General features: G+C 46.0%; 2 protein-coding genes across 2 annotated transcripts; both read right to left on the bottom strand.

Moving 5' to 3' along the window:
- Window positions 1-23067: 23067 nt before the first annotated feature.
- LOC144791770 (intestinal-type alkaline phosphatase-like) lies at window positions 23068-124852 on the bottom strand. Its single transcript, XM_078666537.1, has 11 exons — window positions 124539-124852; window positions 108565-108681; window positions 88634-88749; window positions 85658-85832; window positions 76478-76650; window positions 68656-68790; window positions 41844-41913; window positions 39566-39700; window positions 32326-32517; window positions 26087-26203; window positions 23068-24361 (listed from the first exon to the last, which is right to left on the bottom strand). Exons 1-11 carry the CDS (start codon window positions 124612-124614, stop codon window positions 24102-24104), a joined length of 1566 nt encoding a protein of 521 aa, XP_078522663.1. The 5' UTR covers window positions 124615-124852; the 3' UTR covers window positions 23068-24101.
- Window positions 124853-163358: 38506 nt separating this feature from the next.
- On the bottom strand, window positions 163359-281055 carry LOC144792858 (alkaline phosphatase-like). Its single transcript, XM_078668053.1, has 11 exons — window positions 280959-281055; window positions 219649-219765; window positions 202611-202726; window positions 200880-201054; window positions 199272-199444; window positions 195791-195925; window positions 179360-179429; window positions 178521-178655; window positions 173148-173339; window positions 168308-168424; window positions 163359-163867 (listed from the first exon to the last, which is right to left on the bottom strand). Exons 1-11 carry the CDS (start codon window positions 281029-281031, stop codon window positions 163599-163601), a joined length of 1572 nt encoding a protein of 523 aa, XP_078524179.1. The 5' UTR covers window positions 281032-281055; the 3' UTR covers window positions 163359-163598.
- Window positions 281056-288358: the final 7303 nt, after the last annotated feature.

Raw genomic sequence — 288358 nt, 5'->3', positions numbered from 1 at the left:
CAAATAGGGCCTGTGTTCCTGTTCTATTGGTCCTGCCCCCCCACTACAACAGCTGTTGGATGTGCCAGTAAAAGAAGTAGACACAGCTTGCTATCCAGACCGATGACGGCTGATAACCAGAAACCGGTCCTTGGATGCTTGATTCCGGTCCAGGAAAGACATGGCTTGGCAGTTCGGGCTGGACTGTTCCCATGAGCCACAGGGTCAAGGCTGATTTGCATATGGCCATGTCTGACCTGGGGTGGTGTGGTGTGCAAAAAAACGATGGATTTAGGCCCAGATCTCTGTACTGGGGTGAATGTATGACATTGTTCTGCATTCTGTCCATCAATTGTTGTTTTTGCATACAACTATGTAGACATATAAAGATCTTGGGCCTGACATATCTTGGCGGTAAGGGCACTCGCTCCAACAGCGACTAAGTATCCTTTCCATAAGATAAGGGTTTGCCCGCCTGATGTAAAGCCAGGCAGACCATTGGTGTAAACAGGTGGAGGCTACAATGTCTCCACTGTGGTTACACCCCTCCAACAGCCCAACGGAGTAAGGACAGTCGGAGGTTGACATCTATGTTCGCCCATCTATTTTAGATGGGTGTACATACAGGTCAGTTTTCACTGCCCGTCTCGCCAGGAAATGCCTGGTGATAAGGGTCAGTGTAATTTTTTTTGTATGTCCTTCTTGCCTTGGGAGTGAACTCCCACGATGAGGGGGGGGGGGGGCATTTTTCTCCACAAAAGATAATCCCATTTCTCTGAAAATTAAAAAACACTATTTTGACTGGCAGCTCCAGGATCTTGATGGAGCCGTGCATCAAACTTAAAAAAGCACTGACAGAAACAGCGGTGACAGCGGTTCCGGACGATGCTTTAGGAATTACCTCCAACTTGACGGGCATTTCCAAATTAGGGTGGAAGGGACTTTGCTAGGGCAATGGAGTAATATACATTTCAAGCAAAGACAGACAGATAAATAAATAGATAGATAGATAGATAGATAGATAGATAGATAATCTCATTTCTAGGAGGTCCCAGCACTGTTATCTGTGGCCTAATGCCCCCCACCCCTTTAACATTTACTTTTAGAGATGCCATGGAAAATAGTCAACTGCAAATCTGGAAATGGAGCTGTTGGTTACAAATTTAACACTTTCACAGCTTATTCTCAGTGACTGGGTAGAACAACATTGGCTATGGTCTATTTAAAGTCTGAAACAAGTATATAACACAAAACAAGCAAACATAGCGCTATTGCAGCACAGAGAGACAGAGCTTCTCCTTCTCAAGCAATTAAGCATCTAAGGCTAGCTTCTTCCCAAATGTCCACATTTTATTCACATACGCAGTCAAAGGAGATCAACAAAACTTTAGATGGTGGTACTAGCAGGTGCATGGCTTTCTCATGAGAAGAGTACAAAAAACCCTGAGTAAAGATACAACAAACAATATCTGGGAGGCTGAGGATGCTTGTTTGAGAATTCCTACTTTGCCATGCAAGGCTTGAGCATGAGTCCTGTGCAAGTCAGACACTCTTGCTTCTGTGAAGTAAGTCATAAAAAATAATTAAGCCACAGCACTGCGATCAGTGCTTTATTTGAGCCAGTGGGTTTAGGTGCTCAGCACCAGCACTTAATTATCCACAACACACGTATGACAGTCTGCCACAAGGTGGCACTGCTCACCTACTTTAGAGAAGAGCAGAACAACGGTTGTTTATGAATACAATGCGCATTAAAAATTACTAAAACTGCCACCCCACCCATTCCTTTAGGTTTGTGGACCTGCAAAAATCTGAACTGTTGCACTTACAGGCGAAAGAGTTGTTTTGGAATTGTCAATGGCAGCGATGATGGGGCAATGGGTGGTGCAAGCTGCAGTGGCCTCCTGGCCAGGGCCCTGGGACTTATTACTTCACAAATTAAGCACTGAAGCATCTCTCAGAAAAATGTTGAGTCTCATTATACGCTGGAATGCAGTAGAATTCTTGGAAAAAATGAGCACCCCAATATTTCTGCTAATAGGTGAATATAATAAACAACTTGTTGATGAAGTACTGTTGCTTTAATTTGTATTGAAACAAAATGGTCAGTTTCAATAATGTGATTGTTTGCAATAGTTCTTGAAAGAACCCTGCAGGAAACAGAGTGGTGACATTGAGGTGGTCTTCCCTTTATAGGGAGTCAGCCACAAACCTTTCAGGATTCGAGGCTGAGTCACTTCAGAGTAGCAGACAAGACGAAACTGGTCAACGACATTTTCAGAAATTGACCGGGTTATCCAAACTAGCTCTTAAACAATCCAAGACTCATGATCTAGACTTTTTAAGGATTTTAAGTTGAAAATTATGTAATTGTAGCCTTACTTTTGCTTAAAACTCCCCCCACTTCAATGCACGTTAATGGGAAAATTAAATCCGGAGTGGTGACATTGAGGTGGTCTTCCCTTTTTAGGGAGTCAGTCACCAACCTTTCAGAAGTTGAGTCCGAATCACTTAAGAGTTACAGACAAGTCGAAACTGGTCAACGACATTTTCAGAAATTGACAGGTTATCCAAACTAGCTCTTAAAGAATCCAAGACTCTTGATCTAGTCTTTTTAAGGATTTTAAGCTGAAAATTATGTAATTGTAGCTTACTTTTGCTTAAAACTCCCCCCACTTCAATGCAAGTTAATGGGAAAATTAAATCCTCCCCCCCCCCCAATTTCTATATCCGTATCTCCCTATTACGTGTTCCCAAATGTTGGCATGTGTGAGCCCCCTCAGACCAGGAAGAATCATAAAGATCTTTTTTTGTTTTTGTTCCCTGGGACACCGAATGAGGTGGGATTTATTTCATGTGGTGCAAAAATTGTGAATATTCGTGATGCGGGCTTGCATGTCTACATTCAGAAAATATTGCCCAGCTGTTCTCGATCAATCCATGTAGTTGGATCTGGCTGTCAGCTTGTTTAAAGTGAATGACACACAGGCGTGTTCGTTCCTTTGTTTCGTTCTAAAAAGTAGTCCGCGTTAATAATGATAACAATGTTACTGAAAATTGTATTTTTTTTAAAGAATAAAATGCTTCCTCTATTCTAGCACATATCTCAACTTTACCCAGGCAATTTTCTAAAAGTCTTGGCAAATGAAGAGAAAAATGTGAAAAATAGTCTCTAGCCAAAAATATATGGAAAAATAAATCTTTTTTATTAAATGGTTTATGTTGATCGTTCCATTTGTGATTTAGCCGTGATTGCGAACCATTCACAGTGTAATATTGTGCGAGACAAAGGTATAGAGTCCAGTTTATTGCTAGACAACAGAAACTATGGAAGGGTATGGTATCTTTTTAACATATGTGAGGTGTGTCACAAACGTACTAATCTGCCTTGAGATGTCTTGGCTACATTGCACTATATATATATATATATAATTTTATTTTTAGCCGTACGCGGCCACGCGTTGCAGTGGCTCAGTCTGGTTAAATGGACGAGAAAGACAAGAGTAAGCACACGTTTCTAATATGTTTAATTTCACAATGCTTGTGGGTATACAGTAAGTTTTTGTGACTATTGACTGTATGCGTCCCTTGTAGTTGTTGCGCAGCAAGCAAATCGATAGGGTCTGTTCGGCCTTTCGATTAAAAACACGTGCGTATTGTACACACGCGTATTCGAATCCAACGTTGTGTATATATAAACATGCACTAATGTTGCAAAATGAACCAACTCCTCCCCCTCCCTCACCCATTTCCCGGTCTTCCATCCTGACACCAACTGTCCATCCTAATCTATGTAGACTATTGTCTTTATGCGTCCTTTCTTAATGTTGCAAAGTGAACCAACTCCTCCCCCCCTCCCTCCACCCACTTCCCGGTCTGCCATCCTGACACGAAACACGCGCTAATTTTGTTAAGTGAACCAACTCCTCCACCCCTCCCTCCACCCACTTCCCGGTCTGCCATCCTGACACCAACTGTCCATCCTAATATATGTAGACTATTGTCTCTATGCGTCCTTTCTTAATGTTGCAAAGTGAAAATAACTCCTCCCCCCTCCCTCCACCCACTTCCCGGTCTGCCATCCTAACACGAAACACGCGCTCATTTTGTTAAGTGACCCAACTCCTCCACCCTCCTTCCGCCCACTTTCCCGGTCTGCCATCCTGAAGCCAAACACGTGCTAATGTTGCTAAGTGAACCATCTCCTCCCCCCTCCCTCCACCCACTTCCAGGTCAGCCATCCTGACACCAACTGTCCATCCTAATATATGTAGACTGTTGTCTCTACGTGTCCATTGTAGTTGTTGCGCAGCAACCCAATCAATAGGGTCTGTTCGCCCTTTCGAATCCACCGTTGTGTATATATAAACACGCGCGTATTTGAATGCAACATTCTGTCAAAATTTCAAAGCAATCGGTGAAGACCTTTCGGAGATTTGAGATTTTGAACAAATGAACATTTACATTTTTATTCATATAGATATATATATTCACTGAAAAAAACAAAGTTTACAGGGACATTATAGTTAGGCTCAGATTTCACTCATGCAAAGCCAGTGAAATGCACCTGAGTTAACTACAATTTACGCCCCCGCAATGCACCCCTTATGACCCCTCATATTACATCATTCATTACGTGGTCAGTAACATCACTGATGACATCACCCACAGAACCACTCACACCCCCATAGAACCTCTCATACACCACCCGCCTGCCTCTCCCCTGCCTTCCGCGGGAGCTCAGATCACTGAAGCCTCATTTTTAAACTTTTATAGTTTTTTTCCCTGCTCATTATTTAAAACTTCAAACTTACTTTATTTTCCCTCAGGGACCTCTGCTTTGTCTTCTGGCCCCCCGCGCAGCCTAGGTCAGCGCTGCAGCGGGTCAGGCTTCTCTCGCTCGCCGCCACCAGCGAGCCGCCCCTTAGCCACGCCCACCTCCACCAGGCCACGCCCTGAACACCACTATAAATCATGTGTCTTCCTTGTATGCGCAGCGGACGGGCGCAGCGGGCGCGCCGAAGGCGCGCCTAAGGCAAGCCCGTCTGTGCCCGTCCGCGACCGGCCGAGACCAGGGGCCACAGACCCTGCCTGTCCCTTGATTTATACATCCGTCCAACTCTCTGCTCTTATGGTCTCCAGTCCGCTTTCCCCTTCGCTGGTGCGACGTCTCGACACCCTCGGCATTCTCGGGCCCTGCCTTTCCCGTTCATCCCCCTCCTCTCACAGCCTCACTCCCCCCCCCTATCCTTCCTGTAGTATCCCCACCCTTACCTTCCCCCCCTGCAGCCTCAGCCTGCCTGCTCAACACTCGTTCAGCAGTCAAGCATCAACTCGAGCTATTCAATCTTTTAAGCTCGGATTCCCCCGAATACCTATTCCTCACCGAAACTTGGTTCTCCACCGATTCGCTTCCCGATCTCTTGGCTATCCTTCCCCACACCTACTACGCTCTTCGAGCGGATCGCCCGGCCGGTAAGGCCGGAGGCGGTGTGGCATTGATTGTTCGTTCTACCCTCAAATTCCAGCTTCTCGATCACCCTCCCATACCCAACGTGGACTACCTTGTGGCTCGGTCCCTCAACCTTTCAGATCCTCTCACTTTCGTTCTTATGTACCGTCCCCCCCTACCCATGCCTCAATTTGTAGCCTCCTTGCAGGAGCTTCTGGCCACCCTGGTGGTCAATAATTCATCAGTCATCCTCCTTGGAGATTTTAACTTCTGGCCTGACGACCCCAGGGAAAACGCTACATCCAAAGATTTTTCTGCCACCCTTCTATCCTTAAATTTCACGTCTCACATCGCAGCCCCCACCCACGTGAAGGGCCACATTTTGGACCAAATATGGTCACTACGCCGCGAAATCTCCCCTCCATCTATTTCTCCGTGCATTTGGTCCGATCACTCTACTATTTCCTTCAGTATTTTATCTGCCTCCACCGCCAAACCCCCCCTACTCAAAAATGTGCTAGCCCGCAGCTGGAATCAGACCGATCTCACCCTTCTTTCGACCTCACTGATCTCCTCAGCACCTGACCTGGCGGATCTCTCCCTCGAATCTCAAACTGATGCCATCAACACTTGGCTTTCTTCCTCTTGTAATCAGGTTGCCCCACTTAAGAAAGTCAAATTCGTCCGTCCACATGACGCACATAGATGGTTTTCGAGTGAGCTTAAAGTTCTTAAACTTAATCTCAGGCGCTCGGAACGCCACTGGAGGCGTAATTACTGTCCTCTACTCCGCTCTAAATACAAGCTTCTGCTTAACAGTTACAAAAAGGCTATTTTGCTGGCCAAAACAAATTACTTCACGGAGAGAGTCGCTCTCTCGGAAAATAAACCTCGTGAAATTTTTTCTCTTGTCCAGCAACTCGCCACCTCCGATCGCACTAGCACCAGCCCTGCCCCCACTCAATCCCTCTGTTTGGCACTTAACGATTACTTTATCGACAAGATTGCCAATATCAAAGCCAACATTCCCCCAATTTCCCAACCTGGTGTCACCCCTCCCCCTCCTTTGCCCTCTTCTTCTCTGGATCACTTCCCTCCTATTTCCATTGACAGTTTCCTCCATCTGCTTTCCAAGGTTAAGTCGGGTTCTCCGGCTGACTGCGCTCCAGCCCGGATTCTTAAAGTCCTTTACACAAGTTGTCCTGCCCCCCTCTCACACTGCTTAACACATCATTGACTCTTGGTGCTGTTCCTGTTTCTTTTAAAACTGCCATCGTTCTTCCCATCATAAAAAAACCTGGCCTGGACCCTTCTCTCCTTATCAATTTCAGGCCTATCTCTCTCCTTCCCTACCTGGGGAAAATCTTGGAAAGCCACGTTACATCTTGCCTGTCCTCGTACATCGAGGAGAACTGCCTTCTGGCCCCCCATCAGGCTGGCTTCCGTCCGGGTCACTCTACGGAGTCTGTGATCATTGCTGTGCTGGACGAATTAAAGGAGAAAGTAGACGCCAACCTTCCCCAAGCCCTGGTGCTGCTCGACTTGTCGGCTGCGTTTGACACGGTCGACCATGCCATCCTTCTCGACCGTGTCAGCACAGCCGGCATTAGGGGAACAGCACTTTCCTGGCTGGCGTCCTTCCTTCAAGGCAGGTCACAATCCGTCCATCTTTCAGGATTCTCCTCCCCCTCCCGTCCTGTCGCGTGTGGGGTCCCCCAAGGCTCTTCCCTTTCCCCCCTTCTTTTTAACCTCTACATCTATCCCCTTATTCTTTCTCTTCGCGAGCAGGGGGTCTCCGTGTATAACTACGCGGATGACCTCCAGCTCGTCTTTGATCTTTCCACTTCTTCGGACTCTTCTCCTTTTCTCAGCTCCACTTTAGTATTTATCTCGGAATGGATGAGCTCTAACCATCTTAAGCTCAATCCGGATAAGACGGAGCTTGTCCTCACGGGTGGCCCTTCCAATCCTTGGTCCCCGACATCTTGGCCCCTTTCCTTTGGTTCACCCCCCACACCGGCTTCCTCCGTCCGCACCCTGGGCATCAAGGTCAGTAATGATCTCACTATGCATGCCCAAGTTAGTTCTGTTGTTTCTTCTTGTTTCTTATCCCTTCGTCTCATCCAAAAAGTATCCCGGTATTTCTCCACGAATCCCGCCTTGATTATGGGAATGGTCTTTATGTGGGCATACCAGCCGTCGAAAGGCGACGGCTACAGGCCATTCAAAATCAGGCAGCCCGTCTCATCTTTCACCTTCCAAAATCCTCCCACATCACGCCCGTACGCAAGTCCCTACACTGGCTCCCTGTGCACTTTAGATCTCTTTTCAAATTGGCCTGTTTAGCTTTTCGGGCTCACACCCATTCTGCTCCCCTCTTTATTGCCACCTTGATTGTTCCTTACACCCCGGTCCGCACTCTTCGTTCTTCATCTCTTTCCTTACTTCAAGTCCCCCGCTTCCGCAAATCCAGAACTGGGGGCACCCGATTTTCGGTCCTTGCCCCCCAGTTCTGGAATAGTCTCCCTCTTCCTATCCGCTCCATTCCTACTTACTCTTCTTTTCGTAAAGCCCTGAAAACCTTCCTTTTTGCTCAGGCCTTCCCTTGTTAGCCCCGTTGGATCCCCTGCAGAGATAGGCACTAGATTTCAGCGCCAGGAAGCCGCTTGGCCACAGTGCGCTTTAGCAAGTCCCTTTTACATTACATTACATTACATTACTCCCACTGCTACACAACCACTCACAGACCCATACCAGTACTCACACAACCAATCACCCATCCATAGAGCCACTCACACATCCACCTATATAAATAATGACACATTTTATCGCTTTTTTAAAGTCGCAGTACAGTGAAACAAGAAACAAGCATGTGGCAGCAGTCAGTAAATCTTTCCATCGAGCTCCCACAAATTCTTTCACAACCTAAATGTCAGAAGCGGTGCTATCCCAGCATGCAGTGCCGGGGCGCTAGTCGTGACAGACAAAAGTCCAACCTGTTCGACCTTGAGATTGGATTAAACTCAGAGCAGGAGGTACAGAGATTAGTCTGAAAAAGGTAGCCACTCGGAAAAATATATTGGATTTCCCACCCGATTTTCATGTACCAACGGAGAGACTCATTAAATCTGGTAGACCATCAAATGAGGTCGATATGGTATGATCTTGAAAATACAGTTACCAACTGGAGAAGGAACTAATGCCTAAAGATAATAATTTACAAATGATTGTATTCAAACTACTGTGTTGCACTGTGTAACATTTTCTAGAAGCAGTCGGCTTAAAGGCAGAAATGATCCTTTCTAACACCAGAGTGGTGCACTATTATACCCACTAGGGAACATAGGATATACAAGTACAAAATCATTGGAAATTATCACAGTTTTTTTTTTACTCAAATGCTTCAAGCACCATTCCTATCAGGAGGGTTGTGCCATATAATTGTGAGTAGGGTTCCACACACAGAGAAAAGGTTGAACTTGTTACAACTATGGGGCATATTTACAAGCCCCTAGCCCCACAGGTGTGTCACTTTTAATATGGCAAAAAGCGAGGTACTGGCGGTTTAAGTGGCTTGTAAATAAGACATTATATTTTTTCATTTTTTCTTGAGAAATACAGAGAAACACCATGGTGCTCATTACCAGTTACCTGGTAATGAGAAAGTTAAATCCGATCACCGTTAAATCTGATCACCGGGAAATCCGATACAGACCGTTATTTCCAGGTGTGACGGCAAGAATTATAAGCTTTTTCTGCGTATATCTGTAACGGAATTACTGGTCCATGAAGAGCACCTGTGAACCCCAGGGAGCATACCGCGTCCGCAAATAATGTATTGAGTGTTGGTAGGCCTGGAATAACTAGCCATGCGCATTACAGGCCATACTGGGTCGCCAAACAACAAATCGACTCAGGAACATCGACACAGTAGGCATTACTTGTGGTCAGAGTAGGAGAGGTTTCTCCATGGGGACCAACCAAGCTAGATGGACATAGGCATGAGGAAACATGTATGGCTTCTTACAATTAATTACTTATATCCTGAAAACTGATTTCTCCTAATTAATATCAAATGCAGATTTAAGTAACATTCTATACTAGATGAAGGCCGAAAAAGGGTGGGTGTTTTTGCTTATCTATCTCAAACCATTACCCAGAATGATCACAAAACATTGGCTGACATGGAAAAACCTAAGAATTGATAAGAAGCTTGAATCACCTGCTGTGGAGTGTGTGATTTCTTTTGGCCTCCAATGGATATCTTATTGCCAACAAGAACTCAACTTACTTATGGAGAATCTTACTACTACTCTAGGGTGGACTGTGGAGATCCTTGGGTAGCATGTTCTATATGCGGATTCCAGACAAGATGGACATGCACACTTCTGTGTCGAGGAGAAGGTAAGGAAACAAAACCAGTTGCTTCACAGGCAGAAGGCCGCCAGTTTCTTAAAGAAATTTGACGATCCATGAACCAAACAGTGCACAAAAACTAAGAATTAACTGATAATTCGGTGAAATGCTGGAATAGATATCGCCGGAGGGGCCTTATTACGGTCCCATATGCACCTGAGATCCCGCTCAAGCTGTGCGGGGCACTACCGCATGGGGGCTCGTGGCACGGTCTAGAGGGTTGGGAGCTGCAGGGGCTGAAGTCCATAGGGGACCTCTATGAGAACGGGGTACTGCTGCCTTTTGACCTTCTGAGAGACCGCTTTGAGCTGGCGGGGGGGGACTTCCTCCTTCATGCGGCACTAACGACGGCGATCCGCAAGCACTGGAAGACGGGCATGACGGAGCCGCCACTGTCTCTGGGCTGCCAGTACGTGGTGATGATGGCGGGGACGGTCAAGGCAGTCACGTGTCTATATAGACGCATGGTCTCGGAGACTGTTGCCCCGCTGCTGACCCTGAAGGCGAGATGGGAGGCGGACCTGGCAACGGAGATCCCTGAGGAGGCGTGGACTGGCATAGTGGCACCGGCCCGAAGCTGGTGCACTTTTATGTCCTGCACAGGGCCTACCTGACCCCTGACAAATTACATAAATATTTCCCAGCCCATCCGGCGGCCTGCCCGCGATGCCCGGCGGACTTGGCTGATTTCCAGCACATGTTCTGGTCCTGCCCAGAGTTGGGTTCCTTTTGGCGGGAGGTAGTGGACAGCCTGAGGGAGGTTACGGAGAGGGACTTGCAATTCACCATGGCACACTGCATCCTACACTGGTTCCCACACACATCGAAGAACAAGATTACTAGCAAGTTCCTGGACCTGGGTCTACTCCTAGCGAAGCGGGCCATAACATCCCAATGGAAGGCGAATAGGGGTCCCACGGTGGAGAGGTGGAAGGCTGAGCTTCTCAAATGGGCCCGGTGTGAGGGAGAGCTCCGTATGCAGTCTGCGCTTAGGGCAGACAATGACGCGGCTCTGGAGATGGCCAGGGCGTGGGAGGGGTTGGTCTTGGACCTCACACTTTTGGACCTGGATGAGGAGGTCACCCCGGCGCATAGCCCTGCTCCGACGGAACAACCGCCTGGAGAGATGGTGACCTAGGCTCCCTCCCTTGTTCCCCTACTTCCTATGTGATGACTGCAAGTTGTTTGTTGATTGCTCCTGATGGTCTACTTTGGGTCTGGATTGGTCGGGATGGATGTGGACTCGCACTGGTGGTACGCTGGCACGTCTGGGGGGTGGGGGGCAGGGTTGGGGGCGGGGGGGTAGATCTGGAGGAGGGGAGGGGGTTGGGCGGGGTTGGGAGGGATGAGCGGGAAGGGGGGTTGTTGATCAGAAATGGAGAAGAGGAACCACTGATCCTACTGGACATTGCGCATGGGGGGGGGAATGAGAGGACCGAAAAGCAGCACTGCCATTTCCCGAATGACTGGTTGTCGCTGAGCCATGCTGTACTTCCCAGCACAAGACTTTATCTGCTGTTGCGCCGCTCGACCTCCGGGGTGTGAGCTGAATGGCTGTGTGGCGCTTATAATGGGAATTCATAGATATAATGGTCAACAGAGGGAATGACACAAATGCTTTGATTGTACCACCTACATTGCTGCAATAAAAAGATACTTACAAAAAAAAATGGGGGCATATTATCAACAAAGTGGCAAAGAGAGTTGTTAGCCATCTTGGCTTAATGCCTCTCTTCGCCACTTTTCGGAAGCGCTAGGCTGCACCATATTACCAAGGATATGGTGCAGTCTAGCGTTTCCCCTCTGCGCTGGCAATAGGTTTTACAACTGATCGCCAGCATAGGCACCCTTGCACCAGAGTGCAAGGGTGTCTGCGAGCAGGGATGTTTATTTATATTCAGGAAGGAGTTCCTTCCTGCACATAAACAAAGCTTAAATGCCATTTTGTAACTTACATGTGTGCTGCTTCATGAAGCACACATGTTAGTTACAAATTGGCATTTTTAAAAAGAGGTTTGTTTATGTACAGGAAGGTCAGAAAAATGGTTAGGGGTTCTGCCCACTTAACCCTCCCGTACCTGAGCAGGAGACATCCAAAGATGTAACAAAAAAAGGTACTGAAGGGATCAATCCTTTTTTAATTTTCAAGCAAGAAACACCTAATTATCTTGCGATTCAAAAATAGAACATTGAAAACATATGTCGGTTAATTTATATACACAAATATGAGCGGACATCTAGGGAGGCACAACAAACAACAGTCTATATACAAATTATCACATATACATCATATACAAATATACAAAACATGTACAAAGCAATCATTTATCTGTACCCTAAATTCAACATATATATACACCAATTTACATAGATGCCTCCTCTTAACTTGCAATGGAGTGCACAAAAAATGGTAGTCCCAAAAGAGAAGCACCAAGGGGTTAGAACATCAACCCAATCTCTAATTATATATGTGCATAACAGACAGAAATCAAATCTTTTTATAAGTAATAACAGGGGACTCCATTCAAAAAAGGTGTCGACGCAGTCGCGGTCGCGTTTCAGCCAGATGATGTAGGCTTCATCAGGTCATGGGTACTCTAATTTCGGGGGCCCTGGCCGAGCCTAAAGCCGGTGGAACCGGCTAGTCCAAAGGACCACCCACAAGGGTGGTGTGGAGGCCACTTTCTTTTCCCAGGTACTGCAACTAATATCTTTATGTCTCAAGTGTGTCCGCTCAGATAAGGGTGGGCTCCAAAAAACACGTTGCTAGCAACACACGGTCTCACTAAATACAGCTGGTGACACGAACAAACAATGTTCACCACGGCGTCAGTCACTTCACCGGACACCTTCCTGTACATAAAGAAACCTTGGCGTTTTGCATTTTACATGTGTGCTGCACAAGGCAGCACACATGAAAAAAAGCAAAAACGAGGAGAAATGAAGCATTTCTCCTCGTTTCGTCACCTTAACACCAGGATTTTTCAGGTGTTAAATTCGGCGCTGCCACCTATTATCACCAAGCTTGATAATAGGTGGCAACGTCGAAGTGAATGGGTGTTGCGGTGGAACGCCCACCGCAACACCCACTGTACGCCCTCTTTTACGATGAGTTTATCGTGAAAGGGGCCCTATTACCAAGGCAGCGTTAAGTCAATTAACGTGGCTTTGAGCCACGTTAATTGCCTTAACGCTGCCTTGATAATAGGACGATGCGAATATCGCTGCGTTACCGGCAGAAAAGTGCAGATAACACGCCAATAAGGGGCTTGATAATATGCCCCATGGTTTGATGCCGTCTTTGTAAGACTCTAATGCAGCATCAACCTAACAAGGCGGCGCCGCGTCCAACAGAGTTCACCTATCCACATCCGACAAGAACTATAAAGGTAACAGGAGCAAATGCACAAAAACTGATCGAACATCTGAACATCCAGTAGCGATGGGGCTTCATTGAATGATCTCAATGGCCCCCAAGACGCCTGTTATAGCTCTGATCTCACAGCATACAATGTGATATAGTCTCACCCTGGAAGGGTTACAAGGATGTCAATTCTCACGGCAGAATATAGAAGGACCTCACCTCCAAAGTAAAATGCGGGATATTTACAAGAAAATGCCGGACCGCTGTGCTACGCCAAATTTGGCAACTCCACGCTCTGACATATCCAAAATGCAGGAAAACGCTGTATTTACTAAAATAAGGCACGGCCCTGCGTTTCCCCTAGGGCTAGCACCGAAACCCTTGTGCCATGTTGCAAGGGTCTCTGTGCTGCACGGCCGATTGCTTATGTGCAGGAAGGGACACCATCCCGCATATAAAAAAATCAATAATGTCGATTCTGCAGCACACATGGAAAGAACAAAAAACGAGGAGAAATAAATAACTTCTCCCCATATTACCATTCTAAGAGCAAGAAGTAGCTGGCCTTTGTTTATGGCACTGTCTCAGCCTTGTTAATCTGGGGCAGGGTCAAAAAACGGTGGGTGATGCGTTGAACGACCACAGCAACACCCATTGCCTGCCCCTTTGCCGCAGCGGACTGGGGCATATTTACAAGTGGGCGTTAAGCTAGGTTAAGTGGTTTAGCGCTACCTTGTTTATATGGGGAATGGTGCAGCGCCACCGGAGCGTCAAAAAAAGTGAGGCTCAGGTAACGTAAGGGGCTTGTAATTATGCCCCAATGTTCCTTAAATCTACGATGTCGCTTGATGGTAAGATGTGCTTTTTATGTAAGGTAGAAGTTCTGGTGTATAGAATGTTTATACATTCTTACCCATTTCTCAAATTTCAGATGCTTCTTACCTCTACAATATTTCTGGGCTGTAAAATGTTTCTTGATCCTATATTGTTTTCCACATGTTGATTTATATTTTTGAAGTGTTTCTCAAGTCTTACATGGTCTTAAAATGTTTCTCAAGCATAGGTTGATTCTCATTTCAAAGGTGTTTTTCAAGACTCCAATATTTCGTCAATCTGGCTTTTCTCTGCTGTAATCTGATTCTTATTTTTAGGATGTTTCTTAAACCTTTTGTATTTATTTTTTTATGCAATTTTCCTCCAATGGGTACATATTTCTCTACAGCCGTTTCCTGATTATAAGGTGCTTATGGATCTAATTAATTACAAACTAACATTAATTGTCTGGAAGTATTTATTCAAGGCTTAATTTATTACTTTTTTGCATTACAGTAAACAGGGGTAGGATCCTCCCTTATGATGCTGGCCTAAACCCCCAGAGACAGCTTTGCTAACATTTCCCGCAGCGCTGCAAAGCAACTTACTGTGCTGCGTTGCGTGAAAGGGAGACATCAGAAATCCACCATATTTACAAAGATATGATGCATTTCTGCTGTCTCTTTGTGCGCCAACGCAAGCACCCTTGCACCCTGCTGCAAGTGTGCCTCCGGTACGAGCAATAGTGTTTTTGCTCAGAAAGGAAGAACTTCCTGCACAAAAAAAATCCTTAAAGGCATTTAACGTTTTCTATGTGTGATGTGGTATGCTTCACACATATAAAAAAGGAAGTAACAAGGAGAAATAAAGATATCTCTCCTCGGTATGCCTGGGACCGGGAGGCGAAACATTTCGATGCATTCCCAGGTATACAACTCTCTGTAAATCTAGCAATGCACCAAAACCCTGGGTAGATGCATAGGAAGCCCCACACTCTAGCCATGGGACACATCTCTGCTGCAAGGTAACTCGAGGCAGAAAAATGATTTGCCAAACATTACCTTGGATTTATTAAACCACGCAGATCCATGCAAGGTAGCTTTGTGTGGTTTAGGAATCCCCAGTTAAGGGCATATGTCGCGTATTATGCGACACAAGGGCAACGCAATCCCTTTGTAAATCTGGCCCCAGTCTCCCTCTCACCTGTGCCTGCATGAGTTGCATTGACATCAAGGCCACATGTTGCTCTGAGATGTGGTAGGCAAAGTATGCCAACATACAGACTATCATAAACACTGGGTCATGCTATGTGCCTGCCTGTGCACCAGACATCCTCTCTCTAATTTCATACCAAAAATGTATATCAAATTTAAAGTGTAGGATAGCCACTTTGCTGGGACAGATGGTCTTCACATTGACAATGCCGGAGCAGCACTATTATGTACGAACATAAGCCCTGGGCATTGCCATATACGCCTGCGCAAAGAGGTGTTGAGGATGAATGGGGTTTCTTAGGGACTTAGTGTGATGCAACTGTTGTTGGAGGAGAGGGAGGCCAGAGTAGAAGTAACTCTGCTGTGATCCTCAAATGAGACATTTTCTATTTACTCAGAAAACTTAATTGCCATTTTGTTTGCTATATTTGCCTACCTTGTGAAGAGGTGGCAGCCAATCACTGCTGCATGCTGCACACCACTCCACTGCAAAATATAAAACTACCACAAACTCAAAATATTGCAGCTGATGGGATTAGTTGAGCACTATCCAAGTCAGCCTAGTTCCTCCCTCAGCAGATGTGTGTATGGACACTTTAAATGCTTGCCAGGTGGACAACCCCTTTTTATCTCCTTGATTCCACCTTTTGTATCCGGCTTGCCATTGCTGGTTTTTACACTTGCCGCCTCCTCCGTTCTTCCCTTGCTTCTGTCCTTTAGGGATCATTCAACCCACACCACCAGCAACCCTGACTGCATTGCTTCCCCCTCCTTATGCCTGCTTTCTGGCTTATGAGGGCCAGTCCATTTATCCATGATTTCTTTCCTATCTCTTCAGTCAATACCACATCACAGTCCTTGCAAATCAATTTAAATTAATATTTTGGGGTTACATTTCAAGGAAAATGTGAGCAAAAAGATAAGTATTAAATACACAATTGCTGCTACATGCTGTGCATGCATCTGGATGACCATTGGGTAGTATAGTGTTGATAGAAATCCTGTATTATATGTGGGATAAAGTAATCCCAGCCGTACATTATAAGGTCATTGTAAGTCACAAGGAGTTCCATGCCCATATAGAGAATCAAGGCCAAAGGCAGAGTTTCTTTATAATGTCATGGTACTCTGAGGTGACTTGTGATATCTTTTGAATATATAAAAGAAGGTATTTTATTCTTTCTAATGCATGGTCACAGCACTACCCTTTCTACAAACCACATTAATCATTGGTGTCTTGTCTTTTATGGTCATTGCAGACAAAGATTAAAAGCAGAATCTCTACTGCAAAAATTAGATACACCAAAAAGCAGTTAGTAATGTTTGCAAAAAAAGATATTACAATCAGTTTAATGTAAATCGGATTATAGAAAATTCTCTGGCTTTGCTTATGTAGAAACATGCAGAGAGTCTAGCTTTCCATTAATAACCTACAGCGCGTAACAAAACAACAGGTTGTCAAAAAGATCTCCTTTCTACTAATCACTTTCTTATTTTTCAAAAACAAGAAGAAGGAAAAGTGAGTTTCAATTTCCAGTGTTTAAACTGCAGCTGCAATGATGGTACATGACCTGCCTTTCATCCTGGCTGATGGCTCTTGCAGCAGACATTGTGAAGTCAGAACTGATCTGTATCAAGGTTTTACAGTAGAGCAGCTATGTAATTTGTTTATAAAAGTAGCTAGAAACATCACAGCTTACCTGAAAAATGGAAATTAGAGATGGGCTTTTATAAAGGTATTGCAGGCTCCCATGTATTATATCTTGTAGAGGATGCTAAAAATCTGCAGGCAGTTGTACCATGGGTGGGTTGATTAGGCATCGTAATGTCTACTGTGTGTATGATGCAGTAGAATGGGTCATTCATGGTCGTATTGGGAATTTCCATGTCTGAAAACATTGGGAGACGTCCTCAATAAATTCAACATCTGTTTGGTATAAGAACAATGCGCGGCGATCCTGAGGTCGGAAAGTAGGTAGTCAAATGGGCCATCATCCTTGACGACTGTGTGACTACAGGGCAGGGGTCGCCCCCTGAGAGCCTCCATGTGGTAAAGAATTACAGAGCAATAAAGACTCAATTGGAGTAAAACAGAGATAAAACTGTAAGTTACGAACTGTGATATTGTCTCATGCCTTCGTACACACCAGAATCTGGTCCTGAAGAAAGCCGTACTGACCCACCTGAGCTGCTTAGACATTATGGCTGAAACATGTCGACCTAATCTGAGGACGTGAGAGGTCATTGGTTTCTCACAACACATCCACCACTGCTTTTAATCCTTGTCCAAGATTACCCCTATTAAATATAATACTTTGTTGATAACCTGAAGACAATTTTCAAATCACCTATTTCCTCATTGAAAAAACTAAAGAAAACCTGCTCCGCTGTAATCAGGTGTTGAAGCACACCATTGATGTGCTAGGTGTCTTGGGTGGGACCCCAGTGATGAAGCATCTCACCAACTAGGTTAGTGGCTGAGGGGTCTTTTAGTAAAACATAAAGGCATTTTGTTGACACCGAGTGTGAGGGATATTTCAAGGAGACTATTAAAGGAGTATGGGAGTGTGCTTGTTTTTCTTTGTTGAATGTCTGCATCATGAGCGTTAGGCGCTTTGGTTTTTCTCTTCATGTTAAACATCTCTAAAGACTCACCTGTCTCCTTTTCCTCCACATCCTCGTTTTCTTGCTCACATTGTCATGTGTCCCGTTTAGGCCAGGAGGGTAATACTGCTATTTTTACATATACACGGGGTTCTTCCTAAAGTTGCATTCACTCTCACACAATGACTTTTGCCACACATTTGCAACTGTGAAAGTGCGGATTAGTTTCTAGGCAACTGTACTTGCTTACAAACAAACATCATAAGAACACTATCATGATACCTTTACACATGTACAATGTTAATACATACATTGTGCAACTGCGATTATTTGTTTCGTACATATGGCAACAGAGCTATCTAACACAAACAATGGCGGCATGACCATGATCTCAGGCCCATTGCAAGGATGCCTTTTGTTATAAATAAACATCAGTTTCCGGGTGTTGGCAGAGGAGCGCTTTGCTGTCATTGGCAAGGTCCCTACATGCTGATGCTTTGGCCCAGCAGCCTGCCGATAGCTCTACGAGGGGTGTCCAGCTCGTGACCACGATGGGGACCTACATTCTTTCCCTTCAAGTAACAGGGTTTGGATCATCCAGTACGAGGATTCTTGGTGAAACACATACATGTCTTTGACACTTAGGTAAAGGGACGGGGCAGTTTCTGCAGAGGTTTTTTTTTTTTGCTGTCTAAATGTATTTAGGTATTTATTTATTTTTCTAACGAGCCACATCACACACGTCACTCTCTCAAATGCCACATTATTTGAAGGTTTTTTTCTGGAGAGAAGCAGTGAAAGGGCTGGCCGTGTAGAGCATCCATGAAAAGCTTTTTTTTCTACAAAAAAATTCAGACCTTGAAGATGCGCTTCTTGGAAATTGTTTCTTTCATGGTAAGAAACATTCTCCTGGGTTCAAGCTACTGAAAAACAAAGGCAACACGTTTTACTGAAGCCACTAGGTCTGGCTTTAATGTGTGTAAGTATGCAAAAAGCATTGTGCAAGACTGCATCGGCACGTAAAAACCAGACCTATTGGTTTTGACAATACTTGCTTATCATGTGTATGAAGCACACTCCTGTAGGCAAAATATGACATTAAAAAGTGCAGCAGTGAGAAAACGAAAGGAAAATTAATTGGAAGAGCCGACATTGAAGGATCAAAAAGCGACGTCACTCTGAATGCTTGGCCGCCACAAGCCAGTTATCCCTGGGGTAACTTTTCTGACACCTCCTGCTTCAAACCCAACAAGTCAGAAGGATCGTGAGGCCCTGAATTGTTTCAGCTTGCGACAAAGAATTTAAGGGTCACGATTTAGTATATTTTGAGATATAAAATAGTCCCTCTGGCATGCTAAAGACAGCAGTCTGTAGCGGGCAGAATGATATGACATCCCCAAAACGAAAACCCGCAGAACTGTGACCAAAGCCCACTTTATGTATATTTGAAAGATTGCAACAATAAGTCAACTGGACAGCAGCGCAGCCAAGCCAGACCTAAAAAGGCTGTCTGCGCCTTCCCCTCTCTAAATACGACATCCGAGTCCAAGAACTCAGAATAATGCAAGCATGTGAATCTATGGAAATTCCAATGTTGGAGAAATTGTTGTCACCTCTAGTTTGAGCTTTCAGGGTTTACCTCGCCTTATGGAAGCGCCAGTCCTGAATCTTTAAAAGCAGAAGCTGGTAAAACTCTTGTTAGTTATCCGTGCATTGTCAGGTGCTAGAAATCCTCTTCGAAATCTTTTCAGGGTGCTTCCCTGCCAATCGCACGTGTCTTACACTAAACAACATTTGCTCAGCGGTCGAAGGGGCATATAATCAAGGGCCTTATCTCCGCTTTTTTGGCTTTAAAATCCAAAAAGAAGAGATAAAATATTCACCCTATTTGCAAGGCGGTGCTAACGTATTAGCGCATATTATCAGCCGTTTTCCCGACGCCTCGTGTCACATCTCTAATGAGATGCAAAGTAGGCGTTTCCTCCCAAAACACCACGGGAATCATCGCCAACTGCACTGCTCCCTATTATCAAGTTGGCCCAGGATATCAATACTGACATGAAAATCTGTGCTCACCGCGGATATCGCCGTAATCTAACGTCTGCAAAAATCCAGACTTAGCTATACATATAATGGGAGGTGGATTCTATGGCTGAATCCACATCTCGCTATCATCAAGGTTTTCCCCATCGCTGCAGGAATATCGCTGGATTTTCAGCGATATTCCTGCATTTCGCCGCTATTGCTGGAATATTTATCGCCTTGGAGAAACGCGTTGTTAATAACGCGCTATCCGGGCGATAAATTCCAGCGATAGGCGGCGATAAATGTAAAGCGCTAAGCGCGCTTCGCGATGTTTATTGTCGTTTATAGTTAATATGCCCCGAAGTGCATTAAAAAAAGCGAGGGAACTCTGATGCTGTGCACAATGGGGGTGGGCAAATAAGAGTGGCTGTGGGGGTCAAAAACCTGGTTAAAAAACAAATCAGCTATGTACATATAAAAAAACACACAGATTAAATGTAAAATAAATGCAAGTTAAGTTAATCAGTGGGAAATACACTATTGCGCTTTATGAAACCTCTATCGGCGAATGCACTGCAGAAGTCTGTGGGTGAGCCAATGAATTGAATCCTGGTTGGAGCAGTGGAGAATAGTTGGGGGCTTAACACAGGCCCCTGCGGTGCAAAGGCCTGTTTTATGCCCCTTTAACCCCTCTCAAGCTCGTGATGGAACCGTTCCGTCACGAGCCTCGGGTGGGCTGTGCTGGTGACGGAACGGTTCCGTCACGGCCCGCTCGCCGCGCCTGCGCAGCGTGAATTCCGCGCCTGCGCTGACGTTCTACAGAGCGGGCGGGACCGTGACGGAACCGTTCCGTCACAAGCACAGCTCACCCGAGGGCCGTGATGGAGCGGTTCCGTCACGAGCATGGGAGCGCCGCGCGAACCCCGCCTCCCCCTTAGCGCTGCGGCGGAATAGCCGCCGCAGCGAAGGGGTTAAAAAGCACACAAGCCACAGCTCTGCTGGTAACTCCTTTCCAACCCCACTCAAAAATATTAAATTTGTGTCATCAGGAAGTGTCAATAGATTCCATTAATTAAAGCAAATACCGTCTTAAGAGCTCCCTTTATATTTGCAGATTGTCCTTTGTCCACATTTACATCTTTTTCAGGCAGCAGGTACCCTGGCAGGAAGGCTTGTTTAGCTGTCTGCCCGCCTTTGGTTTCGCAGCACAGGAGACTCCCTGCCTTACACTGCAGCTGAAGCATTTCAGCTCTCGGAATCAACTGTCCCGGGACTGTTATCTTGTCACAGAAAGTAGTGTTTTCCTTAAATTAAAATAGTATGGGCACGTCATGCCCCTCCGATCCCGCCCAGTTCGACCACTTCGTTTGCTGATAACCTTTTCCTGAATTACTTTAGTGATTTGCTAACATGTTCCATTTAGGGGTTTTCAGTCTTCCCTGGAAATCGTCTAGAATGTAATCCTGCAGTGCCATCTACTGGACAAATTGAGGAGCGTCGCATAATAAGAGTACATTGTACAATATACATCATTACAAATGCTCCTGAGCGGTGTGGGATTAAAACAAATACACATTGCAAAGATAAAAAAACAACTGCTTCACATCTGCGCCTGCATCTGGATTAACGTAAAGATTCACTGTGCGAATTGTGAAAATCTGTGTGTCTTTCAGTTGACTGATGTCTTATGCCAATCAGAGGCGTCTCAAAAAAGGATTTTTACTGGTAAAGGTATCTTTATTGTTTAAGTTAATTAAAACCATAACAATTCCAATAAAAGTAATCAGTCTGCAGAGGAACATATACTGTACATGTTAAAACCATTAATTACCATTAATAAAATGTACAGCTTTTGATGATACCGTGTTAGCACTAGTATATATACCTATTACACTTACTGGTTGTCTGCTGCAGAAACCAGTTCCAATTGTATAAAACAATAATTGAGCCATATATCAAAAATGAAATCTCTTTAGTAAAGGACCATTTGAAAGGCTAGGTCAAATCAATTTTTCATATAAGAGAAAAAACTTTACCAATCTACAGTTAAGTTGCGGGTCATGTGGATCAAGACACTTTAATATAGCAGATCTGCAGGTGCGCATGCCCCTACCTTTAAAGGATTTTTTAACAATAAAAGACGATTTAGTTTTAAAACGGGACATATACAGATCAGGCGCACAAAGCCCTGCATCGGAGCACCACATAACGCACATGACGGCGGACCACTATATTTCCAGAGGGGTTGCTCAGCATTAGTTGGTAGCTGGTAAATTTTTACGGGGGTCACCAATAAAAATGAAGGGCCACTTATAACTGAGAAATGTGTCTTTTTATCTTCCACTTTTATTTTGATTTTCTATAATTCCTCCTTCAATTACTTTTTAATTGCGATTGCATCTCACTTTCTCCTGTGTCTTCCCCTACAGGCCTACCTCCACCTGCTGGCTTGGGTAAACAGCTTGAGACCTTCTGCTTGAGATCTGTGCTTTGCTAATAGACCTGGTACAGGGGCACCAGGGGGGCCAAGAGGAAAACAGCTGGGCACGAGCCCCAGGTGGTCCCACTGAGGATGCCACAGATGACCATAAATAGATGATAAATATTATTGTATCAAAGCATGTGATTTACATTTTCCAACATTTTAAGTGTTTGTTCAGAATAATACAATTTTGTAAAGATGCTAAAAGAAATATGGCATGAAGTACCCCCTTCCTCACATTTTAAAGGTATTCTAAGTCTCTGGGGGATTCCTTTATAAGGTTATGGAACTCCAAGGTGACGTTTAAGCTCCTTTTAACATAAGGTAGAGGGTATTTTATTCCTTATAATACATGGTCATACAATCATCCTTTCCACAAATGGCTTAAATCTTTAATGTCTTGCTCTTTCATATGAAAGAGATAGTATGGTTGCAGACATGAAGAATAATAGCTGAATTTGTAGTGTGAAATTAAAACAGCAAAAAGTATTCGGTAATTTGTTGCAAAAAAGATATTAGAATCGGTTTAATGTAACTCAGATTAAAAATGCTGTATTTCAGAACAAGTACAGACATGCAGAGAAAGTTTGTCATCCCTGTAATGTGCGCAAAAAGTAAACATGTTGCCATCAAACTCTCATTTCTGTTGATCACTGTTCATGTTAGAAACAAAAATGTAAAAAACAGTTCTAATTTTTATTTAAAGTGCAGCTGCATCATTGCTCTTTTATTTCTCATTGACTGCTGGTTCTTGCAACTTGTAGATAGAAATGATAGATAGGCTTTTAAGCAGGGAGTCCATGTTTCTATGTATTATATTCAAATATTTAAAATCTAATAGGTTATCTTTGCACATTAAATAGTGATACTGAGGTATATAAGGAAGAGCACCTTTAGTCTTTAGAAACCCTAAAATGGTAGTGAGGCAATATAAGTGTGTTGTGTGTAGCTAGATAGATAGCAAACAATGTTCAACTTTACAACCAACAGAAAACAAATCGACTTCATGGAACAAATCAAAGAACCAAGACATACAGCACATGGACTTAGGCACATAGCTCATCACCACTAAACTAACACATTAAATGTCCAAAACTTCTCAGTGGTAAATAGAATGACTCCAGACCACCATGACTCCAGTCAATGACAAATCCCAGAACTGGAAAGTGCACCTAGCTAGAGAAAGTGCCACAAAACCAAACAATTGGCAGAAACGTATCGTAAACTTGGATAAAATGACATTCAGCTCTCCAGTAATACCAAGACAAGCCCCTTGCACTGCAGCTTCGTCACTTTTTCCCATATTAAAAGTGATGCACCGGCGGCGCAAGAGGCTTGTAAATAAGCCCCAAAGTTTGCCTCAATTAGTCCGAAAAGCCAAATTGTCAACAGTGTTGTTCAGCCATGCGGAATAATTCACCATGCCTTCATCATGCAATTCAGTTGCAGCCCTTTCTTGAAAGATTCTGTCCCACAATCAAGTCCAAAGTCCTGGCTATGCACATTCTGATGGAGAAACAGATTTAAAAAATGAAGAATCAAATCATAGAATATGATATACATTTTACGGTTCCTGATCCTTGCTACCTTAAAGCCATTCGGGGAGGATGTTTCTTGAGGATGTCTATTGAACTTTAAGATGCATTATTGGTCTTCAGCTGGTTGGTCTTGTACCCTGTGAGGTCTCTCCTGGCACATTTTTGGTGACTGTCAGAGATGCTGGTGGCTTCCATCAGATGGCTCGTCAATATCTTACCATGAGGTCAGCGAGAGGATGGCCATCAGCAAGACGAGCAGAAGGCCCACCTTCGGCACCGCGCCACTATCATGGGGACAGTCTGTGTAGGGCTCGATGCAAGCCGCATACGCCATGGCATGCGCAACAAAAGTCTGTTCCTGGACACCATGAAAGAGATGCGCCATCGGGCCCTTGGCGAAGATCACGACATCTTCACCGCCGTGGGTTTCCGAGGACAGGGGGACCGCTGCCAGCTGCTCGTAATTGTTCAGTTCTGCAAAAGCAAAATAAAATATATGCAAGGAATAGCACAACAAAAATTCCCCCTCACCACTCCCTGTGGAATATCTTAATTGGAATTATTATGCTGCTGTGTATAGCTTACTTTATAAGTGGTTATCAAGTACACTGACTCATAAGCAGTGAAGAACAACTTTTTGTTTCATTTTTAACCCGTTCTGTGCTGCCGTCGGCCATTGGCCGACACGGCCCCGCCCGTTTTGCGGAAGTGCGGCACTTCCGCAAAATCGCGGCAGCCGTTATGGCGTTAAGAGCACTGAAAAAAACAGATTGTGAACCAGGGCTTTGGTAGGCACTGATTTTACACTTCTTCCTGGCCTCTGGGCACTAGAAGGAGGAGGCTGAATGGTGGATGCTTGGCCAGCACATCTTTGCATGCATCTGTTGGGTGTCTGCAGAACATGGGGATGCGGGCGTAGGCGAGTCGTGCATTTGGGCCGCCAATCTTATCTACCTCTGCAGACTCGTGCCCAACAGAGGATCTGAATCCTTGTTGGCAGTGGCTCTCATGAACGCAAAGCCCTGCAGTGAACCCCTGCTGCCACAGCCAAAGGCCATATCCACTGCAAATTAACTGCCCTCAAGAGTGGGATACAGGGCCTTGAATGGCTGTCCATGCAGGTTGAAAGCTGGGTGCAGTATATCTTAAAACAAAAAACCAAAATACACTGAAAAACACCATGGAGTTATAGTTAGGGGGGTTATAGGAACTTACCATGAATGTATTAAAAAACTCTGAAAATCACTTCACAACTACAGTTAAAATAAAGTTGTGTTTACAAAGTAAAATTAAAACCAAAGAAACACTAAAATTCACCAGCTATAATTAACTCTGCAAAGCATAACTGGCACAAAAGCCATGCAAACGAATTTTACGCAAAATGCAAAGCTATTGTTGGGGTAGTAAAATTCAGCATTTATCAGGGCTCAATGGGCCCCTCAGGGCTCTGGGTCCCGGTGCACTGCACCTTCAGCACCAATAGTAGCTATACCCCTGAATACTGACATGTCCTCTGATGGGAGATTACCATGTGTGCTCACTCACAGTGTGAATCCCTGTCCGACGCACACACCGAAGTGGACAGATCTACCAGGTTCTCATTAGGAAGCCTAAGGCCCATCAACCCTTCATTTAAAGGCTGTGTTCCAATCTGCCAATCACAGGAAGGATCAAGCATATCAGATCCCTTATTGGTAGGAGAAAGCCTCTCAACACACCTCATTGGCTGGGTGTGGCCTATCACATGTCAAAATTGAGGATTACTTTGATCACAGTCATTTCTTGAATTGTACAGCTCCTCGCTTTATGCTTCAATTATTGGACCCAACTACAAACTAATCTCATGATCCTACAAATCAACTAAAAATTATCTTTGTTGGAGCTGCAGTTGGGGATAATGCACCCTCCTAACTTGTTCTTCCATATAACTCTAATAATATTTCATCACCTCCATCAATACACAGAGGCAAATGTTGTGAAGCTAGGTCCTTACGCAACCTCGCTGCATGTATAGCACTGTTAAAGAGGTGCAACCTCACACTACCCAACCACTTGCCACCCGCGAGTGATGTGCTGCGTAGACAAGAAATGGGATGTACCAGTCTCTTTACATTTAACTCTTGGCCTCCTGGCCAAACAATATCAACCACAGTTTGGGGGCTGGAGGTGCAAGCCCTACAGCAAATGGAATTCTCTTACCGAGCTCTGTTTCATTAGGGGCGGGCCGGCCTGCTGAGGTATTCCGGTATCCTGGTCCGTTGCCATAGAGAATGGAGGTATACGGTTTTTTGTCAGATGCTAGCTTGGGGGCGAGACCTGTTGCAAAGGAAGCAGAAGAGGTGTAAGTAGAGCAGGAAATTGACAAGAAGCTCTTGATAAAATACTAGTGTACATTTTTATTATGTGTCCATAGTTTGCGTATTCCACCTAATTTATCCTTATTGGCACTCACAATTTTACACATACTTTTTTCTCCTATGGGAGACTGGTGAAAGTAGAAAATGTCTTGGGGGAAGTGTGAAACTGACATTTAATCAATCAACCAGGGGCTTGTAAAACGCGTCTACTCACCCGTGAGGGTCTCAAGGGGCATATTGACATGGCTGTGAGGCGTGTTCTGTACTAAAAAGTCTCCCATTGGTGTTCCACATGCCATTTGTGGTCAAGACATGCTTTTTGGGTCATTTTTCACATTAGACACCAACCAAGTGCATTTGACGTGAAATGCTTAATTTAATGTAATTTTCAGAAAATCACGAGAAGGATAAAAATTTCATGTCCCTGAAAACACTCATCAGCCGTCAGGCTTGCACTGTCAAAGATTTACGTCACCGAATAAAAGCAGGTATCACGCCGGATCCCACCCAGAAAAATTTGGTGGCTAATCTGAACTTTCCCTCAGAAGGAGACTTAGGCAAGTAGAGGGGTCTTGGATCAGAACTCCCACCAAAACTCACACCTTCATTCAGCAGGGGTCATGTCAAACATTAAATATTAGCATTATGCTTGTCCAGGGAGGTGGATTAAAAATAACAAAATTATTATTTTGGTGAAAGAATATAGCCTTATAGCCCGCTGTTGTGGGCTATACCGGCTATTATAGGCCCACTCTAGCATTAAAGGCCAGAGCCGGAGGCGAGGGACTATAACAAAGGAGCGGGACTTTAATAGCGGGTATAGCCCAGCTACGAAGGACTATAAGGCTATTAGAACATTCTGCAACTAGAGGGTAGAATGTCCTAACAAATAAAACAAAGGCCTCTCGGAGTTCGAGGGGTTTAAATTCCCTCGGGCTCTGAGAGACCTTTGTTTAAACAACATTGGAATGTTGCTCTGCGGGCCTTAACCGGCCCGGAGAAGCAGGGAGCACTCCATTGTCTTCAATGGAGCTCCCAACATTCCAATGTTCTAATAAAACTTAAACATGTCAGAACCAGGGTTTAAATTGAACGAATTATCTCAAAGTACAGAAATAGGATCAGATCATTTAAAAACGTGGACTGTGATGCAAGTCACATGGGAGAATAAGAAATTGTGGATGAGTAAGAGCAACCAAAGAGTAGCTGCTCCTCCCGTGTGCCGCCTTGAAACCCCTGACATCTTCTAGACAACCCCTGCCTTATTGCCACTTTGAAAAATAGTTTTCTCTGCTGCTCAGAACGCTTTTTATCTTCTAAAGATAACAGCAGGTGCATAAAACACTGGAGCAGAAGGTGTGATAGGAGAGATCACACAATTCACACATCAAACCTGAAACCCCCCTGTGAATGCAATCACCATGAAACCACTTGTTGAATCAATTCATTATTGGCCAGTGATGTCACTTCCTATGACGTCATTGTGGGAACAAAGAAGACCTGTTTTCATTTCTGCTGAGCTGGGTATGTTGGGAAAGTGGCATGACTGATAGGTGCTCCCTGAAATTGAAACTGTGCAGTGTGTTACCAACTAAATTACAGACACACATATATGTTTTGTCCCCAGCAAGTTAAACACAGGATGATTCAGAAGGCCCCTCAGCATGCCTACATTTCACACTGAGACTGGGAGCAGTGATCTTTTAATTGTGCAAGTGCTCTGACATTGTAATGTAGCACATAAGATGCTCCCCAAGTTCTGTTTTGTTCCATGCTGGTCCTGCACGTATAATTGACTCAGAATTTCCCATGTCTGTGGGTTAAGGTACCAGAATGCAGAGAACATTACCAACCACAAGGGCAGTCCAATACACCTGAACCAGGGACAGCCAGTATATACACCTAACAAATGGTTCAAGAAGAAAATTGCTTGAAACATACAGTTTAACATATCAATGTACAGACAATCATCAGTCAAAAAGATAAAAGAAGGAAAGGAGAAAGAAGAAGCCCCTAAGACAAAGAAATCATATTTCAAAAGTTATTATTTATTACATATAGTAAAAGCAACTAGAACAGTTATGCTCAAGACAAAGTGCTGGTATACAAACAAAACATATCACAAACCAGACAAGTCACAAACAAAAAAATACATATTACAATAAAGGAACAACATAAACAAAAATAATGTGTCCTTCTATATTTTTGGCCACATAAGCGTTGACGGCGTTTCGACCACTGTATAATTACACAGTCATCATCAGGACTCTCATATTGCTTGAGCGTTGCAAACAAATCTGTATAATAAAGATATATATATATATATATTTTTTTTTTTTTTTTGCCACTTGTCTGGTTTGTGATATGTTTTGTTTGTATACCAGCACTTTGTCTTGAGCATAACTTCTAGTTGCTTTTACTATATGTAATAAATAATAACTTTTGATATATGATTTCTTTGTCTTAGGGGCTTCTTCTTTCTCCTTTCCTTCTTTTTTCTTTTTGACTGATGATTGTCTGTACATTTATATGTTGAACTGTATGTTTTAAGCAGAATGCAGAGAACAGCACATGCCTGGCAAGGACTCCAGTTACACACAGTCCCAGTTACCTCCCTCCTGGGGCTGATTTACAGGAACCGAGTGCTGCCACCTGCAGATTCCCACAGACATCTCTGCAGCAGGTGCATTAACACACGGAGCTGCTATAGGGTAACGTTTATGGTGCATTGCTGCCTTATTTGACCTGGGAGTGTTTTTTTGCCCTTTCTTTAGCTAAATTCACTGGTGGTGCCCCTCCCCCACAAAGACACAAATTCTCTCCTTCCCTGCAGCCATACTTCTTTATGCACATTTATTTTTAAGTTCAGGGTGATCTGCAGGTCACTTGTGGGGTCTGACGAGCACTAACCAGTTTATTCTATGAGTTTCCAAGCCACACAAAATGTAAATCTTATTTTTTGGCATTTCATGGGCCACCATTATTGTTAGAACTGTAATTTTACAACTCACTTTTAGCATCTGAAAAGAGAGGTTGACTTATTTGTACTTTAGAAAAAATGAAACTCGATTATTGAATTATCAGACTACTAATGAACCTAGCTAACATATATTCCACCTGTCTATATGGCACGCCAGTTGCTTTAACTCTTTTTTTGGCCTCTACTGTGGTCTGAGACCCACTTTCTATGCATTGGCCACAGACCTTGTGTAAAATAATAGATTTATTGTTGACTTTCAGTCTAGCCCTTAGGTAACTGAGGCTCGTCTGACATTTGGAGAGGTTGCTAAACTCTCACTTTGCAGTATCAAATAGTAATAACTAGAAACATATAAAATAAAATAGATGCATGTGCACATGGCAATTCTGACCCAGCTCACTGAGTCAAATAATTTTCTTAAACCTCTAAATTACTAAAGTATACTGGGTGAGAAACACTGAAAGCTAACAGGCCATATCTCTTATAAACAACAAATATGTAATTTATCCATAAATGAATTACCTGTGGATGTTGGCAGCTAGAAGGTTGATATTTCTTGGGTTTATGTGATATTGTGAAAAAACTGCTATATAAAGAAAGCATTCTATTCCCTCACTGTTGCTGAGATCTTAGGCCAGTGATGTTTTCACTTTTTTGAGCATGAGTGAATTAATTCCAAGTTACTCATTCTTAAGTGAGGAACATATAATAAATGCTCAACATTGAATATTTGGGTTCTGATGAAGAAATCTTGTTTTCCTACTGGGATCAAACCTTGGGCCTGAGGTAGATCTTGGCGGACAGGTTACTCCAGTCACAATGGTGACGGATATCGCGTCCGCCGAAATATAAATCCCATAGGCTATAATGAGATTTATATTTTGCTGTTCTGCTGTGCAAGATAGTGACCTGCTGGACAGCTAGCCTCTTCGGCCTGGAAGCTGAGATATTACTGGACCAGACGCCGCAGCCAGATTCTGATACCTTCACAATTATTTGATAAGCCATGTCGATGAATTTGTGGACCCGGGGCAAACGGGTATTTTCTAATAGGACTGAGTTTTTGGGAGCCATTCCTGAAGAAACTCAACTAACTAAAGTGGCTGGAAAACTTCTGTACCTTAAAATGAAATTTTCTGGGTCAGAAAAGGACCAATTTGTGGGTTCTGGAATTGAAGCAGGTTAGGAAGGATATATTCAGACTCAAGTGCGGCCTTATGCAAACTTTTTCTTCCCCAGGAAAGCTGCTAACTAAGATGTCAAACCAAGGATAACCAACTTTAACCCCTTGGGTGCTCATGACGAGGTCAGCTCGTCATGAGCCACGGCGCTCCGGTACTCATGACGAGCTCGTCATGACCGTGCCCGTTCTGTGGAACGCTCGCACGCTGGGCTGATTCCCCTGCTGTGCTGAGCGTTCCATTGTAACGGGCGTGGTCATGACGAGCTCAGCTCGTCATGAGCACCGGAGCGCCGTGGCTCATGACGAGCTGACCTCGTGATGAGCACCGGGGTGCTGTACGCGCCCCCCCCACCCCCAGCACAGCGGGTGGAAACAGCCCCGCACGGAAGGGGTTAAGTTTGCTTTGAAAGATTCATCGCAACCTTTGGAATTGAAACAAACTTTACTAACCCCCTGGGAAGTAACATAGACAGGGATCCCCCAGAGGACACATCTTTACAGAGGAAAGTTATTTCATCCCACTCCGGATTTTCTATGCCAGCTTCCTGAACATCACCTGACATCCAAATCAGAACACCGAGTTGTCCTAACGGCTAGGGCGGTCGAAATCGAACCGGGTTCGAGTTTTGGCAATGACGCTGAACATCCTGTGATTCTGGGAAAATCACTTAATCACGCTGTGCCTAACAAAAATGTATGTGTCCTCATGTAACACAACTGGTGCTATGTAAAGCGCTCTGATACCTGATACCGGGTCAAGTTGGTGCTATATAAAACTCTGAAAAAAAAAAGAAAAGACTTGGAGTTTATATCAGATACAAGCTTTGGCGTCACCCCACTGGTCTCATATTTGGACAATAAATGATATTATGCTTGAAAGTAAAAACCTTGACCTAACCAAGCCACACCAACTAAACCTGTCCTCCACCCATTCATTGGTCAGCCTTGCTAAGTTCTTATAGCCCAGTAACCCTGCCATAAGTGGGATTTTCTTTTCTCATCAGACTAATGTTGAGCACCTTTTCCACACGAATCCAACTATTCATCTCTTTCATCAGTTTTTAAAAAATGTGCAACATTTTTCTATTACTTTATTCTTTATATCTAAACTTGGTCTAGACCAATATATTCATTATTTCATTAACTAGGCAAGATATTATATAAACTTGAATTGCTGGTCATGGCGTTCTACTAAAGGAGAAGTGTGGCTTAATGGTTAGAGCGGCAGACCCTGATGCAGAGGTCTAGCCCGGGACCAGGGTTCAATTCCCCGCCTCGGCGGGTCTTGGGCTCAAAAATTCCACAGACCTGATAATTCTCGCCTCGGTGCCTATTCCAATCATTGAGTCCCACTCTGCAACTCTGGGCAATAGCTTGCTTAATCTCCACAACGGCCCCCACAACGCTAAGGATGCCTGGCCTCCACCTTGGGGGTGCCCAGGAGTGGACACCTCACAGGGAAAGCCAGGAAGGGTTCCACAGCGGTATTCGTACAAGCGCCTTGAGACCCTTGCGGGTGAGTAGTGCGCTATACAAGTATCAATTTACATTTTTACATTTACATTCTGCTTAGGGGAGACTTGTTGACCTGTGTTGGTCTTTGAGTGTGGGCCAGGGTGAGAGCTCTGTTATAGCTCATATGAGGAGTGTTGCCTCTCTCCCTCCCAAGCCTGGAAGTAGCAGGCCCACTGAACCACTAAGTACCCAGCACTGTGATCTTGATGCAAGACCATATAAAATGGCTGCATTAGCCTTGGCTTGATGTTGTTGTGTTTACTACTAGGACAACAAGCCACGCTCCAGCCACCGCGATACAATAGAACATCGTTACGTTTGCAATGAAATTTCAAAGATATTTATTTTCCAAATAAATCCAGAAGCACACCTTTAACCTCTGATTCTTCTAAAGTGATCTTACCGAAGAGTGAAGTCCCACGGAGGGTGTATCCACCAAACGAGAAGACATGCGAGTGGTCTGCGGTCACCACCGTCAGCGTCTCCTTCTCCGTGGTCAGCTCACCGCCCCTCTTGATGGCCTTGTCGAACATGACCCCCTCTGTCAGCGCCTGCTTAGCTCGGGTGTCGTGGTGGCCGTGGTCAATTCGCCCTCGTATAGGAGGAGAAGAAAAAAACACACAAACACGGTAATCATCTCGGGGAAGTAAAGGGAACTTTAGAAGATGCCTGGCTGCATTGAAGGCGCTTATATTCACCATGTCAAAACGATCTCAAATATTTCAGGGTCTCTATTGCGCAAAAACCTATCCATATATGTACATTCATCGCATTAGTCTGATAAGAACAAGGGTCTAGTCGTCTCGAAGGTCAGAAGGAATGCAGGGGCATATTACCAACGATTAGCGATATTTATCACTAACTAGGCTTAGCAACGATTTTTTTATCGCTAAGCATCGCCGGAAATTATCGCTGAGATAACATGCTATTAGCTACGCTTATCTCCAAAGCGATCATTTTTCATATCGCTGAGAATACAGCGATATTCACGCATTAGCGACTAAATGCTCTTAGTCATGTTATCCACCTCCCATTGGATAACATGGCTAAGAACTGGTCTGGGCAGGTGCTAGTTTTGGGCGATATTCGCGCTTAGCGCGAATATTGCCATCGCTAAGCCTGCCTTGCTAATAGGCGTTAGCGACGTTAGCAACTGCTTTCAGTCGCTAACGGGTTGGGAACGCCCACTTTGCATGTCATTAGCGATAATTATCACTAACATGCAAAGCGGGCCCCAAACCGCTCGCTATCACGTCAAAGCTGTCGCTAACATCAGTTAGCGACAGCTTGCTAATTGGGCGATAGTATTATCGCTGCTTGGCGACCGAAAACGGCCGCTAAAGCGGCAAAAATAGCATATCGCCAGCATTGATAATATGCCCCGCAGTTATTTTGCTGCCATTGAAACATAGGGGCATACTTACAAAAAATGTCAGAGCACAGAGCTGCATCAAATTTGCCGGCACCACGCTCTGACATTTTTAAAACGCAGGGATGCACCATATTCCCCTAGAGGTGGTACGAATGGCGATTTGCTCTTTCTATGTGTGCTGCAGAATGCAGCACAATTCTAACACCTGTCGTTAGAACGGCGCTGTTTTGGGTGCTGCTTCAGCCTTGTCAATCTGGAGCAGCATCAAAAAGCAATGGGCGTTGTGGTGGAACGCGCACAAGAATACCCATTGCACGCCCTTTGAGGCAGAGGACTGCGGCTGAAAGGTGCATATTTACAAGGTGGCGTTAAGCCACGTTAAGTGGCTTAGCGCCACCTTGTAAATATTCAAAATGGTGCTACGCCACCAGAGCAAAACAAAAGTGATGCTCCAGTGGCAATGTGGGCTTATAAATATGCTGCATAGTTGTGCATTCTTACCTGATAACCAACTCTTTCAAGATGGTCTCCCAAGGAAATTGACTCTGCAGGTGGATAATAACCTGATGTGAGACCATCTTAACTCATGAAGCCTCAATTCAAGTCAACAAATTATTATTGTTATGTTTTAAGATTAGGAGCTTTTTTTTGAACATTAAAAAGAAAAGCACAGTTTTCCCAGGATGCCGTAGGACAGAGAGGACATAAGCATCCCTTCGTGGCTAAACGTTTATTAGGATAAATGCTTTCTATTCTCATGTGGGCAGGATAGGAATGGACCAGAAGCTATTCACCCAGTTGCTTTCCCATCCCTTCACCTTGCCCTAATTGAGAGAAGGGGTGCCATGTAATTAATTGGCAACAATTATCTTAGATTGACCACCAACTTCATGGAACTCTATAACCTATATGTTTCATTGAATCTCTGAGGACCCCCTGGCCCACATCTTCTTTGCTCTCCAATTATCCATGTCCTGATGAAGAGCTTTTAATTTAAGACAAGGCCAAAACTCTGCAGACTTCAACACAGCTGGATTCTGGGACCCTACAAATGGCCGTTAGTGGGAATGTCTCATCCCTGATCAGCCCCCCCCCTCTGATTCACAGAGTCCTGAATTTGAAGTTTCCTTCTGTATATACACATTTCTCACATGGTCACTTGAGCACTGTGTGATCAACATCGGAACGCCATTATAAATGGCTTTGCATCTAATTTGGCTGTGTGTTCTGATTTATTATAAAAATCAAAAGAGGGAAGGAAGAGGGAAATGAAGGTCATGACTGACCCCTCCTCGTATACAGTGTTACAATCAACAGAGAGTCATCTAGGGTGGGCCCACTGGATATAGGGGAAATACCTTTTTCTTAACCCCTTCCGTGCGGGGCTGTTTCCCCCGCTGTGCTGGGGGCGGGGGGCACGTACAGCGCCCCGGTGCTCATGACGAGGTCAGCTCGTCATGAGCTTCGGCGCTCCGGTGCTCATGACGAGCTGAGCTCGTCATGGTCACACCCGTTCCCATGGAACGCTCAGCACAGCAGGGGAATCAGCCCAGCATGCGAGCATTCCACGGAACGGGCGAGGTCATGACGAGCTCAGCTCGTCATGAGCACCGGAGCGCCATAGCTCATGACGAGCTGACCTCGTCATGAGCACCCAAGGGGTTAGAAGAGCTCTCACTCACTGAATGTTATCGAGTGGCATGATTCATCATCGAGTTCTTCTAGACTCTCTGAGGGTGAACTGAAGTAGATACTGATATAGCGCGAAAACTGCCACCCTACGGGTATCCTGGCACTTAGAGTGAAGAAAGCCGGTATAACAATGGAGAAAGCTGTCCGAGAGAGGAACAAATTTTTGTTCCTAGGGAATAGCCAGGTTTCCAGGCTCTTCCTGAAGCACGTCAGCGTGCTAATCTGGCTGAGATTCTGGGGCAGCTCGTTCCAGAGGTGGGCCACCGCCACACCAATGGCTCTGCCTCCCAGCCGTGATCTCTTGAACCTGGTGGCCGTGATCAGATTACTACTGGAGGAACGAAGCCGTCTCCCAGGGTTGTACCAGGTAAATCTCCACTGCAGAGGAACAGGTCCCAAACCGTGGACCGCTTTATATACAATGCAGAGAGATTTAAATCATATTCTCTCCTAAAGAGGCAGCCAGTGAAGATCACTCAAGGCCAGGGCTGTAGAAGACCGACGCTGTCTCTTAAGCACCAGCTTTGCGGCCATAGACTGGACTCTCTGCAACCCCTGCAGAATATATTGCTGTGCTCCTAAAAATAAGGAATTGCAATAATCCAGTCTAAACTGTTATTGAGCTGAACTGTTATTGAGTTTGTGCAGGTAAGATCACAGGGTCTCATGAGAAGATACCAAACAGAGCTCTACAAGGGCCTTGTTTTGAGGGATTGGATTGTGCGGCAACATCAAATATGTGGTGGATGGGTTTCACAGTTATCCTGGGGATCTAGAATCCCACTTAAGTGGAGCATCCTGCTAGATCCCATGTTGGACAGTACAGCAGATTGTCCAAAAGTGTAAACTCGGTATAGGCAGTTCACACATCTGATAGAGAACATTGTGAAGTTAAAGCTTGGGTCCCCAGAAATTTTCAGAGATGACGCAACGGTTTAACCCAGAGATTTATGTCGGATGAAAACGTTAGGAGGGTGTAAACAGGGTGAGACATAAGAAGTGTATCTAAGAAACTTCTATGGCAACATAGGCATTAATCAAAAGGACATGACCCATGTAACCAAGGTTGAGCCTAATGCACATGAATTACAATCCTGTGCTCGGAAAATGTATAAATAGGGTCTTTTTGGTCAAGAATGACAAAAATCAGCAACCAACCAGATATTTATTAAAGTTTATGTAGCAAAGCCTGACCTACAAGCAACAGAACACTTGAGAAAGTAAATTTAAAAGTAAGCAGTGCCATGACTACTTGCTATCTCCTAAGGCAAGCCGATGGTACAAAAGTCTTAACTTGGTTATTCAGGTGGAAGGAGATAGTAGTATCTGAGATCCTAGGACACCAATGGTAAACAACAGGGTCCGCCATGACAGCTCCAGCATGTAACAGTGAAGGGCAACAATAAAGGACTCTATAGCTGCATTATCCAATGTCTGTTTCTTTGAGTGACTTTGGTTCAGCACTGTCAAGCCCTGTCCCAATTAGAGAACCGAGGAAAAGGCTTTTCCAGAGATGCTTTGAGTGAACTGAATTTGGGCTGTGGGTTTTAAAATGTTGGACTTTTCGTTAAAGATTGGCGCTTCACTAGGAGAAGGAGAGGTGTGGGTTACCGAGCAGCCATTTCATACCCTATGCCAAAATGCCCCATCTGGATAAACTAATGTCTCTTCTCCTACCTGAGCAGCAATTTAACTCATTAAGTCCCCAAAAAAATTGGAGCTGAGGTTTGCTGGAAGGAGGATCATGGTGAGCACAAAGAGACATTGGCTTGTGCATCACAAAATGTAGGGATAAGAGGTAGCTGGCAAGATAGCTCAGTCAGTTACGGAATTGCTCTTGTTATCTGTGTGTTATACGTAGGTCATGACTTGAAAAACATTTTTAGGGCCACCTCCTATGTTATTCCCTCTTCTGTCTGTATAGTATAGTTTCATCTGCCATTTATACTTCTAAGATATGACACAAATAGGGGCATTGACCTGTTTTTCTAAAAATAATCTGTTTATTTATTTATATATTTCTTTATTTGTAGTGTATATATCACGTGGAGATAGTCCAAGGGCATTGGAGAGCTTTAAATACAGCTAGAAAATGGTAGAGATCCCATACATTGATAATAGTGATGGAAGAGAGGCTCTAGGGAAACTATTGGTTGGGCAGATACATTTTGAAGAGATGGGCTTTTCGGTCCTTACAGAAGAGTAAGATATTTCGATTCACTCTAAGATGATCATGGATAGAGTTCTCACAGTTGGGGAGGGAGGTAGGAGTGAACCTGCTTGGAAGCTTTTGCTCCTTCAAATGCTGGGTTTACCTGGATTATTTGGCCTCTGTTCCTGGTGTTTCTGCAGCCTTCTGTGATTGAAGTTTGTCCTTCAGGTAGGGTGGTTGACGAGTAATGCTTTATGAGCTACATAAGCAATCTTGAGTCAATTCTTGCTTCCAGGGGGAGTCGGTGAAGGTCTTTTACAAAGGGAGTGATGTGGTCAGATGCTCTGGCTCCAGTGACTAGATGAGTAACTGCATGTGTTATGTGGTTATATAAACCTTGGACGGGGAACACCACCATTTTATATTTTCATGTTTAAGTTGACATCTTAAATGTCAACTCTTGGCACACTTCTACTTGCGCCCTCACATGGGATAATATTCTCTAAAATGGATTTGCTTACATGTACACTTCTTGGCGGGCATATCATCAGTGCCTTGAACATTCTGTACCAGGCTTAAGTTCACTGCTCAAAATGTTGATGTTTGTTTTTGTCCACTTGACGACAGCCCCACTAGAGCAGAATCAATATTGACAGTATGACTAGAACTCTTGCATGGTAACATGGGTGAAGTTTATTATATAAATGACACCACTGCTTTATTTATGGCGAGGAGCACTTCACAGTCACCGACAAGGTTGGCCCATGTCGGAATCCAGGCCCAGCTGAATCCTGTTTACCTTCCTGAGAAGGACGATGTCCTGCTCTGCACAAGAACGGGTTCCCAGATGAAACACACCCACAAGTAACTGGGGAGTTAGTAACTGGGGAGTTAGATCACCCTAGAGTATTGTGTCAGATTCATACCCCCCTAAAACCACTGGGTTAGGAATCATGAGGTAGCAGTATAGATATTGTTATATATGTATGCACATAATCGATGCAACAGCACCATGTTTGCATTGTTTATCTTCTTTACCATTCTAGTAATGCTGATTACTCTGTTCTGTTTCCTTCTATTAATCATTGTAGCACACGCATTTTTACAAAGAATCTTATTGCGTCAATAAATGTTTGAAATGCCAATTTGAGTATTTCTTGTGTTTTCCTTTGGGCATGCATGAGTTATTAACGAAAGGCTGAGTCCTGATTTCACGGTTTCCTTGGGGAGTCGGAGTTGTCATGTTGTGAGGTTGCACATGCCCCCGGTACCCTGTAAGATTAGAGGTCCCGATGGTATATTGTGAGCTAGCCAGAACTAAGGCCACATATGCCGACGGTGTGCGTGGACTCAGTCTTGCACAGTTTTGATGTTTATGTTGTCCAATCGCACAGTCTTACTGATATAGTATGAATCATACACATTGCATGAGATGAGCATGTGCATGTGAAACAGACTTTAGAAGCATCAATGCCCAAGAGTGTTATTGTTATTATTGTTGTTATTATTATTGTTATATTACTAATGTTATTATTGTTGTTATTATTATCATCGTTATTATAAGTTTTGTTAAGATCATCATTATTATTATGGTGATCTGAAGGTGGTTTTGCCCAGTGTGTTTTGAGTTGCATTTTCACCCTGTGGGAAGGGTATGCCCAGACGTGGTTCCTGTTCTCACTGTTAACCCTGGGCGTAGTTCGTGTAGTACCGCTACGCGTAGCTACGCAAAGTGCACTTCGCACTACGTGAGCTATGCGTAGCTACGCGAACTGCGTAGTGCACTGTGCAAAATGTTGTACGCACTGATTGCACAGTGCAGACAAGCATCCAGCACTGTGCAATCAGTGCAATCCGCATCTTGCACAGTGCAAACAGTCGTTTTCTGCCGCTTGAGTAGATTTCTACTCGAGCGGCAGCTTTCCCAATGTGGACGAGTAGTGCCTCATCGTGAGTGGTCGCGAGCATACGCAACCACTCGCAATGATAAACCTGACCTCCCCACGTTGAGAATCTCGCCGGGAGGTTTATTTTCTACGCTCGCGATTGGTAACTTGATGTTGCTGATCGCGAGCGGAGAAAAGTCTCGCCGGGATGTCATTTTGCTCGCTCGTGGTCGCCAACTTGAGGTTGAGGACCGCGAGCAAGCAAAAAATTACTGCTACGCCTGTTTGCACTGCAAGAAAAATAACAATGGACTCAACCCAGATCTGTGACTGGGGGTGAATATTTGACAGTGTTCACCATTCCGTCCATCATCCTTTTGTGTTAATTGTATGAGCTTCCAGAGGGCAAATATATGTTTTGTTGCTTGGGTTAAAAATCCTCTTTTTTGTAGCATGAAGACGAAAAGAGAGAAGAATTTGGAAACTGAAATTGCTGATTTCATATAGCAGGTAAAAGACACATGTAAAAGAATCAACTTATCTTCAACAAAGAGATAAAAGCCTTTCTTGTTCTTGCTGAGGATCTTAATGGCTTTTTCTGTCAACTCAACAATGGAGGGGTCGGAGGTGGTGTTCCGGTTCAGCTCATACTTCATATCTCCAGGTTCAAACAAGCCTGCAAGAAATAAAACACCTTTACAAAGAGAGCAGCTGAGCTATTTGTCACTCTGATACACACATGGAACCAGCCAACAGGCCAGGCTACAAGTGACTCAGACCTACAGTTATGACTTAAAGTCAATTTGCCAAAATGCTGAGGGCAATGTAAGTCACATCAGGCAACCTATGACCTCCGATGACATCTCAGTATCAAATTGTTGTCCAATCTCAAATCCCTGAACATGCACTTTTTCACTTATTTACCCCACACTCCATTGCTTCTCCCTCAATATCCATTTTAACTCAGTTTTTATGTTGATTCCTGCCCTTGCATTAGCTGCTACATAATCAACGTCAGACCTTTGCGTCACTGGTTTTTGCTCTTGTTCTTCTAAATCTGATGGGCCAATCTATCGTCCTTTGCTGACTGTACCACTGGATACAAGCTAGCCTGGCTGATGAAGGGTAATACCCAGAAACCAGTCCCAGGATGCTTGTTTCCGGTCCAGGGAAGACCTGGTTTGGAGGTTCGGTCTGGACTGTACCCATGAGGCACAGGGTCAAGGCTGATTTGCAAATGGCTGGGTCTAAACTGGGGTGGCATGGTGAGCAAAAGAACAATGGATTTAACCCAGATCTCTTGACTGGGGGAGAATGTATGATTTATTCAGCATTCTGTCCATCATTCGTTTGCGTAGCACTTACTCTCCAAGCAGGAACTGATAGTGCAAATCTGAATCCTCTGTGCATCCCCTTCTTTCTCTTAATCTGGAGACCATGCATACCTAACTCCTGGCTCAGTATAGTCTCAGCAGTAGACCATCTCTGGCAAGACAATGACACTCTGGAGGAACACTGAAAGATCCCTTTTCATCTCCGGCTCAGCTTCCCATGTCCTCATCAGGCACTAAAACACACCTGAGACAGCACTGCCATCAGCCATGCCTAAGATGACTGGGAAATCTTGGTGTTTTTGCTCTGATGGTCATGGGTTCAGGCCCAAACTCAGGAATTCGGTGACAGGAGTACCATTCTCAGGGTACATAAGAAAATATTTTAATGTATCCCTTCCATTCCTCTTTGCTACTTGGTTAATCGGCTACAGAGTGTTTCATGAGCACTACGTATCCAAATATGTCAGGCTGAGGCCTAGAATATTGATTAGGGAGCATTGGTATTCCTTAATATCGTAGCCAAAATATTGAAGACAATAATATTGAAAGGTAAAAGTGCCTATAGAGAAGTATACATTTACTATTCTAAACCCCACATCTATGTACCTTGAAGATATGTATATCAGCAAGGTAAGTTTGGTATAGAAAATCTTTACATGTTTACCTATTGATATTTGTTTCCTCTATATATTGAGTTAGGTATTAAAGTATAATGGCAGGTTCTACTCAATATTCACAATAAACACCAATATATCACCTAAAAACCTCTACACCAAACAAATAGGGCTTCTGACAGTACACAGGAACACAAAACCTACTCAAACAAAAATTGTGCACACAAAGCATCCACCACTACGGCCAAGAAAGCAAAATACAGTCATTCTACACAAATTTTCAAAATGTCAGACCCTGGTCTGCCTGACTTCCTGACCGGTGTCATTTCGCACATTCCAGTTAGGCCAAAGTTTCATGTGGTCACATTCGGATCGTGAGATCATACCACCATTTTGCAAGTTCACGTTAAATTAACATCTTTTCCTGAACACTATAGATTAACATTTGACACACATTTAATTGTGCGCCTGTGCAGGATAAAATTCTCTGAAATGGCTTTGTTTACATTTCCACTTCGTAGGCATATTATCAACTACCTTGAACATTCTGTACAAGGGCTAAGTTCACTACGCACAAAGTTGTCACTTATTTTTGTCTGCTTGGTGACAGAGCTATCACAACAGAATTATCAATAGCGGCCTGACAAGGGCCTCGGCATGGCAGCATGGGTGACATTTATTATATAAACAGCATTACTTCCTTGTTTAGTTAGAGGAGCGTTTCGCTGCCCCACAATGCAAAATCCAGGCAAATAGAAATCCCAGGAAAAAGAAGCATAAAGTCCTACATAGACCAGAAGAACATTCAAAAGGACACAATATGTAAGACAAATTTAAAGCAATAACACAGAGAAGGAAGGATGTTTCTTACCCATGACATACGTTGCCGTTCTATCATCTATTTTGTCCAACTGCTCCTTATTCCACACATACTGAGCACCCTGGAAGAAGAGTAAACACAACAATTAGATGCTCCATTTCTTGCTTTGACCTGGGATAAAAAAAAGCATCCCCTGAACACCTTTCTCACAGCCAGAAAAAGCCATGTCTACCTAGATCCAGTGTCCCCTCTTACTATGGTAAACCTAAGCAGGTAGCAACAGAACATCTGTAGGTCCAACATCTGCAAGGTCCATGGTGAGAGTTCTGTGATGTTCTAATGAGGCTTTAATAGAAGGGAGGAGGTGGAAGCCTGAAAAATGAATAGGGGAAAAAGCAGCCACTGTTGAAAGGGACTGCCCTAAGCCGTGGCTGTAAATATGGAAGCTCTAGTGTCGTATAGTTTCCACTTTCCAGTAGGAACTGGGCGACAGTAGCGCCTCGGTGGAAGAAACATGGGCTGCGGCTAAACTAAACTCTCGAAAGCTTACAGCAAAATACCAAAGAGGGACCAGCTAGGGGGGCTTTCGACTGGCATGGAGCTTGCCTTTTGCCTACCACTGGAAAGGAAAGATTTGTGTGTGAGTCTAGCAAAATGAGTAATTCATATATGGATTAGAGAAATTCACAAGACCTTCCCATACTGGTCAACCCAACTGAATTTAGAGGTAGCCTACTTCTTTTTCAACAAAACCTCACCCTCCAGGTTCATCCTACTTTTTTGGGAGATGCTGGTGATGCTGTTGTGGATGCTGTGAATTGCCTTGTCATAGTCTTTCCTCATGGGCTGCAATCTCTTTGTCAATAATTTACTCATTCACATTTCATCGTGGACAAGCATTTAATATATACTAAGGTGCTATAAAGCACAGAAGTTACAGAGGCTTCAGTTTCACACGGCTGTTTTCCTACAGTACACCTCGTCCTGTAGACTTTGGGAGAAGGTCTGCACCAGGGGACCATTCACAATGGTGTTCAGTGAATCCCACAGTGAATGAGTGGTGTTGTGTATGGCCTGGTACTGCAGTCCCCCACATCATGCTGCACCATCAGGAGAAGCAGAGAGAGGAGAGGAAAAGTGCTACCCTGATGCCCAGTTTACAATATACAACAGCAACACTGGCTTCCATTCAGCCTGCGATTGCCCAAGACCTCTCAGGAGCCTGAGTAAGGACTGGGAAATGGAGTGTGGTGCTGAAACTATCTTAGGAAGAACAATATGAAAAGAGCAGATCATCTTGGGGGCAGAATTCTGTCTTGGGGAGGCTGAGCACGGGTGTGAGGACAGGGGTAGGTCCCTGTAGGGCGGAGTTCTTCAAACTTTTTGATGCCGAGACCCCCCTGTCAAAACATTTTAGGCTTAAGGACCCCCTCCTGACCAAAATGTCTAGAACTTGGTACTCACCATCATCGACAACCAAAAGCACCCACCAATTCCCACAGCAAATCATTTTACGGTGGGGAAATAGAATTAAAAAGTGTTTAGCAAAACCAAAGGTTTGTGGTCTTTTGGGTTTTGTTATTTGTTTTGGTTTTTGGTAACCATCTTGGTCAAGTGAACAATAAATTCTGAAGGCCACGAGAAAATGCTAAGAGGCTGGCTGCCTGGGTGTCCAGTCACCTAGGCTATAATTATGTTCACGTGGTATAAGTACGGCCATGGGGTATGCCCTTGTGATTTGTGTGCTTGGGCTATACTCAAAGGTCATCTTGAAGCAGACTACCTATGCTCACGGTGCATCTCATGTCCCTAGTAGGTGACCTATGACCTCTTTCACGTCAGTTCCCCTAGAAGTGCCCTTCTTTGCAGGCCATACGTTCAGTACAGTGGGAGGCTTAGTGTCTGGAAGGAGAATGACATCCATTGTGAACACATGTGCCTATGCACTTGGTGCAGGTGCAGGACAACATGTTGCACGGTCAGACTGGCTCAACTGAGCCTCCGTCTTGGGAAGGCCTTCGCAGGGGGTGGGTCAGAAGAGAGTCTGTGAAAGGTAGCAAAATACAGTTGTCTAGAGATGGAAGTCAAAAGACACCTGTTTCATATTTGTGGGTGACGTTCATTGTACCCAGAGGCAGGTACCAACCACAGGTAATCTAACAGAGAGGTAAACTAGATTATTCAAGATCACACAGGCAGTCGGCGAGGAGCTGGGTAGCTTCCAAATCAGCACACACGGTGATTGTGTGAGAGCCTGGCCTTGACATGAGACAGACAGCTGTTTAGCGCACACCATTGTCTCCTCATTCTTCCCTCCCGGGTACATGGTTGATTAATGGTAGCATGTGTTCTATATGAGCTGAAGACTCACAAACCATTCACTGCTGCAGTGTGTCAACGATATCTTGTTGAAAACTGTCTTGCAGCTAAACAGAATGGAAGGTGTACACAGTCTTCACCCTTTATTCTTTCCAGCACGACTGCTCATCCCTGTCTGGTAAAGCTGATATGAACTGGTTCACAATTCCATGCATTAATTCACCATGTTAAAAATAAATGCTAACAATGTTAAAATAGCTCAATTTGAAATACCATGCCCAAGCCTTTGCAGAGTTCTACACACGAACAAATGGCCAGCACTTTTCTTTGAAAATGGTGGCAACCGTAGTTGAACAAAGGCATCATATTAAACTGATGTTACAAGAATGAAAACGGAAAGAACACTGAAAATAAACATTTGAAAGGTATAACAATGAACTGGAGCCTTTGCCTCAACCCTGGAGTTTATATTGAAGTACATTTCAGCTTCCAGGCCACATGTGAGACCTAGATGTTTGATCTGCACAAATCAATTTTAAAAAAGTTATAAATTTGAGTGCTTGTATAACATTTGCTGTGAGGAGGCCAGTAGGGAGATTCAGTAAGTAAATGTGGTTTATCCTAATCTGCTCCAAATTAAGACAATTTACTGGGCAACATAATAGTACCATCATAACCCTCACTGCTCCATTGTGGTGCTGCTTATTTGAGCAAAGACTGTACAACCAAATGTGTTTAATAATATTGGAATTGTGTAGGCTTACCATGAAATATTTTGATGCTGTAAAAATAATTGGCTTTGTCAATTAATGAAAAAATCTATTCTCCGTTCAGACAAATAGCATGAGCATTGACACTTTCATCTAACCATGAATATTTCCCTGCAGTGATATCTAAACAAACATAAAAGCAATGATGTTTCAGACATCAACTTTGTCATCTTCAGTAGTCCATTCACTGCACTTATCTTACAAACAAGTTAGTCTCTAAAAGCTTAGTTGAAAAGTTAAAAAATATATATGTAGATCTTCATTTTACTTAGTTAACATCTTTCCGAACATTTCACTGGGAATGTCCATTGTCAGCAGCATCAAGCCCCACACGGACGCGCTGTGTTTAACCCCTCCCATGCTCATGATGAGCTCAACTCGTCATGAGCCACGGTTCTCGTGTGCTCATGACGAGCTAAGCTCGTCATGACCTTTAGAACTCTCGCACGCTGGGCAAATTCTCCTGCTGTGCGAACGTTCTACAGAAACGGGTGTGCTCATGACGAGCTCAGCTGCGCTGTGCTGCATGGCGAGCTGAGCTCGTCATGAGCACCAGGGCGCTGTGCGCGCCCCCCCCCCCCCAGCACAGCGGGGGAATGTGCCCATCAGGGAAGGGGTTAAGGACAAATATTCTCTCTTCCATTGTGTTTCTTGGGAGCAATAAATGAAATCGAGCGCGGAGTTCAGGCAGCAGAAATAAATAGTCACACACGCAGGAAAGAATAAAAATGGACAGAACACAGAAAATAAAAATTAACCGGAGCCTTTGCCCAAATCCCCTCATGGCTCAATCACGGAAACAAATAAGGATCTGTGTGTGTGTGTGTGTGTGTGTGTGTGTGTGTCTGCAGCGGGGAAGAGGCTCGACACCTAATTTAACCAGGAAGCTTTGGGTTGCCTTGGAAATCAGCCGGAAGTAACAAGGAGATCCTAATCAAGTGGGTACCAGTCTTAAGATAAGGCTCTGAGCTGGGGACCTGTCTTTTGAGGGGATATCTTTTGGTAAGTGGGGAAGAAATGGTAAAGAGTAGGTGGGATTGAGTGAGCCAGGTGACCTGTCATGGGAGAGAATCAGTCAGGTCTTTGCCAAGACTGGAGACAAGAGAAAAAGTCTTGTAGAGGAGGAGCTGTAATGTTGGTTACAGGAAGGAAGGTGTAAGGAAAATTGGATTTCGCGGAACTAGTGATGGAGCAAGGATTCAAGAAAACGGAACTTGCTCAGGGAAATCCTTCATTAACACCTTAAGAGCGTTGTAAATCCCTCCCCAGTGCTGCGCTGTCCATTGGAACTAGTGCTGAATGGACGTCCAACGGTCGCACGCAGCACTGGGGAGGTAGTGGCCGTGACGACCGTTGGCCGACGGCAGCAATTAAGGGGTTAACTTTTATTAACCGTTAAGACTGTAGACGAGATGAAACAAAACTAATACACATCGGACACCGACACATGGGGAGAAAGCTTTACGCATGCTTAACTAATAAAGAGTAAAATGCACCGCGACTAAAATCCGCTTTAATTTGGTAAAACTCTCTGAGCATGTTTAAACCAGGATTACATAGAGATAACGTGACTAACTGGCTTTGAGAGGGAAAAACTTCATGCATGCGCAAGAAGGACTAACATGTGGGCTCGAGGAACCGCATGCCAGGCATATACTTGCATGGACTTAAAAGAAAGCTGCAGTTGTTAATGCTTCTGCCCAGAGAGATAATAATAACATGGGATAGAGTAGAAGTGGGTGGTGAACAGTGAGGATTATATGTTTAAAAAAATAACATCCGTTTATGATTCATTTAATAATAGTGTACATTTGGGCCTGTTACGGCTATGACAAAAGAAGAAAATGCGCTGGATGACAATAAGTTGCGCATGCTCAGTGAATTTGTGATATGACCCGCTGCCAGACACCAAGGACAGAAGACGTGGGAAAGAGAAGACGTGTATCGTTCGTCTATGTAGCCTGTATTGAATGAATTATTAAAAATGGCAACAATATATGTATGGGAAGAGGAAATCATGAACGAGCTAAAGGGGAAGGATATGCGAGACAACAGTACCTTAATAAAAATGAATATGTCAGCATAGTGTGATGAACACTCCCCTAGCCCTGTCCAATCACATTTCGTATTTTACTAATTTTTGAAACTTTTGAGGGTGGGGCATGTAGAAATGAAGACTATAACTAGAGTAACTTAGGAGCAGCTTCGAAAGAACATCAAAATCATCATCAAGAGAGAGAGAGGCAAGAGCTGCTGCTGGGTCGAGAGAGAAGAGAGAGCAGTCTGAGGAGATTCAGATCCATATGACAGCCTGATTAGATTTGAAGATTGCGGAAGAACTTTGAGGAGGGAGAGAGTGTAAGAGAGGGATGCGCCCTGGTGCGTCGGGTTTTGTAAAGAAGTCTAGTAAGTATCTGCCCTGTCCTGATTCTGTCCTATAGCCTTTGTCTTCTGATTCTAACTCAGGGGACCCCTACCAGTCCTTTGGCCAGAGGGGTGTTTTTCAGTATTTCTATTAGGTAAATATTATTCTAAAGATTTGCATATTTTTTTGCAAACGTATTTTGATTTGTGTCTTTTGTCTCTTCATCTATCCACTCTTATGCATTGATTTGTTGAATGAGTATTGTGTCAATGGATGTATTTGCTAAATGAATTTTTCTCCCCCATATGAAGAATGATGGAGTTTGCACTATGAATCTGTATTAATGAGCGTTCAGTTTATGACTGAAATTTTACATAAAGCTTATCAATCCCACCCAGAGTCTGTGGTTATTTCACGGAGATCTACAAATTAATTAGATAACATGTTAAATTCACCATCAACTTACTCAACTAAGCGGAAAGAATGTTGGTTTGTGAAAGATTAGCTAGGCATTGAATATTATTCCAAATTGTTTGTGGTTACAGGGAATTAACTAATCAGAACTAAGGAAAATTATTAAGTATGGGCGGAAAATCCATTCCGCTCGCAGAATTTGCGGATTTTCGGCTATTTCCCGATCTGCGAATCTCGCGAACTTGCCGAAAAATCAATAATGTATTCAGCCCAAAAAATTAGTGGGCATGGTCGAGGCTGGGCAAGTGTGCTCTATACGCATATCTGCCTTTGGAAATTAGCTCTAATACTTGAGGGAGGTCTTTGCATCCATGAGTATCTCGAGCGCAATCCCCGTGTAGTTGCTGTGACCAGGAGGCTGCTTTCTCCTCATCTGCTGGTCTGCTCGGTCACTGACCCTTTATAAACAATAGTCATGTGAACCCGCCCGTTTGGCCCTGCCCCCACACACTAGCGGTATGAAACGTCTTCCCACCCTTTCCCCACTATGATGGACAGCTCACTCAGGGGACCTCAGCGCCTTTTGGTGCAGTGGAAAAGTTACAGGCACACATGGTCACTGGAGACAAATCTTCTGGCCCTTTACTCAGCTGCAGTGTAGGAAAAGCACTATACATTTACCCAACTAGGTAGCACTTACTGATTAGCCAGTAGAAAGTACTCCAGTTGAGTAGAGGTATTGCACAAAACGGTGGTATTTTCGTGGATAAATATGCAGGGCAGGATTCATTCTGGCACTATGCTCCTGTCACAAAAATTAAATCTCAACAGGAAGCACTTACAGATATAAATAATGCAGGTGCCCGAGTTGAAGCTCAAATTCAGTAACGTATTCAGCCCAAAAAATTAGTGAGCACGGTCGAGGCTGGGCAGGTGTGCTCTATCCGCATATCTGCCTTAAACATTAGCTGTAATAGTTGAGGGCGGTCTTTGCATCCAAGTTTCTCGAGCGCAATCCCCGTGTAGTTCCTGTGACCAGGAGGCTGCTTTCTCCTCATCTGCTAGTCTGCTCGGTCACTGACCCGTTATAAGCAATAGGCATGTGAACTCGCATAGAAGTCCTGCCCATTTGGCCCTGCCCCCACAAACTAGCGGTATAAAACGTCTTCCCGCCCTTTCCCCATTATGATGGACAGCTCACTCAGGGGACCTCAGCGCCTTTTGGCGCGGTGGAAAAGTTACAGGCGCACATGGTCACTGGAGACAAATCTTCTGGCCCTTTACGCAGCTGCAGTGTAGGAAAAGCACTGTACATTTACCCAACGAGCTAGCATTTACTGATTAGCTAGTATAAAGTAGTACTGTAGTTATTTGTGCAAATTCGAGAGTTCGCAAATTTTTCCACAAACTCGCGGATTTTTTGCAATTTTGCGAGATTTCGCGGACCGCAGATCCGCAAATTTCGCCCATGCTTAAAAATGATAAAACCTGACCCCCAGTGGATTTACCAGTGAGTGTGGATGAGCATTTGGGTAAATGTTTATAGCCCTATTGAGATATTTGGTTTGTGAATTGTTCATCCCTGGCCTTCCGCTGGATCACTAGGAGGCCTTCTACTATAGGTCACAGTCCTGGGTAATGGTGTTCTGAGAGGCGAAAGTCCTGAGAAAGAGGGGGAAAGGCAAAAAAGGTGAATTGTCCCCAGGGCGGCTTTACTAGACTGGGGATTCATTCTTGGAAGCGGGAACGAAGAGTGAAGGATGGAGGAAGTGAACCAGCAGCTGTTCTGATGACATTGTTGAAAATGGGTAAATATGCTTTACTGGTACTCGGTCGAAATTGAGCAAATGTACACTACTGCATATTGTTGAAATTGGCAAAATCTGTGGTACAACAGCACTGGCAACTGCTGCCCTCTTTTTGTGCCTCCTATGCTTGTTTAGTTTCTTGCTCTGTTTTGCCATTTCTGCTTATTTTTCTGCCCTCTGTTTTGCTTTTTCCTGCCCGTTTTTCTGCCATCGGTTTTGCCCTTTCTGCATGTTTCTGTGCCCTTTTTGTCTTTTCTGCTCATTTTTTAGCCCTCTGTTTTGCCCTCTTTTGCTCTGTTTTGCCTTTTCTGCCCTCTGCTAGTTTTTCTGCCCTCTGTTTCGCCCTTTCTGCCCGTTTTTTTGCCATTTGTTTTGTCTTTTATGCAAATTTTTCTGCTGTCTGTTTTGCCCTCTTCTACTCTGTTTTACCTTTCTGCTCGTTTATCTACCCTCTGTTTTGCCCTTTTGGCTCGTTTTTCTGCCCTTTTGTCTTTACTGCTCATTTTTCTGCCCTCTGTTTTGCCCTCTTTTGCTTGTTTTTCTGCCCTTTGTTTTGCCTTTTCTGCTAATTTTTCTGCCCTCTGTTTTGCCTTTTCCTGCTCACTTTCGGCCCTCTGTTTTGCCTTTTTCTGCTGATTTCTCCCTTCTTTCCGCTGTTTCCTCAAGACCTTGCTTTTCGACGGAGACCTCGCAAACCAGCGCCCAGATTCCCCTAGTGGGAAAGTGCCACACTCTCCAAATGCTAATTGATTGACTGATTGATTGTGGAATAATGGAAAAATATGCCTTACTGTGGCATTGTAGAAGCTTGGGAATGAGTATTTCATTGTGAAACTATGCAAATCACTGTGGCAGCAGCAAGGGTTTGAGCATTTCTAAAACACAGCAACTGCCAGAAATGTGCCCTACTGCGGCTTTGTGTAAACCCCTTCGGCTACATTCCGGTAATCTTCATTACTCTGAGTTCTCGTCTTCCTTGTCACAATCCTTACAATGTGTGGGGGCTCTCATGCTGATGACAGAGTAAGGCACGCCAAGTCCTCAGAAGCTAACAACTAAATGGTACTTTGCTGGCATCAGCTAGAGGCGCCCTGCCGAGACTAGGAGTCAGATATTATGATCTTATCAGTTTTACAAATGGTTCTAAAGGTTGTGTCCACATTGGCAAGAATGTACTGTTTTGCTAATGTTATCCGTTATCTTTTGGACCATGAACAGGGAATCTCCCTTAAGGGCTCCAGGGCTACGCACTCCTTGTTTCCAGGCCAAGTTTTTATTGTAGCAAGAGTAAACAATAATGTATTATCCACTCTTGCTAAAAAACAAAACAAATGACACTGCCTGATGGCTGGCACAGCCATCTGAGAGCAGGGCCGGACTGGCCATAGCGGGCACTGGGCGTTTCCCCGGTAGGCCGCTAGGTTGGGGGTCAGTTTTAGGTCCCCGAGTGGCCGCTTTTGTTACCGGGTCGGCAATATTTGCTCCCGGTAACAAAATCGACTGAAAACAGCCGTCGCAAAGGGCTCAGCTATACTCCCCTTCACCCCAGGGGGGGGTGCCTGAGCAGTTTGCCAGGGCCGGTTTCTGTTCCCAGTCTGGCCCTGTCTGAGATATTGTCCAGGGTTGGTGAAACCCCAATTCCCGGCTTCGGGACCCTCGCACGCCACACTGCCGCCCCATCTGCGACGTGCTAAAGGGTCACAGCTAAAGGTAGTTACAGGTGCTGTAGGAGTAAGCCCTACAGTACTCATGGCTATGCACTAATCAGGCTGTCGCCATCCCTTTCCCAACTCCTCATCACAGAGTTGAGAAACGGTGTGAGGAACGAGCAGAGATCAGGGACATCTGAATGATTTTGGGGGCCCAATGCCAAACGTATTTTTGGGGCCCCTGTGGTGAACACCTTTGGATTTATGATCCAATTGAAGCTTTTTCATTTTATCTTTGACTAGGTCACTGACAGCGCGCATGCACACTGGTCCAAATTCTAAGCGTGTTTCTATCTAATATTCAGAGATAGTGATGTGTGTTTTTAATATTGTAACACAACAGCAGCAGCTCGCTAATATTACTGCAAATAATCTCTGTGAGGCATTGCCTTTTCTCAAATGTAAGGTCCTGTTTCGATCTAAAATGATTTTTTTAATGGATGTTGCATGGTGTTGAAAAACATAAACACAGCATTTCTCTGGACAATGTCTGTACAAGACTCCCACACCTCAGCCATATTAAAAATAAACTTTAAAAAGCTGGTATTTAAAACAACCTATCTTTAAAAATCATTCAAGGTCATCTGGACTGTGTGGAGTACAGAGCCGGATATAGCAGGGGCCCCCCTCTAAAAGGCCACTTTGCCCATGCCTTAAAACGTCCCTGGCAGAGACTGAAACATGGTAACTGCAACTGCACAAATTGTAGGATTCAGTTTCCTGCTAGAAGCAGAAAGGAGCAAATGCCCAAACTGGACCTGAGCAAGCAACAAGGGAAGTAAAAAAGGATTTAAATATGTGTGGGTGAAAGTGTGTGTATGTGAAAGAGAGAGAGAGTGTGTATGTCTGAGCAGGTGTGTGTGCCTATGTGTGACTGAAAGTGAGAGAGAGTCAGTGAAAGAATGAATGAGAGAGAGTGAGAGGGAATGACAGAGGAGCTGTGTGTTTCTGTGTGTGAGACTGAGAGAGTCAGAGAAGGAGTGAGCCAGAGAGAGTCAGAATGAAAATCAGTGAGAATGATTGAGTCAGATTAAGTGGGACAGTGTAAGTCAGTGGGACTGAGTGGAAATGAGTGGGAATGAGTGAGAATATGTGAGTCAGGGAGACTGAGTGGGTCAAGTGGGACTGTGTGGGTCAGAGTCAGATTGCGTGGAGCTGCGTAAGTTAGTAGGACTAAGAGGCCACAGTAGGAATGAGTGAAACTGAGCGAGTTACAGTGGGACTGAAGGGGTCAGAGTAGGAATGAGTGAAACTACTTAAGTCAGTGAGTCTGAGTGGGTTGAAGTGGGTCAGAGTTGAGACGGGTGAGACTGTGAAAGTGAGTGAGACTGGGTCAGTTAGTGGGGGACTCAATGGGTCACAGTGGGACTGAGTGGGTCATAGTGGGAATGAGTGAGACTGTGTAAGTATGCGAGACTGAGTGCGTTGCAGTGGGACTTCGTTGGAAAGAGTGAGACTGTGCGATACCAAAGGGGGTGATGGGGAGCATTTGAGCAAATCAAACACTCACCCCAGTCAACTGATCTGGGTTTAATCCATCATCATTCTTTAGCTCACTCCGCCACCCCAGTTCAGACATCGCAATATGCAAATCAGTCTGACCCTGTGCCTTATGGGAACAGTCCAGCCCGAACTGCCAAGCCATGTCTTCCCTGGACCGGAATCAAGCATCCCAGGACCGGTTTCTGGCATTACAGCCGTCTTCAGCCGGGCTTGCATGACTCCAGTGGCAAACTGAGCAAGGGACTCACGTCTGAGCATACCCTGCCAACTTAGGTCGAACAAAGGAAAACCAAAGGGGATGATGGACGGAGTGTTGAACATTGCAAGCATTCACCCCAGTCAACTGATCTGGGTTTAATCCATCATCATTCTTTAGCTCACTCTGCCACCCCAGTTCAGACATGGCCATATACAAATCAGTCTGACCCTGTGCCTCATGGGAACAGTCCAGTCTGACCTGCCAAGCCATGTCTTCCCTGGACCGGAAACAAGCATCCTGGGACCGGTTGTTTCTGGCTCACCAGCCATCATCAGCCAGGCTAGCTTGAATCCAGTGGCAAAGTGAGCAAGGGACACATGTCTGGGCATACCCTGCCAACTAGGGCAAACAAAGAAATACCAAAGGGGATGATGGACGGAGCGTGAGACTGTGTAAATCCATGAGACTGAGTGGGTTAAAGTGAGAATGGGTGAGGCTGCGTTAGTCAATGACACTCAGTGGTTCCTGGAGCCTGAGCGAATCAGAGTGAGAATGAGTGAGGCTGTGCAAGTCAGTGAGATAAAGTGAGACTGAGGGAGTCAGAGTAAATAAAAGTGAGTGCAAGTGTAAACGAGAGTAAAAGAATGAGACTGGGAGGGAATGAGTGAGAGAGTAAGACGGAGTGCAAGCAAACCCTTCTCCAAATCCTCTGAGAAGAAGGCTGTCTCGTTCACTGGAATTTGCACCAAGGATTACGCCTCGCTACTTTCACAGGTCACCAGCCGCCACTGACCATGAAGGAGTTGTTACACATTTAATGAATGTGCAATTGTTTTTCTTATCTGGGAAACAAAGTTTTGGGTAAATTTCCATTGTTGACATTGCTGAGGGAGGGAATATCTATCTGGGTTTACAGTTTTTGTGATAGACATTACTGGAGCTGCTGAGCTTGAGATGTTGTTCAGCTGAATAGAACTGCTCTCACAAAATGATGCCACTGCTGGGATTTATTTCTGAATTGTGCTTTGACAATAGCACTCAATACAAGAGAACCAAACTCCAGAGATCCAGAGGTACTTGTTTCCTTACTACGGGTACCGGCTCGATTCCTCCAGGTTTACTGCATTGGCTGACTCGATTTGATTATTAGTGGCTCACCATAGCCCTCTCAATTTTCCCGCTCCCCACTGGTTGGAAGATGGGTTACTTATACGAACAACCAATACCTCTGGACCCTCTTATTGGACATATACGGATATCTACAAATACATTGAATTTTTTGGATACACACCCATGTTTTTGTTCTAATCTTTGGACGGACGTGGTTTGGACTATTGATTTGACTTGCTCTGTATACAACCGAAGTGGTCCATCGCTGTTATTGAAATTTGCTTCTCAATTGGTTTCATTAAATGGACGTTTTTGAACTGGTTTGAATTTTTTGATGTGGGTGAAATCTTGCCCATATCCATATATTAATTTTGAGTCGATCAACCTGGAGTAACTCACTTGCAGCATATTAAATAGATTCTCTGCAACTTCGCTAAGACGCTGTTTTGAAATTGGACTTTACTTGTCTTCATCTGGTTTGACTGATTATCATCTGGAATCACCAAATATTATGTGGTCCAATCATTATGCTATTCGCCCTGATGAAGTTCCTATAACAGGAACGAAACGCGTTGGCTGTTATCCTATTTCCAAATACGAAGAAGAATAAAGAATTTTGATAAAGGTTACACTTGGCTGCTTTGTGACTTCATCCCTGGTGCTACCTTCACGCTTTTTGAAACTCCAGAGATCAGCCTTCCCCAACCTGCAACTGATAAAGTGTTCCAAAGGTGCCCAGAGAGGACCACGTGGCTGCACTGCAGATATTCTCAACAGAAGCCCTCTCAAACGCTGCCTACAATGTGGACACTGTTCTTGTTGAATTAATCTGGACTGCTGTTATCAAGGAGATATTATTTAGCTCATAATCAATAGTCATTAGCTAATAGACGATAAGGTTGGGTGTTTCCCTTGACCTGTAAGGAAAAAAGTAATAAACAGCAAGTTAACCTTATTTAAACTAGGCAGCCCTAGCAAACTAGTTAAAGAGGGCTCTGTGGGCATTAAATGCATGAAATTTCCCCTCTGCTACAAACAAGAGTGGGGGAAAGAATACTGGAAAAGCTGGCTCCTTGACCCATGATAAACTGAAGGGACTTTTGGAAGAAAGTATGGGATAGGCAAATAACCACTTTGTCAGGGAGAAATGGTTCATTTCACAACAAAGCAGTAGTTTCATAAACTTGACATCCTGAACATATACCCATTAGAAATATAACGTTGGCAGTAAGAAACTGTAACTCTGCCAAGAGCAGAGGTTCGAAAAAGTGTTCTTGTAACCCCTGCAACATCAAACGGGGGTCTCATGCTGAAACGGGAGCACAAATACCTTAGCGTATCAACGAGAATCTTGTCAAAAGATGGGAAGCTAAGTTTTTGATGGGGTCAACCTTTGTCCCGCAAGAGGCTCTAATAGCAACCCACTGATTTCTTAAAGTCGAGATAGCTGGACCAAGCACACACCCATCTTTCAGAAAATACAGATCTTCATGCGATCACAAAGAGCAACATGCAAACCCCTAGAAATACACCTAGCTAGAAAATTCTTCCAATATCTGGAGTGCCCCTCTATGTCTCAGGACACCAAGACTGCTGTATAAGTAAAAATACTTCTGTAGAACAGTCCTATGTTTCTAGAGCTCCCCTCTCAAATTCCAGACTCCAAACCGTAGTCACCTGATGGTCAATTTTGGAAGCATTAGTACCCTCAAAGGAGATGGAGACACTGGAATTATCCACCTTGGCTTGATTAGGAATTGGAACAGAAGAGGGAACCAGGGGAGCCTGGGCTAAAGCGGAACTACCAGAATAACATGGACTAAATCCTCTTAGATTATCCTTAAATCGTGTGATCAGAGAGAAGATGTACAGAAGACCCTCCAACCATAGAATGGATAGTGCTCCCAAAGACCAAACTTAAGGAGATGGAACTAGAGAACAGATGTTCAGGAGAGCATGTTCATCTTATGCAAAAAAGTCAAGGCAATGTCGACCAATATTCCTGAAAAAGAACTGGGCAAAGACAGATGTAGACGGTGGGAAAATGGAGACAAGAACTAGACAGATGTATGGGACAGTTTTCCAGGCACGAGATTGCCCCCGGAAGCATAGGAAAATATGGTCCCGATGGGCAACATATCGGGGTATCGACCTTCCTCCCCTTCCTCCACAGACACCCTGATTGACATATTTATTAACATTCGCATGATCACCCTAGACTGCACACAGCATACTTATATTGCATGTTTGAGTACACATTTACACCTTCCTTATTGCATGGGTTTGGGAACTGCCTTCGTAAAGTTTGCGTTGTATTACAAGTTTATTGTAGTCTATAATGTATACCCCCGGTGTATATCCGGATTCTCCTGGTGTGAATGTTTTCATGTAGGGAATCTGCCCAGTTGGTATCATCGAAAATTCATAAAATGTGTTATTAAAAAAAAGACTGAGATGTACATGAACATGGAAATATCCAGTTCCGGCAGTATGCGGGCCCATTCTCCTTCTGTGGCGGATACACTGCCCTCAACGAGAGAATGTTTTACTCTACCTCAGACAGATCTTCGGAGTGAGAGTCGATAGATCCTCCACCCGAAAACTCTGTGCCGGATCACATAAGCTCTAGTTACTTAGTGGTCCATTCTTATTTGGACTGCTGGATTTCTGATTAAGTGAGCAAAATGCATTAGGTCTTGATAACTGGTAAAATAGACCATTGGCCCTGTACCAAATCCCCTTCCAGAGGAGCAGTTGTGCTCTATAATAATGGGGCGACCCGGTGTCCCTCAGAACCTGAGTATTGATATCAGAAAAAACAATTGGTTCTGTCGGGGTGTATACAATTACTTAGAGTATTGTGTAAATACTGAGGTAAATTACTTTTTATAAAACATAAATAAATGATTCCCAAAAGAAGTTAATTCACATACCCAGAAAACACACACACACAACAGGATATAATAATCAATATTGTATTCTGAATGAGTATTAAATACTAGAGGCTGTCACAGTTACACATTCAATTGTGCCATAAAACAACAAGTGTCTGTGGTGAAGAAAGTGACATGTAGTGATTAAGTGACATAGACAGTACACTATATACAAAACAAATACATGTGAAATAAATGAGGGGGTAGGGGGAGGGAGAAGTTTGGCGAGAGTTTTGTCCTGTCTCTTTTTGCACGTGGGCCACTAGATCCAAAAATAAATTAAATTGTGATCATGAGGGCTGTGCGTACATATATGGCATGTCGTATATGTGTAACTGTGACAGCCTCTAGTATTTAATACTCATTCAGAATACAATATTAATTATTATATCCTGTTGTGTGTGTGTGTTTTCTCGGTCTGTGAATTAACTTCTTTTGGGAATCATTTATTTATGTCTTATAAAAAGTAATTTAACTTAGTATTTACAGAATACTCTAAGTAATTGTTAACACCCCGACAGAACCAATCGTTTTTTCTGACTTCTGGGAGAAGAGGCAAGGCCAAACAGCAAAGCCTAAAACAGGAAATAACTGCCCAGAGCAAAGGAAACTGAGGTACTTTCTGGAATCCGCACAGACTACAATATTAAGGTAAGTATTTCTGAGATCTACTGAAGCCCAAAGGACTTTGGATGTCATCAGAGGAAGAATATAAAATGGAGGCGCCATTTTGAAATGAATGTGAGGGATGCAGAGATTAACCCTCATTAACCGCTATATGTATCAAGCTATTTAGCATTCGCAAAGGCCGAAATTCTGCGAATTTCGGCCTTTGCGAATGCTAAATAGACAAATGGAATGTATCAAACAAGTTTGATGCAAAATAAGGATTAGCAAAATTTGCTAATCCTTATTTTGCGATTGCACTTAAGGAATTGCAAATTTTGCGATTCCTTAAATGCAATGTATCAAACAAATATTATGGAAAAAATGCCATTAAGGATTAGCAAATTACCACCAACTTCTAGTTGGTGGTAATTTGCGAATTCTTATCAAAAAGCTTTTTTGAAAAAACCAAAGGTGCCATATGACGCCCATACATGCCCTTAGGGCATGTATGTGCGCCATATGCCCCCAAATGTCTTTTTCAGGGGTGCAGCAGGGTGTTCTTGAGACACCCCTGCACCCTTGGAAAAATCCCTAATTTGCGATCAGCAAATTGCTAATTGCAAATTGCACTTTCATTCCTATGGGCCTCCTGGCCCATGGAAATGAAGGGGTAATTTGCGAATGACAATTTGCTAATCTCAAATTAGGAATGCTAAGGAATCGCTATTGGAAAGCGATTTTGTACATACATACCGTTTTGCATTTCCTAAATAGCGATTCCTTAAAATTCGCTATTTAGGAAATGCAAAATGGTTTGTTGATACATATAGCGGTAAGTCCAGACAGGATGGAAGACTCCCAACTGCTTCTGCGCCTGAGCCAGAAGGGAGTAACACCCTTACTCTCCTTTCTCTGAAGCCTCTAGTTTTATTGTAGTCTATAACAAGAGATCCTGTATTGATTTCCTGAGAGCTTGAAGTTTGACAGGGCATTCAAGAATAGAAGTTGAATTAAAAAAATATTGAGGAGATTCCAGTAATTGAATTCTATAACCTTCCAAATTCGTTTGAAGCCCCCAACAGTGCATCATTGAACCTTGCCAGACATGAAGGAAACTGTAACCATTCTCCCAATAGTCTCTGCTATTGTGGCACTCCAAGCAGAAGTCGTTCTTTTGATGCTGAAGGATCAGAGAAGGTTGAAGAGCTGGACATTTTAGCGAGAGGGACCCCCAAGGACTGCCATTTCCTTTAAAGGGCGGGACAACACCTTTGGATGGAAATTGAGGACCAAAAGCTCTCTTGAAACCACAAAGGCCTCTGACAGATGATCTCACTAGGACCATTAATGTCTTCTGCCAATCTCTTGACCAACATTGCTAGCTGCGAACCAAGACATTTGGAACCACTAAAGGCAATTGCATTAACAGAGCTTTTTAAGAAGTGTCTGATTTCTACATCCTCGTCCACGTGTGACATGGGGCGGCCTCTGACCCTCTAGATGCTTTTGCACATAAAGAATAAAATGAATGGTTAACAAAACCCTTACTCACTGTGCTATCATTGTGGACAAAATGCTTGTATAGTCATTGCCCTACTGCATCTCTTCTGCTAATGATTGAAAATCCCTTAGAAGGGGCTCACTACATGTGTTGAATTCTCATTTCCTCTGATTGAATAGTTAGTTGGGTACACACAAATAGGGACTACAGGTCCTAGGATTCTCTCTATGCTCCCAGGCGGGGGCTGCCAGCCAGGAGGGAGGAGGTCTTTGGCCATCTGGCTATCACGAGACGCTTAAAAGGTGTCCCACCACCACTGCGTGGGACGCTGTAATAGGGGCTACCAGACCCAGGATTCTCTTTTTGCTCGCAGGAGGGAGCTGCCAGTTAGGAAGGAGGAGGTCCTGGCCATCACAAGAAGCCTAAAGGGCCCCCTCACCACCACATGTGTGGGATGCCCATAAAATGTGCCTGGGCCAAAGGCAGGCCTGTCATTGACCGGAGGAGGCTGGGCTGACCATCCCACTGGCAACGCTGAAGTCCAGTTCCAACACACAAAGGTATTCAATTCTCTTGTGGCTTCTAGGTAAGGTAAAATTAACTGGCTGGGCTATCTATTTATTAAAGGAACACCTCTTACAGACTACGGACCTACTGTTGCACCATTCAAAAGGGTATGCTGAACTTATTGCTATCTTAGTATCTCAGTAGTCAAACTGGCGCTCAGGAAGTCTGCTTCACCGTAGTCGTCTTGAACTTGTGCTTTCTGTATCGTTTTCAGTTTAACATGTCTAAATCCCTCACCTATCATATTAACTCTTGCCTTCCTCATCTTCTATTACAGGGGAAGGTAAGCCACGGATGTGCCACACGCTTAAAGAATATATTTTTTAAACCCCCTGTGTCCTACAGCCAACAATTGCACTTTAAAGGAGATCGATACCTTAATAGAGGAGATCGTCATCCGTCATCGTAGAGTGGACTCACAGGGGTAAAGTTCCTGTCCCTAAGATAACCAAGGTATTTAGCTCTGCCGATATACTGACATCAAGAACTGGCATACACCTATCCAATGTCCTAATAAATAATTCTGCAGTCATAGTAGCAGAAACTATCTCAACAGATTTGCAAGAAGGAGAATCCCCTCTAATGATCAACAACAGATTTCAACCCGCATCTGCACTTGATTCTCTGGACGGCAACAAGGCCCCTTCTTTCCAACTGACAGGGCCCACTACTTGCAAACAAGGCTTCTGTTCTGCTAGTAACCTCCCCCCATTCTTGACCAGATAAAATAGGAGGTGGGGCATTTAAATACCAAAGCCTCAAGACAAACGGAATTATTTGAGGTCCTGTTATCGCAGAGATTGACCCCCCCCCCAGTGCCCTTAATCCTGCTGGTTTAAAAACAAGTCTGATCAACCAAGGAATCTACTCTGCCAATTTTAAACTCCAAAGTTTCAAATAAGTTAAACATCAGGCAGGGATCTTGAGCCCCATTATAATTCTGTTACAGACCCTCTTTCCACCTCATATGGGTATAAGGAGTCATAATCTCCTTTGAGCACCCATCAGAAAGGAGACCATTGGCATTTACGGCCTCCTCATAATTACCAACCTACACATTTAGGCAGAAATACTCTTGAGGTGGGCTCGGACCTAGAAAATAAGGTTTCTAGACGTGCCTCCTTCCCCATTTGAATACACCACAAACCTCTACTTCCACATAACAAAGCAGGTAAAGTTTATAGGATAAATGTCCCCAAGTATGATAGAAGGTGAAGAGAGGATGATTAATCTTTAAAAATATATTGCATCCCTAATCTAACTACTTCACAATCTCCTGAGAGCAATCTTGAGAAGATTATCTGGCCTCTAAAAGGCTCTATTCTTAGCAAAGTTGACTGCCCATCGACTAAGAGTCTTTCCCCTGACAACCAATGCACTGCTGAGAGTGTCTCTGTAAATAATCATAAGCAAAACATTCAATTTCAAGTCGCTTCGCCTGCTGGTTCAGTTATCTTTAACAAAAAAATCCATTCGTACCAGCAGATCTTCCATAAAAGACTGATGATCAAGTAACTAAACTCCATCTCTTATCTCGGAACGTTGCTGGCCTACGTTCAAGAATAATCGATCCTGGGTGGAATGTGTTCAAGGATTCATATCACCTTTGCCTATTACAAGAAACATGGGCAACGACTCAAAAACACAGATTAGCGCTATGTAACGATCGATATAGGAGCAATACCCTTAATTGCTGGTAGACACGCTGGAGGCCTAGCTATATGGCTCAGTATTTTACCCGAAGGCTTAATCACAAGACTGAATATTTCTTAACGTGATATTTTAAGCCGTAGTCTTAAGACTCCGAAGTTGTCCATGCTTTACATTCTTAATGTTTATATCCATTCGCTTCCCCCAAAACACTACTTTTGAACCCCTGTCCTGCATGACCAACCTAATACAGCGGGAGGATGAGAGCCTAGGATCTTAAGCTTGAAGGGTAAGCCAATTAGTGTAGCCCCTTCAGTCACGGTCACCCTCCGGCTGACTTCTTTAGCCTTGTCCCACTCTTTAAGCCCCCCCCAGCACCTTTTTTTTTTGTTTTTTTTTTTTAAAGCGCACAATCACCCGTAAGAGTCTCTAGGCGCTGGGGGCCGTCGGGAAGATTAAGCAAGCTATTGCCCAGAGTCACATGGTGCTGGGCTATTCTGCCGCCGGTGCCGGGGATCGAACTGTGATCCCCAGATTCCGGAGTCAGTCGCCCTAGCCGCGTCGCCACACCTCTTCCGCCTTGAGACCCTCGGGGGTATGTAGTGCGCTTTACAAATGATTGATTGATTGAAGGGCATGCAATTGTAGAACACCCTCTGATCTGGCTAGAAGCCATACTTTCAGAAGAGGGTCTTTCAAACCAGAATTGACATTATGGAGAGCAGTCTTTGGGGGAACCTGGTAGATTTTAAGGTAATTTCTTGGCAGAATAGCAATTATAAGGCATTAGACCTAATACTGACTGATGATTTTTTTTTTATCTGGTGGATCCCACATACAGAGCTCCCCAGAGCCCCATATTTCAAACAACAAGAGACGAGTCGAATGGCAGTCCGTACAGAGCAATCCTACCACCTTGGCTAATTTATGATTCTTTTTCCCACTATTTTAGCCCCCTATGACACATATGCCCAGATTGCAAATACCAATTATAGAACTGCATATTAGAATGATTTCCTCCCTTAAAGGTCTTTAATACAAAAACCCCAACCTCTAAAAGTGAAGTCAAATCAACCCCGTGGTATTGTGGTGAGTGTCGTAGGGCCAAGAATTTATTTTTCATTTAAGGAATGTGCATTAAATGTTATGCATTCACCTGTAGGTGAAGGTGAATATGATAGCTGCAGAATATTTTGTTCTTTTCAGATTCAGACCTATCAGTCACCGACCCCACCCCATTCTTCAAAGGACCACAGTTCCCATACTTTCACTTATGCACTTCACCTGCTATTGCCAAGTGAGTAAACTTCTTGCGCATGAAGGGTAGCGGGGCACTGAGATATGCTGCACAGATAAATCGAGACAAGCCCGAGCCCCCCATGATCTCCTGGCTGGAAAGTTAGCATGAAGTTGTGGACTCTGGTAAATGACACCAATCCAAGCTTATAACCCGCTGTGGCAGCACAGACCCAAAGGCGGTGCAGTGCTCAATGTCCCTCGAAATGTGTCTTAAAACCAAATCTAGCCAATTTTACTACTACAGTGTGTCTTAAAATTAATTAGGATTTTTTATCAAAGTCCTAGCCTCCACTTTAAATATAGAGGAATTATATTAAGTGTAAGAAAACCTTAACCAAAGTGAAAGTCTGGGTTTTATTTTTGATGCAATTGTTAGGCCGGAATATCTGAAATTTGGCAGGCTTAATTTCAATATCACAGAAAGTAATTTAATTATCCATCTAAAATCATCTAACAAAGACCCTTCTTTGTGTGGATTGGGTTCCATTGCTAGCCATGTTTAATTATGTAAAATTGATCGATTAGGCTATTACGTCTCAGAAGCCCTGCTCAACTAGGCCAGATTGGCGATCTAATGACGATACCTTGAGGTATCCGAAGAAGTAGCTGTCTTCTTTTGTGAATAAATTGCAATATGCATTGTTCCGGTATGAGACGTAAATTTGCTGCATAATAAGTATGAAAAGAGTCACGGTGCGTAATGATTACAATATGCTACTCAAAATACTTTCAGTTGCAATGCCAGGATATCACAAATGCACAATACAGGGGTACTTGTCGCTCTGCCTGAAGAACCATGTCTAGTATGGCAGTAACTCTCCACTGTTCATTTTCAGTCTCCATTGCCCTGGGCAATGTGGCACATTAGGAATTAGGGATAAAAAATGCATCATTGTCAATGTGAATTATACCAAGGTTAACCGGCAACAGGGATTAAGCCTACGGCACAAACAATCCGTAGACAATTTTCAGCAGGTTATATATTTGAAAGCTCACATTATCATCATTAGTAATAAAACATGTTTTAACAACTGAGGGTGGCACTTGGGTATACAAAACTTGCCTCAGTCAAAGAAGATCTGTTTCTAACAAACTAACAAGGAGACTATAAAGAAGCTGCAAAAAGTATCTGCTATCATAATGAATGTGTCGGAGAAGTTGAACAGATCATAAGCAGTTTTCTCAATTGTAACCCTTAAATAGACCTGTCATACCTTTCGACGAGGCACTACAAGTTTCTGGTTTTGGCACTTGCTATCCTGGTACTAAGTATGAACTACATCTTATTGAAGCTTTATTAGAGAGACACATTTTAGGTCTGAGATAAAAGAAGGATTACATTTGAGATAAGTAGGTTGGAACTTGCTTTAAAATCCTGAGGACTGGTTGTGAGTATTTCCATTTTTTTTTTCCACAAGTTTTTTTTTGTCAACAGCCACAACAGGCCTGGCAATGCCAGGTTCCCAAACGATACAATATATATATTTGCAAGTAAGATGTTGACCTCTAGGTGTCGATTAACTCGTTCCTTGCTCCCGTCGGGCGTTGGCCAATGGAAGCACTACCTGCCAGGTGCTCGGAACGACCGCTGGCCGTCGCAGCCCCGCCCACCCATTAGAACGCCCGCACCACGGCGGAATTGCCGCAGTGGTTAAGGCGTTAAACAATTGAGAAGCAACAACAATATAACATAATGCTCCAACATAGCCACTTTGATCGAATATCCATACATTTATAACCATGTTCCCCACACATCACTTCCATCATATCAAGTGCTAATCTACTGAGACTGCTGAAATAGGTTCCCGGCACAGCCCGCGATATTCTGCCCACCTCTTCCAAATCTTATGGTGCTTCTGGAGGCATCCTCTTCCTTTAAATATTGGCAATTCTAACCCCATAGAGTATTTCTATTTTTGTTGCCAATTTAATGCAATACATGCAGCCCGTTGCTTTTCTACAGAACTTCTTAGAAGTATCACTATCTAATTTTAAACTGGTATTAGTTAATATGCATGAGTAGATTGAGGCATGGTTCTCTGAGCTATTACCCAATAAGGTTTTGATGAGCCCTGAATAAATAAATATAATTGAAGATGATTTTTAATAGGGTTGAGCATATTCTCAAGCTATGTTTAGGAAGTTTTGAAGAGAAAAACAATGTTTGTATGCTTAATTCTTTATCAGCAAAGATGTACAATATTATTAAATTCCTCCTGAACAGGCAGATGCAAGAAGAAAATACATGCACTTCCTCTTCAGAGAGGAAACCATACTTGGCATTGCTGGTTCCCTTACCAAGAATGCCAGAATCTGGCACTTCTGCCAGATAGAGATGCCAAACCAATCTGAATTAACTATGTGCCATCGTTACAATAAATGTATTAATATTGCTATTGAATGTTAGGGTGTGTAAAACTAAAATTATTATATGTCAGTGTTTTATTACATACTAGCAGCCCGTCCCGACGTTGTCCGGGTAGGCTTTGCGAGGTGAAAGGTACTCACCAGCATTGCGCACCCCGGACACGGGCAGCTCCTTTCTCTGTCTTACCAATCACCCCTTTTTGCCCACTTCCCCTGAAACTACCTGGCCCTCTGTTCTGAGAGCCTCAGCTTCACCTGTCCCGGCCATCCAATTTGCCGTCAATCTGTTTGTTTACCTGACGGCTCTCACCAGAGAGGCAGTGTCCCCCCTCTCTCCCCCCATCACACTCCCCTCCCCCATCATCTGTAGCGGGAGGCGCCCCAGGCCCATACATACCTGCCATTCCTCCTACGGGGAAGTCAGGGTGGAGGAAGAGTCCTGAAAACAAATGTGGCTGGCTGCAGCTTGTTTTCATTTGAGGAAGCAGTTTACCCCGCCCCAACTCGCGTCCGATCACGGCTCCGTCCCTGCTCGACTGTCGAGCAGGGACGGAGCCGTGATCGGACGCGAAGCCTCCATCAAGGACTCGTGGTCACGCGCCTGATTTATGGTGTTTTTTTGCATTATCCCCATTGCGGGCATGCGTTGGATCCAAACTTCATAAGTGAACCTCCATTAGGTTCGGGAAATTATTGAACAAATTAGCGAATTGCCATCAGCTCCTTAATTGACCTGCTACGCATCCGTCTTGACTTGTATTCCCCCTGTTATCGACCCGAGGGACACGAAATACTTGCGTCCTGTAAAAGCCCTGAATTCCGAATGACGCTTAGAGCCACAGAAAACAGGCCAATTAATTCTTAGGCATTAACTTTTTGTCCTGAAGATGATCCTACATATTGTGTTTAAGGGATCGAAACGCCGTCGACTTGATGTAACATCATATATGTGAAATATACTGAATGTGATATGCATATAATGATGTAATTGAATTTCTGTAATTTATCATTTTTTCAGAAATCATTCACCTTTTGCCTAAACATTTTTTTCCTCCTCTTTTCTATCTGTTCTATCTTGCCAATTCGTTAGCGTGAGGGCACAGGCTTGTGTCTCACTCTCTGTGAATGTGAGAATCTTTTGGTATATTCTCTTTATAGTAAACATTGTGATCTCTGTCCGGCTGGACATATCACGTCACTCAATATAGCTCTATTGTGTCTATATTTATTAAGTTTGTTTGTATTTTATTATGCATAGGACCACTGTTGCTTGTAAAAATACGTTTCCCAAGGTCCTGTGCTGACTTTTTGGGCGCCCTTGTTGTTTTTGATATATAGTTAATTAGCCTACAGCACAGTGTGTGTGAAAGTGTAAATAGAGTGAATGAATGCGTCAAGTGTTTTGTTGTGTGAGCCCCGTGTGAATGTTTTATGGAGTCCAAAGGCTGTAAGTCCGTTTTGTATTGCGCAGCAATAGTATAGAGTGGCACTTTGAGCAAGCCTTTGTTTGTACTGTTGAAGGAACTTAATGTTTTAAAGTCCATTTTGCATTGCGATGCAATTTTCGATAGTGGCACTGCGAGAAAGGCTTTGCTTGTAGTAGTGATTGAAAGTCGGCACTCAGTGATTGTGGTGTTGTTCTTGAAGTGTTGTCAATGCAAATGCGAGTAGAGAGTGGCAGTTCGATAAAGCCTTTCTTTGTAATTGTGAAGTAAAGTCCGTCGTCTTTCTATTCTTTTTTTTTCGTGAAGTGGTGTGAATGATAATGCGAGAAGATAGTGGCCCGGCGAGCAAGCCTTTCTTTGTAATTCCTAAGTAATGGGCCGCACTCAGTAAGTAAGTGTTGTGACTGAGAATGCAGGTAGAGATTGGCACTGCTTGAAATAATGGCAATGCGACTGTTAGTCAATGCGAGTTTTTTCGTAGCGTTCGAAGCTTGTGTGTGTCGTTTCCCTCGGCTACCCCCTATTACGAAGGTGCTTGTTAGAGAAATCCGTGAAGGGTTTGCATAGTTATTTTTGGAAGTACTGTGTGAAAAGTGTTAAATGTAGCGCGATTGGTTTTTTTGAAAGCCGCGCCCCTTTTTTAACATTGAGCACAGTGAGAAGGAACGCGTAGTGAAGAGGTCTTGCCCGCCCCTTATGACAGCGTGCGTGTGTGACAAATGTTTCCGCGCCTCTTTTACTTGTTGCCGCGCCCCTTTGATGATGGCATTCAGGGACGCTGTGATAATGCGGCATTAATGTATCGGCGATTGAAATCCCTGAGCATGTAAGTCCAATGGCATTATTTGTATATTCGGCGCTCTGCAACCGGCGAGTGCTTTTGCAAATGTTTGTGTGCGTGAAGGCGGAGTGGCTTAAACTTGCAGCCCTCTTTCAGTTGTAGCCGCCTCTTATGACAGCGTGCGTGTGCCGCTCCTCTTGTACTTCTTGCCGCGCCCCTTTGTTTATGGCATTCACAGGCCCTCTGATAACGCGCCATGAATGTATCGGCGAGTTAAGTCACTGCCCATGTAAGTCGCATGTCATTTGTTGTGTTATTGATAAACGGCCGAGTGCTTTTGCAATCTTTGTGCCTGAATTCGGAGTGATTTGTGCCTCAATTCGGAGTGCTTTTGTGTGTGCTTCCATCTTCAGTCCATGAGTTTGTGCCGCCCACAAGTTTACTTTGACACGCCCATGCTACTCCCTAACATCATTACAACGCCCACAGGGAACTACTTTACCCCTAATGTTGTTTGCACTTTGTAATGTATATGGTGTCCATATGTATAGCCTACGACCATCTCCTGGAACTCCCCTTTCCAACACTGTATTGGGTGTCGTGATTGGTGGTGTACTTCTGGAGTTTACCTGCCTCAAAGGTTCACAGTTCTCTCTTTATAATAGTAGTATAGATGTCAGTAATATAGAATGCATTTGAGTTTATGAGGTATTAATTGTTTGAAACAGAAGTGCAGTAACTTGCATTTATTTAATGTTTACAATAAATCAAATAAACATTAAAAATGTTAGGTGCCTTTATAGGTCTCCTAATTTGATCCAAAGGAATTGTTTATCAATTGTGCATTATGAGACAATTTGTTGGAAAGAGAATGGAGGCGATTAATGCAGTTTATATATGTGAATCATCCACATTCAAGGACATTGTGCAAATCAATGAGACGAAAATGCTTCCGAAGCTGATGGTAAATGCCACAAGAAAGAGAAATTTACATTCACCTCTCTGTAGACACGAGTGCTGAAAAGGATGCCTATTTAGTCCTACCACATGGGTCCTAAAGACTGCATAATTGCTTTTACATATTGTAAAGAATAGGTCGTAAACATACATTGTCCACAAATTCCTACTCCAAATTCTTGTAAAGTTTTATATGTGCACTGGCAACTACTATAAACAAACTGATCAGCAATTGTGTGTTCTGTACTACAGCTGTAGATCTATCACTCCAGAGGGAAATGCATGATTGACAGTTTCTTACAACATTTTTGCACTTTTTTTTATTGCGCATCTATAAGAAAGATGTTGCATGGAGGTGACACCAAGCACTACATTCAGAATTAACAGCTGAGGTTCCCGTAACCTATAGAGGTAAAACAGTTGGCAAGGGATTCATTACAGAACTACAATACGCAATACTTCAAATATTATATAGTGTAGTCAAACAAATGTCTAGCGTACTTCCTGACATCGGATGCATGTGTTGCAACAATCACTTAAAATTCTCCCACACTTACCGGTCGGTTCCTGGCCCACTCATCGATGAGATTTCTCCCATCTAAACGAAGCCCATTCTGTTTTGCGTCAAGGGGGTATTCCGGGTCCGCGGTGCCATTGGGAGTCATGTACTTCCTACCTCCTCCCAGGATGACCTAACAAAAATAGACAAAGTTTGTCATCCAGAACACGCTTGCACGAGGATTCATTGCGACTGATCAACAGTGCAGGCAGTGGGTTTTGTAGTTGCAGGCAACAAATATGACTCAATGTAGATTGCCTGCTGTCCTTGTAGAAGGACTCACAACAAGTGATAGCTCTCATGAGGGTCATGAATGGTTTCTTCTCACCAGTCTCTACTAATTGAATGATTGGTCTGAATTTGAAATGTTGTGTGTCATTTGGGGGTGCTTGTGGACATGCTGGTGCAGGAGTGGGCATGGAGTGGAAGTGTCGGCAGGCTGAAGATGGTTTTTAGCGGCTCGGTGAGCTTTTGGAGTAACGGGCAGGAAGAAAAAAGTGTGAACCCTTCGCTCACCACGTAGGGCCCAATTCACAGAACTAACTTAAGAAAAAATCCAAAACTCACTACTTTTGGTATTCACAGAAGTTAGGATTTTGTCTTAAGTTTGTCTTAAGACAGACTTAAGACAGACTTAAGACAAAATCCTAACTTAAGTCTGTCTTAAGTCTGTCTTAAGACAAACTTAAGACAAAATCCTAACTTCTGTGAATACCAAAAGTAGTAAGTTTAGGATTTTGTCTTAAGTTAGTTCTGTGAATCGGCCCCTAATATTCTTAATCTTGGTAATGGTCTTGTATGGGGGAGTGTTCATGAGCGGGACATGGGAACTGCCGGGGTCTATCTACAACTTACCATTTCTTGAAAGAGAAAGTAACCACTTTTCATGTACAAAACAAAAAACTCTAGGATCTTAAACTTGTCCACATGAAATGACTTCTCAATGGGCATTTTAAAACAACTAGGTTGCGGTATTTCTTAGTTAGAAACTAACGATCATTTTAATATCGATTTATTGTACAAGTCTTTTCAGAAATGAAGGTGTAACTACTGGATGATCGCATGGACATGTGACATGTGCTAGACATGGCTCTAGCCTGAGGATGATCCACCATCCCTAAAACTAATTCGGTGGAGGTGAGATGAAACTGGAGAGTCACTCAGGGATGTGATCCTCCTGTATTTCCGTACAAAGCCTCAACATAGCACAATAGCCATTGGCTCTATCATCTTGTTTACAACGGAGGGCACCCTGGGCTAGTTGCGTGCTTTTATCTCAAAGAGCAAAACAGCTGGCAATCAATGACTTATGTAATAGTTTAATATTTTTTCTGAATTGTGGGGTAAACCACCTCTGCTCCAACATCTCATTGAGGCCCAATCTAAACAATCAAGTGCCTTTTCCACCTCAAGGGAGTTGAACGATGCCAGTTTCCAGGTGTAGGTGCTGGGATGGACATGTCTGACAAGACACAGGCCTGCCTCACTGCCTAATGCCCATCAGCAACAGCAGTGTTCTATTTCTCAGTGCTTTGACATCTGCTTCCGTACCACTGGCATTATGCTCGCTGCACATGAGCACTATGTGGGGTCCTGAGAGTGTCGCAAACCTACAGCAGGCCTATGTCCAGTCCTTTATCAAGCTCTTTATTAGTCCTGGGACATTGTGATTGACGGGCAGACCCGCAGCCGAAGCTACATTCCAGATAGATCACTTTTGCTCCATTTATACAAGTGCATTGGAATATGTAGGAATAACGCAGGCTTCGTGGTTTGGAGTGACTGTATATACTCTGTGTAATGACAACGTCTATCCAAAGGCCTGTGTGGGACTTATTCCAGGGCAGCTCCCAAGCTCTATAAATTGATGCACAACATAACTTGATGCTGCTAATAGATACCTGGTGCTAGGCTTGGGGAGAATTACTGCACTGTTCAAATCCAAGGGAAGGAGAAAAAACTGCAAAAGAAAAACACAGCTCTTGCATGCATGTTTTATTTATGTTTCCATGCAGCCTACAGGACCCCTGAAACCAAGGGTAGCAACAGCAGTGCCAAGTGTAGCAAGGGGTAACTGGGTGTAGAAGCTGATGCCTCAGGCTACCACTAATGGATGCCCAAGCGGTCATCTAGACTCCAGTTGATTGATGAGGGCATTCTGTGAGGCAGTGAGTTTTACAAGCCAAGAAAGGTACGCTGAAGCAGCTGCCGTCACTCATTGTCACTAAGGGGATCTCGCTGAGAAGGTCTTTCTCAAAACACCTCTAGCGGGCTTCGTCACATTCCACTCAACTTGCAAGGGGCACTAAACTATATTTAAAGGAACATTTTCTGGTCAAGTTACATGGCTTATCTATATGGAGTGGCGAGGTAAAGACATGCAGTTGTACAGAAATGTAGTACAAAACACTTGTTTTAGGCACTACTAGGGAACAAGTAATGTGTAATGCAATGGCCAGCATGGTGGAAGGACAGCCCTCTTCTCACCAATCATGAATTTCTTAGAACTGCCTCCCACAGCTGTGGCAGTAACAGTGCGTGGGTAGAAACCGAAAAGCCCAAACATTGCTTTCTTGTCAAATGGTTAGTCCATAGTACAGGAACAGAAGAAACACCCGACCAAATATCCACATATCTTGTGGTTGCTGTGGGCTCTGATCAGGTGTCTGGAATTGTTAACAATGTCATTGCACGAACTGTGCAAAGCTGCAAAATCCTATCTTCTGTTAATGAACTTAACCTGGAACTAAGCTCTAATAAATCCAACCTACACCTGGCTCGGAGTACTTTTTCAATTTCCACAGTGTTGTTCAGGTACTTTGTGTTATTGTAAGATGGATGTTTTCAGAAAGCAGTCGCTTGACACAGATGTCACCTTGACCGTGTGACCACAAGAACATTGAAGTTTTGGGTTCCCGTACCACATAACTTGGCACAAAAATCCCTTATGTATTGTGTTGTATGTTGTTGTATTGCAGCATTTATATACCACCTACGACCTGTTTGAGGGGCACCGAAGCGCTTTGCTGAAACGGGCAGCAAGCTACGGCGTGTAGGGTGTGCAATTGAAGGATGTTGTCTTTGAGTTTTGTGATCTTATGTGTGAAGTGCTTCCATGTTCTGTGTGCTGAACACCAAAGTTCAATTATCATGTTATTGGACACAGCACCCAGGTGGATAAAGAGGTGTGTGAGAGAGAAAGAGACAGGTGCAGTATGTTGTTTTCAGTAGGCGGGCAGCTTTGAGTTGCTCTGCAGGTCTCTTTTTCTCATGATCATAGTCTACTTAGCTGGTTACTGCACTGGGTTCTCCAACCTGATATTTTGTGTAGAGTGGTTGGTCCTGAGAAGACCTGATTGGAGAGAGAATAGTCTATGAGAACTGATGCTTTTTAGGTTCACACTTGTCCTTGCTTTCTATAGGGAGTGGAAGGTCAGTGCTAAGGTAGTGACAAGAAGAACATTGGGGGCTTTGGATGCAAAGATTAGTGAATCGAAGATCCCGAAGTCAAATCCAGGCTAGAGAGGCAGGAGTAAGTGTGTTGTGCAACAGGCTAACGCTGCTAGTCTAACTTGACTAGCGTGGGTCAGGAAAGAGTCTGTGCTTATGAGAAGGAACAAGAGAGCAGGTCTGCACATTTACAAGGGTAAGCGCACCATGGCCATTCTCAGGTTTAGAAGTGACATGAAGTCTGGGCTTGTCTAAAGTAGGCTGGGGCATAAGCAATGATGCACCTAGAAGTATCAGCTTCTAGAAGAAAGATCCTTCTGAACTCTGAACAATATTCTCTTCACATCACACCACTTCCAGCCACCACAAGACAATGTCACCACCAGAGAATGTCCCCAGATGTAGCATCCACCATGAGGTCTTTCCTGATAATGTAGGAGACTGATAATAGTAATAATTGATTTAACACAACAAGAAAGGTATAAAATGCAGAGAGATAGGACATTAGATGAGAAACAAAGATTCTGAACATGGTGTGTGATTCTCCGAGAGAAGAGAATAACTGCACAGTTGATTGGAACTCATAATTCAAGATCCAAACACACAACGTATCGTTAAATCTTTTAGAAGGGTGGCACAAATTTCTATTGTGTCTTTTTCAGTGCTCGCCACCACGTACTTTCTGAGCATACCAGCTATTGCGACGTCCAGTCTCAACCAGTTTCATTACCAGCTCTTCCTTACATGTCCTCGCCTTCCTGTCTTCCCTCTCGCACCTTCACATCTGGGTTTGGCTTCAAAGAATGAAACCAACGACTTTCACTCTTTTTTCTCCCTTCATTTGTAAATTCTCCATGTTGGCAGAGCACCCCGTCTGTCAACCTCCCAGTTTGCTCAATGTTTTTTAGAGTTGGGTGAACCATCATGTTTCCACTGGTGGAGCTAGCTTCCCTGGTGGAGACCTTTGACCAAAGGCTCACCTGGCATTGGAACCTCAGTCAAAGTACCTTAGACTCTTCGCCCTACTTAGGGCAGATGTTCCAATGCCCTTTTATTTACTTCTTTGGGACAACCAGGGGAAGCTTGGCAGTCCCGAACAGGATAACAAATAAGTGACCCGCACAAGCTGAAAGAAACCTCCCAGGATGTCAGGAACATTTACTTTGTTGTTTTTCAAAAACAAACTCCCATTTTGGCAGTTAATTTTAGAAGAATAAAAAACGTTGCATTACGGGTGCACTGAGCATGGGATCACACAGCAAAGCGTCAGTGTAACTTTGCCGTACGGGTGCACTGGGCATGGGATCACACAGCAAAACGTCAGCGTAACTTTGCTGTATGGGTGCATTGACCATGGGTTCACACAGCAAAGCTTCAGCGTAACTTTGACGTACGGGTGCACTGAGCATTTGCCGTACGGGTGCACTGAGCATGGGATCACACAGCAAAGCTGCAGTGTAACTTTGCCGTACGGGTGCACTGAGCACGGGATCACACAGCAAAGCTGCAGTGTAACTTTGCCGTATTGGTGCGCTGAGCAAGGGATCACACAGCAAAGCTGCAGTGTAACTTTGCCATATGGGTGCGCTGAGCATGGAATCACACAGCAAAGCGTCAGTGTAACTTTGCCATATGGGTGCGCTGAGCAAGGGATCACACAGCAAAGCTGCAGTGTAACTTTGCCGTACGGCTGCACTGAGCACAGGATCACACAGCAAAGCTGCAGTGTAACTTTGCCATATGGGTGCGCTGAGCAAGGGATCACATAGCAAAGCTGCAGTGCAACTTTGCCGTATGGGTGCGCTGAGCATGGAATCACACAGCAAAGCGTCAGTGTAACTTTGCCGTACGGGTGCACTGAGCATGGAATCACACAGCAAAGCTGCAGAGTAACTTTGCCGTACGGGTGCACTGAGCATGGGATCACACAGCAAAGCTGCAGCGTAACTTTCCTGTACGGGTGCACTGAGCATGGGATCATACAGCAAAGCTTCAGTGTAACTTTGCCGTACAGGTGCACTGAGCATGGGATCCCGAACAGGATAACAAATAAGTGACCCGCACAAGCTGGAAGAAACCTCACAGGATGTCAGGAACATTTACTTTGTTGTTTTTCAAAAACAAACTCCCATTTTGGCAGTTAATTTTAGAAGAATAAAAAACGTTGCATTACGGGTGCACTGAGCATGGGATCACATAGCAAAGCTTCAGTGTAACTTTGCCGTATGGGTGCACTGAGCATGGGATCACACAGCAAAGCGTCAGTGTAACTTTGCCGTACGGGTGCACTGGGCATGGGATCACACAGCAAAACGTCAGCGTAACTTTGCTGTATGGGTGCATTGACCATGGGATCACACAGCAAAGCTTCAGCGTAACTTTGACGTACGGGTGCACTGAGCATTTGCCATACGGGTGCACTGAGCATGGGATCACACAGCAAAGCTGCAGTGTAACTTTGCCGTACGGGTGCACTGAGCACGGGATCACACAGCAAAGCTGCAGTGTAACTTTGCCGTATTGGTGCGCTGAGCAAGGGATCACACAGCAAAGCTGCAGTGTAACTTTGCCATATGGGTGCGCTGAGCATGGAATCACACAGCAAAGCGTCAGTGTAACTTTGCCATATGGGTGCGCTGAGCAAGGGATCACACAGCAAAGCTGCAGTGTAACTTTGCCGTACGGCTGCACTGAGCACAGGATCACACAGCAAAGCTGCAGTGTAACTTTGCCATATGGGTGCGCTGAGCAAGGGATCACATAGCAAAGCTGCAGTGCAACTTTGCCGTATGGGTACGCTGAGCATGAAATCACACAGCAAAGCGTCAGTGTAACTTTGCCGTATGGCTGCACTGAGCATGGAATCACACAGCAAAGCTGCAGAGTAACTTTGCCGTACGGGTGCACTGAGCATGGGATCACACAGCAAAGCTGCAGCGTAACTTTCCTGTACGGGTGCACTGAGCATGGGATCATACAGCAAAGCTTCAGTGTAACTTTGCCGTACAGGTGCACTGAGCATGGGATCCCACAGCAAAGCTTCAGTGTAACTTTGCCGTACGGGTGCACTGAGCATGGGATCACACAGCAAAGCTTCAGTGTAACTTTGCCGTACGGGTGCACTGAGCATGGGATCACACAGCAAAGCTTCAGTGTAACTTTGTCGTACGGGTGCGCTGAGCATGGGATCACACAGCAAAGCTTCAGTGTAACTTAGCCGTACGGGTGCACTGAGCATGGGATCACACAGCAAAGCTGCAGCGTAACTTTGCCGTACGGGTGCACTGAGCATGGGATCACACAGCAAAGCTGCAGCGTAACTTTGCCGTACGGGTGCACTGAGCATGGGATCACACAGCAAAGCTGCAGGGTAACTTTGCCGTACGGGTGCACTGAGCATGGAATCACACAGCAAAGCGTCAGTGTAACTTTGCCGTACGGGTGCACTGAGCATGGGATCACACAGCAAAGCTTCAGTGTAACTTTGCCGTACGGGTGCACTGAGCACGGGATCACACAGCAAAGCTGCAGCGTAACTTTGCCGTACGGGTGCACTGAGCAAGGGGATCTCACAGCAAAGCTTCAGTGTTACTTTGCCGTACGGGTGCACTGAGCATGGGATCACACAGCAAAGCTTCAGTGTCTTCAGACAAGCCTCTGTAGAGGCAGCTGCTCTGAGGGCAGAGAGCTCTCTGTCAGGCAGGAGGATATCTCAAAATATGGTGGGATGTAGTCAGGACAGTGGAGTACATCCGGTTGTGGACAGAGGATGTGACATAAGAACAGACATGATCACAGGCAAAGCATACCCACACACACCTATAAATTGGTAGATACAGATATTACAAAAAGAGGGAGCGTTTTAGACAACTAAGAAGAGAGGACATGAAGAGAGGACAGACATGTAGAGGGCAAAAATGTACACCTGGGCAGTGAGGAATAGAGATACAGAGGGAAAGTGAAACAAAAGCCAGTGCACACAACAAGAACCAGAGAGGGACAGTAGGGAAGAGACCGAAAGAAAAAAGAAAAGGCTTTATGAGAGGAAAGAGAAAATGGAGGAAATGAAGACAGAGAGGAAGTATTTGATGAGGGAGCAAGTAAAATCTGAAGAGATTTTATAAGTGGTGCATGGGTTAGTGCATTTTAGTGAGTGAATAGCCAAGTGAGAACGTAAATTAGTAATTGATTAAGTGAGTGTATACCTTGTACAGCAATTGAGTCACAGACTGATTTAGAGTCTGGGTGAACATGCAAGTGCATGGGTGAATGAGTAGAAGAAAGTGGATGGATACATAAGTTGATACGTGTGTACATAAATGAGCGAATGAGTTAGTCACACCTCTTGTTTCTTTGTGCTCTACACTTACATCGATGTCCACGTTGGTCACGAGCTGGTGAGCGATATCAGTGCACCCTTCGTTTCGCACCGCTGACGGCATCTCAGAATCTGCGTACCAATCCCTCTCCGCGATATGGGCGTAGCAACCCGCAGGAGAAGCGTGTTGCACACGGGTAGTGGTCACGATTCCAACAGATTTACCTGCACAAGGAGATCACAAAGAGGAAACTCAACACAATGTAAACATAATGGAGTGTTCTGAACAGGGACAATCACCCTCTCTGGCACAGGTGTTACAGATGTGGCCTTTGTGGATAGCTGTACCATCATATCACATTCATATTTTGTATTTCTTAATTTACATGGTTCTCTATAGCAGACAAGATCTCATTGGCATCAAAGCAATGTACAGAGATGGTCATACCTTACTGTTGTTGCATACATACCAAGATGACTGCTGCACAGAGCAAGAATGCAAGAGATAAGTGTTCCACAATATCTACATGCATGTTCATCAATAGAGTGTGCCCTACAATCAGGTGTTTACCATACACTGGTCCCATCAGTAGCAATCCATTACAACGCATGAGGTAGGTAGACACATTAAAATAACAGGTGCCAACATATCGGTAGGAGAGCAGTAGAAAAGGGAGGACATCTAAAAGCGTGTCTATCCTAGGTGGTCATGTATGACCACCTGGGGTAGACACGCATGTAGAGTGTGCCTGAATCCAAGTGCCCCCGTGGATCTGAAGGCGTTAGCCTAGATTTGAGTATGCGCATTAGCAGCAAGTTTCGCTTTTCACAGTATTAGCTCTCCTTGTTTGCAGGTTCTCGGGTTTAGCATTGAGGATGCGGAGGGTATGTGTCTTCCTAAGAGAGAGGGGTAAAGAGTTCCAGAGTTTAGGTGCTGCTTCAGAGACAGTCTGATCACACCCCCTTTTTATTCTGAAAGGGCAACACCATTGGGTAGCCTAGGTTTCTGCTCTAAGAGCTTTGGAGAGGTTACTTGAATTGCAGAGTATGAACATGCAAGCTTAAAGGACCCTCTGGCTCTAAAGGGGGCTTCCGGTGAATGGTGTCACAATAGGTTTCAAAACCCAAGCAAGCATCATCAAACAAAGGAACATTCTTGAATGCCTATTGTGGTGATTGCCAGAGGCTCAGGACTGGGTGAAGAGAACTTTGTTTTCTCTACCCTTTATGTTGGAGCCGTCATTTGATTAAAAGTAAAGTAAAGTCCACATTTGTAAAGCGCACAATCACCCGTAAGGGTCTCTAGGCGCTGGGGGCCGTCGGGAAGATTAAGCGAGCTATTGCCCAGAGTCACATGGTGCTGGGCTAACCTGCCGCCGGAGCCGGGTATCGAACCGTGGTCCCCAGATTCCAGCGTCAGTCGCCCTGGCCGCGGCGCCACACCTCATGGGATCCATTTGCAACTTACGGGGTATTTGGAGTCTGGCTGATGCAGGACATCAGTCAAAAAAGGACCGATGTCCCATCTGCAGGTTTCGAGTGTATAGACATGTATACGAGTCTGGCGGTCAATGGACTGCCAGATTTGTGGGGTCTCCCAACCCCCCTATTACGATTAGGGTGGTTAGACCACCAGTGCCGCGCTGCAGCTGCGAGAGAACCTCGGTTCTCCGACAGTGTTGCGGTGGTCAGGAAGCTATGCTTTGCAGGATCGCTGCGGTCCCGCCAAGCATATTAAAAGTTTCCTCTCCGCCATGGTTTTCATGGTGGTTCCTCCTCCATGAAAACCCTGGTGGAGAGGAAACAAAGGGGATCCGTCAGCGCCTCCTTGTGCCTCTGCGCCCTGGGGTCCATGCAAGGGGGCATAACATGTGCCCCCTCTATGCATGCAGCCCAGTTCCTGCACAGCATGCAATTTACATTCCATGCCGTGCAGGAACTGTGTTTGGCGTTCCCATTATGGTGCCCATTTTCAGGGCACCGCCATGAGAACGTCAAAAACAAAGCCCGCCAGACAGGAGGAAACTCCTAATCTGGCGGTTAGACTGACCACAGCTTTGGCTGTGCGGCAGACCCAGTGGTGCACCACCAAAGTTGTAATCAGGCTTTAAGTAGTTTGGAGAGGACATCCACCACTTTTTGGAGGAAGTTGAACATTGGCCAAACTCTAAATAACCTCCAAAGTAAATTTCAGCCATCCAGATTTTACAGTATATAGGGCTAGATGTAGGTAAATAGGTTTTACCGATTCTAAAATACCGGTGTTTTAGAATCGGTAAATCCTATGTAGGTAATTAATCAGAAAAAAATACCAAATCGTTAAGATTCGGTATTTACTGAATCGGTAATTACCGATTCGGTATTTGCCATTCATTCCTGAAGGCCCATAGGAATGAATGTCAATTACCGAATCAGTAATTACCAATTCGGTAAAATTGGGAAAAAGTCACGGGTGGCACTTTGACACCCTGTTGCACCCCTGATTTGTCCTGGTGGGCACATGTGGCATACATACATGCCCTAACGGCATGTATGTCTGTCATATGGCACAGGTGTAAATGCACATTTATGCATTTACATAGGAATTCCTTATTTACCACCAACTAATAGTTGGTGGTAAATAACGAATTCTTCCTATATCTCATTTACCGATTCGGTAAATACCGAATCGGTAAATACCGATTCGTTATTTACTAAATCGGTAAAATAGCCTCCTACATAGGAAAAGGCGTTTACCGGTTGGTAACGGACGATTTCGGCCGTTACCGACCGGTAAAAGCCTACCTACATCTGGCCCATAATCTTGTTATTAGTTCTCCGAAACGCGGTAACCCACATGGTTGCAGCCAAACACGATGTTCAAATGAAACCAGTTTTCCGATTTTTTTTTTACAACCTTTACAATGAAAGGAGCATATTTTTCTAGATCACAATCTGAATTTGTCTTTCTTCCATTTCAAATGGAATAATTGCCACAATCTCTGTCTTTTCATTTTATGCTTGTAATTCTCTCTTCGTCCACTAAACTTAGCACTGCATGTTGCAATAAGTGTTCTTTTTTTTAAAAAAAATCTTACATCACATAGATGTCTAGTCTTTTTTTTCTGAGGTTTGCATGAAGGAATTTAGAGCTTTATTTCCTTTCTTCAACTCCATCACTCCAAGCTCAATGACACATTCTGAAATAAATATTAAAAAACTGGGGCCACAGGCACCTTCTTTGATTGTATTTTCCCCCTCTTAGATACACAGAGGTTCCAAAATGTCACTGCTAAAATAGAGCTTTGGATTTGAAAGGCCATATTACTTTAATTACTTTATGTGGCAAGAAAAGGCAAGTTATGCAGCATAATGCCACACATTCCGTGACCATAATAATATGCTATTTTGTGGTTTTAACACACATCAATACTGTCTGGGCAAAATGTACATTTTATCTACCAGTTTAACACCTCAATACATCAAGGAGCAAATAAAAATTAAACATTTAAGATTTATACAAGTCTATCAATACATGCACCCCTACAAGACATGTCAAGTATATGCAGCTTATTCTGCATATAAGCTCTATAACAAAATAACGCCTTTTATCAAATTATTACTATTATTTTTTATCTGGTGGGTGCTCCTGGATCCTTTTGTTCCTTTTATAAATCCAACACGACGAGGAGTCACTAAGTTCTGAATTACCTTTTTCAAAAAAAACATCATAATTCCTACAAAAATGACAAAATAACACCTAGGAAGAAAATAGGACTACAATGTGGGTACTCTTCCTCCTTGTTTCCAGCTTTAAGAAGAATATATATCATATCCAGCACCTTGCTGCTGAAATTCTGTAAAAATAATATTTTCAATCTGTCCATCACAGGTTCTGCGCCGAGAATTTGGAACTCCCTGCCCCCTGACATCAGACTGAACCCCTCAAACACCAAATTTAAAAAGTGCTACAAATTAACATTTTTTTACTTTAGAGCTCTACTAGCCGAAACCATTTTGACACATTTCTTATACACTTGTAGAGTTTTGGCCTGCTATATTCTTGTATATTGAGTGGGTGGCATGGATGCTGTGGTGGTCTCCTGCCTCAATAGCAGACACTCCACATCCCGTTTCGCTCTTTTTTTATGTTTTTTGTTTTACTGTTTCCTCCCTCTTGACCACTTGTGAAGCGCTCTGATATCCTCTTGGGTCATGTTTGCGCTATATAAAACTTTATAAATAACTACAAAATAAATAGAAATGCTTGATACCATATCATAGGTTTAGTGTGGAAATTCATTACATCATTAAAAACATGATTGAGCAAGAAATCAACACCTTTTCATAATAATAGCAAAATTCAACTGGTATCCCACAGAATCAGGGACTTCACTCCAGTCATTCTAGCAATAAAGTTCCATGTTTTCTAAATGGATATATCACATTTCTTCTCTGGACTCGTTATCTCTTTAACGCTAGGTATATCCGATTCACTCAAAAGTACGCCACTGTCCTCATTTCCAGCTTTAAAATCATCTGAATATAACCCATATACTACATTGTTGTTTTTCTTCAATAACTCATCAAATGACCCTTGATTTATCTCTTTTTCTTAATCTATACAACAACAGTTTTCAACTTTTCTCACCACTCTCACAATATTACTGTTTAATTTATAATATTACAGATTTCGTTTTTCATCTGAATAATAGATAAAAATCTGATTTGATTTAATGTCAGTCATTGGCAGGCATTCTGAGTAAAACCGGACCTTCATTGTCCATTTTTGGATGTCCTCTCAATTCCCCAATGCACCTCCAGTTATGCCTTACAAACAATTGCAATTCAAACCAGAGCTTTGGATGCATCCAGAGGGATATCATTGGTAGAAATCTTATTCAAATCCAAAAGCTCATAAAACTTTAACTAATGGGTTTATCTTATAACAGAAGCAGTCATAAGGCATGGAATATGATGGTCCTAAATACGCTTAAACAAAGTGAAGTGAAAAGAAAATTAAAGTATTAACTGAATTCACTAAAGTCCCAATCCCAGTCTCTGATGCTTTATAACCCCTTGCATGCTGGGCCGATTCCGCTCCCGTGCTGAAGATTTCAGCGCGGGTGCGATCATGACGGCCCCCAGCCGTCATCAGCACACGAGCACTGTAGTGCATGACGGCTGGGGGCCGTCATCAGCATGGAAGGGGATAAACCATCAAACCAAAATGTATCTTTCATCACTCTGCATCATGCGCATAAGGGAGTAAACTATACTCTGTTATCATAAGATGTAACCCTAACCACACCTATTCAAGGCTTAGATTTCACAGAATTCCCAATAATATTTGGTATCATTTCTATTGACTAGTCGACAATTTATTTATTTATTTTATTTTATTTTTTTATTTATTTAAATTTATATAACAGCGCACAGCTACCCCAAGGGGTTTCCCGGCGCTCACAGAGGAAGCAGGGAGAAAAGGAAAAAGACTATTGGCTGAAAAGCCAAGTTTTTATGCATCTACGGAAGGATAGAAGATCAGATTGTAACCGAAGGGGCAATGGAAGCGAATTCCAGAGAGTGGGGCCGAGATAAGAAAAAGAACGTCCTCCCATACGAGATAATTTAATTCTCGGGACTTGGAATTTCGCTTGAGTAGAGGATCTGAGTGTGCGGGGAGGGACATAAGGGGTGGCAAGCTGTTGTACAATTAGCCAATCTTTCTAGCGGAGGTTCTCTTGTCAAATAAAAACCCAATTAATGGCTCATCACACTGCTGTTGGAAATCCATAGTAAATGGATGGTGGCTTTGATGTAATTTTACCAACTACAGTAGCATGTCTACCTGTACCAGAAGAACAAAAAAGTGAATAATGAATGTGACGCCTGACCTCAACCTCAACTGCAGTCAATCAATCCAAGCATCATTCATGTCAATTGTCATTTTGTTCACTGTCCTATGGTGCACACCCACCAGACATGAGCAGATCAATACGGGATTATAGTACAAATCGCAATCCTAACAACGGACATAAAAATGTTTGTGCCCGTTTTTAGCACTGCGTCAACCTCGAAAGTATGTTTTTAGACAAAGGCCTGCAAGGGGTTTCCGAGAGGTTGAAGACTATTTAGGGAAGCACTTTGGTGGGGTGTCAGACATGAATGTCAATCTTGACAAAATACAAGAATTTAGAAGAATTGCAGTTTATGCAAAATGCCTCTGGGGGTAGGAGATTTGAGAATGATAAACAGAAAGAGACTAGTGAACAACCAGGACAGTACAGAGGGAAAAGTAGCAGGACAGATGAAAGCGAGGGACTGTGGAAATACTCAGAAGAACAACCAAAGCAACAATGCCCGTATCCTATTCTCGGCTCAATTTTCTACTCAAATTGATTTTGCTGCCACTCAAGAAGATTTTCTACTCGAGCGGCGGCCTTCTGACCTTAAATGGTCACGACCTCCAGTGACCGCCCGCGTTAGATAATCTCACCGGATGTCCTCCTAGCAACCAGAAGTCACGCTAGGGGATGCCAAATCTCACTCGAGCTCGCCAACTTACTGCTCGGGAGCCGGTCGCTATAAAAAAATCCGCTCCCCGGTGATTAGTAGAATTTAGATGAAGGAAAGGTAATGTTAGAGAAAGGGAGATAGAACTAAACAAAGACAGCTAGGAGGGAAAGGAGTAAGATAGTGAGAGAGGTGAGGGAGAGGCAACAGAGGTAGAAAGAGAGAGAGGAAGGGTGGTTAGGTGAGGTATTAAGCAAATGCTGACATAAAATGTCAGGTTAGGTAGACAGTCAGAGAGAGAGAGAGAGAGAGAGAGAGAGAGAGAGAGAGAAGAGCTGCTCTGGAGAAAGATGAGGTAGTGAGAGATATGTGAGGTAGAGTTTGATGTGGGGGAGAGATAGATGTATTATAAAGAATTCTGGGGCAGTGAGAGGGCCGAGAGAGATAAAGAGAGGTGCGTTATACAGAGATGGAGAGAGGTAGACATATGAGGTAAAGAGAGAGCAGAGACCTTGAGAGAAGGAAAGTGACTGAAGGAAAGATACAGCAAGCTGTGATGGAAAGAGAGCAGTGAGAGACAGGGAGAATCCTGAGAAGAAGAGAGAGCTAAAGCAGAGAGACAGGAGAGAGGTTGAGATAATGAGGGAGAAAGGCACATAGAGGTAGAGAGGGTAGAAAGGTGCTGTTAGAGAGAGGTGAGGTAGACATGGATGAGGTAGGAAGAGTGAAGAGAGAATTAGAGAGAGGTGCCACAAACCTAGAGATGTAGAGACAAGTTGATAAAAAGAGACAGAGAGGTAGACAGAGAGGTAAACAAAGAGGTCAGGTAGAAGCAGTGAGAATGTAATTGCAACAAACTGACAGAATATGAGGTTCAGGGCTGGCCAGAGAGGGCATGTCCAGCTGTCAAATTAAAAAAAACAATCTGTTTTTAATTCACTCAATCATCACTTTATCAAGGGCGTCATGAAAGGTGGGAGACCTGGGCGGGTGCCCACTTTACCCATATCTAAAAACAGCTCAGCCCAATGCTGGCTTAGATCCTACAGTATTTGTGATTCTTTATTCCTCTTCCCTTTGTCACTTCTATCTGAGGTCTACTGTTCACAGTTGGGTGAGTTGTGAATGAGAGGTCTTGAGAGGCTGTGTCTAATGTGGGGAGCACAGCAGCTGTCGACTCTAACCCCCTCAGCAGCTACAACCCTCACAAGTTATCAGGACACAGGGATCCCTGTTAGTAGGGAACCCCGTTTTGTTGCTTTCATCCCCCAGACAAGCAGAGGCATGATCAGGGCAGCAGACATGCCTGAAGGCCCCACAGCTGATGGAAAATGCATGGTGCAAACTCTCATCCCCAAGCCAATGGAGTCAGGAACATTGAAACAGCACTTTGGACTGCAATATGGGTCTCCTGAGCAGGAACACACACAGAATTTGCTAAAGATTGTAAAATCAAGAGAAGGAATCACATGGGTACTCGGACAGGAACTAGTGTTGAACCACTCATGGGGTTAGGGAGATTAGAGTAGGAAAAGTATTAGGACACTCTGTGCCCATCTGTTTCAGTACGAAAATGAAAGTGGTCCTGACATTTGTTATTTTTATCATGGGCTAGGTAGAGTCTTGGAGTGTGGGTCTCTGTGCACTGACCTGCAAAGGAGCTGGTTGGCATACAGAAAAGAGCCCAGACGTGAAGAAAGTGAGTTGCTCTTTTGAGTAGGTTGAAACAATGCCCCAGGAGAGGTGGGAGGGGTCTGATGAAACCTGCTATTGATGCATCTTGGGGATGATGACCTGCTAACTGGGATCAAATGCTTCACGAAGATTGGGAAGTGTCTGATACAACTATGGCAAGGAAGAGAAGTTTAGAAAATGAGGAGGGTCAAGAGGCTGAAGGAGACGTTATAGGCGGCGGTTGGTTGTTTTTTTTGAGGGGGATGAAATACACAGATGTATTTATTTAACACTAGCTTACCCGTCGCGTGTTGCTGCGATCTCCGAAGAAAGGAAATTCAAGGAAACTCGTCATGATATCATTCAATTTACATTGTATCATTTTTATTGAAACTTGTTCATTTTAATATGGAAAACATTTCAAAGTGTCGTTTTAATTCTATTTATTTATTCGAGTGCTTGTGGATACATGATTTTTTGTTTTTTCCATCTGGTGCATACATCAGTATTCGAAAGATTATGAGGGCCCTGGGGGGCCGATATTTAAAAAAAATTTATGGCAGAAACCTTCGCGGGAGTGTACTCAACAACTTCCCAAAGTTTCATGGTGATCGGATGAGTGGTGTTTTAATTTTATTTATTTATTCAAGTGCTTGTGGATATACGATTTGTTGTTTTTCCATCTGGTGCGTACATCAGTATTCGGAAGCTTAGGAGGGACCCGGGGGGCCGATATTTAAAAAATGTTTATGCCAGAAACCTTCGCGGGAGTGTACTCAACAACTTCCCAAAGTTTCATGGCGATCGGATGAACGGTGTAGTAATGCATAAAGGACAAACATACAGACATACAGACATACTTTCATTTTTATATATATATAGATTTGGCGTCTAGGGTTAGATACGTTTGTATGGTGAATGGGTCAAGAACAGGGTTTTTTTCTCTTACTTTTTCTTTTTTTTTTTTTTACTTTTTCTCAAATTTAAAGATGCATTTATAGGTCCCTCACCACATTTCCCAAAGTGAAAACTCATGAAAGAATTAATTTGCAGACAAACATACCTGCTTTCTTCGCCCTCTGGAGCACGGATATGACTTCATTGCCGTTGGTGGTGTTGCAAATGTCCCGCTTGGCCACAGCAGTCAACCCAATGGTTCCATAGTTACCTTTCACTCCAGTATGGTAGGCCGTGGATGTGCCAGCACTGTCGGGGACGCGACGATCTACATTATAGGTCTGTGAGTAGAGAAAGAGCTTTATTAAAATGGAGGTTTCGCATATCACCTAAAACTAGTTGTATCCACAGTCTCAGAAGGCCATGGCTGATCTCTAACCTCATCGCTGCGGCGTGAATTCCGCCGCAGTGCTGAGATTCCAATCGCGGGCGTGGTCATGACTGCTCCTGGCCGTCATCAGCACACGCCCACCGTGACCCATGACGGCCGGGAGCCGTCATGAGCATGGAAGAGGTTATCCACCTGCATTGCTACATCAGGGTCTTTTGGTTCTTACCGGGAAGATAAACAATATGGTTTCTGGACTCAACATCCTGATGGAGACACTAATATAGTCTATATCAGAAGTGTTGTGTCCCCATAGTACAACTTACATGCAAATGAGAAGAAGTCCTTGGTCTTCTGCCGGATAGCGCCAAGAGGACGAGGCATCTCAGAGGGAGGTGTACAGTGCAGTAGTGTGGAAACAGGGCTACATATCCATTTACTAAAACCTTCGAGTCCTTTTACTACACAAAAAGAGTTCTGCTGTTCCAACTTTGTGCCAATCATGTTGTCTATATTCTATAGTATTCTGAAGTTGAAATGCTGTTACGGTAGCGGGCATATTTCGAAGCCACGTGTTAAAAGGGGTCTCTTTGTTTATGTCCTCACTGGCCCAGTGCTGAAGTTCTTTTTGTGATCTTATGGAGTTGTGTCGGCTAACGCTATTCATTGTGTATGATCTGGTTGTACCACGAGTCTAATACCCCAGCCTTTGACTCCCATCGCAGTGGACTTTCCAACGTCTGGCCATTGTTCGGCTGAGATCACGAGGCGCATGTCTGGCTCCCAAGCTCTCTCCATACCACTGAATTGGGGTTCTGCTTGCTTCAGAGACCAGGAATCTAGCTGTTGCTCTTCTCCAAAGGGGGTTATATATATTTATTTATTTATTTATTCATTCAACTTATTAAGCACACTGTCACCTTGCAGGTATCCTGGCGCTGAGCAGCTAGAGAATAGGGGTGAGTCGGGCCGGAACTGCCGTCTGGATCTTAGGGAAATAGCCAGGTTTTAACACGTCTCCTGGACGGGAGAAGTTCACTAATTTGTCTAATTTCCCAAGGAAGTTTGTTCCACAATCTGGCTGCTGCCACTCCAAAGGATCTACCTCCTGACCTGACTTTCTTAAAGCTTGGCACCTTCACCAGTCTGGCCGAGGACGAGCGAAGCAGTCTCGATGGAGTGTACCAAAACCTATGTGAGCTCCAAGGGGTTTAAGAGTTGGTTCCAAACAGCGAATTAGTTGATGGTATTCACAGAAAACCCCATTTTAAAATCTGAGGTTTCCTTTATAAGTCAGAAAGAGCCTGAATTTCATTTTTAGGTATCAATCGAGTGGCCCTTAGTATCAAAGGGAGGCCAAAAACGAAATGGCAATGAAGGTGGAAATGCTTGTTTATCTGTTCTTGACTTTAGCTGGGTGGAGAAATGCTTTGGAAAGGTTGCATCCAGTCACTGGCGTGGAAATCACTCTACTAACTTGTAAAAGGTAAGCATTGGGTTTAGAGCTTCATGAAAATGGGTTGAAGGAGGTGTCCAGAAATCTCGTACTAAGTACCTGGAGATGGAGAACCGGTCTGTATTTTGAAGAATAGATTTTGAAAATACCTACTTTAGGCGCATTGAAAAAAGTTACATTAATGCCAGTGACGTATAGGATTAATTCAAATAGATCTGGTATTCTTTTTTGAGACATACCACATATCTTAAATTGGTTAAGTGAGCATAAGGTTTAGTGGTGGAGAGATATTACTCTTGCATTATTCATCCCCCTGTCCATTACGGTATGATCCATCTGCGTTATTCCGATTCGGGGTACTGGAAGTTGGGGTGCAGGAGGTGCTGCAGCACCCCCAAATGAACCGTGCATGAAGAAATTTGTAATGTGAACCAAGTGACAAGAAGCATAGAAGAAAGGGCTGTAGGAGGTCAAATGTTTCCTGATAAACCAGAAAGAAAGTGTGTGCGTGGATAAGAGCACGCGAGAGAGTGATTGAGCGTGGAGAGTGAGGGCATGTCTATCTCTCTGTGAGTATCTATACTCTGTAAGCAGTGGCGGTCTGAGCAATCCCTCCAATACTCTCCCATAGTTACAGCTGAATCCCCGGATGTCACTGTGTGTTGTGTTGCATTGGTAGTTGCTCCAGCACAGACGGTGCATCGTATATACAGACCTCTGCAGCCTCGCGTCTTTTACTTACTGAGAACCAGGACCAGGACGAATACACAGAAGTCCTTAGCTGCTGCTCGAAACGGAACAGTTGCCACTTAAATACTTGAATGACCCTGGATCCTGGAGGACTCAGTTGTTTTCCAGTACATATACAGCATATTACTTTTCCTCTACATTTGTATAACAACCTACTACCCCTAAGATCTTCATATTTGCCTGAAGCCCTGATGAAGTCCACACCAGTGGACGAAACGTGTGGGCTGTTTGCCGTTGTTTTTAATGAACAAGATGAATAAAGATCAATTTTTGTAATCTCCACAGTGGATGGACTGAATAATTTTCTGAGTTGTTGGTGCACTCCACAGTTGTGTTTAAATTTGTCATGGGTCTTGGAGACTGCTCCTTGGAAACGGCAGGAGCAGTGGAGATGCACACCATTTGAGCTGCAAGGCTCAAAAGTTTTGGCCTCTGGTGGGGGATCTTTAAGGAGGAACGTGCGTCGCAAACAAACTTTGTGTGCTTGTTTGGCTTGCTGTTTCTATTTTGTGAATCTAGACCCAAACATTGCAGGGAGTGGGACTCACCTTGGAGAGGGCCACGAATGGAAAGGTGTCCATTGCAAGAGTATTCTCCTCGCCCACTTTCCCTTCGAGTTGTCCACTAAGGATCCGAGTGGCAGTGACAGTGGGGACCCCCATCCCTGGAAGAAGAAAGAGCATCAGTACCACAAACTTATAAAACACAATGTTCACCAATAACAGTACAGCTCTGTCCTTCACCGGCGCTGATAGGCTCATATTAATATCACGCTTTTGTGGGTGTGAATATTATAAAATAGACAAAGAAAACTAGAATTACAGGCTCATGCCGCAATAAATGAAAATGTTATCAACAACTTTACACAGTGTGCACTTTTCAGATCTGTACCATTCACAATCCGGAAGAGTGCACAAGCGTGTAAAACAGGTCTGCAGAAGAAACTGAACAGAAACAACATATCTTTAGGAGACGTCAAGATGATCGTTAGCGGCTACCATGCCTTTGCCTTGGTGTCTATACAGAAATGTTACCCTTTGTCACAAGAACTAATTGGTGGTACATAAACTTTGAATGTGAATATACACCCTGAACTCATTTTAGAGCCTTGAAGAAGTCCCTTTTGGGTCGAAACGCGTCGACTAATGGATTGTGAATATTGGATTTTATCTGCTTGATTTATTAATCTTTGTCAAATAAATAACTATTTTCAAAAGAAAATAAGATTACATGGGCTTGAAAAATGTCTTCAGATTATCAATAACGACTCCTGCTTAACTGCTTTTGAATATATTAATAATTCTTGTGTGTGGAATCCCTACCTTCCATGTTACTGTAATTTTTGGGTTTCCCAAATAGGGAGTGGAGAGGTGTGCACTCCCAGGTCTTCCTGCACCAACACTACTTTCCTAGATATTTATTGACAGGTGTGGTTCTTGTGTTTTTCCTCAGCCCTCAGTTTGTCCTTTCTTCATAGAAATTAAAACCACACATGTCGATATGCCATTTTCAGGATGCTCAACCATTTTGGCGAGCAGAAACCAAGCCTCGGAAGGAGTGTGTGAAATGAAAGAAAATGGATTGAAAATGTAGAATGTGGGGTGGGAGACATTTTAGGCAGGGGCATGGATTCTGTGTTTTCTTTGGTGTGTCTTGTAAGTCTGTATATGTCAGTTTCTTCTATAGGCGCTTTTGCTTCCTCGAGGAAAGAGTTGAGATCTGAAATTTGAGGGGTATTTTGGTTCTGTGGTGGAAATGGGGAAAAATTCAGTCTCCAGGCTTGAGTAAGTGGGTGTGAAATTGTCTTGCACTCTGAGAGTTTTCCCTATGGTGGGGGTCTGCATGGGAGTTCATCTTTCATTCTTCACCTCACTGTGTAAGCCTGAATTATGCTGTGCTTTTCTGTGCAGTATGTTATTTGGGGGGGGGGGGGGGGGTCTCCCATGTGTCTGTCACGAGCGTTCCTATGAGACTCATCTTACACCCTTGGGTGATGGCTCTTGCGCCCTTTCACTCCCCTACAGGGCTGCTTCTCAGAGTGGTTATGTTCAGTTGGTGACTCTTTGTTGCCTATACAAAAGGGGATGATGGACGGAGCGTTTGAGCAAATCAAACACTCACCCCCAGTCAACTGATCTGGGTTTAATCCATCACCATTCTTTAGTTCACTCAGCCACCCCAGTTCAGACATGGCCATATGCAAATCAGTCTGACCCTGTGCCTCATGGGAACAGTCCAGCCCGAACTGCCAAGCCATGTCTTCCCTGGACCGGAAACAAGGATCCTGGGACCGGTTTTGGATTCATAATCCTCATCAGCCAGGCTATCTTGAATCCAGTGGCCAAGTGAGCAAGGGACTCACGTCTGAGCATACCCTGCCACACTTAGGGCGAACAAAGCGAAACAAAAGGGGATGATGGACGGAGCGTTTGAGCAAATCAAACACTCACCCCCAGTCAACTGATCTGGGTTTAATCCATCACCATTCTTTAGCTCACTCGGCCACCCCAGTTCAGACATGGCTATATGCAAATCAGTCTGACCCTGTGCCTCATGGGAACAGTCCAGCCCGAACTGCCAAGCCATGTCTTCCCTTGACCGGAAACAAGCATCCTGGGACCGGTTTCGGATTCATAATCCTCATCAGTCAGGCTATCTTGAATCCAGTGGCCAAGTGAGCAAGGGACTCACGTCTGAGCATACCCTTTTGTATGACTCTTTGTTGCCTGTCTGGGGATGTCTTTCCTTTCTAGTCTAGATTCTGTTCACACCAGGCCAGTTTTACCTTCATGCTTTTGTGTCTGTTTGTCCTTAAAGCCTTTTGTCCCTATGTCTAAAGGAACATTAAAATAATGTTTGCATTTCTTCCTAGGGGGGCCCCCTACCGAACCGCGGGACCGGCGGGGTTCTCCATTACTCCCCTAGGAAGCTTACTGGTAAGTAATCCTGGCATAAGTTAAAGGAAATTTGTTTTAAACAAATGAAAACAGAGGTATGTTTACTTCCTGTAAAGCATGTGAGCTGTTGGCGTGTCACGTCAGCATCACGTCACCCAGTCAAACCAAACTCTGAGCAGGACAATAAAACAATTTACTACTATCAGCTGATTGTGCCAAGTAATTACAAAGCAGATTTTAAACCAGCAATAAAAATATTTCGGAAAAAAACATGAATTGCAAAAGGAATGAACTATGGACCAACAGTGTGTCACCACAGGCAAAAGTGAACACCTTTTCCCACAGCCTTCCTCCTCCCCCTCCTCATCCTCCTCCTCTTTTCTACCTCCTGCCTCCCTCACTATTTTGCGTTAATAAAAGCTGTGGATCTTGCCAGGTACCATGCAGTGAGAGCCATATTTCATCCCAGCTGCTCCACCAAACATTGGTAGAGATGGTAAGGAATGCATCATCGTGAGATGGGCGGGGCCAATAGGCTATCGTGACTAGCATGTATCAATTGAAGTGCATAATTTAAATGCTGCATCGCCAGCTCTTGATACCAGGACTGTTACAGACCCTCTCAGAAGAGTTTTAATCAGACAGTACCAAAATCTTTCTTCAGGGGCGCGCTCCCAGTAACGGGAAGTACTGTCATTAGGTCGAACATTCGAGACCTCTTGTATATACTTTAGTATATACTTATATACTTTAGTATATACTTATATGTGTATGTAATTTGTGGGCTCTGGAGAGCAGCCCTAGGACTTGTCTGCTTCCGCTTAGTGACTTTATTTCGGTTCAACTGCCTCTGTTTAACTGTCTTGATAGAAAACGACCAGTAGAGGTCAGTAAATTACCAGAATTGCTTTCTTGAGGGACTTTCTAAAAAAAAATTCTGGCAAGTGCCTCTATTTAACTTTCTTGATAGAAAACGACCAGCCGAAATCAGTACAATAGCAGAATCAATTTAGCATTCTCTAGATTCCAGTCCATGGACACTGTCCTCTGCGAGCACCTGTTGACAATAATATTTGTTATCAAATCTTGTATTTTCAGTGATATGACCACCGAAGGCCCTGATTTTATATGAAAAACAGAGCTTTGGACTATACCATTTCCCGCTGAAAGGCAATATTTCTCTCCATGTGTTCCCATACTTGGCGTATCATGCAGTTTGGTACTTACTTTCCCTCCATGTTAAAGAACAGTAGATGTTTCAGCACCCACGCTAATGTGCTGCATAGCTAAATACATATAAGGTCCCAAAGGCGAAACCGATTGCATTGTAAATGCTTGTTTTTACTTTGTCATTGTCCCTGGCCGGCAATCCCCATGCGGAGCACGACCTACCATGTCTAGAGGCCATCCCTCCACCAGGGGTGTGGGACCTGTGTACCTTGATAACATCCACCGTGTGGAGGAATGCACTGAAATAGGGTGACCACCCATTCCTAATTTGGACAGACTGTCCGGAATTTAGCCCTAATGTCCATTGTCCGTGATGGATGTTTTAAGGGAGGGTGTTTATCCATAATTTGAGCCTTTCACCTAAACCACAAAGGTTAAGACCATTAAACTGAGATTATCCAGTGGAAGTGAGGGGTCTCCTCCATCCAGAGAGAGAGGTGGACAGCTAAATAGAAACCAGCCTTCCTGCCAGGGTGCCTGCTGCCAGAAAGAAATGCAAATGTGTGCAACTGCTTAATTTGCTTATGTAAAGGCTGCATTAAAGCCTATATAGGCGTCAATTGATGGAGTCACTTGAATGCTACTGACTGCAAAGATATTTTCTTTTTGAGAGTTGTTGTAAGGGTGTTCCAAGCTGAGCTGGGGACTCTGTGCTTTTAATGGACAGTTATAAAAAAATGTTTGCACTAGGTATAATCTACATACTTCTAAAATCTATGCTTTGAAAACCCTTTTTTTTATCTTCAACTTAAATGTATTTGCACATTTTTTGGTACACTATAATCTACTGTGTGTAAAGAACTTTTAAAATAATGACTTACACGTTCACAATGCTTTCTTGAAATGTAGAGACCTCCTAGCCCTGAAAATATACAAGCCACTCTTCTCTGCTCCATCAAACAGGATTCCATCCTATGGGTCCCTGGTTGCATGCACAGACATCAGCAGTGATCACATTAACTAATAGAGGTTTCGTAACATAAAATAGTGCCTTTTCCACCGATTAGTTTAACTTTCATTTATTTTTGCATTTAAGGTTTGTGTTATTTTATAAGCAGTAACCTGATGGTGAAAGATCAACAAAATAGTTACAAGAATATCTTGTTCTTTTTTTAGCCAAACCTCTGACTCTGCCCTCCACCCCACTGCACTAGCAGCACAATATTATTGTCCTTTTTTAGTGCACTTCGACCTCTAGATTAAATAGCCATGTAAAGTTTGAATATTATCATTGGCATAAGGTTTCCAGCCTTCTCTTACCTTCACTATGTATAACTATTTTTTGATATTGTTGCATTTTATCTGTATTTATTTGACAAGACAAGACAAGACAGACAAAATTACTTCATTCGGTATCCATGAATGCCATAAAAGTACAAACAAATATTAAAAAACGCAGCTGATAAGACATTCTACTTGTTACTTCAATAAATAGAGATAAAATACAAGACTTCATGCAGCTACTTTTAGAATGGACTGACAATTGTAATTAATAAAATGCCGAGGGGCATTAAAGAACAATAAAAAACAAAATATGTCTGAAGCGGGGGGCTATAATGCCAACATGGCAAGACAGGGAATTGCTCCCGGACAAGACACATTAATGTCATCAAAGGGGTCACATGATCAGAGTCAGCATCCGGAGTCTATGGTTTTTCTTAATCTTGCTGCCATCCTTAAGAAATTTACTGTACAAAAAAGTGTAAGGGACTCTTCGGATAATTTCAAGAATATCAGTGCCACCCTTGCATGTTTTAACCTAGCATTCTTTAAAATTCTTTTTAAAAACAACATCATGGGGTGGGCATAAAAAGGGCATAATAAAACAAAATGGAGCGTATCCTGCGGATTCTCTGGTGGTTTGGCTGGAGAGGCGTTGTAGCGAGCACTGAGGTTACGTGCCGCCGACCTTGTTTGGATGTTGAAGGAAGACTGCGAGACTTGAGCCACTTCAGATATTTTTCTCTATCTGGGAGGACACTGTGAAGATATAAAGAGTCTACGGGAAGAGACCCGAGACGGTGGTTCCTACCCCACCCATTTGGGTGGTTGTGGGGGAGCCGGCGATACCAGCCCGAGGTTTAGCCAGTGCCGTGAAGAATAGTACCCATGTCCTGATGAAGCCTATATCATCTGGCTGAAACGCGACCGGAGTCCCCTGTAACAATTTAAGGAAGATTAGATTTTTTCCTAGGTGCACCTACACAAATGTAGGCCTGGTTGATAAGTCAACCCCCTGGTGCTTTGTTTTTGGGACTACCATTTTGTTGTGTACTCCACCCTAAATTAAGAGGAGGTACATCTGTAAATTGGTGTATATATATATTTTTTTGTCTCAAGGGTACAGATAAGTGTTTTTGGTATTGTAAGTGTTTTGTGTATTTGTATATAATGTACATGTGATGTGTTGTATATAGACTGTGTTATTTGTTTACATTGTGCCTCTCTGGCTTTTCGCTCATATATGTGTATATGAATTAATATATATATTTACGCTGCGTATAATTCGCAAATCACAAGACAATTAATTGTATCTTGTTTGATAATTAAAAGTGGATTGATCCCTTCAGTACCATCTGTTTCTACTTTTTCATCTTTGGATGTCTCCTGCTCAGGTACGGGAGGGTGAGGTGGGCAGAACCCCTAACCATTTTTTCTAGTCTGCGGAGACTTATAGTCGCAGCCGCAGGGGCCCCTTGACTCAATCAATGATAAAAACCCCGCTGAACACCCCAGTATGTGATGAAGTAGGTTCATCCTAAATCTCGTCATCAGGAATCTGTCCTGGGCGTTGTAAAAGTAGGCCAAATATGGTTTCATTCCAGGACTAGATTTAGCCAATAGGTGGGCTCTTCCAGTTGGTTTGATCATCTCAGTGTCTTCCCTGGCGGAGGCCTTCTGCCTTAAGAATGCCGACTTAACAATCTCCTTAGCCTGTACTACCAATGACTTCGGGTTGCTATAGTAGTTGGCAAGGCCCGGACCAACCAGAGTTTCCTTAACATATTTCAGCCAGGGAATATTATGTCCATGCTCCCTTTTAATACAATTAGATATGATCTGCCTTTCTAAGGTCGCTTCGGGATTAGTCCATATTTTTAGCCAACAAGAGAGGGGTATTAATTGGATCTCATCTCTGATGTAAGAAAGACCTAGCTTTTCGTGGGTAGAGTAAGATGGGGTGTTCTGTGGGACTCTAAGAAACCTTCAAAGGAATTTATTTTCTTCAACCTGTATCCTTGAAGGATCAGCGAAACCCCATACCTCACTGTCATATAACATTTTTGCCTTACAGATGGCCCTGTACAAATTCATAATTTGTTCTGGGGCCCAGCGTCCCAACCCGTGTGCAAATTTCATAATAGCCACCGAAGAGCTAGAGAGAGATCTACGTTTCCCATCTAACAATTTGTTAAACCTAGTCCGGGTGTCAAACACAATTCCTAGATAAGAGAATGCCTGCACTTTTTCTAGAGAATGGGAGCCAATCCTAAAAGTAAATTTCCTGCCTGGTCTTTTTCCCATCTCCATGATGTAAGATTTGGAGAGATTAGCGAGCAACTCCAGGTTCTCCATGAAGCGGACAAAACCATCTATCAGGTGGTGAAGGCCCCGTGCGGTGCGCGACAGCAGCACCGAGTCATCCACATACAGCAGGACCGGTATTTCTCTATTACCTATCCTCGGGCTATCCGCCCCTAGTACCCCCAAGGCCTTGTCTAAACCATTAATATATAATGTGAATAAAAAAGGGGCTAGAATACAGCCCTGTCTGATGCCTCTGGAACAGGGGAAGGAGTCCGAAGTGTCACCCTCGTCATTATATCGGACCCGGGCTGAGGTGTACTGGTGTAAGGTGCATAGAATATTAACCAGCCCTGGGTCAATGCCCATGGCCCCCAATAACTCCCACAGTTTCGTGCGATTAACCCAATCAAAGGCCGCTGTCAAGTCCATGAATGCTAGGTACACCGTCTCATTGCTGGCGACAGTGTACTTGGCAACAAGGAGGTAAAGATTAAGACATTGGTCAGTTGTCGAACGACCCGGCCTGAAACATACTGGATGTCCAAAATGATGTCATTCTCTTCCACCCATTCCATGAGGCGGTTGAGGATTGCTCTCCCCATGACTTTCACTGAGACATCAATAAGGGAGATAGGCCTATAGCATTGTGGGTTATCTGTATCGCCCTTTTTTTAAATTGGAACGATTGTCGCAGTAGACCATGAAGGAGGCATACCTGTTTCCACTGCTGTGTTAATCACTCTTACTAAGATAGGAGCCCACAAATCTACCTGGGACAGCAGGAGATCCGGGGGTATCCCGTCCCGGGGCCTTATTGCGGGTTAGTCCCTCAATTCCCGCTTTTATCTCGCCTAAGGCAAAGGGGATTTCCAAGGCTGTTCGATTTCCTACCCCTTCAGGTGGGAGTACAGTAATAGGCAGTCATAATTATAAAGGCCTTAAAATGCTCCACCCAGGCCTCTGGTAAGACGTGGCAGGCAAGTTTAGGTTTGTTGTTATCTTGAAAGAGTGGTTCGTTCATGATTTTCCAAAAAGCAGTCATGTCCCTGGCTTCGGCTGCTTCCCTCAGATTTTCCCAAGCCTCATTTTGCAGAGAGGATTTACATTGTTTCAAGGCCTGTTTATACCGCCCCCTGCACATGGACACACTGAGGTTGTCCTTGGAAACAGTCTTTAATGCTGTTTTCAAGGCTCTAAGGGCACTGGAGCATTGCTGGTTAAACCATCTGGGGGTATCTTCTACTTTTTTCCTGCTTCTGAGAAGCCCATCTATACGACGGGCGACCCCCTCGAATGCAGCGATTAAGCCGGACCCCACAATAGCAGGGTCCAGACACTATTTATTTAAAACAGTGTACTATTCCTCTGTCTGAATTGTACAAGAACAATGTCCTCTGGTATTAAAGGGGATTAAGAAAAACAAACTAATCTAGTCAGTGGCTGCATTGCAATACGTGTGACCGGGAACCTAGGTTCAAATCCCAGGTGCCCTCACTGATGAAATTCTGTGATACAAGTCAAATCAATTTACTTCATGTGTCTACTTACTTAATATTAATATATCAGAGCACTTTCGAGTAATTCAGTTCAAGATGGATTCTGTGTAAAAAACTCACTTGCATAGGTTTTAATAGTCTGTAATATTCCAACATCCATAACAAAATTGTTGGCTATGATCAAAGGGTCAGAAGAGAATTGGTTCACTTTGTTCACTCACGGTGTTGTCAAGCGGAAGGATTCATAAATGATTTAAAGTTTATGATTAGAAACGTTCCCTTCAAATAAATGTTAATGCAATGTTCTGTTCTAAATAACTATATTGAAATACTACCATATGTTAATGAAACACTTCTTACATGTTTTGAATCTTTAACATGGTCTTACATTTTGTTTGTTGTGTAATTTACACCCCAAATATTTGGAAGATTCTGCATGTTCTGCATATTCTTTGGCAATTGGGGATGAGCCAGATCACTGGTTTGGCCTTGGCACAAGTACAGAGCCATTTTAAAGACATGCTACTCAAAAGGAGAAATTCTCTACCTGTATTAAATATTAATGTGCATTGCGTCACGATACTGCAACATTCTGAATTTCTGGCCAGGTGACAAGGGACACACCAAGATAGAAAGATCAGATCATATAAAAAAACATTTTTTTTTGTAAATTCCTAAATGAATGAAAACTTTAAATATGTAAAAACATCATATAGTTGAGGCACATCCCACACTACACTCACGTAATCATTCAGACATTCAGTTGCATACCAACACATACTCACAGGTCCTGGAGCTCGAGGTTCCAATAATGAAAAGTTAACAGTTGAAAACAGCAGGTGGACCAATACCTTCTTAAGCATGAATGGCATCATAAATGTTGCATATAAAGATACAGAATATTTTCTGTGAAAAACAAGTACATGTGAAAGGTAAGACATGTACTGAGATGTGTGACATGCCCTGAGAGTGAAATACAGTGTATTTCGTTTTCCACTATTGAATATACTATATAGAATGGGAGAGTTTATTTATAACATCTTATAAATATAACTTCCCATTCGGACAAGGTAGAAAGATGGAATTTAGTATGCCTGAACTCAGGATATAAAGATGCATCTTTTAGTAAGGATGATTTTACTTTTCTGGGTTTGAAAATGCCACTTTTAGAAAGTGGGTATTGACTTGCTTAGCCATCCAGTATGCCTCAGCTAGGTTTTTGGATTGACTGTCTGGCCTTGGAGTGACAGGGGCTGTGGATGTGCATTCTCTCAGACAGCCAATGGGGGGGTTAATGTGTGTCCTGCCTTTCCTGAATGCGTCTGGGCTGGGCTGAATATACCTGGGCTGCATTCAGAGTAGGGGGAGGAGATTTCTTTCACACCTGAATGGGCCAGGTCTGCCTTGGACAATGCTGTCTCCATCTCCTGCCAGGACACTGCATCAGAGAGGACAGAACTGGTTTTGACTGGGCAAAGAGCTTCTCTACCACCAGAGAACAAACAACTGTGTGCTATAAAAAGTGGAGACTAAACTCCAGACTTTTAGATTACTTCTGTAATTCAAGAGGAACTTTTGCCAAGGAGAAAAGCTGGAGAAACTGAAGGAGAAGTACTGCCCCTTTGCTGTGTGCTGTCTGGGATTGGCCTGCAGTGGCTATTTCTGCTACGAAAAGGACACGGACGTTGCTGTGTGCTGTGTCCCCTGCTTGAGGAAGATCTCCAAGGGCTTGAAGTAGAGCGTGCCTCCTGTTCTGAAGTCTCAGGGACACAAAGACTTCATCCACTCTGTCATCCTGCAACTGGAACTGCTGTTCCAGTTACCACAGAGGGAAATTGCAACACCGATGCTGTTGAGTGATGCTGTAAGCTGCACCGAAGTCATAGGCACCGTTCGTGAAGAGCACCATGTACCGCCCGACTTGCAGCATAGGCCCAACACCTGCCGACTCTGCGCAGTATCGACTACGAAGCGTCTGTGAGGCCGCTGCCTGCACCGGAGCCAAGGACACCAATTTGGACAAAGGTGCAAACAAATGTCAACTAAAGACCCCCATTTCTTACAGAGCTATATAAAAAGTTGTAAATAAATGCACTGATAAAGTGGGGTATGGCCTCTCCTCCGATGTGTGTGTAAAACTGATATTTTGTCCTCAACTTTGACCCTCCGTCTTAAATGTTTACAGTCCTGTCCAGAATTTGCCTCCATGCCAGGTGGTCACCCTACACTGAAAGCACAGATGAAGGCTGAGGTTTTGCCCTTTTATGCACTCATCTGCATTAATTTATAGTTTCACCACACACAAAAAACAGTGGTCCTGGCACTCAGGGACTTTTCTTCCTGTGTTTTATAGCCATTATGTTTCTTTACTGCTACAGTTTGCCAACAGAGGCCCCATTCATATCACAAAGCCAAGCAGGGAAAATTAGTGGTGGTTGCCCTATCCTACATAGAGCGAGCCTCCGCCGCACCGCTGTGACCCAATAGCCCAGTGGTGGACAAGCTGGCAGGCCATTGGTCGTCCAGTTGCACTTCCAAGCGAGGTCCCGCCCTCGGAAGCCTGGCGGTTCCCTCAACTCTAACTGCAAGTTTGGCAGAGAGGGAGCACTGTCAGTTTGTGGGATGAACCGCCAAACTCTGAGTTACAGCCACACCCCCATTCAAGAACATTGAAACATACGCAAGTAGGGCTAATCTTCCAGTATTACTCAAACTATCTGATTGTGTTACTGGAGCGATTTCCAGATAATTATGGATTTAGCACACTTGCCACATAATAAACCATCTACATAATTTGCACAGTTCAACACAAAATAGTTTCTAGCTCATATGGATCAAGAGTTACTAATAAAGCAATATACTAGGTGCTGCTCAGTGACACACTCAAAGTAAAGTTTAACTGGTCATCATTCTGTTGCTGACTGCTGTAATAGGTGTTAAAATGGTTCTGATGAAGATAAACTTTTGCCGAGCGGCGAGGGGTAGGTTTTCTAGCCCACTGCGGCGACCAAAATCGACACCAGACTATAGGTGTCCCGGTACCGTATCGGACAGGGATTGGAGTGTGTTATAGTACTATATTAGGTCACCCAACATTCGTGGAGAGACTGTTTTCCATAGTACTAGACGTGGTAGGTAGCACCTGCACCCAACACATTGTGTAGATAGTTTCTTTGCACTAGGTCCTGAAGAATTGCCGAGGATCACTAGGACCACGAGGCATGAAACATGTTGACCGTCAGAGTTGAGCATAACTGAACTGAACCCTTACATCAGCAAGCTGCCACTCATATTTTGGTTTTAATCAGGTGGATAGCCAGCCTGAATAAAAGTAATATTTTGGACTATCCAACCTGTTTTAAACCACCTTCATTTACCTACATCTACAGAACTGGGCCCCTCACACGCACTGCACCATACGTCCAGGAACAAAAGATCCCTGCTAAAGAGCCACTTTATGGGTGCCCATCAGGTATTGCAGCGGCGACCCGAAGAGGAGCAGGTCCATATGATGAAGCATGACACCTAGCTTGCTGGGTGTGTGAGGACCCTAGCTCCGACAAGAGGAATGCCCTTCTTCTTTTGCGAGTCTGACTAATCTTAAGAGAAGCCAGCTCTGTTTTATTTCCTCTTTTCTCTCTCTACCCTACCCCAGGAACTGCATACCCTCTTCTCACACAGCAAAGGCTGAGGGGCAGGTAGAGGGCACATGTTGAGCATGGGTGGTGTTGAGGGCAATGTCTGAATCCTCACCCACGTGCACAAGCACTGGTCACACAAAACGACGAGGACTTCTGGTACCCACCTTAAAGTTAAACTTTGTAGATTTATATAGGGCAGCTTATCACCCATGAGGGTATCCAGGCGCTGTCCATGGGCACTGGAGAGTTGGCCAGAATCAAAGGATGTTGCGCCGATGCCAAGACTCAAACCCGGATCCCCAGCTCCGTAGAGGGCAGCTCTGTCCGCTGCACCACATTCTCCCCCCAGTGATAGAAAAGCATGCTTGAATTGCTGGAGTGCAGAAACTATGACGTTAACCCCTTGAATGCGGGTGACGGAACCACTCCATCACCAGCCACGGACGCGATGTGCTGGTGACGGAGTGGTTCCGTCACGGCCCGGCCGCCGCACCTGCGGGGCATTAATTCCGCGCCTGCGCTGAGCGTTCCACTCCGTCACAAGCACAGCGCGCCCGTGGCTGGTGACGGAGTGGTTCCGTCACCAGCATGGCGCCGCCGTGCGGCCCCCTCTCCCCCCAGTGCCGCGGTGGAATTACCGCCGTGCCCAAGGGGTTAATCACAATCCCAGCACCACACCCCAGTCTGAGATTTGCAGCCAAACGTCCCACTCGTACAACCAATGATTTAGCTCCCTTGCAAGTGGTGCCCCGCCCCCTACTCATACCAAAAGTTACCTTTACTCTGCTTCATCTTCAAGACCTATCAGAAAACCACCCCAGGCCCTGAGAGGGGATGCCAGCCTTATATGACTGTCCATGCAGCTATTTCTAAAATGCAGACAACCACCCAGGATTCACACAAGGAGGGGGGCGGGCCTGGGTGAGAGAGGGCATTATGCCCCAGGCCTGTGCTTTCCAGTCCCCTTGCTGATTCTGCAAAATGTATTTATTTATTTTTAATTGAAAGCAAACCTGACATTTTACTAACAAGAAGGCAGGTGAGGAGGGGCAAATGAGGACAAAAAAAAAGAAGGCAGCTTATGAGGTTAAACCACTTAGGGCCCGATGTAGGTAAATTCAATTCTGCGAGTCCTTAATAGCGATTTTTACCGTATCACTATTAAGGACTCGCAAAATTGAATATAGGTAGGAATCGCAAAAATATTGGCGATTCCTTAATATTCCTTGATTGCGAATCGCAAATTGAGTCTTGCAATCAAGGAATACCGTCCCATTCATTCCTATGGGCCAATAGGCCCATAGGAATGAACTGGATTTGCTCCCCCAATTTGCGAGTAACCAAGAGGCACTCACAAATTGCGGGGGCAATTACAAGGGTGCAAGGGTTCCAAAAGGACACCCTGTTGCACCCCTGAAATGTGCATGTGTGCACATGTGGCACACATACATACCCTAAGGGCATGAATGTGTGCCATATGGCACTTAAAAAAAAGCAAAAAAGTGTTTTTTTAAGGAAATCGCTAATTACCACCAACTTGAAGTCGGTGGTAATTCGCGAGTCCTTAAGGCTAAAGTGCACTTTCTTTTGTGCTACTTACATTGCATTTAAGGAATCGCAAATTGCGATTCCTTAAATGCAATCGCAAAATAAAGAATCATAATTTTTGCGATTCCTTATTTTGCATGAAGGTTTAATCTTACCTACATTGCTCAAAGCCAAATTTCGATCGCAAAGGCTGAACTTCTGTGAATTTCGGCGTTTGCAGGCGCTATTTGGCTTCCTACCTCTGTCCCTCAATGACTGCGAAATCCATGCTATTCTTTCCCTGGAGTACATCTTTTATAATACTTTGAATCAGGCTGCCCAGCCTCCCAGGGCGAGATCGAGCTGGCAATGGGCATGCAATGATTAATATTTTAAGGTTGCACAGAATCTGATTGGATGGGACCAGTGTCAGTCATAAACCGGTGGTTCGCATCCAGGGTACCCGAATGACAAATAACCTCGGTGACCTGATCGCTCATTGGTTGATGTCTAGACAAAGTTCAAAGGGCACCTGTTACTTTATGACAAGATATAAGGCAGGATATCACTAGTTGGCATCGCACAGAGTGATTCATTTACAGTTATTGTATAGATTTTTCCATACGTAACTCCCTTATCTGTGACTTGTTCGGGTTTACAGTGTGTTAATAATTTCCAATATATGCTCACTTCACACGCTCTCAGAGAATATTGTACCTTTTGCAATGCATTTCTAGGAATGCGAAGTGTTTTGAAGTAAATTACAAAAATCAATAAGGTTTTTCTAATGTTCAATAATTGAGCCTATGACTTAGGAACACGGCCCCCTGTCAACAGTTCAGAGTGCCTCTTTTTAGGATCTAAGTTGACGTGCTATATAAATCTCAAACATAACACAACATATCTAAACAAGCACTGGCAAAGCTAGTAGTTCTCGCCTAGGCAAGAGCTATTGGTTTTGCCAATGTTTTTTTGTTATGTTGTACATCAGCGTGGCTGCTGTTCAGCATGGCTGAAAGTTAATGGCGTGGACTGCCATCGAGTGGAATGGCGAAGAGTAGAGTGTTGTAGAGTGTAGTGTCATAGAGTGTCATTTATTGGAGTGGCATAAAGCAGAGTCGTGTGGAGTGACGTAACGTGGACTGGTGTCGAGTGCATTGGCTTAGAGTGTCGCAGAGTATAGTGGCTTAGAGTACAGTGGGGCAGAGTGCAATTTCATAGATTATAGTGTTGCAGAGTAGAGTGCACTAGAGTGGAGTAGAGTGATAGTCAAGAACAGTAGGCAGGGTAGAGTGGTGCAGAATATTGTGGTTTAGAGAGGTGCAGAGTACAATATAGTGCAGTGGCATAGAGTGGAGTGCTGCAGATTGCAGTGGCGAAGAGATTAGGGATGCAGAGTAGAGTGGCGTAGAGTGCATTGGCATAGAAGGGCAAAGAGTACAGTGCTGCAGAGTAGAGAGCAGTGGTGTTGAGTGCAGTTGTGTAGAGTGAAATGGAGTAGAGTGCATTGGCATAAGTATAGTGGCGTAGAGTTCAGTGGCATAGGGTGGAGTGGGGTACAGCAGATTGTTTCATAGTAGAGTGATTTTGCGTAGAGTGGAGTGGTGCAGGGTGGAGTGCAGTTCCGTTGAGTGTAATGGCATGGTGAAAAGTGATGTTGCTTGCTGTGGCATGGAGTGCAGTGGTGCAGAATAGATTAGAGTGGCATACAGTGGATTGGCATAGAGTACAGAGGAGTAGAATGTTACAGAGTAGTTTGCCTTGGTGTAGAGTGTATTGGCATAGACCGCAATGGCGTAGACTGCAGTGTTGAATAGTGGTATGGAGTGGCGTAAAGTATGAGTTGGTAGAACCCGTGAATTTTCACTCTGCAAAATTGTGTGGAGTTACAAAAAAACTCTGCCGCAAGCGGGCGGAAATCGTTATATTGCGCTGCTCGTGCTGATTTTTAGCACCGGCAGCTTGTTCCGCGCTGCTAAATCAGCACAAGCGCCACTATGTGGCGAGCCAGAGGACACTGGCTCATTGGTGCCATTCGAGTGGATTTTCTACTTGAGTGGCAGCATTCTCACTGCAAACTATCGCTACCGCCTAAGTTGAGGAAATCTCACCGGGTGCCGTTCTAAGCCCAAAAATCATGCTTGAGGGTGGAAAAAATCCCCACCGCACGGCGGTTGGCAGAGATTGCCAGAACTCCACATTACAATCGTAATCCGGAGTGGGCAAAACTCTACAAACTCCACTGGTGGAGCTAAATTTATTGCCCACCCGTAGAGTAGAATGGAATTGTGCAGAGTAAATTGGAGTGCCTAGACTGGAGTGGGGTGGAGTGGCATAGAGTGCAGTGGTGAAGAGTACAATGGTGTAGATTAGAGTGGCGTAGAGTACCTTGGAATAGAGTAGCGTGACGTAGAGCGAAGTGGCTTAGAGTAGAGTGGCATAAAGTGGAGTGGTGCAGAGTGGAGTAAAATGCAGTGAGGCAGAGTGCGGTGGCTTGGAGCGGTGTAGAGTAGAGTACAGTGGCTGGAGTGGAGTGCTCATGGGTAAGGTAGAGTGGTGTAGAGCGGATTTGAGCAGAGTAGACTGAAATGGCCAAGTCTGGAGTGGTGTAGATTCCAGTGGTGGTGAGTGCAGTGGTGTAGAGTAGAGCGGTGCAGAATAGAGTGGATCGGTGTGGCGTAAAGCGGAGTATGCATTGTGTGGTAGCGTACTGTCATTACAGGCAACACATTTTCAATTGAAATGACCATTAAATTTACACAAACATACGGTTTTACTAAAAAAAAAGCAGTACAGCGGACAAATGATAAAGTGTGGAAATGGTGTCACCTAGTGAATCGAATTGTTATGATCATATTAAAATATTTGTTTCCATCACACTTCAAAATTAATACAAAATGTGCTTCATTTGTGCGTTCTTAATTCTGATATATTCTGAAATAATTGCACAGTTCATTTAAATGTTGTGTGCTAGAAAAAAAAACTTTCCTATTCCCAGTATCCATCAAGATTATCATATAAATCCTCTCTCTCTTCGAAGTCCGAGAAAGAAAGGTAAACACCAAGCTCCCTGGAAGACGGAGCCTGAAATTTGACTTCTGTCTTAGATGCACAGCAAGCATGACAAGATAAAAATATGATTTATAAGTTGGTTTACAGAAAGTAGCACTCGCGGAAGAATACAAGGGGAGATGGTGTGAAGAGGCTTTGCTCCTTGGGAAGGACGTACTCACCCTGGACAGCCTAAAACAAATAAAGCCAGCAAATAGAAATCCAGAAAATGTGAGTTACAAAACTACAAAGCCAATGGTAAGCAACGGGCGGAATGCATTCCTAGGTCAGCTTTCTGATTGTCAGGTAGGCTTCGACCTAAAAAAAAAAAAAGTGAATCATCATTTCTTAAATGTCTCCACTGGATTGTTTTAGTTTTTATCGAATTTATGCACCTGTAGTATTGGCACTAATTCTGAGAACTTTTAAATGTGTATGGTGTATCATAGCTCTATCCAAATACGACATTGTGTGGTGTTGGAAATCCAAAGGAAGCTGCTGAGACAGGCAGAGCCTACAAGCTGTACAGATGTGCCCTGTGAGGGCTCCAAGGGAAGTGAGATGTGCAGATGTACCCAGGGTGGCTCTAGGTGAAGGGAGATGTTGAGCTGAATCCAGAGACTGCCCACCAGAAGTGAGATTTAAAGATGTGCATGTGATGGCTCAGGGTGAAGTGAGATGTACAGCTGCACCGGGGGATTGCCCATTGGAAGTGAGATGGGCAAATTTGCTAACTGATGGGCACTAATATCTAGGGCTGGGCGGTAAACTCCGCTCCTCCTGCGGAATTCATGAAGATTTGCTAAATCCGTGCTCGAGTTCCGGAAAAAAAAAGTTTTTTCTCACAGGCAGTGTGACACTGTTTTTGCCCAGGAGGAAATCGAGTGCTAGACCACCTAATGGTGAGATTTTACGAGGACGGTTGTGGCAGGTCACTACCACTCGCTTCAAAAACCTGCCATTTGCGTTGCGAAAGCTGCCACTTGAGTAGAAAATCTTCTCTTGCTGCAGAAAAGAAGCGTACTCTGACACGCTGATCGCCGATTGTACACTTTGGGGACAATCTTCTGGCGCTAAAAATGAGCACATGTAGTGCAATCATACAAAATTCTGCTGCTCACAGAACTCAGCAGAATCTTGTGGAGTTTTTAGATAACTCCATGGAATTCCGCGAAGTGAAACTCCGCGAGTTCCACTCACCCCTACTAATATCGTCGGCAAAATATTCAAAGGTTTGTATGTATAGATTTTCTGTACCTAACTCCACATCTATGTACCTTGATGATATAGATCTTCAGCGTACATAGATGTTGAGTTAAGAATAGTAAATCCATAATTCCCCGTAGCACTTACCTTTCGAAATTCTGTCGCTCATTCTGTGCCGCGATATTCTTGTACTCAACATTCAAGAGTACAGTCGGCCTCTTGGCATTGCTCTGGTGGGTGATCAGCATAGATCACAGCATGAAACTGATAAACCTACCTTCTATTTCCACCTTCACAACCACTTCCATAAACTTTATGTTCTGCAGCATTGGTTTTTCTGTATTAACACCTTGGCTGCTGATGACGAGCTCAGCTCGTCATGCAACACGGTGGTCGTGTGCTGGTGACGAGCTGAGCTCGTCATGGCCTGCGCGGAACGCCCACGTGGGGATAATTTCCCCGCTGTGCTGGGCGTTCTATTGAGCGGGCGTGGCCATGATGAGTTCAGCTCGTCATCAGCACACGGCCACCGTGCTGCATGACGAGCTGAGCTCATCATCAGCACTGCGGCGCCGCGCATGGCCACCCTCCCCCCCCCGCGCCGCGGGGGAATTAGGAGGAGTCATAAAAGTTTACTGTCTATCCAATATATGTCCAAAGTCTGCCTCAGCAGAAATGATGCTTGTGGAAGGCATGCAAGTGATGAGTGGAAAGCTTGCAGAGGTGACAGTCACTTACTCATGGTTAGAGGAAGTGTGCCTGCAGGGAGCTCATTCACATGATATTCATTCTAGGTTTCAACACATCAATGCTTGCTTTCCACTTTTTATCAATGAGGCTGCAGTCTTTTCCCATCAGTGTGTCTGTTTGTCTCCTATTCTATGCTGATCTTAGGAGACATTTTGTGAGAGAAATTAAGTTTCTTGTAGCCCTTTAACTATCAACTAAATTTCCAGGCGAGTGGATCAAGAGAAACAAGTGATGTGTCTAATGACAGTAGCAACCACTGCAAGCATTGTATTTCAATATATAAATAATATTTCTCTAAAATAAATTCCCATAAATCTATCATTAACCTATGGAGTTTTTTCTTTTGGAGCAGGATTCTACCTTAAATCAATAGTTTGTGATCAGATTTCATTTGCATGGTAGGCTGATTGTCTCAGCTAGAGTGGAGGACACCCCACCTCCCCAGTCCTCCAATCACTACTCACGGCTGATTGTCTCAGCTAGAGTGGAGGACACCCCACCTCCCCAGTCCTCCAATCACTACTCACAGCTGATTGTCTCAGCCAGTGTGGGGGACACCCCACCTCCTCAGTCCACCAATCACTACTCGCGGCTGATCGTCTCAGCCAATGTGGAGGTCACTTCACCTCCCCAGCCTCCAATCACTACTCACATCTGATTGTCTCAGCCAGTGTGGAGGACACCCCACCTCCTCAGTCCACCAATCACTACTCACGGCTGATTTTCTGAGCCAGTGTGAAGGACACCCCACCTCCCCAGCCCTCCAAACACTTCTCAGGGCTGATTGTCTCAGCCAGGGTGGAGGACGTCCACCTCCCCAGTCCTCCAATCACTACTCACGGCTGATTGTCTCAGCCAGTGTGGAGGACACCCCACCACCTCAGTCCTCCAATCACTACTCACAGCTGATCGTCTCAGCCAATGTGGAGGTCACCTCACCTCCCCAGCCATCCAATCACTACTCACGGCTGTTTGTCCCAGCCAGTGTGGAGGACAACCACCATCCCAGCCCTCCGATCACTACTCACGGCTGATTATCTCAGCCAATGTGGAGGTCACCTCACCTCCCCAGTCCTCCAATCACTACTCACAGCTGATCGTCTCAGCCAGTGTGGAGGACACCCGCCTCCCCAGCCCACCAATCACTACTCACCATCTCCAAGGAAAAGGATGAGGTTCTTCGCCCGGTGTATGATTGGCTGCAACTTTAGTGCTGCCTGGATGGCATGGTCTGCTTTCTTGTTCCAGTAGGCTGCTGTGGCTTCCTCGGCTAATGGACACCACAAAAAGAAAGAGGGCGATGGTTACAAAAGTGAGGAATAGAGAATAACATTTCAATTGTACGCTAATCCTGTGTTCAGAAATGTGACTTGATCGACTTCTCGCGTCCCTCCTCGAAACCAACTACATGGAGTTGTCTATGTGTCTTAGGTCTGAGGAGACTGTGGTTAAGTGATGCGGAGTCCAGAATTAATATAAAGTAAACATAATATTAAAACATGTGCACAAGACTACCTGGCCACACATCCTAAGGGTTTTCAGGGCTCTGGTGGTGATGTGTCTTACAGTGAACATGGGTTTTTCTTCTGAGAAGTTATTGCAAGTGTCCAGGGATGAAGCTCTTCCTTACTCTAAGATGGAGGTGTTCAGAAAGATGGCAACACAATCAAATTCAAGTATGGCCCTCCTTTTCGCAAGGTCTCTGATGTTTGCGCTCCTAGGTTCTCAAATGTCCACTTCAGCAACATTACAATACTCATGACATCAATGCGACAGATAAAATACCAGATGTTGTAAATAACCTCACAGATGAGGTTGCATCCCTCATTACACTTGTTATGAATAAAATATTTATCACTGTAGTATTATTAATTTGCTTGAGTGTGGGTTAATTAATTACATTTTGCTTTTATTTGTTGTTATTTATTGGTATGGATATTGTGAAGTCAAAAACATTGCATTTGATGTGTGAGTAATGTTTTGTTGCCCTTACCATGACTTGCCAATGTGAGTGGTTTTTTTTTGGTTTTAATTCATAAACATAACTGTACTTTAATGGTCGCGTTTTAAGTGATTTTCTGACTTTTTAAAAAAATGCTTGTAGGTTTTTATAAACAAAGCTAACACAAAGTTTACTTTAACCATTGGGTTTTTCAGCATTTAAAAAAAATAATATACCACCCCCAACAGTTCCATGCGCCCAACCTCATGTGGGCGGCCACCTCTCACTGTGGGTGGTCTTCGGCTGTGCACAAAAGGCCATGCGTGGGGGAGCTGGACAAGTGCAGCTGTAGTGCACCAAATTCTTGTTGTAAATATTTTTTTTACAAGATTCATAAATCCTGAGACCTTGAGAAGGGCCTGCAAGCATGAATCTTGCACAGGATTTGAGAATCCTATGATTAAAAAAAACATTTTTTATTATAATTTTAATGCAGAGGGTCCTTTTGGGGGGGCGGGGCACGACTGGTGTTCAAATTGCAGTTCAATTCGTGAATGCACAATGGACAATGGGAGAAAAGCTCCCTAGTCCAATTGTATGCCATAAAGTTTTGTAATTGGAATTGGATCCATGAATACTTGGGGACTGGTGAATTTGCAGAAGATCAGCAAATCAGAAGTCCAGATATCTCTTATAATTTAACCCTTTCATGCCTGCCCTGAAATGCTTTTTTAATACTAATTTCCCAAGTGTCCAAATTCACAACAATCCAAGCAAAGACACTTTCTTGAGTAAAGTTCTACTTACATGCCATGGCCCAGATTGAGTATGATTTTGTGTTGGATTTTGTCACATTTGTGGCACAGCACCGACGCAAAACCATTTTTGGCATTTACTAAACCAGACAAAGCACTTTGCTCGGCTTTTGGTGGTTTAGTAAATGCAAATGAACGCAAGGCATTGCATAGTGCTGTCCGCATTAATTTACGTCTTGTTGGTATTACATGGGTGGGGAATAGGAGTTCCCAAGCACCCACTCGTGCACTTTAGAGAAGACTCAAATTTGCAATGACTGTCAAACCTCTGTTTGTTCCAAAATGAACCACCTATCCGACAGAGACATGAGGATGATAAATAGGTTTATTTCTCCTTGTTACTTCCTCTTTCCATGTGTGCTGCATTCTCCAGAACATTTGGAAGCGGAGTATGCTTCTAAGAATTGTTTTTGTGCAGGAAGGTGGCCCTTCCTGCACAAAACAATCCTGTCCTAATAAAGCAGGTGCCCTCCTTTGCACATAGTGCAACGGCAGAAGGAAAGGGAAAATGCTTCATATCTTTGCAAATTTAGAACATTTCAGCTTTATCCTTTTCACTCAACGTAGCACAGCAAGTTCCCGTACTGCGACGCGTGAATTAATAGTAAATGTTGCCCCAAGGTGAGTGCAATTCCATTCAGCTATTTTTTGTTGCAGAGGACAGCAAAGACGCCTTCTGGAGTTCACTTTCATAACACCACCCCAGCTCTTTCCAATTCCTATGACAGATCTGCACAAAACTTCTCAACTCATGTCAAACTCAAATCAGACACTTTTTTTTGTAAAGTTTTGTGCAGATTCACCAAAAAACCTCAAAGTTAAAGTAATGTCATGGTTTAAAATTCTGGAATTTGTCAGTTATGGTTATAGTGCAAAACATTACACAAGCCATCTCCTTGCACTGTGTATATCACATCACACATGATAGCGCCAAGAAACTGCACAGTGAACGTGCGCTTTATAAATATTTTAAAATTCAAATTCAAATACAAAGTAACATTGATCATATAACTTATTACGCGTCTATTAACACCACTGACGACATCACTGCTTTTTTTTAAGAACTGTAATAATTTTTTCTAATTTGAGTAAGATGAGACTTTTGCTTAAACACATTATCTTTTAAAAGGTATTTGTTTGAGCTTAATTGCCTTCTGCCCTGGGCTATGTCAGTTGTCAATGGATCTGAACTTGAGTTATTTGATCAATATATTATACTTTGGCTGTCACCACTGTGTAGTTCTGGTTCAGCCGAACTTTCCATTGAAAAGGCAGTTTTGACCGCATCGAGAGATTTTCACCAAATTTGGCGATTACGTGGCGTAGTGAGCGAAGGTCCATCATGCAAATTTTTTCATGCAGATCCGTGAAGAGGAAAATAAGCTAAGGGGGTCTTAAATAAATATGTTCTCCAACATTAGATCCTGAAGGAACATTTTCTCACACCTACAACCCAAACTGAATGAACGGATTTACACCAAATTTGGCATAAAATCAGAACTATACTCAATTCAGATTTCAGAATTTTGCATTGTGGAAAAAAATTCCATGTTCATGGGATCTACACTCAGAGTTTTTGGCCACCATGGATGTGAAGAGGGGGTTCCAAGAGGAATGGAAAACCAGAGTCAGGCACCAGGGAAAAAAATCCTCAGGCAAGGGGAGACACGGTAACAAGTGTATTGTCGGGGCACAGATGATAGGAACATAGTTGTGTGGAGACAAAAGACTGCCGGCAAAGTGTCTCTGCACTAGGGGTGGGCGGAATTTGCGTAATTGCATTGAGCATATCTCCGTGAAATGGTAAAAATTCTCCGCGAACACGCAGAAATTCCGCGAACACGCGGAATTGCTTGTTCGCGATGCTTTTTTCCTATTTGCAATTGCTGTTTGTGTTTTCAGGGGCAAATACCTCACCACGCATTTTGAGAACGCGAACAAGCAAAAAAATTCGCGAAGTCGCGGAACGCAGAATTTTGGGCAATTTTGCGTTCTACGCGGAGCGCGAAATTACCCAAATTCCACGAGCGGAACGGAATTTTTCGCCCAGGCCTACTCTGCACACGGTCGAAGACCTTGTGTAGTGGATGTCGGCTGCCAGCATGCAATTGGGGTCCTTGCTCAAAACACCAACTTAATAAGGTAAAAAACAAGGCAAGAGCATTGAAGAGAACAACATGGGGCAGTGCGAGTTTTGGCAGTTGTTGACTACATTGTGAACAACTGCGTGAATTTAACTGTGTTTTTGAGCCGGAACCGTAACTCAGATTTTAACTGTGATTTGAATCAGTAGTCATTTTACAGCTCAGCATAGATAGCTCTGTGCTAATCCGATGCTTAAAGACTTTGATGTAGAAATGGAAAAAGACTTTGTAACTTTCTATCTCAATGTGGGTGCCACTGTGCTAATCCTATGTTTAAAAATGTGATAGAAAAGCAGGCAATTTAGAGTCTCGCTGGTGTTGCAGTGTGCTCCATAGAGGAGTTTCTCTCCACCTAAACTTGGACCTAACTGGGAAGTACCCAGAGTTCTCTACTTTTTTGCATAATTTATGCAGCACTCTACACTGGAAAAGACATTGTTTTGAGATACATTTTTATATATATATAATCTAAAAGAATTGTAGGCCAAAACACAAAGAAGCACATCTGTGGGAAACAAGTGAAAAGTTTATTAGAAGCAGGGACATGGTGCACCCTACGTGTTTCGGCAGGACGCCTTGGTCCGTGAGCATCATGGTATAAAGATTCAAAGATAGAGGCTATCCCACGTGGGTCCTTAAATAGGCAATAGAGAGAGTCTGTGTGAAGAGAAGAGAAGAGTGCTATTCTGTTTGAACATCCCACTGTGAGAGAGGAGATTGGCAACTTTCAATGGGGAGTCCAAGAAGGTATGTAGGGCCATACAGAAACATTGGAATATCCTAAAGAGTGACAAAGTGCTGACAGGGAGCATGGGTGGTAAATTCTGAATTTCTTGCAAGAGAGCTTATTCTCTCAGAGACAGATTAATGTGCAGTGATACTGCAGCTAAAAGGGATATCAGGTTGGGAAATAGCAAAGGCTTCAACCCTTGTGACGGGTGCAAAGCTTGTAAAAACAGTCAGAATATAAAACAATATACAGTATCTCTTGATTCTAGAAGCATTAATCAATTTCTCACGAGCAATACTGAATTTGTACCATATGTTCTTGAATGCCCTTGTAAAAAACTATATGTGGGAGGCATGATCCACAAAGCCAAGAAGGGAATCGTGAAACATAAGAGAGCCATTGATAATAACGATGTACATTATCCAATGGCCAGGGATTTTCAGGTGAAGCGCTTTGGCAACAGAGATCTCTCTTTTTTACTAGAAAATGAATTCAAATAACAGATGGGAGGAAATAGGACCTTGAAATTGAACTGAGAAAGTTAGCATCTAAATATATCATCAACTTTGAGACCAAGTGTCCTTAAGGTTGGAACATGGATGAGGAACTGAAAGAGCACCTAAAAAGAGATTGATTCTCGATATATGGGATAGACTGCTCTACCAGCTTAAGTTTTCTCTCTCTCTTTTCTGACTTGCCCAGTGTTGATACTAACCTGTTTTTATCCAATTATTTGACTTTGCAATACATGAACTCTTGCTCTATCGTTTTCCGTTCTAGTAGCCAATGGATTTTTTTGTTTTTATTGCAAGAAGAAAGGACGGGGTTCTACGTTTGAGATGGCTGCTGCGGAACCCACCCTTTCTTCAATTCTCTCAATCGGGTTTAGGAACATCAGCAGAGCTAAGAGCACATTGATCTATTCTCTATATTCTGTTTGATTGTGGCTTGACGGACTTTGGCATTTTGTATCTATATTTTGAAATCTGTAGGATCTCTTTGTGCGAATAATTTTAGGTAGGTAGTCCATCATTGGGGTAGCACAGGTTTTTTTGATTAGGTTAAAACACAACAGCTCCAGAGCAGAACTGTCACTATATTCTGCTATGCTATTGCTAAGTGTCTTAGGGCGCATCAGATCACAGTTTGCGCATTTTAGGTTCTTAGGCCTTGTGATTGATCACCGCAAAGACCCTTTTGTTGTCCACTGTGGATTGATATCCTATACAGAGACATACACCATTCTGATTAAGTACAGAACATGGCAAAATATTAGGCTGCGCTAGTGCAATGTCTCTTAGGGCGCAAATGACTAGGCCTTCTGATTGATCACCTTTAGGACCCTTTTTGTTGAACACTGAGGCTTGATTTCCTATACAGAGGCATACATAATCCTGTTTGTGTCATGATCCTATCGGCAACATGGGCATTACACAATGTCTTCATGTATATTATTGTTTTTTTATTATTTTTTACCGTAGTTGTCAGGAATTCCCACTCCCTTGAGCGCACCGCCGTATTCAGCGCGCCACAGGCAGCGTGGACTACAGTTCCCATAAGGCGTAGCGGGGCACAGGTTGTGTAACGAGATCGGCAAGCTTACACAATGCTGTAGAGCCGCCTACTTAAGGAGGAGACGGATAGGACGCTGCGTCGGATATTCAGATTCGGCATTGGTGTATCGAGTAACGAGTCCATTCGTTACCAGGAACCTTGCTGCTGTGAGGTATCAACAGAGAACGGAGGTAAGATTTGAGCTCTTGCTCTCTGCCCCGTGTCTTTGATCTAATCCTACAGCTGGACTCACAGGTGTGCTGCGTTTCTGACTCGGACGAGTCAGCGCAGCGTTAAGCTGGGATCAGCCCGAGACTGGTGGGAGCAGACGCTCTCAGTCTCGTCGGCGTGTTTGTTACTTCGTATTTGGCCACACGGAGGTTGGTGTGAGCGGACGCTCCCAACCCCCGTCCTTGCTGACGCTTGCCACACGCTGAGACGCTCACCGGGAGGTGTTTGCCGCATCTCAGCGAAATACACAGTAGAGACAGGAGGCGCGATAGAGCGGCTGCTCTCGGCCCTGCTCCGCTGTAGTTCTTGGTTAACATCCAGATTAGGGCACAGAAGACGCACACCAAGGAGGTGCTTTCCAGGTCTCTGTGCATTGGGGCTGTTCCAGAAAGACCAGCTTGGAGTAGAACAAGTGGAGCGGCCGCTCCCTGTCCTCCAGGCAAACCAGTGGTTGAGAACCCGGCTGGGTCTTCCACATTCCCCAATGACCCCTAACCTTTACCAGAACCAGAATACCCCTCACAGCTGTCGAGCGGCATTGTCGGCCACTGTTTAGCACAGTGCCCTCCGTTGGCGTACATCAGGACCGGTGTACATGCGGAGGACGGTGAGAGAACCTTGCTGTGATTGGGTATCGTATGTTGACTGGAGGTTCCAGCTACTTTCTTTTGAGTTCTTGCCTTGTTTGTTTGCTCACCATTAAATACCCTCCATTTAACTAGTTGTGGTGTGTTCTGTGGGTGTCATTCCCCGATCCAGGGAACGCCAGGTCGTTACAGAATATTCGACCTTCAAACCCTAACTATCCCCTGTTTGGGTGACAGACATAGCTGCAATGGAGGAGGTGATGGCCGCTTTGGCGGCGCTACAAATCGAGCTAACGGCGTCCAGGCAGGAAACCGCTGACGTGAGGGCAAGACTGGACGCTATGCTGTTGGACCCTCTGAGACCTGCTCCTACCTCCACGTCCCCCACCCCTGCGGTGACGGTGGAGATGCCTATCTCCATTCCGTTGGCAACGCCTGAGAGGTACAGCGGAGACCCCAACACGGTGCAGGTGTTCCTTACACAAGTAGCACTGCATCTATTGTGTAAACCAAAGGCATTCCCTACCAGCCAAGCTAGGGTGGCCTTTCTTCTTTCGTATTTAGCAGGTGATGCGGCGCAATGGGCAGTCCCTCTGGTGAGCAGGGATGACCCCCTTTTGTGTGACTGGGGGGCGTTCCGGGAGGAATTTCTCCGGGTGTTTGATCGTAGAGCAGACTCATATACCGCCGACCGAGAAATGCTCGAGCTGAAACAGGGTAACAACGACCTGTTACAATACCTCAATGCGTTCCGGAGGTTGGTGGCTGAGACCAAGTGGCCTATCGCCAAACAAACCGCTCTCTTTCACCAGGGGCTGTGTGATGATCTCAAGGACGTAGTGGCTCAAATAGACCGTCAACCCAAGACCTGTGAAGGCCTCATCAGTCTGGTGTTGTGTTTGGACCACAGGCTGAGCGAAAGAAAAGGAGACCATAAGAAGAAAGGGAAGGCTCTGCCATCGTATGTCTCGATGGGAAGCCCAGAAACCAGCTCAAACGCCATGACAGAGCCCATGGACATCGGAGCCATAAGGGCTAGCCTGACTTCCTCAGAAAAGGAATCACGTCGCAAACAGGGTCTTTGCCTCTATTGCGGCAAGAAAGGACATTACGTCCGCGAGTGTCCTGCCAAGCCAAAGACCAGTCGGTACCGAAATAATAGGTCTGTAACGTCCTGGCGTTCCCGGGATCGGGGACTGACACCCACAGAACACACCACAACTAGTTAAATGGAGGGTATTTAATGGTGAGCAAACAAACAAGGCAAGAACTCAAAAGAAAGTAGCTGGAACCTCCAGTCAACATACGATACCCAATCACAGCAAGGTTCTCTCACCGCCCTCCGCATGTACACCGGTCCTGATGTACGCCAACGGGGGGCACTGTGCTAAACAGCGGCCGACAATGCCGCTCGACAGCTGTGAGGGGTATTCTGGTTCTGGTAAAGGTTAGGGGTCATTGGGGAATGTGGGAGACCCAGCCGGGTTCTCAACCACTGGTTTGCCTGGAGGACAGGGAGCGGCCGCTCCACCTGTTCTACTCCAAGCTGGTCTTTCTGGAACAGCCCCAATGCACAGAGACGCGGAAAGCACCTCCTTGGTGTGCGTCTTCTGTGCCCTAATCCGGATGTTAACCAAGAACTACAGCGGAGCGGGGCCGAGAGCAGCCGCCTTATCGCGCCTCCTGTCTCTACTGTGTATTTCGCTGAGATGCGGCAAACACCTCCCGGTGAGTGTCTCAGCGTGTGGCAAGCGTCAGCAAGGACGGGGGTTGGGAGCGTCCGCTCACACCAACCCCCGTGTGGCCAAATACGAAGTAACAAACACGCCGACGAGACTGAGAGCGTCTGCTCCCACCAGTCTCGGGCTGATCCCAGCTTAACGCTGCGCTGACTCGTCCGAGTCGGAAACACAGCACACCTGTGAGTCCGGCTGTAGGATTAGATCAAAGACACGGGGCAGAGAGCAAGAGCTCCAATCTTACCTCCGTTCTCTGTTGATACCTCACAGCAGCAAGGTTCCTGGTAACGAATGGACTCCGTTACTCGATACACCAATGCCGAATCTGAATATCCGACGCAGCGTCCTATCCGTCTCCTCCTTAAGTAGGTGGCTCTACAGCGTTGTGTAAGCTTGCCGATCCTCGTTACACAACCTGTGCCCCGCTACGCCTTATGGGAACTGTAGTCCGCGCCGCCTGTGGCGCGCTGAATACGGCGGTGCGCTCAAGGGAGTGGGAATTCCTGACAGAAGTATAGACTCACAGTACCTTTCGAGACGTGATTTTGACTTGTCATTCCTATGTGAATTTCCAAGAACCCTGTGTGTGAATGATATTTGAGATTGACGTCATTCTTGTCAGAGAACATGTTGCTGATATGATCTACACATTTGTTTTTACCACCATGTAAGTTATTTCCATTATAGATTTTTCAAAATGTGTCCTGATATCATGCCATGGTATAAACACACAGTGCCTTTTGAGAATTGATTTATAATTATGGCATTTTCATAGTATACCACCATGAACAAACTCTAGTGAACATGGTATATTTATTCTTACAAACTTAGGGTGACTCCTCCAAAATGGCCTCCCACAAGTGAGATGTTTGTCCATCTGATATATTTGTAACTATAAGAAGGGAGTGAGAAAAATGAATGTCATGTGATCCAGGCCGTCATGGCCAAACCTTGTCATCTGTCTGTTACTCTGAATTAAACAACATTGATGGTGAACTGCTTCCTTCCGGAGCGAACACCTTGAATTTGTTGGAGGTGATTGCATTTGTAAAGCTATATATATTTTAGACAAACAAGGGAACACAATAATTGGTCAGGGACCTTGGGTATGAACTGTTTTAAGGAACACTGGTCCGGAACAAGAAAGTTTATACCTCGCAGCATATAAAAATGGAAAAGCAATGATGTCTACTTGTTATGTCCTATTGGACATGATCATTTAATGTAGAACTTAACAGAAATATATACAAGTGGGAGCATAATTATAACAGGGAATTCAGGCAACCCCGCAGTCGTGGCCGAACAAATTTAACATTCACGCCACCAATGAATACATTTTCGTATCCTAGCACATATTGGTGAAGGTATACGGTTAGGTCAAGGTGAGAGAAGTCGACGACGTTTTGATCCCTCTACAAGAATGCAGGGATCATCTTCAGGACAAAGGAATAGGTGCCTGAGGCAATTGCCTTGGAGCTGTTGGGTTCGGTCAAAGGTTATGATGCAGACATCTAAGCCCATTGAGGATGGCCAATGGGATGCATTGCATCAGGTTATAATGAGGCATAGAATCATGTCGGGTGCTGAGCGGGGGGTGCGTTTGTTGAACCCCCGGTAGGTGATTTGGGAAGTCCACAAGGGGAGAGCGTTGGTGCATGGTGCGGCCAGTCTGAAGGATGCCGCTGATGGGAAAGTGTGCCAAGCATTTTTTTTATTTATAGGTTTTATATAGCACGCTTGAATCACCCCCGAAGGGGTATCTCAGCGCTTTGGACTCTACTGCTAGACAGGCTGACAGCAAATGTTAAAATAGAGCGGTCTTGAGGAGTTTCCTGAAGCGCACATAGTCTGAGCATTGTCTAAGGTGAATGGGAGCTGGTTCCAGTGGAGGGGAGCGAGGTAGGAAAAGGATTTCTCACCTAGCCTAGTTTTCCTGATCCGGGGTACAAAGAGGAACGCCTTGTTTCCTGACCTGAGGGTCCTGGAAGGAGCGTAAGTTTTGAGTTTCAAAGAGATGTAGAGAGGACCTTTGTTATGCAAAGCCTTGTGTACTATATAGCAATCTTTGAAATGAACATATTTGCGGACAGGAAGCCAGTCGAGACGTCGAAGGAGGAGGAGGGAGGCCGTTCTCGGTGGAGCATTCGTGGCGAGGCGTGCTGCCGTGTTCTGGACCACCTGCATTCTGCTGAATGATTGGCTGAGACTAGAAGAGTGTTGCAATAGTCCAGCCGACTCATAACCAAAAAAATACAAAGGTTCAAGTAACATTTGAAACTTTAAAAAAATCACTGAAATTCACCAGTTATAGTTATCCCTTGTAACTAACTATAACTCGTGCCCCAGCCATCCGCAGTCTTGTAATCAACTATGTCAAGTTGGGACATGAGTACCATAGGGCATGAGTTATAGTTACTGGAGATAACTATAACTGGTGAATTTCAGTGGTTTATTTTTTGTTTAAAACGTTACATTGTCACTTAAATTTTCACCCAGCTATCGCATTACTTTAACCTTTGTTTTTTCAGTGTATTTCTAGTTTTTTATGTGAAGAAATATTGTATTACTGTACGTGAAGCCAAACCCCCACCACATACGGCCCTTGGCCGTGTGCAGAGACGGGTTGGTAGCAGGGGCTGGCCTACAGACATCAACTGCGTCCAACCCCCAAAGGCAGCCAACCCCACGCCCCGGATGAGGCTCCGGGGATTGGGGTTCCTGGGCCTCTTAAGACTCAGGGAGGGAGGCCACCTGGCTGCCCCTCCCCTTTTTTGAGGATTTTGGTCCAGGCGATAGGGTCTGGGGATTTTTAAGGCTCAGGGAGGGGGGCCGCACACTTCAACTCCCCTTCTTTGAGGAGTTCTGGCCCCTGCGGATGGGGTCCCCAGGACCTATAAGGCTCAGGAAGCGGGAGGGCCCCACCCCCTCCCCACCCACTCATTACTACAATTTGGCCCAATGGGATGGGGTCCCTGGGACTCCCAGAGGCTCGGGGAGGAGGGGCAAGCATCCCCCTCCCAAAACCAATATTTTGCCCCACCCCTTTGACGGGGCCCACTGCAGTGGTTTTTTTTGTTTTGTTTTTTCATAGAGCAGGTCTGCTTGGTTTTTTTTTTTCCTTGCAAATTTGGGATTGCATTTTTTAATAATATCGTTTTTAGCCCCAGGCAGGGTCTCCTCTGGAAACCCACCACCAGGCTTAGAGGGTGGGTGTTTCCCTACCCTGCCTTTTTTTTTAGGACTCAGGGGCTGAGGTCCAAGTCCTCAGATGGCTGCCACCACACGCTTATTGATATGGTGGAAGCAAATCTGATCTCGGCATGAGATCTGTTGGCCCCATTCATCCTCTATGGCATAAAATATACAATTTGTTTTAGCATTAATTGCTCAAAATCTACTGAACAGATTTACGCCGCATAAAAAGCACTCTTTCTGGATAAGAAAAAAAAGCACTCTTTCTGGACCAAGTTCCAGCTTTCTGCCAAATTAGGTTTAACCCCTTGGCCGCTGCGGTAATTCCGCCGTGGCGCTAGAGGGGGGGGCGCGCAGCGCCGCCATGCTCATGACGGAACCACTCCGTTACGAGCCACTGGCGCGCTGTGCTTGTGACGGAGTGGTTCCGTCACGGCCCCGCCCGCTCAATAGAACAGTCACGCAGGCGCGGAATTCCTGCAGCGTGGGCGGGGCGGGGCGGCCGCGCCGTGAGGGAACCACTCCGTCAGCAGCACAGCGCGTCCTTGGCTCGTGACGGAGTGGTTCCGTCACGATCACGGAAAGGGTTAAATCTGTTTAGGGTTTTGGGCCGTAGCGGTCTCTAAATTTCCTATGGAAAAATGAATAGGAAAAACATGTTTTGGGACCCTACTTTTTCGGAGCAACGTTAAGTTGTTGATTATAAGTAAAAACATAATGAGTGGTAAAACCGAACTGTGCACATTTTTCTGACCGCAGCCCTTAATCAGTGATTTCCACAATTCACAAACTCCCTTGCATTAACATCACTGTTGTAGCGTATGTGCATACAATACTAAATCAATATTCACACATATACACAATATATACATTCTGAGAATATATCGTAAAGCTAGCAGTGGTGATTGTATGTTGGCTCGGGAACTGGCTGTGCTGAAAAGAATCCAGGTGCCATGTTACAGAAACTTTGCAATCATGCAAAAAAATAAAATAAACGGAAGATGTCTATTGGTACCACTTTTGCTACTCGCATAATACAGAATGGATCAAAAGAATTTTACTCCAGCGCACACTACAGGAAATATTTTATGCCAAGGCAAAATGGGGGTAATGGATCCTGGAAAGTGGAAACATCTGCAACGCATGTTGTTTTTCAATTAACTTAATTAGTAATAGAATAATTAAGGAAACTATTTCGAAGGGTATGAAAAATCCTTAAAAAATAAAGAAAAAGCAGCAAACGGATTTTTTAGTACATTTACAAATAATTTAATTAAAATGGAACTCGCTGATTTGCCACATTATTTGCATTTTTAAAGTAAAGAAATGATACTTTATCCACTTTTTTAAAGTAACCTCTGCAAAAAAGGTGAAATTATTTTGCAACATGGTTGCATTGAGAGCAGACCCAAAATATGCATATAAGCAATTCTGTTTAAAAAAACTGGAAAAATATGGATATTGGACTTAATAGGGATCTGAGAATTTGGGAGAATGCACAGGGAATCCTTCAAAAGTGTGAAAAAAATAGCAGAAGGAACAGAAACAAAGCCAAGTGGGAGCACTCTACGGACAAGATGGATGTTTCCCTGGAGCGCGTGCCTTGTTCCGATAATATAGACTGGGAACTTAGGCGAGCGTCGAAAATAGGTCTGGGCTCACCCCGGCTGACAATGTCGTGCCATTGGTCGAGGGTGTCCCCTGCATGTAGCTGTCAAGTCAAGTCAAGTTTATTTGCATAGTTAATTAAAACCGTTGCAATACAAAAAATATAATCAATTAAAACTGTCATATGTGTAGTGACCTGACGAATAGGGACGAGGACACTAGGACCCTGTGGGTCATGAGGGAGGTGACCAGGTCACCGGACACCACATGCGGTCAGGGGACAGGAAGAGGACAGTTGGGACGAGGACGAGAACAGGAATGGACGTGTGTAACGAGCTGTAAGGAGAATATGAATAAAGGAACGTGATTCCACTCACCTGTTTCCTGCGTGTGATTTGGGGGCTGCTGAGTATATGCGGAGCAGACACGACAACTGGCGACGAAGGACGGATCCGGTCCCTGCGTGCAGAAATCGCGATTTGAAAGCAGGAGCCCACCCTGGATTGCGTCGTGGCCAAAAGAAAGAGGGAAGAGTGAAGCGCCATCCAGAAATTAGCAGCGATGTGGGAGCCCACCCCGACCGCCGCAAAAGAAAAAGCAACAAAGCCGGTAAGCCCCAGCAACAGGAGCGCGAAAATTCGAAGAGCTGAAAGCCAGCGCGAGCTCTCGCGACAGTCTCGGCGGCCATTTTGAGGCCAGGCGGGAGAGCCAATAGAAAGGAAGAAGAAGCGCGGCGGCCATCTTAAAGTCAGGCGGCACTGCAATTGGTCGCGAAGTCCCGCAAGAAGACGGCGGCCATCTTAGGGTCAGGTGTCTAAGCCAATAGGAACAAAGAACGAGCGCGGCGGCCATTTTGAGGCCAGGCACAGCGCGAAAGAGAAGAGAAACTGCAGAACACCACAAGTAAAGAGAAAGACAGCAAGAAAAAGATGGATAAAAGGAAAAAGTAGAAAAGAAAAAAGAAGACAGAGATAAGAAGAAAATAAAGAGGAAAGAAAAGATAAAGGGAAAGGAAGAAAGAAAAGAGGAAAACAAAGAGAAAAGACAAAAGAGAGATAAGAGAAATAAGAGAAAAGGACAAGGAAAGCCTAGAAAAGGCTAAAAGAAAAGGAGAATAACAGAAGGAGAAAAGGCAAGAATGGCAGATCCAAAGCCCAGCGCACAATACAGGAGCCCACTACCGTTCAACTTATCGGAGCCACAGGCAGGAATAAGGTGGGAGAAGTGGATAAGACGGTTTGAAAGATACGTAGAAGACTCAGATGTAGCAGACGGAAAGAAACGAGGGCTACTGCTGAACTTAGCAGGGGATGACGTTGAAGAACTTCTAGTGACACTGCCTACCGAAGAAACAAAAACGTATGAAGACCTAAAGAAATGCCTCACAGCTAAATTCGACCCACAACGAAACATTGACTTCGAACGATATACATTTACCGTTGCGTGTCAACGAGCTGGCGAAATAGTAGATGACTTCGCGACAAGGTTGAGAAAATTGGTGACACATTGTGAGTTCGACAAATTCGATAACGAACAAGCAATAAGGCTGAGGCTCATAGAAGGCTGTCGCGACACAGGATTCAGGGCAAGAATACTCAAGGAACCGACGTCATTGGAGAACATCCTGTCACTAGCAAGAGCAGAGGCGAGAGCAACGGAACATGCCAAGGAAATGGAAAGAGGGAAGAGTGTTGAAATAGAAAACGCACACTTCACGACAAAGAGAGATAGCCCAGGCCGAGGGAAGAATGACTGGAGGGAACAAAAGGAAAGGAGACCACGCGAAGGAACTTGTTTTCAGTGCGGAATGGGATTTCCTCACAGAAGCGCATGCCCAGCGTTTGGCCAGACGTGCAGGAGATGTGGTGGAAGAAAACTCTTCTATCTAAAACCGTGCTAAAAAGCTTGCTAGCTTTGTGCAAATATAATAACATAAATAACTTGTCAGATTTATCAACCTAAAATTATATGTTCGAAGTGTCCTTAGTCGCTTTACACATTTTGCATATAATTTCTAACTAGGTTCCTATTGTCTGCATGTAGCTGTCAACTAGCAGTACTGGCTGACCTTAGGCAAGTTTGGGTTTAGCACTTAATCCAGAAGGCGTTAAACTAGGACCGGCTTTACCGCTGGTGGCGCCCGGTCCAACAGTTTTTATTGGTGGCCCCCCAATACCCTCCTTCTTCATAGAATCCTTCACTACCTCCCCCATCAGTGCCCCTCATCTCTCCATAGCCCCTAACATACATTTCATTTTTTAAGCGCTACTCATAGGTTCATCTTCTTTGTAGCAGGCACATCAACCCTCCGCTCTAACTTAGGATGAGTCTAACCTGCCACTAGACAAAACTCAGATCTCTCACAAGTAGGAACATTTATCACCAGAGTTATCTTGATATTTTTATTGTTGCCTGAAAACTTCTGGATGCACAAGGAAGGCCTTGTGCTTCAAAAGCAAAGTTATTGTTAAACACAGCGCCCCCCACCAAAGTCAGCGCCAGGTGTGGCTGCACCGGTCGCACCGCCCTGCAGCCAGCCCTGCGTAAAACAGGAGCTGGAAAGTAAAGAGAAACACAACTTTTACCTGGGACTTGAGCTAGGGCGCGGGAGCCCGGCGCGCGCGCCCAGAGGAGCAGCCCGGCTAGCACCAGCAGCTTCATGGCGCTTCACAAGAGGCAGAGGCGGAGGGAGGCGTGAGACTAGAGAGCTCTCGGGAACTTCACGCTGATAAATAGTTCCCGTGGGATCCCTTCCTGCATCACCTTTGGACCGTCATAAAGCCATGACCCAGAGGCCAGCTGCACGCGCAGGAGGCTGGCCTCTTCGCCACTACTGTCCCCGCACACACACAAGCGCCTTATCACCTGGCGCCCAGGACTTTGCCAAGGTAGCTGTGACGCAGCTCTCTCACCACCGAGGTCTTCCTTTTTCTTTTCTGCAGAATTATAATATTATATTATAGCGCGAACTCGACCTGAAGTTATCAGAGTACTTTACATGAGCGCCAGTTGCGTTACACAAAGACACATTCATTTTTTGTAGCATGGGGAGATTTGGGGCCATATGTAATGGTATGTATTAAGGAAAATCTGGTGCAAAACAAGGAATCGCATACTTTGCGATTCCTCATTTTGCAATTGCATTTAAGGAATCGCACATTTAGCGATTCCTTAAATGCAATGTATGAAGCAAAAAGAAAAGCAAGTTGTCCTTAAGGAATCGCAAAGTACCACCAACTTCAAGTTGGTGGTAATTTGCGAATTCTTTGAAAAATGCAAATTTTTGCATTTTTCAAAGTGCCATGTGAGGCACATACATGCCCTTAGGGCATGCATGTGCGCCACATGTGCACCCATGCTTATTTCAGGGGTGCAACAGGGTGTCCTTTCGACACCCCTGCACCCTTGAAATTATTCTCAATTTGCAATTCTCAAATTGCGAATCGCAAATTGAGAATAACTTCCCATTCATTCCTATGGGCCTCCTGGCCCATAGAAATGAATGGGAAAGTATTCCTTAATTGCGATTCGCAATTTGCTAATCGCAATTAAGGAATACTAAGAATTCGCAAAAAAAATTGCGATTTGTACATACATCCTCTATTTGCGATTCTGAAATAGCGATTTCTAAAAATCATCGCAAATCAGGTTGATGATACATATGGCCCTAAGTGATTTGCCCAGGATCACAGGATGCTGAGCGGACGCCGAGACTCCAACCTAAGTCCCCAGCTCTAAAGTCGGCAGCTCTGGCCGCGATGCCACATCCTGTCCCCTCATCCCTGCACCAGGAACCTTCGGTGGGCGCACCATGAAATAATTCACAGTCTGGTGCTGTGATGCTGAGCTCACAGCCAGCGCCCTGACATGAAGATCCAGCTGTGTGTGTGTGGGGTGGGGGTGTATTTTAGGGAACATTTCGGTCTCTGTCTGTTGCTGGATAAGGAGAAGAAATTCAGCATCTGTTCTGAAAGGAGCCGGCGGTGAGGCAGACCTCTGCATGTCTGTCCAGTGGGACAGTTTGAAGCTCGGATGTTGGCAAATGGAAGGGGACAGTTGATGGCATTTCTGTGGAGTCTGTGATTTACAGAAGCCAGGCCTGCCCCACTCAAGAATACTTACTTAAAAAGCACAAAATATACTCTGTAGTGCATGTGAAATGGGTTGCACCATCATGTGGCAAGAAAGAGGCAAACAAGTGTCCATCAGCTGATGGTTCAGAAGGAACCCATCATCCGAGGTGTAAGTGAAGTAGAGGATAGCGCATTTAACAACCGGTATGGTCAGAGGCAGAAGCGCTATAAACGTAATAGAACATGGCACTCACTCAAGGATAGAATATTGTAAAGTACACAGGGGCACACAGAAAGGCAAACGCAGAAGGCATGCACCCGCCTTTATTGGCCCTCTGCTACCCCAACATATTCAAAGTAGCTCCCAACATTCAGATGTTGCAATATAGAGTTGTTTAATCGATGTAGGCGTGGCAACAAGCAGTGCAAAGCAGATTGTGACTAAAGCAATGGTTGCGATCGACTTAGGGCCTTATTTATGAAAAGTGACACATCCCTGGGCAAAAACAGCAAAGCGCCATCCTTGCGACACCATGGATGCGCCATATTTACAATTCGGCGCTCCATGGCGCAAGGATTTACAGATATGTCCGGAATTCTGACGTATCTGGTGGTGCAAAAATGATGCATTGCTGGAGTGTGTCGGAAAAGAGACGCAACACCAGCAATGTGTCATATCCCATGGGCAAGTCCCATTTGTAAAGATCTGCGTCAATCCTTACGCCTGTTTGAAGCAGGCGTTAGGGTTTTGACACAGTCAAGTTGTAGAAGTGGCAGAGTGAAATCTCAAATTTCACTGCACCACTGCTACAAGGCTTTTTTACGGAGGAACACCCACCCCGCAGACATTATGCCTGACACAGTTATAATGTAGCGCTATAATGTAGCGCAGGCCTTTATAAAGTGACTTATCTGCCTAGATGCGACACTTTTTAAACTGGGTGCAGTGTGGTGCATTGATCATGCCATCGTGTCATCACAAAAAAGTGATGCAACAGCGACGCATCCCCTTCACAAATAAGGGCCTTAGTGTCAACATCTAGCATGGTAAGGAACTGACGCATCAGCATCGCTGGGTCAGATTTCTTGCGCCTGCCGCAAATGCCCTAACAATGCCATGAATGCACTGTAGTTTCAATACAGTGCTCCATGGCACAAGGATTCATAAATGCGTCAGAAATTCAGATGCATCTTTTGTCGCTAAAGTGACGCATTGCTGGAGTTGAGCGTTAGACTGACAACTCCAGCAATGCGCCAGAACACAGCGGCAAGTCCCATGTTAAAAGCCCTGGGTCAATCCTTATGCCTGGTTTGAGAACGCATAGGGATTTTGATGCAGTCAAGTTGTAGAGGGACGCTGTGAAAGTTATAAATGTCACTGCGTCAGTTGTACGTGGCTTTTAACGTGTGAACGCCTACCCTGCTTATATTATACCTGATGCGGGTATAACGTGACGCAGGACTCATTGGGCCCAATGCGTCAGTTTGTAAATATGGAGCAGTAAGGAGCACTGATTGCGCAGCTGAATCGTAAAATACATGTCACTAGCTCCTTGTAAATATGCCCTTAAAATTCCTTCTATTTGCAGAAGAGGGCCAAACTACCTCCAAAACACTAACTCTATACAGAAGAAAATTCAACTGTTGGATTCTCCACTCTACTTAGCATTTCATGAAGAAACTGAAGGATCATAGACCCCCCTCAGACTGACTTGACCACCATATGATGCTGGAATGTCAGTATTAAATAGTTTGGGTCAGAAGGGAACAATAGAATATGGAGAAGTCCCTTATCATGGTGTTTCAAGTGTTTCCGTCTGAAATAAGCTATTTCATCTTCAATTACTAGTTTGAGCACTTAGCACAATTCTTTGCACCTATTTTTATCAGAGCAAGTAGCCAATCATACAGTCAAAAGTGGTGATTGCCCCCCATTTCATAATAAAACAAAGGTATTAACTTACATTGTGGGTGGTAAATTCTCATAGACGATTGTGACAATGACAACTACGATGAATCGTTGAATCGATGGTGGTAAAACTCCATTAGGATACCTTTGTGCCTACGGCCCTGGCGTTTTGGGTGCATATTGCCACCACCCCAGACTCTTCATCATCAAAACTGTGGACTTGTCTGAAAACTCCTGTGGGATTGGTGGGGGTTCCAATGAGTCCTAGAAAGAAGATAGTGCTTCATTTGGGATTTAAGGGAGTCTTATCTTGATCCTATATATAACCTCACACAGAGCTGATCATTGCCTGCTTTGGCAGAAACAACAATATATTCGCTCTTGGAGATGGAGCCAATTTCTTTTTAGCTTTCTGTTTATATTTTAGGTAATACAATAAGAAAGAATTTAGCTAGGCATTGATTCAACAGTAGATCAATAACATATTTCGCTGAAGTGAAAGTGACTTGGAACAGACAAACCACCATATTATAACGCTATGGCTCTGCACTCATATATATATCAAAACATATCTAATTTTACTGTTTTGTATATAACTCATATTTTAACTATTATAATTTTATATTTCATTTAAAGCAATATAGTTGTACATCCATAATATACGATAGATGTAAAGATGATGGAGGCAGTGCGGCAGGTGTCAACTACGCGCGTTTCGGCTTACATGCCTTCATCAGGTCTATTGCATATTTAGTTATTCAGCTGAATGGGAGGTTTCAGTTAGCGGATTCGATACTCGGTAACTTGTTAACGACGATAATGATTTCTCTTCAAGGTGAATCTAATCTTTTTCGTTGTGTATTATCCCGCGCTGCATAGCGCTGACGATAATGCAACAAAACAACTGATTCCGGCTTTTTAAAACGGAGAGAGAGTGTGACCCTGTTCAAGAGGCGAATATTTATTCATCTCTCTTCCCGTCACGCCGAGTGTACAATCGTAGGTAATGGCAAAGGTCCTTTTCAGTGATCACTGACCAGTATCCATGGTTTCCTAGAGCCTTGGGTCTCAACATTGGACAACCAAGGCCTTCTTATATACTCCCAACTCTCTATTGGTAGCTTGGGTGACTAGTCAACATCTTAGCCTAGACTTAGTCTAAGTGCTCATAGTAGACCGCGGGCAGTTCTGAAGGGCAGTGAGGTGTCAAGGGCAGACACAAGCTCTTTGGCATTTCTTACGTGACTTTGGCCCTCACATGACGCGTATGTGATGAATCTGTATTTCTCATTTGTCAACTAATGTCTTTTTTTACAGAATTAGAAAAAATGGGCTGGCATTTGGCTGATTTTGAAGTGTGAGAAAGCAAAATGCTTGGTTTGTAATCTGCAGATAAAACCTGCTGGACGCTGCTTTTATCTTGATAATACGACAGATAAAGAGCCAGGCAATGGGTTTTCCATCTCAGCTTTAAGGTGGACACTTTCCTGAGTCCAAGGGTAGAAGTGGTCAATGGAAATGAAGCAATTGTTGGATGAATAGGGTATGCACACTGGCCTTCAAAGTTGAAATAATGTTCTGTTTGCCTACTTCATTTGCCCAAGAAGAGGTAGCGGCTGCTACCAACCGTGGGTGGTGGGTGGGGGGGAACAAAGGTGGGGGGGAGACACAAGGGCGGGAAATAATATTAATAAAGCACTTACCTGAATACCATCGGCCGCCGCCTCTCCGCCGTCCTCTCTGCAGCAGGAAGCACACAGCCTGCCAGAATCCCCTGGCCAATCACAACTCTGCCTTACAGCGGTGTTGTGATTGGTCTGAGCGCTGTGGTTCAGTGCTCAGAGATGGACCAGGAGTCTGGGCATGTTTTCCACCCAGGCTGTGCAATACAGCCACTGGAGAACATGCAAAGTGCGCATGATGGTTTGGCCAGGCTGAGACGGCCGGCCAAACCATCATGCGTACTTAAGGTGTAGCCACCACTCTTCCTCCCTGTGAGGTGGGAAGCCCAGCTCCGCCCACCAAGCTAAATACAAAAAATTAAATGATAATAAAGGAACATTACTATCATTTTAATTTTTGTATTGAGTTTGCAGTTGAAGCATAGGGGTGACGCTCCTCCACCTTAGTGGAGGAGTCGCAGCTGTCAGTGGCGGCTGCCAGTCATGGGAACTGGGGGGCAGGAGGGATAGAAAAAAAGGGAAGGAGGAAAAGAAAAAAAATCACTTACCTTGCTGCACTCCTCGATCCGGTCCTGATCATCTTCTTTCCTGCAGCATGGGTCCAATCAACTCCCTTAACCAATCCTGGCGCTGCTCTCATGCTGTGAGATCAGCACCAGGATTGGATGGAGCGGGGTGGCTGGACGTTCCTTCAGGCCTTGTAGGCATGTGCTTGGTCTCCACCCAGCTCTCTAAGACAGCTAGGTGGAGAGCTTCAAAGTGCGCATGTCACTTTTTCTGGCACAAGACCGCCAGCCAAAGTGACATGCGCACTTTGGAGCATCCAACCAGTCACTGCTCCTTTCCTCAGCTGCCCATTGGCAGCTGAGGATACTATCCGCATGTCTTTGGGCTAGGGGAAGGCTGGATGCTGCAGTGCAGTGAGCGCGCACGTCGGGAACAAAAAAAGGCCATGAAATCTTTTCACTGCCATTTTATTTTTCCTGTGGGGCTTGCAGCGTGCGGGGTGGTGACGCTCCCTTGCCCAAGTGAAGAAACCCCTGCTGGTTAATATATCAATTTGTGAACACCCTCCTGCAAAAACATTGACACCAGGATATGGACCACCAATATAGCATCAAGGTATGATAAAATATTAAATATACATTTTTAAAATGTTATATGGTGCAGCCATGGTGGAGGCATCAGAGCATTTTGCAAAGAGTACAGTGGGCAAACAATCACAGCAGACGTGCATTAGAGATGTAACGTAGCAAGAAAGAACCCGTTAAGTGCGCCCGTTGGCCAACGGCTGTCGTGAGCACCACCTCGGTAGTGGTGCGCACGTCCGTTAGCTGACGCAGCCCCGCCCACTCAATGGAACACCCGCACCACAGCGGAATTGCCGCTACGGTAAACGGGTTCAGAGCAGATAGTTGAGAGTAAGTGGGAGGTAAGCTTTACAGGAGAAAAGTTCCCAAGCAATCAACACAGGAGTATATTTAAGACACAACAAAGGAAATAATTAACAGCAGACATTTGAGAGTGAGAGGGGGAAAAAGGATCCAGCCCAAGTGTCTTTCATAGAGAAGAGCCCTGGGACCTGTTTTGAAGGTGGCCTGGCATGTGGGTAGATGGAGGAAGTCCCAAAGTCGGGTGGCACTTCCAGAGAAGGGGTCATGAATCGCTCTGGTTTGAAGGTGGGAGCTCCAGGAGAAGGAATTGACTGTTTCTTGATCCCCGTTTTCCACCCAAAATGTTAAATTTTTCAGGTAAAGTACACAGGCGAAGAGGAGTGCAGTGTTTTTGGTGTGGTGCGGTCAGTTTTATATATAGCCAATGCCTCAACAGGCAGCCATTGAATTTACTTTTCAGACCTTCACATCTAAATAACTTGGTGATGTATGCTGTCAAGTGGAGTACTTGTTGACTTGCAATTAATAAGTCTATCTGACCTATATTCATGTCATGATTATACAGTGGTAGCTGACATTCAACATAGATAGATATTGCCATGATATGTACATATGGAGGTAAGAATGGTAAATGTATACTTACCTGTATATGCTTCCCTTGGCAACTTACTGGTGGTTGATATTATGCAGTCAATATTTTTGTAGGTCAGTAGTTCAGACCGCGAAATTCTGCCTAAGGGTGGGTGATAAATTCCGCTCTGCTGGCGGAGTTTTGCCTACTCCACGCTAACAGAGTCCCAGCCAAATTCAGCCAGTCGCTGCATGGCGGAGTTTTTGGGCCCTCCACCGCTTTGGCACTTTGACTTTTATTGTTGAACTGTCTTGCCTTACTGTACTTTGTGCTGCTATCTTTTCCTCTGTTATGTAACCGATGTGAAGCGCTCCAATACCCTCCGGTCAGGCTAGCACTATATAAAACTTCTTAAATAAAATAAAAAAATAAATAAAATAGAATTTGGCATTCCCTAGCGCGATTTTCAGTCTCTACAAGAACACCCGGTGAGATTTCTCTAACGCGGGTGGTTGCGAACGTACGCAGTGAGAAAACCGCTGCTCGAGTAGAAAATCTATTCAAGTGGCAGCAAAATCTACTCAAGAAGCAGCGCTCTGTGGCCCGCCATATGGTGCCATTAGGAAACATTCAAAGATAAACAGAAACTGTTCTTTAAAGGACGCACTTTACACATGCCCCGAAGGTGCACTTTTGTTGAAACATGTATACACTACAATTTACATCATAACTTTGACTGTTTGAGTTTCACAATCTGTGCTCCGTAACTAAACTCGATAAACAAAAATGTGATTGCTCTTTATCAAATTATTTAAAACACGTCATAAATCTTCTTTGATCTTATTTTTATTTCTTCATAAAAATTGCTCTTGTTATCTTCATATCGTTGAAATCATGCCAAACATATAGTTCATAACATCCTCATACTTCCCAATGCATTTCGGTTATTAACCTTCATCAGGGGAATACTACAAATAAAAACATGTATATCATAAATGAATCCTTATTACAATTTTGGGAACAGGATTAGACCACACCTCACCACACTTAGTATACATAATGGTATTCATTGTTAACATGCTCTGTTTATCTTTGAATATTTCAGTAGCCGATAGGAGCTAGTCGGTAATTAGGACTGCACCGGGATTATTTGACTATATGATTATTGTTTTGAAAATTTTGTATAAAATAGGAGTGCAGGCTATCACTTTTTCTTGTTCTAGATGCCATTAGGAAATAACCATTACAACGCAGTCATTACAATGCGCTACCTTTACATCTCAGCTGTTGCAACACAACTGCCTTTACATCGAATGCCATTACAACACGTCACTACAATGCATGCTATTACAACGCATGCCATTACAACACATACCATTGCAACGCATACCATTGCAACGCATACCATTGCAACGCATACCATTGCAACGCATACTATTACAACACATTATAAGGTAAGTAATGGAGACTTTTCAGTTTTAGGGTAGGTATGGGTTTTGGGAACATGGGGATACTATTTTTACCCCTACACTATCCAACACTTACCCTACTGTTGCACTCACTGGAGTGGGAATAATGTTTACCCCTACACTATCCAACACTTACCCTACTGTTGCACTCACTGGAGTGGGAATAATTTTTACCCCTATACTATCCAACACTTACCCTACTGTTGCACTCACTGAAGTGGGAATAGTAATTTTTACCCCTACACTATCCAACACTTACCCCTTGTTGCCCCAAAAGTATTATGCGTTGTAATGGTAGTTTCTAAAAATGCTTTGTAATGGCATGAGTTGTAAAGTCATGTGTTGTAATGGTAGTTGCGATGTAAAACACGCATTGTAAAGGCATGCGTTGTAATTGTTTGCGTTGTAACGTCATATATTCAGTGCCATTCCCGGAACGAGCTCCCGGTGCTTAAAATCAGCACGATGTGCCTAATTTCGCCCAATCGTGGAACTCCGCAGAATCTTTCAGAGTTTTTATGTAACTCCGCGAGTTCCGCTCACCCCCAATTCTGACATTCAACTGCTGGGTCGCATCATGTCATTTTCCTGCTCCCAGTACTCCATTATCCTATAGATCTCACACAGAGTTCCTTTGTGTGTGCAAACCCCTGGCTTGGGACACTCACTCTTACCTGTACCTGTAGTAATGTGTCCATGACAATCATGCTTTAAAAGGAGCAGGTTTCAGACGTTGCATACACACCTTTAGGAGAGATGTAGCTGTTCTGAAGCCTACTGAAACCATTAAATGGCAAAAAGTGTGAACTTAATCTGAAATATTTCAGATTTTATTGCTGGAAAATACATTTTATGTGGCCCATCAAAAAGAGGCTTTGATGTTGTGTCAGGAACGCTCAGTAAAGAAAAATTATTACTTTGCATGAAACTACCACACTAGAAATCTTTTTATCGGTCTGCACAGTGAAGAAAAAACAAAATGTGGTTTTACTTAACTAAATCCAGAAAGCTTCTGGGGGACATTGTTTATGCATGCAGAATCTAAGACAGCACATTTTAAAGGTAAATGCAGGATGGAATGTTTTGCTAGTGTTGTTTATTACCTAAATAAAAAAGCTATCTAGGTCTATGTTTATATTTAACTCAAGTTAGATTACCATCAAACAGTTTACAGCTTCAATGTATAATCCAGTTAACACCATCAGGCCTGACAGACACTGCACCAAGAAAATGTACTTTTATCTACATTAAAGGACTTTATAGTATTCATTGGAATGTGAATTGATAATGTCTTTATACTTGTTAAACACTTTAGAGCTGTAGGTTTGTGTACACAGTGACAATTCTTTTTTCAGAGGATGTTGATGTTACTTTAGTAAGATTAGACAGAGGCCCCAATTTACAGTGTGACAGAGAGGGTACTCAGTCACAAATTCGATGTAGTACCCTGTCCACCAAACCCTCCGTCCGCCTGCCTCATTTAGAAATGGGTGGACCCAAAGTAGTCCGTCGACAGAGCCCCTGATGACTCCATTAGCGGAATATTTCCTCTTATGGCCCAATGGAGTATGGGTCGAAGGGGGGGGGATGACACCGCACTGTCCACCCTAGCGGATCAGTTCAATGTACAGAGATGACCGCAGGGCCAGTGGTAATCACTAAATTTGGTGGATGGACCATCCCCAGGATGGTGGAAGTAATGTCATTCACCATCCAAACAGTAAATGCTCTACCTGATAAACTCTAGATTAGGCTCAGAGTGTTTATATGATTTTTATTTAAAAAAAATATATATTATCAAAGCTTGCTTGAACCTTCATAATTTGTGTTACTTTTATTGTATTCACAATTTACAACTTTATAGAGGTTTGCTGAGTAATTCATATACAACTATTTTTTCACTTCTTACAGTTGTGTCTGCATATGTTTATATAATATTATTTCATTGTTTTACACTTATTTATATATATTTGTAGAAACCTACAGTGAGATTTGGTCTTCCATTGTTGAAAGAGCAGCGGTCGATTTACCTTGGGAAATCTGAGCATGCGAGACCTCTTATCCAGTTTTTACGTAGACAGTGCCAAGTGGAAAGCCATAGGTGGAGTTATGATATGGACTGCTGTGTTATATATTGGGACCCACAGCAGTCTTACTGACCACAAAACCATACTATGGTGAAAATAGGTGGTAATAAATATTAATAATAGGTTTGATATATTTTAAAAATAATAGAGATATTTTGCATATTCTTGTTCTTGGAGACCTATCCGCAAATAGTAAATACGTACTTGAATCTCAGGTTTCGCCAATTATTCTTTGCCTGCTTTACTTTGGATAACGTCTTGTGTATCCCTTGGCTAGCATATATAAAATCCTCCTTCAGTAATTTATTTAACTTTTCATTATGGCTAGATCCACATCTGGTGCAATCCCTCACCTAAAAACATACTAAAGATATTTTCTTTCAATATAGATCTAAACGCAGAACGAGCACCGAGATGAAGAAGCCAACAGTTGCTTTTTATATGTCCCTGTCTTTTAAGGAGGGTTGTCAAAACTATCTATTGTGTGTTAATAATATCCAACATCGATAAGTTCTGACCAGATTTAGATTTGGCGCCATATGTATGAACACATTTTCCCATAGACACAGAATGGGTAAAACCCTTTGATACATCTGGCCCATGGTTCTGTGCACCACCTGGGCTCTTTCCCCAACATGAAGTCCTGCCCCGCACATATGACCCCCTGCCTATGTGATGATTTCAGTAAACGAAGCACAATACACTCTATGGCCATCTGACATCACGGTGGGCGTGTGCGTTGGACGGCCGGGGGCCTTACGATCTGTGCATGCGTCAAATTCGCCCGCACCGCAGTGTAATTTGCGCTGCAGCAAAATGGTTAAAAGAGTTTTCGGTGCTATTATCTTAAACCTATTTTTGTTGCACAGAACATTAGAACCAGTCAGGACGCCTTGAAACATTTGCTTGCATTGAATGCTTACCATGTGTGTTTTAATGTTGCCCTTTTTATTATGAAGGCTATATACCTAAGGAAAAGCATTGTGTATTAGATATTATTACAGTGTGAAATGTTTTAATTGACTGGGTGGTAACAATGATTTGTGTACCGTGTGTATTAACTGGATGTGTTTTTATGCTATATAAACTATTCCATTCTATGTATTTTTATTGCTGTTTTTAACTTGCCAAATAAAGTTTTTGAACTGAACTGATTCAAATCTCAGGTTTCGTCCATGTCAGTGAATCCACAGAGCCTTGTTGCTCCTTGGCAGAGTCTCAATTCGAATTGTCCCACAGGTAGGTCTTGAATGAGCTATATCACGCATATTTTTTTTCTTTGCAGATTTATATAGCGTAAACTCGACCCGAAGGTATTGGAGCGCTTTACGTGAGCACCGGTGACGTTACACAAGGACACATTCAGGCACAGGGCTGATTTGCTCAGAATCCCAGGATGTGGAGTTGACCCCGAGGCTCGAACCTTGGTTTCCAGCACCAAAGTCAGCAATCTAGCCGTCAGACCACATCCTCTCCCCACACACCTTCGACCAGACGACAACTCGACACTCCAGACAATTCAGCTACACATCATTCGCAGGGAATCACAGCAGGAAACATCCTTGGTTTCTAGACTTCCTCCTACCTGATAAAAATGAAACACAACATGTCTGGAAGCCTAAAGTCCAAACCAGCGTTTAATGCAAAACAGGCAGACGCACAGTAAAAGATCAAAGACAATTGTCATTTCAACTGATCAGGGTTCTCCCTAGTAAACACCAGTTGAAGTCAAAAAGCTAAAAACATAAAAGATACAACAGTGTTTATAGGTTTTCTTCTAATACATGTTAATGAAGAATACGTGACGTAAACGTGTCCCTCTTAGCGATAACTTATCTAATGTGTGGGTGGCAGGATCTGGTCCCTGGGAAAACACAGATCGGCCATGAGGAGAAGATATCATTCATATACGCGACACCAGCCTTAGTGCCAATATCAGCAACACTCCCCATCCCACATACAGCAAAAGTATTTGGAAATAAACCACACAACACCTTGTTTGTGGAGAAAATTGCTGCAGGTTTATTTGCATAACAAATGTGCCAACATGGTGGGTTAACTTACGGGCGATCCAAGAGCAGCGGCAAAGAGGCCGCCAGGTGGGTGGAGATAGGCCCTTATACCTCATCCCGGCCCACACCCTACCGGAAGTGGCGCTGCACGCGGACCCCTCAGGAGGGGTCCCACACACTAGACTGTCGCGTTTGCCCTCATGTGGCACTAAGGCGGCCGCCCTCCTATGAGGGTTCCCTTCGTAGACCACGGGCAGCTAACACATTATTCTGCCACTTCCATGTGGCAGATTTGAAAACATGTTTACGCTGCTAGAAAATGTGCATGGTTCAGCCCTGAGCCCATTGTCTTCAGGCCTGCTAGAGTCATGGAAATTTTTGCAAACAATCTGTGTAACAGGAGGGTTCAAGCTAATATAAAACGGAATCCACATTTGATTAACTGATCGAAACCTATCCACTTATTAACACTGCATTACATCGAAATATATAAACATGATGCACGCAGATTCCACAATTGTTTTCACAAGCCTCAGTATGAACAACATGCCAATCTCTGTACTGGGCTGAATGTATGACATTTTTCAGGATTCTGTCCATCAATTGTTCTTTTTGCATTTGTCACCCCGAGTGGGACGGGTATGTCCAGACGTAGGTCCCGTGCTCCCCATGCCACTGGAGTCGAGCTATCCTGGCTGATGAGGGCTGAAAGCCCAAAACCGGTCCTAGGATTCTTGTTTCCAGTCCAGGGAGGACCTGGCCTGACAGTTCAAGCTGGACTGTTCCCATTAGGAGCAGGGTCAAGACGGATTTGCATATGGCTGGGTCCAAACTTGAATGGCATGGTGAGCAGAAAAACGATGGCTTTAGGCCCAGATCTCTGTACTGTGGTGAATGTATGACATTTTTCTGCATTCTGCCCATCAATTGTTCTTTTTGCATATGTCACCCTTATTTCTAGTGCATTGTCCACCTCTTACATTGTCCTCCTCTTCTTACTTTCTACAGAAATTAGGACTGGATAAAAGGTGGACACAGGCACTGGCCAGCACATAAACAAAACAACCGACACAGGCGGGGAGCCAGGCAAAGCCATGAAGTTTGTTACTTTCAAGGTCCTCAGAGTACCAGGGAGCATCTTCCTGACCACCTACCTGAGAAACCTGCATTAAAGTGATGAAAGGTCAAGCAGATGCTGATGGGAAAGGTACAGACCTAATATTCCAGGGGAGAGCGGCTGCTATTGGTCACATAAGTAGACTAAGGGGTCATTTAAGATGAGGCGAATGGCATGCCAGCTAGCCAGGTCAGCAGAGGCCATGACTTCCACTTGCCTGGATGAACACCGCTTGCCCTATTTAGAGAAATGTTCTTAGCTGGCATGGATTTCAAAAGCCTTCATTGCAGACACTGGCGCCACAGGTTCAATGATGCCAGAAACCTTAGCCTTGTGGGTACCATGTTTGTTTTGTGTGCTGGGACATTATTTGATTTCTTTGCCCTGGATGGACATACATAAACATGGCGCCACGCGCAGGGAAATCTAGTGATTGTCCCCTCATTCTGAGTAAGATGAGGTGACAGCCGCTGTGACATGAAGGGCCTCTGGCAGAAGGACCCTCAGGTCAGAGCTTTCCAAAGGTGATGCCAGCTGCATCTCCATCCTCTGGAGCCCTATGGTTCCTCCACCCCTAAATTTAGGAGACAGCAATTCTGCTATTTCTTTGCAGACGTTTTGCATCAGCCAACTTTAAAAGACCATCTAGTCTGCCCAGAACATTAAACCAATTTCTAGCAAGAGTCTAAGCAGGCAGTGCTTAGATTGTGAAAAAAGAAATGCCAGGGCTCTCGTCAGGAGTCCACTCCAGTTTGCACCACACCTTGCCCCTCCCATGCTGCCAATGATAGTAATAATACAACTCCTAACCATCACACTCTTACAAGTGTGACAATTCAGACACTTTCAGGCCCCTAAAGCTATAAAAATGGCTTGGGCGGCAGATGATAGTAATTTTTAATGTATATTGAAATAATAATTGATAGTTGTTGTTGTCATTCTAAATCAGCTAGACAGCGCCACCTTGTGGTAGACTATCACAAGCGCCCGTGTTGACAATTAAGTGACGGTGCCGAGCACCGGAAACCACCGGCTCAAATTAAGCACTAGAAGCAGGGAAGATCTCTTGTTTGTGTGAAAATGGCAGCCCAGTCATAAGAACCTGCCAAAAAAAACCTTGGGGTCTCCAAATTCCAGCTACTCTATCAATGGGGACTGCCCTATGGACAAAGAAGCGGGGATGACATTAACCCCTTCACTCTCCATAGATATCACATGCACAGCACACACACTGGTGAAGTGAAGGTGGCAGGCGTGCAAGCACCATGGCCTGTGCCCCTTTATTAGAGGTAGGATGCCACCAACCGAACACATCATACAGCCTGATGAGATGCCCACAGCCCAATGCATTATGGGTATGATACACTTTGGTCCAGACTTGTGCTCGCCTGGGAAGTTTCCTACCAATGGTTTCGCCATCTCAAGAACTTTGGAACTAACTTACAAATCATCATGTTGATGACAAAGCAAACATGATTGTGCTGCCACAGGCTTTTAAATTCCCTGTTTGAATGTAAAGATTACCTAAGGCACATACTTAACTTATCTAAAATATTTCATAATCCATAAGGTGTGGTCCGATAAGGTCCTACTGCGCACCGCAGAAACGCGACATATGGTCTCCGGCTCAACCGACCAGAACTGTGCCAGCTTTTGATTCTCAGAAGCCCACAAGAAAGTTCTCAAACCAGGGAAGAAGATGATTCACTCTCTTGACTTGTGTGATTCTGCAATAAGTGCTATTGCACTTTTGTGTAGCAAATACTACACTAGTGCACAATGTCAACAAAAACAAAAAAGGACGTGCATCTGCACAGTCATCTCAATGCACTTGTCTGCAGCACTTTAGACTCATCTTCCAGGGTTTTCCACTTCTGGAAACTGACGTCAGGCAACATTTGCATTGTGAACATAAACCATGTGTTTGCGGATGCGCACCCCCAAATTGGGTACGTATCATGTAGACGTGAATAGTGCACCTGTTGAAAACAAAAAACACAGTCTTCAATACTCGTGACTTTAAAGTTAATGTGTGCACAGATCAGAGTCAGACTGGGACAGAAGAATAAAAGTGACCCCCATTACTGATTTAGATAGCTAAATAAGCGGCCATGTTTGCAAATTGGGGCCGTTTTGAACTTGTAAAGAGACGCTGTAAAAGTGTTTTGCAAGGTATGGAAGACTGCATGCATGTGAGCTTGCTGCCGGCAATGTTAGTTTTATTATCAGGATACCAAGAGTAAGAATTCCCCACCAGACAATAAAACAGGCCCACAAACAGCCAAAAAACTGCCTGGTCGACCTACAGACCAGTCTGACCCTGGCGCAGTTCACCCTTGTCCAGCTGAAAGGCACATTGCGGTCATGCAGCCAACTGCTCTCTTCTTCATGGCCCTCCTAAGAGCAGGATGTGTCCTACCATTAGCGTATGTGCAAATGCAGCCTCGCCCTACATTTTGAAGGGGCGAGGGACGCCCTAGTAGAAGTGTGATCGGATTCTACCCCAGGAGACCCCACAAGGTCCTTAGGAACCTTCTGCTAAAGGGCTTGTAGACAGTGGTGTAGCAAGGATGCAAGGGATCCCCCCATCCCTGCTGTCGGCTGCACTATCCTAAAAGCCCACAATGCTGCCTCCCCTCCCCTTTCCCCCCCCCCGCCAGCAGACAGCAGTAAATCAGGGGGTGATGTGAGTGGCTGTAAGAGCAGGAGGCTGCCCTGTACCTTAGCAGATGCCGCTTGTCGCCCGGTGCCGAGTCTGTCGCTCACTGCTACTGCGGACACCAGTTTGGGAGCTTTGCTGGCCAGCTGGGGGACAGCGTGCCATGTACCTGGGAGAGGTGCGGGCCCCCAAGGGGATCGCTGGGAGTCCAGCTCAAGGGCGCCGGATGGCGGCTCTCCCCATCCGACCGCCATCCTACTCAAGGATTTCGCCCCTTTATCCACGCATTGCGGACCCCAGGAACGATAAGGATGCCCTGCTTGCACCCTCCGAGTTTCTGGAGGGAGCGCCCACGGAGCCTTTACCAACATGGCTGCTGGCTTGGCAGAGATGTCTCGCTGCTGTGGAGTCTGAGCTGGCGGCTCTCCCCCCTCCGACCGGGAGGAGTGGTGATTGCGGCAAATAGCCTGCGAGGAACCGCTCCAGTGTAATCCATGGCTGGAAACCGGAGCCTGCAGTGAGTGACGGCGGTCCTGCCATTCAACCCTGGACATGTCTACTGTCCAGTTCCGACCTATATTGCTTAACACACCCTAGCCCCTTCTGGAACATACCCACCCCAGGTCCCCACAGAACACTCTTCATCAGAGCGGCCTGTCCAACCACAGACTCTCATGGACCTCTTTACTTTTTATTTTGTCCTGGCCGCCATTTTGCTGCTGTTCTCGGCCGCTTTTCTCTGGAATGGACCCGCCATCTTGTCCATTCCCTCGTCCTTTACCCTTTTCACTTGTTTCCCCCCTGACGATCCTCAAATATTTCTTCCCTTTTCTGTTTTGCCTTTTCTCCATACCCTGGTATCCCTTCCATCCTCTCCTGGTGCTGTGACTGCGTCCCCCCTTCGACCCCACTTAATGGAACTCTGCTGTCCTGGGGTTTTTTGTTTTTTTTGGCTCTTGACCTGAGAAAATCTACTATGTGTGTATATATATGTATATAGTGATAACTCTAATCACTAGTATATGCTGTAAGCCTTTGTATCCTTTTGTATCTCTTTCCTGAGTGACTTTACTACTTGTACATTTGCAAATTTTTTTCTGTTTGTATCTCTTCCTTGTGTGACTTTACATCTTGTACATTTGCAATTTTTTCTGTTTGTATCTTTTAAGTAATGCATGTAATCCTAAGTCCTTATGTTTTGCAACTGGTTCCTATGTAAAGCGCTCCGACACCTTCGGGTAAAGTTCGCGCTATATAAAATCGCATTAAATAAAATAAAATATGGGCCCTTATGCAAGCTAGGACCCCCTGGTTTGGCATTGGCCTGCTCACACCCCTGGGATCCGGTGCCACTGCACCTGCTGTACTCTTGATAGCTACACCGCTGCTTGTGGTGAAGACGCAAAATGTAAGACCACATCTTGGGTGGTGCACATGGGGTACCTCTCCCGAAGCCTCTTTGTACAAATGTTCTGATAATAGGGTGTGTGCAAGGAACAGTGAAATCATTATTTGCTCGGAGGGCACCTGAAACCCGGATTTGCTCGAAGGGGCGGGGGTGTGCCCACCCTTTTCAATGGGAGCCCACTACATGTTATGTGTTGCCTGAGGGGCCTTCTATGTTCCCGCATGAGTGCGTTTGATACCTCAGGAATAGTGCCTTGAGGTAAGCCTTAACCCCTTCGCTGCGGGGTGTTCCCCCCCCGCTGTGCGGGGAGGGGGGCCGCGTGCGGCGCCGCCGTGCTTGTGACGAGCTCAGCTCGTCATGAGGCACAGTGCAGCTGCACTCATGACGAGTGGAGCTCGTCACAACCACACCCGTTTTTCGAACGTTCAGCACAGCGGGGTAATTATCCCTGCGTGCAACGTTCCAACGGCCGTGACGAGCTCAGCTCGTCATGAGTGCAGCTCAACCGTGCCTCATGACGAGCTGAGCTTGTCATGAGCATGGAAGAGGTTAACTCCCTGTGGGAGCAGTGCTCCTGCACCCTTGTGAACTGCACTCCTAAGGAGGTCAGCCCCCCCCTCCTCCACCTAATGCAACTTGTGCACTGCAACCTCTGAGGGATCAGTGCCCCCTGCACCAGACGAGGTGTACTCCTTGATGGGTTTTCATGATCAGGGCCCACAAACCAGTGAACTGCATCCTCATGTAAAGCACTCCGATACCCCCGGGTCTAGCCAGTGCTATATAAAACGTTGCAAATAAAATAAAAAATAAATAAATGAATAACTGCAGGAAGCAAACCCACTGGGCTCCAGACACCCCACGGCTTCCAGAAACGTCACCAGCCAGAGTCCACTTGCCTCCACCAGCCAACAAACTAACCTCAAGTTCAAGTTTTGTTGAAACTTTAGATCTTACAAGGAGATCTACAGTGTACAAAATTACATTCATTAACACAAGTTTAAAAAGTCGCAAAAAAAAAAAATATATAGCACATTAATCATTAACTGGGCAATTTATCACATCCATTGGAGCACTTGCCGTTCCAGTACTACTTTTTTTTAAAGTGTTTTTAAAAATCTCTGTTGATGAACTTTCAAAGCAGGACAGGCAAATATGACAAGCTAGCCTAACAATGTTGAAAGCACACACATTAGGCACACTTTCTACCCTAAAAATGTGTCCTATTCATCTGCCTTGGCCATCCCAGGGTTACTGTGGCCTCTTGTGATTTCCAGCACCCCATCTCACTACCCCCCCTTCCTCCCCCCTCATGGTCTTATTGGCTACAGCACATAAGCCCACCACCTCCCCTCCTCACAGTCCTCTTTAGACATTGCTGTGAGGTTCCCAGGTCTTATCTAAAATTGTGAAATGTTTAGGTATTGCCATAAGAAAGTGACTCACTCAATTGCTCTTTGGACTTCCTTATATTTAATTTTAATATGTTATTTGCACACACAAATCAAGGACGTTTTGTAATGCTGTTTGCATGGTGCAATATGTTTCGAATTTGTAACTTTAATTAAACTTGTAGAATTATCTACTGTTGGGTTTTTCATGCAAATAGTATATTTCATGAAGTGCTCACTAATCTCATATAGACCTGTGAAAGGGAATTTAACATTAATACAGTTTGTATATAACTAATTAACATGAATGAGCCTCTGATAAAGTTAATGTAGTGTATTTGACATAACAAAGCTTCTAAAGTTAATATAACAACATCCATTTGCATGTGTTGTACTAGGAGCAATTAAAACCATGTCTCTTCTTTTCCTGTCTGTGCAGCTCCTGTTAAATGTGTACTTCAATCTTTATATATAAAATCGAAAATATGTCCGTTTGTCCTTTATGCATTACTACACCATTCATCCGATCGCCATGAAACTTTGGGAAGTTATTGAGTATACTCCCGCGAAGGTTTCTGGCAAAAAAAAATAAAGAAAAATGTGTTAAATATCGGCCCCCCGCCCCCCCCCCCAGGGCCCTCATAATCTTTCCAATACTAAATGTTTACACTTTCCGGTGCAACTCGCTTGTACAATGACCATCAACAAAGCACAAGGACAATCGCTGAAAGTGTGTGGACTAGATTTGGAGAATCCGTGCTTCACACATGGGCAACTGTATGTGGCCAGCTCACGCGTCGGAAAACCTTCTGATTTATTCGTGTACGCACCAGACGGAAAAACAAAAAAAACGTGTATCCACAAGCACTCGAATGAATAAACAGAATTAAAACAACACTTTAAAATGTTTTCCATATTCAAATCAATAGGTTTCAATAAAAATGACACAATGTAAATTGAATGTTATCATAACAAGTTTCCGAACATTTCCTTTCTTCAGAGATCGCAGCAACGCGCGACGGGTAAGCTAGTATTTTATAAAATGCCTTTAATTGGACGAGTTGTACTCCTGTTCATTTAAATGTCTTTCTTTTTTGTGTTTGTTTGTTCCTGAAGGAAGGAGCAGAGCTCTATTGTGTCTTTACAAGGCCACTTTCTCAAGCTAAGGGTGGTTGCATATGTAATTTCAAATTGCGACATTGTTTGTTATTTACTCATTTTTAGGGTAAAAGTCACTGCTTATTATTCATGCAGAGTGGTGATCTTATTGCCCATGTATGTGTTTTCTCTTTTACCATTCTTAATTTCCATGTGATGTGTTTTCTGGTTTACCATTGTATGTTTTGATGTATCTTTTTTCACACCACAGTGACAGTATATTTTCGCTGTTTGAAAAGCTATATAACATGCTGTTTGTGGGAAGTGAGGCAACCTTTTCTGGGACTCCATTCAAGCATGTCTTTAAGACGGATTGCACTTCAACCTTGCACATTGAATATTTCAAGGTCTTTCTTGGCTTTCACTAGAGTTATCATTATCTATTGCCTTTAAAACTAAGTAGTCCCTATGACCCAATTATTGCCTTGTGCACAACTGTATTTAGTTCTGGTTATTAACTACAATCAGGCTCAGTTTCTATTGCCTGTGCTAATTCACATTCCTTTGTATTTGAGCATTTTGAATTGAATTGACTAACCATTTGCCTTTTTGCCTTCAGTAAAGATTTCTAAATCTCAAATAAACCTCCATGGTTTGTACTTGAGCCTTGTCCCGTGTGGATTTTACAGTGTGGATGTTCCTATGAGAGTTCTCTCTGTTTACTTGTAATGTTATGACAAGGACCTTCAACCTTTCGGACTCACACATGGTTAGATCCATCGAAATCGCCCCTTTAATTGTAAATAGCGCTGCCAGACTTGTGACTAACAATTTTCATAGCTTCTGTTGGTATGGCCAAGTCCATGAATACATTTTATATTGCAATGGTTTTAATTAACTGAACAATAAACTATTAAACTGGACTTCAAATTGCACAAAAAACCCAACCTGCCAAAGAACCTCTCTCCCACTCCAGGTGGGATGCCAGCTTCATCGCATATTACAGATTACTGACGGTACCCCTCCATTTTACCATCTTCTCCAAGACTGGCATAAAACCCTATGCTACAGCCATCCAAGTTGACTTTGCTACCGTCAAAAACTCACCCATTGTGGTGTGCCAACTAGCCACTTTTGATTCTTTCTGATATTAATACTTCCCGTTGACCCCTGCCCATCACCCGTCAACACCTGACCATCAATGTACTCTTTCGCTTCCAACTGCTATCAAGGCCTGCTTCCAGATTTTGGCTCACATTCTCATGCTCTTTGGTCTCTCTGGAACACTGGACACAGTCCATTTCCAAAGTATAGTCACAAGTCCGCCTCTGTAGGTGTTGGTACCTCTGAATAGACGTGACTCCAGCCTGCCCATCTAAATTTTACCTCTCCGAGTCTGCCATGGTAGGATTGTCAGACACAAGCCGGGAAGAGTGTAATCTGACTGCCCTTGTAAACTTGTCACTTCTCATGCATCTAAACAACCAAACTTTGAAGAAGGCCCTCAATCTTTGGCACATTTCTGGTTCCTTTCACAGTAGCTCACTCTATAACATCATCTCTTCCTTTCATCTTGTCCTTCAAACACTCCGGTGATTCACAAATTTCCAACTGCATCCCCACCAGATTAAGAATCCTCCATCACAGCTTTCCTAGATGGTTTGATGCTGAAGGCTAACATGACCAATACTCGGGCCATGATTTTTTTAGACCTATCAGCAGCTTTCGATATAGTCGCCCATGGCACCTTGCTTGGATTACAGAGGGAGGAGTAGAAGGTGGAGTCTTGAAATGGATGAGTTCTCTGCTAATTGTGTCATTGCGTTCCTTTCAATGCTCTCCACAGGTGAGGTACGGTGGACTTCTCCTGGGATCGGTTTTGTCACCCCACCTCATTACCTTCTATAAGAGCCGTCTTTTGGAACTCTTTAGTAAACAGGAGACTAGAGCACTCGCAGTCTTCTTATTTTGTAGATTGATTGGGTTGAGGGAATTATGCTTTAAAATCGAATGTTCTAAGCTGAAGCCTGAGCAAACCTATAAGTCGGTGGAAGGTACTCCAAAATAGACTCTTCCCCTCCCCCCAGGAGACCTGGCCTCATAAACCTGGCCCTCTTCCTTTACTCACTTCTAAGGTAATAACTATGAACAAAGAGTCGTCAATGAGTCACTAAATCTCGAATGAAGTAAAAGTTCAGTTTTCAGCAGTCCTTAATTTCAGCCAGAGTTTGGAAGTGCTCAGCTCCAGCACTTCATTTTTAACACTGGCATTTTTTACAATCCACCACCTGGTGGCACTGTTTGTTTTTTCTATTTTGAGGTGAGCACAACAACTGAGTGTTAATAATTTCATATACATTACAATTGATGAATGCCTCCCGTCCAGATCATTCTTATAGCTTTGCTTAAATAGTCATACTTGTTACGCTTGTAGGAATGTGGGGGTTAATAGTTGTGTTGGTACTGTCATTGGCAGTGCGCATAGGGGCAACAGGTGGTGAAAGATACAGTGGTCTCCTGAGAATGGCCCAGGCACTTACAAATTGACCACTGATGTGAATAGTCAAAAAATAACAATTGTAATGTGGGCAAACTGACGCCCCACAAATCTTTTGCCAATCTTCCACAGATGCGGAGTTATAAGGGTAATGGCACTGCATTTTAAATGGTCAGTTGACGGCACTGACGTGAAGGCTGCACCCAAAAGCTGTCACTCACAACAAAAGTGCAAATCAATGCAAAAAGAAAGCAGGTGTGAACAGTTGTGGCCGGTGCAGGTAAGAGGGCTGGTTTGGGGTGGGGACGGGGAAGTCGACAGAGGACGGAATAGGGAAAATAAAATAAATAAAAGCACTTACCTAGTAACGCGAGCGCAAGGTAAGTGGTTTTATTTATTTATTTGTTTTATTTTCCCTATTCCTTCGTCTGTCGACTTCCCCTCCACCCCATCCGGCCGCACCGCTCTTACCTGCACCAGCCGCCACTGGTTATGAAAAAGAAACTGCTAGATGAGATAAAGAGGCAGGCAGTGCCTGGTGGTGGATGAAAGAGGCATGAGATGGAATCAAGACCCTACACAGCCTTGATGCTCGGCGCCCTGCTTGGATCGCACCGGCTGATAAAGGTGAGAAGAACTCTGGGACCTGATACTTATTCTTTTTACAAATTAAGCACTGGTTTCAGTGTCTGATTACTGAAAGAAAACTGTTCATCTCACTGGAGTCTAGACAAAGAATTTGTGTTGTCTTAACCAGAACCAATAATGCAAACAGGATGTATGAACAGAGGGTCCTAAATTTCATATTTCTCATCTACACCAGTTTCAGAATGGGCCCACACAATCATCACCAGATATGAGCTGGAGGGACCACAAAAAAACAGTAAATCAATCAATATAACTTTATTCGGTTGCAGAGTAACCATAAAAGAGTGCATACAATAAATATAATACAATATTTGCAAAAACTAATTTATCATGCTGAAGTTCAGGACACGCCAAGAAACATAGAATATATTAAAATCAGAAAAGGGGATAAAGACACAAAATAAATCACAAGCCAATTACAGAATCTAAAAAGTCCACAGGCTATACAGCACAGATAAAATAGTAATAAAATCACTATAGTAAAAAAAGCTATTGTACCCCGTGAGCGAACCGCTGCACGGAGAAATAAACTTACACCAGTTCGCGTCTTTTCATCGGGCAGACGTTGAAGAAAATGTTAGACTGGGGTACAGAGCCTAAAGTTTCTTGACTTCATAAAATGGGCTAAAAAAATGTGTACAATTTATAAAAATTACAAAAAACAAAAAGTGCAACATAGATTGATTGGAAGTCCAATTACAAGGGCATACTCTATCTTCAAGATTTTGTTGGTACCCAATGGGAAAACACAGTATGAATGCTATTGTGTCTGTTCTGAAGGGGAATAACAGAGAGCACTTCCAGTTCCCTCTAAACTGCCACAGATAACTGGTGGAGGCGGCCCCAATGCTAAGACTCAAATAGGTTACTACTGTGGCTTCAAGGATTCAACTTTAACCGGTCTTCTTGTGACAGGGCTAATAATCGTGCAAGCATGTGCTTTTTATCTAGTGCAGCACATGAGGTAGTATCAGAAAAGACTTGGCCAATACCGATCCCTTCCAGTGATTTTTTAAATATGCGCTAGCCACGGAATTGATAAAATCTTGTCGCAGGCTAAGCCGTCAGTAATAATGTCTATCGTTAATGATGCTTCCTCGCCCACCAAATAGAAAACGACAACAGGGAGGTCTAGAACAAATATCATCGCTTAGATAAGTGAGGCCCAGCTCATTATGGCAAATATAGTGTGAAGTCGCTATAGGGGCGGACAAAATTTTCCTTCAAAATCGGTTCTCTTCCCTTTGCAAAACCAGACAGTCGAATATGCCCCAGATACCTCCCCATAAGAATAATTCCGATAACAAACGAGACTCCTCCATGCTAAGTAGTTACGCGACCCCCAACCGAATAAATGCTCAACATCTTATTGTTATGAAGAATAAAAATATAAAATTGGCCAAAATGAACAGACTTTTCACTATTGGAATATGATGTGAATAAACTCTAGTGAAACACAACTAATGAAGTGTTAACTTTCTAAAGCGATTCTCTTAGCTCAGGAGTGCTTACATGAGTTTGCCCTTCCAGTGGTGAAGGATTCTTTTTTTCATCTAATCATCACACCTCATGATCAGGAGGTGATACTCTATAGCACCCATGCACTGTGAAACTAGAACTATCGTTTAAGGATGTATGACGTTACTACGCATACATTTACATCGCAGTACATTACATCGCGGTTTTTACAACGAAAGTCGTTACAACGACTTGCGTTGGAGGGCGCTGGACTTAGGAGTAGTATAATTTACTATTCCAACTCCAGTCTACGTACAGTAGGGAAGGTGTTGGATAGTAAATTATACTATTCCTTGTCCTAGAGCGGCATCCAGCGCATGTCATTGTAACGACTTGCGCTGCAAAAAGCCCAGTTGTAGACCCTGTCTTGTTAACAATGTTTCCCATCATTTAACACTGTTAAGAAAGGAGTGCGACCGTCATCCTATTTCTTTTGTAGTATATCATTTGTAGCATAGGAGATAATGCCCTTCCCGAGGGACATGGAACACTTAAAAAGGAACCAGTTGCTCTACCTAGTTTTGTCCTACTTTGGGAAATGTGGGGGGCCCAGGAGCCGGCTGAGCTAAAGATAACGCCCAGATAGGAAAAAGTATTTGTAGTTAATAAAAAGTTTGAACCGACTAATGCTTCAAATTTGAGAGTGCTTGGGGCCACAGGTCATAATAAAAGGTCTGGAAAAATTGGTCTTCAAATCTAAGTTGGCCATGAAGTACAAAAGAGTGAACTTACTGGCGTAGGGCGTTCGGCATGGAAGCTACTAACATGTCATCATCCGCATAAAGTAGTGCGGGAAGAGGGCCATTCTTGATCTTAGGGGTGTCGGACAAGCTCATAAATAGGTGTGAGCTGAGGTTGTTAATATATAGAATAAAAAGCAATGGGGCGAGTACGCAACCTTGGTGAACTCTGTCCAAACCAGCCCCTCGTATTTTTGTGTGCAATGACACCAATACGTTTACAAGGGCTGTGTCTAATCCCAATCCTATTAGGAGTTACCACAACTTTGACCTGTTAACACAGTAAAACAAAACATGGACAAATCCATGAACGCTAAATAGAATGGTGTGCGCTTTGCCACATCCAATTATTAGATTTAAATTCAGGCATTGTCCTTCCGTTTCTTCTGGTTTCATAATTGCATTAACATCTCACTGCTCATGTGCTTCATCCTGCTCCTCAGGAAAGGCTTTCAATTCAAAAGCTCCAATTGCAACAAAATGGCGTCAGGAGTGCTTCACTGTTTTCTTGAATATAAAACGTTAGCGCTCTAGTTGTTCTTCCGAACTCTGTGGTGAAGCTGCAGTTCATCCCTAGGGAGTTAACTGACAGTCTGCTACTGGGTTATAAGTACAAGTTTCTCTATGCATGTTAGAATATTTTATTGACATGGATGAGGAATATATTTGAATTTGTAGAAAATGTATCGTCATTTTAGCATTCTAGAGCACCAACCATAATTTCTATGACAAAACAAACTTCCCCATTTTGTTTGTTTCTAAAGGAAATGTTTTACATTTTACAGCTTTGATTCAATGAACATGGCTTCCGTTCTGCTACACTACTGTCATAAATATGAATGTTAGCGCTCTAGTTTTTCATTAGAACACTGCGGGAGGCAGCAGTAGAACACTGGAAAACTAACCTAGAGGCTGCTGCTTTTGGAAGTGCATGTTTTACTGAGAATTTCAGACTTTATTCTCACATTGTTGAGTAAGATAGTGTAAATTTACAGAAAATATGCTCTCATTTTAGCTTCCGGAGCACCTTCTATAACCTCTATGAAAGAATCTTGAGAGTAACCAGTATTCTCTCAAACATGGTTCACTAAATCCCAGGAGAGGATCAGCATTTTACTCAGGGTAAAATCACCTTAGAAAGCACCACAATTCAGGAGATTAGTAGGTTTTTGGTTAGCTCCTGAGACTGTGCAAGAATTGTACCAAAAAGGATGGATGTTTCTTAGAAGCTGGATTCCTTATGAAAAAAACAGAATGGTCATGGCTATCCTTTCTGCCTGAGCATGGCTCTATGACAGGACTAGCTTACTAGAAGTAACATCTAAGAATAATGATTCTGCAATGGTGTGTATTACAACTTTTTGAATGTATTGAATACTGAGAATGATGTGATCTGCAACTTCTACAGAAAATAAGATCTTGATTCTTCATTCTCAAATCACTGAAGGCATAGCACAATTAACCTGCTGCGTGCTACCGTCGGCTGTCACGAGCACTACCTTCGTAGTGCTGCGCACGTCCAACGGCCGATACGGCCCCACCCGCGCACGGAAACGCCCGCAACACGGCGGAATTACCGCTGCGGTTAACAGGTTAATTCACAGCAAGTTCCTCCTCTTCTGGTTTGAAGACCTTATGGCATGTATAATACATGTCACTCTTTTGACTGTCTAATTGTTTTCCTCCAGCAACCCCAAGTTGTGAACTTTTGGCCAATCTATGCCTTTCGTTCTTTGAATCACTGAAATTTATTCAGAGTCAGCATAAGCATCAGGAAATTGTTTTGTCTTTATCTGCTAACAGTTTTCAGTCGCTCTGTACTTTAGAAATTTGGGTAATTGTAATTTTTATGTTTTTTAGATATTTGGAGGCCACATTGGCTCAATCAGATTTGATCTTGTTTAGACATTGACATGCAAATCAGATCATCACACTTTCAGTTTTAGGTTCTGAGGGCCAGATGTAGGTAAAGTTAGTTTTGAGAGTCCTTAATAACGATTTTTACCGAATCGCTATTAAGGGCTCGCAAAATGGAATGTATGTAGGAATAGCAATAATAATTGTGATTCATTAATATTCCTTAATTGCGAATCGCAAATCGAGATTCGCAATCAAGGAATACCTACCCACTCATTCCTATGGGCCAAGTAGCCCATAGGATTGAATGGGATTTGCGCACGCAATTTGCGAATAACCGTGAGGTACTTGCAAATTGCATGCACAATTTCAAGGGTGCAAGGGTTCCAAAAGGACACCCTGTTGCACCCCTGAAATGTGCATATGTGTACATGTGGCACACATACATGCCCTAAGGGCATGTATGTGTGCCACTTGGCACTTTGAAAAAAGCAAAAAAGTGTTTTTTTTAAAGGAAATCGCAAATTACGACCAACTTTAAGTTGGTGGTAATTTGTGATTCCTTAAGGCAATATCGCAATTTGCGATGCCTACTAGCATAGCATTTAGGGAATCACAAATTGCGATTCTCTAAATACTTGGCAAAATAAGGAATCACAATTTTTTGCGATTCCTTATTTTGCGAGAGTGTATTTGCCTACCTACATTGCGCACAGCCAAATTGCGATCACAACCGCTGTAATTCTACGAATTTCAGCATTTGCAATCGCAATTTGCCTTCCTACATCTGGTCCTAAGGCTCCTAAATCGTTATCTGGCAATCCACCGGGTTGTTCTATCCTTTAAAGGAAAACAGTGTGACTTTGGCCATGTGTAAGGTTTCTTCTAAAGTGTTTCTTTCATACACAGAGATATTTTTTTAATTATGTACACTGACATGGTGGGTGCCTACTCACCTGGACTAGCCTTGCTCAACTCAGTAGTTAGGACCAAAAGACAACTTTATCTGTCTTGACCGCTTCATGATTTCCAAAACATCATAATAGAAGCGTATACATATAGAGACGCAGTTGAAAGGACACTCAAGGAATGCCTCCACCCACCACAGTCCGCTTTCGCCATTGACTGTTGAACTTTCAGAGACTGCATTTTGCTTTTACACATATATACATCCTCCTAATAAAAATAAATAACCCTCCAACTTTAGAAATTTGAAGGCACTTGTACTTACCCGCGACTTTTAGTACCTACATATATTAGGGTATAATCACCTACAGAACAATCAAGATATTTATTGAAAACTGCATTATTTGTGCATCGTCATAAACCAGCTTTGACATAATAATTTATCTAATAAAATGATAAAACAAGAAAACACTTTGTGAAGGATACGTCAAGAAATTGCATCTGACTTAAGAGGGACATCTAGTAACAACGTCAGGAACTGCATTTTTGTGAAAGAATTTCCAGGCTGTTGCATCTGACTCGAGAGACATCTAAAAATGACTTGAGGAACTGCAGTATGTGAAAGTATTCTCAAGCTGTTGCACCTGACATATAGTAACAACTTTAGGTTCTGCAGGTTTGTGATTTTCTTACCAGTCTCTAGTGTTCTAGAAATAGTTCATGGTAAGTATAGATATATATATAAAAGGTCTTTTAGCCCAATTTTTTTTATCCATCGATTTGCTCAACTGACATTGGCCTTTTTGCTTCTCCCTACCACAACACATGTCATAGGAAACCAGAACAGCACAATTTAGCTATAGTCTTTCCTCAATATAAGAAACTTCAATTTACTGGTACACAAGTAGAAGCAATTAAAACACCTTCAATGCTAAGGCAATTCCCGCTGGGTGCTGGACTTATGGTTTTCCCATTGTTCATGACAAGGTCAGCTCGTCATTAGCACACGTCCAGTGTACTGCATGACGAGCTGACCTGGTCATGAGCATCCAGGGGGTTAAAAGCGTCTGCTACGGTTAGGGTACTTCACAGTTTACAATGACTGCCAGCACTAGACTCCGGTAGAGCAAGCACGAGAGTTTTGCCATGCCTACTCTATGCGGACGATGCGGTGCTCATGGCCCGTACGGGCCGGGGCCTGCAGGTCCTAAAAGACGGTTTTGTGGCATTCATGGAAGGGCTGGATCTGTCAGTGAACTTTACCAAGTCGTATGTAATGGTGGTGGCCCCACAGGCGGGATCCGGCCAAAAAGCTTTCAAGCCGGGAACCATACTCTTGGTAGGGTACCGTCCTTCCCCTATCTGGGAGTGTTATTCGATGATAAGCTTAAGTGGGAAGCCCTCCTAGAAGGGAAGCTGAATGAGCTGAATAAATCTTTAAGAGCTATTACTAGTTTTGCGAATAGATTAGGATCGGGGGCCCCGGAGGTGATCCTTAAACTTTATAAATCCAACGGCATCTCAAGAGTAATATATGGAAGTGAAATTTGGGGGTACATGCCTACACATAGGCTACAGGTTGCAAAAAAAAAACAACGACGGATTTTACAAGTCCCCCCGGGTGCACCAGTTTGGACTGTACATGAAGAGCTAGGGTGAGTTTTCCGGCAGACTAAGTGTCAACCAAACCCTAGTGTGCTGGTTAAAGATTTGGACCTCCGAGCACAAGCTTTTAAATCGTATGATTAAATCGGATTGCTTTATATTGGAGCATAGTAATAAAATACCTTGGATACATCATATAAGGGAGTCCTTTCAGACAATAGGTAGGCCAGATATTTTCTTTGCACATGACACTTTAAATAAGGGGGACGTTAACATTATAAACGAGTTACATCACAAATTATTAAGCTCGAACCATGAAAATCTGGAGCTCAGCAAACCTTCAGTCAGGGCATACGTAATGTTAAAATCAGTATCAGGTATGGAACTGTACCTCCGGGCCTTAACTAGTGCTCACGACAGAATTTTGATCACACGTTTTAGATTTAATCAGCTCCACCATATTTTAGCATCCCCAGTGGGTTTTCCCCTCACCAGATCACCGAGGCCCCGGGGCTGTGATCTTTGATCTCCTAAGGACACGTTACATTTTATCCAATTGTGTAAATATTTTTCACTCCCCGGAAAACGTTTTCTCTGCCCCATCATGCTCAAATGTTTGAAGTTCAGGCATGCTAAAGTGGTCTTTTTAGGTTTCGCTGGAGGGCGGAGCTCTTAGCTCCGCCTCCAGAGAAATCTCTTGATTTCAGTAAGGACTCTGGAATACGCCCCCCTGTCCCATTGGCTAGCTCCATAAATGGAGGCTAGCCATTGGAACAGAGATCTGTCCGTCAAGGCCGGACCAGATTCGGGGGCGTTCCCGAGATTTTTTCCCTGGGCGTTCCCAGGTGAGTGCTCTGCCTTTTGATTACCCTTTCCTGCCCCCTCCCGTTGTCTGTGCGCCGTTCCCGCCCCTGTAAACACGCCCCCAACCTGAAAAATTCAGGAGTTGCTGGCCGCCATTTTTTTTGGGTCCCACGACGGAAGATTAGTCACCCGGCTCACGGCAGACAATGGAGTTGCTCGGCCTGCCCTGCTCCCTCCACCCCGCCTCCCTCTCCTCACACTGGCTCTCCTAACCCGGGCTGCTGCAGGCACCCCCATGAGTCCCGCAGCGTGTGAGCACAGCCGCGGTGCGAGCCGTGTTTCCAGCGAGGCTCGCACCGCTCTTTGTCCCCTGGGCGCCCCTGGTACTCTCCGTAGCCTGCGCTCCCTCCTGACGTCCACACCGGACCCAGAGACCAGACCGCTGTCCGTTCCCGCCCCCCCCCCCGTGCTTCATGTTTTTCGAGCGCACATGGCCGTGGGCGGGGTTGCCGAAATGCCCGCTCCGTGCTGGGCCTCCGTTGTTCCTCAGGTGAGTGCTTGTTACTTTTTGCTTTTATTCTGTTATTCTTTACTCCTTCTTCTTCCTTTTTTTTCCTACTCCGCTCTGTGCAGTGGTTCCAATTCGGCTAGTCCCACCAATTGCGAGTCCACTTGGTAGGTAGTATAGGCGGTGACGATGATAAAATGAGGCGAGGAGAGGAAAGGGAATATGGGTTACCGAGGATGCTAAGAGTGGAGCGAGAAGATCAGCGAGAGATAGGGAGATAATGAGAGAGGACCAGAGCAGGGCTCGCTGGAAGCACCACGAGCCTCACGCGACCTATCGGGCCCCCTATGTGAGCATGCCTGGGCTCTTCACTCTGTGACCTCCACTAGAGGTAGTCACGCTCTCCTCCTCACTCTCTCATGGCCCTCTGTGAGCTCTACACCCTGTTCGCTGCTGCCAGCTCCTCACCGGTGCCCCGCTGCGCTGTACCGTACCTCTCAGAGCCTCTCAGCTCTCAGATCCGCTCAGTGCACAATGCTGGCCGTGGCAGGCTGTGGTAGTCTGCGGTTATTGCTGTGGTTTCAAGGAAAGCTGTGGTAGTATGTGGTTATTGCTGTGGTTTCAAGGCATGGAGGGCACGGCGCAGACTCACGCTGGTGCAACACCAACACCAACTCGGCCCCACCATGCACCCCACAGCACGCTCCGCCTCTGCTTCGCTCGGCTCAGCCTGCCCAGCGCCTCAGCAGGGTTGTGTAACTGGGAGCTGGAAATCACAGAAGCGTGAGGCAACAATTTCGGGGTCTCAGCCTCTCAGCGTCCTTCCTTGCGTCTCCTCGAAGCCTGAAGCACACCCCAATTGGCGGTCAGCGCAAAAACCCGGTACGGACTCTCTCTGTTGCTGCTGTAGGAATGTTTGTCTGTTTTCATCAGAGTAAAAAAAAGAAAAAAACAGCTGTCAACAGAATAAATCACCTAAAGCATGTGCATCCCCACCGCAGCCACTCACCGTGCACAACAACACGATGCCCGGATCAATAGTAGCAGTCAGTGGAACGTGGCATTCCCTGGTGGTGCATTTGTATAATACTTGCCTAGCCTAATTGTACCACAAAGTGCTTTATGGAGTAATAAACTACTGTTGTGCATAACTGATAGGGTATATATGCTGGATTCATGTCTACATAGACGGTTCCCGATACACAAGCTCAATCCATTATTAAAGTCAATGTGTACATTGGGCATCGCTTCTGCTTGGTGTTACCTAGTCAAGTACAAGCTGCCGACCATGGATACGTATTAACTAACTGCTTCCCTGGTACAGAGTAGGCTCACAGGAGCAGCCTTATGGCTACAGTGGGAAGGTTTATGCAGGCTGGGTTTCAAGACTATTTCAATCCAAGAAGTTAACTCAGACATTTGTTTCACAAATCCATTGAATGTTATTGAACCTAATAGCCATGAATCTTATCGAAAAATTAGCTTTGCACATCACCCTGTGGTTGCTACTTCCTACTGGAATTGAAGCACATCTACCATCCCAAGGGTCTCCATCAGCAAATAGTGGGCATAGCAGATGGTGAGGCAAGTGACATGAGCCTTTGGGTTTGTCTGATGGACTGACACTCGTCTGCACCGAACAACCAGTACATGTAAATCCCCTGGATGAAATACTGCAACACAGACACATAGACACAGCTTGGTGCCTCAGGATAGTGCACACACCCTGGACATGGAATCGGATCTCATATTTTCCATGCACTAGGTTGACAATCTTCATGTGTCACCCAGTTAATGCCTCCGGTTGCTAGTTGGTCCAGCTTCCAAGAGGCTCCTCCTCTCCAGCGTTGGACACTGCAGAGACAGCCAGAGAACAGTATGGTTCTATGTAACCTGCCTGCTACTGACTCAGGATAATTTTATTGCTGAGCACTTCAGTCATAGAGACCCCAAAGGATCTGCCCCTTCCACCTGACACACAGCACAAGAAAGGCTCTGCAGGACTGTCACTTTACTATCAACATCGGGGCTGTGTACGTGTGCATGGCCAAAGCGCTAGCCTTGGGTCTACCATATATGACAGTGCTTTCTCTTCACTTATGGGCTCTTTTGGAACATTTGCGCCTAAGTCACACACAGGCACACTTATGCAGGTGCTAACCAAATAGAACTATTACAAGTGCTATAACTTACACTGCACCTAGCCACAGACACTCTTTGCCAGGTAGAGAAAGAAATGCATAACTCAAACAAGATGTACTATGGACAGGCTATTCTGTATTGGGTTTAAGCCTATAATTACTGATAAGATCCCACCAAAATTATAAAAACACTGATAATAACTTGCACAAGCACATATTAAAATGCCATTCAAAGAAAGGAAAGTTAGAGAGAATGATTCATCTTCATTTCTTTCTGAAGGGGCCATCAAAATGCAATTCTGTTATAAAAGGTAGCAGCAGGAAAGACTGGTCTTAGATAATTCTGCCTGGGTTTTGTTGTTTAGGGAGGTCACTAAACTATTGTTTCTTTTACTGTAACGCCCATCTCGAGCTCTATGCAAACCTACTCCTGCCCTCGTCCAGGCTGAAAAAGATATGGTCTTCACTGCAATCATACCTACTAAATATAATATTTTAAGTTGTTGTAGGTGTGCTGAATGGCAGCCGCTCGTTATATGAACGATCATACATATCTGTTTGTTACTAATTTACTTTACGCTAGAATGTATACATTATATATATTACATTACTTCATTACTTAGCAGTAGGTACAGGAAGTTCCCATCCCCATCACATTGGAAGAAAGATCTTTGGTTAGTAATTAACTTCACACTTACCTATTACAGCAAGGTGAATTTCATAATGTCTTATTTTACATTTATATTGTAATACTGCTTCTCTTTTTTTCCTTTCTCCCTTTACCCTCTCTACCCTTTCAGCGTTTATATGTTTTTGTTGAATATTTTCAATAAAAATTATACAATAAATATATTGTTTCAATTCAATTCAATAAGCTTTATTCGGTCATCAGGCCACTAAAGCACAATGTAAATACACACCATCCAAAAATGTTTTAAAATTAAAAAGAAATAAAAAATAGCCCATCAGAATTTCTTAAATACACAGTAATTAATCATGTTGAAGTCGGTTTAATAAGGCTGTGCAATAATCACTAAAAAACAAGTGGCAAAAGGCCAGTTCAGAATACTTAATACATGGATAAAACAGACTGGGGGTGTGTGTGTGTGTGTGTGTGTGGCTCTGGGTGTGTGTGTGTGTGGCTCTGGGGGTGTGTGTGTGTGTGTGTGGCTCTGGGTGTGTGTGTGTGTGTGTGTGTGTGTGTGTGTGTGTGGCTCTGGGTGTGTGTGTGTGTGTGTGGCTCTGGGTGTGTGTGTGTGTGGCTCTGGGTGTGTGTGTGTGTGGCTCTGGGTGTGTGTGTGTGTGTGGCTGGCTCTGGGTGTGTGTGTGTGGTAGTAATTGCTGTCTGCTGAGCTCGTCCAGTAGGGTACAATAGGTCTTACATTTGCGAGAGATTAAGCTGTTGGCAATGTAAATTACAATGCCATTTATTTATCTGTTTTCAAAACCAACACATAAATAAAAAAAAAATCATTTACAATGCCAATAGCTCTAACTTTTGCAAAAGCGAAACCGTTGCATTGTAAATGCTTGTTTGCATTTACAGCTGCTACCTAACCCTTTGACTTTATGTGCAGAGGTAAGTTTCTTGCAGGCCGCTAATAAATCTAGATTATCTAGAATAAATTGATTATGTGAGGTGGGTTTTACCGAACGACACTGTTTTTAATATTTTACGGTTTTCTTTTTGAGACGAATTGTGCGCTTATTTATTACATGGTGTATTGTATCTTATATGGTTGCTTTGCATCCGAATAAAGAAATTTATATATAGTACTGCAGCTGTTTAAAAGAATTCTCAGGATGTTGCAGCTGACTCAAGTGAGACATCTAATAACTACTTCAGGTACCATAACTTTGTAAAGACTTCAAGTAATTGGAGCTGACTCAAGAGAGACATCTAGCAATCTCTTGAAGTACTGCAACTTTGTGAAGGATTTTTCAGGCTTTTGTATCTGACTCGAGAAGGACATCTAGTAACTGCCTGAGGTACTGCAGGTTTAGGAATGCCTTGCTAACCTCAATTTTTAGGAACAATTCAGTATTAAAATGCAGTTGTTACCATTCTGCTTTCTCCTACCACAGCGCAGGGCATTGGATCAGTACAGTTCAGTCATCTGTCATTATGTGCTATAATTTACTGACATCTGTAGCAACTGTTAAAAAGTAGTCTGCAAAGAGTAAACTTGAAGGCACTCTAATTTACTAGTTAATGCTACTATGCATGTATATTAGGGTGTCATCACAGTGTTCCTTAGTAATCAATGTATTTATTCAAAGTTACAATATTAACTCAACTGTATGCACCAGCTTTGGTATATTTATTTAACCTATAGAAACAAACATAAATCAATAAATTGATAAATGGTATATGTGTATATGCACATTTTAATTTTGAAGCGACACCCCTCAGCTTTGTGAAGGACATTTGAAGCTGTTGCGGCTGACTCTAAAAGGACAACTCGTAACCACTTCAAGCACAGCAACTTTGTGTAAGACTCAAGGCTGTTGCAGCTAAATTGAGGGGACATCTAGTGGGGGCTTCAGGTACTGCGGCTTTGTAAAGGCTTCATGCAGTTGGCTCTGCCTCAAGAGGAACATGTAGTAACTACTTGAAGTACTAAAGTTTTGTTAAGAACTTTTCAAGTAGTTGCATCTGACATGAGAGGAATGTCTTGAGGTACAGCATCTGTGTGGAGACTTCAAGGAGTTGGAACTGCCTCAAGACGAACGGATGTCTAGTAACATCTTGCGGTACTGCATCCTTGTTAAAGTCTTTTCAAGCAGTTGCTTTTTACTGAGAGACAGAACTAGTAACAACTTGTAGCTCTGCAACTTTGTGACACACTTTTCAAGAAGTTTCTTCTGAGGAACATCTACCAATGAACTGAGATACTGCAGCTCTACAAAAGGGCTGGCAGATTAGCCAATGCTTGTTTTAACTACTGGATGCTGGGGATAAACATTAGCACATCCTTAAGCACATAATAGAATGTATGACCATGATTGTCTTTTTTTCCCTTGTCAACTAATGGAGTTTTTTTAACGTTCAATAATAGAATGCATTAATTGTAAAGAGTTAATTTATGTCACTTTGATAAGTTTGTTGCATTCAGTCACTGGAATATGTGATTAATGATTGATGTGCCTTGTAAGAGATAAACTTGATCAGTTTGGACTGTACTTGATTGTATACAAGCTCTTATGCTGATTATTTTTGCACTATAGTGTGTGTTACATTGACATTCGAGAGCACATAACCCAATAAAGTTGATATAAATAGTATCTTTTGAGCCACTGTGTATTGATTACTTTCTAACCCATTATCTATTGAATTAACTGCAGCTTATAAAACATTTGGATCAATGTAGGTATATTGTTCGGTTCCTTGACTCTTTTCAATCAAAGGTCGATTTGCGGGCGCATTCACAGTTGATATCCGAAATTAAAGATATGAACTTGATATAGTCTCTTGTCGCGGTCTTTCCTTCTGCATTATTCTATCCATACCATAAGAAAGCATTGTCATACTATTGGAGTACATTGCTGAAAAATTGTCTATCTTTTTATTGGTAGCTCCGCTTTTTGCATCTTCTTGGGATTACAAGTCTGTCAGTAGTAAATGTGCACTCCTTCTTGTAGGAGCGGATCACTTACGGGTTTTGTCCTGATGAAGGCTCTCCAAATTAGTTGCAATCTGAACCCTAAATATAGACGTTTTTAAGGATTCTCTTGATTAGGGTACCATTCTGATGACCAACTACACTTAAAGCGCTGGCTGAGGAATAGGATGCTTGGAAAAGGTTTTTGATACTTTGAATGTTTTGTAATAATTATTTATGCACACTTTTATGCTGGTCTCTTATCAAAAGACCGTTAAACCAAAGGAATGAAAGAAAACTAGGAGGAGGGCAGGAAAGTGAAGTGGAAATGAAGATAAACACCGTAAGGCAGGAAAATGTAAGAAAATCAGGCAGGTCCACAGGAGGACAAAAAAACCAAGGGGACGACTGACCAACCAGAGGCTGGCAAACCATCCTAAAGGAAAGTGGATCAACCAGAGAAGGCAGAAAAACACAGGTGAAGGCAGAAGAAATTCTGGGAGGGCAGAAACATTAACAAGAAGGTCTGTCAACCAGAGGAAGATAGTAAAAGCTAGGAAAAAGCAGACCAGCCATTATCGAGGAAGGTTCATTGGGCAGGGCGGGTGGTGAGCCAAGGGCATGACAACTGGTCAAGGAAAGGCAGGTTAACTAAAGGAAGGGTGGGCCACCAAGCAGAGACAGGTACACTGTAGAGTAGGAAAGTAGGTCAAAGGAAGGCAAGCCAACCATGAGAAGACAGACCAGCGTGTCGAAGATTGAATGGGGAATAGGGCTATCCGCTGCTAGGCAACCGGTACTAATCCGCGTGCTGACTGGAGTGTCACAGCGATTTATTGTGCAATATCAAGCGTTGCAAACACACTAAGATGGATGGAAAGTGTAGGATCTCTATGGCTCCAATTGATGAAGGAAAAGGGGGTGGCAGAGACCTTCTCTCAAAAGGTCCAACCGAGAAGAAGAGGCTGGGGATGAACAAGGCTCATCACAACATGTCCAGGAGGAAGCCAGAGTAATTCCCTACATTGCTGTCTGGGTTGAGAAGGGCTTTAGACTTACAAAGAGAGAGAGGACAATGCAACACAAGAGAAGGCAGACCCTGCAGCCAAGAGCCAGTTATATTGGCTAGCTGCAGATCAGCAACATGCAGCTTACTTTCTACTGTAGACTTGCGCTCAAGTGCAGGTGGGTGGTAGTGTGCAACAGTGTGCCTTCACGGCTTCTGTTAAAATCCTGAGCAGTACTTGGCAATGTACAGGAATTTATATAGCGCAAATCACCGAGCGGTTTCTAAGCGCTTGCTTAGGGAACCCATCCTGGTATTCCCCTGTGAGATAACCCCGGCAGGGTATCCGCAAGGTGAAAGCCAGGCATCCCGCCGCGAGGGGCCGTTGTGGAGATTAAGCAAGCTATTGCCCAGAGTCGCAGAGTGTGAACCCATGAATCGAGTAGGCACCGGAGCGAGAATTGTCGAGTCCATGAACATTTTAGGACTCAAGACCCCGCCGAGCCGGGAATTGAACCCTGGTCCCGGGCTGACCTCTGCTTCCAGGTCTGCCTCCTCTAACCAGTGAGCCACACTTCTCCACACAATACATTGCACAAAATAAATGTGTTAGCAAGGACAACAGTGGACCCCTCCAGTGCCTGGATACCCTCACGGGTGATAATTGGTGCTCTAGAAATTGACTGATTCATTGATTTATCAGGCAAATTTTACATTTTTATTTTACAAAAGTGATCAAAATGAGGTTCCCACCTATAACCGTGGGTCCATTGCTATAAAAAGTATAAAAGTTCAACCAGCACATGGAAATGTTCACGAACGCCTCAGTTGGGGTAGCTGGGTTTGGATTTAATTTCAGAAGGAAAGGGAAGAGAAGAGGTAAAGAATGAAGATGAGGTAGAAGGTAGGGTGGGGGAGTTCACCGACAAAACATCCATAAGTGTCACCGGATCAGCAACAGCAGAAGTGTTCCGAGGAAGTAGGGCTGGGTACACGGAGGATGAAACGACGCTGCCATGTTCGACTCATGCGGACAGTCTGTGTATGGCTCAATGCACATGGCGTACGCAATGACATGGGCAACGTAATTCTGTTCGCGGACGCCGTGGAAGAGCTGCGCCATCGGACCCTTGGCCATGATCGCCACATCCTCCCCACCGTGGGTCTCGGTGCTCAGGCTCACTGCCGACTGCTGCATGTAGTCGTTGCTCTCTGGTTATAAAAAGAATACAAAAGGTAAGACCACGCACCTACAATATCCCCCCCATCAAAAAAGTATGAACGGTAAATGTCAAACTGAAGGCCTGATTTCAATATCAATATAGCTTTATTCGATTTTGGATCAAAAAATCATAAAAGCATACAGTTTAAAACAGTTGTAAATAAAACATACATACAATAATACATAATATCTACATGTTAAAAAGCTTTTGCCCAACCCGTGGGAGTAAGAGTCTTGGTTAAATCGTACCATACACAGGTCAGAATTTGAACAAACTGCAATTTAATAGGGGTTCCAGTACTTGGAACTATAGAGCAGTGATTCTTGACGGGTATGAATAGGAGAACTTCTGCCCATTAACATGTTACACCCTACCTTTAGACTGATTGTGGGGGACCACGACATTCTGGGGTAAAAATCGTGCAAATCCCAGAGGGAGATTGGACTATTTCCCACTTGGGGTGCCCAGGTACGCAAGTACGAGACAATCTGTCTCTGCCTAAATCTTACAAGCACTAAGTCGCCAATGATATCTTTTTGGAGGGAACCCAACCAACCCACCCTTCTAACACTCGTTATTGTACCCACAAGGTTGGGTGGCAAGGGTCTATTGATGGTCAGCCAAAATTTGACCTTGTTCAGCAAGTCGTGTTGTCTCTCGGTTTTCCCTGGAGGAAGTACTGGTACTCCTGCGAGGACACACACAAAAGGAGCTGCCTCCGGGGGTAGTTGGATGGAAGTAGCTTTATTATAGTGTGCTCTAGGGGCAGCCAGTTGCGGGAGGGTAGGTGTAGGGGGGGGTTCTGCAAAGTATTGGGACAGGTACGTTGGGGGCTATTGGTTGGGTTAAGACCCTTTTGCCTAGCGTGGTTGGCTTTGGGTCTTTCGAAGTAGGAGATGGTTTGGGTGCTACAATACTTTTGTTAGCTGGCAAGGTGGACTTGGTGGACTTAATGGTTTCTTCCAATCCCGTCAGCCTGTCCCCTAGTGTGTTTATTTTATCTAACAGTGGTGTTATGATAGAGCTGACCAGTTGTTCGATAAGGGATAATAACTCGACCTGTGTAGAAGATGGTAGGACAACTAGTTTCTCAACAGACTCAGATATCTTTGAGGGGTTGCTTGCAGGAAGTGAAGGGCTTAAGCACAATTTTTGGGGTTTAGGTTGGTTCCCCATGTTATTGACCCCATTACATTTCCTTATAACGGGTGAGGAATCGGGAATGGTGAGCCTTTGGGTGTTTTGAATGTTGTCTTGATTGGATGATGGGAAGGGTTGCAAAAAGCTGACAGTGGCGGGTGATGCACAGAAACTTTCAACAGGAGGCGGTGAATCCACTAAAACGTGAGTGGTTTTGCATAGGAAGTTTAACTCATCTAACCACGAGGACGCTTGGTCTGCGACTACTGTTTGTAAGGTCTCAGTGGGCATTGTTGTTTTATCCCCCTTGTAAGTCATATTGTGGTTTAAGACCTAGGTCAGAGTCAAAGTCAGTTGATAATACTCCACGGAGAAGCAAGTGTTCTTTACCTCATTTTAGTATGTAATCACGAAATCAGGGGGGATGGCCCCGTCCCGGCCTCCTCGGGTCTCAGAGGGCCTCAGAGGGCCCGCCCTTTGCCCGGGCTTCGCCCCGGGCAATGTCCCGCACGCGTCCCGCGTCGCGGGAATAGGAGCGAGATTAAAGCACTGTAGGCGTGGGGGCGGGAACGCCGAGGGAAGAGGCAGCAGCTGTGCAGCAGAGAGCCTGCTGGACCTCGCAGTCCCTCGGCGTCTGTAGCTGTCAAAGGTCTTTCCCCTTTCCCCGCACAAGGTAACAAGCGCTAGCAAATGCGCTGGAGTCCCACGATGTCCTTCCCTCACAACCACGGGGACCAAAGTCACGAACAGCAGCCCACAGTGAGCGGCACCCCTGATTTTGAGTGTGGAGAACAGGCTTTACTCCATCAGGGCAATGAGGTTTACCCCATCAGAAGTCCATCACCCTGATGGAATACCCATCCCCCGCATTTAGAGATGTTCGCCCGCCCTTCAGACATCTTTCAACCAAAGTCGGAACCACTTCCATGGCGGTTCCTGTCAATGAGTTAAAAGTGTGACCGACTGTACCCTCAGAATGTCAGCATTTAGAGCTTCTCACAGCTGGGCATTATTCCAACCATCAGCCCCTTCCAGGGAAAAACTAGAGCAGCAGATCCCCCAGGCAATGCCACCATGGTGGACCTGTAGACATTCATTTTTTTATCTAAAGACACCAACTGCACCCCCAAATCAGGGGTCTGTCTTTCAAAAAAAACATTACTAATACGCTCTATACGCTGGACTCTTTTTTATGTCAGTCGACCAATCCTGTCTGGAATGTCATGTTTTATGTGGTAAGATGGGACAAGATAAAAACCAGGGGCATGCATGGGATGAACACCAATATATAGAATGTATTTCCAACTGCATTCTCACCAGCCTTGGGACGGCTGAATGGATTTCCTGATGACTCCACCATTGGGACAACGGTGATAAGCCAACTTAACCGAGAAATGGGCAGCCGGGAAAGCTGTCAATTCATAGCAGTTATCTTATCACCATCTCAATGTCAATATATCAATCTCCATATCACTATATTAGTCCCTTAGTCTTCCATCAATATCATTTTTTATATATTTAGAGCATTTATTTTGGTCATGCTGTCCTCCATTCTAAATCTGTGTTCAACCTTGAAAACAGGAAGTGACAGGGGAAGAGTCTGCAGGTACATCCCAGTGGAAAAGAGAATAATGAGACAAACCAAAATGTTGCATGTTCTTTAACCCCTCCCACCCACGGTTCTCGTGTGCTCATGACGAGCTAAGCTCGTCATGACGTTAGAATGCTCGCACGCTGGGGAAATTCCCCTGCTGTGCGAACGTTCTACACATATGGGTGTGGTCATGACGAGCTCAGCTCGTCATGAGTACACAAGAACCGTGGCTCATGACGAGCTGAGCTCGTCATGAGAACCGGGGAGCTGTGCGCACCCCCCTCCCCCCAGCATGGCAGGGGAATGACCCCAGCAGCCAAGGGGTTAAATTTCCAAGAAGAAAATGCATCATTTTACTTTGAAACATATGTGAAGCTGTGTTTTGGTTGGACCAGCACACAAGATGTTGCTTGCACCATGAAATGCAAGAGGCACAAACATCTGTGTAAGATCTTGGAAAGATGAGACAGTGCTGCTGTTGTCAATGTCAAGAATGACCTGAAGAAAGAAGCTCAAGAAAGAGGAGGGAAATGATTGGTGATGTATGTCAACTATATACAGAAAGAATTAGGTATCAGCACCATTTAGAAATGTGCTTGGGACCAAGGACAATAGAGAGCTTTACTTAAGCACCAGATTACACTTTTTTTTTAGCCTCAGGGAAAGTAAGTGACTTACCAAAATTTCCCAATATTGAGCTGAGCAGATGCTCACACCTGACTCTCCAGTGCAAAGGTCAACAGCTCTTGCCATGTCAATTTCACAACACATATAATGGCACCTAACCTCCTTGCCTAGTCTGCTCTTAAATGCCATGTTGGCTGGCATTCTCATGCGGTAGCCCTTTTGATAGAAGCTCTTTGGAAACAGAACCAACTCACACCTATGCTCTGAGAAGGGCGACAACTGTCCGTGCCTACGTGCATTGCAATCCACACCTGCTGCACTATCTGAGGGCCTGATTTAGATTTTAGCGGACGGATTACTCAAGTTACGAAGTGACGGATATCCCATCCACCGAAATATAAATTCCATACTATCCTATAGGATTTAAATTTCAGCGGACGAGATCTAAATCTTGTCCGAAGCATTGGTCAACTTAAAGAACATACTAGGCATCTAATTTAAAGACCTTGATTCTCTTAACCCCTTCCATGCTGATGACGGCCCCCATCCGTCATGCATTACGGTGGGCGTGTGCTGATGACGGCTGGGGGCCGTCATGAACCCGCCCACTCATTAAAACGGCCGCACAGGCGCAGAATCGGGGCCGCGCCCAAGGGGTTAAAGCACTAGCATTGCAAAGCTCAGCGGTAAACTCAAACAGGGAAAAAGAGATAAAAGACCTCTTCTGCTACTTTTGTTGGGTTAGGGAATCTATCCCTGTCGGGATCTGGCCCATCCCTTCTCTACTTCCTGAAGGAGCTGAAAGCCAGTCTCAACAGTTACCGCTTCTTGAAGAGACGCCCCACGTTTGGCTAGTGCATCGCCCCTTGTCAAACCTCACCCCTTCGTTCCCAATGCATAGTGAAAATCTCACCAAGGCAGGTTTCCCCAAATCCTCCTCTTTTCAGGATTGTGTGTCAATTCGCGATTGTCAACCAGTCCAATATTTGCAGCCAGGTTCACGCTACATAAGTTCGAATGCACATGCTTGCACACAAATAGAAACACAACAGAGAGAAGCCCTCGTACCCGTGTCCGTGGTGGTAATGTTCGCGCGGGTCCCGTTGCGCACAGCAAAGCCTGGCCCATTGCCATACAGTATGCTGGTATAGGGCATCTTGTCTTTTGCTTTTCCCGAGGCCAATCCTACAGAGGAGACAAAGACAACAGAGAATATGGAGTTAAATCACAGTGGGGTGATCTCAGGTACTAAGGCCTGAAGCTTAGATTTCTTTGAAACTCTGCCTTCATAAAGTCAGCTGCCAGGGGCAGTCTACAGGTGCATATGAAGGTAATGGATTTAGAGCTCATATGGAAAAATTTACTAAACCAAAGAAGTCCAGTGGTCTTTCCTAATTTCCTGTAATTTTGTTGATGGCTGGACATTCTTTTTATGGCAATGGACATCTCCTCTCACTGACCGACTGCTTTACTAGGGAATGGTGCTGGCAGTAGCGGCTGGCATCTACAGAGACTGGTGAGGTGGGCAAATGTGTGCTGGATAATTGCATGCACTATTGTGCCGCAAGTAAAATAGTAAAAATCCACTTACCTTACACACACGACAACCCCCTCCTCCTTACTACAAGTCCTCCTCACTGCAGTCAGTGTTCAAGCTCGTGCCCCACCCAACTTCCTTATCCAATGCTGGCGCAGCTCTCATGCTGTTAACCAGCATGAGAGGAGTGCCAGGATTGGAGGGAGTGGCCTCTCTCAGAACTCTTGAGTTCACTGGAGGCCTGTGATTGGTCTAACCCAGTGTTTTCGCAGAGGGTTCAAAGTGTGCATGTCTGGCTGGCCGTTGCAAGACGGCCGAACAAAGGAACATGCGCACTTTAAACTGAAGTGCAGAGGCAGCCCACCCTCCTCAGGGTCGGATTGGTCAGGCGGCATCGAAGTTCCAGCTGTGGGCTGCTTTTTTGGCAGTGTCAGATGTTGCCCTTTCTGAAGGCAGATGGGCGTCCATTACCTCCCTATTATCAACGGGCAGAGGTGTCACTCCCTTTCTCTCCCTGGGCCGGCCCATTAATGTGTGCATACTGAGCGAGGGCAGGGGGCCTGAGCAGAAGTGGCATCACTTGTTTTCAGGTGTTTATAAAACTTCACTGAAGCAGTCTTTTGAGGAAAGGCAATATGCAAATGTGGGCTACTTTTATGCAGCGTTCCCGGGCCAATTTCTAATCCCAATCCAACGCTGACTCTCCGCTCTGCTGCTGCCACTCAGCAGGCCTCGCCTCATCCCGACACTCTGTTCGGGACGGAAGGATAAAAAATCAAATGGTGATAAACAAACTTTATTATTATTTTAATTTTCATCTCTGGGGCTTTTGGGGGCATTTTATTTGGCAGGACGATGCTCCTCGCTCTATCGGAGGAGACGCCCCTGGGTGCTGGACAATTCTGGGTAAGCCTTGTACCTACCCGAACAAGAAGCTAGCTTTTCCACCTCCTGGTGAGAGGCAAGCGGGTTTTCTTTCCGTGGAAGTGACCACTGCCAGTTTGTTAGAGGATGAACCCAAGTGAAGAAAAAAAAGTTGTATGTGGTCTTTGCGGTGAATTCCTCAAGCTTGTCATCAATGCCAATCCTAGTGAACATTAAGACTAAAGTATATTTGACTTGAAAAACAACTACATTAATTCTCAATACCATACACGACTCAAACCAAATTTGAACAAGTATCTACAAGTTGGGGAAACTTTTTGCCGCTCTTGTCGAATAGTGTGTGAAAGACCCATGCACCCACACCACGCGGTGCCCATACTCTGCGTCCACCACTGATCTCTTAAACTTTGAAAGACCCATGCACCCACACAAAGCCCCCCGGTACACTGTGCCCATACTCTGCATCTACCATTAACCACTTCTACTTTGAAAGACCCAGGAAGTTCAGATGAGAGCATCTTATCACTTGTCCAACGTATACAAGTGGGTGAGGTCCATAGATCATGCCAGCATTGTATTGAGTGGTACAAAAGGGGGTGGTGATGAGGGTTGTTTGATTGGTTCAGATGCTCCGTCCATCACCACCCCCTTTTGTACCGCTTTGTCGCCATAAGTTGGCAGGGTATGCTCAGACGTGAGTCCCTTGCTCACTTTGCCACTGGATTCAAGCAAGCCAGGCTGAAGACGGCTGAAATGCCAGAAACCGGTCCTCGGAAGCTTGTTTCCGGTCCTGGGAAGACATGGCTTGGCAGTTCGGGCTGGACTGTTCCCATGAGGCACAGGGTCAGACTGATTTGCATATAGCCATGTCTGAACTGGGGTGGCAGAGTGGGCTAAAGAACGGTGATGGATCAAACCCAGATCAGTTGACTGGGTGTGAGTGTTTGATTGGTTCAGATGCCTCGTCCATCACCACCCCCTTTTGTACAGCATTGTATTGAGGCATTTTGGAATGGCTTTCCCATCATTTTTCAATTCTAAATCAGCAAAAGGAATAGATCAATATGATCTATATTTTGTAGCATCTTTGAAAGATAGCTATTGTGGTACTTCTGCAAACATGAAGGTTTGAACTTACCTGGCGTGCATATTTAAACAGTTATTGCTAGAACTGGAACAACCGCTACTATTTCACCACCCTGGGATTATCATTACTGAATGTTCCAGGTAACTCTGGGCGGTATTGGGAAACTATCGGGGATTACACATTTTTGGGGAATAATATGGCAGAATCAGTGCTTCCAAACTCTGAAGATCTTACTGAGGCATAGACCAACATATAATGTTTGGAATCCCACTTTTTACCAATTCAGCATAACTTTCCTTTCAGCACCTGCAAGTGTCCTTTTTAAAGCTGTATTAGTCAATATGACAAAAAGACCTAACACAAGTGTCACATACTTCACCAACCCTTGCCTTCATTGCCGCCACTTTGTTGTGTAACCATCATGATCGGAGAACAGGAGGCAGGCAGTCTACGCTGTCAGGCGCACCGCTCATAGGTGTCTACCTAGTTCTCTTCGGCCGAAGTGAACTACATTTCCCATGATGCCCGGCTGGGCGCATGGGTATTTTTTACAGGAAGCGCACGCAATCGGCGTGCATAATTCTTCCAGGTTGGATTCCGGCACCAGACTCAGCTGCGTCCGCAGTGGGAGTCGTTTTCGTGGGAGAGAGAGAGAGAGCGAGCTTCTTTGCTATTCGTGGTCCCTCTTTGGTATTCTGCGGCCACGCCAGCGGGTGTGTAGGGCTCTACACACACGCGATATTCGGAAGACAGGAGTCTTCAAATCTGTAGCGTTTGCACGGATTACCCTTTGGATGACATCAAGGTAATCGCGGACCTGTCCCTAATTTGCTGTGAGCTATTTTGCCTTTTCGATTAGTATTTTCCGGGTAGCGAGAGGGACGCTAATTTCCGTTATTGAAGACAAGTCTTTGTAAGGTGACGTAACCTTACCTAGAGACTGTCTATTTTGTTGGGAAAGACTTGGGGGTAGATGTATCAAGCCGTTTGCGATTCGCAAAGGCCGGAATTCGCAGAATTCCGGCGTTTGCGAATCGCAAACAGTCTTTTTGCATGTTTTGACATGTAACAAAAAAATCGCAAAATAAGGAATCTCAAAAATTTGCGATTCCTTATTTTGCTCATGCATTTAAGGAATCGCAATTTTGTGATTCCTTAAATGCTATGTATGTAGCATTTTGGAATTGCGAATTTAGGTTAAGAAATCGCAAATTACCACCAAATTAATTTGCAAATTCTTTTAAAAATGCACAATTTGGCATTTGTGAAGGTGGCATGTGACGCACATACATGCCCATAGGGCATGTATGTGCGCCATATGCACACACATGTACATTTCAGGGGTGCAGCAGGGTGTTCTTGAGACACCCCTGCACCCTTGAAATTATTCTCAATTTGCGATTAGCAAATTGCGAATCGCAAATTGAGAATTATTTCACAATCATTCCTATGGGCCTCCTGGCCCATAGGAATGAATGGGAAATTATTCCTTAATTGCGAATTCGCAAATTGCGAATTCGCAAATAAGGAAGAATAAGAAATCGCTAAAAAATAGCGAATTTCTACATACATCCCATTTTGCGATTTCTAAATAGCGATTCCTTAAAAATCGCTAATTAGAAATCGCAAAAGGGTATGTTGATACATCTACCCCTTGGTTTATTTCTTGGTTTTATACACTCTTATCCTTGTAATTGGATTAGCGTTCGGAGGAACGTGAAGACACTGACTTTCTCGTTTGGTTTATTTTTGCGGGCTCAAGGCCTCGAGACTTGTTTATTCTCCCTAAACTTACCCAAGAATCCTGCACTTTCAAACTGGCCCTTAGATGTGTGTGGTATGTACTGAATGTTTGGGAGACATGAGGTGTACATATGGGGGCACGCATGCTTGAACTTGAATACTGTAGTAACCTGTTTCTGATTTATTGTAGAGTTAACAACACTAAGGATACATTTGATGGTGTCTATCAGCAGGAAGCGGGTCATTGTTGAAGGTGCTCGTAGGATACAAAGGTATATGCTTTTCTGGATATTTAGCGAGATATAACGAGAGTAGAAGGTTTGATTTAGAATTATTTATTCATGTGTTGTTTCTTTCTTCACAGCTTCCTATTCCCTGCTGTTCCCTTCCCTATTCCCTATCCCTCGCCTAACCACTTCACTACTCTATGTATATATATAGTGATAGAGTTGGAGGTGTTGGGAGGTGGACCATATTGAGCTACATTCCGGTCGTGAGGTGTTCACATCGCTGGAAGCGGACATACGCGGACATACCACCCTGAATGCGTCTTGTCTCGTCTGGTCTCAGAAGTTAAGCTGAGTCGGGCCTGGTTAGCACTTGGATGGGGGTAAAGTAGGCAGGCTCATCTCCAACACGGGAACCGCTTCACTTACCCAAGATACTGTTGCCACGCCGGGGGTTCCCGCCAAAGCTGAAGACATGCGAGTGGTCGGCGGTCACCACGGTCAGCGTCTCAGACTCACTGGTCAACTCGTTGGCTCTCTGGATGGCTCTGTCCAACATGACGGTCTCCATCAGCGCCATTTTGGCTCTACTGCCATGGTGTCCATGATCAATTCTGCCTCGTGATTAAAAAAAGATGGCCGCTCATTAAACAAAAGAACTTGTCTTTGTTTCTAGAAACGCTGTGCATTAAAGGAGCATTGGACTGTCTTCAACATATTTCATTGACTCTAAAGGTCAAGATGAGCTCAAACTAATTCAAAATCACTCACATTCCCAAAAATACTCAAGGATTACAAATTAATACATTATTAGGATTGAATCAATGGTATGTTGTACCTTAAACAAAAAAAAATAAGATTTGTTTCTTTACTATCAAAAGTGACCTTTCAAACTGGTTCTTTTTTTTGTTTTAATTTCATCCAGTTGATGTTGTTCTCTTATAGACTTTTTTTTGCATTATATTTGTATTTGCAAATAAAAAGCTGCCCAGTCTCCTCCTGGACAGTTTCACACCCAGTTAGGAGTGGCCTGGGAACCCCATTTTGGTCGCAAACTGCCCAAATGGGTTTACAGGAGCTGCAGTGTGTTAATTATACATTTTATACTGGGGACAAGTCCTCCAGGCCATGTCTGGAAGACTTTCCTCTCTGAAAAATGCTAAATGCTAGAGTTCCAGTTTCACAGAAGTGAATCTGTGCTGAAACTTTGATTTCCTCCCGAAACACCTCAGAACCTCCCCTTCCCTCATGGACTTCCAAAGGAGCCTCAAAACATGGCTCTTCCAGATGAAACAGGTATGACCTCCTCTTCACACCTCAGGCCTGCCCTACTCGGTACCTGGATACCCTCATGGGTGATTAGCCGCTCTCTACAAATTCACATAACCTAACATAAAACATAGCATAACAGCAGGAGATTCTCTATTTCACAAGGGTCTTTAATGGGTGATCTTGGGGTCTCCCCTTAATAATAACATTGGCAGGAGTGTTAGAAGGAGGAAAGGAGTGTCGATGGTGGCAGAGTCCGAGCCCTCGCAGAGAGCACGCACTCATGCCTGGCCCAACCCCATATCGGATCGCCCACTTGGCACTGGCGGGGAGTTAATGACCTTGTAAAAAGGGCAGTTAATACGCTATTGGCACGTCAGTTAATATTACTAATTACCTCATATAACTTTAACTGGTGATACGCAGTTTCTGAGATTGCAGTGACTGAAATAAACCTTAGAAAGGCGCCATTAGTTATCTGTGTAATAGGGCAATTAATATCCAAGAGATATGCAGTGGTCGAAGTGGGCGGGATCGGAGGGGTACGACGTGCCCATATTTTTTTTGTTTAAGGAAAAAGTTTCCCCTACTTTTTGAGAAAAGATAACCTTCCCAGGGCGGTTAATTACGACAGCTGGTGGGGAGTCTCCTGTGTTGTAAAACCGAGGGTGGGGCAGACAGCTAAACAAGCCTTCTTGCCAGGGTGCCTGCTGCCTGAAAGACAAATGTGCACAACGGGTCACTCTGCAAATGTATTGGGTGGTTGGAAGCCCATATTGGCTTTAATTGATGGAATCACTTGACACTTCCTGATGACACAGATTTATTCTTTTTTAGTGGGATTGGGAAGGAGTTACTAGCTGAGCTGTGAAGTGTGTGCTTCTTAAAGCGGCGTAACACAGGGCTCTGCGCCGCAGGGGCCTGTCTTACGCCCCTAACTATTCTCCACTGTTCCAACAAGGTTTCAGTTCCCTGGCTCTCTGGTTACAGACACAGACATCTGCAGCGCATTAACTAATAAAGGTTTCATAAATTATGATAATGCATTTCCCACTGATTCACTTAACTTGCATTTATTTTACATTTAAGCTGTGTGTTATTTTATATGCACATATCTGAAGGTGAAAGACCAAAAAAAGTTACAGAATATTTTGGAGTTTTTTTGCCACGCCTTTGACCCAGCCACCATTGCGCACAGCATCACAGTTATCTTACTTTTTTAACCCGCGGTGTGACGCCACAGTGGGCGTGTGCGTCGGACAGCCGGGAGCCGTCCGTTCTGCGCACGCGTCAAATTCCGTCACAGCCACGGCGAAGCGGTTAATCCGTTGGCTGCTGCCGTTGGCCATTGGCCGACGGCAGCACTACCTCGCTGGTGCTGCCCTCGGCCAATGGCCGACGCGACGGCGACCGTTTTTTAAAACGGCCGCACTGCCGCAGAAAAGCGGAAGCAGCCAACGGGTTAGTGCGCTTCGGCTGCTGAAGCTATGGAATGTAAACACAGATGACTGTCCAGGCAGACATCATAACAGAGGGAAGCATGCATAAAGGAAAGGGAGGGGCAGACATCATAGTCCTATGCACTGTGCAGGCATCCGAGGTACAAGCTACACCAGGCTTCAGACTGCATAGACACTTGTACCCAATGTAGCGCTGTGAGGCCACGCCAAGTGCTATTAACAAAGCGTGACACTAGTTACTCGCCTGATGATTCAACTAAATTAATGACATAATGATGGGGTGGTTTATGAGATTCCACACGGCAATCAGTGGCCTGGATTAGCACAATTAATTAGCTGATGAAGGGATTAATGAACAGGTGATAGGTTTATGAATGAGGTCAAAGTGAGACATTGGATACAGAGGTAAGGCAATGAGTGGCATATATAGGGGATATTTTCATGTTTATGATTACACAATGAATGGGCTGATGCTAGAAAATGTATTTTTCTTTTTTTAATAGTTTTATCTAGTGCGACCTAGCCCCGAAGATATCAGGTATCAGAGCGCTTTACATGAGCACCAGTTTCATTACAGACGGACACATTCATTTTTGTTAGGCACATAGGAGATTAAGTGATTTGCCCAAAATCACAGGATGTTGCGCGTCGTTACTGAGACTCGAACCCGGTTCCCCTGCTTCAAGGTTGACCACTGTAGCCACGAGGCCACAACCTCTCCCCCTAATCAGTCAATGGTATTGACTCCCAAAGAGATGCTAATTAGCGACCATGGCAGAGTGAAGGATTGTGGGGCATCAGACGAGCAGACATTAATGAGATGCTAACTTGGCAATTCATGATGCTAATGGTGACACAACCAAAGCGAGGAGTGAAAGGAAGAGAGGTGGGGTGGGATGGGGAAGAAAAAGTAAAAAGAGGTGGAGGGAGAAAAGAAGAAAGCGGTGATGGAGGGAGAAAGTGAGGGAAGAAGGAGGTAGCAGAGGAAAGAAGAAAGGAAGGCTGAAAGGATGGGTTGAAGGGGGGTGAGGTGTTTTATATGGGGGGAAAACCTCGGGATAAAAAAGCCAGATTAAAATAATCTGGTTATATGGTAAATTTAGGAGTTAGGATTATTATACTGGAAAGGGTTAGTAACAGAAACAGGGAAGGGTAACATATACGGTTTAGGAAGGGTGGGCAGCATAACTAAGGGGTTATACATATAGACAGAATAAGGATGGGGTTAAAGGTCAGTTTACGAGGGAGTCTCCCCTGTAGGCTGTGAGAAAGGGAACCTTCATATTAATGCTAGATGTTTATTATGAAAATGCAAATTCCCACTTGGGCCTTAACGTGCACTGCTATATTTGATTAATCAACTGAGATTTTGTATATTTTTTAGGGTGACCTGGCGTCCCCGTTTTGCCAGGACGGTCCCAGTTTTTAACCAGCTGTCCCAGCAAATTTCACAAAATGTAGCTCATGTCCCGGATTTTAAAGAGGGTCGACTGAAAACGGTGGGAGATGTTTTTTATGTTTTCAAAGCAAGGATAGTTAGCAGTTGTTTCAAGAAAGCAATTTACCCCCTCCCATGCCCATGACGAGCGCCACGGTGCTCCGGTGCTCGTCATGGCCCGTGGAACGCTCGCACGCTGGGCTAATTCCCCTGCTGTGCTGAGCATTCCATTAAACGGGCGTGGTCGTGACGAGCTCAGCTCGTCATGAGCACCGGAGCACCATGGCTCATGATGAGCTGAGCTCGTCATGAGCATGGGGGCGCTGTGCGCGCCCCCCTGTCCCCCCCAGCACAGCAGGGGAATAGCCCTAGCAGCCAAGGGGTTAATTAATAGGCAAGCTACTGGGTTTAAAAATTGCATTTTATGTATGTTTTACTGCCTGTTCTGTAATTCTCTGCTGAGGAGCGCTCTCATCGCTTGAAGTGGAATTGTAGTCCTTCTTCTATTTTTGTGAAATGTCCAGGTTTTTGGCTTTAAAATTCTGGTCACCCTAGACTTGTTTGAAGACCACTAAAGCCCTAGGGGCCGATTCACAAATGAGAATTCTCATTGCAGAGATTCTGATACGAGTGTGGAAACTCCCCCACGACTGCGGGCCTCCACCATGAGTGGGAATGCCCTTTGTGAATAAGGCCCACTGTGTCATTGCGCACCGACATGCATTTAAAATTCATTCTCGTTTAGCTAGTCCATGTTGTACACGGGAAATTTCTGCTAAATCATCCTGGCAAAGTGTAGCCTCGTTCTGAAGTTGGCACAGTGAAGCGAGGATTTTTTGAAAATAGAGTCGGCTTGTGCGAGGTGTACGCGTTCCCCAACGTATTCTCACATTCTTCCCTCGAGAAGATCCTGGCACCTGCTAGTTAGTGCCTAGCTACAAGCAGTGGCGTAGCCAGACCTTTTGCAGCCTGTGGCGGTCCTTGCATTTGACGCCCCGCGACAGCCACAGAAAAGAAGAGTGGGGGTGGTGGCGGGGAGATAGACAACCACGAAGGTGAAAGTGTTGCTGCCCCCAAAACTCGGACTGCCCCCCCTTACTACACCACTGGCTACAAGTTTAATTTCTACCAGTGTTCTTGCTTCCATGTACTTGCATTGAAAACGTATTTAAATTAATCTCCAAAATATATGCATTTTAGAACCAAATCTTCCAACTTATCGGGGGTGAAACTCTGGTCTGCTGAAATAGCAATAAATGCATGTTAAAAGTTGATGCACTCCCCCGAGTGTTGTGTTTTTCTTGTATGCTTAAAAGAAGAAAAGAATGGGTGGGCATGAAGCTCCATATGTAAAAAAAAAAGGAAGTCCTAGACACATTATGTATATCTGAAATTAATGCTAAAGCAATTAAAAATAACACCTCAAAAATGTATCACCTGAGATTGATCACTCATGATCAACCTCAAGGTGATCAATATTCCTAAAGAGACCCATGTACAATGGAAGGATGGGAGTATGGTGGATGTGCAGAGTAACAAAGTCCTGGTGCTGTTGTAATTTATAGACAAAGACTACGCAAACCCTAAGAGACGGGTCCGGTATGGGTGTAGCGCGGTCACTGGGTCAATACTTATCTTCAACAAAGAGGAAAAATCCTTTGGGATTCTTGCTGAGTATCCGAATAGCCTTCTCCGTCATATCAACAATGGAAGGATCCATCGATGCGTTTCGATTTAATTCATACGGCATGTCCTTGGGCTCAAAAAGACCTAGGGGATTAGAGAAGACGACGAAGGAACAGTAAGACCATAGTTTCCAGCTGAGGGACAAGGTGGTACTTTCATTGACAGCTTGCTCTGGTCTGTGTCACAGCCTCACCACCAGCCTCCAATCCTCCTCTCCTAATTAGAAAGAGCAAACTCATCATTTAGTACCAATTCATAAAGCTATTTGTGCACCTGAATGTAACATAAGTGATCATGTTGCACCATCTACAAGAGTGGATCTCAATTTTATGGTGGAATTTTTCCCTCTTAAGTAGATTTATTTAAATTTACACCACTGTGGCAGAATGTTACATGTAAGTAAAACTAGTCAGTAAAGCAGATTCACAAAACATTTGCAGGTAGTTTCTCACCATGAAACCAGTTGGAAATGTACTACAGTCATGGGCAAGAGTAAATCAGTGTGAAAGGTGTGGTAACAGCCCCACAATTAGAATGGGGGTTGTCTATGGGGTAAATCATTTCCGTCTATAGAAACAAGAAAAAGTTAAACGGTGTGAGTGCAAGCATGAGTTACATTTACGCATGGGACATTACCCTATAAGTAAATACTGATGTACATGGTTACTCATGGGAAGTGGAAACTGACAAATTTTGCTCCAAAAGCCACTGGACCAAACTTCCGACTCCATGTGAATTTGTTCCAAGTTGCATGGTTCTGGAAGGAAATTTCAAAATAAATATTTTACCCATAAGGTAGTTAATGGTGTCTGCATCCACGGCGTCAAAGTCTGCTTTGTTCCACACATATTGAGCATCCTAGGATTAAACAAGGAGGGTTAGCAACTAGTGTACACTTACATCACACCACATTTTATCTGAGAACATATCTACAAATAACTAGAGGGGAGGTACTATGGAGTTTTAACCCCTCCCATGCTCATGACGAGCTAAGCTCGTCATGAGCCACGGTGGCTGTGTGCTCAGCTCGTCATAACGGCCGCAATGCTGTGCTAAGCGTTCCACAGAAACGGGTGTGGCCGTGACGAGCTCAGCTTGTCATGAGCACGCGGCCACTGTGGCTCGGCATTGTGCGCGCCCCCCTCCCCCCAGCACAGCAGGGGAATTACCCCCGCGGCCAAGGGGTTAAGAGGCCAGATCATTTGGAGTCAGTCATTGTGGCATCAAAGTGGTGTAGCCAGTGCTTGCTAAACACGGATGTGCATGAAAAGTATTTAGTTTAAAATTCCGAAATGTATACATTGAAATACAATTTTTACTTTATGATAATTTGTGTTTCTGTCTTTCAAGCTTTAATTAAACAGAGTGAGCTGAAAAAATGAGAAAAACAAAACAAACATGGTAACACATATAGCGCGACCCACGGTATATAAAATACTATTCACAAACCTACATGTGCTGCCCCCCGCCTGTTTCTATCTTTTATTTGTGGCGGTCTCTGCCTTGCTTGTTGAGGTTTCCGCACCCGTACATATATGTTTTAGTAGTAAATGTAGGAGGGACCAAGAGAAATGGCTGGAAAATGGGGACTACTTAGTACTAGTAGTAGGGAGATGGAGGGAGTAAATACAAAGTCTCACCCATAAAAATGTATGAAGTAACCACAGCCAAAAAAAGACCCAAAATGGTTGTACTCCGCAACAGCCTTGGTGTAAGTCCAACACTACACAGCAACTCACAGGTACTGCAATATATTCTCCCATGAAAATAATAGAGACAGGGAGTTAACACCCACTCGGAAATAATGTTAAATAAAACTAATTAATGGTAATCTAATATATATATGTATATATATATATATATATATATATATATATTCGCGCTCTAACTCCTGCAGATGTTGCAAATATAATAAAAACATCTGAGAATTATCCCCGGAGTGCGTGGTTTCTAGTGCGAGCAAGGTGGAAACCATGAGCGGAATATATATATATATATATACACACAACTGTACACTAACATCACACATGATAAGGGTATCTCAGGTTTGGAATACTTTTTATTCAAGAGGCCAGTAGAATTACTAGATCACACAAATATGCTTTTGGCCATGTCTAAAATGATTCTGGAGAATAATGTCTTCCTTTTTAATGACAGATGGTACCGCCAGAAATGCGGGGTGGCCATGGGTTCCAGATTTGCGCCGTCATTTGCCTGCCTTTATATGGGGTGGATGGAGACGACGCATATCTGGGGCCCTGGTGGTGCAGAATGGCACGACTGTATCAACTATTATGGAAGATATATCGACGACCTTTTATTTATCTGGACAGGTGGTGAGGCTCAACTTTTAAAAAATTTTGAGCATATGAATAACAATCAGTTTAACATGACTTTTACCATGAATTACAGCGGGTCAGAAATAACCTTTCTGGATCTCAAGTTTTACGTACATAATGGCAAACTATGCAGTAAACTATTTAGAAAAGAAACCGCGTGTAATGCTGTATTACACGGCAGCAGTGCACACCCCAAGTCACAAATCAATTCAATACCTTTTGGTGAATTCTACAGAGCTCGCCGGAATTGTAGTGAGGACACTGATTTTACACTATGTGCTGATGACATAGAGAATAGATTCCTGTCTAGGGGTTACAGTAAAGCTGTTATCAGTAGAGCTAAAAACAGGGCGACCAAACTCAAAAGAAGTGTAACCCTTCAAACCAAATCTAAGGACATTGGAACTAAGAACCCGGTTAGATTTGTGACCAATTATAATTTATGGTCTACTCACATCTATGGAATTCTGAAGAAATATTGGTTTATGTTAACCTCAGACCCTGCACTTAAAGAACACATAATGACCCACCCATCTATTACCTTTCGGAGAGGTACTACACTTGGTAATATGATCAGCCCAAGCTACCCCAAAAACACCCATAAAATATCTTGGTTACACTCCCACAATAAGGGCTCTTATAGATGTGGGAACTGTAGCATGTGTAGGATGTCACTGCATGGTACAAAATATTTCAACTACAATGACTCAGGTACTTACCATATAAAAACACACATTGACTGCACAACGACCTATGTTATATATGCCATTTTATGCAAATGTGGGAAAGTTTATATTGGTAGCACCATTAGGAGACTGAGAGACCGAGTGAGTGAGCATTTTAGGGGTCTTAAAAATAGGGATAGCAGGGTCCCGATAGCTGCTCATGCCATGGACTGCCCAGCACAAACAGAACACCTTACTATGTCTTTCCATGGCATAGAGACTATGCCCATAGATATAAGGGGTGGCAACCGGGAACTCAGATTAAGACAACAAGAAGCACGTGGGATAATGCGGGTTCATGCGGTGGAACGGGGTTTGAATTTTGAGGATGAAATGCAATTCTTTCTGGTATAGTCCTCATTTCAATTCAAAAAATGTTCACCCTTTGTAAGATGATAGACTTTCTCATTTATACTTAACAAAGTACCATTGAATGAACTAACAACTAAATGGTGTATGTACTTTGTGGGTTTAGTATTGTCAAATTTTGGATACTATATGTCTTAGGGTTTCTTTTCTTTTACCATATGAAACATCGATAATTGTAAATAGTACTCATGTATATATAATGTTTTGCTTAAATGGACTTTGAAATGTAAGTATTGTTTCAAATTGAAAATTACTATTCTCATTTACCTTCCGGCATTTCTATTGGGTGACCCCTATTTATTCATATTCTATTCTATTTTTTTTTTTTTGGTTTACTTATAATTTTGGATGACTGGTTTTTCTTTCCTCTAACATCACGTGGCTGTTTCTGTCCTTTATTTTTGTTTTTTTCTAAGGGCTCTAATACTCGTGTGCACATATTTGTATGAGACGGATCTAGCACATTGTTGGACCTAGCTTTTCCAAGTCTACATAAGGTAGCTTGGCACAGTAGTGGCTACAGCTAACTCAAGGCGTTGGTTAAGTGCTTACAAGTCTCACTCACAGTAACTCAGTGATGAACCACTAAAATAAAAGACACAACACCAATGTTTGGAAAAATACCGTTACCTTTTATAAAAATAATATGCTTTTCTCGTTATACTTTTTAGTCAGGGATAAAAGACAATCAAGTTACACCTTGTACATGAAATTCAGATCACACTTCAATATTTTTCCTGGTCAGAATTTGAGAATCAAGGGTACATTTAAGGTCTGTAGTTATTCAGGTCACAATACACTTCACTAATAAATTTACAGAAAGGAAAATGCAGCCTGACAGTACATTACGTTTTTAAAGACTCATTAGCAGGTACATTACGTTTTTAAAGACTCATTAGCAGGTACATTACGTTTTTAAAGACTCATTAGCAGGTACATTACCCCACACTTTCTTGAGTGACTGCTCAACTCCACAGACCTCTACTGGATGCAGATCTTCGCAGCATAGCCCTCCCGGTATGTGACTAAAAGGAGGACACAGTAGTATTAACACGGCTCCCCTCTAGTTAAGTTACAGACTACACCTCTCTAGTGGAGGATCCACTCCCTCAGTTACCAATAGACTATTAGGGTCTTGTCGCAGGAACCCTGCTGTCCCCTTCACACCTTCCTCCTCTCTCCTCTGAGGTAAATATTAATGGTTTTGCTGTGGTTGTTTGAGTCACTAACCCACTTTCCCAATTCAGTTTTCCAGGTATCAAACAGTTAAACTCCTGGGGCTTAGCCCCGATGTCCTGGTTCTCAGGCAATTGACGCTGCCGCCTCCCGCTCCCTCTCTACCCGGCTTACTTGTGGGTTTGAAAGTGTCCCAGCGGTTGTGTTCTCCACGCTCGATGGAGCTTGGCAGCAGTCGGGCTGAAGGGGGAAGGCAGGGAAGGCTTTCCCGGCCCAGGGCTCCCTACCGCGACGTCCGCTGTGGCGCTTCTGCCTCTTCTGAGGGAATCGACGACTGGCTCTCCAACGCGGCGCTCCTCGGCTGACGCGATGACTTTCCCTCGGATGGCACTTCTCCGCCGGGCATGCGCGGAAGCGCTCGCTCTTCTCCCGCCTCTGCACTCGCTCACAGGAAGGACGCTACTTTTTGCGGCGACGCTGCTCTCCTGGGCCTGCCCGACCCTAGGCCCCTCCTGCTTTCAATAGCGGACGCACAGAGGACATGCGCGGAAGCGCTTCCTGCTCCGAGTGACGCGGCTGGTGCCTCCGGGGTCCCGCAATCAGCTAACACAGCGCCGCTGCTTCTCCTCAGACACTTCCCACTCCGGCCTCTCAGGAAGGATGAGCACACACGGTGCCCTCGCGCTTCAGGTCGCTATGGTGCCACAGACACCCGCCTTCACCACAGCTGCTCCACAACACCGGTAAGCGCAGCGCTGAGTATGGGAAGTCAGGGATACCCTCAGTTAAGGGTGTCCTGAGAGGATTCACTGGGGCTTCAATATAGAAGGGTCTTCTTCCTCAAGTAGCTTAATGTTCTTATCAGCAATTGTTGGATTGAGAGGGATCGGTCAAAGGTTGAAGGGGGAACAACCCTCTGAAGAAACTGTCAGCCTCAGAGACAAACTAGCTGCTCTCAGTGTGTCCACCTCCTCTCACCACTGCCTCACTCCTCTACTCTGGGGTCAGCACAAAATGGCTGCTGGTCACTGGCCTTATATAGGGTGGCCTGAGACCTGCAGAAGTCTCTGGTTGATTCTAGAAAGTTCCCTATTTTAGCCTATGGGCCTGTCCTCCAGTAGTGTCCGTTATGGCAGTTGGTGGACACCATTTTAGGTTTCTGGAGGTCCCTAGATTTTCAAGGGGCCTGACTAGGCCTCACAGGTTATGAGGGAAAAATGGCGTCATAGCCAAGGAACACCTAGCCCCCTGACAGCATTGAAAAATCCTGATGGACGTATGTGTAAAAAATAAAAATAGAAACTCTGGGAGGCTAAGGGGGACAAAAATAAATAATAATGGTTAGAGTATCCCCAGAAGCAGACAGGTCTAACACACATAAATTAAAAACTAATAATGTTACTGACAATGGCATCTTTAGATGGTTTTTCGTCCATCATATCGAGTAATCTATAATTCGGCTTGCTATTTGGACATTACAAGATGTCGGGCACTTTTAGTGAGAGACAGTGTGGTTCTACCTTTAGTTTGATTTTTGACATCACGTGTTAGACGCTGAAAAGGAACTTCAAAACATGGCGCGGCTGCAGAACGCCACCTAACACTGGGGAATACTTTTCCTGTTCCAGTCTCTGTACTCGGAGGTACGTGGTGGTCTCTCTCTCCCCCCCTATATATATATAGTTTTTGTCGTTATGGTTTATGTTCGGACAGCATTGGCGCAGGTTGAAATACGAGGTTACGGTGAAATATATTTTCCGGTCATGGGTAAATCACTATTAGCTAGTCCGTCTCTAGCGTGTTTTACTGTTTGAACGTATCTGTTCTTTCGTTTTTGTAAATAAATATGCAATGGGTCTAAAATAACCATCCTGGGACGTTTCACCCTCCGTAATCTTGTGGTGGACGTTTGATTGGTTTTAACTATGGTTACGATATATTTGGTTTCTAGATCTATTACCCTATCGTTAACTTCAAATCGACTCAGTCCCTGGACACTCGATACACGAATCTATCCTTGGAAGGACAGGACGCCCTTGGGATTTTTGGAACACGCCCTGTGTGGCTTACTTTAGTGAGTAGTGAATTCTTAATACCATTATGCACGATGTTTTTATTTAGATGACCCTGACTATAACCGAGTTTTGGGATCGGATTAGTTAGTTGATATGATTTTTGTTTTCAGCACAGTTGCAGGCTTTGGATTTGGAATTATCCTTCCATATACCTACACGATAATTTCGAGATAACTCAATGGTGAGCCCAATCCCTTCTTTCTTCTGGCTCCACTACTAATACCTCATACTGGGGCTCTGATTTTGGTGGACTAACGTCTTGCAATTAGTTGTAGGTTAACACTTGTTGTTACTCACTATTCATTTCTGATTTTTGCACTTTTTGCACTTGTGGGTCACTTAATTACGGTGTCACTCCTTTCTTACCTTTTGGGCTTTAAGCCTTTCTGATTGACTTTTGGCGACCGGTTTTTCCTTTCTCTCTGGTTTCCTCGGGAATGTTTTGTTTGGTTTCACTTGAACCTTGCTTTGCACTGGCAGACCAATCATTGTTTTGCGGGTCTGTTGGTTAATGGGATGTTACAAGTCAATCTTGGGATGTTCCGTTTGATATCCATTTAATGCTTGGTGCAACCCTTACCCCTGAATAATCGTATTTTATGGTTTGAACGAAAGCCACTTTGTTTATTTAATTGTTAACAGAAAGCGATTTGATTATGAAATCTCTTTCCTTATTAGATTATAATTATGTTTATATATATTGTAATACTTTCAGCCCTGACGAAGTCGTTTGGTCTTGATGACCGTGACGAAACACGTGTTGGCAGCGGTTGTTTGTGTACGTGAGAACTGGATTCTACAAAAGATTGAAAAACTAAAGAAGAATAAAGTGGAAAAATTTACAAATCTTGGACTTGATATTTCGAACTGATATACTCCTTTAAAGCTCAGGATCAAATGTTCATGACTTAATTGTACAAACGTGGCCCCTTCGGAGTCGCATTTGTTTGATCCTGGTTGGGTGACCGGTATCTGATCCTTTGAGCTTACCAAATATTTTCTTGTCAATAACTTTTTTTCTTTTCAGCGCAAACTTTCCCCATTCACCCGTTCTTCTTTGTATTGTACACACACACACACACTCCTTTTCTCCAATGATCCCTTGCCCCAGAAAGGGAATGGACACCTCTTATTTTGTGCAGGTAATTTCTTTGCCGCCTTGACACGTTTCGGCCCCTAGAGGCCTTCATTACATGTCGTGCTACCGATTCCTCCCTCAAATTTAAAGTGCCAAGTGCTATTAGGTATGGAGAACAGACTACCCCGGTCTGTTTGACCCTGCCCTTATACAAACTTTCAGCATATTGCTACATTTGATTATGGTAACCATATGTAATTTGTGTTTAAAGTTATGCTTACATTATAATTATTTTTGCTAAATAAATGAAAATTCTTAAAAAATATATCATAATTATTAAATCTTTTTTCCCTCTAACCCAGGGAGATCTCAAATTGGTGGCGGATACCTTCGCCTACGTGATGTAACACTTCTAAATCATCTTCCACCATGGTCCATCCAATGTTTTCAGGGGTGGAGCCATGTAACTGCGCATCTAGTAATTTCTCTGCACTCTTAAATTGGGAATAGCTAAAAAGTGTAAAGTTATTGCTAGGTGGAGAAGTAAGTTTATAAGTGAGTACATAAACAAGTGCAATTTACTTTAAGAATAAGACTATTTAAAGTGTGTCTCAGTTATTGTTGAGCATAATATATATTTTTGACTCCATCTCCAGCCTTGACCAAAATATTATCAGCTAATAAGGCATCAACCTGCAAGTTAAACTTGGCTGTTCGGTGCTAGACATTGTCTCAGATGCAGGGCGTGGCCAGTCTTCGATAATCCACAGGAGCAATTATACTGTGAATCTTTTACAATTTCCTCTTGTAGAGTTTCTTCACTTGTACTCTGCTTATTCAGATACACCTGTAGATATATTTGGAGCCTGTGACTGAGTGGATAAGCAACACAGCGAGTAAGTGTATTAGCAGAAGCAGGTGAATGCACTAGTTAAAGATGGCTGCCCCGTTTACAATGCAAGTCAGCAGTACTCCTATAAACACACTAGGGAGAGAGGTAAGCAAAAAGGACAAGTGTAGTAGCAAAAAGGACAAGTGTAGTAGCCAATAGGAGGAGGCCTTTATCAATTAACATATCTGCTGTTGATCCTTTACTTTACTTTACTTTGTGGATTTATTGAGCACATACGAATCATCCCCGAAGGGATCTCTCGGCGCTGTACAAAGAGGGAGATGGTGAGGATGTATATTTAAAAGAGCCATGTCTTTAACAGTCTCTTAAAGTTGGTTAGTTCACCGCAGGACCTGAGATTTTGTGGGAGCATATTCCAATGGCTAGCTACCAAATAGGAAAAGGCTCTACCGCCATTACGTGTATTTTCTGGGTGTACAGAAAGGTGGAATTGCTGGATCTCAATTGTCGGGCCGGTTGATACCACCTGAATTTATTCCTAAGGCAGGCCGGGCCTTTTCACTGTAGTGATCTAAAAACTACACAGAGCATCTTAAAGATAGCTCTTTTCCTCACCGGGAGCCAGTGTAATTGGTGCAGCAGCGGGGCTGATGGTGTCCTTGTCGGTTTGTTGAGGGCAAGGCGGGCCACCGTATTCTGCACTACCTGGAGTCGAGATAAGAGATCTTCCCTTGCTCCCGCCAGTAGCGAGTTTCCATAGTCCAGCCGACTCACCAAGAGTGACTGGATGAGAGTCTTCCTCGCTGACAAAGGGATCCAGGGAAATACCTTATTAAGCATCCTCATGGTGCCAAAACAAGAGCCTGAGACTGTCTTGACCTGTTCCTCCATGGATAATTTGTTATCTATCTTGATTCCCAGGTTCTTCGCACAGCTCCTAGGTGCAGGGGCATCACCCAACTCAGTGGGCCACCACTCCGGGGACCAAATGGCTTCCGCCTTCCCAAACAGCAAGTTTTCAGTTTTTGAGGAGTTAAGCTGTAAGAAGTTCCTCCTCATCCAAGTAGCAATGCTAGACATGCAGCTTCTAAACCTCAATTGGGTGGATATGATGTCCTCCCCAATGGGGACGATTAGCTGCGTGTCATCCGCATATGAGATGGTCTGAAAGTCATGGCCCCTGAAGATGTCGGCCAATGCGGTTATGTACACATTGAACATGGTCAGACTGAGCACAGATCCCTGCGGTACGCCCTTGTCTACCCTGACGGTTTGTGATACGAACGTATCTAGCTGGATACTCTGGGTGTGACCGGAAAGAAAACTTTGAATCCACTTGAGGGCCCTACCCTTCACCCCAATCCCCCTCAGTCTGCCTAACAGCGTCTTATGTGAGATAGTATCAAACGCTGCTGACAAGTCGAGGAGGACTAGGATTACTGGGGTCCCGCTATCCAAAGTCATCCTAATGGTATCCGTCACCTCTAACAGTTCAGTCTCCGTGCTATGTGAGGCACGAAATCCAGACTGTGAGGGGTCCAAAAGGCTATGTTGTTCCATGTAGAAAGATAGCTGTCGGTTCACCAGAGTTTCCAAAACCTTCGAGTAGCAGGAGAGAAGAGAAATTGGCCTATAGTTCTGTAAGGCGTTAGGGTCTGCTGCCACCTTCTTTAGGAGTGGCTTTACCCGCGCACTCTTCCAGTCATTTGGGAAAATAGCCTTCTCCAGTGAGATGTTCTATATCTTGACAAGATATGAGAAAAACAAGGGCCCCCTGAGCAAAGATTAATTCAAATCCAAGGGCAAGGAATTCAATTATGTGCGTAACATCCTAGGCATTTTGAAAATATAGAACACAGTTACAAGGAACTCCGGGAAAACACTCAGGAATCAAAAAGGTAATAAAGACACAAGCTTTTTAATATATCCTTCATACACAATAAATTCTTTCATTAAAAAAGACACATTATAGACATCAATTCAAATAAAAATTAAAACCGTTGTTTTAAGAAAACAACCACAATACACAATTAATATAATAAAAATTAGTCAATTGGTGGCATTAATGTACTCGACGCGCGTTTCGGCGTACACAGGACGCCTTCTTCAGGAGCCACAAATTTTATTTGTTTCTGAAACATATGAGAAAACCCAAGTAAATCAACAATTCACTGTATTAAATTCATTAAAACAAAATTCATTATCAAACAATATATTTAATCATAAACATTTTATTACATATCATCCATTCGTATTTCCCTATGAAATTCCAAAATTCCTATCTGGTATATTACTCAGAGTACAGACTAAACAATTATCTGAGTATTCATGTGCATCACAGGCATAGTAATGGCAAGTATCTAATTGATGAATAAAAAATTCTAAATATTATGGAGATGTTATCAGCATGAGGGTCACTTCCCCAATAATAATAGAAGGTCCCCTATGGTGTGATACAGCTAATAATACCTCTTTTTAGATACTGTTTAAGATATGAGGTATGTATAAAGAGTAACGAATAGAAGCTTCAAATAGGCAAGCATTGTCAACATATTTAAAGAGGCAATAACTTACTTGGAACAGGCAATATAAGCAGTGTTGTACAAACGATTTTTGTAATGTAGAGTCCTATTTCCCAACAGAACTAACAATGGACAATCACCTGTTAGGGTTGATATTAAAAATAGCCATTATAAAACGCTCATTTTCAATGTATTTGTATAATATATAAACATGTCCTATGCATAAGATGCTTTGGGTATATTTAGTCGTCATCTAAAATATAATAGAACATGGACTTGACCTCACAATTCTATATCAAAGGGTTTGACTAAAATAAAACCTGCATGTGTTCAGTCATAGCCATTTATTGATGTTGTATATATGGGGTCAATGTATAGACCAAATACACTATTCATATTCCGATGTCATTGCGATCCTTTAAAATACTTTGCTAGATTTCTCTTATAAAGAGGGTCATAACTAGCTAAAAGGACAAGAATATAATGACCTAGATCGATGTTAAGGCATCTTCCACCTATAAGTGAATCCCCAATGGGTCCCACAGAAGAACTCACCGTATGTCGGGCAGATAAGCTGATAAACACTTAAAGTGTATTTCATATATAGTATCTTTGGTATGGACGACGATCGTATAATTTGGAACCTTTTTTGCAGTTAGATGTCAAACTTCCAGATAAGAAATTCTGAGTTCCTGCATTATAAAGATAGAGCACGATGTAAAAAGCCATGCATTCACTCGCCATGTTGATCCTAATTACCAACTATTTTGTGATAGCACCCACTCACCAAGTTTAAATATTTTGTAACAAATAGTACAGAGATGCGTACGGTCGAATTATTAGTACTTCTTATCCGGGATACTAAATAGTCACAGCGGTACAGGGTACAGCAATAAGCGAATCTAAATATCGTACGAAAGAGAAAGACAGGAAAGTAGTATTAAAATAACACCCCGTTTAGAGGACTGCAAATTAGCTAGCTACGTCTGTCCCATAAGCCAAATTAATATATAATAGCGCCCGCTCACCTTGTTAAATTATAGTCAGACGAGTCATACGGAGATGTGTATGTTTGAATTACTACGTCTTCTATCCAAACTGATAAACAATAATATCAATACAGGATACGGCGAATGACAGATCTAAATAAAATAAAGAGAAACAACGAAAAAACGGGAAGGCAGTATTAAAATGAATCCCGTTTAGATAATTAGAGAAACTTTAATCTCTAAATAACACGACGATCGCGAATATAGGTCAGCTTATCGATGGCGCATACCAAATCCAAGCGCAGTTTATAATAGAATATCACATTCCGCGTTGAGCTCAACGGTGAAATTCCTTGGGAGAACGCAATATTCTGAATGTTCATTAGTTGGCTCTATTTACCACTTCTTCTTGTTAATTGAACTCTTTTCTTAATAGATCCATTTTTGATGTGTATATATACCATCTTTTATGCTGATTGATATATTCTATTTTGAATTGCTCTTGGATCAGTTATGCACTAACTATTTTTATATATACCATGTTCCACGCGGAATGTGATATTCTATTATGAACTGCGCTTGGATTAGGTATGCGCCATCGATAAGCTTGTATATCTATATATGCTAGTTAGCTGTCCTCTCTCTATGTTTATACATAAGCTCTCTATCCTTGTTAGTAACGAGAAGAAAATAGTTAGTCCTATTTTTATTTTTTATTTTTATTTTTATTCGGGTTACAGATAATCTCCTTTTGTTGTCATCTACACCAGAACAATCCGTTACCTTGAACTCTATAAATGACCATTTAGATCAGTTCGCAATTAATTTTAATTGTGTCTCGAATAATTCACTACGATTATAATCTCGGAGCCGAGTCACATGATCATTGTCACATGACCAGCCTCATTTTTATTTAAACCTTCATCCAGGGTCAACAAGTTGATACCTTGTATAACGGACAAGGGACGCTGATATCTCGATTCGCTGCGTCCCTTCTATCTGGCATATTCAGCCGTCTAATAATCGGTAAGTGACCTATATTCGCGATCGTTGTGTTATTTAGAGATTAACGTTTCTCTAATTATCTAAACGGGATTCATTTTAATACTGCCTTCCAGTTTTTTCGTTGTTTCTCTATATTTTATTTAGATCCTGTCATTCGCCGTATCCTGTATTGATATTATTGTTTATCAGTTTGGATAGAAGACGTTGTAATTCAAACATACACATCTCCGTAAGACTCGTCTGACTATAATTTAACAAGGCGAGCGGGCGCTATTATATATTAATTTGGCTTATGGGACAGACTTAGCTAGCTAATTTGCAGTCCTCTAAACGGGGTGTTATTTTAATACTACTTTACTGTCTTTCTCTTTCGTACGATATTTAGATTTGCTTATTGCTGTACCCTGTACCGCTGTGACTATTTAGTATCCCGGATAAGAAGTACTCATAATTCGACCGTACGCATCTCCGTACTATTCGTTCCAAAATATTTAAACTTGGTGAGTGGGTGCTATCACAAAATAGTTGGTAATTAGGATCAACATGGCGAGTGAATGTATGGCTTTTACATCGTGCTCTATCTTTATCATGCAGGAACTCAGAATTTCTTATCTGGAAGTTTGACATCTAACTGCAAAAAAGGTTCCAAATTATACAATCGTCTTCCATACCAAATATACTATATATGAAATACACTTTAAGTGTTTATCAGCTTATCTGCCCAACATACGGTGAGTTCTTCTGTGTGACCCATTGGGGATTCACTTATAGGTGGAAGATGCCTTAACATCGATCTAGGTCATTATATTCTAGTCCTTTTAGCCAGTTATGACCCTCTTTATAAGAGAAATCTAGCAAAGTAACTTAAAGGATCGCTATGACATCGGAATATGAATAGTGTATTTGGTGTATACATTGACCCCATATATACAACATCAATAATTGGCTATGACTGAACACATGCAGGTTTTATTTTAGTCAAACCCTTTGATATAGAATTGTGAGGTCAAGTCCATGTTCTATTATATTTTAGATGACGACTAAATATACCCAAAGCATCTTATGCATAGGACATGTTTATATATTATACAAATACATTGAAAATGAGCGTTTTATAATGGCTATTTTTAATATCAACCCTAACAGGTGATTGTCCATTGTTAGTTCTATTGGGAAATAGGACTCTACATTACAAAAATCGTTTGTACAACACTGCTTATATTGCCCGTTCCAAGTAAGTTATTGCCTCTTTAAATATGTTGACAATGCTTGCCTATTTGAAGCTTCTATTCGTTACTCTTTATACATACCTCATATCTTAAACAGTATCTAAAAAGAGGTATTATTAGCTGTATCACACCATAGGGGACCTTCTGTTATTATTGGGGAAGTGACCCTCATGCTGATAACATCTCCATAATATTTAGAATTTTGTATTCATCAATTAGATACTTGCCATTACTATGTCCTTGAATGCAGATGAATACTCAGATAATTGTTTAGTCTGTACTCTGACTAATATACCAGATAGGAACTTGGGAATTTCATAGGGAAATACGAATGGATGATATGTAATAAAATGTTTATGATTAAATATATTGTTTGATAATGAATTTTGTTTTAATGAATTTAATACAGTGAATTGTTGATTTACTTGGGTTTTCTCATATATTTCAGAAACGAATAACATTTGTGGGTCCTGAAGAAGGCGTCATGTGTACGCCGAAACGCGCGTCGAGTACATTAATGCCACCAATTGACTAATTTTTATTATATTAATTGTGTATTGTGGTTGTTTTCTTAAAACAACGGTTTTAATTTTTATTTGAATTGATGTCTATAATGTGTCTTTTTTAATGAAAGAATTTATTGTATATGAAGGATATATTAAAAAGCTTGTTTCTTTATTACCTTTTTGATTCCTGAGTGTTTTACCGGAGTTCCTTGTAACTGTGTTCTATATTTTCAAAATGCCTAGGATGTTACGCATATATATCTTGACAAGAGCATCTGCCAGGACTGTACTAAGAGTTGCCATAACAGCTGGGGGCGCCGGGTCTAGTGGCGAGCCTGATTTTACGCGGCTTAGTAGGGACTCAACTTGCTCTCTCATTACATTGGTAAAGGAGTCCAACCCACAGGACAAAACCACTTCATGAGGTCGGTCTCCAGGTAGATGTTCCTCCCCCTGATCCTGCGAGGTCACCTCAAGGACTGGTAGATCAGATCGATTTTGCTGGTAAAATACCTGGCTAGATCTTCACATAGATCCTGAGTGGGGGGGGGGGGGGGGGGATTGGGGAGCTTCCTTGCCGGCCTTAGGATTTGTGAATTCCTTCTGGATCCTATAAAATTCCCTAGAGGAATTTTTTGACTCCACTATGCGTGCACCCAGATATGTCCTAATTGCTGTATTGCAGCTGTTTAGGTAGGCTCTATGTGATTTCCGGTATGCTGATTTATCTGATTCCTCCTTAGATTTCCTCCATCTCCTCTCTAGGACCCTACACAGGGACTTTTCCTTTCTGAGGGTATCAGAGTACCAGGGGGCAGGAGCTGCCCTCTCCTTCATAGTGGCCCTTTTCAGAGGGGCTATGATGTCTAAGGCTCCCTGAATCGCTCCCACCAATCCCTCCCATGCAGAATTTGGATCTACGTCCAATTTGAGCGGGGGGGGGGGGGCAATAAAGGCCTGATTGAAGGCTAAGGGGGTTACTCTTGCCCATGGTCTTCGCAAGTTCTTCTGAACGTGTGTCCGCACCACTGGATGAGAGGACGGTAGCGAAAAACTTAAGGCCATGTGATCAGTCCAGTCCAAAGATTGGGGAGGCTCAACAGCCAGATCGCCCACATTGGAAAAGATGGCGTCTAGCATGTGACCAGCACTGTGAGTGGGGCTGGTGACTCTTAGTGATAGCTCGAAGGATTCCATTGATGTAATAAGATTGACCGCGTCCGAGTTGGAAGACAGCTCTAAATGGTGATTCAGGTCCCCTGTCAATAGAAATTTAGTAGCCTTCAGAGCATGCGGCGCCAATCTATCCAATAGTACAGTAAGGAATTCCTTATTGCTACCCCCCGGAGGATGATATACCAATGCCCCTGTCCATTCTATGACCTGAGACTGCTCTACTCTAAATATTAGGAGCTCCTTGTTGGGAGAGGACACCCTGTCTAACGTCCTGATGTAATAAGGACACCGTGTGGCGATGGCCAGTCCCCCACCCCGTTTGCAGGGCATATCCAGCCTAGTGACTACATATTCATCAGGAAAGGCCACTACTAATGTTGGTGTGGCCTCATGATTGAGCCACGTTTCCGTGAAGAGGCATATGTCAGGCTTCCAGTCCTCAAGTAGGTCCCATGTCTCTGTTGCATGCTTAGGGATGGATCTGGTGTTCAGATACAATCCTTGCATGTCAGGTATGTGTCTGTCCTGTCCCCCTAATCTCCCCCGACTATCATTGTGCACCCCCTGTCGTGGTTGTTTTGACTGTATACAGGGGTGAAAATCGGGAGAAGAGGGGAGTTGTTTAATCCTAGCCCACCCACAGTTGATACACCTGTTATTCCTTTTGGCCCTCTTACTGTCGTTTGTACCTGGCTCTATCTCTCCTATACAAGATGGTGTATGCCTATATGCCAGGAGTACCTCTCAAGTGTAGTGGATTCGGCTACCTGGGGGTCATTGCAGTGAAATTGGCGGCATTTCCTGGTGGCTGGCTGTGTACTGGCGCGGACAGGCGCAGAAGGGCTCGCCTTCGGCACGCCAGCGGCACGCCTGCTCAGGAGTTTGAATTTATGGCGGCAGTGAGTAGGAGAGTAGACCGCCAACCGACTGTCTAATGCCCAGTGAAAAAAGACTTGCTGAGCTCTCTCCACTCAATCAATCGCCTAATGCGATTGCGGTGGACCGGAGAGTGTAATAAATGTCCCCGGACAGTTTAAGCCCCAACAGTCTGATGGTAAATGCCCCCTTTGCAGCGTAATTCCCAAACAATAAAAATGAAAGTTTAAAAACACAGTCAGCCTTTCAAAGTGCCCCCAGTACCTCGCTCCTCATCATCCTGATGTAATGGCTACTCTACCTGCCTGCCCTTCAACCACATGTCTATCAGGTTGCTCTCATCCTTTCGAGTTCCATTCTGCTTCGGCTCAGTTGGATATTCAGGATCGGGGGTGCCTTTTGGGGTCATGTATTTCCGTCCTCCACCTAGGACAACCTGGAAGAAATAAAAAGGGTCTTTTATTTAATATAGTTACATTTTTACAAGGATATTCAAAACATTACAAATCTGATTCAATATTATAATACAGAGAAAGCCAGGATGTGTATAGTAAAAGGGCGTATTTATTGAACACGCACTATTTACATTATCAAGATGTCTTAAAACATCCTTAAATATGTGTGTTTATCTTAATATAATCTTTCCTATAAGCAGCTATTCCTGTTAATTCAAACATAAATTGCATTGGTATCCAGTATTAAATGTCAGGAATTTGTATGTCAGAAAACAGGTCACGAGGAAGCTTAGATAAAATAAAATGCAGTTGCATAGGAAAATGCTTACCAACTTGAAGGTTTACACGTTGTAAGAGTAAGAAAAAAGAAAAGATTGGGGCTCAGGATTTGGAACCAGCCACTGGTACTTGAGGTATTGTCTTCCGGTTAGCAGTCCATGTAGTAAACATAGATGAAACAGTAGTTCCAGGTCCCGTTGGGCAGTGGTAACATAAAGATGCTGCGAGCCTTTTCCTCAGCGCCTGGGAACATTGTGTTTGGGTTGATGTGTCTTCCACCACCTGCTTTAGTTTGCTTACCTGCCTTCTCACATTTATCGTTTTCTCCCTTTCGGTTCCCCCTGCGTATTCCTGCACTTGGCTCTTTTAGTTCCCTCCATTCTCCAGAAGTTTGTTGGTTGTGTTTGTCACCTGTCTCCCAGAGGTTCCACAGATGCACTCTGATTCCTAGGGGTGTCTTCCCTCTGCTCCTTGGGGTTCTTCATAGCTCCATCCGGAGGAGGTGTGGCGCAGCGGCCAGGGTGCCTGATTCCGGACTACGGGGTTCACAGTTCAATCCCCGGTGCCGGCGGCAGGTTAGCCCAGCACCATGTGACTCTGGGCAATAGCTTGCTTAATCTTCCCGACGGCCCACAGCGCCGGGACACCACTTCGGAGGTAGCTGTGCACTTTACAAATACTGGTATTTCATTTAATTTTCATTTTATCTACGCGTATGCTGGTAAGCGAACGCTGACTGAATGATATACTGGTATCGCATTGTGTTAGCCTATAATACTGAATCTGTCCTATCTTTCCCAGAGTTCACTGATCAGCAGAAGAAATAGTGACACGGTCCAATGAGAATCAAAAGTTGGTATCACATGGTAACGGCAGCTGAAGCCAGGCATCTTCCCTACCTACCCTTGTTTACTTCACTCAACCCCTGAGGGTCTGCATTTGTGAGCCTGCACTTCCGGGGTCAGATTCTGTCAGAAGGGCGGGGTTTATGTTGAATTTTTCTGCTACCCCATTAAACACTGGTGCCAGCCTTGACATTAAAATGCTGCATTTCCTGGCACACTTTAGTGTATTCTGACTGTTAGGTCCTGCTGGGTGATGTGTAGGTGTTCATAGTATATGATAGCTTTAATCCTAAATTTGAAAATAAAAAAGACGATGCTCCCTTCACCATGTGAGTCCTCTCCCGTGGCAAGGCTGCATTTTGTTGTTTTAATTGCCCCATACTTCCAGAGTTTTCCTGGCAGTGATGAGCAGTGACAACTGACCTCTAATTCCACCCATCTATATCAGGTGTGCGGAACTATAGGGGATCTCCTACGCCCTTTACTCCGCAGGCCATCGGAGGGGTTTAATCATGGCAGAGATGAAGTAGTCTCCGCCATGATCCGCATTTAAATAAGGTGGTTGGACCACAGTCTTAGTGGCCAATTTTGATCCCTCTGGACTCCTCGGTTCTGGAAGGCTTTCCATATGAATCACGCTCCAGGAAACCGACCTAACGAGTACGATGCATCCGTATACTGACAGACTCTGTTCGCTCGGACTCCTATTGAATTCACTGGGAGCCTGTGTACCGCACATGAAAACAAGCTTGCATTGCAAAATGGGGTGGGTGGGGAAAAGCATGCACCCTGTGGCTGGCATCCCTTTGTGACCTCAACACTGTGCATGGAAAGGGAGGACCCATGGGTACCCCACAGGACTGATTCTGTGGGCCCTGGGTGAAGGCGGGCCTGCCACCACCCCCCAAAGTCCGAATACCACAGCCGTTTCATCTCATCAAAACCATGTCGGTACGGCTGTCAGACTCGTGCATCGTCCTTGCTCGTTCGGTTTACAGCCCCCTTGAGCTGCACGATCCATCTCCGAACGACTCGGACTGACTATCTCAGGTTCGGAACCAATTTGGTTGACGCGGACTGCTTATTCGCATCGTACTTGGTTGTTCGGATAGAGGGACGATTCAGTCAGAAACAGAGGCTCCAAACTGGATTTGCTTTTAGCGAATCTGGTTCGGAGCCCTTCCAAACAAGGACGTAATTGGCCCCTTAGTTTTATGGATACTCTGTCACCATTGCGGAGGAGTATCCATCCTGTTAAGGTATAAATCAGACTCTACGTCCCTTGCTTCCATCTGCATAGCAAACCATAAAAATGTGTCCCAACTGCTGGTATTTCTGATCAGAAGAGCACAGAAAACAAATCTGATTTTCCCCATATTGCTCAAGGCGGGCCGAGGATCCCTCCCCAGGATTGCCCACGCAGAGCCAATGGACCCATCCCCCACCACATGAGCAACTCCAGCCGACTCCCGCCTTAGGCACTCTGCTTGAAGCCTTCCCACGTCTATCAATGAGTATAATCTTGGTGCACCCCACCACCAGGTCAAGGCCTCACATATGTCAAGGGGCAAGCCTAGGTCTTTGAAAATAGGCTAGGTTAGCATGATGCCAGGAATAAAAATCAAAAACCAGAAGCCAAGATTTATGCAGTTGGGCATTGAGGATGGGAAACCCAAATCTACACAATATAGAAGACATTTCCACCTCTTCCATGCCTCAGTAATGACTGGCAGGCCAGGAGCTGTGCATAGTAACAGTATAGGAAGTTGAAAAGGGTGCAATAAATGTAAACAGCTACAGATCTGCCTATGTACATGTTTTCAGGTGAATGCATTTTTTATTGTATATAACTATTTAGAGCTCTAACATTTATAACTTCAAATAGCCGGTGTATGTTTACCAATTAAATAAAGGTTTAAGTATACTAGTTGCAACTTCATTTTTTTCACAGAGGAAAAATATGGATAAATACAGTAAAATTAAAATTAAATGTATATTAATGGTCTGAAATTTAAAACAATAAATGCATCAAATACCATCATAAGAGGAGCCATAATTGTGATGTAACATTAAAGAACCCTTCATCCAAATTACAAATGATGAAAAGAAAATAATTATAATGGGAGTTGGTTTTTCCAATTAAATCCCAGTTATTTTTGTATCTTTCCCCCCCCTTAACAGAATATGAATCGCCTTTACGTACATCAAGGTCTATATTGTGGACAAGCTGGTAGGCGATATCGGTGCAGCTCTGGTTGATGGCATCTTTCGGCATGTATGCATCCGAGTACCAGTCTCGGCTGACCACGTGGGAGTAGGCTGCGGCTGGAGAAGCATGCTGGACTCTGGTGGTGGTCACGATGCCGACAGACTTTCCTGGAAGACAAATATTGGCAGCATACAGGTGGATCTTCAAGCCATGCATTGATCACCTTCTGGCGGTGAAAGGCAAGATCATCATGTCTTGATAATGTGTTAATGACTTTATAAAGTCGTGTTTGCTGATCAGAGTTTTCCATAAAATGATCTCTTGAGAAGTGATGCAATGAATTATTAATATTGCAAGATATCCCTATGATTATAAGTGAAGGGCTATATTGATGAACTTATATGATCATATTTGGTCAATTTGCAGTCACCAGATAATCAAATGGGGCTGTTGATGAACCAGAGACCCAGTCACACGTGGACATCTGTCAGCAATCACACAATTGAGGATTGAATTCAAATGCAAGATCCAATATCCTGTGGTTGTGAAGATTCACTGCCCAGTGGTTGTGATGTGGCAATGGCTTGCTCTTTCACAAATGAGAAGAGCGGTCATCGCAATAGATATACACAATTAAATTCTACATGGTTTGTGCCCCATGAAGGACGTTACGTAATGCCGGCTGCTATCAGGTTGTGTTTGAGTCGTGCTGTGTACCTACAGAGTTTGCCAGTTGACACAACTGCAGGCATTATACATTTCAGATCATTTCAGTGCAAATCACCCATAGTGTCCGGCTGAGCAAAACGCGACTGTGAATATTAAAGGTACCAAAATTATCTTACAATGGGCTGATTAGTGTTTCCTGTGCCTGGTGTAAATGCAGGTCAACAAAGGTCAGCTGGGGCCCAATCAGAATATTTTTTATACAGTTCCTGAATTTTGTTTATGGGGGACCCACTGATGCCGATATGATGCTGTGATAACAATATGGGAGGCAGTGATGGACAGGATGGTAGACAAGTAAAAAGAAAAAACAGAAGAGATCAGTCCACGCAGGTGGAAGGAGTCTGACCAAGACTATGTGCCATGGGTGTGGAGCAGGAAAAGTTAAAAGGATAGACAACAAAGAAGTAGGAACTTGGGTCGGGATTTGGGTCCAGCGGGAGGGAAAATACAAATGTTGCTGCTTCCATGGTCTGGAGGCTCTGTTCAACCGTGGAATCTCTGCACGCGCTATATAACATGCTGCAGTAAGTAAAGGTGGCTCACACGCTCAGCGAAGGGTTCATAGTGCTACAAGAGTCAATAAAAATGCCATTGATAATCGATATAAAACAGGAGAACTAAATGGAAAATGGGATCTTGCCTAGCTACCTTGAAAACCCGCCCTCTCTGGCGCTTCTGAATCGTTGGTTGGAGGAGCCACGCCCTTGTAAAGGAGTCATGTGATTGGTTGTGATATACAGGAGTACGGTGTAATTCCATGGCAAGCTAATCTGAGCTATTTTAGTACCTAAATGCGGGGTGGCTACTTTCAAATCTACTTGAAAGTTTAAAGCCACGCCCTTTTTGAGGCCGAGGACACCACGCCTTCCATACCTGCTTTCTTCGCCCGACGAAGGATTGATTCCACCTCATTGCCGTAGGTGGTATTACACTGATTGTAGACAGCTGCTCCGCTCAATCCCAGGGTACCAGCATTGGCCTTTACTCCACACAAGTAGGCAGTCGCGGTGCCAGCACTGTCCGGAACCTGCCGGTCTATGTTGTACGTCTGAAAGAGAAGGAGGGTTTGCATTTAAAGGTAACACAATAGAATGACACATATTAGGGCTGAATGTACCATAGCAATTTCCATTCCTCTTCTGCTCACCATTGACCATCGGGTTGCCCCAGGTCAGGGTTCGGCCACCACAACATGCGCATGAATCATGATCTCAGGGTGATTAGCTCTTGGAATTAACAAGGGGGTCTACAGGAATGAGCAGGGTCCTGGAGCCATGAACACAACTGGATGCACTTGGGTGAACTTCCCTCACTAACTTGCTGAATATTTTTTCAAAGCTGGACAATTTTCACCAAATTTACTTCTGTCTTGGGATTTCTCTTTCTTAGCTCCAGAATCCAAATTTACAAATGTCTATTGCATTACACCTTCACTGATAAACGCAGAATTAAAAAGTGGTCCTGTGGCATGACGAAAATCAACAAAAGTAGGAAGCTAAATACTTTTGGAATCTATATGGAGAAAATTAAGTAGACTAAGCCAATTGGTGTTCAGTCAACAGTGACCAAGCAGTTCCCCAACAGTGGGCCTGATTCACAGAACTAACTTAAGACAAAATCCTAAACTTACTACCATTTTGGTATTCAAAGAAGGCACTTACTCAATTTGGTATTCACAGAAGGCGCTTACTTACTCATTTTGTGTAACTTACTCATTTTGTGTAACTTACACATTTTGTTATACACAGAGGGCACTTACTTATTTTGTGTAACTTACACATTTTGTGTAACTGACATGTTGTGTAACTGACACATGTTGTGTAACTGACACATGTTGTGTAACTGACACATGTTGTTTAACTGACACATGTTGTGTAACTTACACATTTTATTATTCACAGAAGGCACTTACTCATTGATGAGTAAGTGCCTTCGGTGAATACCAAAATGAGTAAGTTACACAAAATGTGTAAGTTACACAAAATGAATAAGTTACATAAAATGTGTAAGTTACACAAAATGAGTATATTACACAAAATGAGTAAGTAAGTGCCTTCTGTGAATACCAAAATGACCAAGTGCCATCTGTGAATCCCAAAATGGTAGTAAGTTTAGGATTGTGTCTTAAGTTAGTTCTGTGAATCGGGCCCAGTATACAAAGCAGGCAAACCATGTGTTTGGCAGGCAGGAGAACTGCTGGTTCTTGATGTTCCATCTGCTCCTCAAATCCTAAATAAGGCTCCTAATATTCTGTCTGTGGAGACATCTATACATTTGCATGTGGGACCATGCAGAAGAAAGGTAATGCAATTGTATACATCTTAAGTAACGTAAACAATCTGGTACTATCTTCTAACGTCTCCCATTCGTGTACAGTGCACCGCTGCTACTCACCTTAGTCTACACTATATTTATAACAATCCATACATGCATACAAAGGATCATCATAAGCAGCCTCTAGGGTTCACTTCCATCGCCTCCGATAACATTCACTGTCCACTTATCCATCAATGAAGATCAGTAATGGTCATGTTGGCTACAGAGGCTCCTCCATTGGTTGCCATGTGACCTCCAACCTTCTAAGAGGTATCTTGCACTACTCACCTTGGAGAGAGCCACATAAGGGAATTTGTCCATGGTCATCTGGCTGTCTTCCCCAGGGCCGCCCTCGAGCTGTCCCTTATAAATGCGAGCTGCGGAGATGGTGGAGATGCCCATACCTGAAAAGAGAGTAGATAGATCAGCATCACCATCACCGAGGGACATATTGAGGCCTTTTTGGAGGTAAAAAAGTGAGAATGTGTAAAGAGACATCACCAAGACAAAGTCAATGTGATCCGTAAGACGAAGGCGATCCCGCTCAGAATCAGCCCACTGAGGGTCTTGCACTCTGTATTCTGAAATGATGGTAGGTGTAGAAAGTCTTTTTCCAAGGTTCTCAGCACTATGGGACTCCCAACGCAAGCCCGCAGCTCAAGGAGAGAGTAGGTACTCACTGCTATGATAACCAAAAATCTCCGAAAGACTGGAGTAGTTTGGGAGGTATAAAATTCCACTACAGACTGCATGTTTAATTAGAGTGCCAGGCCATGTCATTAATTCATGCAATTTATATATAAAATATAAATTCCTTTAATATTCCTTTGGGGTGAAACCCTACAATTAACCCTTTTTAAATATATATGCTTATTGCCGGACACATCTGTGGAGCCGGGCAAAGCCACACTGGCTTACAATTCTATCACCATCAGGTAAAACATGACACAGGTAACCCCATATTCCTTGTACTAAACCCACACCTATCCAGATAGGTCACTGGAATGTGTGGGTGATTAGTGGTCACACCCACAGGTGTGGGAACACACTCTCAAAGTGTGTGTGCTTGGTGGGTCACAATGGTGCCTGTAAGCCCACAAAAGTGTGAATCATTTTCAGGTCCATGCGTCAGCTGTTTTGTCCGTCATCCATCCACCCAGCTATTATAAATCTAAAGAACTAAGAAATAAAGAGATCAAAACTCCCGGGGGGCTATGTTTGGGACTATGTTTCTGAAACCGGTGGACCACAAGTCTCCTCCACTGGTTGTTTTTGGAGGCTGGTGAGCATTTCCATTCCAAGTTGAGGTCAGCAATGCATCAACATTGTGGCAGGTTGAATGCGAGTTAGCGTGTGGCTTACCCAATGTGCTTACCCAGTATGAGAAGGTCAAGTAAAGGGATAAGCCTTGGGTCCATGGCTGGTCACCAGGCAAAGGAGTAAGTAATTTCACATTTCAATAGAGTCACTTTCCATTCATGTCAAGTGCAATAATAAGTTTCTTTGATGTTGTACAGCCAACACTTGTGTCACGGCAGAAGGTGGACTGCCGCTTCTGTAGGGTTTAATTAAATCTCCTCGCAAGCTAATAAATTAGGAATATCTTTTCAAAAACTGCAAATATTCTCTTTAAGTTCCACAACTGCATTAATAATTGCAAAACAAGATGATTATAAAAACACTCAAATTACCACTTTTAAGAGAATCCGTTGCTTTTACAAAGGTATTATGATTATTTACCAATTACCTTAAAGATCCAAAATTCACCACTTGATGAACCTCAATTTCAGTATCTGGCTAAACACTCGCGTCTCATCATTAGCTAACAAATAACGCTATTGAATCAGGAGCAGCTGCCCGGCAATGAACATATGTTGCAGAGCACCACATGTTATGTTATGTTAACTGAGCTTGTATAGCGCTCGGCTACCCCAGCAAAGGGGCGTCCCGGCGCTTTCACTCACAAAGACCAATCCCGAAAACCACCACAAAGGACTCCAATAAAAACCGACGGCCTAAACTATTATGATGGAAAAGATACATTTTAATCGCTCTCCTAAAATCCAGCAGGCCCTCCAGGCCACTGATCTGGAGAGGCAGAGAGTTCCATAGTTTGGTCGCCAGATAACAGAAAGAGCGTCCTCCTGCTCGACAGCGCTTCACACGGGGAACCATAACCAGGTGCTGCCCAAAGGAATGCCACGCTCAAGATGGAACATAAGAAGTCAGCAAGTTGCAAAGCAGGCTGGGCGAAGCAAATTTCAGTATCTTAAATGAAAGGCATAAAGTTTTAAACTTAATACGCTCCGCCATAGGAAGCCAATAGAGTTTCCGAATAGTATCGGAGATAGGACAGCACCGAGGAAGCCCTAACAAGGTTTGAGCCGCCATGTTTGGAATACGTTGCAGTCGAGCAATCTCAGCTTGATTGGCCCCCAAAAGCAGGGAGCTGGCGTAGTCCAGTCGAGATAAAATAGTTGACTGGACAATAAGCTGACACGTAGAGGGTTCAAAAAACTTTAGAAGAGGTTTAAGCCCCCGTAATAAACCAAAACATTTACTGGCAACTTTTTTTGTATGGATCCGAAAGCTGAGGGAGGAGTCCATCCACACCCCCAGGTTCTTGACCTCCACCTTAGGTTCAGGAGTCTTACCTAACGCCGTCGGCCACCAATGTTCACCCCACCGGCTAGCATTCTTACCAACTAACAGAACCTCAGTTTTATTTGCATTTAACTGTAGGTAGTTGGAAGTCATCCATTCTGACACTGCCGTCAGGCCATCTCTTAATCTAGAGGTGTGCAAGGTGGAACCTTCTGTCAATGCCACCACCAGCTGCGTGTCGTCCGCATATTAGATGATGGAAAGATCCCACTGCCTGGCGACCACAGCTAATGGCTGGACATACAGGTTAAATAAATTGGGACTCAGGGCAGAGCCCTGGGGCACCCCCTGTTCAATAGAGTGCGCCTGAGATAGAAAAGGGGGAGCAGTGACTCGAAAGGATCTTCCGGACAGAAAGGATCTGAACCATTCTAGAGCCACACCCGTAATACCTGCCTCCTCTAGTCGTTGCATCCATATCAACATCATTGTAAGTAATGGGTACCAGCACTTGAATTTGAAACGGGAGGCAGAGCGCAATGGTCCTGGTCAAGGTCTGCCATTTGCCAGGATGGAGCATGTCAGCCACATTCCCACAAGCAGCACGCACCACCTGCCACCAGTGCTTAATTTGAGGCGGAGGTTTCCGGTACTTAGCACCTGCACTTTTTAATCAACAGAGGGTCTTATGACAGTCTGTCAAATGGTGGCGCTGTTTGCCTTATTTCTGAGGAGCACAACACCTATTGTTTAATACATAAATATACATTAAAAGCACTAATACCTGCCACCCAAAGCTATAAGAAAAGCTTGGGCAGCATGTATTAGTCATTTTAACGTATATTTAAAGTCTGAATTGTCACACTTGTAAGAGTGTGACGGCTAGGAGTGATAGCTCTGTCATTGGCAGCGCTAATGAGGTGGTGCAAGCTGCAGTTGCCTCCAGACAAGAGCCCTGGCAATTCTCTTTTTTGTTGTTTTTTTTTTTTTTACAAATTAAGCACTGCCTCCCACTGTCTGGATCAGCAGGGTCTCCCATACCCCGCTTCCCCAACCTACCATCCACTCCGGGAGGCGTTAGTTCTAGTTAGCCTTTCACGGACAGCCTGCCCTGATCTTTGTTACTTTTAACGTTTTTTTGTTGTTTTTACTTTTTTGTCTAAAATGAAAATATATTTTCAATTCTTAGTACTTTTCATGAAGAGGTCACTTCCTTAGCGTGAAAGTAAATCTATGCTCCATGCATTGTTGCTGTTCAGAAAGAAATCCCCGCCTAACAGCGACATGTCCTCGTCAATTAATACTTACTAAAAAGTGAATCAAAAGGCCTTTCTCTCAATATAATTTATATGACTCAAGGTGTTGGTTTATCGATTTTTGGAGGAGCAGAAGGTGTCTTATGAAATCATAGACACCCAAGAACTTTTTTTGAAAAAGCATGGCCTTTAAACTATACATTGACAACAACTCAACCTTACATTAAATCTTTCTACAGTATTTTCAACCTCTATTTAATTCCTAAATTCATTGAACTGACCTCCTAAAAGTATTAGAAGTGAGTTGATTTACTATTCTAATTCAGGTCTGTGCATATTTAGGTAAAATACTTGGTTTGGCTGGTCAAAATATTACGAGAGAAATATTTATGCAAAATATACTATATTTTGTGGATTTGTGTTTCTAAAAAATCATGTTTTTGAATTTTGTATTTTCAGATTGTACCTCAAAGGTGAGTCAAATGAAATTGACTTGTATAATGTTTGTCCTGCCAGTTCTGAAGAGTGGTGCAGAGAAAAATACAAGTTCAGCCCCAATGAACAACAGTAAAACCCAAGGATAATGTACACTGGTGTAGTATATAACAGAAAAAAATGGCCACCCATCGACAGGGCAAAGGGCGAAGAACCCGCCTTAAAGACATGAGCTAGAGGGGATGGTGAACTTCATGCCACCTGTTGTGCGGTTTGTACTTTGGCGTGTCCAGTAGGAGTGAGCAGCTATGACGTGTTTCCGGCTTCCACACTGAAATGAGAAGTAGGGACGGACCATTGCTGTAGGTGAATCAGTTGCAACAAGTGCTGACAGGGCAGCGAGATATGGTACATACCATTGACCCATGCATTCCAGGAAAAATGTGCAACACAGAGATTGTGCGGCCTCCTAGGGCCTGGGTGAGATGATAACACACTGCACTGAGGTGTGGGTTTATGGCTTTACACAACAAAAAAATTGTATAACCGTATTTTACTGGTGATACTGTACAAAGGTGCAATTTGCTGATAGTAAGGTGTGCCTGTAAATGTAAATGTAAATGTATTGAGACTTATATAGCGCACGTATCACCCGAAGGCATCAAGGCGCTTGCCTTGGGAACCCGTCCTGGTTTTTCCCTGTGAGATAACCCCTACTGGGTATCCCCAGGGTGAAAGCCAGGCATCCCGCAGCGGGTGGGCCACCGTAGTGGGGATTAAGCAACTATTGCCCAGAGTTGCGCGTGGGACCCCATGATTAGAATAGGCACCGAGGCAAGAATTATCGAGTCCGTGGACATTTTTTTTTTTCGGCTCAGGACCCTGCCGCGTCGGGAATTGAGCACTGGTCAGGCCTCTGCATCAGGGTCTGCCGCTCTAATCAGTGAGCCACACTCCTCCACTGCTGCATACATATAGAGATTATGCATAACATTGTAGGTAAACAAAAGTTTTTATCTGGTGAGTGTGAAGATGGTCAGCTCAAGTTTAAAATCAAACCCTAGGGGAGTGAAAAGACTGCAGTCCTAGGACATTATTGGGGGTTGTGCGTTGTGCTTTTCACCTCTCTCTCTCTGGGCTGATTCTCTACATGACCCCCCTCTTATATTTTTTGTTTTGCTCCCAAAATAGAAAGCAAAGTGTTTTTAAAAAAAAAATCTTTATATTGTTTTTCTACAATAACAAAAAAAGACAAAGCAGCAGGGCCGCCGACGCATCTTAGCAGTGTCGAAATATTTCCTGGTGAAGTAGCATCCATTGGTGTGCTGGCCTCGTAGACAGAGTTTCATTTGCAGCACATTTTTATCATTATCCAATCGGAGCCTGTGGAATATAGGTTAAAGACCTGTGAATGATGGGACGGGATTGGCCAGCCACATTTTCTGCGTCTGACGTCATGTTGACGTCTCGTGGGGCATCCAAATGCAGTCGGTGCCAAATGTTTTTAGGCCTGAAGGTGAGAGGTTGCAGGCGCAATCACAGGGCTGATTCAGCCCAGACAGATAAAGGGCATATAAGTCTTTGAGCAACATCTCAAGGTCTGCAAATAACACAGGGGTGGTTATTTTTTTACTACTATTTTCAACTGTCTCTGGTGACCCCATATCACACCTAGTGCAGGGGTCCCCCACAGCCCCACATTGTGTGACGCGATTCCTTTCCTTGACAGAGGTCACGACCCATTCACAAACCACCTCCCCAACACCGAGCAAGACTGAAGAAAAAAAGCCACACCGTGGAAAGTATCGAACTGTGCCACAATTCACAAGTTTGTTATCTCAAATTCTTCAGTCTATTTACTGGTGTGAAAGATTTTTTTTTTTAATCCTTATTTTGTAACCTACTAATCGTGTTTGGGGAGCACCAGGCAACAAAGAATTGGAGGGATGTAAAAGCTGTAATGTTAGTACTGAATGCTCAGTACTGACTGGAGCTATTAATGCTCCTATGTGCCTGGGGCCATTGATGCTCCCAGGTGCCTGGAGCCAGTGATGCACCCGGGTGCCTGGAGCCAGTGATGCTCCCAGGGGCCTGGAGCCAGTGATGCTCCCAGGGGCCTGGAGCCAGTGATGCTCCCGGGTGCCTGGGGCCAGTGATGCTACCGGGTGCCTGGGGCCAGTGATGCTCCCGGGTGCCTGGGGCCAGTGATGCTCCCGGGTGCCTGGGGCCAGTGATGCTACCGGGTGCCTGGATCCATTGATGCTCCTAGGTGCCTGGATCCATTGATGCTCCTAGGCGCCTGGAGCCATTGAAGCTCCTGGAGCCATTGATGCTCCTGGGCGCCTGGAGCGATTGATGCTCCTATGTGCCTGGGGCCAGTGATGCTCCAGGGTGCCTGGAGCCATTGATGCTCCCGGGTGCCTGGAGCCAGTGATGCTCCCGGGTGCCTGGAGCCAGTGATGCTCCCGGGTGCCTGGAGCCAGTGATGATCCCGGGTGCCTGGAGCCAGTGATGATCCCGGGTGCCTGGGGCCAGTGATGCTCCCGGGTGCCTGGGGCCAGTGATGCTCCCGGGTGCCTGGGGCCAGTGATGCTCCCGGGTGCCTGGGGCCAGTGATGCTCCCGGGTGCCTGGGGTCAGTGATGCTCCCGGGTGCCTGGGGCCAGTGATGCTCCCGGGGTGCCTGGGGCCAGTGATGCTCCCGGGTGCCTGGAGCCAGTGATGCTCCAAGGTGCCTGGGACCAGTGATGCTCCCGGGTTCCTGGAGCCAGTGATGCTCCCGGGTGCCTGGAGCCAGTGATGCTCCCGGGTGCCTGGATCCATTGATGCTCCCAGGTGCCTGGAGCCAGTGGTGTTCTGAGGCGCCTGGAGCCAGTGATGCTCCCGGGCGCCTGGAGCCAGTGGTGTTCCGGGGCGCCTGGAGCCAGTGGTGTTCCGGGGCGCCTGGAGCCAGTGGTGTTCCGGGGCGCCTGGAGCCAGTGATGCTCCTGGGCGCCTGGAGCCAGTGATGCTCTTGGGCGCCTGGAGCCATTGATGCTCCTGGGCGCCTGGAGCCATTGATGCTCCTGGGCGCCTGGAGCCATTGATGCTCCTGGGCGCCTGGAGCCATTGATGCTCCTGGGCGCCTGGAGCCATTGATGCTCCTGGGCGCCTGGAGCCATTGATGCTCCTGGGCGCCTGGAGCCATTGATGCGCCTGGAGCCATTGATGCTCCTGGGCGCCTGGAGCCATTGATGCTCCTGGGCGCCTGGAGCCATTGATGCTCCTGGGCGCCTGGAGCCATTGATGCTCCTGGGCGCCTGGAGCCATTGATGCTCCTGGGCGCCCGGAGCCATTGATGCTCCCGGGCGCCCGGAGCCATTGATGCTCCCGGGCGCCTGGATCCATTGATGCTGGAGCCATTGATGCTCCCGGGAGCCTGGAGCCATTGATGCTCCCGGGAGCCTGGAGCCATTGATGCTCCTGGGAGCCTGGATCCATTGAAGCTCCTGGGCGCCTGGATCCATTGATGCTCCTGGGCGCCTGGATCCATTGAAGCTCCCGGGTGCCTGGAGCGATTGATGCTCCTGGGCGCCTGGATCCATTGATGCTCCTAGGCGCCTGGATCCATTGATGCTCCTGGGCGCCTGGAGCCATTGATGCTCCTGGGCGCCTGGAGCCATTGATGCTCCTGGAGCCATTGATGCTCCTGGGCGCCTGGATCCATTGAAGCTCCTGGGCGCCTGGATCCATTGATGCTCCTGGGCGCCTGGATCCATTGAAGCTCCTGGGCGCCTGGAGCCATTGATGCTCCTGGGCGCCTGGAGCCATTGATGCTCCTGGGCGCCTGGAGCCATTGATGCTCCTGGAGCCATTGATGCTCCTGGGCGCCTGGAGCCATTGATGCTCCTGGAGCCATTGATGCTCCCGGGCGCCTGGATCCATTGATGCTCCCAGGTGCCTGGAGCCATTGATGCTCCCGGGCGCCTGGATCCATTGATGCTCCCGGGAGCCTGGAGCCATTGATGCTCCCGGGTGCCTGGATCCATTGAAGCTCCCGGGTGCCTGGAGCCATTGATGCTCCCGGGCGCCTGGATCCATTGAAGCTCCTGGGCGCCTGGAGCCATTGATGCTCCTGGAGCCATTGATGCTCCTGGGCGCCTGGATCCATTGAAGCTCCTGGGCGCCTGGATCCATTGATGCTCCTGGAGCCATTGATGCTCCTGGGCGCCTGGAGCCATCGATGCTCCTGGGCGCCTGGAGCCATCGATGCTCCTGGGCGCCTGGAGCCATCGATGCTCCTGGTCGCCTGGAGCCATCGATGCTCCTGGGCGCCTGGAGCCATCGATGCTCCTGGGCGCCTGGAGCCATCGATGCTCCTGGGCGCCTGGAGCCATCGATGCTCCTGGGCGCCTGGAGCCATCGATGCTCCTGGGCGCCTGGAGCCATTGATGCGCCTGGAGCCATTGATGCTCCTGGGCGCCTGGAGCCATTGATGCTCCTATGTGCCTGGGGCCAGTGATGCTCCCGGGTGCCTGGAGTCAGTGATGCTCCCGGGTGCCTGGAGCCAGTGATGCTCCCGGGTGCCTGGAGCCAGTGATGATCCCGGGTGCCTGGAGCCAGTGATGATCCCGGGTGCCTGGGGCCAGTGATGATCCCGGGTGCCTGGGGCCAGTGATGATCCCGGGTGCCTGGGGCCAGTGATGATCCCGGGTGCCTGGGGCCAGTGATGCTCCCGGGTGCCTGGGGCCAGTGATGCTCCCGGGTGCCTGGGGCCAGTGATGCTCCCGGGTGCCTGGGGCCAGTGATGCTCCCGGGTGCCTGGGGCCAGTGATGCTCCCGGGTGCCTGGGGCCAGTGATGCTCCCGGGTGCCTGGGGCCAGTGATGCTCCCGGGTGCCTGGAGTCAGTGATGCTCCCGGGTGCCTGGAGCCAGTGATGCTCCCGGGTGCCTGGAGCCAGTGATGCTCCCGGGTGCCTGGAGCCAGTGATGATCCCGGGTGCCTGGGGCCAGTGATGCTCCCGGGTGCCTGGAGCCAATGATGCTCCTAGGGCCATTGATGCTCCCAGGTTCCTGGAGCCATTGTTGCTCCCAGGTGCCTGGAGCCAGTGATGCTCCCGGGTGCCTGGAGCCAGTGATGCTCCCGGGTGCCTGGAGCCAGTGATGCTCCCGGGTGCCTGGAGCCAGTGATGCTCCCGGGTGCCTGGAGCCAGTGATGCTCCCGGGTGCCTGGATCCACTGAAGCTCCCGGGTGCCTGGATCCACTGATGCTCCCGGGCGCCTGGATCCATTGATGCTCCCGGGCGCCTGGAGCCAGTGATGCTCCCGGGCGCCTGGAGCCATTGATGCTCCCGGGCTCCTGGAGCCATTGATGCTCCCGGGCGCCTGGAGCCATTGATGCTCCCGGGCGCCTGGAGCCATTGATGCTCCCGGGCGCCTGGAGCCATTGATGCTCCCGGGCGCCTGGAGCCATTGATGCTCCCGGGCGCCTGGAGCCATTGATGCTCCCGGGCGCCTGGAGCCATTGATGCTCCCGGGCGCCTGGAGCCATTGATGCTCCTAGGCGCCTGGAGCCATTGAAGCTCCTAGGCGCCTGAATCCATTGATGCTCCTAGGTGCCTGGATCCATTGATGCTCCTAGGTGCCTGGATCCATTGATGCTCCTAGGTGCCTGGATCCATTGATGCTCCTAGGTGCCTGGATCCATTGATGCTCCTAGGTGCCTGGATCCATTGAAGCTCCTAGGTGCCTGGATCCATTGATGCTCCTAGGTGCCTGGATCCATTGATGCTCCTGGGTGCCTGGATCCATTGATGCTCCTGGGTGCCTGGAGCCATTGAAGCTCCTGGGTGCCTGGATCCATTGAAGCTCCTGGGTGCCTGGATCCATTGAAGCTCCTGGGTGCCTGGAGCCATTGATGCTCCTGGGTGCCTGGATCCATTGATGCTCCCGGGTGCCTGGGGCCAGTGATGCTCCCGGGTGCCTGGGGCCAGTGATGCTCCCGGGTGCCTGGGGCCAGTGATGCTCCCGGGTGCCTGGGGCCAGTGATGCTCCCGGGTGCCTGGGGCCAGTGATGCTCCCGGGTGCCTGGAGCCAATGATGCTCCTAGGGCCATTGATGCTTCCAGGTTCCTGGAGCCATCGTTGCTCCCAGGTGCCTGGAGCCAGTGATGCTCCCAGGTGCCTGGAGCCAGTGATGCTCCCAGGTGCCTGGAGCCAGTGATGCTCCCAGGTGCCTGGAGCCAGTGATGCTCCCGGGTGCCTGGAGCCAGTGATGCTCCCGGGTGCCTGGATCCACTGAAGCTCCCGGGTGCCTGGATCCAGTGATGCTCCCGGGCGCCTGGAGCCAGTGATGCTCCCGGGCGCCTGGAGCCAGTGATGTTCCCGGGCGCCTGGAGCCAGTGATGCTCCCGGGCGCCTGGAGCCATTGATGCTCCCGGGCGCCTGGAGCCATTGATGCTCCCGGGCGCCTGGAGCCATTGATGCTCCCGGGCTCCTGGAGCCATTGATGCTCCCGGGCGCCTGGAGCCATTGATGCTCCTGGGCGCCTGGAGGCATTGATGCTCCTGGGCGCCTGGAGCCATTGATGCTCCTGGGCGCCTGGAGCCATTGATGCTCCTGGGCACCTGGAGCCATTGATGCTCCTGGGCACCTGGAGCCATTGATGCTCCTGGGCGCCTGGAGCCATTGATGCTTCTGGGCGCCTGGAGCCATTGATGCTCCTGGGCGCCTGGAGCAATTGATGCTCCTAGGTGCCTGGAGCCATTGAAGCTCCTAGGTGCCTGGAGCCATTGAAGCTCCTAGGTGCCTGAATCCATTGATGCTCCTAGGTGCCTGGATCCATTGATGCTCCTAGGTGCCTGGATCCATTGATGCTCCTAGGTGCCTGGATCCATTGAAGCTCCTAGGTGCCTGGATCCATTGAAGCTCCTAGGTGCCTGGATCCATTGATGCTCCTAGGTGCCTGGATCCATTGATGCTCCTGGGTGCCTGGATCCATTGATGCTCCTGGGTGCCTGGATCCATTGATGCTCCTGGGTGCCTGGATCCATTGATGCTCCTGGGTGCCTGGAGCCATTGATGCTCCTGGGTGCCTGGATCCATTGATGCTCCTGGGTGCCTGGAGACATTGATGCTCCTATGTGCCTGGGGCCATTGATGCTCCCGGGTGCCTGGAGCCAGTGATGCTCCTGGGTGCCTGGAGCCATTGATGCTCCCAGGTGCCTGGAGACATTGATGCTCCTATGTGCCTGGGGCCATTGATGCTCCCGGGTGCCTGGAGCCAGTGATGCTCCTGGGCGCCTGGAGCCATTGATGCTCCTGGGCACCTGGAGCCATTGATGCTCCTGGGCGCCTGGAGCCATTGATGCTTCTGGGCGCCTGGAGCCATTGATGCTCCTGGGCGCCTGGAGCAATTGATGCTCCTAGGTGCCTGGAGCCATTGAAGCTCCTAGGTGCCTGAATCCATTGATGCTCCTAGGTGCCTGGATCCATTGATGCTCCTAGGTGCCTGGATCCATTGATGCTCCTAGGTGCCTGGATCCATTGAAGCTCCTAGGTGCCTGGATCCATTGAAGCTCCTAGGTGCCTGGATCCATTGATGCTCCTAGGTGCCTGGATCCATTGATGCTCCTGGGTGCCTGGATCCATTGATGCTCCTGGGTGCCTGGATCCATTGATGCTCCTGGGTGCCTGGAGCCATTGATGCTCCTGGGTGCCTGGATCCATTGATGCTCCTGGGTGCCTGGAGACATTGATGCTCCTATGTGCCTGGGGCCATTGATGCTCCCGGGTGCCTGGAGCCAGTGATGCTCCTGGGTGCCTGGAGCCATTGATGCTCCCAGGTGCCTGGAGACATTGATGCTCCTATGTGCCTGGGGCCATTGATGCTCCTGGGTGCCTGGATCCATTGATGCTCCTGGGTGCCTGGAGCCATTGATGCTCCTGGGTGCCTGGATCCATTGATGCTCCTGGGTGCCTGGAGACATTGATGCTCCTATGTGCCTGGGGCCATTGATGCTCCCGGGTGCCTGGAGCCAGTGATGCTCCTGGGTGCCTGGAGCCATTGATGCTCCCAGGTGCCTGGAGACATTGATGCTCCTATGTGCCTGGGGCCATTGATGCTCCCGGGTGCCTGGAGCCAGTGATGCTCCCGGGTGCCTGGAGCCAGTGATGCTCCCGGGTGCCTGGAGCCAGTGATGCTCCCGGGTGCCTGGAGCCAGTGATGCTCCCGGGTGCCTGGAGCCAGTGATGCTCCCGGGTGCCTGAAGCCAGTGATGCTCCCGGGTACCTGGAGCCAGTGATGCTCCCGGGTGCCTGGGGCCAGTGATGCTCCCGGGTGCCTGGGGCCAGTGATGCTCCCGGGTGCCTGGGGCCAGTGATGCTCCCGGGTGCCTGGAGCCAGTGATGCTCCTAGGGCCATTGATGCTCCCAGGTTCCTGAAGCCATCGATGCTCCCAGGTGCCTGGAGCCAGTGATGCTCCCAGGTGCCTGGAGCCAGTGATGCTCCCAGGTGCCTGGAGCCAGTGATGCTCCCAGGTGCCTGGAGCCATTGATGCTCCTGGGCGCCTGGAGCCATTGATGCTCCTGGGCGCCTGGAGCCATTGATGCTCCTGGGTGCCTGGATCCATTGATATTCCTGGGTGCCTGGATTCATTGAAGCTCCTAGGCGCCTGGAGCCATTGATGCTCCTGGGCGCCTGGAGCCATTGATGCTCCTGGGCGCCTGGAGCCATTGATGCTCCTGGGCGCCTGGAGCCATTGATGCTCCTGGGCGCCTGGAGCTATTGATGCTCCTGGAGCCATTGATGCTCCTGGGTGCCTGGAGCCATTGATGCTCCCGGGTGCCTGGAGCCATTGATGCTCCCGGGTGCCTGGAACCAGTGATGCTCCTAGGGCCATTGATGCTCCCAGGTTCCTGCAGCCATCGATGCTCCCAGGTGCCTGGATCCAGTGATGCTCCCAGGTGCCTGGAGCCAGTGAAGCTCCCAGGTGCCTGGATCCATTGAAGCTCCTGGGTGCCTGGATCCATTGAAGCTCCTGGGTGCCTGGAGCCATTGATGCTCCTGGGTGCCTGGAGCCATTGATGCTCCTGGGTGCCTGGAGCCATTGATGCTCCCAGGTGCCTGGAGACATTGATGCTCCTATGTGCCTGGGGCCATTGATGCTCCCGGGTGCCTGGAGCCAGTGATGCTCCCGGGTGCCTGGAGCCAGTGATGCTCCCGGGTGCCTGGAGCCAGTGATGCTCCCGGGTGCCTGGAGCCAGTGATGCTCCCGGGTACCTGGAGCCAGTGATGCTCCCGGGTACCTGGAGCCAGTGATGCTCCCGGGTGCCTGGGGCCAGTGATGCTCCCGGGTGCCTGGGGCCAGTGATGCTCCCGGGTGCCTGGAGCCAGTGATGCTCCCGGGTGCCTGGAGCCAGTGATGCTCCCAGGTGCCTGGAGCCAGTGATGCTCCCAGGTGCCTGGAGCCAGTGATGCTCCCAGGTGCCTGGAGCCAGTGATGCTCCCAGGTGCCTGGAGCCAGTGATGCTCCCAGGTGCCTGGATCCATTGAAGCTCCTGGGCGCCTGGATCCATTGAAGCTCCTAGGCGCCTGGATCCATTGATGCTCCTGGGCGCCTGGAGCCATTGATGCTCCTGGGCGCCTGGAGCCATTGATGCTCCTGGAGCCATTGATGCTTCTGGGCGCCTGGAGCCATTGATGCTCCTGGGCGCCTGGAGCCATTGATGCTCCAGGGCGCCTGGAGCCATTGATGCTCCTGGGCGCCTGGAGCTATTGATGCTCCTGGAGCCATTGATGCTCCTGGGTGCCTGGAGCCATTGATGCTCCCGGGTGCCTGGAGCCATTGATGCTCCCGGGTGCCTGGAACCAGTGATGCTCCTAGGGCCATTGATGCTCCCAGGTTCCTGAAGCCATCGATGCTCCCAGGTGCCTGGAGCCAGTGATGCTCCCAGGTGCCTGGAGCCAGTGATGCTCCCAGGTGCCTGGAGCCAGTGATGCTCCCAGGTGCCTGGAGCCAGTGATGCTCCCGGGTGCTTGGATCCATTGAAGCTCCTAGGTGCCTGGAGCCATTGATGCTCCTGGGTGCCTGGATCCATTGATGCTCCTGGGTGCCTGGAGCCATTGATGCTCCTGGGTGCCTGGATCCATTGAAGCTCCTAGGCGCCTGGATCCATTGATGCTCCTAGGCGCCTGGATCCATTGACGCTCCTAGGTGCCTGGAGCCATTGATGCTCCTAGGCGCCTGGATCCATTGACGCTCCTAGGTGCCTGGAGCCATTGACGCTCCTAGGCGCCTGGAGCCATTGATGCTCCTGGGTGCCTGGAGCCATTTATGCTCCTAGGCGCCTGGAGCCATTGATGCTCCTAGGCCCCTGGAGCCATTGATGCTCCTGGGCGCCTGGAGCCAGTGATGCTCCTGGGCGCCTGGAGCCAGTGATGCTCCTGGGCGCCTGGAGCCATTTATGCTCCTAGGCGCCTGGAGCCATTGATGCTCCTGGGTGCCTGGGGCCAGTGATGCTCCTGGGTGCCTGGAGCCATTGATGCTCCTGGGTGCCTGGATCCATTGATGCTCCTGGGTGCCTGGATCCATTGATGCTCCTGGGCGCCTGGAGCCATTGATGCTCCCGGGTGCCTGGGGCCAGTGATGCTCCTGGGCGCCTGGAGCCATTGATGCTCCTGGGTGCCTGGAGCCATTGATGCTCCTGGGTGCCTGGAGCCATTGATGCTCCTGGGTGCCTGGAGCCATTTATGCTCCTAGGCGCCTGGAGCCATTGATGCTCCTGGGCGCCTGGAGCCATTGATGCTCCTGGAGCCATTGATGCTCCTGGGCGCCTGGATCCATTGAAGCTCCTGGGCGCCTGGATCCATTGAAGCTCCTAGGTGCCTGGAGCCATTGATGCTCCTGGGTACCTGAAGCCATTTATGCTCCTGGGTGCCTGAAGCCATTTATGCTCCTAGGCGCCTGGAGCCATTGATGCTCCTGGGTGCCTGGGGCCAGTGATGCTCCTGGGTGCCTGGAGCCATTGATGCTCCTGGGTGCCTGGAGCCATTTATGCTCCTAGGCGTCTGGATCAATTGATGCTCCCAGGCGCCTGGAGCCATTGATGCTCCTGGGTGCCTGGAGCCATTTATGCTCCTAGGCGCCTGGAGCCATTGATGCTCCTAGGCGCCTGGAGCCATTGATGCTCCCGGGTGCCTGGGGCCAGTGATGCTCCTGGGCGCCTGGAGCCATTGATGCTCCTGGGTGCCTGGAGCCATTTATGCTCCTGGGTGCCTGGAGCCATTGATGCTCCTGGGTGCCTGGAGCCATTTATGCTCCTAGGCGCCTGGAGCCATTGATGCTCCTGGGTGCCTGGGGCCAGTGATGCTCCTAGGCGCCTGGAGCCATTGATGCTCCTGGGCGCCTGGAGCCATTGATGCTCCCGGGTGCCTGGGGCCAGTGATGCTCCTGGGCGCCTGGAGCCATTGATGCTCCTGGGCGCCTGGAGCCATTGATGCTCCCGGGTGCCTGGGGCCAGTGATGCTCCTGGGCGCCTGGAGCCATTGATGCTCCTGGGTGCCTGGAGCCATTTATGCTCCTAGGTGCCTGGATCCATTGATGCTCCTAGGTGCCTGGATCCATTGATGCTCCCGGGTGCCTGGAGCCATTGATGCTCCTAGGTGCCTGGATCCATTGATGCTCCCGGGTGCCTGGAGCCATTGATGCTCCTGGGTGCCTGGATCCATTGATGCTCCTGGGTGCCTGGATCCATTGATGCTCCTGGGTGCCTGGAGCCATTGAAGCTCCTAGGTGCCTGGATCCATTAATGCTCTTGGGTGCCTGGAGCCATTAGGTAAAGCAGCACTCCAAATATTTGTGTTGAGGCTAGCAGGTGGCAAAAGGTTTTGAGAAGCTGGCGTTCGGCATCTGGTCAGTTGGAGGTATCCAGGTGCAAGCTTGTAAAGTGCTTTGTGAGTGAGACCCATCATCTCAGATTTGATACTTTGTTTAATCGATAACCAGATTAAGGACTTCACTCTGGAGGTGACGTGATCTGAGCCCTTCACGCCACAGATGAGGTTTACAGCACTGTTTGGCCTCTCTATAGCATCCTTAGGATTTAGGATGGCAGGCTAGTGCACACACTGGTGCAACAATCAAGTCGTGTTATGACCAGGGTGTGCGTGGCTGCTGTCTAGCTTGATAACTCAACTAGCATCTTCAAACAATAAGCTTTGTTGAACATCTATTTCTAGTTTCTCCCCTTTTTCCAATTTGAAATAAGAGCAGCTAGCCATTTCTGAAAATCAGACTCTTATATATGTAAAAAAAACTTGAGAAATTAATCTACATTTGAGGACTGGACCCCACTTGAATGTTTGATGAAATGAACCCGATAGGTTGAAAGAACGATCTACAAAGTTTGGGATGCATTCTGGCGACGAGGAAATGAAGACTGTAGCTGTGCGCCTATTTAAACCTATGTTGAAAGGAAAACTCTTTACGTTTTTTCATTTTCATCTGTAAACTCTTTCAGCACGTTGCTTTGATTCCAAAGTTGTCCACATGCGTCTCATTTTTAAACAAGCATTGATAAGGCCAAATAGGCTTGACCTTTGCAGGGTGAATGCGTGATATAACAAAGTAGCCATGAACACACAAACATAGACCACACATTCCAACACATATGTAGAGTAGGACAGGAATCAGAAAATTGAGTTTGACAACAGTGAGCTACCTACTGCTGAACAATGTACAAATTACCTCTACATTTCTGGGAGTAAGTTGCACTTACAGCAAAACAACTTTCAAAACTGGGCCATTGCATTTAAAATGTAGTAGAATTTTTTTGGATCACTCTTATTGAAACTGTCATCTTTTTCATGCAACACATTTCCAGATAAAGAATTACGGGGCAGATTTACAAGCCCCTTGCACCACTTTTGCGTCATTTATAACATGGAACAAATTACGCAAAAGTGGCGCACGGGGCTTGTAAATCTGCCCCTACGTTTTCAGGCAGTTTTCGACTAGTACGTACCCCACCCCCACTAACTTGCGCCCGTACTTACCATCCCCCAGGAAGAGAATAGCATTCTTGGCCTTGTGCATCCGGGGTATGAGATTGAGGGCAGAGGTCAGAGTCTCCTTGGCCTTCCTGTTCCAGTAGGCGGGCTCTTTCTCGTAATCTGCAAAAAAGGAAGAATTCGTGAACATACCATCAGCTGACCTGACGTCACACAAGAGTCATAGGTTTAAAAGGCATGGCCCATCTGGCACCACTTTAATGCGATGCACAGACTGTTGGATATGTTTGTATAGTGATACTCTGCATCTAAACAAACTTGATAAAATTGGAGACATTATCTATTAAACTGAAACAGAATGTCATATTCAGTAGTCTGAAAAAATAATGGACCAATCAGAGGACAGGCAATAATATACTTATCTTCAGGGAAAATATAAGTGAACTACCTCTCATCTCTCCAATCGTGGTCCTCGTCTGCCCTGGAATCATGGTTGCGGTTGGGGCTGAAGGCGCAATTCACAAAACCATTTTCAGCCATTAGCATAGTTCCATGGGCGATAATGTCCTAATTTACGTGTGACGGGTATCCACAAAAAAAACCTTTGAGGAATGAATACATTTACTGTTGCATCATTGTGTCCCACAGCTGAATATATTCTGCAGCTGTAAACCCCACCCAGTGGATGGGAGGTGGGGGAGTGTAAGGTCAAGGCACCATGCCTTGAGAGTTTCTGATCACCTATAAACTCACAAACTCCTCTCCAAATCTTTTCCACCACTGAAAGAGTGGAAGATTTTATCCCAGCAAACATGTAAATATGTCTCTTCAAGGTACGTAGATGCGAAGTTAGGGTTAGTATATCCGAACTTCCCTTTGTGCACTTGCCTTTCGAGATTTTGTCCCTTGGTATTTTACCCTCAATATGAGTGTACCACAATATCCTGGGGTCGATATTCAGGAGTGAGACTCCAGTGAGTAATTGTAAACTTCTGAACCTGAGAAATAGCAAAATGTAACCCCTTCGTTGCGGATGACGGCTCTTAGTCGTCATCAGTTACGGTGGGCGTGTGCTGATGACGGCCGGGAGCCGTCATGACCACGCCCGCGATCGAAATGTGCCCCACAGGCGCAGAATTCCGGCCGCTGCCGAGGGGTTAAAAAAGCAAACCCATGACTCACTCAGTGGTGCATCTGTAATGCTGTGACTAGGCCTGGGCATTAAAATTCCAATCCGCTTGCAGAGTTTTCCCCACTCTGCGATGAGTTCTAAATAAAACGCATTCCGGCGAGATTTCTCAATGCAAGCGGTCTGTTCGCATTGAGGAAGCTGCCGCTCGAGTAGATGGCCGCTACCGCTCGTGTGGAGAAACCGTGCGTTCGCATTGAGGAAGCTGCCGCTCGAGTAGATGGCCGCTACCGCTCGTGTGGAGAAACCGTCCGTTCGCGTTGAGGAAGCTTCCGCTCGAGTAGAACTTCTACTCGAGTGGCAGAAAGCAGCAGCGTCCTCTTGCGCTGCGCATGGTGCTGTTCGCTCTGATTTTCCAGTGTGGGACAAACACCTGGCGCTTAAAATCAGCACCAACAGCGTGACCTAATGCACTCCGCTGCTTGTAGAACTCCAAGTATCGCTGCAGAGTTTTTTGATCATCCCAACCTGAGCTGCAACTTGCTCAGATTTCCAACTGTACCAATGCAGCGTTATGTGAATAGGTAAAATTCGCAATCCTGCGGGTGCGCGCCAGAATGCTCTTAGTGGCGCAGGTTTGTGAATCGAGACTGCAGTATCTGACTTTGGGTCAACCAATCAATCTGGATTTGTAAAGTGCTGCTCATCGCCCGTGAGGGTATCCAGGTGCTGGGTGGCCCTGAACAGAGCCTAAATCAAGTCTCACTGATGAGGAGCTGTGCTGGCTGGACTGGGCCAGAGTGAGGTTGAAACAGAGGAACAGTGCCTACTGCGCTACCTATGGCTACGCTGTCACTCATTGCCTCAGCCCCGCCCCGCCCCCACTGCCTTCCGCGATTCCGATTCTGTCGGGCTTGTCCCGCTGGCTCTCTCTGCCGCAAACTGTTGCGAGTCCGCCGCTTAGTGAAGCGGATAATTTATTTTTGAAGCCTAGTAGTATTTATTTACTTCCTGCAGCGTGCGGTCGTCCATGGCTAGTGGGGCAACGCCCCAACGCCCCTAATGGACGCACCGCCACTGAATTGTAACACTTGTCTTTGAATAAGTAGTTTAATTTCGCAGCGTGTGGATTCTTCTGAAACATGGATCATACCTGACATATGATTGTGGTAGATCACTTGCATGTCTAAAACCCTGTTAATTTCCGTGTGTGTCAGTTGACGTCTTGTTAGGTGTGTTTTACATCTGTACCCATTCAGAGACTGGTCCAAGAAGGAATCTCTTTCTGGGTGGATGGGGCAGGTTTGCAGCAACACTGGATGGGTTGATGGAAGGTGTGTCTCCCAATTTAGATATATTAGGAAACATAATGGGCACTTATGTATTATGCGCCAATAATACAATTAATGGGTTTTGGTGACATTATAAGCCACAAGGCTAATGGCTACCAGGTTTGTAAATGCATCAGAAGCTGAAATGCCCTTTAATGGATCCTAATTCTGTCTTGCTAAGGACATTTCAAGTGTGAAAGTTAGGATTATTTTCAGCTACTCTCTGCAGTGCTCAGCTAACCATGAGTCAATCATTTCACACAGGCTATTTAGCTTTTAATATTTCATAGGTAAAATATAATTAAATAAAAGGGCAATAAACAACCTTTCATATTTTCTGTGATTTTTTATCTTTTGTTTGCTTAAAAGCATTTTTATACTTAGAAACTGATGACAATTACCTATTCTCACTCTTGAAAGAAATGTGTGTCTCAGTGAAACACGATAATTAATAAGTGTTATGAAAAATAATTCAGGGGCACAGCATCAAAATTCATGGGTATGGCATCATCTTTGTGTAATAAGGGATTTGAAACCATCTCTGTTTGTGAAATAACAATAATCAATCAGGAAATATCAATGTGTAATAAAAATATTTTTTGGTTTGTCTGATGTGATGGAGTTTATCTTTTGGGGACGAACTGAGGGGTGAAACCAAACACAACTGTAGGATTTTAGGACAGGACGACTATTTCCATGGCGTTGTTATTGGGCTGAGTTTACATGACTACCATACCCATCCCTCGAAACCAATAGAAGTTATTATTATTATTATTATTATGCGTTCTTATATAGTGCTCGATTACCCGTAGGCATCTCTGCGCTTGCCTTGGGAACCCGTCCTGGCTTGCCCAAGGTGAAAGCCAGGCATCCCGCCGCGGGGGGCCGTAGTGGAGATTAAGCAGGCTAATGCCCAGAGCTGCTGAGTGTGAACCCGTGATTCGAGTAGGCACCGAAACGAGAATTATCGAATCCGTGGATATTTGGGCTCAAGACCCTGCCGCATCGGGAATTGAACCCTGGTCCCGGGTCTGACATCTGCTTCAGGGTCTGCCTCCTCTAACCAGTGAGCCACACTTCTCCAAGAATGTCAAGAGTGTCAAAGAATGTGAACCTTCAAGGCTTTTCCCCCGGCCCCAACCCCCAAGATCCCAACTCATAAGATTTAAAAGCTGTGCACATGAGGCCAAGGCGGTGGTGCCCTCTATCAGGCGCACTCGTATTGGAGGTCGTTCCTTCCGGTACCTAGCACCGCGCTGTTGGAACAATGTCCCCCGATCTTTAAGAACAGCTACTAATCTGCAAGCCTTGAGAAAGGAGCTAAAGACCTGGCTCTTCTCCCTGTAATTTCTTTGCCCGCTCTTGGAGCACTGCTATGTTGTATACTTTTCCTTGTTTTTCTCTTCACCAAAGCGCCGGGACACTCCTTGGAGTAGCCGCGCGCTATAGAAGAGCCAATTATAACATAACATAACAAACACGTGGGGCAGAAACAAGCCCCAGGTTTCTTTGAACTGTACTACTTTTAATTTAGATGAAAAAGCAGGAACAGACCCTCCCTTCTTTGTTTCCTTACTGTTAACATCATTACAGCCATGACAGTGTTTGTCCATAAAATTCAAGCGCCTACAAGATATTTAAAAAATGAATCTGGCCTTTTGTAATGTCATCTGGTGCTCATGTGAAGCACTTTAATGCAACTGGGCCAAGTTCATGCTGTGTAAACCGAGGAAAAACAATGTAAAAAACACATTTTAGATAACAGTTTGTTGTATTTTTGGAGCTCTCTGTGCACTGTTCTGTTGCTTCCTGAAATGTGGACATCGATTTAAATATACCACAAAATAAATAAATATAATGACTTCTATTCATTGATTCTTGACTGCTGTAGGGTAGTGAAAAGCATCGCTGTTAACAAAAGGCCTGTTGTGCTGTAAACTACTTCATCCACTAGATGGCGCCAAAATATTGAAAACTAGACTTCTACCCAGGATATTAAAAGCTAGAAAACACGAGGATCTTCAGACAAATTGAATGACTACAGAGGGTGTCTGATGGTTAACCGTGTTCATGTAAAAAGACAATGACGTCATATGTAGAGAAAGGGGTATGGCACACGCTTTCATCCTTCCAAGGCAGAAAGGTCTACAATGGAATTGTAACAATTAACAATGTAATAATTACACCCACTATTTAAAGCCTCAGACAATTCAATGTGTATGTGTGCCATGTAAATTGTCATATGAAAAAATTAGTTTATTTGTACATTTTCGCCTGGGCTGCAACCAAAGAAAAGAACATTTTTGCAGCAAATTATACCTGAGAAAGTAATTAGTGACACTATAATTTACTCCACCGCAAGCAGTATTCACCCCCAAGTTTTAGGAAGTTATGCACACCGAGAAATGAATTAGCAGAGGTACAAACTTTTAACATTATAGCTCCAGAAATTGAATAAAAAAGCCTTGCATGGAGGCACTCTGCACCCGCTTCCATGTCTCCATCCACTTACATACCTGTTCATGTGATTTAATAAAATTACCTAGTCGCGCCTTTATTCCTCCAGTCACAATTTCAATTTACCTCGCCGATGTCGCGTCTGCTAGTGTTTTATGGGCACATACTAGAAACAGATATACCCAAAGTTACTAGCTCCTTCCAGGTCATTACAGACAGCTTCCAGTTCAGGACGTTTCTGTGACAAGCTAATGCTTTCTGGGTCTTGTTTTGCTCCCATTGTACTGATTGAACTAACACTCCCAAAATAATGATTTGGGTGAAAAGTTCAGGTCTGAAGATAGTGTCCATAATGGCCTGGAGTGAGGTGGTCACTCTGGATACACCCTGTGGCTTGTCCTCTCTCAGTAACACTCTCATAACTTCACTGCTGGCGTACTAAAGCCAGGGTGTCTTCCATAAAGGTGCACTCCCCTTGCCTACAGTACTTAATTTTTATTTATTTTTCAAAATAAGTACCAGGGCTCCCGTCAGGTGGCAAATGCATCTTGCACCACCCATTGCCGCTGCCAATGACAGTACCTATACAACTACTAACCATCACACTCCTACAAGTGTCACAATTCGGACTATTCAAGGGCCCCAAAGGTTTAGGAATCGCTTGGGCGGCAGGTATTAGTCATATTTTATGTTTATTTTGTTAATAAACAACTGTTGCTGTGCTCAACCCTGAATTAGATGAACAGCGCCATCATGTGGCAGATTATAATAAATGCCAGTGATGACAACAAAATGCCAGTGCCAGCACCGGAAAACACCGGCTCATATTATACACTGCTTGCCTACACTCTCACCTATATTGCACCACTGACCTCTACACTGGCACACAAAGTCATTTGATGTTATATTTGTTTTAGTCTTCCTGCCAATTACATCTTCATGTTCACAATTTAATAGTGCAGTCTGTACCTTCTTCTCTGTATTATATTATATTCCATGTTGTAGTAGGTCATGGCAACATTATAATAATTTTGGCATAATTTGTGTGATTTCCGTAATTTCTTGTTGCTCATATTAAGCAAAATTCCCAAAATTAGGCAGCTATATTATTAAACATTTGCAGTAATAAACAACAGAACGTGAGCGGGCGTTGTTCGTGATGCCTTTTTGTTGCACTTTCTATGGGGTGAAATTCGATCTTGCATTAAAAATGGATACGAGGACACATTGTGCACTATATTATGGGGCTAAATTGTGGATTTTCATTTTGTGTAATTACATGTAATTTTGCTCAAGTACACATAGGCAAATGACACGAATTACACTGCGCTATACGTGTTCAACTTGGGCAGTAATCGAACATCCGTTTCGGCCTGACCCGTGGTATATTTATTTATTTATTTTATTTTTGACATTTATAAAGCGCTCTGCAACCCTGCGGGCATCCTGGTGCTGAGAAGATAGCAAGTAGTCAGAAAGTAAGCTGTCAAGGAATATGAAAAGCACTATATACAAGTGAAAAATAGACAAGTAAATAATGAGGCATAACAATGTAGGGCCTATGACTTCTTACTCTGCTTGGGATGGGTGCAAAAAGCAGCACCTGTTTCTAAGTATTAAAAAGTGTACAATAGGGAAAGAGAAAACATTGTGTGAGGGCATCCAATTTTCGGGCCACACAAGGTGGCTCATTTTTAGTGAAGTCCGAGGGCTCACTTGCACTTAAACATCTATAAAGAAATGTAGCTGAAGAAAAGCGGGGACCTTAAAAGCAAGGAATGTGTGGTGTAGTGTACCCACTTCCCCCTTTGTGATGACCCTGTCCACAGTGAAGATAAATTCAACACTGAAGCCAGGGTGGAAGGAAGAACTGAGTGCATGATAAAAGAGGCTCACCTTTTATGATGTGGAGATCACACACACAAGTTTGTTTCCTGCCGAGTGAAATATTTTATAAGTGTTATATGAAATATTTCACCTTTATAAAGTAGAAAGGATAGTGGCCATAACATGGTGTGCATGTGCTTTGTTGGAAGACATAATCATTAATTATTGGTAAATAAGATTTTGAACTGGATTTGCTTCCGTGAGGGCTTGGACTGGCCATTTTTTCCCACCGGGCATTTGACCAAGGGGTTGGAGCCCTTGGAAGCCAGGTTTTAGGGGAGGGGCGCTGTTGGAGCCCTGGTCACTTTCTTCATCTTATTACAGCAGGAGAGGGGTGGGGCGGGAGAGCGATTAGAGCATGGGGGTGAGGCAATCAATCAATCAGTTAATTAGTAAAGCGCACTACTCACCCATAAGGGTTTCAAGGCACTGAGGAGGGTGGTGCTGTTGCTACTGGTCGAAGAGCAAGGTCTTCAGTCATCTCCTGAAGACCAGCAGGTCTTCGGTTTGTCGTAGGTAGAGGGGGAGGGCGTTCCAGGTATTGGCGGCACGGTGGGAGAAGGACCTGCCTCCGGAAGTGGTTCTACGGATGCGCGGGACCGTGGCCAGGGAGTGGTGAGCGGAGCAGAGTTTTCTGTTGGGTACGTAGAAGGAGAGTCGACTGTTGAGGTAGGCTGGGCCGGTTTCGTGGAGTGCCTTGTGTGCGTGGATCAGGAGTTTGAAGGAGATTCTTTTGTCGACGGGGAGCCAGTGCAGGTTTTTCAGGTGGGGTGACGTGGTCGCGGCGCGGGACATTGAGGATCAGGCGTGCAGAGGCGTTCTGGATTCTTTGCAGTCTGTTGATGAGCAGGGCTGGTTTGAATATTTTTGTTAGAGCTGCTTTTGCCCCCCAGTCCAGCCAAGTTTACCTGCATAACTTCACTTTCCAGGAAACCCTTTTAATTTTCTGTAGAATTGGGACCTTTTCGAATACATGTGTTACAATATCAAAGTATATAGTTTGTAATGCATGCTTCTAAGAAATGTAATTGTGCGACTGTTACGTTTTCCGTATAAGTATGAATTGGCCAGTCTCACCGCATAACTGAACATCTGCTGCACAATGTTAACAAACACTTCTAGCTCAAAGTGATCACAAGTTTTTTAAGACGCTGCATGTGATGCAACAACCTTTGAAAACGTAACTGGACACCTGTCAAAATTGCAATAATCAGGCATTAAGTGGGATTATAATTTAGATCAATTTTCTTACAACATAACTTGCCCCCCAACTGCTTCAGTTTGAGTTTAAATTAATTACGAATTTGCTGTTTCATTAGGGCATAAATTAGTGCTCGTGACAAATAATTCCAGGTGCCATGATTATAGTTTTCTGTGCGTGAATTCCAAAAATAGAAGAATGCCATTTTAACGCCCTGTTGTGTGCGGTGTAAGATTACAAACTCCATTGCTCTGATAACGGAGGCACGGTCCGGGCACAGATTTCCAGGAATAATGAAGGCTAACCATTAAAATCTGAATATTTAAGAGAAGCACAGAGGAATGCTGATTTTGTAAAAAAAAAAAAAAAGCACCGCCGCCCGTCTGCCCCCATTTGTGCAAATACATGTAGAGTTTTCCCTTGCTTCTCATTTCATTATAAACTGTGATTTATTGGGCTGGCGGGGCGCCGCTGTCCTGGGCACCGCCAGGCATCAAGGGTCGTTTAGTAATGGCTGCCATGATGCCAGCTCCGCAGAACCATCCGCGGCGGAAGGATGCGGACTCGTTTCATAATCTTGAAAGATGTTTCCTTGATGCTTTCTAGCTGCCTATTCGACGTGGGAAATGGGGTTAAGACATGCCGTGAAACACTGGCCCGCCGTGTCGGGGCGAGTAACTCCAAAATGATGTAAACACAGGGCTTTAAGTGGGATGAACAAAACTGGAAGTGCTTTCAAAGGGGCGTGGCTTAAAAACACCAAAGCTAAAAATCTGTGCTTAGCATACAGATATATGATACAAGTAACATGATACCTACAACAAGTCAGGAGTATTGGCTTTGTCAATGGTTGTTAGTTGCACAAGATAAATAAGCAGCAACTATGGCTTGTCTATAATATTGAAAAAGCTCCCACTTAAAGCCCTGGTGACACCACGACAATGTTGCTGCTCCTGAGTTTCAAAAAGAAAAGGGAAATCCAGAGAGAAAATGACTCTTTAACCCTTTCACCGCGGCGGGAATTCCGCCGCGGTGCGGATGATTTATAGCCTGGGCGTGGTTCGGACGGCCCCCGGCCGTCGTCCGCACACGCCCACCGTGACGTGGGACGGCCGTCCGAAGCACGCAAGGGGTTAAAGGATTTCTCTTCCCCCAAGAACGTTCACCTGGCATGACGTCATGCCGTAACTTCTCTACTAGTGAAAAGTGAGCTGTGTGAGCACACACATCGATGTGCCTGCTGTCAGTGCAGTCCGAAAAAAAGTGGACCGCCTGTGCCAGGGCACATAACAGAGCCCGAGAGAGACCCGTTTCGAGGCCCCCTTTAAAAACTGCCGGTGCTCAGACCCGGTGAGAACCGGCCCACTTTAAGCCCTGCTTGGAACAATGGACGAAAGACCCCTGGGACTGAGAGATTTGACACCACTTTGTGGACCACTATGTGGATTGTTCATTCCATGGATACAAGACACCTTCACACGTTGAGTGCAGGATGTACCAATTAGAGCATAGGTACTCGCAAACATTTTCCCAGGGGTCAAAAAGTTTGCCTGTGATGTGAACGAGAGCCGCATTGATGCCAGCAGGGTGGCGGTCAGGACTTGGCAGTCAGGTGGGTGTAGGGGAAGCTAAATACTTACACTAGAGTGGCTGAATTGCACAATGTGAAACTAGAAAACCAGGGATTAATCTCAGTCTCTCCACTAAACCAAACAGTGTGATCTTAGCCAAGTGTTTTATTTCAATTTCCCTCTTTTTTTCTTCATTATCAAATATAAGAGGATCTTGAAATACATGACTTCAGGATGTGAGATGTGAAAACCTTGTCCGGTGTTTAAATGAATAAACTATATTTTTAATGTATAATATAATAGTATCAGAAGCCACCCAGACAGCCCTAACAACTGATTTGCCTCTTAGTTCATTACTGGCATTGTTATCATTGTGGAGGGGGGGTTTAAATAAATATTTCAAAATCCATATTTGACATCTAATACTTAAAAAAAAAAACTTCTGTTTGCACTGATGATCTTATGTACTATGGTGAAAAGGTTCTGGATGTTAATTTAATACAGCTTTTAAATTCTAAAGATATTTTATCATATGTTTACACTTTCGCTGCAAGATGTCTTTAAAAGTGGCGCAGGTCACTCATTATTTTCTATGAGTTCAATTAACCTTTAAGTAAATGCTTGCCCGTTCATTGAACATCTTTTTGAGGTTAGTGCCGATTCGAGTAAACAGCCCCCCCAGGGCTGCTTTTGACCAGAGGCTGCATCTAAAGTTCAGGAGGGCCGCATGCGGCCCCCGGGCCGTACTTTAAGTATCACTGAATTAGAGCATCCCATTAAAGATGGCGGCACATGGTCATTATCTGAACGCACCTCCAGAGCTAGGCAGATGTGAACCACTGGACTGGTGGTGGGTGCTCCTGGGGACAGCCATCAGCTTAGAGCACTCAGACCCAGCCAGCTCTTAGTGGGTGGAATTGACAAAGCTCATGGGGTTAAGAGTGGATTGAGCCAATTGTGAGTGTCTGGTTTCTGCCGCAGCAATCCAGCCACCTAGCTAGCCACCCATCCTGATTCCCCATCCAACAACTTGCGATTACGTTGCAGTGAATACAAGAAAACCTGACTGTATCACTGGCAGAACGTCTCAATGGTACTTACATGCAACGCTGCGCATAAGTCCCAGCTGCCAAATATTCAAGAATGTGCCACACGTGTTGGATGGCCCAAGAGCAGTGGCATAACACAGACCCCCGCAGCCCCTACGCGTGAGCTGCAGGAGGGCCCCCTCAGCACAGTACTCTGGCCCAAGAGCTCAAGATTAAATCCGAAGCTTGGCCCCTCCATGTACCTTGCAGGGGTGCCCCCTCAAGTTTTGTTACACCACTGCTCAAGAGGGCTCCAAGTTTCCACAATTCCGCTCCCACATCTCATCGCCACCTAATGCTCTGGTCTGAAATGTTTGACAGATCAGACTAATGAAGGCATTTAGAAGGAGGATGGTAATAGGACAACGTCAAAAAATTTACCTCGATTAACCGTCTTGTGGGGGCGTTTTCATGACCGTATAGCCACCACCGGCTCTGTAGGCAGGGAAAGTGCAGCGTTTGCTCCTTACACACCCTCTAAGTAAACCATGGAGTTACAAAACTATATGTGGAAGAAGTCCAACACAGTCAAAAGGAGGGATCATATGGCGGAAAAGGGTCAGGAGAGTCAAGATTGGTGAAAAATGCTCCTCCTTGTATCCAACAGATGTGCATGGCTGAAGTAGTCTCACTCATTGATGTTTTGACCATAATCAGTTTAATGGTAGTTGATTATAATCAGTGTAATGGTAGTTGATTATAATCAGTTAATCCGTTTAATGGTAGTTGATTATAATCAGTTTAATGGTAGTTGAACAATTCAAAGCTCTTCAATATCGTCGTAAACTATAACCCATAAAGATGCACGTGTATGTCCATGCAGACCAGCAGCCACGTCAGCTGAAAAATCTTTTCATCCAAAAGATTGCACATGGCCCATTAGAGACATATGTAGCGTTGTCCTCATAAAACCTGGCACCAGATTCTTCCAACGTGCTGGCATCCTAAAAGAGCTCAAATTGATAAATTCACAGTCAGCCGTAAAAGACAACCCAACTAGGTGCCAACATTATTCTAGGGAATCGCAAAAGGTGAACCATTGTATTGACAGGTAGAGCCAGAAGACCAGAGAAATTGCACATGCTGCTTCAAAATATAGGAGACATGGGAATCTTCAGAAAAGTGAAGGGACCAATGCTCTGGCTCTCCCCCGTTGTAGACAATTGTATTTGGCAAATACAGGGCAAGGTGAGAATTTGTGTGGACATGTGTCTGCCCAATCAGGATAATACATTTGAAAGATACCCTAAGTTCATCATAGATGATATGGGAGTTATCAATGGAGCAAGGTGGTTCTGGATGTGAACACCAGCACCCGAGCTGCATTTATATGAAAAATTCAGGTCTACTCATGGTGGGCACTTCAGGTACAAATGACTGAGGTTTAGAGTCATTTATAGCTAAGGTGTTTCAGTGCAGCATCCAGGATGACAAACCTCTCCAACATTCTTAGTGTAAGCAATGGCATCTAAATGGATCCCTGAGGGGGGTAAGAACAAACTCCAAATAATAATCAGTATCCTTGTCAGCTTGAATCACAAAAGTCACTACATAAAGCTGTGCTCAAACCCCTTGTAGACCAGGCCGGCTTAACTTGGAGGCAATGTTTAAAGTGTTTATGCAGTACTCAAACAGTATTAAAGTGAAAACTCAACAAAAGAAAAACCCCAAACAAATTAAAAAATATATATATATTTTAATAAATAAAATGCCCCTCCAAATGACACAACTACTATAAACTATACCAAAGATGTGAATTTTTTAAAGTTAGAGTTAAAAATAGTGCCAAAAAACCCTAAGTCTTCATCTTGGGTATCTGCTCATGGCTAGACCTGGTCAAAGCCCACAGTTAAGGCTGACTGCGATGGATCACTGGTCGAGTAAATTGAACCAGCTTTGTCCCAGTAGAGAGTTTACCTTTTGACTTGGGTTTTCTGGAGAAAAAATGGTCGGCAGCGAGTCTTCAGCGGGTCAAGCTTCAATCTGGTTCCTAAGAAAAGCTCAACGTTGACAAGGAGCCAATGTACGAGATCTCAGAGTAGATCACTGGCTGCTTGGCATCAGGGTCAGTGAAATTGTCAACAATCATGAGCCTGCTCAGGCCGAAGTCTGGTGAAGCCCTCCTTGATCGAGTGCTGCCCAGAGTCGAATCCTGTGAAGGTGTTGACGAAGGAGGTCCGCGTCAAAGCTCAGCATCAAATCTGGTGAAGCTTGCAGTAGGAAGGGAGGAGTAGACTCTGACCACAACCTAGGGCCGAGGACCTTGAGGACAGTACTTGAGGGTCATGACTCACTCCCGCAGTGGCAAGTATAGAACACCAGGTAAGGTCCAGTTGGGACATGTCCTGAAGCCTTCAGAAGCGGTCGCTCCCCACGCAGCTCCCCGCACTGTTGTGGTATCATAGCGCTGTGCACTGCCTGACTGCCTTAGTCGCATTGCCATTGTTGCCTGCTTGCTATTAATTCTCCTATCGTAGCGCTTTATTTGTAATACGCGCATTAGTGCCTGTCTGCTGCTCTCTTTAATTATTTATCGTAGCGCTATATTTCGAAAGCGCGCTTCCAACAGCATTGTATGGTGCTTGGCTGCCTTAGGCTGAATAATTTCCTCTGTGCATAGCGTTAATTGAAGGTTGGATTTTGATTTGTGCATAGCGTTTATTTTAGCTTGTGCCCCAATCCAGTTTCGCTTTCGGCCTGCAGCCATTTTGTTGTTTGTTGTTGTGACTCCCTGCCCGGACCTCCACCCCGCTACCGCCTCCCAGCTGCTCCTCCCTCGCCCCTCCCCCTCCACCATCCATATATGACAGATGTCTTTGCGCGCAGCGTTCACGCGCAGCGATCGCGCCCCATGCGCGCCGAAGGCGTGCCAAAGGTAAGCCCGTCTGCGCCCGTCCGCGCCTGGACCGCGGCCAGCGCCACATCCCCTGGCCCCCGCAAAATCCACTACGCCCGCATAACATACGATGCCTCAACCCTCTCAGCACTTAACCTCGGCCGACTTCCACACTGCTACCAAGCCGCCCCAGGACACACCCATGGACCCTTCACCTGCAATTCCTGCAAGTTCGACTGCATCAGAACGCACACCAAATCCACTAACTCCAAACAGAGCTCAGACAACAACCACCTAAAGTGCATCCTACTCAACACCCGCTCGGACCGTAGACACTCCATTGAACTTTGGAACCTACTCGACACTACATCGCCGGACATCGCCTTCCTTACAGAAACCTGGATGAACGCCTCATCAGCGCCCGACATTGCCATAGCTATCCCGGACGGCTACAAGATCATCCGAAAGGACCGCATCAACCAAACTGGAGGAGGCATAGCCATCGTCCACAAGAACACCATCCGCATCACTACCAGCTCCGACGATAACCTCGCTACCGCCGAACACCTTCACTTCCAGATTCACACCGACCCCAAGAACACACTCAGAGGAACCCTTATCTACAGACCCCCAGGACCCTGCACACAACTCAGCGAAGACATCACCGACTTCATCAGCCCACATGCCCTCCCCTCCGAGAACTACATCCTACTGGGAGACCTCAACTTCCTCCTGGAAAAGAATAACGACAACACCACCACCACCCTTATGGACAACCTGGCCAATCTCGGACTCAAACAACTTGTTGACACCGCCACACACCTTGCCGGGCACACGCTCGACCCAATCTTCACCTCCAGCAAACACATCTCCTTCGACCACACCACAACCCTCCATTGGACGGACCACAGCTGCGTTCACTTCAACTACAAGAAGACCACGACCCACAACCCCCCACAACCTATTCCCCGAAGAAATTGGAACAAAATCACCACCGCCCAGCTCTCCTCTTCGCTTCTCCTAAACCCCCCTGCCAAATCATCGGACCCAAACCAAGCCGCCACCAACCTCACTCAATGGATCACCCTCAGCGCCGACGAACTAGCACCCTTGAAAAACCATCAAATAAAGCAAGGTACCAAAAAAGCCCCCTGGTTCAACGATGACCTTAAAAAATCGAAGAAGCTCTGCCGTACTCTCGAGAAATCCTGGAGAAAAAACCCAACCACCGACAACCTGGCCACTTTCAAGAACGCCACCCGCAAACACCACCAACTGTTCCGATCCACCAAGAAATCAGCATTCAAAGATCGACTCGACAACAACGCCCAAAACAGCAAGGAGCTATTCAACATCGTAAAAGAATTTACCAACTCCACCGTCGGCACCAACGACATCACTCCCTCCCAAGACCTCTGCAACTCTTTATCCTCTTTCTTCCACAACAAAATCGCCGACATACACAACAGCTTTGATAACCAGTCCGAAGAACAGTCCACTCCACCCGCCTCTGAACCAATTCAGCACTCTAACAACCTTTGCGCCTGGAACCCAATCACTACTGAAGACACCATCCGCCTGATGAACTCCATCCACTCAGGATCGCCAACCGACCCATGCCCCCACCACATTTTCAACAAAGCAGACACCATCATCTCACCCCATCTCCGCGATGTCATCAACTGTTCCTTCAACTCCGCTACCTTCCCGGAAATCTGGAAACATGCCGAACTCAGCGCCCTTCTGAGGAAACCCACAGCAGACCCCTCTGAACTTAAGAACTACCACCCCATCTCGCTCCTCCCATTTCCTGCCAAAGTCATTGAGAAAGCCGTCAACAATCAGCTCGCCGCCTTCCTTGAATCCAACAAATCCCTCGACCCCTCACAGTCCGGCTTCCGAGCCAAACACAGCACCGAAACTGCCCTCATCGCAGCTACAGACGACATCCGAACGCTACTGGACAACGGAGAAACAGCTGCCCTTATCCTACTTGATCTCTCCGCCGCCTTTGACACAGTCTGTCATAGCACCCTCATACAACGCCTTAGCAACGTCGGAATACAAGGAAAAGCTTTAAACTGGATCATCTCGTTCCTCGCAGGAAGAACCCAAAGAGTCCGCCTCCCCCCATTCAAATCAGAGGCCACCCAAGTCATCTGCGGCGTACCACAAGGATCATCACTTAGTTCCACCCTCTTCAACGCTTACATGAGTCCCCTCGCATCCATCGCGCGACAACACAACATCATCTCCTACGCAGACGACACCCAGCTGATCCTCTCCCTCACCAAAGACCCAAACACCGCCAAAACCAATCTTCACGAAGGAATGAAAGAAGTAGCCGAATGGATGAAAAACAGCCGTTTAAAACTAAACTCGGACAAAACGGAAGTCCTCATCTTAGGATCATCCCCCTCTGCCTGGGACGACTCATGGTGGCCACCGGCCCTGGGTACAGCACCCATACCTACAGATCACGCACGTAACCTGGGCTTCATCCTAGACTCCTCCCTCTCGATGACCAGACAAGTCAACGCCGTCTCATCTTCATGCTTCAACATCCTACGCATGCTCAAAAAAATCTTCCGTTGGATCCCCACCGAAACAAGAAAGACAGTCACCCACGCACTGGTCACCAGCCGACTAGATTACGGAAATACCCTTTACGCCGGAACCACAGCCAATATACAGAAAAAACTCCAACGCATCCAAAACGCCTCAGCCAGACTCATACTGGACATCCCCCGTCAAGCTCACATTTCCGATCACCTGAAAGACCTCCACTGGCTCCCCGTAAACAAGAGAATAATGTTCCATCTCCTCACCCACGCACACAAGGCCCTTCACAACCTAGGACCCGAATGCCTCAACACTCGACTGTCCTTCTACACACCCACCGCCAACTACGATCATCCAATCAAGCCCTCGCCGCAATTCCACGCATCCATAAATCCACCATGGGAGGAAGATCCTTCTCCTACTTAGCGGCCAAAACCTGGAATTCCCTCCCCACTCACCTCCGCCTTACACAGAACCACCTCTCCTTCAGAAAGCAGCTAAAAACCTGGCTATTCGATAAGTAATGCACCCCCCTCCATCCCTCAAGTGCCTTGAGACCCTCTGGGTGAGTAGTGCGCTATACAAATTTCTGAACTTGAACATGTCAGCTGGAAAGCAGGAAAAGCCTCTGGAAGCTTGTCGTGTCCCTGTAGCTCAAACAGGAGGCCAGACAACTGACATTTGAAGTCACTTCTGGGGTCCTGAGTTCAAGACAGCAGGTCCAGCCTTCCTTCAGGATTCAGGCAGGAGAGCAGTGTTTCTTCTGATTCTCCACAGGTCCAGGAGTGTTCTGGTCCATCCCAATGATCATCAGACGCCCATGCCTCACCTACTCATGCATCGATACCCAATGATCGTGTTCCTGAACTATACATCTCCGCATCCTGCTTCTGCACTCGATGTTCGGGAAAAGCCTCTGTAAACTTTGTATCGATGCAGCACTGTTATTCGACAGCTGACCGTGTGTGGTACATGTAACGTGAGAGGTGTGACGGAATGCTACCGTCTTCCCGCGCTAGCAGTCATGGGAAGAAGCAGGTCAGAGAGAATAATAATAGCTACATTTTAAACACTAAAAAACGAGAACCGATTTTGTATTAGTCTGATCTGCCTTTCAAAAATGAACAGCGACAAATAGATATGTATGGCAATATATTAATTTTTTTGCACATTAATGGTCATTAAAAGAAAAATAGAACCTCTCAGCTTTTTTCAACACATTATGAGCCTCTGCATGTTTCAGCTGACATACACTGAACGTATTCTAATATTTTTTTTGCAACAAATTACAAATTTGTTTCTGATGTGTTAAACTTTGCACAACATATTTTTATTTAATTCTTCAGGTGTGCAACCATACTATATCTCTCATATGGATGATCAAGTGGTTTATAAGAGGGATGGTGGTGCAATAAAGTACCATAAGGAATAAAATACCCCCTTCTGTGCAGTAAAAGGAGATTGCAAGTCATCTCAGAGTTCCATGACGTTTTAAAGGAACTAGGACTTCAGTCTTGTTCCCCTATATGTCTGTCGAGCTCCTCAGTGACTTGGAAAATCCTTATACTGACTACCCGGGGTACATTATCCTATATATCAAGCACTTTAAGAGTGACTGCAAGTAATGGTTAACCTTTGAGAAGGGGAAATGTGGATTTCCAAAACTTTCAGCATGTGTTTTCCAGGCTACTGCAACACAAGAACATTAGAGAGCTGAAATAAAGAATGAAAACATTCAAATATCCCTGGTGATCCTCACTTCCACAACTTCCAGAGAGGTGATTTAGAAGCTTGCTATGCAAACAGTTTAAAAAAGAAAGATTAACTTTAAGAGATTTATAAGAAACCATTTCAATGTCATCAGTTATATAACTACAACTAGGGAATCCGTACTATTTAGGATATCCACATGTTCCTGACCTTGGTAATACATATTTTTACAACAAAGAGGCTGGTAGATGTTTCAGGTTAGGCTTGGTTCTAATGAAGGATATTTTGATGGCCATCTTCACAAGGCATTAAGGATTCTGGAGATGGGTCTTTCCCAAACTTTGAGTAAATTTTTAAAGTTCTCAAATTCTCCGCTGGATTCCTTCTACGGGAAAGGATTATCCGGTTCTACGGAACCAAGAGTTTGAAGAGGAGCTCGCTCTATTCCCCAAATGATGGTTGAAAGTAGAAAGCATTACAGCAAGACGAAAACTTCTAGGTAGAGTCTACGTAGACCGTGTAGCAGGACATCATAAGTTCAGAAGTCTTCGGTCCAAGGGATGAACTATGGCTTTTAGCAGAAGAAGAGTAAGGTTCATTAGGCCACTGAATAAGCCATCTTCCCTGCCAATGTGTCACTGAATTAGGGCTTGCACTGCAGAGGGTGAGTGGAAGTGAGGGTGATAGATGAGGGTTTGCCTGTCCATGAAAATTGGTCAAGGGAAGCACAGGAAATCGTTGCCAGAAGGTCTTTGCCGGAATCAAACCGGTTTACAAGTAAGGCATGGGAGGTCTCATTTCGTGATTAGACACTTAGAAAAACTTACTGGAACTTATTATCACTCACATTTTGGTGAAAAGTAGGGCCACATTCTGTCCTGCGTGGAGATGTCGGAGCATTTCTGCCCTGGTAGGAATCATCACCTTCCAGCAAAGCACAGACTAAAGACCAGAGCTCCCAATGAAATGAAATGCACACCTCCAAACATGGACACCATAACCGAAGGGGAGGGACCATAACCGAAGGGGAGAACTTGAGATGTACACCTCCAAACATGGACATAATAAAGAGCTTGAGTGAGGTATTATAATCGAAGGGGAGAACTTGAGATGTACACCTCCAAACATGGAGGTAATAAAGAGCTTGTGTGAGGTATCATAACCGAAGGGGAGAACTTGAGATGTACACCTCCAAACATGGACGTAATAAAGACCTTGTGTGAGGTATCATAACCAAAGGGGAGAACTTGAGATGTACACCTCCAAACATGGACGTAATAAAGACCTTGTGTGAGGTATCATAACCGAAGGAGCGAACTTGAGATGTACATCTCCAAACAAGGACGTAATGAAGACCTTGTGTGAGGTATCATAACCGAAGCGGAGAACTTGAGATGTACACTTTAACCTAAGGACTTGAAATGTACACCTCCAGACATGGACGTAATAAAGACCTTGTGTGAGGTATCATAACCAAAGCAGAGAACTTGAGATGTACACCTCCAAACATTGACGTAATAAAGACCTTGTGTGAGGTATCATAACCGAAGGAGCGAACTTGAGATGTACACCTCCAAACATGGACGTAATAAAGACCTTGTGTGAGGTATCATAACCGAAGGAGAGAACTTGAGATGTACACCTCCAAACATGGACGTAATAAAGACCTTGTGTGAGGTATCATAACCAAAGCGGAGAACTCTAGATGTACACTTTAACCTAAGGACTTGAAATGTAAACCTCCAGACATGGACGTAATATAGACCTCGTGTGAGGTATCATAACAGAAGGAGCTAACTTGAGATGTACACCTCCAAACATGGACGTAATAAAGACCTTGTGTGAGGTATCATAACCGAAGCAGAGAACTTGAGATGTACATCTCCAAACATGGAAGTAATAAAGACCTTGTGTGAGGTATCATAACCGAAGCGGAGAACTGGAGATGTACACTTTAACCTAAGGACTTGAAATGTACACCTCCAGACATGGACGTAATAAAGACCTTGTGTGAGGTATCATAACCGAAGGAGCGAACTTGAGATGTACACCTCCAAACATGGACGTAATAAAGACCTTCTGTGAGGTATCATAACCTAAGTGGAGAATTTGAGATGTACACCTCCAAACATGGAGGTAATAAAGACCTTATGTGAGGCATCATAACCGAAGGAGAGAACTTGAGATGTACACCTCCAAACAGGGACGTAATAAAGACCTTGTGTATTGTATCATAACCGAAGCGGAGAATTTGAGATGTACACCTCCAAACATGGAGGTAATAAAGACCTTGTGTGAGGTATCATAACCGAAGCGGAGAACTTGAGATGTACACTCCAAACATGGAGGTAATAAAGACCTTGTGTGAGGTATCATAACGGAAGCAGAGAACGTGAGATGTACACCTCCAAACATGGACGTAATCAAGACCTTGTGTGAGGTATCATAACCGAAGGAGCGAACTTGAGATGTACACCTCCAAACATGGACGCAATAAAGACCTTGTGTGAGGTATCATAACCGAAGAGGAGAACTTGAGATGTACACCTCCAAACATGGACGTAATAAAGACCTTGTGTGAGGTATCATAACCGAAGCGGAGAACTCTAGATGTACACTTTAACCTAAGGACTTGAAATGTAAACCTCCAGACATGGACGTAATATAGACCTCGTGTGAGGTATCATAACAGAAGGAGCTAACTTGAGATGTACACCTCCAAACATGGACGTAATAAAGACCTTGTGTGAGGTATCATAACCAAAGCGGAGAACTCTAGATGTACACTTTAACCTAAGGACTTGAAATGTAAACCTCCAGACATGGACGTAATATAGACCTCGTGTGAGGTATCATAACAGAAGGAGCTAACTTGAGATGTACACCTCCAAACATGGACGTAATAAAGACCTTGTGTGAGGTATCATAACCGAAGCAGAGAACTTGAGATGTACATCTCCAAACATGGAAGTAATAAAGACCTTGTGTGAGGTATCATAACCGAAGCGGAGAACTGGAGATGTACACTTTAACCTAAGGACTTGAAATGTACACCTCCAGACATGGACGTAATAAAGACCTTGTGTGAGGTATCATAACCGAAGGAGCGAATTTGAGATGTACACCTCCAAACATGGACGTAATAAAGACCTTCTGTGAGGTATCATAACCTAAGTGGAGAATTTGAGATGTACACCTCCAAACATGGAGGTAATAAAGACCTTGTGTGAGGTATCATAACCGAAGCGGAGAACTTGAGATGTACACTCCAAACATGGAGGTAATAAAGACCTTGTGTGAGGTATCATAACGGAAGCAGAGAACGTGAGATGTACACCTCCAAACATGGACGTAATCAAGACCTTGTGTGAGGTATCATAACCGAAGGAGCGAACTTGAGATGTACACCTCCAAACATGGACGCAATAAAGACCTTGTGTGAGGTATCATAACCGAAGAGGAGAACTTGAGATGTACACCTCCAAACATGGACGTAATAAAGACGTTGTGTGAGGTATCATAACCGAAGGAGCGAACTTGAGATGTACACCTTCAAACATGGGCGTAATAAAGACCTTGTGTGAGGTATCATAACCGAAGCAGAGAACTTGAGATGTACACCTCCAAACATGGAGGTAATAAAGACATTGTGTGAGGTATCATAATCGAAGGGGAGAACTTGAGATGTACACCTCCAAACATGGACGTAATAAAGAACTTGTGTGAGGTATCATAACCGAAGGGGAGAACTTGAGATGTACACCTACAAACATGGACGTAATAAAGACCTTGTGTGAGGTATCATAATCAAAGGGGAGAATTTGAGATGTACACCTCCAAACATGGAGGTAATAAAGACGTTGTGTGAGGTATCATAACCGAAGCGGAGAACTTGAGATGTACACCTCCAAACATGGAGGTAATAAAGACCTTATGTGAGGCATCATAACCGAAGGAGAGAACTTGAGATGTACACCTCCAAACATGGACGTAATAAAGACCTTGTGTAAGTTATCATAACCGAAGCGGAGAATTTGAGATGTACACCTCCAAACATGGAGGTAATAAAGACCTTGTGTGAGGTATCATAAGCGAAGCGGAGAACTTGAGATGTACACTCCAAACATGGAGGTAATAAAGACCTTGTGTGAGGTATCATAACGGAAGCAGAGAACGTGAGATGTACACCTTCAAACATGGACGTAATAAAGACCTTGTGTGAGGTATCATAACCGAAGGAGCGAACTTGAGATGTACACCTCCAAACATGGACGCAATAAAGACCTTGTGTGAGGTATCATAACCGAAGCGGAGAACTTGAGATGTACACCTCCAAACATGGAGGTAATAAAGACCTTGTGTGAGGTATCATGATCGAAGGGGAGAACTTGAGATGTACACCTCCAAACATGGACGTAATAAAGACCTTGTGTGAGGTATCATAACCGAAGGGGAGAACTTGAGATGTACACCTCCAAACATGGACGTAATAAAGACCTTGTGTGAGATATCATAATCAAAGGGGAGAATTTGAGATGTACACCTCCAAACATGGACGTAATAAAGACCTTGTGTGAGGTATCATAACCGAAGGGGAGAACTTGAGATGTACACCTCCAAACATGGACGTAATAAAGACCTTGTGTGAGGTATCATAACCGAAGGAGCGAACTTGAGATGTACACCTCCAAACATGGGCGTAATAAAGACCTTGTGTGAGGTATCATAACCGAAGCAGAGAACTTGAGATGTACACCTCCAAACATGGAGGTAATAAAGACCTTGTGTGAGGTATCATAACCGAAGGGGAGAACTTGAGATATACACCTCCAAACATGGACGTAATAAAGACCTTGTGTGAGGTATCATAACCGAAGGGGAGAACTTGAGATGTACACCTCCAAACATGGACGTAAAAAGACTTTGTGTAAGGTATCATAACCGAAGGGGAGAATTTGAGATGTACACCTCCAAACATGGACGTAATAAAGACCTTGTGTGAGGTATCATAACCGAAGCAGAGAACTTGAGATGTACACCTCCAAACATGGACGTAATAAAGACCTTGTGTGAGGTATCATAACCGAAGGAGCGAACTTGAGATGTACACCTCCAAACATGGACGTAATAAAGACCTTGTGTGAGGTATCATAACCGAAGCAGAGAACTTGAGATGTACACCTCCAAACATGGACGCAATAAAGACCTTGTGTGAGGTATCATAACCGAAGCGGAGAACTTGAGATGTACACCTCCAAACATGGACGTAATAAAGACCTTGTGTGAGGTATCATAACCGAAGGAGCGAACTTGAGATGTACACCTCCAAACATTGGCGTAATAAAGACCTTGTGTGAGGTATCATAACTGAAGCAGAGAACTTGAGATGTACACCTCCAAACATGGACGTAATAAAGACCTTGTGTGAGGTATCATAAGCGAAGCGGAGAACTTGAGATGTACACCTCCAAACATGGACGTATTAAAGACCTTGAGTGAGGTATCATAACCGAAGGAGCGAACTTGAGACATACACCTCCAAACATGGACGTAATAAAGACCTTGTGTGAGGTATCATAACCAAAGCAGAGAACTTGAGATGTATGCCTCCAAACATGGACGTAATAAAGACCTTGTGTGAGGTATCATAACCGAAGCGGAGAACTTGAGATGTACACCTCCAAACATGGAGGTAATAAAGACCTTGAGTGAGGTATCATAACCGAAGCAGAGAACTTGAGATGTACACCTCCAAACATGGACGTAATAAAGACCTTGTGTGAGGTATCATAACCGAAGGAGCGAACTTGAGATGTACACCTCCAAACATGGACGTAATAAAGAACTTGTGTGAGGTATCATAACCGAAGCAGAGAACTTGAGATGTACAGTTTAACCTAAGGACTTGAAATGTACACCTCCAGACATGGACGTAATAAAGACCTTGTGTGAGGTATCATAACCGAAGGAGCGAACTTGAGATGTACACCTCCAAACATGGACGTAATAAAGACCTTGTGTGAGGTATCATAACCGAACCGGAGAACTTGATATGTACACCGCCAAATATGGACGTAATAAAGACCTTGTGTGAGGTATAACCGAAGGGGAGAACTTGAGATGTACACCTCCAAACATGGACGTAATAAAGACCTTGTGTGAGGTATCATAACCGAAGGGGAGAACTTGAGATGTACACCTCTACCTCCAAACATGGACGTAATAAAGACCCTGTGTGAGGTATCATAACCGAAGAGGAGAACTTGAGATGTACACCTCCAGACATGGAGGTAATAAAGACCTTGTGTGAGGTATCATAACCGAAGAGGAGAACTTGAGATGTACACCTCCAAACATGGAGGTAATAAAGACCTTGTGTGAGGTATCATAACCGAAGAGGAGAACTTGAGATGTACACCTCCAAACATGGACGTAATAAAGACCTTGTGTGAGGCATCATAACCGAAGCGGAGAACTTGAGATGTACACCTCCAAACATGGAGGTAATAAAGACCTTGGGAGAACCTTGACCAGCGAGTGTTTTTTAGGATTCTAACCGCTAGGGGTGTTGTGTCTACTTCTTCTTGTGGCAGTGAAAGCCCACAAGCACATGGTCCAGCTTGCTCTACTACCTGTTTCAGGCTGCCTGTTGATGTTCTACTTGAGGGTGTAGTCTACTGCTCGTTGCCTCTAACCCCAAAACTGCTGCCCACCAGCATGAGCATTGCAATGTTCAAGGACTGTATATATGGACTGCGCACACCAAGACCATAAAATGTAAAGGTAAACCATACATGGAGAGTAAAAGTTTTAGCCGTGATGGAGCAGGTGAGAACGTCGTCAGTGGGGATAAAAAGAAGGGTGATGGCTCCCGGAGCGTACAAGGACAGGAAGTCTTGTGGATGATGGCGATGCCATCTCCGCGTTTACGTGTGCAGCTGATACTAGGACATCATCGACTTTGGGTGCGAGGACATCCAGAACGTGCGAGCCATGTTTCACTGATGAACATTGCACCTGGCTGACGTGTGGCAAAACTGTCACAGATGTCTGGCCTGATGTACTGTGGTGTGTTCATTAATGAGCATGCAGTGTAAATTCTTCTGAGCGCCTTAGGTGTGAGTGCAGATGAGTGGGTGTGGGGTGTGAACGAGTGCACAGATGTATATTATAGAGCTGTGCTGTGTGTGACTACGCAGGTTGCGTGTATGCCTGGTGACTGCGTGGGGAAGTGTGGCCGCAGACACACGAAGTAGCTTAACTGGTTTCAGAGAAGCAGGTTCTATGTTCCCTACCCCTTTCCAAGTCCTAAGAGAAGCAAACAGGAAGTTTCCTTGTCTTCACCTGCCCTTTGTTGAGGAATCCTGGCATTCTCTGGCTGATTCTGGAGTGGGGTATGAGGTCACATGACCTCACCCATAGAGATGCTGGTGGTTCAGGTGCTTCTGGGATGTGGAAGGGATAGGAGTGCTGTATCTTTTTGTGCAGGGAGAGCCTTCCCTTGACTGGCCGGTCATTGAGCATTGCGAGAGGCAGTGCTTAATTTGAGCCGGTGGTTTCCGGCGCTCGGCACTGGCACTTAATTCTCAACATCGGCACTTATAACAGTCTGCCATGTGGTGGCACTGTCTATCTAATTTAGAGATGAGCGCAGCAACAGTTGTTTATTAATTCAGTATACATTAAAAATGACTAGTGCCTGTCGCCCACGCCATTCTTATAGCTTTGGGGGCCTGTAATAGTCTGAATAGTCACACTTGTACGAGTGTGATAGTTAGTAGTTGTGTTGGTACTGTCATTGATAGCGCTGGCAGGGGTAATGGGTGGTAGAACCTGCAGTGGCCTCCTGACGAGGGCCCTGACACTTCTAGTTTAACAAATTAAGCACTGGCGGGGGGTTGCATGACCTTAACCGAATCACTTCTGGACAGGCAGGAGGACGGGCCACCTGTGAAGACAGTTTGGTGGGGAAAACAGATCTCTGTGCACTGATTGGCTAGTTCTTCAGAGAACGGGGGCTCATTTGAGCACAATCCTTCTAATGCTGGTTCTCTGGAGATGCCAGAAGTTGGAATATCTTCCTGCTTTTTTTGTGCAGGTGTTCTGGGGTAAAAAAAAAATCCTTGTGAAAGTTGAAGCAAGGAAGATTTACTAACTGATTCTAGATTTAATTACAATTAGGTCAGCTGAATATGCCCTAATCATGGCATTATGGCATTATGCTTATGCTCGTAGATGGCAACAGTACAAAGAATGCATTGTTAGGCGGGTGAATGCCTCCCTTGGCAGTAGGCGCACACCTGGACCCATATCCCAGATAATGGGCACTGCCCTGGTCCGTGCCACAGAGCATCTTTAATAGGGCATGCCTGCAGTGGCGGCTCCTCCACTAAGGCAGAAGAGCTTTGCCCCACAGCTTTTTTTGCAGTGAAACAAAGGGAAAAGAAAAAAATTACTTGCGTTATCATTTTCTCCTACTTCCGCAGCTTTGCGTGAGGGGGGGGGCAGGGGAGGAGATGTAGCACCATCCTAAGTGTGCAATGACTGCTTGGCCGGCCCTCTCGCGCCGCCCAAAACAGTCTTGCGCACTTCGTGTGTTCTTCATGCAGGCTTCATCATAGCCTGTGTGAAGAACATACCCAGGCTCCCAGTCAGCGTCTGAGTGCCGAAACGCATCGCTCAGACCAATCAAAAAACTGCTAAGGCAGAGTTGTGGTTGGCTGTGTGTGCTTCCTGGTGAGGCGAGCGAGGGAGGACTACGGAGGAGAGATGCAGCGAGAAGGTACGTTTTTATACTTTCTTTTATTTCTTTATACCCCTACCACCCCCACCCCCTACCTCTGATCCGTGACGGCCGCCGCTGCACGCCTGTCGCTGATTGAGTCAGTGCCCCTATCACAATGAATGTGCTGTCCCCTGCGCAAACCCGAACTTGCACCTGCCCTGGCATTGGCACATTTGTGCAAGACAGACCTGCTCTTTGAAGCTGCCATTCGGCCTCATTTTGTGCAGGTGGTCACCGAGTCTGCACTTCAAATGGAAGCAAGGATCCCCCGGCAGGCAGGTGCAGTGAGTGAATGTGGAATGTTGGAGAGTCCATAGGATAACTTTTCCCACTCTGAGATGGAATGCTAAGTGGGCAAAATGGCTGTGCAGCACCTCACTGCGGCGCACGGTCAATGCATCCATGATAGCCCCTTTGACTGTGCACCTGCATCTATTATACATAGTGGGCATGGATGCAAAATCTTCCTCCTTTGCATGGGGTCTTACCCCTATGCAAATGAAGGAACGCCCGGTTGAGGTCTCACCGGTTCACATCTGGCACCCAGGGCCAGACTGGGACCCCAAAGCAGCCCTGGCAATTTTGATGGACCAGACCCCCCGCCCCCTCCACAAGGGGGAGGTGCAAGTGTGAAGCCCTTCTGCTTTCATTACTGGGGGATGATATTGCAGCAATGTTGCAAAACTGGCCCCCACAACAAAAAAGCCCCCGACAGCTGCAAAACTAGCCCTCACCCTGCCAGACTCCTGGAAAACACCTGATGCCCACTACAATCAGTCCGGCCCTGGTGGCACAGTGACCAGCACCACCTGTAGTACGCAAGAGTTGCTTCCTTTGTATTATGTTGCAGGGGGCGGTTTTCTCAAAGATTCTGCACTACCAATGTCGGTGAAATAGTTTGACACTAAACAAAATGCGATTTGGTGCACCGGCAGGAGTGGATCCAATGAGGTGCTATTATTTTGGTCAGAGAAGAACAGTTTGCAAGAGTAAAATAGTAAAACGCCGCATCAGCCCCATTCTGATGGAGCTTCCCGGTCTCCCTTTACTCACTCGAACCATCTTCCAAAACAAGCATTGGCAAAGCCAATAGGTCTCTCCTTTAAAAACGCACGCTATGGTTCTACCAATCCGTGTTTGTATTGGGCTGATCAAAATCCAGAATTGCAAACTGTGTGTGAGGGAACTTGCGCTATTTGCCCGCATTATTGCGACCAGATTTTACCTGGAGGAAATCATGTGGGAAACACCCGCAAGGGTTGTAGGAAATGTCAGCAGATTGTGGAGTCCACTGAGGGAAAACCGAGACAGTTCGACAAAAGTTAACAGGGCACAGCTTTACAAAGCCGTGCACAAGACTTCACATCTGCACACAGCAGGGAGACCCTGAACAGGTAGAGCTGTATTACTAGTGGGGTTTGGGGCAGGCGCAGTGAGACATGTAACCTGAAGGGAATTCTGGAAGTGGGCAGGAGTAAAGCTGGTAATTGTCACAGACTGAGGCAGACTTCAGTCGCCACTGCAAACCAATGTCTCTCAATCGTGCATTGGCCGAGAAAAAGCGAGTATACCTTTCTGGGCTTACTATTGTGTAGTATATTGAAGTACGTGGGATGAGTGCTGGAAACAACGTAAAAGTACACCTCAATAAAAGCTTGCAAACATTACAATACATTTAAAAAGAGGGTGTCGAGCAGCGATCAGCCTCAACTTGTGTAAGCGTGGGCTTTTACAGAAAATGCGAACGTGTTTTAACCTGATGCGCCTTCAATAAAAACTGAACATTGTTTCCTGGCAATCTTTTATATGCAGAAACCCAGCAAGGGCATTTTTGTCTCGCCACTGAACTGCACTGTCCAGTAGGCTGCCTGTGTACGACCAATAAAAGGTTGCACCCTCTTAAATGTGAATACGGATGTGTTCTAGCAGCATAAGAAACAAAGATCCACCCTCCGATAGACGTAAAATCATGTACTCACAGATTAGGTGTGTTTCCTACAGTGGTGGGATGCACACAGTGTTTGTTTAAATACCCCTCATACACCAAAAGGGCCCATGGTGTCATGCTTCATCATGGGGGTCTTCCCGCCCCGCTGCAGGACAGGGTGTTCTACGGCCTACGACTACTTGGGAGCACTGATTTGAGAAAATTATGTGATGTGTAGGAAAGTGAGTGGAAAGGTCAGTAGTGAGTGAAGTGGTGAATTAAAAAGTACCTGGCTCTTGTGGACTAAAAAACTTTAATATTCCTTGGAGCTGGCATTGTTAAAAGGTGGGAAATGGGTTGGAGGTGTATTGCCTCAATGAGCAGTCCCTTCTGTGTCTGTCAACATGTTTCGACGCCCCCAGGCTTCTTCTTCAGGACAAACAAGATCCCTTCTGCACTCACTACAATATCAAGCAAATGTCGAGAAAAGTATCCAAAGTAAATACATGTTTAAAAAGATGTATGTACAAGTAGTACTACTGCGTGATAGGCATGCCAAGTTACCATGCACAGTATACAATACCCAATAGGTATGCTACTTTGTAATTTGTTCTCAGTGGAGACAATGCCCCATGAGACTTGGAACGGGTGGGAAGAGTGCCTATAGTCACACATACTCCAAGGACACGACCTCTCCTAGATATCGCCTCCCCGCGGCTCCGTTGAACCAGCTGGGTGTAGCGCTGGTTTGTATTTACCTCATTTGCTGTGCTGAATATCAGGCTGGTTTCCTTTTGAAATAAACTGGATGGTTTCTTCTGCTGTCGAGTGCGTCCCTAAAGCTTTTGGGCCTTGGTTTAACATAAATTGACACGGCAGCCCTGCGGCGGAGGACTGCACCATCTCAAGAGTTAAATAGAGATGCTGCGTGGTGGGAACTATGTCCACGCCTGATATGCAGCACAGCAAATGATGTAAATACATACCAGCGCTTCACCCGGAGGCCCCCTGGAGGGAAATAATATACTACAAAGACGTGAATGATCAACAGAACCCGCTGGAGGGTAGCATTTGCTCTAATTTGGACCACAAGTCCCAGCATGCATTATTGAAAAAATGCACTCAACAAGGCCCACTGGGGGTCCGTATAAATGAACAGCATGCAGTTAATTAGCCAATTAGAGCTCTCTGTTAACATGTGCGGTTCAAGCCGCTTATGGATAAGAGGCTGGAGCCTTGAAACGCGTCAGGCGAAATGATTTGAAATACTGGAATTAAGAGGCTGGTTTCCTTTTTAAACAATAACCCGAATGGTTTCAACTGCTGTCGAGTGAGTCCATAAAGCTTTTGGGCCTTTGATTGATTTTATATATATATATATATATATATATATATATATATATATATATATATATATATATATATATATATATATATATATATATATATATATAGTTTCAAGATGTCTATCGGCGTCTCAACCTTTGGTTTTGTGGTCTGCTGGTGTGCAAACACCGGATTCTGTGCAAAACAGGTCATTAGGTCTCGCATAGGCAGTTCTTGTGCGGTCTCTTTGAGACATGCTGTATTCAGGATATAGAAAAACCAAAGGAAATGATGGACTGAGCGTTGACAATACAAGCACTCACCCCCAGTCAACTGATCTGGGTTTAATCCATCACCATTCTTTAGCCCACTCTGCCACCCCAGTTCAGACATGGCCATATGCAAATCAGTCTGACCCTGTGCCTCATGGGAACAGTCCAGCCCGAACTGCCAAGCCATGCCTTCCCTAGACCGGAAACAAGCTAGCGAGGACCGGTTTCTGGCATTTCAGCCGTCTTCAGCCCAGCTTGCTTGAATCCAGTGGCAAAGTGAGCAAGGGACTCACGTCTGAGCATACCCTGCCAACTTATGGCGAACAAAGAAAAACCAAAGGAAATGATGGACGGAGCGTTGACAAAACAAGCACTCACCCCCAGTCAACTGATCTGGGTTTAATCCATCAGCATTCTTTAGCCCACTCTGCCACCCCAGTTCAGACATGGCCATATGCAAATCAGTCTGACCCTGTGCCTCATGGGAAAAGTCCAGCCCGAACTGCCAAGCCATGCCTTCCCTGGACCGGAAACAAGCTACCGAGGACCGGTTTCTGGCATTTCAGCCGTCTTCAGCCCGGCTTGCTTGAATCCAGTGGCAAAGTGAGCAAGGGACTCACGTCTGAGCATACCCTGCCAACTTATGGCGAACAAAGAAAAACCAAAGGAAATGATGGACGGAGCGTTGACAATACAAGCACTCACCCCCAGTCAACTGATCTGGGTTTAATCCATCACCATTCTTTAGCCCACTCTGCCACCCCAGTTCAGACATGGCCATATGCAAATCAGTCTGACCCTGTGCCTCATGGGAACAGTCCAGCCCGAACTGCCAAGCCATGCCTTCCCTGGACACAAGCTACCGAGGACCGGTTTCTGGCATTTTAGCCGTCTTCAGCCCGGCTTGCTTGAATCCAGTGGCAAAGTGAGCAAGGGACTCACGTCTGAGCATACCCTGCCAACTTATGGCGAACAAAGAAAAACCACCACCCCCTTTTGTACCGTATTCAGGATATAGGCATTCAACATGCCCTGTGCTTCTGGTTGGTTAGTTAGCCTGCCTTTCTAAATTCCTTTACTCTGATTGATCAAAACAGTCTATGTGTCCCGACTTTGTGTGCTTGATTCCCTTCCATCAGACATCACCAATTGTTTTTTGTGGTTGGCCATCTCTGGCCATCTGTTGCCTCCTTGCACCCCATTCAGTCATTGCTGCCGTCCTTCCTGGGCTGCTGCTTACATAATGCATTGTATTTTGGTAACTTTCCGACTTTAATACATTGTATTTGTTGTTCGCTCCGGCATGCTACACAGGCGCGCAACACTGCGTTGACTTTTGTGGCAATGGCATTGTATTTTAGTAACTTTACCAATCGTAACGCATTGTATTTGTTCAAGCTGACATGCCTCATCCCCCTGCATGACATTGCATTGACTTTCGTAGCAATGGTGGCACGCCGGATGGTTCCGGGAGGGGAGGGGAGGAAAATGGGAGCCTTCTTAAAACTCACAAAGCCATAATTTTTGTTTTAATTCTGTCTGCATGCAGGGAGTTGTGCCTTAACCCCTTGACCGTGGCGCAAATTCCACCGCGGTGCTGGGGAAATAATGAGTGGGCGGGGTTCGGACGGCCCCTGGCTGTCCTCCGCACACGCCCACTGTGACGTTGGATGCCCTGGGGCTGTCTGACATATGCAAGGGGTTAAGTGGATCCTCCCCAGCCCCCCAATAGAGGCAGAATGGATCCGATCAATACAAAAAATAGCGACTCTCGATCGGGCTACTAAGCTGGTTAAGAGAACAACATTTTGGGAAGTGTTGGATGACTGGTTTAAGGCACACGTTATCGATCCAACCCCCCAGTTGTGAAATATTCCCCCCCCCCGCACGACTTTTAAACTGGTTAAGACAACAACATTTGGGGAACTGAGAGACAAATGGTTTTAAGACACACCTCATTTACTAATCCCCTAGTTTTGAAATATTACCCTTGCACTGCTTCTTCCTTTTCTCCTGTTTTTCCTCTCCTCCTATTTGTCTCTTCTCCTTCTGTTTACATCTGAGAAAGCCACGTTCCAATGATTAGTAATATGCTATACAGGTTGCATTGGTTTGCGGGGTCACCCATTTTGCACCTGTTCAGTGGAGTCCGTTTTTTAGGTCTCGTGACCTATCAATGCGCATGCGCCTTGAGAGAAGCGAGACTATAGGGCTTTAAACAAAGTTTACCTAACTGTGGCGATTTGGTGCTGTGCCCGTGGCTTTTAGGTCAATGCGCAAGCGCATTGACCTAAAATGCGCGTGCACATCACCAAATCGCCGTCTGTTCCCTCAGCCGCACTCCTCCCACACCTTTGAAGTGAAGCTTAGCTTCACTTCAAAGGCCCCGGCTGCTTCACACCCTCATGCCGCTCTCCCCGCTCCGCCCCCTCCCCTGCCCGCCGTGTGCATTCTCCTCCCCCCCCTCCCCACAGCAATGCCCTCCGTCTTGTTTCCTTTCTTGTTTTTCTTTCAGGTGAGATATCTTTTCCATCATTTGCGATAATACAGTTCTCATATGCATTTTTTAATTATTAGCAGCATATACACAGGCGCCCCTTCGGCGCTTTTGCTCTCAACCCTACTATCCTGTCAGCCGCATCTCTATAAGTTACTCGAAGCATGGCCTGACATGTGCACAGCTTATTCCGGCACCACCATCCTGCCAGACGCTTCTGCTTTGTTCGCCCACCGCATGGCCCTATTTGTGCACATTTTACTTTCGTGCATACCCTTACCCGCAGCCTCTCCTTCCCCACTTCTGCCTTTTCGGGTCTCGCGCTCACCGCAGACCCCTTCACATGGCTCACACCCACCTTTTTTTCAGGTTACCATGCCATTCCCCACCTATCCCCCAGTCATTTCCGGGTAGGACGCGTGCACCCAGTGGACTCTCGGCCTTGGCCCGCTTATTCTGCCAGCCGCTTCTGCTTTGGTCGCCCACCGCATGGCCCCATTTGTGCACATTCACTTTCGTGCACACCCTTACCCGCAGCCTCTCCTTCCCGACTTCTGCCTTTTCGGGTCTCACACTCACCGCAGACCCCTTCACATGGCTCACACCCACATTTTTTTCAGGTTACCATGCCAGGTTACCTCACTCACCCTCAACCCCTCACCCTCACTCACCCTCAACCCCTCACCCTCACTCACCCTCAACCCCTCACCCTCAACCCCTCACCCTCACTCACCCTCACCCTCACTCACCCTCACCCTCAACCCCTCACCCTCACTCACCCTCAACCCCTCACCCTCACTCACCCTCAACCCCTCACCCTCACTCACCCTCACCCTCACCCTCACTCACCCTCACCCTCATTCACCCTCACCCTCATTCACCCTCACCCTCATTCACCCTCACCCTCATTCACCCTCACCCTCACTCACCCTCACTCACCCTCACCCTCACTCACCCCTCACCCTCACTCACCCTCAACCCCTCACCCTCAACCCCTCACTCACCCTCACTCTCACTCACCCTCAACCCCTCACCCTCACTCACCCTCACCCTCACTCACCCTCACCCACCCTCAACCCCTCACCCTCACTCACCCTCAACCCCTCACCCTCACCCTCACTCACCCTCACCCTCACTCACCCTCACCCTCACTCACCCTCACCCTCAACCCTTCACCCTCAACCCCTCACCCTCACCCTCACCCTCACTCACCCTCACTCACCCTCACCCTCATTCACCCTCACCCTCACTCACCCTCACCCTCACTCACCCTCACTCACCCCCTCACCCTCACTCACCCTCACCCTCACTCACCCTCACCCTCACTCACCCTCAACCCCTCACCCTCACTCACCCTCAACCCCTCACCCTCACTCACCCTCAACCCCTCACCCTCAACCCCTCACTCACCCTCACTCTCACTCACCCTCACTCACCCTCAACCCCTCACCCTCACTCACCCTCACCCTCACCCACCCTCACCCACCCTCAACCCCTCACCCTCACTCACCCTCAACCCCTCACCCTCACCCTCACTCACCCTCACCCTCACTCACCCTCACTCACCCTCACCCTCAACCCCTCACCCTCAACCCCTCACTCACCCTCACCCTCACTCACCCTCACCCTCACTCACCCTCAACCTCACTCACCCTCACTCACCCTCAACCCCTCACCCTCACCCACCCTCACCCTCAACCCTCACCCTCAACCCCTCACCCTCACTCACCCTCAACCCTTCACCCTCACTCACCCTCACTCACCCTCACCCTCACTCACCCTCACCCTCACCCTCACTCACCCTCACTCACCCTCACTCACCCTCACTCACCTCAACCCCTCACCCTCACTCACCCTCAACCCCTCACCCTCACTCACCCTCACCCACCCTCACTCACCCTCAACCCCTCACCCTCACTCACCCTCAACCCCTCACCCTCACTCACCCTCAACCCCTCACCCTCAACCCCTCACTCACACCCACCCTCACTCACCCTCAACCCCTCACTCACCCTCACTCACCCTCAACCCCTCACCCTCACTCACCCTCACCTTCACTCACCCTCAACCCCTCACCCTCAACCCCTCACCCTCAACCCCTCACCCTCAACCCCTCACCCTCAACCCCTCACCCTCACTCACCCTCAACCCCTCACCCTCACTCACCCTCAACCCCTCACCCTCAACCCCTCACCCTCAAAACAAGCACATAAATAAAAAATGTGTCCTTTACAATACCAATAGCTCAAACTTTCCTAATGCGAGACCTATTGCATTGCTGTGCTTCTCTCCCCTGCTGCACTCTCCTGCTCTCTAGAGATGTGGCCTAACGACCAGAGCTGCCATCTAAGTGACGTAAATACAAAACATGTTGCATTCCAAATGCTATAGGTGTCACATTCGCGAAAGTTATAACTATTGGCATTGTAAATGACAAAGCCATCAATTTAGCAATTTTAAAAACCAACAAATAAATAAAATATGTCATTTACAAGACCAATAACTCCAACTTTTCTAATGCGAGACCTATTGCATTTCCAATGCTTGTTTGACCGGGCAGGAGCTTCGTTGGCTCGCCCGGGATGTTCATTACATCCCCTCCTTGTGGAGAGACTGGGTACTCCTTGTCATAGTCGAAAAGATCTTCTTTGACATCCTAGCATGGACTGACAAATAAAATCAGCTAAAGCACGGCATGCTGCCATTGCTACAAAAGTTAATACATTTAAAAAAGAAAGGAAGGCGGATGTCGAATTTCTTTTCCATTTATTTACTTTGATAGCAATTGTGGCTTTAGCTTTAAACATCTAAAGCTAAAGCATGGTGTGACAAGATTGCTACAATAGCAAATAAACATCGGTAAAAAAAAGGTGGCCGCACAACTTTTTTTTTTCTATGAACTTTTGTAGCAATGGTGGCACGCTGCGCTTTAGCTTCAAATATCTAAAGCTAAAGTGTGGCGTGCCGCTATTGCTACAAAAGCCAATGAATAAAAAAAAAAAGGCGGGCGGATGCCGCATTTCTTTTCCATTTGCAAAAATAGCTTAACATTTAACTAATGCGAGAACTATCGCATTGCAAATGCCTGTTTTAAAACATGGGATATACCAGTAAATATCTTACTGTCTAGCTAAAAAAACAAATCAATCAAATACGTTGAGAAACTGCATTTTTTATTCTCCAGTCTTTCCACATCCAATTTGAAGAACCAGAGCCGGCGCTAAGCAGGGGCAGTGTGGGCAGCTGCCCCGGGCCCCGTAGTCAGCCCTCCAACTTGGGGCCCCGCACTGATGCAACAGTCAGACCAAGGCATGAAAAGTACCACCTTGCAAGTGCGCCACCTTAGGTGGCTTCCTTCCATGGCCTCACTGCTATGGTGTAGCAAGGGGAACTCCGAGGGGGGGGGGCCATTTCCAGTTGCAAAAAGACACATTCCTCAATTTTGTCCATTAATTAGGCCTCCACCCCCTCCCCCTCCCCCCCACGCACGGAGAGGCCCAGCTGGATAGCTATTGTGGGCTGTTTAGCTCCCTGGCTGTATTAACCCTCTCTGGAGATAAGCAACCCTCACACCGTGAACCCTTGATAAGGTGTTAAGAGGTGCTTGTAGGTGGCTGAGAGGGAGAAGCTGCAGCTTCAGGGGCATCTATTCAGATGCAAACAACCCTGAATGTGTCACATCTATGCAATTTAGAGGAGCCTCGCACATTCCCTTTCTGCCCGGGGCCCCAAAAATCCTAGAACTGGGCCTGTGAGTAACCTCTTACGTACGTCTTAATGGTTTTCTCTCTCTCTACTAGCGTAAGTAGTTAGGGTGAACAACTTGCATGGGTGCAAATTCAGGACTGTAAGTGTAAAAATTCAGGACAGAGAGTCAAAGTTCAGGACAAAAATTCAGGACAGAGGGTCAAAATTGAGGACAAAATTTCAAGAAAAAAGTTATGTTTTACAGACACATCAGAGGAAGTTGCGCGATAGTATAAAAGTAAGTAAATAGAAAACCACTTAAGTACAAGTCAAAATAAGTTTTATATTAGATTGAGACAATCGTGTACTTCGTGTAATGCGGCACGCATAGGTGAACTGAAGGGAGGATTGCTGTGATGAACCCACTATAGGGAACGCATTATGGGTGTTTCAGCAAGTGGAACTTAAAATATGAAATCTGACTTTGCTTATTGGAGCTTCACAGAGAGTTGCACTAGCTGACGGAAGTCACAAAGGTGCTTTTCCCTGCAGCTTTCTTAAAGAATGCACTGTCCATACACTATTACATAGTTTATTTTTGACGCCTTGCCTATTGCTACAAACACAATATACATCTCAAGCACAGCTCATGGTACTATGAGGCTCTCCCTAAAACCTTAAACAAAACATACAAACAATAACAATTATGTTGGACTTGGCCTTTTCCCCCCAACCTTTTTCGCTTTTGACCCCCCTAACTTGAATGTCTCCCCCATGGGATTAAACCTGTATAGGCCATGAGTGGTGTGAGACCCCTTGTTGAAAATGTAATGTTGTTAAATGGTGTACAGAAAATATCCCCCATTTTGAAAATGTACCTGACTAAAATGTACTGTGATTTTAAAATGGATGCCATGGCCCTGGGTAGTGCCACCTGACTGCGTTAGGTTGGCGGTCTAGTTAATATTACCCAGCTACCCCTAGCTTTTGGAGGGAAAGCCTGGCACCCAGGGTGCTCACCCCCTCCCCTAGAACCAGTTTAGGCTAGATGTGCCAACATTCTAGAAGGTCCTGGCACTGCCTGGGAGGAGGGTATAAATAGGGTGAAGTGTCACCAGAGAGTCAGTCAGCGCAGGGACAAGGAAGAGAGGGGACCTGCTGTGAGGTGCTACCGCCACATGGGCCTGTGAGCTGGGCCCTGCACCCCTAGAACCCCCCCTCTGCTCTCCCCATGGGCCCCTGACAAGGGAGGGCCCCTGACTAGGTCCCTGTCACAGTTGGGATCTTGAACCATGCCAGCGCCGCGCTGAAAGAGCACTGGGAAGGGAAGGAGCTAATTGGATTCCCCCCAGGAGGTGAGGAGTTTGCCCCTGAGGAACTGCAGTGGGACTGTCTACCCCCTCTGGAGGAGCTGTGGCCCCCCTTGGAAGCGCTGGGTCGTGTGGAGCCGCCTGAGGAGGATTGTGCCCCAAGGGACTGTGCCCTGCGATTGGTGTGGCCCCCGAAGTGCTGTTGGCCCTGAGGACTGTGTGGGCTGAGGGAGGAGCTGTCCTCCGAGAAAAGCGCCCCCTTCCAGTGATAGCGCTGTGCCTGCTGTGTGGCCTGAGGAAGTTGCTGACTGATTAGCGCTGAGGGAGCTTACCCCTCGTTGTGGCGCGCGCTCTGCGTGGTGGAAAACGCTGTTCCTGAGGAGACTGTGGCAAGGAGCAGTGCGCTGTGAATAGCGCCATTCTCCTGAGGAGAATCATGCTGGAGGAGCCTACCCTCGTGTCAGCGCGCTGTCGGCTTTATAAATAATTAATTTAAGAAGGGAGCCTACCCCTTGTCCTTGCCACGCGCTGCGTGGCAGCGCCGGAATCCGCCGCCGCCGTGAGGAGACCCCCCCCTTGTGGGGTGTGCAACGTTGCGGCGGCCCCCGATGTGAGGAGAGGGCCGCCGGAGTAGAGAAAGGGCCGCGCTGGGCCCGAGAAGCCAGCCTCGACCTGCCCATGTGACGGGGGCGTCCGGCCGCGTCATTGGCCCGCCCCCGCCAAAGCCGCGCAGGGATTGGTCGCCTGCCCGGGCGGCCGGGAAGACAGGAAGAAGCGGAAGACTAGCCCCGGGTCCCCGTGAGGGAGGGAGGACCCGGGTGAAGCTTCGGTGCAGGGCTCCCGTGGTCAGGAGGGAGCCCTGTGAAGGACGACCGGAGAGGGAGGCCACCCCGCCGGTGAGTGCCCCGGGCCGGAGAGAGGGGCCCGGGAGGAAGGAGGAAGAGCGCCGGTGTCGGCGGGGCTCTCGTGAAGAGAGGAGCCCTGCGCGAAGGGTGACAGCTGCCTGCACTAGGCCCCCGCACCCGAAGGAGCCGGCAGTCTCACGAAGGCCGCTTTGAAGTCCCGGGTCCTCGTGAGAGAGGAGGGACCCGGGGAAGTAGAGGAAGAGCCCCGCCTGTTCCCCATGCCGGCTGCCAGCTGACCGTGGTGAGGGGAGAAAAGTTCCCTTTGCGTGCGCTACGCCAGGGGGCCTCTAGGCACGTTGTCGGTGCCTGGCCTCTTCGCCTTGCAGCCTGGGTCCCCACCAGATAAGAGGGGCCTATGAAAAGGCCGCGTGGAGCCTCCGGATCGCCACCCCCCCCCTGGATAAAGGGGGCAGCAGTGTGGATGGAGCCCGGAGTCAGAAACCAGGAGTAACCGGTGAGTGGGGCCTATGAAGAGGGTGGAGAGGGCAGCGGGGCACAGGGTCGGTGCTCGCCCCCACCCATGACTTGTACATTGAAGCCACCTTGTGATAGGGCCCAAGGTGGTAGGTGCGTCCAGTTCGGACAGTATAGGTGGACCCTGGAGTGGGCAGTCATCTGAAGAGTGAATTGACAATGATGCCTAGTGGTTGCCTGTCACCTGTGGTGCATAGGGTCCCAGATAGGTCGTGGAGCTCATGTACAGGTGCCCCGGTCCCTAGAGGTTAGGCTTAACATTCAATCTATATGTTATGCCCCGAGGAGGGTTTACCCTATGTTGAGGTTCGTAGGCCTAAGGTTCTATACCCCGTGGGTTATTATTTCCCCTAAGGTGACCCTAGAAGAGTTCATGCCTCACAAGCTACGCCTGATGTTCATACCCCGAGGTTGTTGGTAGAGGGAGCCTAGCTATTCCCTTACAGGTGTTTCCTGAGCTTTAAGGAGGGCCCCTACCTGATGTTAATGCTAGGCGATGTATGTTCCGCCTGATGTTTGATACACCTAGCCAGGTGACATGTCTAATGAGATGCCATAGTTACCTGTTGCCAGATGGTCCCTGAGGTTAGGCCTGGCTCTTAGGTTACTGTTTATACGTTGATGGTGAGGCCACTTTCCTACCTAATGGTTAATTGCATGCTTTTGTGCCACCGTGCAGGTGATTGTGCCTTTTATTACAGGTGCTCCTATTTATGAGGTACTATGATGCCCTGATGTTTTCTTTTACAGGGGTTGGGTTGGCGTGATTGTGCATGATATATATATCTATGCTAATGTGGTATTTTGCATTTACAGCCTTCCCTGTAGGATGAGAGTCTGAGTTGGGCCCGCCAGATTGGGCTCCAGATCTAATGACAATTTTAACCCATCCTTTTTCCCTTACAGCATGGACTTTGGACTCAACCCTTTTTATCCCATGTAAATAATCCCCCTCTGAAGTACTTGGCTCTGGTGCCAGTTGGCGCCGTGTTATGATGACACTGTTAATGCATTTTTGCCTTGCAGGTTGGAGATACTAAACTGCTTAATTTTCCAACTCAAATTGGTGTCCTGCCTCTTTTGTAGTGTGCCTGGTGGGTTGACTGAGGGTACTGCGTGAGTGCTTCACATGTCCTCAAAGTTTGGCCTGCCCGCTTGATGCCATGCTACCCCCTTTGAGACTTGGGCAACCCCCATTTCCAACATTTGGTGGCAGAGCGGTGGGATAGGACTTGTGTTTGCGCAGTACCACAGCGGCCACGGGTTACACTGCAAATAGAGCTTTGGATGTAATCCGAGCCTTGTTGTGGGGATTATTGCTGTTTGGCTGAATATTGTTTTTGATTGCTTCCTCCTGAAGAGTGTTCTGAACTGTCCCCTTGTTCCACTGGGAGGGTGTGTCCCGGGTGTACCTCGCCACGATGGGGTTGATTTACCAGGAAGTGGAACTGATGGAGTACACCGAACAGGAGGTGATAGACTTCCTCCTGGAGAGAGGGATACCCCCAGTAGGGAACATTAGGAGGAATTTGTTTCTCTATGAGGCCCTCAAGAGGGGAGAGCCCTTAGAGATTGATGGGGACTTGTCTGACTACCCCCCCGAAGTTTTGAAGGGTCAGTGGGTTAGAGACCAGAGAGAGGGCTCCCCATCCAGAACCCTGGGAGGTAATTGCTCCGATGAGGAGGAGGAAGAGTCTAGCAGGGCAGAGACGCCAGTAGCTGTGGAGGACACCGAAGATAGGGAGTCTCGCACTGGGTCCAGTCCCGGGGGCACTGCCCCATCCCTTTCCCTGTCCCCAGAAGAGTGGGTAGATAGGAGAGAAGAGAGGGAGCATCAGCTGGCGCTGGCAAAGCTCAGGCATGCCGAGGGCTTAGCGCAGCTGAGGGTAGAAGAGCAGCGATTAGAGACTGAAAAAGTCCTAGCGCTGGAGAGGATGGCGGAGGCGGAGAGGGCCTTCGCCAGGGAGAGATCAGCTCAGGTGGGTAGGTTGTCGCCTGAGAGTGGTTTTAGGAGTCTGGATTCACCGAAGAGGGTGGGATCCAGTGGTGGCAGCGAGTGTAGGTCCAGTGCAAGGAGTCCCACTCCCGAAGCCCAAGAGACTGTGCCTGATTCCCCGGAAGAGGAGGACGGGTTAGTATTTAGGGGCAGGGGAAAGCTGTTCCATCAGTCCTGGGGAGAGTTCGAGGAGGAGTGTTGGACTGTACTGGAGGATTGGGTGGTGAGGAGAGCAGTGGAGGATTGGGAAGGGCTGTGCCATGCCGTTATCCGGGAGCACATGCTGAGGAGTTGTTTCCCAAGACTGCGTCACCATCTGTTGCGGTGCGGGTTCTCAGACCCCAGGGAACTTGCACGGGAGGCAGACCTCTGGGTAAGTGCCAGAGCGTCTGGGAAGGCTGAGGGAAGTGATCCTGAAGGGAGTGAGACGGGGAGGTGTCCCGAGATGCCCCAGCTGTGGTCACCGGGCCTGGAGTGTTCTTTAAGAGAACCCCAGGTTGGGAGTCTAGGCTGTCCCGATGTGTCATCCAGAGGAAGGGATCCCCTCATGTCAGGAGGACCCGGAGCATCAATAATTGGAGCTCCAGTGGTTCGGGGGTCTGACCAGTCACAGGGTTTAGATCCTGGACTGGGGTTCCAGGTTAAGGGGTTGCCTGACCTGGAGGGTGGGGTACCTGTAATTCAGGTCCCTACCAATTTGACTCCCAGGGGTACTACTCCCAGTGGGAGGGTGCGGAACTCTGGGAGGGGGTGCAGAGAGAGGAAGGTCTCTTCTCTGTCACCGGCTCAGCCACAGGGCGCAGATCCTGGGTTGGGTGGCCAGGGACAGGGGTTGCCTGCCCTGGTGGGAGGGATCTCTGTAACCAGAGTCCCCCCGGAAGTAACTCCCAGGGGTACTTCTCGGGGTAGGAGGGTGCGGAACTCTGGGAGGGGGTGCAGGGAGAGGGAGGACTCGCCCCTGTCACCAGTTCAGCCTGTGGGTTTCGACTCCAGGTTGGGGAGAGAGTTGTGTGAGGGTGTCCCCAGGCGTAGGAGATGGAGGAACCCTAGGAGGAGAAGTAGGGGGAGGAGAGCCTCGCCCCTAAGGGCTGGTCAGTCTGAGGGTGTAGACCCCAGATGGGTGGACCAGTGGCAATTTGGAGAGAGAAGAGTGGTCCAAGAGAATTACAAGCCTGAGGCTAGAGCCTCCCACTCTAGGAAGGAGAGACATCCCACTAGGGAACACCAGTGGGGTGGTTTTGTTGGTGAAGGGAGGGTTGCGAAAGAGAACCATTGGGTTCCAGAGTGGAGGAGAGACTGCAGGTGCTCCTGTAGTTGCAGGCCTGCGTCCACCTTTTTCCGCCCCAAGCAGGGAAGCCCATCAAGGCATTGATCAGTCTACCCTGGCTTTTGGCTGGGGGGGAGTCGTGTTGGACTTGGCCTTTTCCCCCCAAAATTTTTCGCTTTTGACCCCCCTAACTTGAATGTCTCCCCCATGGGATTAAACCTGTATAGGCCATGAGTGGTGTGAGACCCCTTGTTGAAAATGTAATGTTGTTAAATGGTGTACAGAAAATATCCCCCATTTTGAAAATGTACCTGACTAAAATGTACTGTGATTTTAAAATGGATGCCATGGCCCTGGGTAGTGCCACCTGACTGCGTTAGGTTGGCGGTCTAGTTAATATTACCCAGCTACCCCTAGCTTTTGGAGGGAAAGCCTGGCACCCAGGGTGCTCACCCCCTCCCCTAGAACCAGTTTAGGCTAGATGTGCCAACATTCTAGAAGGTCCTGGCACTGCCTGGGAGGAGGGTATAAATAGGGTGAAGTGTCACCAGAGAGTCAGTCAGCGCAGGGACAAGGAAGAGAGGGGACCTGCTGTGAGGTGCTACCGCCACATGGGCCTGTGAGCTGGGCCCTGCACCCCTAGAACCCCCCATCTGCTCTCCCCATGGGCCCCTGACAAGGGAGGGCCCCTGACTAGGTCCCTGTCACAGTTGGGATCTTGAACCATGCCAGCGCCGCGCTGAAAGAGCACTGGGAAGGGAAGGAGCTAATTGGATTCCCCCCAGGAGGTGAGGAGTTTGCCCCTGAGGAACTGCAGTGGGACTGTCTACCCCCTCTGGAGGAGCTGTGGCCCCCCTTGGAAGCGCTGGGTCGTGTGGAGCCGCCTGAGGAGGATTGTGCCCCAAGGGACTGTGCCCTGCGATTGGTGTGGCCCCCGAAGTGCTGTTGGCCCTGAGGACTGTGTGGGCTGAGGGAGGAGCTGTCCTCCGAGAAAAGCGCCCCCTTCCAGTGATAGCGCTGTGCCTGCTGTGTGGCCTGAGGAAGTTGCTGACTGATTAGCGCTGAGGGAGCTTACCCCTCGTTGTGGCGCGCGCTCTGCGTGGTGGAAAACGCTGTTCCTGAGGAGACTGTGGCAAGGAGCAGTGCGCTGTGAATAGCGCCATTCTCCTGAGGAGAATCATGCTGGAGGAGCCTACTCTCGTGTCAGCGCGCTGTCGGCTTTATAAATAATTAATTTAAGAAGGGAGCCTACCCCTTGTCCTTGCCACGCGCTGCGTGGCAGCGCCGGAATCCGCCGCCGCCGTGAGGAGACCCCCCCCTTGTGGGGTGTGCAACGTTGCGGCGGCCCCCGATGTGAGGAGAGGGCCGCCGGAGTAGAGAAAGGGCCGCGCTGGGCCCGAGAAGCCAGCCTCGACCTGCCCATGTGACGGGGGCGTCCGGCCGCGTCATTGGCCCGCCCCCGCCAAAGCCGCGCAGGGATTGGTCGCCTGCCCGGGCGGCCGGGAAGACAGGAAGAAGCGGAAGACTAGCCCCGGGTCCCCGTGAGGGAGGGAGGACCCGGGTGAAGCTTCGGTGCAGGGCTCCCGTGGTCAGGAGGGAGCCCTGTGAAGGACGACCGGAGCGGGAGGCCACCCCGCCGGTGAGTGCCCCGGGCCGGAGAGAGGGGCCCGGGAGGAAGGAGGAAGAGCGCCGGTGTCGGCGGGGCTCTCGTGAAGAGAGGAGCCCTGCGCGAAGGGTGACAGCTGCCTGCACTAGGCCCCCGCACCCGAAGGAGCCGGCAGTCTCACGAAGGCCGCTTTGAAGTCCCGGGTCCTCGTGAGAGAGGAGGGACCCGGGGAAGTAGAGGAAGAGCCCCGCCTGTTCCCCATGCCGGCTGCCAGCTGACCGTGGTGAGGGGAGAAAAGTTCCCTTTGCGTGCGCTACGCCAGGGGGCCTCTAGGCACGTTGTCGGTGCCTGGCCTCTTCGCCTTGCAGCCTGGGTCCCCACCAGATAAGAGGGGCCTATGAAAAGGCCGCGTGGAGCCTCCGGATCGCCACCCCCCCCCTGGATAAAGGGGGCAGCAGTGTGGATGGAGCCCGGAGTCAGAAACCAGGAGTAACCGGTGAGTGGGGCCTATGAAGAGGGTGGAGAGGGCAGCGGGGCACAGGGTCGGTGCTCGCCCCCACCCATGACTTGTACATTGAAGCCACCTTGTGATAGGGCCCAAGGTGGTAGGTGCGTCCAGTTCGGACAGTATAGGTGGACCCTGGAGTGGGCAGTCATCTGAAGAGTGAATTGACAATGATGCCTAGTGGTTGCCTGTCACCTGTGGTGCATAGGGTCCCAGATAGGTCGTGGAGCTCATGTACAGGTGCCCCGGTCCCTAGAGGTTAGGCTTAACATTCAATCTATATGTTATGCCCCGAGGAGGGTTTACCCTATGTTGAGGTTCGTAGGCCTAAGGTTCTATACCCCGTGGGTTATTATTTCCCCTAAGGTGACCCTAGAAGAGTTCATGCCTCACAAGCTACGCCTGATGTTCATACCCCGAGGTTGTTGGTAGAGGGAGCCTAGCTATTCCCTTACAGGTGTTTCCTGAGCTTTAAGGAGGGCCCCTACCTGATGTTAATGCTAGGCGATGTATGTTCCGCCTGATGTTTGATACACCTAGCCAGGTGACATGTCTAATGAGATGCCATAGTTACCTGTTGCCAGATGGTCCCTGAGGTTAGGCCTGGCTCTTAGGTTACTGTTTATACGTTGATGGTGAGGCCACTTTCCTACCTAATGGTTAATTGCATGCTTTTGTGCCACCGTGCAGGTGATTGTGCCTTTTATTACAGGTGCTCCTATTTATGAGGTACTATGATGCCCTGATGTTTTCTTTTACAGGGGTTGGGTTGGCGTGATTGTGCATGATATATATATCTATGCTAATGTGGTATTTTGCATTTACAGCCTTCCCTGTAGGATGAGAGTCTGAGTTGGCCCCGCCAGATTGGGCTCCAGATCTAATGACAATTTTAACCCATCCTTTTTCCCTTACAGCATGGACTTTGGACTCAACCCTTTTTATCCCATGTAAATAATCCCCCTCTGAAGTACTTGGCTCTGGTGCCAGTTGGCGCCGTGTTATGATGACACTGTTAATGCATTTTTGCCTTGCAGGTTGGAGATACTAAACTGCTTAATTTTCCAACTCAAATTGGTGTCCTGCCTCTTTTGTAGTGACTGGTGGGTTGACTGAGGGTACTGCGTGAGTGCTTCACATGTCCTCAAAGTTTGGCCTGCCCGCTTGATGCCATGCTACCCCCTTTGAGACTTGGGCAACCCCCATTTCCAACATTTGGTGGCAGAGCGGTGGGATAGGACTTGTGTTTACGCAGTACCACAGCGGCCGCGGGTTACACTGCAAATAGAGCTTTGGATGTAATCCGAGCCTTGTTGTGGGGATTATTGCTGTTTGGCTGAATATTGTTTTTTGATTGCTTCCTCCTGAAGAGTGTTCTGAACTGTCCCCTTGTTCCACTGGGAGGGTGTGTCCCGGGTGTACCTCGCCACGATGGGGTTGATTTACCAGGAAGTGGAACTGATGGAGTACACCGAACAGGAGGTGATAGACTTCCTCCTGGAGAGAGGGATACCCCCAGTAGGGAACATTAGGAGGAATTTGTTTCTCTATGAGGCCCTCAAGAGGGGAGAGCCCTTAGAGATTGATGGGGACTTGTCTGACTACCCCCCCGAAGTTTTGAAGGGTCAGTGGGTTAGAGACCAGAAAGAGGGCTCCCCATCCAGAACCCTGGGAGGTAATTGCTCCGATGAGGAGGAGGAAGAGTCTAGCAGGGCAGAGACGCCAGTAGCTGTGGAGGACACCGAAGATAGGGAGTCTCGCACTGGGTCCAGTCCCGGGGGCACTGCCCCATCCCTTTCCCTGTCCCCAGAAGAATGGGTAAATAGGAGAGAAGAGAGGGAGCATCAGCTGGCGCTGGCAAAGCTCAGGCATGCCGAGGGCTTAGCGCAGCTGAGGGTAGAAGAGCAGCGACTAGAGACTGAAAAAGTCCTAGCGCTGGAGAGGATGGCGGAGGCGGAGAGGGCCTTCGCCAGGGAGAGATCAGCTCAGGTGGGTAGGTTGTCCCCTGAGAGTGGTTTTAGGAGTCTGGATTCACCGAAGAGGGTGGGATCCAGTGGTGGCAGCGAGTGTAGCTCCAGTGCAAGGAGTCCCACTCCCGAAGCCCAAGAGACTGTGCCTGATTCCCCGGAAGAGGAGGACGGGTTAGTATTTAGGGGCAGGGGAAAGCTGTTCCATCAGTCCTGGGGAGAGTTCGAGGAGGAGTGTTGGACTGTACTGGAGGATTGGGTGGTGAGGAGAGCAGTGGAGGATTGGGAAGGGTTGTGCCATGCCGTTATCCGGGAGCACATGCTGAGGAGTTGTTTCCCAAGACTGCGTCACCATCTGTTGCGGTGCGGGTTCTCAGACCCCAGGGAACTTGCACGGGAGGCAGACCTCTGGGTAAGTGCCAGAGCGTCTGGGAAGGCTGAGGGAAGTGATCCTGAAGGGAGTGAGACGGGGAGGTGTCCCGAGATGCCCCAGCTGTGGTCACCGGGCCTGGAGTGTTCTTTAAGAGAACCCCAGGTTGGGAGTCTAGGCTGTCCCGATGTGTCATCCAGAGGAAGGGATCCCCTCATGTCAGGAGGACCCGGAGCATCAATAATTGGAGCTCCAGTGGTTCAGGGGTCTGACCAATCACAGGGTTTAGATCCTGGACTGGGGTTCCAGGTTAAGGGGTTGCCTAACCTGGAGGGTGGGGTACCTGTAATCCAGGTCCCTACCAATTTGACTCCCAGGGGTACTACTCCCAGTGGGAGGGTGCGGAACTCTGGGAGGGGGTGCAGAGAGAGGAAGGTCTCTTCTCTGTCACCGGCTCAGCCACAGGGCGCAGATCCTGGGTTGGGTGGCCAGGGTCAGGGGTTGCCTGCCCTGGTGGGAGGGATCTCTGTAACCAGAGTCCCCCCGGAAGTAACTCCCAGGGGTACTTCTCCGGGTAGGAGGGTGCGGAACTCTGGGAGGGGGTGCAGGGAGAGGGAGGACTCGCCCCTGTCACCAGTTCAGCCTGTGGGTTTCGACTCCAGGTTGGGAAGAGAGTTGTGTGAGGGTGTCCCCAGGCGTAGGAGATGGAGGAACCCTAGGAGGAGAAGTAGGGGGAGGAGAGCCTCGCCCCTAAGGGCTGGTCAGTCTGAGGGTGTAGACCCCAGATGGGTGGACCAGTGGCAATTTGGAGAGAGAAGAGTGGTCCAAGAGAATTACAAGCCTGAGGCTAGAGCCTCCCACTCTAGGAAGGAGAGACATCCCACTAGGGAACACCAGTGGGGTGGTTTTGTTGGTGAAGGGAGGGTTGCGAAAGAGAACCATTGGGTTCCAGAGTGGAGGAGAGACTGCAGGTGCTCCTGTAGTTGCAGGCCTGCGTCCACCTTTTTCCGCCCCAAGCAGGGAAGCCCATCAAGGCATTGATCAGTCTACCCTGGCTTTTGGCTGGGGGGGAGTCGTGTTGGACTTGGCCTTTTCCCCCCAAAATTTTTCGCTTTTGACCCCCCTAACTTGAATGTCTCCCCCATGGGATTAAACCTGTATAGGCCATGAGTGGTGTGAGACCCCTTGTTGAAAATGTAATGTTGTTAAATGGTGTACAGAAAATATCCCCCATTTTGAAAATGTACCTGACTAAAATGTACTGTGATTTTAAAATGGATGCCATGGCCCTGGGTAGTGCCACCTGACTGCGTTAGGTTGGCGGTCTAGTTAATATTACCCAGCTACCCCTAGCTTTTGGAGGGAAAGCCTGGCACCCAGGGTGCTCACCCCCTCCCCTAGAACCAGTTTAGGCTAGATGTGCCAACATTCTAGAAGGTCCTGGCACTGCCTGGGAGGAGGGTATAAATAGGGTGAAGTGTCACCAGAGAGTCAGTCAGCGCAGGGACAAGGAAGAGAGGGGACCTGCTGTGAGGTGCTACCGCCACATGGGCCTGTGAGCTGGGCCCTGCACCCCTAGAACCCCCCCTCTGCTCTCCCCATGGGCCCCTGACAAGGGAGGGCCCCTGACTAGGTCCCTGTCACAGTTGGGATCTTGAACCATGCCAGCGCCGCGCTGAAAGAGCACTGGGAAGGGAAGGAGCTAATTGGATTCCCCCCAGGAGGTGAGGAGTTTGCCCCTGAGGAACTGCAGTGGGACTGTCTACCCCCTCTGGAGGAGCTGTGGCCCCCCTTGGAAGCGCTGGGTCGTGTGGAGCCGCCTGAGGAGGATTGTGCCCCAAGGGACTGTGCCCTGCGATTGGTGTGGCCCCCGAAGTGCTGTTGGCCCTGAGGACTGTGTGGGCTGAGGGAGGAGCTGTCCTCCGAGAAAAGCGCCCCCTTCCAGTGATAGCGCTGTGCCTGCTGTGTGGCCTGAGGAAGTTGCTGACTGATTAGCGCTGAGGGAGCTTACCCCTCGTTGTGGCGCGCGCTCTGCGTGGTGGAAAACGCTGTTCCTGAGGAGACTGTGGCAAGGAGCAGTGCGCTGTGAATAGCGCCATTCTCCTGAGGAGAATCATGCTGGAGGAGCCTACCCTCGTGTCAGCGCGCTGTCGGCTTTATAAATAATTAATTTAAGAAGGGAGCCTACCCCTTGTCCTTGCCACGCGCTGCGTGGCAGCGCCGGAATCCGCCGCCGCCGTGAGGAGACCCCCCCCCCTTGTGGGGTGTGCAACGTTGCGGCGGCCCCCGATGTGAGGAGAGGGCCGCCGGAGTAGAGAAAGGGCCGCGCTGGGCCCGAGAAGCCAGCCTCGACCTGCCCATGTGACGGGGCGTCCGGCCGCGTCATTGGCCCGCCCCCGCCAAAGCCGCGCAGGGATTGGTCGCCTGCCCGGGCGGCCGGGAAGACAGGAAGAAGCGGAAGACTAGCCCCGGGTCCCCGTGAGGGAGGGAGGACCCGGGTGAAGCTTCGGTGCAGGGCTCCCGTGGTCAGGGGGGAGCCCTGTGAAGGACGACCGGAGAGGGAGGCCACCCCGCCGGTGAGTGCCCCGGGCCGGAGAGAGGGGCCCGGGAGGAAGGAGGAAGAGCGCCGGTGTCGGCGGGGCTCTCGTGAAGAGAGGAGCCCTGCGCGAAGGGTGACAGCTGCCTGCACTAGGCCCCCGCACCCGAAGGAGCCGGCAGTCTCACGAAGGCCGCTTTGAAGTCCCGGGTCCTCGTGAGAGAGGAGGGACCCGGGGAAGTAGAGGAAGAGCCCCGCCTGTTCCCCATGCCGGCTGCCAGCTGACCGTGGTGAGGGGAGAAAAGTTCCCTTTGCGTGCGCTACGCCAGGGGGCCTCTAGGCACGTTGTCGGTGCCTGGCCTCTTCGCCTTGCAGCCTGGGTCCCCACCAGATAAGAGGGGCCTATGAAAAGGCCGCGTGGAGCCTCCGGATCGCCACCCCCCCCCCCCCCTGGATAAAGGGGGCAGCAGTGTGGATGGAGCCCGGAGTCAGAAACCAGGAGTAACCGGTGAGTGGGGCCTATGAAGAGGGTGGAGAGGGCAGCGGGGCACAGGGTCGGTGCTCGCCCCCACCCATGACTTGTACATTGAAGCCACCTTGTGATAGGGCCCAAGGTGGTAGGTGCGTCCAGTTCGGACAGTATAGGTGGACCCTGGAGTGGGCAGTCATCTGAAGAGTGAATTGACAATGATGCCTAGTGGTTGCCTGTCACCTGTGGTGCATAGGGTCCCAGATAGGTCGTGGAGCTCATGTACAGGTGCCCCGGTCCCTAGAGGTTAGGCTTAACATTCAATCTATATGTTATGCCCCGAGGAGGGTTTACCCTATGTTGAGGTTCGTAGGCCTAAGGTTCTATACCCCGTGGGTTATTATTTCCCCTAAGGTGACCCTAGAAGAGTTCATGCCTCACAAGCTACGCCTGATGTTCATACCCCGAGGTTGTTGGTAGAGGGAGCCTAGCTATTCCCTTACAGGTGTTTCCTGAGCTTTAAGGAGGGCCCCTACCTGATGTTAATGCTAGGCGATGTATGTTCCGCCTGATGTTTGATACACCTAGCCAGGTGACATGTCTAATGAGATGCCATAGTTACCTGTTGCCAGATGGTCCCTGAGGTTAGGCCTGGCTCTTAGGTTACTGTTTATACGTTGATGGTGAGGCCACTTTCCTACCTAATGGTTAATTGCATGCTTTTGTGCCACCGTGCAGGTGATTGTGCCTTTTATTACAGGTGCTCCTATTTATGAGGTACTATGATGCCCTGATGTTTTCTTTTACAGGGGTTGGGTTGGCGTGATTGTGCATGATATATATATCTATGCTAATGTGGTATTTTGCATTTACAGCCTTCCCTGTAGGACAGTGGTTCCCAAACTTTTTTGACCCGTGGCTCCCTTGACCTAATTGGCAGTTGGCCGTAGCTCCCCACCATTTTTTTACCGGTGGCCGGGTGAGGTGGGATGTAAGCCCGACCTCTGGAGTACTTCCTGTTGTCTTCCTTAAATAATTGGGATGCAATCCCAGTGAGATCCACAGAAGCAAGTGGTACTGGCCCACTTTGCCTTTGACCACCCCAAGCTCTGCGTGCAGTTCAAAGTGTGGACTGAGGCCTCTGCTAGAGGAGGCCTGAAAGCTAAAGGGAGTCTGACTCAGTGGGTGGATGCAGAAGTGGATAAGCTGAACATAGGAGTTTTCTGGCCTTAGCTGGAAAGGCAAACGTGCTCAAGAAACAACCACTCCCCGTGACTTTATGGGCACATGCAATGACCGGTGCTTGTGCCAAACTCTGTATGGAGTCATAAAGTTAATCGATGTCTCTACCCTTCTTATGTTAATTAACCTTTTAAGGTCCGGTTCTTTTCCACGCCTTTATTCGTACATTTCGTAAGTGTTGACCCCAGCAAAAAAAAAAAAATGAAGACATTTGAAGATGGGAAAACCCCAGGAAGCTTAACATCTATCAAGGTGCTGACATCTGGGCATTTCACAACCCTTGGGGATACCTAAATACACCTCCGACTACAGAACTGGGTTCGAGTCTCGGCGGGGAAGTTTAACATCCTGTGATTCTGGGCAAATCACTTAATCTCCCCGTGCCCAAAATAATCTGTCTATATGAAACGCTACTGGTGCTTCGTAAATCGCGCTGATACCTTCGGTCAAGTTCGAGCTATATAAAACTCAGAGACAAAAAAAACCACCCTTTTAGGACCCTTCATCTGATTGGGCCTGGTGGGACACCTGTTAATTTTGAAACATTTTCAGAATCCGTATGAGTTCAATGAGTGTAGCACCGCCGCTCTGAATATTATTCCAGCACCACGTAGAAAAAAGTATATATAAAAATACTGAGTGCTCAACCCTTTTATGACATCTGGAAAGATCTTTAACAGACATGCCTTATCTTAAATGCAAATCCTTGCAGGCACCCACTATTCTGATGAACACTGTGTGCACATACATTTTCCAATTGTAACACCTCAGAAACATTTCCTCTCGCATTTTTAATGAATAAATGATGCATTCTTCGCAATAACCTACTTTGAACTTATGCAGCAGCAGGCATTCCATTTTACCGAAGGGCCGTCCTTAGTAGCGCTTTCGTGAACTCTGCAGAGGTGCGCTTGCACTTCATTCACGTGTGCAATGCTGCCACGGGCCCCCAGTGCAGCACAGCTGCCGCCGCCCCCAAAATAGTGCCGCCTGATGCGGACCACCCCCGCTACGCGGGCATTCCTCTCGCCAGCATTATGTTTAATGTAAAAACGGAGCACTTTAGAAATCAGAGATAAAACATAAGCCAAGTCAAGGCTTTCTCTCAGCGAGACGAAGGCCTTGACTTGTCTTATGTTTTATGTCTGATTTCTAACATGCTCCGTTTTTACATTAAACATAATCCTGGTGATGTGTTTGGCTGGTGAAAAAAGAGGCTTCAGGTTTCCACATTGTGGTCGCGGCGCCCCTGGCTCCTGATTACGGCGCACCGGGGTGCCGCGGCGCACAGTTTGGGAACCACAGCTGTAGGATGAGAGTCTGAGTTGGCCCCGCCAGATTGGGCTCCAGATCTAATGACAATTTTAACCCATCCTTTTTCCCTTACAGCATGGACTTTGGACTCAACCCTTTTTATCCCATGTAAATAATCCCCCTCTGAAGTACTTGGCTCTGGTGCCAGTTGGCGCCGTGTTATGATGACACTGTTAATTCATTTTTGCCTTGTAGGTTGGAGATACTAAACTGCTTAATTTTCCAACTCAAATTGGTGTCCTGCCTCTTTTGTAGTGTGCCTGGTGGGTTGACTGAGGGTACTGCGTGAGTGCTTCACATGTCCTCAAAGTTTGGCCTGCCCGCTTGATGCCATGCTACCCCCTTTGAGACTTGGGCAACCCCCATTTCCAACAAATTACTAGTGTAACATTCAAGTAGCAATTGGGTGTCACTCAAAATATATTCTATTAATTCTTTCAACCATCATTCAGTATTTCACCGTTCATTCTGTCCTTCCGTATGTGTGCCCATCCATATCCAAACCTTTTCAACCATTGGCAAACGTATCCATCATCTATCCTTCCATCCATCATTTCACTCATCCATCCCTTTATCCACCCTTCCACTCATCCCTCATCCATCCACCCACACTTTCACCCAATCCATCCTTTCACTCATCCATCCAACATTTACCCTTACACCCAAGTCATCCTTTCACCCATCCATCCACTCTTCCACCCATTCATTCATTCACTCATCCATCCAACCATTTACCCTTTCACACATCCAGCCATCCTTTCAATTACTCATCCGTCTACCCTGTCACTCATCCGTCCACCCATTCACCCTTTCACTCACCCATCCATCAATCCATCATTTCTTTCTTCCAGGCCTCCACCCTCCCATTCACTCATCCATCTTTACACTCTTTTCACTCAACCATGCACCCATTCAACCATCCATTCTGTCAATCATCCATGTTTTCACTCATCCATCCATCCATCCATCCATCCATCCATCTATCCATCCTCCCTTTCTCTCTCCATTTCCCTTTCACTTAGCCACCCATCCTTCGATTCACCCTCCACCCATTCAGTTGCAGACAGAAGGGGCCAATCAAGAACTTCACCCTGCTGTTGTTCCTAAAGCATGGGGTGTGGTCGGGGAGGGTTCACTGTGCCCCTGCACATAGGCAATCTGAAAACTTGGAAGTCAAGAGTCATGCATGGTGCATAGTGCCAGGCCATGAGATGACTGCGACATGGTGTTGTTTCCAGAGCTTTAAGTGGGATGTAAAAACTGGGGGGGGTTTCCTAGGGGCATGTCTGATGTAATTAGGGTGTGGCTTAAAACACCACCGCTAAAAATATGTGCGGAGCTTAATGTCCCACCAACCTGTAGTTTGCTGTTTCTATCATTGCACCCAGTAACATTAGACCTACAACAAGCCATGACTATTGGCTTTGTCAATGGATGTTAGTTGCATAAAATAATTTTTTAAAAAGCAGCAACTATGGCTTCGTTTCATATAATAATACAAATGCTTCAGCTCTGAAATGATAAAACTGTGTAAAAAACTATAACCTCTTCTTTTTAACTTTATACATTTGTTTTGTACATTTCTTCCATCTAACCCAAACAGAATGCCGGCTCTAGACTGAGGCAGGAGGGGCCCACCCCATGCTGTAACACCCCTGACCTGCCCATTGTCATTCTGTATGTGACAATCAGCACAGACAGAATGACAATGGGCGGGTGGGGCTGCTCCTGTGCTCGAGGGATGAGTGCGAGGCGCCCCCATCAGGGAGCTGGGGCCTCTGGCAGGGGAACGGCTCTGCCCCCTGCAAGGCCCACAATTCGGGACAAAAGGCGTCCATTCAAAGTTGAAACTAAGGGACGGTGGGTCACTCTACTAGTAGTCCTGGATTTGTTATGAAAAATACTACATGTCCCAAAATGCACAGAGAGAACAGTGTTGGGTGAACCATCGGGCCTGTTGTCATCCAGGACACAACGCGTGCCCCTTTGGGACATTACCAAGTGGTATCCACTTCCTTAGCATCACCCCGGGCCCCGAGGGCTCGTGACACTGACGCACAACAACCCTCGCTCACATTACCCAGCACCCCCTGGGGCAGCACCCGGGGACACATTTCTTCCCACGAATTTTATAAACTTCCTGGCAAGAACCAACTCGCCCCTGGCTTTGGAATCTGTCAGCAGGCAGGGCCTTTCCTTCTTTGGAATTCGCCACAAACCGGGCTCATGTTTATTTAAATTAAAAAAAACTAAAAACTGAGCAGTTTAGAGACTTCGGTCTTTCTGCAGAATTATGTAAAAATCTGCCAAATGTCTCCCAACGTAGACTGGGGAATTCGACAACTTCAGAAATGCATGCAGTGTGCACATAAATTTCACATCTTTACGCACAAATAGGTAAACAGTTGTCAGGCTTCCGGTTCTGAAATAAGCAGTAATGCTGGGCTGAGGTTGGTAAAGTGTTCAGTCGAGGCTGACAGTTTGGGGTACAATGTGCCTAAAAGGATGACTTGCTCCTAGACACCCAGGTGCAGGAAGTTGGGGGTTTGTTCTTAGACAGCCAGGCGCAGGAAGTTGGGGAGGAGGCTTGTTCATAGACAGGCGCAGGAAGTTGGGGAGGCTTGTTCATAGACAGGCGCAGGAAGTTGGGGAGGATTGTTCATAGACAGGCGCAGGAAGTTGGGGAGGCTTGTTCCTAGACACCCAGGTGCAGGAAGTTGGGGAGGCTTGTTCATAGACAGGCGCAGGAAGTTGGGGAGGCTTGTTTATATATAGACAGGCGCAGGAAGTTGGGGAGGATTGTTCATAGACAGGCGCAGGAAGTTGGGGAGGCTTGTTCCTAGACACCCAGGCGCAGGAAGTTGGGGAGGCTTGTTCCTAGACAGCCAGGCGCAGGAAGTGGGGGAGGCTTGTTCATAGACAGGCGCAGGAAGTTGGGGAGGCTTGTTCATAGACAGGCGCAGGAAGTTGGGGAGGCTTGTTCATAGACAGGCGCAGGAAGTTGGGGAGGCTTGTTCATAGACACCCAGGTGCAGGAAGTTGGGGAAGCTTGTTTATAGACAGGCGCAGGAAGTTGGGGAGGCTTGTTTATAGACAGGCGCAGGAAGTTGGGGAGGATTGTTCATAGACAGGCGCAGGAACTTGGGGAGGCTTGTTCATAGACAGGCGCAGGAAGTTGGGGAGGCTTGTTCATAGACAGGCGCAGGAAGTTGGGGAGGCTTGTTCATAGACAGGCGCAGGAAGTTGGGGAGGCTTGTTCATAGACAGGCGCAGGAAGTTGGGGAGGCTTGTTCCTAGACAGGCGCAGGAAGTTGGGGTGACTTGTTCATAGGCGCAGGAAGTTGGGGAGGCTTGTTCATAGACAGGTGCAGGAAGTTGGGGAGGCTTGTTTATAGACAGGCGCAGAAAGTTGGGGAGGCTTGTTCATAGACAGGCGCAGGAAGTTGGGGAGGCTTGTTCATAGACAGGCGCAGGAAGTTGGGGAGGCTTGTTCATGGAGAGGCGCAGGAAGTTGGGGAGGCTTGTTCATAGACAGGCGCAGGAAGTTGGGGAGGCTTGTTCATAGACAGGCGCAGGAAGTTGGGGAGGCTTGTTTATAGACAGGCGCAGGAAGTTGGGGAGGAGGCTTGTTCATAGAAAGGCGCAGGAAGTTGGGGAGGCTGGTTCATAGACAGGCGCAGGAAGTTGGGGAGGCTTGTTCCTAGGCAGCCAGGCGCAGGAAGTTGGGGAGGCTTGTTCCTAGACAGGCGCAGGAAGTTGGGGAGGCTTGTTTATAGACAGGCGCAGGAAGTTGGGGAGGAGGCTTGTTCAGAGACAGGCGCAGGAAGTTGGGGAGGCTTGTTCCTAGGCAGCCATGCGCAGGAAGTTGGGGAGGCTTGTTCCTAGACAGGCGCAGGAAGTTGGGGAGGCTTGTTTATAGACAGGCGCAGGAAGATGGGGAGGCTTGTTTATAGACAGGCGCAGGAAGATGGGGAGGCTTGTTTATAGACAGGCGCAGGAAGATGGGGAGGCTTGTTCCTAGACAGGCGCAGGAAGTTGGGGAGGCTTGTTCATAGACAGGCGCAGGAAGTTGGGGAGGCTTGTTCCTAGACAGGCGCAGGAAGTTGGGGAGGCTTGTTCATAGACAGGCGCAGGAAGTTGGGGAGGCTTGTTCATAGACAGGCGCAGGAAGTGGGGGAGAAGGCTTGTTCATAGAAAGGCGCAGGAAGTTGGGGAGGCTTGTTCATAGACAGCCAGGCGCAGGAAGTTAGGGAGGCTTGTTCAGAGACAGGCGCAGGAAGTTGGGGAGGCTTGTTCATAGACAGGCGCAGGAAGTTGGAAAGGCTTGCTCCTAGACAGCCAGGCGCAGGAAGTTGGGGAGGCTTGTTCCTAGGCAGCCAGGCGCAGGAAGTTGGGGGTTTGTTCTTAGACAGCCAGGCGCAGGAAGTTGGGGAGGCTTGTTCATAGAAAGGCGCAGGAAGTTGGGGAGGCTTGTTCCTAGACAGGCGCAGGAAGTTGGGGAGGCTTGCTCATAGACAGGCGCAGGAAGTGGGGGAGGCTTGTTCATAGACAGGCGCAGGAAGTGGGGGAGGCTTGTTCATAGACAGGCGCAGGAAGTTGGGGAGGCTTGCTCATAGACAGGCGCAGGAAGTTGAGGAGGCTTGCTCATAGACAGGCGCAGGAAGTTGGGGAGGCTTGCTCATAGACAGGCGCAGGAAGTTGGGGAGGCTTGTTCATAGACAGGCGCAGGAAGTTGGGGAGGCTTGTTCATAGACAGGCGCAGGAAGTTGGGGAGGCTTGTTCATAGACAGGCGCAGGAAGTTGGGGAGGCTTGTTCATAGACAGGTGCAGGAAGTTGGGGAGGCTTATTCATAGACAGGCGTAGGAAGTTGGGGAGGCTTGTTCATAGACCGGCGCAGGAAGTTGGGGAGGCTTGCTCCTAGACAGCCAGGCGCAGGAAGTTGGGGAGGCTTGCTCCTAGACAGCCAGGCGCAGGAAGTTGGGGAGGCTTGTTCCTAGGCAGCCAGGCGCAGGAAGTTGGGGGTTTGTTCTTAGACAGCCAGGCGCAGGAAGTTGGGGAGGCTTGTTCATAGACAGGCGCAGGAAGTTGGGGAGGCTTGTTCAGAGACAGGCGCAGGAAGTTGGGGAGGCTTGTTCATAGACAGGCGCAGGAAGTTGGGGAGGCTTGTTCATACCCAGGCGCAGGAAGTTGGGGAGGCTTGCTCATAGACAGGCGCAGGAAGTTGAGGAGGCTTGCTCATAGACAGGCGCAGGAAGTTGGGGAGGCATGCTCAGACAGGCGCAGGAAGTTGGGGAGGCTTGTTCATAGACAGGCGCAGGAAGTTGGGGAGGCTTGTTCATAGATAGGCGCAGGAAGTTGGGGAGGCTTGTTCCTAGACAGGCGCAGGAAGTTGGGGAGGAGGCTTGTTCATAGAAAGGCGCAGGAAGTTGGGGGTTTGTTCTTAGACAGCCAGGCGCAGGAAGTTGGGGAGGCTTGTTCATAGACAGGCGCAGGAAGTTGGGGAGGAGGCTTGTTCATAGAAAGGCGCAGGAAGTTGGGGAGGCTGGTTCATAGACAGGCGCAGGAAGTTGAGGAGGCTTGTTCATAGACAGGCGCAGGAAGTTGGGGAGGCTTGTTCATAGACAGGCGCAGGAAGTTGGGGAGGCTTGTTCATAGACAGGCGCAGGAAGTTGGGGAGGCTTGTTCATAGACAGGCGCAGGAAGTTGGGGAGGCTTGTTCCTAGACTCCCAGGCGCAGGAAGTTGGGGAGGAGGCTTGTTCATAGACAGGCGCAGGAAGTTGGGGAGGAGGCTTGTTCATAGACAGGCGCAGGAAGTTGGGGAGGCTTGTTCATAGACACCCAGGCGCAAGAAGTTGGGGAGGCTTGTTCATAGACAGGCGCAGGAAGTTGGGGAGTCTTGTTCCTAGACACCCAGGCGCAGGAAGTTGGGGAGGAGGCTTGTTCATAGACAGGCGCAGGAAGTTGGGGAGGCTTGTTCATAGACAGGCGCAGGAAGTTGGGGAGGCTTGTTCATAGACAGGCGCAGGAAGTTGGGGAGGAGGCTTGTTCAGAGACAGGCGCAGGAAGTTGGGGAGGCTTGTTCCTAGACACCCAGGCGCAGGAAGTTGGGGAGGAGGCTTGTTCATAGACAGGCGCAGGAAGTTGGGGAGGCTTGTTCATAGATACCCAGGCGCAGGAAGTTGGGGAGGCTTGTTCATAGACAGGCGCAGGAAGTTGGGGAGGCTTGTTCATAGACAGGCGCAGGAAGTTGGGGAGGAGGCTTGTTCATAGACAGGCGCAGGAAGTTGGGGAGGCTTGCTCCTAGACACCCAGGCGCAGGAAGTTGGGGAGGCTTGTTCCTAGACACACAGGCGCAGGAAGTTGGGGAGGCTTGTTCTTAGACAGGCGCAGGAAGTTGGGGAGGCTTGTTCCTAGACACCCAGGCGCAGGAAGTTGGGGAGGCTTGTTCATAGACAGGCGCAGGAAGTTGGGGAGGCTTGTTCATAGACAGGCGCAGGAAGTTGGGGAGGCTTGCTCCTAGACAGCCAGGTGCAGGAAGTTGGGGAGGCTTGTTCATAGACAGGCGCAGGAAGTTGGGGAGGCTTGCTCCTAGACAGCCAGGCGCAGGAAGTTGGGGAGGAGGCTTGTTCATAGACAAGCGCAGGAAGTTGGGTAGGCTTGTTCTTAGGCGCAGGAAGTTGGGGAGGCTTGTTCATAGACAGGCGCAGGAAGTTGGGTAGGCTTGTTCTTAGACAGGCGCAGGAAGTTGGGGAGGCTTGTTCATAGACAGGCGCAGGAAGTTGGGGAGGCTTGTTCATAGACAGGTGCAGGAAGTTGGGGAGGCTTGTTCATAGACAGGTGCAGGAAGTTGGGGAGGCTTGTTCATAGAAAGGCGCAGGAAGTTGGGGAGGCTTGTTCATAGACAGGCGCAGGAAGTTGGGGAGGCTTGTTCATAGACAGGCGCAGGAAGTTGGGGAGGAGGCTTGTTCATAGACAAGCGCAGGAAGTTAGGTAGGCTTGTTCTTAGACAGGCGCAGGAAGTTGGGGAGGCTTGTTCATAGACAGGCGCAGGAAGTTGGGGAGGCTTGTTCATAGACAGGTGCAGGAAATTGGGGAGGCTTGTTCATAGACAGGCGCAGGAAGTTGGGGAGGCTTGTTCATAGACAGGCGCAGGAAGTTGGGGAGGCTTGTTCATAGACAGGCGCAGGAAGTTGGGGAGGCTTGTTCATAGACAGGCGCAGGAAGTTGGGGAGGCTTGTTCATAGACAGGCGCAGGAAGTTGGGGAGGCTTGTTCATAGACAGGCGGAGGAAGTTGGGGAGGCTTGTTCCTAGACAGGCGCAGGAAGTTGGGGAGGCTTGTTCATAGACAGGCGCAGGAAGTTGGGGAGGCTTGTTCATAGACAGGTGCAGGAAGTTGGGGAGGAGGCTTGTTCTTAGACAGGCGCAGGAAGTTGGGGTGACTTGATCCTAGACACCCAGGCGCAGGAAGTTGGGGAGGCTTGTTCCTAGACACACAGGCGCAGGAAGTTGGGGAGGCTTGTTCATAGACAGGCGCAGGAAGTTGGGGAGGCTTGTTCATAGACAGGCGCAGGAAGTTAGGGGTTTGTTCTTAGACAGCCAGGCGCAGGAAGTTGGGGAGGAGGCTTGTTCATAGACAGGCGCAGGAAGTTGGGGAGGCTTGTTCAGAGACAGGCGCAGGAAGTTGGGGGTTTGTTCTTAGACAGCCAGGCGCAGGAAGTTGGGGAGGCTTGTTCAGAGACAGGCGCAGGAAGTTGGGGAGGCTTGTTCTTAGACAGGCGCAGGAAGTTGGGGAGGAGGCTTGTTTATAGACAGGCGCAGGAAGTTGGGGAGGCTTGTTCAGAGACAGGCGCAGGAAGTTGGGGGTTTGTTCTTAGACAGCCAGGCGCAGGAAGTTGGGGAGGAGGCTTGTTCATAGACAGGCGCAGGAAGTTGGGGAGGCTTGTTCATAGACAGGCGCAGGAAGTTGGGGAGGCTTGTTCAGAGACAGGCGCAGGAAGTTGGGGGTTTGTTCTTAGACAGCCAGGCGCAGGAAGTTGGGGAGGCTTGTTCATAGAAAGGCGCAGGAAGTTGGGGAGGCTTGTTCAGAGACAGGCGCAGGAAGTTGGGGAGGCTTGCTCATAGACAGGCGCAGGAAGTTGGGGAGGCTTGTTCATAGACAGGCGCAGGAAGTTGGGGAGGCTTGTTCCTAGGCAGCCAGGCGCAGGAAGTTGGGGAGGCTTGTTCATAGACAGGCGCAGGAAGTTGGGGAGGAGGCTTGTTCATAGACAGGCGCAGGACGTTGAGGAGGCTTGTTCATAGACAGGCGCAGGAAGTTGGGGAGGCTTGTTCATAGACAGGCGCAGGAAGTTGGGGAGGCTTGTTCATAGACAGGCGCAGGAAGTTGGGGAGGCTTGTTCATAGACAGGCGCAGGAAGTTGGGGAGGCTTGTTCATAGACAGGCGCAGGAAGTTGGGGAGGCTTGTTCATAGACAGGCGCAGGAAGTTGGGGAGGCTTGTTCATAGAAAGGCGCAGGAAGTTGGGGAGGCTTGTTCATAGACAGGCGCAGGAAGTTGGGGAGGCTTGTTCCTAGACAGGCGCAGGAAGTTGGGGAGGCTTGTTCATAGACAGGCGCAGGAAGTTGGGGAGGCTTGTTCCTAGACAGGCGCAGGAAGTTGGGGAGGCTTGTTCAGAGACAGGCGCAGGAAGTTGGGGAGGCTTGTTCATAGAAAGGCGCAGGAAGTTGGGGAGGCTGGTTCCTAGGCAGCCAGGCGCAGGAAGTTGGGGAGGCTTGTTCATAGACAGGCGCAGGAAGTTGGGGAGGAGGCTTGTTCATAGACAGGCGCAGGAAGTTGAGGAGGCTTGTTCATAGACAGGCGCAGGAAGTTGGGGAGGCTTGTTCATAGACAGGCGCAGGAAGTTGGGGAGGAGGCTTGTTCATAGACAGGCGCAAGAAGTTGAGGAGGCTTGTTCATAGACAGGCGTAGGAAGTTGGGGAGGCTTGTTCATAGACAGGCGCAGGAAGTTGGGGAGGCTTGTTCATAGGCGCAGGAAGTTGGGAAGGCTGGTTCATAGACAGGCGCAGGAAGTTGGGGAGGCTTGTTCCTAGACACCCAGGCGCAGGAAGTTAAAAGTACTTTGCTCTTACCAAACCATGCGGTGGATGGACGCGCAGCCAGGGCGAGGCAGACTCCAGCGGCGAGAAGCGGCAGCAGCGTCATGTTGGCGCTGGGCGGCACGGCGAGCCCTCTGCCTTCCTCCTCTCGGATGCAGGATCAGCCCTGCTGTCGCCGGCGGATCTCACATTCCTCGTCCCGGGGGTGCCGACAGACGCACTCTTTGAGGGAGTGGTCACGGGTGAGGTGGGACAGGTAAAAGGCGCCTGTTTGCCTTCAATCACCGCGCGGCGCAGTGTGGGGCAGGCAAGTCTGCGCCTGTCCACGGCCCACGAGGGCCCGGCAGCTCCGGGGACGATGGAAGTGGGTATCCGAGAGGCCCACCGCTCCGCATGAAGTGCCAGGCAGCAACAAGGTTATCTGAAAGCACCTCAGTCCTGTTTGAAGTGCCAGGCAGCAACAGGGGCACATATGAGCCCCACAGCTCCGCGTGAAGTACCCAGCAGCAACATGGGCATCTGCGAGCACCACAGTCCTGTTTGAAGTGCCAGGCAGCAACAGGGGCATCTGTTAACACTACAACCCCGCATGAAGTGCCATGCAGCAGCAAGGGTATCCATGAGCCCCACAATTTTGCATGAAGTGCCAGGCAGCAACAGGGGCATCTGTGCACACTACAGCCCTGCATGAAGTGCCAGGCAGCAACATGGGCACCTGTGAGCCCCACAGCTCTGCATGAACTGCCAGGCAGCAAAGGGGCATCTGTGAACACTACAACCCCACAAGAAGTGCCAGGGAGAAACAAGGGTATCTGTGAACACTTCAAGCCTGCACAAAGTGCCAGGGAGAAACAAGGGTATCTGTGAACACTTCAAGCCCGCATGAAGTGCCAGACTGCAACATGGGCACCTGTAAACACCACAGCTCTACATGAAGTGCCAGGCAGCAAAGGGGCATTTGTGAACACTACAACCCCACATGAAGTGCCAGGCAGAAACAAGGGTATCTGTGAACACTTTAAGCCCGCATGAAGTGCCAGACTGCAACATGGGCACCTGTAAACACAACAGCTCTACATGAAGTGCCAGGCAGCAAAGGGGCATTTGTGAACACTACAACCCCACATGAAGTGCCAGGCAGAAACAAGGGTATCTGTGAACACTTTAAGCCCGCATGAAGTGCCAGACTGCAACATGGGCACCTGTAAACACAACAGCTCTACATGAAGTGCCAGTCAGCAACAGGGGTAGCTGTAAACACCACAGCTCTGCGTCAAGTGCAAGGCCTCAACAGGGGCATCTCTGTACACCACAACTCCCTCCACATGAAGTGCGGGGCAGCAACAGGGGCATTTGTGAACACCACAACTCTGCATGAAGTGCCAGGCAACAACATGGGCACATGTAAACACTACAACCCCGCATGAAGTGCCAGGCAGCAACAGGGGCATCTGTGAGCCCCACGGCTCAGCATGAAGTGCACTGGCTGCAAAACATAGGGACTTATATACACCTCAGCATGAAGTGCCAGGCAGCAAACGGAGCATGTGTGAACGCCACAGCTCTGCATTAACTGCCAGGCAGCAACGGGGGCATCTGTGAAAACTATAACCCTACATGAAGTGCCAGGCTGTGACATGGGCATCGGTGAACACCACAACTCTGCATGAAGTGCCAGGCACCAACAGGGGTATCTGTAAACACCACAGCTCTGCATGAAGTGCAAGTCTGCATCAAGGGCATCTGTGAACACTATAAACCTACATGAAATGCCAGGCTGTGACATGGGCATCTGTGAACACCACAGCTCTGCATTAACTGCCAGGCAGCAATAGGGACATCTGTAAACACTGCAGTTCTACATGAAGTGCAAGGCCTTAACAGGGGAATCTGTGAACACTAGAACTTCGCATGAAGTGCCAGGCTGAGGTTCTGTGAATTCTGAACCCGTTTCATAAGGGTCATGGTTTCGTTACGAATTTGATATTAGCGAACCGTAACTAGTTAGTGCGGCAAGTATGAGTGTTTTCGTTGCGTTAGACCGATGGATTCACTACGTATTTAGGGATTTCGTTCTGAACCCTTGGGTTCCATTTTGTGTATGGCAGCCATTTTGTGGTTGCCCTCACATAGGCCGATGACTACGGCCGAACGAGTCTTTAGCACACGTACACTTTAGCTGACTTCTGAATGACCTGAGCGAACTGACCCTCTTGCCTGAAGCCAACCTTGTTAGGCCAGTTCCTTTCCCAGTAGCTGATCAAGATTGAGGATCAAAGCACAGGACATCCTAAAACTTTATTGCACACAAATATGCCTTATCCTACTCACACCTGTTTCTGCTCCTTTCTTTATGGTCTATTTAAGATGGGGATGTGCCCTTTTTTATTATGGGTTCGTTCGACCTGTCTGAAGAAGAATGTTGGGTTTGACCAATGATTGATCATGGCCTGGCAACTGAAAAGTGGGTTTTACCGTCATGCGATACCTCTGATCTGGATACATGTGATTGGACAGTTTGTAAATGTAAGGTATTTGTCTGGAATGTGATTTTTGGCATAAAAAGGGATGACTTGCTTTGTAAAATTGAGCAGTCTCCTGAGAACTCATACCGTGTTGACTTCTAGGACTCCTGTTACTGGCTGCAGTCAATAAATTCGATCTTTGACGCCACCAAGAAGTTTCCGTGTCTCTGTATTCTAAGACAGGTGATACCCGAAGACTTTGGGCGTGCCCCTGGCACCGCCGGGTCTTAAATAACCCGGTTCTTCAGTTGGCGCCCAACGTGGGGCAACTTCAGCGGTACCGGTCCAAGTCTGAAGATCGTGAGGAGCTTTGTGAGGAAATTCTGGAGGACGGCCACCACTTCATCGACCCCGGCATGTCGAATGTGGACTGAAGGTCTTTTCTACGAGGCTTCCCGCTTTCCTGACGGCTACGAAGGACTGCTGCCCTGACTGTCGCCCTGTCTTGGACCCATTTGTGATGCTTTGTACGGTGAGACGATAGACGGATCTTCTGGTGGCGTGACTGATACCTCAATTAAGTATAAGTGGGTCGCTCCCAGTCCTTAGTTTTTGGTCCTTAGGTTCTTAGTTTGTTTGGTCCTTAGTTTTGATTTGAAAATTGCAATTTCCAAAGCCGAGGGTCTTGTATATTTACGAGTGTATCGGTAGAGATAATCCCTTGAAGTTTGAAGCTCGATTAGTGAGCGAAAATGCCTAATCGTAGCAAATTTGGTACTTGGTTGCGTTGTGGTTGCAACAGGGATTCCCGATTGGAGGATTCGTGTTTGATACCTCCGGTTGGAACTCTGACTTATGAGCTCTATTCTAAACACGGGCCCCATTACGTTTAATGACGTATGGGTTCGCTACACCAGGAAAGATGGTGTCTTACGATGGCCCCAACATGGTAGTTTTGATACTGAGATTTTAGATAATCTAGAAACGAAATTGTTTAAAAAGAAAGCCCGGCCGGCAATGTTTGACTCTTTTCGCCTTTGGCGTAAAGAAGCTAGACAACGAGAAATAAAACAAGCTAAAAGAGATAAGAGAGAAAAGGGGTTGTTGATAATGCAAGCTGCTAGGCAGTTTAAGGAAAACGAAGACGATAAAGCAATTGAGGTATCGGATAGGCAACATAATATGGCTATTGATAAATGTTATCCAGCATTGCCACCTCTCTTTGAGAAGGCGACAAAGGATCCTGAAAAGGACCCTTTAATGTCACATTTGTTGAGATTACCACCCCCTTATGCACAGAGTGCTACAGCACCTCCGCAACCTCCAGTTGCACAACCTCTTGTTGCTGCTCAACCACCAGCTCCTCCTCAGCTGGTTCTTCCTCCTACGGCGCAGCCTCCTCTGGGGCCGCCGACTTTGCTATCGGTTTTGTCTGGAACTACTTTGCCTTATTCTGCTGTACCTTCAACTTCTCTTGCTACTAACACTACGCTTCTATCGCCTCAAAATACTTTGTCTCCTGTCCTTATGACAGCTTCTCCTTCTGCTCGACAATGAATGACTGACACTGTTACTGACACTGTTACTGGTCTTTTGTCTCCTTTCTTTGGGTCATTGAGTATGACCCCTGTTTCTGCACGTAAACAAATGCGTAGTCAGCTACCTGGTCCCGAAGAACGGGCAGTGTTAGATCTCTTGGCTCGCAGATGGGTTTCGAATGTTTCGAGGTATAAGTTAGAGTCGGTTATGGATGTTTTCCAGCAGTGGGAAGCACCCAAGCAAAGGTATGTTTTTGAAGTTATGTGTACTTTCCTTCGTGAGGAATGGGAAGATAATGATTTGGGTTCATTCCCCGTAGAATTGCTAAATGTCCAGTCTGAGTTTGCAAAAGGGACGATAGTGGGTCCCGGAATTGAGAATGCAGTTGCGATGGTCCTTGCGTTAAGGAACGATTTCCCCTCTCAGCGACTGTTTGAGCCTGATTCCGCAGTTAGGAGGAAAGTGAGACAGTATCCGATGAGAGAAGTTCCTCCAGTATGGCGCGAGGCGGTAGCTGCTAGTGTGAATAATGTTCCCCCAGCTATACCAGCACATTTTCAGCGAGTATGGGTACATGTGCCATGGAAGAGAGCAGAGGTCTTGGCTCTTAAGCAGTCTTTACCTGACCCCCGTAAAAATCCGGCTGGTTATTACAAGGAGTTGTCTCAGACAGTTGACGCATGCATCATGAATGTAGCCGATATAGATATGCTGTTGGGTAACGTGGTACCTCAACCTCTGTGGGCAAAAATTTGTCATGAGGATCATGCGATTGAGTTAGGTGATTCATGGGTGAATATCGCTGCTGCAGATGCTAGACAGGTTGGTGGTGCTAAGCCTGAGGCTCTAGTGGCAGAACTACCTGGCAAAATTATAAATCTTATGAAGACGATGATGCCTGCGTTGCGAGTGAATTGGGACAAGTTAGCAGCATGCAAGCAGAAGAAAGACGAGAGTGTGTCTGACTTCTTCACTAGGTTCGAAGAGACGTTCGTGGATCATATTGGTCAGGATATGAGTACGGAAGGTGGGCAAAGATTGTTCGTAGATAAGTTTGTCTTTAACTTACTTCCTGAACTGTGTAATAAGTTGAAAGATTCTGAGAGTTCTTGGGCTGTTTCCTCGTCGGCCCAGATATTAGCGACTGCACAGTACTACGAGAATAGGGACAAGGACAAGAAAGATAGAGTAGAGAGAAAAAGACTAAAGACTTAAAGACAAAGGTTCTTTTGCAGCAGGCGTATCTGCCTCGCTCGAATCAGCAAGAATCACAGCAACGTCCACAGTTTCAGCAACCTCCGTCATTTCAGAGGCCGCAACAGAACGTTGGGTATTTTCCTCCAAGGCCACCCTTAGGTTTGAATCAGTGTGCGTATTGTAAGGAGGAAGGTCATTATACAAATGAGTGCCCTGTGTTGCGACAACGTGCGAGTGGTATGCCGGCCCGAGAGGTCGTGGTGGTTTTCAGCAAGTGTCTAGGGGTAGAGGACGAGGTGCATTTCCTCAGAACGAACGTTCCTTTCCTCCACAAAATTCTATGAATTGCTTTGATCAACATAAGATTACATCTGGTCGATCGACTCAGTACTATGCTGATGACTATTATGTTGAGAGTGAGAATGCTGACTATAATGATTGCTAGGACAGCCATAGACAAAGAGAGGGAGTAGTGTCGGTTCCAGTAGATCAGAGTGGGCCTTATGTTGCAGTAGCCACATCGGGTGTAGTAGAGCCTTTTCTTTTGGATACTGGTGCGACGAAGAGTTCTATCATGCACTCTAAACTCCCTGGCGCACCTTTGTCTGGCTTAACGAATGTTTCGGTAGGATTCTCTGGCGCCCCAGTTCGTATTCCAGTTTCTAGTCCTTTGTCTCTTTCTATAGGACCTTGTGAATTGGAAGCACCCCTCATTTTAACGACAGGTTGTGGCGAGAATTTGTTGGGCTTGGATTTGTTGAAAAGGTTGAATGCGACATTGCATTGTTCTCCTTCGGTAGTACAGCTTACATTGGGTAAGAAAGTGATCTCTCCAATGTATTTGTCTAAAGATCGGCTTCCACCGGAATTATGTTCTCTCCCTGACACTCAGTGGGCTACAGGTCCTAATGATGTGGGTCTTTTGGAGATTCCACCTTACGTTGTAACGCTTAAAGCAAATGTTAAATTGCCACGCATTCCCCAATATCGGATTTCTAGCGATGGTGAAAGAGCGCTTTTAGCGATCATCTATGATCTGATTGAGAAAGATGTGATTGAAGAGACGAGAGGTAATGTGTGTAACAGTCCTGTTTTGCCTGTCTTGAAGCGTACTGATTCTTCTCAGCCACCTGTCTACAGGTTTGTGATCGATCTTAGAGAGTTTAACAAGATCGTCGTGCCACAGTTTCCAGTTGTTCCGGATATTACTGCTTTGTTGACTTTGATTCCTGCTTCAGCTGCTTGGTTTTCAGTCATCGACTTGAAAAATGCTTTCTTCAGCATTCCAATTGCTGAGGAGAGTAGAGATATTTTTGGCTTCTCTTTAGGAGGCCGAAGCTTCCGGTTTATGAGAGCTCCTCAAGGCTATTGCGAAAGTCCTTCTATTTATAGCCAGGCTTTGAAGACTCAACTTGATACTCTTGTGTTGCCTGCTGGTGCTGCTCTTATTCAGTATGTGGATGATCGGTTAGTGGCCGCTGATGATGAGAAAACTTGTAAAGAAGCTACTCTTTCTTTGTTGCGACATCTGTCGGACTTGCATCATAAAGTGTCACCTTCTAAGTTGCAGTATTGTCGACCAGAGGTGACCTACTTAGGTCATCTCTTGTCAAAGGAGGGAAGAAGGTTGACCCCAGAACGAATTCAGGCGATTGCGCGAATGACTGTGCCAAATACGCAGAGAGAGGTACGTGCTTTCTTGGGTATCACGTCATATTGTGGACAGTGGATACCGAATTTTTCTCTGCTGGCCAAACCTCTGTTGGCATTGACTTGTAAAGATACACCGAATCCTCTCCCGTGGTCTGACGATTGTCAGAAAAGTTTTTCGGGACTACGTGATGCATTGTGTTCGGCTCCTGTGTTGGGTACTCCAGACTATAGCAAGCCTTTTACGTTGTATGTGCACGAGAGAGATGGATGTGCATGGTCAGTTTTGACACAGCAGTTCGGCGATAAGCAACGTCCATGAGCGTATTTCTCGTCTACTTTGGATCCGGTAGCTAGAGCGTTGCCGAGTTGTTTGAGAGCCACAGCGGCAGCAGCTGTTTCCATTCGACAGTCTGCTGGCTTCGTGATGGATAATACGCTGATTGTGATGGTTCCACATGCAGTGGATACCTTGTTAAACAGGACCAAGACACAGCACTTAACTTGTGCTCGGTTGTCAGGTTATGAGTTGACACTCTTAGCGAGTCATGTGCACATAAAGAGATGCAATACGTTGAATCC

Source organism: Lissotriton helveticus, chromosome 11, assembly GCF_964261635.1.
Source record: "Lissotriton helveticus chromosome 11, aLisHel1.1, whole genome shotgun sequence".
In the NCBI taxonomy this organism is placed as follows: Eukaryota; Metazoa; Chordata; class Amphibia; order Caudata; family Salamandridae; genus Lissotriton; species Lissotriton helveticus.
Note: the sequence above shows the minus strand (reverse complement) of the source record. Positions and strands in the feature narration are given on the sequence as shown.

Bases quoted from the DNA above. Each gene is read 5' to 3' on its own strand.
- LOC144792858 (XM_078668053.1), bottom strand. From the start codon at position 281,031: ATGACGCTGCTGCCGCTTCTCGCCGCTGGAGTCTGCCTCGCCCTGGCT. The intron at 199,445-200,879 runs GTATGGAAGGCG...TTTGTCTTCCAG, and splicing joins TCGTCGGGCGAAGAAAGCAG to GAAAGTCTGTCGGCATCGTG. The intron at 168,425-173,147 runs GTAAGTGAAGCG...TCTCCTCTGTAG, and splicing joins GCGTGGCAACAGTATCTTGG to GATTGGCCTCGGGAAAAGCA.
- LOC144791770 (XM_078666537.1), bottom strand. From the start codon at position 124,614: ATGAAGCTGCTGGTGCTAGCCGGGCTGCTCCTCTGGGCGCGCGCGCCG. The intron at 108,682-124,538 runs GTAAAAGTTGTG...GGTGTCCATTAG, and splicing joins CGCCCTAGCTCAAGTCCCAG to CCGAGGAAGCCACAGCAGCC. The intron at 39,701-41,843 runs GTAAGAAACATC...TATTTCTTGCAG, and splicing joins AACGGCAACGTATGTCATGG to GCTTGTTTGAACCTGGAGAT.